At 45.9% G+C, this 288,358-nt stretch overlaps 5 protein-coding genes across 11 annotated transcripts; 2 read left to right on the top strand and 3 right to left on the bottom strand.

The window, feature by feature from the left end:
• The first annotated feature begins 5,685 nt into the window (after window positions 1–5,685).
• Window positions 5,686–33,167, top strand: ST8SIA2 (ST8 alpha-N-acetyl-neuraminide alpha-2,8-sialyltransferase 2). The gene is made up of 6 exons (XM_083412216.1): window positions 5,686–6,156; window positions 20,414–20,476; window positions 21,130–21,252; window positions 23,684–23,941; window positions 25,252–25,545; window positions 31,774–33,167. Exons 1-6 carry the CDS (start codon window positions 6,047–6,049, stop codon window positions 32,057–32,059), a joined length of 1,134 nt encoding a protein of 377 aa, XP_083268342.1. The 5' UTR covers window positions 5,686–6,046; the 3' UTR covers window positions 32,060–33,167.
• Window positions 33,168–42,692: 9,525 nt separating this feature from the next.
• On the bottom strand, window positions 42,693–48,838 carry LOC310664055 (F-actin-capping protein subunit alpha-1-like). Of its 2 annotated transcripts, none has more exons than XM_083412596.1 (2): window positions 48,735–48,838; window positions 42,693–43,684 (listed from the first exon to the last, which is right to left on the bottom strand). In XM_083412596.1, exon 2 carries the CDS (start codon window positions 43,671–43,673, stop codon window positions 42,798–42,800), a length of 876 nt encoding a protein of 291 aa, XP_083268722.1. In that variant the 5' UTR covers window positions 43,674–43,684; window positions 48,735–48,838; the 3' UTR covers window positions 42,693–42,797. The 2 variants fall into 2 exon arrangements, with proteins under 2 accessions (XP_083268722.1, XP_083268723.1); XM_083412597.1 differs by having other exon boundaries at window positions 48,765–48,820.
• A 10,824-nt stretch (window positions 48,839–59,662) lies between these two features.
• On the bottom strand, window positions 59,663–73,622 carry FAM174B (family with sequence similarity 174 member B). Of its 2 annotated transcripts, XM_083412352.1 has the most exons (4): window positions 73,049–73,622; window positions 63,899–64,030; window positions 63,370–63,441; window positions 59,663–60,718 (listed from the first exon to the last, which is right to left on the bottom strand). In XM_083412352.1, exons 1-3 carry the CDS (start codon window positions 73,348–73,350, stop codon window positions 63,393–63,395), a joined length of 483 nt encoding a protein of 160 aa, XP_083268478.1. In that variant the 5' UTR covers window positions 73,351–73,622; the 3' UTR covers window positions 59,663–60,718; window positions 63,370–63,392. The 2 variants fall into 2 exon arrangements, with proteins under 2 accessions (XP_083268478.1, XP_083268479.1); XM_083412353.1 differs by lacking the exon at window positions 63,370–63,441 and having other exon boundaries at window positions 73,049–73,620.
• Window positions 73,623–144,688: 71,066 nt separating this feature from the next.
• Window positions 144,689–211,571, top strand: CHD2 (chromodomain helicase DNA binding protein 2). Of its 5 annotated transcripts, XM_083411784.1 has the most exons (41): window positions 144,746–145,481; window positions 145,829–145,967; window positions 162,090–162,309; window positions 163,459–163,545; window positions 164,207–164,272; window positions 166,531–166,645; window positions 170,188–170,249; window positions 172,599–172,724; window positions 173,362–173,511; window positions 175,227–175,360; window positions 176,069–176,294; window positions 177,720–177,820; window positions 178,085–178,129; window positions 178,268–178,443; window positions 179,095–179,219; window positions 181,381–181,597; window positions 182,613–182,702; window positions 183,787–183,977; window positions 185,216–185,404; window positions 186,506–186,668; window positions 187,764–187,916; window positions 189,061–189,132; window positions 189,895–190,044; window positions 191,247–191,395; window positions 191,557–191,653; window positions 195,326–195,418; window positions 195,934–196,107; window positions 197,133–197,308; window positions 197,705–197,746; window positions 198,735–198,874; window positions 199,015–199,153; window positions 200,000–200,150; window positions 201,116–201,238; window positions 201,731–201,859; window positions 203,006–203,146; window positions 203,361–203,495; window positions 203,996–204,174; window positions 205,481–205,580; window positions 207,045–207,258; window positions 208,306–208,555; window positions 209,790–211,571. In XM_083411784.1, exons 6-41 carry the CDS (start codon window positions 166,571–166,573, stop codon window positions 210,121–210,123), a joined length of 5,211 nt encoding a protein of 1,736 aa, XP_083267910.1. In that variant the 5' UTR covers window positions 144,746–145,481; window positions 145,829–145,967; window positions 162,090–162,309; window positions 163,459–163,545; window positions 164,207–164,272; window positions 166,531–166,570; the 3' UTR covers window positions 210,124–211,571. The 5 variants fall into 5 exon arrangements, with proteins under 5 accessions (XP_083267907.1, XP_083267906.1, XP_083267908.1 ...); XM_083411780.1 differs by lacking the exon at window positions 166,531–166,645 and having other exon boundaries at window positions 144,732–145,481; XM_083411783.1 differs by lacking the exon at window positions 164,207–164,272.
• A 3,105-nt stretch (window positions 211,572–214,676) lies between these two features.
• On the bottom strand, window positions 214,677–250,313 carry RGMA (repulsive guidance molecule BMP co-receptor a). The gene is made up of 4 exons (XM_083412247.1): window positions 250,109–250,313; window positions 239,832–239,947; window positions 220,829–221,340; window positions 214,677–219,753 (listed from the first exon to the last, which is right to left on the bottom strand). The coding sequence occupies exons 1-4, from the start codon at window positions 250,120–250,122 to the stop codon at window positions 219,043–219,045; spliced, it is 1,353 nt and encodes a 450-aa protein (XP_083268373.1). The 5' UTR covers window positions 250,123–250,313; the 3' UTR covers window positions 214,677–219,042.
• Window positions 250,314–288,358: the final 38,045 nt, after the last annotated feature.

Here is a 288,358-nt window from a genome sequence, read left to right as displayed (position 1 = left end):
TAAGGGAATCTTCTTTGAAATAGGTGGCACCTTTCCCCCTTGTGAATATCCCACATGATACCAGGGGCAACATCAACCTGTTGGAGGGGACATGGAGAGACTGGATCCTACAGACATATGTGGTGGTTTTGCAAATCTGTTTACCCATTTTGGGGTTTGGTATTTAAAGAATTGGGTTTAATATTAAAACTGGAGCTACAGCCTTCCCTCCAACTTGCTTTATTTGGAATAAAGGACATGACTGCTCCATAGAGCTCATAAAGTTGCTCATAAAGAACTTTTCATGTTCCTCCTTGCAGCAGCACATAGGGAAATATTCATGTGATGATGGCGCACTGCCTTGGACTTGAATATTGAAGCATGGTGCTCTAGAGCAGCATTTCCCAACCTTTGGCCTCCAGCTGTTTTTGGACTACAAGTCCCATAATCCTCAGCTAGCAAGACCAGTGGTCAGCGATGATGGGAATTGTAGTTCGAAAACAGCTGGAGGCCCAAGGTTGCTCTAGAGTATGGACAATGGCCCTGGATGAAAGGCTGGCAGTCCAGATTCGTGTGACAAAGGGAATTTTAACTTCCATCTTTTCTCTAATGTGTGGCAACCATTTTGGGATTATATGCATCAAGAAGGTTGTGTTTATCACTCTCCGACATCTCATGGTAATACAGTGGTACCTCAGGTTACATACGCTTCAGGTTACATGCGCTTCAGATTACAGACTCCGCTAACTCAGAAATAGTGCTTCAGGTTAAGAACTTTGCTTCAGGATGAGAACAGAAATTGGGCTCCGGCAGCGCGGCAGCAGCAGGAAGCCCCATTACCTAAAGTGGTGTTTCAGGTTAAGAACAGTTTCAGATTAAGTACGGACCTCCGGAACGAATTAAGTACTTAACCTGAGGTACCACTGTATGTGGAAAGATACTTTTTTTAGTGAACTGAAAGAATTAGATTTGATATTTTTAAGCAATGTAGCTGATGTGTTGTGACTTGTGGTGTTTTTCATGTGATGTGAAAAAATGAACATTAATCAGAAAAATAAAACAAGCACACAACAGGGAACTCTGAGAATTGCAGTTCTGTGAGGGGAACTAACAACTCTCGTTGCCCTTCATAGAATCATGGAATTGTAGAGTTGGAAGCAACCTTTAAAGAACAACTGTTCCCAGAATTCTCTGAGGAATGGCATGACTGTCTGAGGGGGTATCATAGTGCTTTCAATGTATGGTGTGGATGTAGAAGATGTTGTGTCAAGCGTCAACCTACACTTTACCAAGCATTGCCTCATCACTTTTTTTACAGGAAGAAGTCTCCTTTTTTTTTCTTTTGGAAGTGGCTTTGTTGTGCAAGATGTCAAATCTGTTTTAACTGCACAGCCTGAATTTGCCACAGCATTCCATGATGATTCCTGAACAATTCTGAACATATCAGCAAAATATAAACACTGAATCAACATTTCAGTCGGCCCATTAAAACATCTAACATTGATACATTCAAGAGACTGTGCAATGGAAAATACCGAAGCTTTGCAATAAAAATCCTAAGAATCCAAGTTAACAGCTAAATAGTCTGTCAGCGCAAACTGAAATACAGAGAAGCCAATGGTACAAAGCCAATGTATGATCTTATTTCTACCCAATCATTAACAATTCATTTCCAAACTTAAGCCTGCAATCAGCATATCAGCAAATCAATCAAAAGCTCTTCATCCCATTAAATTCAAAATTGCACAGTCCACCAACAATTCAAATTGAAAGGGTTTAGCAATAAAATAACACCATTTCTGAAATAGGAGCAAATGTAATATGGTCACATTTTTCTCCTACCCTGGTAAAAGAGGCTTTCATTGTTCTGCTTCACTTCTCAGGGCACTTTAGAATACATTTAGAATATCAGTGGGTGTGGAGATTTGAGATTATCTCACTTTGTGACTTGGTCAAAGTTGGGGTGTGTGGGTGTTCGATTTTCTTTTCAATAAACATTTCTCCAGCATGCTACAGCATCCCTGGCCACCCACACTTCCTGAACTAAAAAAAACCAAAAACAAATCATGGGATGAGCTATTCACAGTGCATCCCCCTGGGCTGTGATCGAGCCCCACAGTAGGCAAAAGATTCCTACTTTGCAAGGAGTTGGACTAGATTAACCTTGTCGTCCCTTCCAACTCTACAATTCTGTGATTCTGCAAAGTGTGAGCACCCGGGAAGGCTGCGGAAGACACACAACCGGTCAATTATCTGTAGAATGAAAAACACTCACAAACTCTCCTTGGTCATCTCAAAAGTAAGGTAAGCTTCTCATAGGCATCTCAATGATTACTGTCAGAACAGGATTCTGGACTAGACGAGCAACCGGCTAATCCATCTGGGCTCTTCCAATGTTCTTAACAAAAATCCTGCACTTTTCCCCATGAGAATCTCACCGAACAATTTCTCCCCCTTTGATGATTTTCCAATGTGATCTCTTTTCTCATTCGTTGATGGGGAACGGTCGTGAAAAACGTGGGACAAACATTGGGCACACACCTAGTCCAAAGGTTTGTAACACTAAATAAAATGTTTATACCAAAGTTGCGGCACGCTTGTGTGTTTCCTGTGGCATTGCCACTCACTTTTTATGGGGCATCCACATGACACTGGCATCAAACTTTTGCCCTCTTGTGTTTTCGGACTTGCAGAATCACAGAATCATAGATCTGTAAAGTTGGAAGAAACCATAAGGATCATCTAAGCCCTAAACGGCCTCGGTCCTGTATACCTGAAGGAGCATCTCCACCCCCATCGTTCAGCTGAGATCCAGCGCCAAGGGCCACACTGAGATCCAGCGCCAAGGGCCTACTGGCGGTTCCCTTGCTGCGAGAAGTGAGGTTACAGGAAACCAGACAAAGGGCCTTCTCGGTAGTGGCGCCCGCCCTGTGGAACACCCTCCCTTCAGATGTGAAGGAAATAAGCAGCTATCCTATCTTTAAAAGACATCTGAAGGCAGCCCTGTTCAGGGAAGTTTTTAATATTTAATGCTGTACTGTTTTTAACATTTGATTGGGAGCCGCCCAGGGTGGCTGGGGAAACTCAGCCAGATGGGCGGGGTATAAATAAATTATTATTATTATTATCATCATCATCATCATCTAGTCCAAGCTCCTACAATGCAGAAATCTTTCACCCATGGCGCTCAAACCCATGACCCTGAGATTAAGGGTCTCATGCTCTACCGACTGAGCTAAGAGTGAACTTTTGCATGTGTAAATAACTGAGCCATGGGTGGTGCAGGTGGCCATTGTGTTACTTTTCCATCTTTTGGGAGAAGCATGGTTTTCATGTGCAAGGAAATAGTAGGTACTTGAACCTATTGTCACCCACAAGTCCCTGTCTCAGCACATCTTTACTATTTTTGTCCCAGCCTGAGCCATTATAGCTCTCTACCCCCTTTTTTCTTTTTAAATGATCTGCTAATTTGCACTATTTCACCTGCCTTGTTAAACTCATTATTAAACGTAACAGCACTTGGGTGAACAGGTGTTTTTGTGCAATTTGCGGAGGATTTTAAAACACTTTGACTTTCCTGTCTCGTCTGTTGGCACCTTTTTAACAAAGTGCTTATTTTGGGGTTTGTTTGTTTTTTAAAAAAGATAGTTATAAAAGGTATTAATATATGATATAATGCCGTTGAAATAACCACACACAGAAATGAAATAAGCGAGAACTGATGTAACATAATGGCTATGAGAGTCAAAATCCAAGGTGATAAACTATCTTTTTTTGTACCAATTTAATCTAAGAGCACTTCCAGGCTCTTTTTGGATGGGATTGAGCCACACACAAGCAAACATAGGCTGCACAATGAAAGCTAATCTGAAACTCTGGTGAAACAAACCAACCTCCCCCAAAGACTGAGCTTTCTTCCATAAGGAAAGTGACAAGGGGAAGGGAACTAGAGAATGTATAAGGATAGCACTTGCTTTGGCACAGCGTCAACAAAGCACCAACACCCCACCCTCCGTCAATGAAATAAAAGGAAGTCCTTCTTCATGCAGCGCATCGTTAAACTATGGAACTCACTGCCACAAGAAGCGGTGATGGCAACCAATTAGGATGGCCTCAAAGGGGGATTGAACAAATTAATGGAGGAGAAGCCTATCAATGATTACTGGTCGGGGTGGCTATGCACTGCCTTCACAATTGACGACAACAATGCTTCTGAATCGCAGTTGCAGGAAACTACAGGGGGAGAGAGTGCTCTTGTGCTTGGGTTTTGTTTGTGGGTTACCCACAGGCATCTGGGTGGACACTGTGAGAACATGATGCTGGACTAGATGGGCCATTGGCCTGGTCCAACAGACTCTTCTTATGGTCTTATCTTCCTGTGAATGCTCATTAAGTAACCAAGGCTGTCTACTCGCCTTGCAAACAAATCAGGATGAACACTCAATAAACACATCCGCTGCACGGTCAGGGGAAAAACAATCCTGTCCAGAATTGTAAAGACTGAGGAGAGAAGAATTGGGTGCACTCTTCGCACCTTGGATCAAATCTATGCTGCCAGGTGTCATAAGAAAGCTGCAGAGATAGTGCAGGATAGTGCGCACCCCGGAAATTATCTCTTTCAGCTTCTGCCTTCTGGAAGAAGGTAAAGGTACCCAGGCCCGTATGGGCCAGTCGTGTCTGACTCTAGGGTTCCGTGCTCATCTCGCTCTAGAGGCCGTGAGCCGGCGTCGTCCAAAGACACTTCCAGGTCACGTGGCCAGCGTGACAAAGCTGCAGCTGGCGAGCCAGCACCAGCGCAGCACACGGAAACACCGTTTACCTTCCTGCTATAAAACAGTCCCTATTTATCTACTTGTACTTAAGAGTGCTTTCAAACTGCTAGGTGGGCAAGTCCTAGGCACTGAGGTTTTACCCACAGCGCCACCCGCGTCCCCCTGGAAGAAGGTACAGGGTTATAAAGACTAGGACTAGCCGCCTGAGAAACAGTTTCTACCCAAATGCTATTTTGGTTTTAAACACAGTGTAAGGAGTCTCTATGGGAGTATATTGTATTTAAAAATAGGGTATCAGAGTTTTTAGGGGGCTAACCAAGTTGGGATAGCTGGGATAGCAGGCTTGTTGGTTTTTGAATGTCTTGTGTAGATTTTTCAGTTTCGTTGTTCTGTATGGGACAATGACAATAAAGATTATTGTATCGTATCGCTGGAAGAGCCCTGACTGCCAGACTACCATCAGCTCCAGACAGCATGAATAACGGGAGTCATCTAAAATGCATCATATTGGCTACCTCTGGTCTAGATGCTAACCCAAAAGGGAACACCCCAAACACTCAGCTGTCCTTAGAGAAGACACACGTTTGAAGCCTCAATCTGCCAGGCATGGAAACTCCCCTCTTCAAAGGAGAGCAACAGAGATGAAAACGGTGGCCTACCTTACCAGGTTGTAAGGGTGACAACAAAGTGGATTTCTGACAAGTGCTCTCTAAATGGTTCTTACTACTGCTTGTGAGATGTCTATCTACAGATGAGTTTTGTTTCTTGGGACTGGAAGGGGATTCCGCTGTGTGTGTGTGTGTGTGTGTGTGTGAGAGAGAGAGAGAGAGAGAGAGAGAGAGAGAGAGAGAGAGAAACTTTGCAAAGGCTGTAGATGAGGAGGGAGGATTGGAGAGGGGGAGGAGAGAGGGAGGCAAGGAGGGGAGGCTTCTCTCTCTCTCTCTCTCTCTCTCTCTCTCTCTCTCTCTCATTCTCTCCCCTCTCAGTGTCAAGAAATCTTGGACAGGAGGAGGAGGCGGCTCTGTCCTGGCAGGTCCCTTTCGCGATGATGAAAGCCCAGCTTCCCAGCCTGGGGATGCAGTAGGCGGTGACCCCCCGAGAGAAGAGGGAGCCCTCAACTTGTAGGCAGCGGTGTGTGTAAGGGGTGGGAGTGGGGTCTCTCTTTCGGGAGATCTCCAAACTCCTGCGCTCGGGACCTTCTTCGCCTCTGGACCGGCAGAGGAGGCGCCCCGGCGGCTGCAGCCCAGCCGAGCCCCGCCGGTCTCTCTCTCTCTCCCTCCCTGCGCCCCGGAGCCATGCCGTCGCCGCCGCCGCTGCCCTGCCGGGGCTGGACGCTGGCTCTGCTCACGCTGCTGGTGGGGATCCTCATCTTCGCGGACATCTCCGAGATCGAGCTGGAAATCGGGTAAAAAAAGAAACAATGGAGCCGGGTTCGATTCCCCCGTGCGTCCTTGCGCTCTGATCCAGGTGGCTCTTGTTGTGGGGGGCGCGATGGGGGGGGGGGGCTAAGGGAAAACAGTTTGGGAGAAGCAGGGGGCTTGGAGACGGGCTGGAGTGGCGGGGTGGGGTGGGGTGGGAAATCAAGCTCTGATTTGGTTCGGGCAGGGGGGCGTGGCGGAGGGGGGTTTGTAAGGTAGAGGACACTTTTAGCTCGGGGGTGGCTTTCCAAAAAGAGGGACCGATGCGAAATGATGCTGGCGGGGGGTTTACAAAGGAGAAGGGAAACCTCTGCGGGGGGGGGGGGAGTGCGGTTACAAAGGATGGCTTTTCTCTGGGGAAGGAGGATGAGGAAGGGGGCGCGATGGAGTGGAAGGGGGGCTGCAAGAGAAGGAGTGTGTGGGTGGGCTGGGCGAGGGGGGACTCCGGAGTTTCTTTGTCTCCGCGCGCGCTGCCTCGGCTGCTAGAGCTCTCAGTAGCGAGGGGGGAGCGCTTTCGCTCTAGCCTCTCGCCGACCGAGCCCCCAACCCCTGTACCGGCCAGCGCGGGGTGAGATTCGAGGGTGGGGTCGGGCTTATCAGCTGCAGTTGTTAGGGGGTTAAGGAGTCAATCGATGTGGGTCTTGGGGAGATCTGGAAAGCGGGAGAGGAGAGGGGGGCGTGGACCGGCTGGAAGTTGGGGGGGGGGGGGAGAGAAACGGGAAATGAGAAAGCCGCCTTGGATACCAAGTCCATCTAGCTCCGTGCTTTCTGCCCTAACCGGCAAGAGGGATAATTTCCAGCCCCACCTGAAGATGCCCCTGGGTTGAACCTAGGATCTTCTGCGTGCAAAGCAGATGCTCCACCACTGAGCTCTGGTCTCTCCTCTGGGACACAGGAGAACCTCATGTCTTATTTTGATAGTTACAAGCTTAATGGATCAGGGGGATGCTGTAGATGTAGCATATCTTTATTTCAATAAGGCTTTTGGCAAAGTCCCTCATGATATTGTTTGGTGGATTTGTAGGTAGTTGACTAACCAAATCCAAAGAGTACTCACCAAGGACTCCCCGTCATGGGGAGGGGGGACGTGACAAGTGGGTGCTGCAAGGTTCTGTCCTGGGCATGGTGTTGTTCAACAGTTTTATAAATGACTTGGATTAAGGAATTGAAGAGGATTTGCATAGAACACCAAATTGAGAGGGGTAGCCAATACTGTACCTCAGAAGACAGATTCAAGATGACCTTAATAAATTGGAGAACTGGGCCAAAACTAATATATGACATTTCAATAGGGACAAGTGTAAGATTGTACAGTTAGGCAGGAATAATCAGATGCCCATATATAGGAAGGAAGACACCTGGTTTGCCTGTAGTATATGTGAAAAGGATCCAGGGCAGGGGTCAGCAACCTTTTTTAGCCATGGGCCAGTCCACCATCCCTCAGACTATGTGGTGGGCCAGACTATTTTTTTTTGGGGGGGGTGAACAAATTCCTATGCCCCACAAGTAACCAAGAGATGCATTTTAAATAAAAGGACACATTCTGCTCATGTAAAAACACACTGATTCCTGGACCGTCCGCGGGCCGGATTTAGAAGGCGATTGGGCCGCATCCGGCCCCCGGGCCTTAGGTTGCCTACCCCTGATCTGGGAGGTCTTAGTAGGCAACAAGCTTAACATGAGTCAACAGTGTGATGCTGCAGCAAGAAAAGCTAATGCAATTCTGGGCTGCATCAACTGAAGTAATAGTCCAGTTTAAGGGCAGTAATAGTACCATTATATTGTCTTATATCAGACCCCACTGAGTACTGTGCCCAGTTCTGGGCACCACAATTTAAGAAGGATATTGGCAAACTAGAACTCATGCAGAGGAAGGCAACCAAGATGATCAAGGGTCTGGAAACCAAGCCTTATGAGGAACAGTTGAGGGAGTTGGGTATGTCTAGCCTGGAGAAGAGAAGACTAAGAGATGACGCAATAGCCGTCTTTTAAATATCTGAAGGGCTGTCATGTGGAAGATGGAGCAAGCTTGTTTTGTGTTGCTCCAGAGGGGAGGATCCAAACCAATGGATTCATGTGACAGGAAAAGAGATTCCAACAAAACTTGAGGAATAATTTCTGATGGTAAGAACAGTAGAGCAGATGAGCTGGGAAGGTGGTAGACTCTCCTTCGCAGGAGGCTTTTAAACACAGCTTGGATGCCCATCTGTTAGGGTTTTCTTAGCTGTGATTCTTGCATTGCAGGAGGTTGGACTACATGAAGACTGGGGTCCCTTCCAACTCCACAGTTTTCTGGTTCTATGAAAGATACAGTTGCTCCTCTAGTTCAGCATTGCCTACGCTGAATGGCAGCAGTTCTCCAGGGTTTCAGGCAGGGGTCTATCCCACCAGGCCAACCTGGAGACCCCAGGGATTGACCTGAGACCTTCTGTGTGCGAAGGAGATGCTCTGCCACTGAGCTACATCTCTGCATCTTGGGATAGGGACTTGTAGAAGGGCTGGTTTCATGCAAGAAGTACTGAAAAGCTCCAGGTTTAGCATTTGAGAAATGTTGGAAGTTTAAAGTGGGAGACATGGATCCACCACACTCCATTGACAACAATGGCATTGTTGGCCAAACCTGGAAAGTGTTAGGCATCATGCTCAGGTGTAGGTAAAAGGTAAATGACCCCTGGACAGTTACGTCCAGTCAAAGGTGATTGTGGGGTTGCAGTGCTCATCTCACTTTTCAGGCCAAGGGAGCCGTCGTTTGTCCACAGATGGCTTTCCAGGTCATGTGGCCAGCATGACTAAACTGCTTCTGGCACAATGGAACACCATGACGGGTGTCAGAGCGCATGGAAATGTCATTTACCTTCCCACCACAGCGGTACCTATTTATCTACTCACACTGGTGTGCTTTCGAACTGCTAGGTTGGCAGGAGCTGGGACAGAGCCACGGGAGCTCACCCCATTGCATGGAGTTGAACTGCCAACCTTCCGATCGGCAAGCCCAAGAGGCTCAGTGGTTTAGACCACAGCGCCACGAACGTCCCTCAGGTATATGTAGCAGGGAGGCAATAACCATTCATTGTACTTATCTTTTTTCTGCCCTAGTGCTTGTGACATGGATAGAAGCCCCTTTTGCAATGGTTCTCCCCTTCTCTGTGTACCTACTCCACACTTGTAGGACCCAGCCGTAGTGTTTGTTTTGAAGGGAATGTCTTAAGTAAGAGGAGACCACAATGCCCCAGGGCAGGTACTGAGTGCAATTCTCTCAATACGGAATACTAATTTCAGATCCACGTTCTTTAAGTGTGCATTAAATGTATGGTGCCTTTACAGTGCCACCATACATTTAAAGAACATTGCTTCCCCCAAAGAACACTGGGAACTGCTAAGGATGTTGGGAATTGCAGCTCTGCAACATATCAGTTATAGTTCCCAGCACTCCTTAAGGAAAGCCGCATGCTCCAAATGTGCTTTAAATGCTCAGATGCTGCTTGTAGGTTTCCAATTGGGGCAACTGGTTGGCCATTGTGAGAATAGGAGACTGGATTAGATAGGTGGGTCTTTGGATCCAGCTGGGCTCTTCTTATGTTCTTGTGGACTTGAACTCCCAAGGGAAAGGCTGTTTGGGGACATAGGAAACTGTCTTGTGCTGATTGAGACCATTTGTCAATCTAATTCAAGATGACTTCTGAACACCAGTTGCTGGCAATCCCAAAAGGGGAGAGCTACTGTTGTGCTCTGGTCCTGCTTGCAAGCTTCCCACAGGGGCATCTGGTTGTCCACCATGGAAAAGGGATGCTGGAGTAGACAGTTCTCTGCCCTAAGCCAGCAGAGCTTTTCTTATGTTCTGTCATTCTGGAGAAAAGGGCTGGGTGGATATCTGCTGTGGGCACTTCCTGGTCAGGGATGGGTTTGGCGAATAGTCAGGGAGGGAGAACAGAAGTTAGAGTCTCTCCACCTCTGCCTTAGATGTTGCTGTCAGTCTTGTCTTAGGCTGAGTAGAGGATAAAATGAAGAGAGCTCTTCCCCTTTCCTATTATTCTGTGATGGAGCGTGTGGTCCTGATTAGACCATCAAGTTGAAGGGGAAGCTGCTAGTCTAGATACGGATGGAGCAATGTGTAAAAATGTAGTTCTCAGACTGTGCCATGAGAAATCAATCACGTAATTAAAGACTGTTGTGACTCCAGAGTAGCCATTGATGCAGCAGACTGTCTGCTGCATTTTGGCACAAAACACCACCTTCTTCCTTCCAATTAGGAAGCAGAGCAGTTTCTTGCGCAGGTATCCAGAAGGTGGACTGCTCCTTACTTGCCCTAACTAAAAGGTACACCTTTAGAGGTGCAATTGTGAAAAGACCCTCTAGATATAAATCAGAAGGGAAGAGTCTCAGTCGTCAGGGAGAGATTCATGCCCTCCTACATTTTTCTGAAGAAAATAGGGACATCCTAAGGAAAAGTGGGACATTCAGGGATCAAATCAGAAACCGGGATGGCTTCTGTAAATTCGGGACCACCCCTGGAAAATAGGGACACGTGGAGGGTCTGAGATTTGGTACTTGCCAAACTGGAATGGGATAGGACCGAAGAACAGTAGAAGAGTCTCGTTGGGTCAGGCCAATGGCCCATCCAGTCCAGCACCCTGTTCCTTTAAATAATAATAATAATAATAATAATAATAATAATAATAATAATACATTTTTATTTGATTTTCCAAAATATGAACATACAACCAAAACAATTCCCAATCTAATTATCGATATTACTCTGAATCTCCTGACTTCCCCCCATCCCTTCCATGGGTCCTATTGGTTCAATTTTCAACTACATATCAGTACTTCTCCAATTTTTCATCTTCCTAGGTTATCTATACGTTATATTACATTACAAGTGTGTTTTAAAAAGGTAAAGGACCCCTGGAAGTTAAGTCCAGTCGCAAACGACTCTGGGGTTGCAGCACTCATCTCACTTTACTGGCCGAGGGAGCCGACGTATGTCCACAGACAGTTTTTCCAGGTCATGTGGCCAGCATGACTAAGCCGCTTCTGGTGAAACCAGAGCAGTGCACGGAAACGCCATTTACCTTCCTGCTGGAGTGGTACCTATTTATCTACTTGCAGTTTGACATGCTTTCAAACTGCTAGGTTGGCAGGAGCAGGGACCAAGCAACGGGAGCTCACCCCGTCGTGGGGATTCGAACCGCCAACCTTCCGATTGGCAAGCCCAAGGCTCAGTGGTTTACACCATAGCACCACCCGCATCCCACAAGTGTGTTTAAGATCCTGCTAATGTTTTGACTTGTTCACAAGGATTTTATATATACATTATAAACATTTCCCATTCTTTTTTTAAATTTCATGTCTTCTTGATTCCTAAGCTTCCCAGTTAGTTTTGCCATTTCAGCATAGTCCATCAATTTGATTTGCCATTCTTCTCTAGTTGGGGTTATCTCTTCCTTCCATCTCTGGCCTCAGTCCAGCCCCCTGTTCCAATCAGATGCCCCAATGGGAAACCTGCAAGCAAGACCCGAGCAGAAGAGCCCTCAAACAGCCAAATGGGGCATGCCCCGCCCCCCGATTCCAGATAATTTGTTAATTGAGCATTCATCCTGATTATGTTTGCAGGAAGGTTAGATGATGTTGCATCGAGCATCACTCCACACTTCCCAGGGCATTTTTCCATCACTTTCCGTATCACAAAAAAGTCCAGTCTTTTAGGCAAGTGAGATTGTGGCACAAAAACCTCCCAATCAGCTTTAATCGCACAACCTAAATTTGTCCATGTGTGGTTGAATCCCACTTGAAAATAGTGACAGCCTGGAAACAAGCTATACTGGAACTTGATTGAGCATTTGGGCTGATTTGATTCTGTGGCAGTCATAAGACAATGAACACTCACCTGGTATTCATCCTGATTTGCTTGAGGGCTGTTTAGTCATTAGTCCCATTAGTAATTTGCTCATACTATACTTTACAGCAGATTTCCCTATCATTTTTCAAGCCGCCAGAAGTCTATTATTATTATTATTATTATTATTATTATTATTATTATTATTTTAAATGCATTTGTTGCACTTTAATTGTGCAAACCTACACCTACTATAGGCACTTAATCCCTCCCACATAGCTGTGAGACTGTGGAGATGGCTCAGGGTTTTAACCCTAAATCCGCTGGAGGGTTCTCCGTAGAAGGCCTTGGTCTCAATGACTGGGGAACCCGTGACTTTCCAGATGTTTTTGGACACCCGTCAGTGCCTGTCGGTGAAGCCAAAGGAGCTGTAGATCAGAGAATCACAGAACCATAGAGTTGGAAGGGACCTTGAGGATCATCTTGTCCAGTCCTCTGCAATGCAGGAATATGCAGCTGTCAGTTAAGGGACTCGAACCTGCAACCTTGGCATTATCAGCACCACGCTGAAACATCTGGAGGCCCAGGAGTTCTCTACACCTGGAAACTTGGGTCGTCTAAGGAGAAGCAGGGCATCACTTCCCCATCCAAATTTCTGTCCCTCTCCCCCACCCTGAGAAAAATTACATTGTGTCCTAATCATTCCCCTTTATCATGAAATCAATTAGGCACTAGAGAGTGCCTTAGGAAGGGTGCCCAGTTTCTGCCTGCCACACAGCTTGCGGTTATTTTATTCCCCACCCACCCCCCAACAGCAACAAAAATTAATTCACCATCTCCTTCCTTCTCCTGCACCAGGATACAGTGTGAATGATGAGGCGCAGGTGAGGGAGGTTATCAGAGGGATAATAACCTGCCTTTGAATTAACCAGGAGCAACCACTGGAAGAGACAGGGATGAGATGTGAAATGGGCCGGTGGCCGGTTCTGGTCTGGCGGTCCCAGTGTAATGACAATCATGTCAGGCTATATTTATGTATAGGATGCTGGTCTCCCCACCCCCACCCCCGGTCTGCTCCCACCCATTCTCAGCAAGCAGACCTTTTAGATCCCGCTTTCCACATTCTCCCCCTTTGTTTTCCTGTCTCCTTTCTTCTCTTCCTTCCATGTTTCCTGGGGGATCTTTAGAGGCAAGGATGGGGAAGAAATTCGATCCAAATCCATCTCCTTTGCACTTTCTGAAGCACTGCACAAACCAAAACACAGCCCTTTTCCAAATTTCGCATACCTCTGAATTTTGCAATTGTATTTCATGCGTACAACAATGAATATACAGGAGTAAAGCGTTCTTTACTGAGTCAAACCCCTGGCTTATCTAACTCAATAATATCTACAATGATTGGCTTGTGACTTTCCAGCTTTACCTGGAGATGCAAAGGATTGAACCTGGGGATAATTGTGTTTCAGTTCTCTTATTGCTTCAGAGGATGAAGATTAGGTAGTTTCACATTAAAATGTGAATTCCCATGAACCAAATTTCTCCCCATCGTTACTTCTGAGCAGTAGTATTAGACTGGTGTATTTGTATCTGGTCATCACAGAACAAGTGAATTCGGAGCTGAATAAACCGCCACACAAACAGATGTAAAATGCCAATTCTCTCTGGTAAATTTCCCTTTAAAAAGAAAGATAAAATGTTAAAATGAGATGAAACAAAAACGAATGCTTGCAATTCTGAATACAATTATGTAAAACCTAAAGGCTGTGGTGCTAATTAAAGTCACTTAGCAGCATACTTGTCTGCTGGTGAAAGGTTTGCCATCAGCAAAACGTGGTTGCACACAAGAATGCATAAGCAGGTTTTCTGGTGACTTTCCTGTGCAGTAAAATTCACAATTGGTTGTGCAACAAGTTCCTTCTAGCACAACTGTTGCTTTGAATTCCTCTGCCGCTCAGCATAAAAACTCACCCGTCCAATAGTGCAAGAGACTTTGTGCTAGCAGACAGAATATGGTGGACACAGCCCTGAATGAAGAAAAGCATAAAACAAGCATAATATTCTGAGTCTCCCTGGTAGGGTATGGATTTTTGCACTATAAAGCCATCCACCCCGGTTGTCTAAACCTGAAAGTTATGAGTTATCTTGCCTTCCTTTCAGGGCATAATTTGAACTGCAGGGGTCTGCCTCCTGACCCTCCTCCTCCTTATATGGTTCCAAGGGAAGAAGGAGAAGTTCTGTATAGATAGAGCAAAAGGCAATTCTTGACTTTATTGGCAGAGACGTTGCTAGAATTCACTGCCGTGGCTTTGAAGAACGATTCGGCTCCCCAGAGAGCACCTGCTGTTTCGGAGGAGAGCTTTTTTAGACACCTCGTTGCCAGGCTGTGACAACGTGAGCAGATGAGACCTTTAAACATTGATGTGCAAGGTCTCAAGTCGTCTTGGCGAGGCAGGAATATGAGGTTCCCCTTGTCCTGGGCAGGGGAGATCAAGACTGGGGAGGCTGTGCTCAAATGGGAGATCCCTTCACTCAAGGGAGACACAGCTACTCTGCACCCCCTTCAGTCATCTTCCATCCTCCTCTCCCATGACATCTAGTAACACAAAATGTGTGACAGGACATGACTGGTTTTGCTGCTCCAGGAAGAGGCAGCCCAGGAAGCAGAGCTGATCAGGGTTGCTAAAAATGTCATGCAAGGGGCTTTCTGATGGCTTACCACAGTCATGGGGTAGAGAAGCTTCAAGGCCAGGAGCTTTGTGAGGACAGAACTTATGGGAGAGTGATCCTTTCTGCAAATACCCAGGTTTTTCTTTGCACAGTCTGCATCCAATTTGCATACATATCCATGGAAAGAATTAACATAATTTAGACAGAAGTACAACACACTGTACCTTACAGATCGTGAGCAGTTGAATTATACCTGTTCAGATCATATCCATAACAATAAAAATAATGTAATAATTTATTACTTATACCCCGCCCATCTGGCCGGGCCTCCCCAGCCACTCTGGGTGGCTTCCAACAGAATATTAAAAACACAATAAAACATCAAACACTAAAAACTTCCCTAAACAGGGCTGCCTTCAGATGTCTTCTAAAAGTCAGATAGTTGTTTCTTTCCTTGACATCTGGTGGGAGGGCATTCTACAGGGCAGGTGCCACTACTGAGAAGGCCCTCTGCCTGGTATATTTAAAGTGTATATTTAAAGCATGCGCCCCCCCACAAAGAATCCCAGGAACTGTAGTTTGTTAAGGGAGCTGGGAATTGTAGCACTGGGGGGGGGATAAACTACAGTTCCCAGGATTATTTGAGGGAAAGCCCTGTGTTTTAAATGTTTGGTGTGGATGTGACCTCAGCTGTCTACCGTAGGTGCTGCTAAGTGCAAAAGGTTTCCACTCCTTTCATAAAGGTTGCGAATCTTTAAACCACACATGGATCAAACAGCTGTGCTGGCTGGGGCTTCACTCCAAACATCTGGAGGGCACCAGCTTGGGGAAGGGTGCCCTAGGCCACCTGTAAAGCCAAAATGGATGCACACACACACACACACACACACCCTTTGATCTTTAGCAAACAAAGGACCCTTTCTCCTGGATTTCCTCTCCCTGGGACTGGCAAACAATAAAGAGACATGAAAGTGAGCTCCCTCTTCCCAAGGCCACTGAATGGCTGAGCACATAAAGATGAAAGGTCTGGGTGGGGATGCAGGGGGAGGGCAAGGGGAAGAAGAATCTGCTGAGGAAAATGATACACATGAACCAGCGGAGTGGATTCGGCTGCTGCCTGCAGCCTTGGGAAGATGGGCATCCGACTGTTTCTCAGAGTACTTATCAAACACTTAACTCCCAGAAGGAGGAATGGCAGAGATTGAAAATGATGCGAGGTGTCAAGTAAAGTAGAAAAGAAGCTACACATGGGCGCTTAGTTTATTTATTTGTCTTTTAAAAATACTGGGGACCTGAACTTTGATTTAAAAAACAAAATCTAAATAGTTCACAACAATTATACATACACAATAAAAACCACAGGTGGTTGGGTTTTTTTAGATCATCAGCTAGCTACCACAGAAACTGTTTATGTTGTCTGCATAAGCCTGAGAACAAATAAAAGTTCCCAGCAAAGGCTTAACTCGAAGTCACCTGCTGGATCTGTATTGACAGAGCACTAATGGCTCAGTTTCTTGGGGAAGCAGACTTGGGAAGCAGTGGATGACACACCTGCACACGATCTCAGTCATATAAGGGTTCAGGGGGTTCCCTAAGGTAGCCCAGGCCTCAGTTGTTCAGAGCTTTGTAGCTTGATTCCAGGACCTTGACCCTGGCTCAGTAGTAGATGGGCAGCCAAGTACAGATGTTTTAACAACGGAGTCACATGTTGTCGGCCAAATGCACCCACCGGCAGTCTGGCTGCCTGGTTCCGCACCAGCTGGAGCTTCCAAACTAGGCCCAAGGGAAGCCCCACAGAGAACACATTGCTGTAGTCCAGCCTCAAAGTTGCCAACACATGGAGTACAGTGTACATGTCCACCAGGAAGGGGAACCTGTGACCCTCCAGCTGTTCTTCAACTCCAATAGCCTTCCCCTCCATGAATGTGTCCAATTCTCTTTTAAAGCCATCCATGTTGGAATCCATCGCTGCCTCCTGCTAGAGGGAGTTCCAGAGTTTTAAGTATGAGCTGCATGAAGATGTACTTTGTTCCATCTGTCCTGAATTTTCTGGCATTTAGCTTCTTTGGCTGTTCATGGCTTCCAGTAGTAGGGAGGAAACTTTTCCCTATCCACTTTCTCTACGCAAAGTGTAATTTAATAAACTTCTAGCGTGTCACTTCTTCCTCACTATTTTGAATGCTGCAACCTTTCCTCATCAGGAAATCACTCCATTCCCTTCATTATTTCGGTTTCCCTTTTCTGAACCTTGGCTGCCCTAAATGGTCTCTCCAGATGCAGGTTACAGCTACAATGTACATTGAAAGTTCTCTTGTCACTTTCCCCAGGCTGACAAGGAACCATTGGTAAGCCCTCTTTGGGTTTGGTCAGTCATCCGCCAACACAAATCCGCCTAACAGTAACATTGTCTAGCCCACGTTTTAGCAGCTTTCCCACAAGGATATCACGGAGGACTTTGCCTAAAGCCTTACTGAATCCCCTGATCCACCAAGCTTGTAATTCTCTCTCTCTCTCTCTCTCTCTCTCTCTCTCTGTGTGTGTGTGTGTGTATGAAATAAGTTTAGTCTGGCATGACTTGTTTTTCAGAAACCCAGCCTGGCTCTTAGTAACCACAACTTCCTTTTCCAAGAGCTCACAGGCCACCTGTTTCATTATCTATTCTAGGACTTTTCCTGGCTTGAATGTCAAGCTGTCACTAGTTACCTGGCTTCTCTTTTCCCCATTTCTTAAGATGGGGACAATATTTGTCTGACTCCAGTCTGCAGGGATATTACCTGTTCTCCAATGATTCTCAAAGATTATAGACAGAGGCTCTGAGATTACATCTGCACATTCCGCTAATACCCTTGGATGCAGTTCAAAGCAGCTAGGTGTTTCCTTACTGCCTCTTTTCCTATCTTGGGCTGCAGCTCCCTCTCTGCATCATTTATTATACTATCACCAGGTTGGGCACTGTTTTCCTTTTGGGAGAAGGCTGAGGGAAAGTAGGTATTGAGGAGTTCTGCCTTATCTCACTCGCTCAATAGCATTTCTCCTTTTTTCTCAGACAGAGGAAATAGTACTTCCTTATTCTTCCTCTTGCTCTGAGCATAGCAAAAAAACCCCATTATTATTATTATTATTATTATTATTATTATTAACCTCTCTTGCAATCCTGGGCTCTAGCCCACCTGACCTTCTCCCTGCGAGTGTTGGCTAGTCATGTATACCCTACCTTTGTAATTTTCTTATTCATCTCTTCTTAAATCTCGGTTCATCCATAAATTCTTTATGCAACCACACTGGTTTCTTTAGATGCCTCCTACTTTTATTTCGTATTAGAATTGTTTGTGAATGTGCCTTCAGTATTTCACCTTTAAGAAACTCCCATCCATCATGAGCTCCCTTCTCTTGGGGCATTTCTGACCATAGGATCTCACCCAGTAGTTCTATAAGCTTCTGAGAGTCAGTGTGGTGTAGTGGTTAAGAGCAGTAGTCACGTAATCTGGGGAACCGGGTTCGCGTCTCCACTCCTCCACTTGCAGCTGCTGGGTGACCTTGGGCTAGACACACTTCTCTGAAGCCTCTCAGCCCCACTCACCTCACAGAGTGTTTGTTGTGGGGGAGGAAGGGAAAGGAGATTGTTAGCCGCTTTGAGACTCCTTAAAGGGAGTGAAAGGCGGGATATCAAATCCAAACTCTTCTTCTTCTTCTTCTTCTTTTTGAAATCGGCATTCTTAAAGTCTTAGAGTGCACATCCCACTACACTCAGCTTTCTCTTTCCTCTGCAATACTGAATTCCAAGAGGACATGATCACTTCCTCCCAAGTTTCCCACTACTTCTACCTCACTGAGCAGTTCCTCCCTGTTGGTGAGGAACAGGTCCACGATAGTTGATTCGCTTGTTGCTTCTTCCAGCTTCTGGGCAATGAAATTGTCAGCAAGGCAACTGAGGAATTTGTTTGACCTTACATTCTTGGCAAAGTTTTATTTCCACCAGATATTTGGGTAGCTGAAGTTTCCCATGACTGCTATAGCTCTCCTTTTTTAATGTTTAGTAATCTTGGCATCATCCAAGTCTTCAGTCTGGCTTGGAGGTCTATAGCAGACACCCACAGTAAGGTCACTGTTGCTTCCCTCTCCTGTAACAACCTTTTCAGACTACCCTTCCAAGGATTATTTGTGGGAAGCCACAACTGTTAAAGAGGTGTACAGCTGCTTTAGATATATGATCTGGATACAATCTTAGAGGCAGAGGACCTCTGAATATCAGGTGCTCAGGGTGGTGTTCAAACAATCGGAGGGACAGCTATGGCTTCCAAGCACCCTAGTCAGCTTCCCAGAAACAGCCGATCAGTCACTGTTGATACTGGAGTAAGGTAAAAGGTAAAGGAACCTGGAGAGTTAAGTCCAGTCAAAGGTGACTATGGGGTTGTGGCACTCATCTTGCTTCAGGCCAAGGGAGCCAGTGTTTATCCACAGGAAGCTTTCCGGGTCATGTGGCCAGCATGACTAGACCACTTATGGAACACCATGACGGAAACCAGAGCGCACGGAAATGCCGTTCATCTTCCTGCCACAGTGTACCTATTTATCTACTTGCACTGGCATGCTTTCGAACTGCTAAGTTGGCAAGAGCTGGGACCAAGCAACGGGAGTGCAGCCCATTGCAGGGATTTGAACCGCCGACCTTCTGATCAGCAAGCCCAAGAGGCTCAGTGGTTTAGATCACTGTGCCATCCGCTTCCTGTGGATACCAGAGTCAAGGGGCCCTTAGTAGGGTGTCCACATAAGCATCAGCCCCCCAAAATGACACATGTGTGTGTGTGTGTGTATATTCAATCAATCTTTATTATGGTCCAGAGACCCAACAGATCATTACAAAACAATACACAATTCATACAGCCTACCTCCAGGTTAAACAAGCATATTGTTCATAGTGTGTATATATATGTGTGTGTGTGGTTCTGGTACTGCATACCCTTGACTATCCCTAGAAAAAAGCACCGATCAGACATATTATATAATTCCACATGTTAATTTCTGCAATTGCATGTGTGTGTGTGCATATTAATAAACATATATCACATATTTATATGCAGGCTTAGAAAGAATTACTATGGCCTGTATCCAGTGTTCTCTGTCTTCTAGCAAGGACTCTCGGGCTAACAAATGGAAGCACTTTAATGTTGCACAGCAGAGTAATCTAATGCAACTGTTGTGCTAGCAGAAACCTCTTGTGCAACAGATCACGCAATCTACTATGCAACAGAGTTACCAGCAACCTGCTTCAAAATTCAATTGCACAATGAAGTTCTGCTGGTGCAAAACATTTCACCAGCTGGGCAGGTATAAGTGGCTTTCATTTTGTGCTATCTTAGAGACAACCCTGTAATTTAAATAGAAATACAATCCATTTCTGCCTAGTGAGGAAGCCAGTGACCAGGTGACAGCTGGGCGGGCTGGGCTGATGGGGGTTAGCCATCCATTGCTTCTGGAGTCCACCTGCTAGGGTAAATATTTTATTGTGGCCAATAGAATTCTGTAGAATTCTTGGAAGATATTTAATTACAAGAAAATGCCTCCAGTCACAAAGTGTGCCTTTACGTTATGCCCTGGAACCTACACATGATATATAAATGAAAGCTTCTAACTTTGGAGCCCTCTAGACTACAGCAAAGAGGAGATCACACCGACGGTTGAGCAAAAGCTTTGTGAAAAGGCACCAGTTTGATGAATAATGCATTTCCTTTGTCCTGTAGGAATTCTGGAAGCAGAGGTGCAATCAGATCGGCACTGAGCAGCTTACATGGCAAACCTAATAGGTTCGTAAATTGGATGTTGTGTTCATTTGTGTTTTGCTTTAAGAGGGCTATTAATCTGCTTCATTCTCTCTCTCTCTCTCTCTCTCTCTCTCTCTCTCTCTCATACACACACTCATGCTCACACATTCTCATGCATATTCTCCCCCCCCCTTTCTCTTTTATATGGGATGGTGCTCTTTCAACTCACCTCGTAGATACCTGTTCCTTTCCTGTTCTGCTGCAGATTTTCTTAATCATCCCTCTGTTCACCCAGAATCGTCCACCTCTCCCGCAGTACTCTCCTATCTCATTACCACCAGCAGCTTGTAGTCATTGAGACTGATTGGGCAGAAAGCAGGGAGATCAACAGTAGGTGGCGCCAGAGCCAATGGCAGGCAGCACCAAACAATTCTAGCTTTGCCCCTCACTTTGCTGAGTTCCACAAGGGTTGTGTACACACTCTATCTTTAAAGCACGTGATTTCCCTCAAAGGATTCTGGGCAATGCAGTTTGTTCAGGGTTGCTGGAAACTGTGACTCTGTGAAGGGTGAACTACAGCGCCCATAATTCTTTTGGGTATCTTGAGAGATCTTGCTGGAATCTGTGCTAATGGATCCTGCTCTTTTTCTTCCTCTGCCACTACCTCTCCCTTTCTCTCTTTTTCTCCTCTCCAGAGCCGAAGTGTTAATAAATGGCTCCTTATCTCCAGCTGTTGTTGACAGAAGCAATGAAAGTATTAAGCACCATCCAGCTCCACCCAAATGGCAACACAACCAGACACTCTCTTTGAAGATCAGGTACTATCTAATTTCTAGGAATGGGCACATCAAAATCCAGTGTTACAAGATTGGATGAAAGTTTGGCGTTTGTTTCGAGATTTTGACGTATCTACAGGTTTTTTTCCATTTGGTTTAGTTTATTCAATTTGTGCATCATTTCACACAGTCAGCAGAAGGCTTGAGGCCATTTACGGAGAAAGTATAAAAATACTTATAAAGAAGACAAGCACTAATAACATAACAGAAAAGCAATAAAAGCATTCATCCACAAATATCACCCAACAACATAAAACAACCGCTTCACCCAGATAAGAATAAGTTGACCCATAATTGATCTCAGTTATTCAAAAAAATATTGAAAAAATATTAAATTCCGTTGTAGCAAGGCTCGTTCTCTATTTGGGAATTTACAAACTTGGCAGATTTCATGGAATCATAGAATTGTAGAGATGGAAGGAACCCCAGGGATCATCTAGTCCATGGGTAGGCAAACTAAGGCCCAGGGCCCGAATCCGGCCCAATCGCCATCTAACTCTGGCCCGCGGATGGTCCGGGAATCAGCATGTTTTTACATGAGTAGAATGTGTGATTTTATTTAAAATGCATCTCTGGGTTATTTGTGGGGCGTAGGAATTCATTCTTTTTTCTCTCTCCAAAATATAGTCCAGCCCCCCACAAGGTCTGAGGGACAGTGGACCAGCCCCCTGCTGAAAAAGTTTGCTGACCCCTGATAATTCTAGTCCAACCCCTTGCAATGCAGGAATCTCAACTAAAGCATTAGATCTACAAGCCATTTTATTTTGAGTTTGGGCAGCATTACTGGTAATTCCAGATAGAGCAGCAGCAGGGAGCTGGGGGCCAAAGTAGGAGGAGTACCATGGGAAGTGAGGACTGAGGATTGCTGGTGCAGCATCTAAGTCACGAAGCCGCCAGTTCAAATGTTGTCTCTGCTATCAACTCAGTGGGCAGCCTTCAGCAAATCCCTTCATCTCAGCCCCCCAGCTGGAGGTAATGCGGCCACCAAGGTGGCTGATGTAAGCAGTACGGAGATAATTCCGATGTGAGCTGCTTGGAACACTCGCATTATAAATTCCAAACAGCAGCCTCACTATTATTACAGTGAAATGCCTGTCATCATCATGAATGGGTTTTGTGCACACATGGCTTGTGTGTGTAAAGAGATCCTTCAAGAAAATGATGCTTTTGTGCCGCATATTGGCAGCCTTTTAGATATATGTAAAAATGTTTGTTTGTTTGTTTATACACTATCCTTTTGCTCCAAAGACTTGCAGAGTGGCATACAAAAAATGTAAGGCTGGGGTGGGGAACCCACAACCTTCTAGATGCAGTCTACTGATGGCTCCATGACAGAGAACCCTCAACATCACAACTATACCATTAAGACAGCACAACCATAGCATCAAGGCACAGCTTACATGTGAGGTAGCCAACATGGTGCCCTCCAGATGCAGGTGAACTGCAGCTCCCATTACCCAGCAGGGCCAGTGGTCAAGAATTATGGAAGGTGCAATCCAGAAACATCTGGAGAACATCACATTGGCTACTCTGGATTACATAATAACATATACAGTGCAGCAACACTGCAAGAAATGGCATTACACAAGTGTGATGATCCTTGCGTCTGATCTTCTTTAGTTGTTGAGTCCACATAACTAGCTGCCTGACTCTGAAAGGGTTATAGCTGCAGAAGGTCCCTGGTTCAATCCCAAACATCTCCATGCACAGTTGGGAAGGTCCCGTGTCTGAAACCTTGGAGAGCTGCTTCTAATCAGTGTCAGCCAAGGCTGAGGAACCTTTGGCCCACCAGATGTTGTTGGACTACAATTCCCATCAGTCCCAGACAGCATGGACTATAGTCAGGGATTATGAGAGTTGTAGTCCAGCAACGGTGGACTAGCAACGGTCCAGCAACGGTGGGACGCGGGTGGCGCTGTGGGTTAAACCACAGAGCCTAGGACCTGCCGATCAGAAGGTAGGCGGTTCGAATCCCTGCGACGGGGTGAGTTCCTGTTGCTCGGTCCCTGCTCCTGTGAACCTAGCAGTTCAAAAGCACGTCAAAAGTGCAAGTAAATAAATAGGCAGCACTCTGGTGGGAAGGTAAACGGTGTTTCCGTGCTCTGCTCTGGTTTGCCAGAAGCAGCTTAGTCATGCTGGCCACATGACCCAGAACCTGTATGCCGGCTCCCTCGGCCAGTAAAGCGAGATGAGCATCGCAACCCCAGAGTCGGCCACGACTGGACCTAATGGTCAGAGGTCCTTTACCTTTTTAGTCCAGCAACAGCTGGAGGACCAAAGGTTTACCAACCCTGGTGTAGACAATGCTGAGCTAGAAGGACAATGATTCTGACTAAGTTGAAGACAGCTTCCTGTGTTCCTAACTAGACTTATTGCCTCTCTCCTTCCCTCTCTCCTTTTTTCTTTTAAAAAGAAAGCACATCTTGAAATTTCTGGATGCTGAAAAAGACATCTCAGTGCTCAAGGGAACTCTCAAGCCTGGGGATATTATCCACTATGTGTTTGACAGAGACAGCACAATGAACGTTTCTCAAAACCTCTACGCCCTCCTGCCCAGGACCTCACCACTGAAAGGCAAACACTTTCGGACATGCGCCATTGTGGGCAACTCAGGCATCCTGTTGAACAGCAGCTGTGGAGAGGAGATAGATGCTCACAACTTTGTGATAAGGTAATGGTGGTTTCCATGAAGCAGCACTCGGCTTTGAAGAAGGCCCTTCTCTTTAAAATAACCCCCAACCAAACCAGGCATCTCAACTAGGGGTGGGGGAGAAATCCAATTCTGTTTGCATTTAAATGAACCGTAGACTTGGTAAAGAACCCCAAGGATCATCTAGTCAAAGGCAGAATAGATTAGGGGGGTAGACAAATTCACGGAGGATGAGGCTTTGAAGCTTTGAAGGCAGTAGTTTAGTGAGAAATTCAGAAGTGCATGACAGTCACAGCCACTCCCCACTCACAGCCACACCTTTTCTAAGCTGATACCGCCTGCCAAAATTATACAGTAATCTTGTAATTATACAATAATCACATTAATAATAATAAGAGATGCATTGGGTAGAGATGCATCAGTGCAGATCTCCATGTGTTGCCTTTCAGCAACTTTCCATGCACATACATAGGCAAATGATTTGCAGTGCTCCAGTATCTTCTTTCAGAGTGAATTAATATGTGTTTTTCTTGACGTTCCACTGTACGTAACAGAACTTGAACACCATTCTCTTGAAACGGAAGCCCCTTGTGTTTTGAGTGTTCCTAAATGCTTCATTTAGCCATATACGGTGGCTAAAAAGCTCCCCTTTCATGCTGACTGGGCAGCTCTAGGATGCCGGGGGCAGGTACCCTGATTAAGAAATAGTAAAGGGTCTTCAACCTCCAAGGACTCCAGACTATTACACCACTACATGAAGGCTGTATCACCTTCATGATCAGACAGAGCAGTTGCTGGGAAACTGAGCAGAAGAATGCTATTGTGCTCATGTCTTGCTTGTGGGCTTCCCAACTGGGCCATGTGGTTGGCCACTGTGAGAATTGAATGCTGGACTATATGTCCCTTGGTCTGGTCCAGCAGGGCTCTTCTTGTCTTGTTCTTAACTTCTGTGGGTTGTCTGTATGATTTTTACACAATGGGAAAGGAAGCATGAAGCAATGGGGGCTGAGGCGCTTCATCCCTCTTGTGGATTTACCAGTGCTTCAAGATAAGATGGTGTCCATTGCTGACATGCTACACAGGAAGGTGGGATTCCTTGTCCAAGTGCCACGTTCTTGGCTGGGCAACCTTCTTCTGCCCATGGCCTCATGCACCACCACTCCTGACATGAAACCCATAGGAAGTTTCCCGGAAAGGAATGGAACCCTCGGGTCAGAAAGGTTTTTTCCTCGCCAAAAAATAGACCCATCCCCTGATCATTTCAGACCCTCCTTTGGTGCCTGCTCTAATGTCCACTTCCTGGATGTGTGCCCTGACATTTCCCCTTCCAGGTGCAACCTCGCCCCGGTCCAAGAGTACACCCGGGACGTGGGGACCAAGACAGATCTGGTGACCATGAACCCATCTGTCATCCAGCGTGCTTTCGAGGACCTGGTGAACGATACCTGGCGGGAGAAGCTGCTCCAGCGCCTGCACAGCCTCAACGGCAGCATCCTCTGGATCCCAGCCTTCATGGCCAAAGGAGGCAAGGAGCGTGTGGAGTGGGTCAACGAGCTCATCCTCAAGCACCGCATCAACGTCCGCACCGCCTATCCATCCCTGCGGCTGCTGCACGCCGTCAGAGGGTGAGGAACTCTGCACCCCGGGCCAAAAAGGCCCTCAAAATTTGGCTCTTGGGAGACATGCAGAGCAGTTCCTGGTGGTCTTCGTCTTTAATGCTTTAGTGCAGGGATGGGGGGTGAGGGACCTCAAGCCCTGGGGTCAAATCCATTCCTCCAAGCTTCTCTATTCCCCAGGCCACACCTCTTCTCTCTAGCCCATGCCCCTCACAGGCCCTGCTTTACAAGAATAAAACTCACCTTCATTGCTCTGCCCACCTTGGCTTTGGCCCTGTCTACTCCTAGCATGTGGCCCTCAACAGGTTGTTGAGAAGGGAATCCAGACCTCAGTCCAGAATAGGTTCCTTACTCCTGTATTAGCATGTATTTATCTGAATTTGAGCAGAGATGCAGAGAGAAAAGGGTGCTTAACTTTCCTTGTGGGCTGTTTTACTGAACAAAATCACCAACACCCAACTGTGTGTCGTTGTTGTTTTAACGTGTAGGGGATTATATACCAGCTCCACGTATCTTTTTCCCCTGCTGGAAGATAAAGCAGTTTGAAGGGGTACCTTGCTTCCATGCTTGCTTGGTTTTGATCAGCAGACAAACAGCCTGCAAGGAAAAAGCAACGCCCCTCTTCCCAGGCCATCCTCTGGTGGCACTGATCAAAGATGAAGTCGCAGCAGAGGCATCCCAGTTAAACCAAGCCTGCCTCACATCTCCCATCAGGGATGACACTCACAAATTCAGTTTTGAGAGATGGCTTCTAAAAACTGTACACCATTCAGAGCCTTCAGCAAAACAGCATGTTCTGAGATTGTTTGTTTCATGTTCAAATGCCATGCTCATTTTAAAAAGGAAAAAGAGAGAGCTAAAAACTAGTGCAAGGGTAGTTCTTCATGAGCTATATTTCTATGTGCAGGGAGGTTTGTTGGTTGGGTTAGAGAAGGGATGTGCACACATAACTCTATACAGATCGTACATTTAAAGAACCCTGGGAGCTGTAGTTTACCCCTCAAAGAACTACAATTCCCAGCACCCTTTGCAAACTATTAGGGAGGGATGTACTTTAAATGTATGGTGTTCTCTGGCTCCTATACCAGGCTAAATAGCATGTTTACTCTGAATGTGTGGATCGGCACTAAATATTGATGCACACATATATGCATGAATTAATCCCTGCGTCATCTATGGTAGGAGATACAGGTGGGGATTTCGAGCCTTGGTTGTGGCTCTGTTCCTTGTTGCCAACACAAGGAAAAGCAGAAAAGGAATCACAGCCCATTGCATGCAGGTGCACAAGCCTGAATGGCTCCAGCAACACACACAGGAGAACCCACTAGCCCACAACAGGTGAAGTTTTGCTCTGTCTGCCAACAGAAATGACACTGTCAACAGTAGCTAAACATACGAGAGAGAGAGATTCCATTTTGCAGTAGGCTTAACCCAGGGTATGATGAGGCCTTAAGCTACTGAAGGTAATGGGGCCCTTTATATGTCCAGCTGTCCTTTGTCAACAACAAATTGCCGCTGTTTTTTATGTTGAATATATGCTACATGGTAATTTATGGACCTAATAGGTATCTAAAGCCATTTGCACATGCAGAATGTAGGCACCGTATATATAGAAAAGAGCAAACCAGTGATATTTTAGGGAGCAGACTAGCAGGTGGAGCCCATTACTTACATCATAGGAGCCTACACAACACAAAACACTGTTGCTGTACGTAGGTTTTATTTTATTTGCTTTTTATCTTATATTTTGGAAATGTACATCCAGGGGTTTTTCCCCTTTAAATTTTTTTTGCCCCCCCCCCAAGAGAGTGTGCCCCTAAGCTATAGCTTGTTTAGCTTATATGTAAATTTGGCACTGGCGTAATCCTACATCTCCACAGCAAGGAGAAGGTTGGTGGGTGGGTGGACCGGAAGGGAAACAAGGGTCTGTTACTCAAATCTGCTCTTTTCCAAGCTGTAATTAAGTGGATTTCATGCTTTGCATATCAACTGGTTCCTAAACCTGTGCTTGCATCTGTCGCCTCGTGCCATAAGCTATCAGCCAGGCTTGCTGCAATTTGGAAAGGCTCCCTGGATCCCTGGAGGCGCCACCAGGGCAGACAAGGTGGAGGATGAGCAGATTTGGATCTCCTTTTCTGACTCATCCTGAGCCAGGAAGATATGGGGCCAAAGTGTAATTGTGCAGATCATGGTAGAGATTGAGTAGGACTGCCAGCTCTTTGTTTCTGGCAGGGTACCTGTGCCTTTAAGGCATTGCCTAGCAGAAATTCAACAGCTGTTGGATTTTGGGGGCCTTGAAAGCCACCTGGGCTATGCCGGGGGGGGGGGAGGAGGGGGAGGAATTGGTGACAGCGGGGAAGATTCTTGCATCTAAATTTGGAACCGGCTGTCCAGCTGACAAATCTTCTGTGTACATTGTCCGTCAAAGGGTTGCTTTTCTCTGCTTGTTTGGTTTTCCGCCCATGAAACGGTGCCGCAGGCTAGCAGGTCAGATGGCGAGAGAAGCGCAGAGGGCTTGTCTGTTGCAAAGACACGTCCGTGCTGTAATGAATAAGATGGGAAGGCGGGATGAGGAGAGCCAACAGCTGGGGCTGGGAAGAGCTAATTCAATTAGAGCTCCAAGCCACGGACAAGGTCCACGCTTGCAGCCAAAAAGGCAGCAAGATGACCAGCTGTCTTGTGGGCATGTATAATATGTCACTCTGCTCCAATGGGGAGGGAAGGCAAGAAGGATGCAAACAGATGGTTGATGACTACACAGTGCTGCTCCTTTGCACCCAAGATGCCATGGCATCCTCCTGCCCAGTTAACAAGGGCCCCGAGAGATCATCCCATCCCTTCTATACCCAGTTGACCAGTGCACTCTCCAGGTGAGGGTCTAAGAAGATAAGAAGAGCCTGTAGATCAGGCCAAATGCCCATCTCATGCAGAATCCACTTCTCACAGTGGCCAACCAGTTGTTCACGAAAGCAGGACCTGAGAACAACAGCACCTCTCTCTTCATTTGTGCTTCCGAGCAACTGACAATCTTGCCTCTGACAGTGAAGGTAGAACAAGGTTTCCCAAACCTGGGTCTCCAGCTGTTTTAGCACTACAGTTTCCATCATTCCTGGCCACTGTTCCTGCTAGCTGGGGATGGTGGGAGTTGTCGTCCATAACAGCTGGAGATTCAACTTTGGGAAACTCTGAGGTAGAGCTTTCAATACTGTTTGTGCCTGCAAAAAAGAAGAAGAAGAAGAAGAAGAAGAAGAAGAAGAAGAAGAAGAAGAAGAAGAAGAAGAAGAAGAAGAAGAAGATGTTGTTATTATTTGTTCCCCAGCCACTCTAGGTGGCTTCCAACAAAAATTAAAAATAATTAAAATATCACACATTAAAAACTTCCCTGAACAGGGCTGCCTTCAGATGTCTTCTGAATGTCAGGTAGTTGTTTATCTCTTTGACATCTGATGGAAGGGCGTTCCACAGGGCAGGCACCACTACCGAGAAGGCCCTCTGCCTGCTTCCCTGTAGCTTTGCTTCTCGCAATGGGGAAACCGCCAGAAGGCCCTCGGCGCTGAACCTCAGTGTCTGGGTAGAACAATGGGATGGAGATGCTCCTTCAGGTATACTGGGCTGAGGCCATTTAGGGCTTTAAAGGTCAGCACCAACACTTTTAATTGTCCTCGGAAACGTACTGGGAGCCAATGTTATGTGGTCTTGGTGGCCGCCCCCAGTCACCAGTCTAGCTGCCGCAAAGGTTTAGGGGCAAGCCTGCTGCTTCATTTGCAATCAGTGCATGCCCCATAATCTCCTGCTGAAGTCCTTTTACCTTTTCATACTCCAGTTGACCCTACGTTTGTTGCACTTTAGCACAGCAGTGTCCCGTGGCAACAATGCAGGGATGCTGGACAGCAGTGCAGGAGAGCTAAGAAAGCAGAATGGTGGGTGGTTGGGTGTAACTCTATCACTAATGCACTAGTGTTGCATCAGTGACTTGTTGCAGTACATGCATGGGGCAGTGGGGGTGGGGGACAGCAGTCCGGAGGGGTCTCTAAGTCACTGTGATGCCAGGGGGTCTTACCTCCACTGCTGGAGGCAATGTGTCTCTGAATAACAGTTGCTGGGAATCAGAAATGGGGAGAAGGAAGGTTCTTCTCCTGTTTCTATGTCAACATGAGAAAATCATCAGGGGTGCACAATAAAAAGGACCTCTTGGGGGCCCTGAAAAGGTAAAGGGACCCCTGATCATTAGGTCCAGTCGTGACTGACTCTGGGGTTGCGGCGCTCATCTCGCTTTATTGGCCGAGGGAGCCGGCGTACAGCTTCCGGGTCATGTGGCCAGCATGACTAAGCCACTTCTGGCAAACCAGAGCAGCGCACGGAAACTCCATTTACCTTCCCGCCGGAGTGTTACCTATTTATCTACTTGCACTTTGACGTGCTTTCGAACTGCTAGGTTTGCAGGAGCAGGGACCAAGCAACGGGAGCTCACCCCGTCGTGGGGATTCGAACCGCCGACCTTCTGATCGGCAAGTCCTAGGCTCTGTGGTTTAACCCACAGCGCCACCCGTGTCCCTATTATCAGATATTTATTTTTACAAATTCTCTTTTTCTGGCTTCGGAAGAAAATACTCCCTGCCACTATGGCTTGCTGAAAAGAGGTATCAAAGAGCAGGTCCTCAGCCCTTTTTCCAGCTTCCTGAGTCGACACAAATCTCAGGCTCCAACAGCAAGGCTGATTGGTGTGGCCAATTTGGCGGCAGTGGGGGGAAATAATTACAGTCTTCCTCAAGGCAGCCTCCCTTCCTAATTAAAACCTGGAGTCTCCAGCAGCAAAAGGTGCACCCTTGATGTAGCATCCCACACGCACTTGAGGCACCTTCGTTTGGGTCTGCAAAATTAATTAGCTTTTTTTACGGTCCTCAGCTGTTTTGCAAAACAGGAGAGCTGTGCTTGGCACCTACATGGACAGTGTCAAAGCTGACCTGAGTGTGAAGAAAGAGATAATGCAGCAATTTGTTCCTCATTTAGAAGTCTAGCCAGGATATTTTCCCTCCCCAGTTCAAACGTTCTGCCCTCAGTGCTCCCTCCGCACCAACCTCAAGAGATCCTGCAACACACTAAGGAGGGGCAAATCTGTCCATTTCTCATTTTTCCAAACGAGTTCAATTTTCCACAGGTCTACAGGTTTGTGATTAAAAATAAACAAATCCTTGTGATTATTCTCCAGCATTTTAGTGCAAATTTCTCCTAACACACACAATTTTGTACACACCTTTGCCTAATATAAACATTTTTGCAATATTTCTCATATGCACGTGTGCAAGCCCGCACACACACACACACACACTATTTTCCCTATATAATGCATTTTTGTATGTCATTTTCACTAAGAGATGCATTTACCCGAGTAAATTGCATTGTCAATACACATGATTTGGCTGAAGAACTGTAACTGCAAAATTTGGAGGTGTGAACATTTTGAAGAATGGCTGTGTTTCAGATCGCTTAGAGTTTCAGAAAGTGCAAATGAGGTCAATTTGAATCAAATTTCTTCCCGGCCTGGGAGTCCCCATCCTTGCCTTAAAGAGACAGATTCCCAGGAAATAATAATAATAATAATAATAATAATAATAATAATAATAATAATAATAATTTATTATTTATACCCTACCCATCTGGCTGAGTCTCCCCAGCCACTCTGGGCGGCTCCCAATCAAATGTTAAAAACAATACAGCATTAAATATTAAAAACTTCCCTAAACAGGGCTGCCTTCAGATGTCTTTTAAAGATAGGATAACTGCTTATTTCCTTCACATCTGAAGGGCGGGTGTTCCACAGGGTGGGCGCCACTACCGAAAAGGCCCTCTGTCTGGTTCCCTGTAACCTCACTTCTCGCAATGAGGGAACTACCAGAAGGCCCTCGGAGCTGGATCTCAGTGTCCGGGCTGAACGATGGGGGTGGAGACGCTCCTTCGGGTATACAGGACCGAGGCCGTTTAGGGCTTTAAAGGTCAGCACCAACACAAAGGGAAGAGAAGAAAGAAGAGGGTGGACTGAGATTTATAGCTCTGTGAGCTCAGCACCCTTAAACTGAAGTTCCCAGGAGTCTTCTTGACTGCTGAAGTTGTCTAAGAGTGCTTTAATTTTACTCGGTGGATGTGGCCAGCATTTTCCTTTTGTCTGTCCTTGACCCGACGCAGATCACTTTCCTTGGGCGATGAGTTCCAGCCTTCTTTTCTCTTTTTCCCTCCTAGGTATTGGCTGACAAACAAAGTGTACATAAAACGCCCAACCACCGGACTGCTCATGTACACCCTGGCCACTCGCTTCTGCAACCGGATCCATCTCTACGGCTTCTGGCCCTTTCCTCGAGATCAAGACCAGAACCCCGTGAAGTATCACTACTATGACACTCTGAGATATGGCTACACGTCGCAGGCCAGCCCTCACACCATGCCCTTGGAGTTCAAAGCCCTGAAGGCGCTGCACCAGCAAGGAGCCTTGAAACTCACTGTGGGGGAGTGTGAGGGGGCCACGTAGGATGGGGTTTCTGGGGGACCCACTTTCCTAGAGGCTATGCCCCATGGGAGGAAGGGGGAGGGGGAGGCACAGATGAGCAGCAAATGGTGGTGGCAGTAGTGGGATTGGTTTTCTTTGTTGACGTCCAGAATGGGGGATGCATGAGACCTGTATCCGGGGTACAGGTTGTGCTCTACCTCTGATGGTGTTGCTGTTTGGTGTTCGCGGGTGGAACGTGAGGGACAGGACTGGTGAGAGAAGCGGACCCAGGCAGGGGAGAGTGGCTGGGTGCAGAAGGGGGTTGGTACTTAACGGCAGCCTCCCCCCACCCCACAAAAAAAAAAACAACCAAGCTTGGGAAGTCACTGTGGTTTGTGTGGGTTCTTTAGCGTGACAACTAAATGTTAGGCCAAGTGTTGTGAGTTGGTAGGTAGGGCCTGTTTGGCCAAGAAGCCAGACTTCTGGCTCGTGTTGTGTTCTTGGCTTAGTGGTAACAAGGGGGGAATAGGGGTGGGGGTTAATCCTTAGATCTGCCTGAGAAAGCAAAGAGGGGAGGGGAGTGAGGAGTAGCAGCCACGGCCGGTTCTCCAAGGGCATCAATCCAAGAGACGTCGACTGAGCTTCTCCCTTTCAATCTGTGACTATTTCTTAAGTGAAGGGGGTGCCCTTTGGTTTCCGGAAACCGCTAGAAGTTTTCCGGTGTCTTGCTGCAGAGAGGCGAGCCGAAGATCCTTGGAAACCAGATGGCTGGGTTTGTTGACATTTCTACAGGAAGAGAAAATGCCAGGGCCTCAAGAAGATGTAATGTGGCTGATGTAAAATAAAAGAAATTAATACACACACACATGGTTGAGGTGGACTTAGAAAGGCCGCTTGGTTTTCTTTCCTTTTCTATCTTTCTTAACAAAAGTCGTTGGGATGTAGTATGTAGAAGGTGCCTACTGAAAGCAGTTGGGGTCAAGAGTTCCAGCTTTTAGAAGACTTGAGGTAGATTTGAACTCATGAGCGAGTTCTCTAGCTGAATCAAACTGCAGAGTTCAAAAAAACAAGCTGAATTTTCCAGATCACCCAAGTGACTGCTTTGCTGTGGTCTAGCTGATTTGTTATTAAACCAGTTATTTTTAAGTCACTGTTGCCTTCTGTTTCTTCTTGTAGTTCTTTATTAAAACGTTGGTATGCCATCCTCACTTACAACAATCACTTTCTCTGGATATAGGCCTGGTTTTCACAGGCGGCAGGTTAAGGAGGTAATCCTGTATGTGAGATGCATCAATGCAGACTGCAGGTGAGGTCTGAAATGACAGAACTCTCCTCATATCAAAGCAAAAAGAAGAACCCTTTGTAGAAAACTAGCACATCAGGGAGAAGGGTAGGGTGGAAACACCACCCTGTTGAAAGGCCAACAGCAGGGATCATTCTCTTTGCAATTTAAGGGTTAATTCTGTTACCAATACAACAGCTAAACAAGAGGGGGGTGTTGCTTAGCAACCAAGCAGAGTGACACGATCTTCACTGAGGTAGCACGTGTTCTGATTGGCTGTGTGGTTCTGAGGATGTCTTCCCTCTGATTAGTAAAAAGGGCTCCCTATGTACAAGGTTCCCAATGGGGCAATTTGATTTTTAAGGGGGGCAATTTGGGAATGAGTTAGACCAAGTTAATGGCCTTTTAGGCTTCCTCCATGTGAATAGGAGTTCACTTTTTGAATAATAAGAATTATATGTCACAGGGGGGGCAGGGTAATCAGGATTTTAGAGATGCTTAGTTGGGGGCATGGCCAAAAAAATGGATTGGGAACCACTGGTCTAAACTAAGAATGACAAAACCTCTCCGTTCCTTTCTCTACAAATTACACACTGTTTTTCTGTCCAGTTTCCTCAGTAAAGTAATATCCAGACTTTCCTCTCTGGACTCTGTCAGCATGATTTAAATGAATTGCTAACACTTCCCTCCAGCATTTTATTTTTAATAGACGGGATTTTTCTTCTATGGAACAGCATTCCTTCATGGGAGCCCTCAGCCACACTTGGTGCTCACATAGCAGCAAATTTATACAGTGGTACCTCGGGTTACATACGCTTCAGGTTACATACGCTTCAGGCTACAGACTCAGCTAACCCAGAAATATTACCTCAAAGAAGTTTGCTTCAGGATGAGAATAGAAATCGTGCTCTGGCGGTACGGTGGAAGCAGGAGGCCCCATTAAAGTGGTGCTTCAAGTTAAGAACAGTTTCAGGTTAAGTACAGACCTCCAGAACGAATTAAGTACTTAACCCGAGGTACCACTGTATAGTCAATTGGGATGCCTTGCACAACAAGCCCACTTCCTGTTGTGGAGCGGTGGGGGCCACAGTTCTGGCAAATAGAGGATGACCCAGAGGAAGACACACCAGCAGCTACTGGGGGCCCTTGGGACTCTGGCCAGGAGACCTCAGCACCCAAGTGGAACATGGAAGGGCATCAGAGGAGGTGGTGGATGAGAAGCCAATGGGAGATCAGGAAGAAGAGAAGAAGAGATCCCACAGCCCTCCAACATGGAGGCTAGGATGCTGGAGTAGCTGGTGGACTATGCTGAAATGGGGAAAATGACCGGGAGAATCAGAAATCAAGAAGACAAGAACTTTAATAGGGGAAAATTTATAAGTTACCTTGGAGAACACTGTAAAGAACTAAAAACAGTGGCAGGATTGTTATAACACTTGTAACAAGAACTATGGTAAGAGTTTTAAGAAAAAATGGAAGATATTATATAAGATGCAGTTGAAAAAGACTAAAAACAGAAACCATGGAGGGGGGGAGGGAAGTCTTAGGATTTTTATAAATGATTTTTATTGGTTTTACATATAATCACATTACGTAACATCGTATCCTCTTGTTTTATCTCTTTGGCTCAACTGAGCCTAAGGACTTCTCTCCCTCTCGTCTGATGGTTTACAAAATTAAACTGTACATCTTTACATTTTGCTTCGTTTCCTATCCTTGTTATATCATTACCTAAAATATTATATTACTCAACCTGAATAGGTAGCAATTTCACCTTACAGATCTTCAGATAACCCTGCTAATGTTGTTAATTGCTTACAGTTGTATTTCAAATATAATATAAATTTGTTCCAGTCCTTTTGGAATGCTTGGTCTTGCTGGTTCCGGATTCTTCTCATCAGTTCTCCAGTTCTGCAAAGTCCATCATTTTCATCTGCCACTCTTCTTTTGTTGGTAACTCCTGTTGTTCCCATCTTTGAGCTAACAAAATTCTTGCCACAGTTGTTGCATACAAGAATAATTTTTTATCTTGTCTCGGTATCTCTCTACCCAGTATACCTAATAAAAAAGCTTCTGGTTTTTTAACAAAGAAGTCTTAGGATTCAGGGAATCCTAGTTTGTTTAAGAGTATGACTGATATTTGAATTTAAAAAAATATATTTGTAAAATTGAATAATTTTATTTTTTTTAAAGGATGCTGGAGAAGCATAACTCCCCACCCCTGCTGCCTCCAAGAGCCAGAAGGCAGAGGGCAGAACAGCTGAGGCAACCGTTATGAAGGAGTGCCAGACTGAGAGCTCATGACTCACCACCTGAAGCCAGTTAAGGGCCAGGTCAGCACCTGAAACCGATGGAGCCAAGACTCAGGTGGAGAGTCTGTGCCCAGCAACTGAGGACTATATAAGAGGAGAGGTAGCAGGCACAAAGGATTGCCACAACTTTCCAGGGTGGTTACTCGCTTGATACGAGAGTCGCATGGGAAGTGACACTGGAGACTGGCAGAGGCAATGACAACTGAGGGAAGTGAGAAGAGCATCACCTGAGCAGTGGAGGAGCATGTTTTAACTGATTGTAAAAGTGCCCTTTCTTTGGAAATGATCAAAGACTTTCCGGGTGATGCTGAGGTGCTAATGTGAGAGGAAGCACACAACTTGATAGCAGCTGCTAATGGATCGCTCTGGGCTGATGGTGTTCCAAACAGGAATACCATCATAGCGCCAGATGTGAGAGGGGAGGTGCTAAAAGCCCTTCTGAAGTATACTCGGAGTCGCATAGCGATTTCATGCTCTGTATTGCATCTCGTAACAGTGAATTGAGTCCCCCCCCCCCAACAAAAAATATACCGTCAGGCTTTATATACATTATTTACACAATGGGTCCCGTGTGATTGGCTGACTTTGCTTCCCTCCTGGAGCCTGATTGGGCTGCTCCTGCAGGCCAATCAGTTGTTGCATTCTAGGATCCTCCTGACCTAATAGACTAATTAACTTCCTCCTGGGGCCTGATTGGGCTGCTCCTGCAGGCCAATCCGGTTATTGCATTCTAGGATCCTACCTGCCTATTGGTCTAGGATCCTAGCTCAGTACATAATACATTCCCTGTGAACTAAAATCATCACACATACACACATTAAATGCTCATTAAATTTTCTGGTATGTGGTTGAATCCCACATGAAAACAGTAACAGCCTAGATGCACCCTGACTCTCTAAGATGCTACAGAAGTCTTTCTAAATATAATAATATTTTGTTCCTTTTTCCATGAGGAAAGTTACATTTGTTACTCAACAATTATATTCCAATTGAACAAAACTAGTCACTTCCCGCTCACCCAGCATCAATGTTTATAACCCAAATGACATGCAGCTGTGTTTTAAGGTTCTGTCTTATCTAATTTCACCCTCTCTAACGTGTTTCTTAATATGTTCTGCTATTTTCTTACACCTCAAACTCCCCTGTTTGAATATAGACTAGAGAGGGTCTCCAGGCTTCTTTAAGATGCTACAGGTTCTTTTTGCTTCAGCCCACAGTGTGAAGCCGCTTGCCGGTGTCTGCTGTGTGTGTGTGAACTGGCACTTTATTACAGTCACCTTGAGTCTTCACAACAAGAACATGATGGATTACGTTTTGAGAAACATCAGTGGGGGAAAGTGCTGCTGGAACACACACAAAAAGCCTTTTTGCTGTTATCTAAGGCTCTGTTCAATTAATGACTTCATTAGCGGGCCTTCAAAGCCGAGCATTCTCAGGGAATCTTGTGTGACTGCAGGAGGGGAAGTCAACACAACACCCACAAACCACACGCCTGGCATACAAGCACATATTATTTAAATCTCTGTTATTTACTAAGCCACAAGGGGGTGGTCCAAGCTGATAACCTCCTCCTATTCTTTGAAGTTTTAATTTCCATAAAGGTGCAAGGCTGAAAAAACGTTGGATGTGGTGGGTGGGTTTAGAACCACCAAAGGTGGGGAAAATGGGAATCCAGTAAAGAAGGTTTGCTTAGGACAACCCTATGAGGTAGATTAGACGAATAGCGAGTGACTGGCCTAAGGTCATCCAGTGATCTTCGTGGCTGAGAACTCGCTATTGACTTTAAAAATAATGTCAGCTTTGATGACATGACAAAATCATTGGTGAACAGTTTAAAATAATACATCACAGACTGAAGCTTAGGAAGAAAAATCTCAGTTGCGGCAATTGTTGCGTACTAGAAGGAAATGGCACGGGTCGGTTAAATAGAGGTGGTTAAATAGAGGTGGGGCTGTCATGATTCAGCCCCACAATCAATTCTGTTTGATGCCAGATGGTGGTGAGTTTAAGAGCATAACTTATAGAATAATAATAATAATAATAATAATAATAATAATAATAATAATAATATCTTTATTGTCATTGCCCCCTTCATAGCATTGTAGAGTTGGAAGTGACCCCAAGGGTCATCTAGTCATCTAGTCCAGCCCCCTGCTATGCAAGAATTGCCACTAAAGCATGGGTAGGCAAACTAAGGCCCGGGGGCCAGATTCAGCCCAGTCGCCTTCTAAATCTGGCCCACGGATGGTCCAGGAATCAGCATGTTTTTACATGAGTAGAATGTGTGCTTTTATTGAAAATGCATCTCTGGGTTATTTGTGGGGCATAGGAATTCGTTCATTTTTCCCCAAAAAATATAGTCCGGCCCCCCCACAAGGTCTGAGGGACAGTGGACCCGCCCCCTGCTGAAAAAGTTTGCTGACCCCTGAACTAAAGCATCCATGACAGATGGCTACTCAGCCTCAACCAAGGAAGGAGAGTCGACCACCTTCCAAGGGAGTCTTCTCTCCTGTCAAAATATCTTGCCCACAGAAAGTACTTCCTGGTACAACTCTGTAGCAAAGAATTAGAGCATGGGCTTTTCTTTTTCCTCCTCCCACCCTGGCATTGTGTTTGTGTGTGATGTATAGGAAAGGTAAAGGTACCCCTGACCATTCGGTCCAGTCGTGGCCGACTCTGGGGTTGCGGCGTTCATCTCGCTTTATTGGCCAAGGGAGCCGGCGTACAGCTTCCAGGTCATGTGGCCAGCATGACTAAGCCACTTCTGGCGAACCAGAGCAGCACACGGAAACACCGTTTACCTTCCCGCCTATTTATCTACTTGCACTTTGAGGTGATTTCGAACTGCTAGGTTGGCAGGAGCAGGGACCGAGAAACGGGAGCTCACCCCGTCGTGGGGATTTAAACTGCCGACCTTCTGATTGGCAAGTCCTAGGCTCTGTGGTTTAACCCACAGCACCACCCGCGTGCCTGTGTGTGATGTATATTAGATTGTAAATCTGAAGGCAGGGGCTGCCTTATCATGGGTATTTGTTAAGCCATTCTGGAAGCCTTTGGGAGGGGATAAAAATGTTCTGTTTAGCTTTAATTTAAAAATAAGAATAATGAAAAATCTGCAAGCACCATCAATTGCCATCACATTACAAAGCTCCGTGACAACTTGCCAAAGGAAGGTCGTCAATAGTGGGACATTTCCAAGCTGAGCAGAGAAAAGCTTGCTACATCTTTTTGAATTTTGTTCAAACTTCCCCACCATTCTGGGCTGCCGTATGAATTGAAGCCAAGCCTCTTTGCCTACTGCTAAGCATGCCCTTATCATTTCTAGCAACTTGTGGCGTCTTGCCAAGCCAAGTTAGAACTTGGTTGGGAACTGGGTTAGGAAGGTTTGGACAGCTGGTGTCTCATTGTTTTTGGAAACGCAAATGCATTCCCTCTCTCCACTCAGGCTCAAGGGAGACCAAGTCAAGCACAGTGTATAAGCTGGGCAGGTTTGCGCTTCTGGCTACCATGAGCTTCCCATGGTTACTGATAATACAAGAGCTAAATCTTCCCCAGCTCTTTCTGTCTCTACCCTTATTGTCTGGCTCCCACATCTGTCAATGCAGGGGCCTGCATGGCAAAGGGGAACAAATCCTTTAAGTTGCAGCACTTGGGACTTTTTCGTTTAGAGCAAAAACAAGGAAGAAGAGGTGACATGATAGACCAGGCTTCCTCAACTCCCATGATCCCTAGCTAGCAGAGCCAGTGGTCAGGGATGATGGGAATTGTAGTCTCAAAACATCTGGAGGGCCGAGGTTGAGGAAGCCTTTGAGAGATGTTTATACAGTTATGCTTGGTATGGAGAAAGTGTAGAGAGAAAAGTGTTTTCTCCCTCTCTCCTAATATTAGAACTTGTGGACTTCCAATGAAGCTGAATGTTGGAAGATTCAGGGCAGATAAGAGAAAGTCCCTCTTCACACAGTGGAAACTGTGGAACTTCCTCCCACTGTTTATGCCCACCAATGTCAATTTAAAAGTAGATTAAACACACGGGTGGCGCTGTGGGTTAAATCACAGAGCCTAGGACCTGCCGACCAGAAGGTCGGCGGTTCGAATCCCACGATGGGGTGAGCTCTCGTTGCTCGGTCCCTGCTCCTGCTAACCTAGCAGTTTGAAAGCACATCAAAGTGCAAGTAGATAAATAGGTACCGCTCTGGCAGGAAGGTAAACGGCGTTTCCATGCACTGCTCTGGTTCGCCAGAAGTGGCTTAGTCATGCTGGCCACATGACTGGCTCCCTCGGCCAATAAAGCAAGATGAGTGCCGCAACCCCAGAGTCGGCCATGACTGGACCTAATGGTCAGGGGTCCCTTTACACTTTACCTGGACACATTCATGGCAGCCTAGGATCTGAAGCAGCAGCCAGTCATGGCCCCATCCCTTGGTGTAGCCTCCTCCAGCCAGCACCATGTGGAGTTCTTCTTCCTTCCTCCTCCTCGTCCCTGGACCTGAAGTTCCCCATCCCTGGTACACAGGGAACTTAGCATTGCAGAACCCATCTTCTGGGTCAAGGATGAGGAGAAAGAAACATTTTCGGCTTGTGTTGTTCAAGCCATTTCGGCGCTACATCCTGCAGTTTGCCTTTTTCCAGCAGACAGAGAGCGGGGACTAGGGAGAACTGCAGCTCTTCATAAGCCAGACTCTCTGCTTTTTTGGAAGCAGGGTGGAAAGCGGGCTTGCCAGATGTCTCTGGGACTGGCCTGCTCCAAGAGGCAGCAGCTTGATGAATATCTCCATGGCTAATTAACACCCGTTTTCCAAAGAGAATGGGAGGGAAAGGGGATTCATGCTCCTCAGATGGGAATCTGCATGTGTGCGTCACACTGTGAGCATCCGTAATAACATCCCAAATGACAGCAGCAGCTTTCTATACAGACTGCCCCTCCCCAGCTCCTACACACACACACACGTCTCAGCTCACCCATGCTTTATGTCTGCCTCTAGGTCTATTTTGGACTGCCTTGTCTCTCTTCATTTCTCCCATTTCCTTTTGCTTCCCTCTAATAGGACAGGCTGCTTCTGTGTATTCTCTCTGGATGACCTCCCCATTTCCCCATGGCTGCTGCACATGACATCACACACACACACACACACACACACACACACAAGGCACCCACAGTGTTGGGTAGAACCCGGTGTGCCTGCTCAGGTTCAACTTTTGGGCTTTGTTTGGGGGCATCTGGTTGGCCACGGTGAGAGTACAGAACCCTGTCTCTTTCGACAGTGTTCAGTATGCACACAGCAGCCTCTGCCAAAATCTCCTCTGTCAAATTGGTGCCACACAATACAGATGCCATGTTTGTAAGAATTGGATCTTTCAGTGTGGCAGCACCCACACTCAAGAATTACCTGCTTTCTTACAACTGCATAGCAGGTCTTTTGTGGCACCTGTAACAGTGCCAGTTTCACAGACTGAAGTGGTCAAACAGGCCTATTTAAGCTAAGGCAATCCCACAACCTGACTTTGCTGGGGTGCGGGTGGCGCTGTGGTCTAAACCACTGAGCCTCTTGGGCTTGCCAATCAGAAGGTCGGCGGTTTGAATCCCCGCGACGGGGTGAGCGCCCATTGCTCTGTCCCAGCTCCTGCCAACCTAGCAGTTCGAAAGCAAACCCAAAAAGTGCAAGTAGGCCACTAGGGGCGCATCGGCAGATGGCTGACAATAACATCTCTCCGACCCACACAAGGTAATTAAGAGGCTGTGATGGGAGTAAACAGCCTCCCTGCCCCCCCCAAGCCTGTGGGGGGGACTGCCCTTGCCTGCTGTGCCCTATACCACCCCCGAATTTGTGGGGGTGGGGGCACTAGGCATAAAGCCCTCCTGTGGATTTCGGCACTCCTGGAGGCTGTCTCTGGTCCGCACCCCTGGCTGCAGTAACTTCAAAAGAAACAATTAGGAGGAAGCGAGTGCACATATTTCAAAGAAGAAGGGGGAGTAAAGACTGCTAACTGAAGAGATCTCTGATAAACAAGACAGGTCGGAGGAACAAGAATAAATCATGAGAAGACACACCAAGGCTCGGTATGTTCAGCAAGGACTGGATGGGGGAGGGGGGGAAACTTTCCTTTCTTTTCTCTATGTGATTAACCAAGAATCCCCCCCACACACACGTCACAAGTCAGAAATGCCGTTTAAATGACTTAAGCTGTGGATTTAAGTCTGTGTGGAGATAATTTTCTAACCAAAGCATGTTTTAAGAAGATCGTGGAAAGTATAAGAGCTTTGGAATGACGCAGTAAAAAATACTGTCGCCATGTTGGCAAGTGCTGTCGGAAGACTTAAGCCTGGGAGGAAGAACAGAGTTGTTTTTATATTGTGGGTGAGCCTCTTCAGGGGGGCTTAAGAGCGACAGATCTGCGAGATTAATGATGGAAAGAGTGATGTTATTTATGAAAGCGATGATATATGGAAACCATCTCGATATGAGGATTGGACGAACAGAAAATTCACACAGGATTATAATTGGTGCTTACCTTCTTAAGGAGATTATGAGAAGAGATCATAAAGGAAAAAAGAAAAATATACGAACAAGATGAGATGTGGAAACAGCAAGATAAGACTGGATAGAATTATGAATATTATTTGGACAGATTTGTGGACATTAACGTAGCAGCAAGAAGATGATCGGAATCCCCCCATGGAACTTCAAATATGGGTCCCCTCAACAAAAATTTAAAATTTGGCTTTGTAATTTGGAATTTATGTGATGTGATTTGATTTGATTGGCCGGTTAATAAAAATTATTTAAAAACAACAACAAAAAGTGCAAGTAGATAAATAGGTACCGCTCCGGCGGGAAGGTAAATGGTGTTTCAATGCACTGCTCTGGTTTCGGTGTTCCATTGCTCCAGAAGTGGCTTAGTCATGCTGGCCACATGACCCGGAAAAACTGTGGACAAACGCCAGCTCCCTCAGCCTGTAAAGTGACATGAGCGCCGCAACCCCAGAGTCGTCTGCAACTAGACGTAACTGTCAGGGGTCCTTTACCTTTATCTTTACCTTTACCTTTACCTAACTGAATCCCACATGAAACCAGCAACAGCCTGGAGGTGCCCTCCCTTTATTTTAAAATGTTATTCCAAACATCTCACATTTCCACAGGCATTGCCTCCCTTCCCTCATCCCTACTGCTGCATTGAAGTTGCACGTTCACTGACTAGCACGAGCCGCAACAATCTTGGTCATCACAACCTTCTCCCAGTCAAGGCTGGTGCGGGTGATGGGCAGCTGTCTCCGAAAGGACTTCAGGTATGTGCCATTCATGTGCTGATATTCTTCCATCAGCCCACCTTGGATCTCGTTTTCTGCCTTCTCCACCAGCTTCGCAAAGTCTTGTGCTGTTTGGGTCTCATCTGTGACCAGCAGGGTCTCCTCGACATCCTTGATGACCGTCAGGTGTGTGTTGCCATCCTCAAAGTAATGGGCTTGGACCATGATGGTGCCAGACACCTCGGTAGAAGTGGAGGCCGGTGCCAATGCAAAAGTCCATTCTGACTTCCACAGGCCATTCCAAAAAGAAGAGGGCTTGTATTGGTGGCTCTCGATGCAAGCCACAAAGATCTTCCGGACAGCTGTGTCCTTGATGAAGACGCTGCAAAGCCCCTCAGGGTAGTGGTTGCTGACATAGACCTTCAAGGCCTCTTGAAGTGCTCTCCTCCACAGTTCACCTTTCTCATCCTCCTCAGGTTGATCCTGGAAATTGCTCGGCACTCTCTTCAGGTGGTCGTACTTGAAGGAGACTCTGTTCTGAGGGTCCAGGAAGCGGTTCTCCTCCAGTTCATTGTGGCGGGTCAGCAACACCTCGCACTTTTTGCTTTTGACTGGAGTGAAATGGTCTTTGTTGTGCACGGCGCAAAGGCTGGCCACCTCCTCACACATCATGGTGTCGTCGTCCACCAGCATGCGCAGGTCGCTGAAGGCCTCGTTGAATTCTCCCGGCGGCGCCTGCTTCAAGAGTCGGCTCACCACCTGGGCTTTCTCTGGCTTTGCTAGGGTGTGGTCCCCAGACTCTTGTTCCTTTGACATGCTTGCCTAGTCTGCAAACGACAAATCATAGGATTTTGAATGCAGTTGACTTGCAAAAAGCCCAAATGGATTGACTTATTTTGATGCACTGGCCTATGACACTTGATATATAAGGACCCACCCTAGTTACTACAGTACTTTGCTTTATACTCAGGTAGGTAGCCGTGTTGGTCTGATGCAGTAGAAATATATATATATATTGTCTAGTAGCACCTTAGAGACCAACTAAGTTTGTCCTTGGTATGAGCTTTCGTGTGCATGCACACTTCTTCAGATACTGTTTTTAATTGTTGTGTTTTACATTGTTGTAACCTGCCCTGGGACCTTCTGGTGACAGGTGGATAATAATAATCTCATACTCTGGGTGGCTTCCAACATACATAAAAACATTATTAAACATTAAAAGACTTTGTGATACAGGGCTACCTTCAGATGTCTTCTAAAGCTTGTATAGCTAGTTATCTCCTTGGCTCAGGAGTCGCCTAACTCCACACCCTCCAGCATTTCTCCGAAGAAAATAGGGATGTCCTAGGGGAAAGCGGGACATTCTGGGATCAATTCAGAAACTGGGACATCTTCTGTATATCCAGGACTGTCCCTGAAAAATAGGGACACCTGGAGGATCTTTAATCTAGATATATTTTTGAAAGTTATGCTTTTGGACACGTTTTAATATAGTATATTGTAACCATGGTGGTGGACTGAACCTTTCAAAACTGCACTCATTTTAAACCACTTATTTAAAAACTGTACTGATTTTGTTGGTTTCTTAGAATCACTGAGCAACAACTGAGTACAAGTAGAAGTAGTAGTCATGATAAATTATTACCTTTTACCACCAGGAACCTTCTGGAATCAAGGCAATTGTTCAAACCCTTCCTTGTTGAGAAGACTGAGGATTTTCTCAAACCAAGTTAGAGCAGGCCCACTAAACACAATGGCATGGTTTTCTTAGCTCCATGAATTTCAATAGGCCTACTCTGAGTAAAACTTAGTTGGAGACAAGTCTGGGTCTGTAATCCTATGTACACTTAATTGAGAGTGAGGTTTCAGGTCTATGATTTTCAGTCACGAGTCCAACAATTACGTTTATCACTGAATTAGAACGATTGGCAACCTATAGAAAACTTGATTGGTGTTTGTTCCAATTCAGCAGTAAACAGCAGGTTTTCCTGGGGGAAATGACAGAATGGAAGCAGGGCGGGGGGGACCCTGCTCAGACCTGTGCCTGTAAATCATTGGCCTGTGCCCATAAATCACAGCACAAACAGAAATATGGGTGAGCTCACAGTTTAATTGCAGTTACTGGGGCTCACAGGCCTGAGGAGACCTGTACAGAACATTAAACTGAGAGAGAATCGCATGATGACTTCTATCATTGCAGGATTGCTTGGCCATCTGGCACTGTCTTCGCATTGCCTCTTCAGCGGTGGATACCATATTTGGTCCCTGAAGCTGCCTACACAACCTGGGCTGTGTGGAGTCACTGCAGACGAGCAACTAAGGGCTTGTGGCCCTTGTCCACTTTGAGTAACACTGCACTAAGTGAAGCAGAAGCCATATCTTTTCCCAAAAGGCAGCTCTGTCCAAGCTGCAGATGCAAATGATAGCCTCAAGGACAGCATTTTGCCAAACAATCAGGTTACATCCAAACAAGCTGTTCATCATTTGTTGTACCAGGAGGTTACACAACTTGCATCAAAGCAAGTGTAATCCTACGTTTTCCACTGCATTTCCCAATCCCTTTCCTTATCACAACAATCTGATTGGGAGGGGGAGATTTGTTACAATTGTGCAAGCTGAATTTTCCAGCCTTTGACTGGATCCTACCCAAAAACGACAGCCTGAAAGCATCCTGCAGTGACTATTTATTGACCATTAATTCTGACTTGTTTATGGAGTGCTTAGGGTGATGTTGAGTTGAGCAAATGTTCTCCCACAGTTCCCAATGCACTGATATGTCACTTTCCTTATCGCAAAAGTCTGCTTTCTGGGGGAGGCAGGGTTGTTCCACAAGACCCACCCCCAATCAACTATAGCTGCACACCCTGAGTTTGCCAGAATGTGATTGAGTCTGGCTCCCACAGGGACAGCCTGGCAAGGGCCACTGAGGTACCTTTGGTAATCCTCACAGAACTCTAGCCCAATGGTGGCCATTAATTTGACTTGAACTGATTTTAGAATGAATTGATTTTAGAATGCTGTATTATTTCACTGTTGTTAGCCGCTCTGAGCCTGCCTTCGGCTGGGGAGGGCGGGATATAAATAAAAATTATTAATATTATTATTAGAGACTCTTAAGAAGAGGAGTAGTAGCATGCAGGGTTGGCATGAGATGTTTCGACACCTAAAACCAAAAGCCCCACTGCTGCCCCAAGAAGCTCTTGCAGAGTCTCCATTGCTAAGCAGGTGGGGCTTTGCAGCAGCTCCTCCCTTCATAGAGGTAAAGGTAAAGGGACCCCTGACCATTAGGTCCAGTCATGACCGACTCTGGGGTTGCGGCGCTCATCTCGCTTTATTGGCCAAGGGAGCTGGTGTACAGCTTCCGGGTCATGTGGCCAGCATGACTAAGCCGCTTCTGGCGAACCAGAGCAGCGCACGGAAATACCGTTTACCTTCCCGCAAGAGCGGTACCTATTTATCTACTTGCACTTTTTTGGCATGCTTTCGAACTGCTAGGCTGGTAGGAGCTGGAACCGAGCAATGGGAGCTCACCCCATTGCAGGGATTCAAACCGCCAACCTTCTGATTGGCAAGCCCTAGGGTCTGTGGTTTAACCCACAGTGCCACCCACATGCCAGTTTAAAGCCCCATCGCACTGCCCAGCAGCAAAGCTGGGTGGCAGAACGCCTCTCCTTTTGCTGGCTTGTCAGGAGGGCAGGCATTCTGCAGAGCTTTGCCCCTGGTCCCTCTCTGCCCACAGAGACCAGGGAGACTGGCTGTAAAGGTGTGCCACCCCTTGAGGCAGGGGCAGATCTACATTTTAGGGTGTCCTGAAGCTTGAACTGTTATGGGGGCCTGTTATGGGGACCAGAAACGAGGTCTGGGTAACCCCTGTTATCTTCTTCAATAGGGTTGTTCCATGACAGAGCACCACAATGTTTTTTAACTCTGATTTTCATTTAAACTGCTGCACTGGATTGCCTCACATGACAAAGTCTCCAGTGTGAATAAATATGTCCTATGCCTTACAGTTTTCAAGTTATGCGGGGGATGAAAATTAGGGAAATGTTATACACACACTAATAATGCTGCTTTTGGGGCCCCGGAAGCTTAAGCTTCATTAGTTTCATAGCCTTGGGCTCTGGTAACAGCACCCCAAATATATAATGGCATTTATTTTGTGGTGTACAGAAACCAAAGGGGACATAGACAACCCCCCCCCCACTTGAGCATATGAACCTTTAGTTGTCCAGATGCAACAGGCATAGTTGCCTTTTCGTGAATCTGTCTGTTTAGCTGGTGGCAAAGTCATGGTCCAATATTGATAGTTTTTGAATATAGTAATTGTTGTTGTTGCCCCTTATTAGTCACCTTTTTTGCTACAGCAGCTCAAAGGCACTTACAACATTTTAAGCAAAAAACAAGCACATACATTAAAACCTTCCTGTGTTAAAATATCCCATCCATGTGAAAAGGCCATAGATAGGAAATAGCCCAAAAGCCTGCCTAAAAATGAATGCTTTTGCCTTTCGCCTGAATGTATGTAATGATGGCAGCCTGGGGAGAGTTCTTAGAACCCGGGAACTGTTGGATGCATTAGGCATCCCCTGTAGCTTGGTAACTGGTGTGGGTGCGAGATCTTTTATTTTGGTGCTCTCTTTTTCAGTTATTTCAATTGGTTATCCTTCCTGGAAGAGCCACCTATGAATGGGGGTTCATGACTTATTACTATGTGTCAAAATAAGAAGACAAAAAGGAGAAGCCAACCCAGAAGCTGGTGTTTCTACCACCAATTGTCTCTCTGATCATTTGTAAGTCTATAATGCTATGCACTGGCTGAGATTGATGGGAATTGCAGTCCAAAACCTTTGGACGGCACCAGGTCAGCAAAAGCTGACCTAAAATAACTATTATCCCAAGACTATAGGATACTGCAGATCTAAGTTATTCCAAGTGAACTTGAGACTTTAGAGCATGCAACATACAGCCCTTCAGAGGCTATTGAACTACAACTCCCATCATGCTTGACCAACAACCTTGCTGGCTGGGACTGGTGGGAGTCAGGAGTCCAATAACATCTGGAGGGCTGCAGGTTCCCCCCCCCCCCCCGCCCGCCCGCCCTGCGCTTTCGAGCTATCTGGTTGCTCTGATGTTGATTTTACCAAAGCATTCAGGAAAATGAACATTTAACGATCACCTTAATTAGCACCTCTGCCTAATTTGCTAAATGGGAGATGCCTAGATTGGAATTTACAAATAGAGTATAATGATATTTTGATCTGCTGCTCAGTGCATCTGAAATGTGTTTGGTTTCTAACGGTTCTTTTCTGAGCCCAGTCTGAATGAACAGAAATATACTAACATGTTTCACAATTTCAGCGTATTCCCCGCTCTTATCTTTTCTCTTTATCATGAGTAGAGTGTTTTTGGCATTCAAGAGGATGTTTTGAAAGCCAGCAGGTTGGAGGGGAGGTAATCAACATCTTTCCCCAAGAGAAAGTCACTTCGACAGACAGCAAGCAGTGCAAGAGAGACCGCAAACAAGCTGCCATCTCCTGACTTCAAAGCCGTCTCAGGTCAGATCGGGACTACTCTGAAGCACCAGATCAGACCCCAAATTGGAGTGCGCGCAGAGCCCTACAAACAACATCATTAACTTGTCCTGTGTGAAGAGTGTCCATCCCATAATAAGTACCCATCCTCAAGCTCCTCTAAGGCTCCTGGGTGCTAGTATTATGAGAGAGGCTTTCTTAGCCACTGTCTCCACCGACTTCATGATTTTGAAAACCTCTGTCATATGGCACATGTTTCCTCTTCAGTTATCTTTGTTTCTATGAATCTTGACCCTGGACCACACAGCACTCTGAAATCATCAATAGGAAGGTAGGCTGTACACACCTGAAAAGACACTTGGAGAATTATCCTGACCTGTTTCCGCTGCACTGTTCAAGTTGGGATTTCAAAGTGGTTGCATTCTATGTTCCCATAGCAACCAGGAGATACCTACCTGGGTTCTATATGAACAGTAGCATTACCCATCCCATGAAGGGAGGATAGTTCCCCACTAAAATAACTCAATGACGCATTCTCCAGAGCTTTTAACAGCCATGACTCTCACGTGGTGCATCCCTCAACCTGCTCCTTTAAAACCATCTTCCTTAACCTGGTTCCCTCTAGATGTTTTGGGAAAGGGTCACCACTCACACCTTCTTTGTCATTAACAATCCCCAACCCATTGGAAAGGAGAGCAAGAGAGAGATTTGCACCTTAATTTACACTTTCCATTCTCCTTGGCCCTGAGTGAATTGAACCCTTCTCTGAACCAAAAGAATTGGGGGGGGAGGGCGTGTTTAAATCCTAGAATACTTAACACATTTGTCATATCAAATGTCAGCAAAATGCCAACAGTGTTATAACTCTCAAGAACTGACAAAGACATTCAGTGTAATTCTGGGCATGGGAGCCTCTGCAATTTCTTTTTGGACAAAGTCATTTTGCTAATTGCAGATTTGAAAAGAAGCATAATTAGGAAGGGAGAGAATGAGAAAGAGAGAGACAATTCCTTGGCCACAGAATAGATTAACACCATGGGATCCTTCATTATCTTTTATCTGTGTGAGGGAAAGGAGATAATCAGGGAGGTGGAAGGAAGACAGTGCCTTCATTTATGCTTTTTTTAAAATGTGAAACAGATCGTGGTAACGTTGGTTTCTCTAGTATGGATTTTGTTCTTGCTCTTTTTTGCAGTTCTCTTGAGGTCGCCAACAAAAACGCAGTTAGAAATGGGGCTCCAGATAATCAAAATGCTTCTCAATTGACCTCTTCTTCACTAACTAAAGTGAAGATAGCAATGCAGGATGCTTTGTGTTGGGTGTTTAAAGATGCTCATTTCAGAGGGAGACAGAAAAGTGTCTGAGGGTTTATCCATACTTACCTTTTGCTCTGCTTTTCCCAAGCGCAGTGCCATGCTTTCAAGCTACCGGTAATTGTCTGAGCACTCTTTGCTCCTCCCCAGGAGTTTTCCCAGCAAAAACCTGTTCTTTAAAGCTAAGGCACAACAAACAGCAATTCAGGTGTTCCATGGATTTCCATTTGCTCCAGTTCAGCTTTAAAGAGCAGGTTATCACAGGGAAAGCTCCAGAGCAAAAAGAAAGGATGTTTGGGCATGGGGTTAGGGAAGGATGTTGAGTCTTCTCTCCTTAATAACCACAATGAATTCAGCCCTGCTACTTTAAAGGACGCTGCTGTTCCCACATTCCATGATGCTCCCGGGTCTCTTTGGAAGCAGCCATGGAGCGAAAATCCACTTCATAAATCCCAGAGATTCCTCCAAGCAGCTCCTGTAAAATGAGATAGAGTAAGCAGCTGGTTTTGGAAGAAATTAGTTGCTAATATTCAGTGAGATTTGCTGCGCAGTCCCAAGGATGAAACGATGACTAAATAAAGGTGTGTTGGGGGGTTGGGAAAGTTTCACCCCACAGAATATTCATCCAGTTAGTACTTCTTCAGGCAGATCTTCACAGTACTGTCCTTTTTTGGCGTCACACACAGACACAGAGAGAGAGAGAGCTTTGCCACTGACTGCACTTATTGGGGCTGCAACTCAACTCAGCTTCCAGGTGAAGATACGTACACAATGCTCACCTTTGCAAGTACCTTCATATTGTAGTTGTATACTTAAAAAATAATTTGGGCATGCATCAGCAAATATATACAGAGTAGAAAGACACAACCGCAGAAGGCAGAGGCAGCGACAGAAGCGACTGCACTTCAGTTTGCACAGGTGGGATGGAGCAGAAACAGCTTTGAATTTCATCTCTGATCGCTATGGCAACCTTCCTTCCAAGGTGATATGAATCTGGTCACAGCAGCAGCCGAGAGGAGGTAAAGGTCACTCCTGCAGGAGGAGATGGGCATTGATGAAGGCCTTTTTAACAGGTCCCCACGGGGCTGGCCTTTGAAAGCTACCTGAACACTTTGATTGTGGAAGGGAAAGGGATGGAGAGAAAAACCTATTAGAATGGTCTCAGCAAAGCAGCGATAAAGTGCATTTTCTGATGCAAACAACCCTATCTGTTTCCTGTCTATTGATAAATTTCTGCAGCTATTTTGGGGGAGCGTTTTATAGGTCAATGGTTCCCAAATCTCCCCCCCCCCCCACAGACCACTTGAAAATTTCTGAGGGTCTTAGTGGACCCCTTAATGGTTTTCCATTTGTAACAAGTGTAGTGCAGCATGTTAAATGTTGTACAATGTTTACTTGTATTTTTACAAACACACCACGAACCACCTGAATCCATGGGCCACAGTTTGGGAACCCCTGTTATCGGTTTCTGTTGTAGACCACCCCTTCTGTGATGTAGATATGATGTGTCTGGGAGTGGTCTTGTTGCAATATAGTATTATTGGCAGGGGTGCCAACTTGAATAAAATACTGGGGGGGCAGGTAAGCCCCGCCCTGCATAATCAATCACATGACACAGTTCACGGACACCATTTGAATGGCAATGTCCATCAACTTGGGGTGGGGTACTCAAATATTTTATTGGGGGGGTGCAAAGTAACCTCAACACCTTGGAGTTGGCTCCTATGCCCACAAAGTTGGGATACAATGGAAGGAGGATACAATGGAAGGAGTGAGCCACATGCATAGCATTGAGTTCCTTGCACAAAAGTGTGTGCAATTTTGCTCCGAGGTGGAAGGTATCCCAGCCTTCAAGATGCAGCCCAGGGGGCAACTGTGCCATCAGAATGGGCTGGGGAGTTTCTGAGAGGTCAGGCTGTTGCCTCCTTAGCTGGAAAGGACTCCTGGTGACAAAAGTTTCAGGGGCTTGAAATAAACAAATTAAGGTCTTATATATATAATAAATGTTCATGGATGAGCCAGGCAAACCCGTACATAAATGTATGGGCCACAGGTCTGAGGCAGCACAGGAGGGCAGCCCTGGAGCCATTTTGGCTCCCAAACTGACCAAATGTTTGCTCTGCAAGGTCAAAGGAAAATGGAAAGGCCTCTCCATTGTCTTTTCATTCACAAAACCTATCTTAAGGGTATATCTGTGTATGACCTGGCTCAGGAACTAAGTATTTGTCACTACAAAAGACTGGCCAGGCTCCCCAGGATAGCCAATCAAGTAAGCATTAACAGGTAACCTGCCAGACAGGAGATAAACGACGACAGGAGATAAACAATGCACTCAGATTTCTGTTGTAGCCCACCCCTTCTGTGATGTAGATATGATGTGTCTGGGGGTGGTCTTGGACTCCAGGGCGGGCAATTTAAAATGTCTATATAAGGTGGGCACACCTGGGTTCTGGGTCCTCCTCCTTCTCCTGCGTGTGAGGAGAGCACCCTGTTGCAACAGTTCAATAAAGATCAGGCTTACTAGCTGCTTTGCTTCTCAATATTCTCTGGTTGGCCTCTGCTATTTTCTCCGACCAATGGAGAACCTACAAAGGACTCTATAAGGGCTCTTGTGTCCCCCATAAGGGAATAAGGGCAGATTTTTGTTTATTACAGGCTTGTGTTAGGCAAAATTTGTGATGGCCAAGGCCACAAAATGGGACCAGGCCTCCATTATGTAACCGTTCCCTTGCTGCCTTCCAAAAATCTGAACAAAGTAAGCTGTTTTCTGCCAACAACACCATGAGGCAGATTGAACTTTGCATCAGAACCGTTAGAAGAGCCTGCCGAGTCTTCCTTCTCATTTCAGCTTCGCTAATTTGGACTAATGACTGGGGGAAATGCTCGCTGGTTCATGGGAGGGCAGGGAGAGCTTTGCATTTCATTACCCTCTATGAACCATATTATATATTTGGGCTATTGGATTATAACATTTATAATGGGACGTTTTGTTAAGGTGGGTTGTGGTTGTGAACGTTGCATCCTTCATAGTTCAGACCCCATTGTTGTCATCCCATCTCTCTAGCTTAAGCACCTGAGTAAAAGGAAGAGCTAGTTATGCTTTGTATCCTATTGATAACCAGGCTTACTTACTTGTGTGCATATTCCTTTGTCTCCTGGATAAGAACCTTTGTTCATGCTCCATTTGGGGAATCAGCTGCTCATCAAGACCTCCATCCTTTACCAGGCCACCATTATTTTAATGCCTCCTACTAACATGCATTTCATAGTTCAGAATACGTTTCCTAGGAATTCTATTTACAAAATACCATAGACCAGTAGCCCTTAAAGCAGGCTTCTGCTATTGCCCCTATATTGTGAAATGTCCTTCCCTCTGCCATGTCTTTCTGCCCAAGCTTTCCGTGACCAGTAAGACTGGTCCCTGTTTTTGTTTGGATTCCCTAAACCTTCTTTTAGTAGGTTTTTATGCTGCTATTTTACACCGTGTTTTTGTTTTGTTGGTGTGTGTTTTTTATTGATGATGTTGTTTATTGTTTTTATGTTGTGTACTACTTGGAGATTTTGAAAATGTTAAGGAGATTATCAATGATTTTAAATAAAAAGAAACAGTGCATCCTATAATATACTAGCAGCAAATTCCTTCTCTGAGAGTAGAATCCTTATGCAGCTGAAACATCAATGCAGGAGAAGCAATGACCCTGAATGCAGACAGAATGTGTTTTGCAAAAATGTGCATATTGGGCAAAATTCCGTACATTACAAACATATGTATATTAGGAGAAAGTCAACTAAAATGGTGATGGATTTGCATGAGGAGTTTTTTTTTAAAAAAAAAACAAACCCAACATGCATAAATGCAGAGAACTGAATTTAGGAATGGGGAAATGAGAGACAGAAAGTGATAATAATAATAATAATAATAATAATAATAATAATAATAATAATAAAATTTATTTATATCCCGCCCTCCCCAGGGCTCAGGGCGGCTAACATAATAAAATAGTACAACATTCTAAAATCATTCATTATAAAATTAATTCAAATCAAATTGACAGATTTGCCCACTTTGCATGCAGAAGATCTCCCATTCAATCCCTGACATCTCTGGGTTCAACTCCTGCCTGAAAGCCTGCAAAGTTTCTGCCAGTCCTTATAGACAATACGGAGCTAGAGCTGGACCAATGGATTGACTCAGGAGTGACCCACATGACTTACCCCAAAGAATCCTGGGAACTGTAGTTCCCTGCTTGCCCTTTCCATGATTCTTTGGGGGAGGTCATCTGTTTTAAACATGCATTGACTGTGCATTAAACATATGGTGTGCATGTGCCTCTGTGTCACCCTTCATTACTCCTTGCAGGCCAAGGCCACGTCCATTTCCGAGTGTCTTGCTTCCAGATGCCCTGAATCCACTCCAGAGATTTAATAGCGCGTCCAGAATGGGCCGTTTTTGCAGCTTTGAGCACAATCACCTGGGAAGTTCTGCTTTGCGCGCCCTGCTGATTATCAGTCAGAGCTCCACAAGAGCACGGTGCCCTTTGAACATTTCCTCTTGAGATCATGCCACAGATTTCCCTCTCTTTCTTCCCCATCCTCCCAAGTCTAGCAAACGCTTTAAACGCTAAATGAGTGCTCTGTGTTCCAAATCTGCCCTGGCTCTGATTTCAAGACAGGAGAAACGCCCTTTTGAACACGGCCAGGCAAGAAATTCTCCTTTTGTGGTGCTTTGTTAATAAATAGCATGGAGTGGCTATAAATAAAAAGAGGTGACTGGATAATTCCTCACCCTCAGCGCTATGCAAAGATGAGAAGGGAGGTGAAACAAATGAAGAATTCCCCACTGCAACTCACCAGTACTCTTAGTTAACTGTGTTTATGTTAGGACAGGAAGCTTCTTCAGCCTGAGGGCCATATTCCCAAATCAACAACCTTTCGATATGTGGAATGGGAGTGGGAAGGAACACCAATTGTCATCTAGTCCAATACAGGAATGACAGCTAAAGAACCCCGGATAGATAGCCATCCAATCTCTGTTTAAAAACCTCCAATGAGGATCTACCACCTTCCAAATTGGTCCATTCCATTGTCAAACAGCTCCTACTGTCATGTTCTTCCTACTGTTTAGCTGGAATATCCTTTCTTGTCATTTGAATCCATTGGTTCCAATCCTACACTCCGGAGCAACACAAAAGAGCCTGCTCCATCGTCCATGTGACAGCTGAAATAAAAAAATTTAAGGTCCTATATATATATAATAAAGGGACACAGGTGGCGCTGTGGGTTAAACCACAGAGCCTAGGGCTTACCGATCAGGGTTGGCGGTTCAAATCCCCGCGACAGGGTGAGCTCCCGTTGCTCGGTCCCTGCTCCTGCTAACCTAGCAGTTTGAAAGCACGTCAAAGTGCAAGTAGATAAATAGGTACCACTGCAGCGGGAAGGTAAACGTCGTTTCCGTGCGCTGCTCTGGTTCGTCAGAAGCAGCTTAGTCATGCTAGCCACATTGACCCAGAAGCTGTACGCCGGCTCCCTCGGCCAATAAAGCGAGATGAGCACCGCAACCCCAGAGTCGGTCACGACTGGACCTAATGGTCAGGGGTCCCTTACCCTTTTTATATATAATAAATGTTCATAAATGTACCAACCAAGCACGTACATAGATATGTGGACCACATGTCTGGAGCAGCACAGGAAGACCGTCCTGAAACCATTTTGACTCCCAAACTGACCAAATGTTTTCTCCACAAGGGGGGGGGGGACCTTCCCATTGTCTCAGGAATTGGGTAATCACCATCTCAAAGGAATGGCCAGACTACTAGGAAAGGCAATCAGATAAGGTATTATCAGATAACCTGGCAGACAGGAAAAACAACCACATTCAAATTTCTGTTGTGGACCGCCTTTTCTGTGATGTAGGTATGATGTTTCTGGGGGGTGGTCTTGGGTTACACCCCTTCTGTGATGTATGTATGATGTATGGAGGGGTGGTCTTGAGCTCCAGGGCAGGGAATTTAAAATGTCTATAGTAAGGGCAGGCACACCTTGGTTCTGGGTCCTCCTCCTTTCTCCTGCGTGTGAGGGGAGCACCCTTTTGCAACAGTTCAATAAAGATCAGGCTTACTAGCTGTTTTGCTGCTCAATATTCTATGGTTGGCCTCTGTTATTTTCTCCTACTGATGGAGAACCTACAAAGGACTCTATAAGGGCCCTTGTGTCCCCCGTAAGGGAATAAGGGCAGATTTTGTTTACAACACAGCTCTTCAGATATTTGATGACAGCTATCATATCTCCTCTCAGGTCTTCTCTTTTCCAGACTAAATGTATCCAGCTGCCTCAATTATTCCTCATAAGGCTTGGTTTCCAGACCCTTTATCAACCTTGATTGCCCTCCTCTGAACACCTTCCAGCTTGTCAATATCCTTCTTAAACTATGATGCCCAGAACTGGACACTGGACTCCAGGTGTGGTCTGACCAAGGCAGAATAGAGCCTATTACTTCCCTTGACCACTAGCCTTCCATTGATGCAGCCTAGGATAGCGTTCACTGTGTGTGTGTGTGTGTGTGTGTGTGTGCTGTATGTATGCACACATCTTCCTACATGCAAAAAAAGTAAGACTGTTGTCACACTGAGGTCCGTGTGGCCACCAACAGCATTTAGAGGCAAACCGACCAACGTTGCCCTTTCCAAAACAAAAGCCGTCCTGTGAAATTCATGCACTAACACATTTTGCAATGCAGTTCTGCAGCCAAGTAATAAGTAAAAAAATGCATGAACTAGACCAGCGTGTGCCTAAAAATGCATATATCAGCAAAAAGAAATACCATACCAAAGGCATGTTATTAAGGGAAACGGCTTTGCAAAATTGTGTATCTTATGCAAAATTGCATACAAAAATGTTCATCAGAAATTTACACTAAAATGCTGGTGAATTTTCAAGAGGGGATATGACCCCTACTCTAGCAAGCACCCCCTCCCACCATTCAAGGCCCTCCAAAACCTGAAACCGGCACTGGGTCTTAAACATCAGTTTCCAGCTCTTCAGATGTCTGAATCCTAGCCCAGAAGAGAAGGCAGGGGAACTTGCAAACGAAAGTAGATTTTCACCCAGAGACTGGAGCTCTTTTAAGGCCATTACCTGCGTCCGTAAAGCAAAAAGCTTTTTCTTTCTGGATAATGAGAGACAGCAGGGGGAGAAAGAACCGCACACCTCTGGGATCAAAGAGCTGAACCAGAAAGATTGGAAGGGCAACAAATCAGGGAAACTTGAGGCAGATAAGGCTTATTCCAGCTGTCAAAACAGTTTTGTCATGGGAAAAGTGTGCAGGCTCAAATCCTTGCACTTAACTCCAAAACCTAGTTGGGAGAATTCCAATGTTATGACTGAGCACTGATGTCATATTTAGAACATATGCTTGCATGATGCCACCACCCGTGGCCCTCCAAAACCCACCTTTTCCATGAAGCTTGTGGTTTAACCCCTCAAGTCGTCACCACCATTAAAGAAAAGCTTTCCTCCCTCAGTCATCATGATCTTTCCATCTCCTTCCTCTTTCAGTTTTGCTCATCTCCCTCTGGTGTCTTAGTTTAGATTCTAAGTGGGAAGGGAGGGTTAACATTTTGCTGTTTTGTTTTAATCATGTATATGTTTTTATCCTGTATTTTATTCTGTGAACCGCCCTCAGATCTTATGCTTAAGGGTGGTATATAAAATCACCGTCATCAAGTACCTCAGACCAGGAATCTGCTTTCTTTTTAAGCTTAAAAGGTAAAGGTAAAGGGACCCCTGACCATTAGGTCCAGTTGTGGCCGACTCTGGGGTTGCGGCGCTCATCTCACTTTATTGGCTGAGGGAGCCGGTGTACAGCTTCCGGGTCATGTGGCCAGCATGACTCAGCCGCTTCTGGCGAACCAGAGCAGTGCACGGAAACACCGTTTACCTTCCTGCCGGAGTGGTACCTATTTATCTACTTGCACTTTGACATGCTTTCGAACTGCTAGGTTTGCAGGAGCAGTGACTGAGCAATGGGAGCTCACCCCGTCCCAGGGATTCGAACCGCCGACCTTCTGATCGGCAAGTCCTAGGCTCTGTGGTTTAACCCACAGCGCCACCCGTGACCCTTTTTAAGCTTACATTCCTCAAATTTCAAGCAATCCTACCCAGACATATACATAGCTCTGTGTATTTGTTTTCAAAAGTTTTGCTGATTTTATCTGTGTTTTATTAGGTCCACTGCTTAGGTCACCTTTTGATTAAGCGGCCTGTAACTTTTTCTAATGAGAATAAATAAAGCCAGGTAGGCTAACGGAGATAGAGAAATCATGAGCCTTACAATCTTGAACCCATTCGCCCTCACAAGCACCATCTCAAGTAAATATTTGCCATTTTCCACATATGGAAGGGATATCTTGAAGAAAAGGCAAGGTCTCGGGCAAGGGGCAAGATCTTTCAGGGCAGCTTGTCTGAGATGACAATTGGGAGTATGAACAAGGGAAGACTTGAGGGCAGAGGTTCAGGGACTCACACAATAGAATAGGGATTGGCTTACTACAAGACCATCAAATCCAGAATCTCACCTAGCTGATGCTTGGGGTAGGGTTGAGGGGTCTACAGCAGGGGTGTCCAAACTCTTTTCAAAGAGGGCCAGATTTGATGAAGTGAACATCCATGAGGGCCGACCAAAGGGCCAACCAAAGTTGTTGACCTTTTAGGATTGAAGTTGTTGAGGTTTTTTTTAGGCTTTTACCCTGGGAAATAAACTGCCACCGGGGGCCGGTTTAGACCCCTAAACTGACTTTGGACATGCCTGGTCTACAGTCACTGCCAATGCAGCAGGATTTAACCATCACTGGTGAGCAAGGATTTAATCCCACTCTGTATGTTCAAAAGACAAAACTTGGCAGCAACCATTCCAACCAGATGTACATTTTTAAGGGCAGGGGGAGACGAACATCAGCCTTGTCCCTCCAAGGAGAAGCTGACATCAAGGGTTTTCTCAAAACAGTTCTATTTTATTTGAAATCTGCCCCAAGAATAACACCCACCCATGGAGAACTCCACCCAGTTCCAAGCTATCGGGAAATCCTAAGGGTTGATGAGAGGTTTTCGGTTTCTGTGTGACAGCAAAGAAGCAAAAGGCAGGCGAGCCTCCCGTAGCTGGCCCTGAATATTTCTCAACCCACGTCCCAAGAAGGGCAGGTTAAGTTCACTGGACAGAAGGCAGCAATGCAGAGAGGATTAAAACAATCCCTTTCTCAAAGAGCAGCAGGTCTGTTAACACTGACCTCTACTAAATGTCCAGTTCTGGGAACGGAACATCAAAAGAAGTCAGCATCCCTCCATGAGGATGCAGAGAAGGTTTTGATAATAGTACCACCATGGTCTCAGGGTGAATGAGAGGCTGCTGGAACAGAAGACTGCAACCTGGACTGGGGGAAATGTAGCCGAGAGAGGGAGGGCCATTGCAAAGGGGAACTGTTCTCTCCTGGCTGCTTTGCACAGAGGATGAAGTCTTTCAAAGAGACACGTGGTAGAACATGCAGTTGTGTTAACAATGGCAAGGAGGTAACTTGGTCTGTGCTGGAAAAGAGACCAGCTACAGTGGAACCTCAGTTCTCAAACCACTCTGTTCCCTAACGTTCCAGCTCCTGAACATTGAAAACCCAGAAGTGCTCCAGTTTTCGAACGTTCCTCGGAACCCAAACCCAATGTCGCTTCCGATCTGCAAAAGCCTAGCTGTCAGCCAATCAGAAGCCGCATCTCAGAATTCAAACATTTCGGATGTCAAGCGTCCTTCCGGAATGGCTTACATTCAACTTCCGAGGTTCCACTGTATTTGGCTTTGTGTTATGCATTGCAAAAGCTGGACCCTGATTGACCAAAGTTGAAAACAATGTTAAAAATAATTTTGGTTGGCGACAAGAATATTTGACCAGGAGCACATAACAACGCAAAAAAAGCAAAGTTATCCTAATTGCTCTTTAATAGCCTCACTGCAGATTGTCGTGAAATACAATAGAGGAGGTGTGAGAGAGGCGACTCACAGGCAGAGGGAGACACAGACACAAAACAGCACTCGGTGTAAGGCAGGAATTGGGAACCTGCAGTTCTCCAGAGGTTACTGGACTCCCGACTCCCTTTAGCCGCAGCCAGCACAGCCAAAGGTCAGAACAACATGTACAGGGTCACAGCTGAGCCCCCCCCCCCCCGGCAGTAAGGTTTGACTTCCTCTGGAACAGGGAAAGAGGAGCAAGGGGTTGCCAAAAAAGATCTTTCCTTTCCTCCTGAACTGGCTGGGTTTTTCTCCCCCTCCTTCTCAGAGTTCCCCCTCCCCAGAGGATTGTGGAGATATCCCCTTAGAGAGAAGGCAGAGAGCCTTATTGCAAGAGCAGATGATTAGTGCAATTCTTATCAGTAGTAGTAGCAAGTCATCACAGCGGCCCACGTCTCACCCACAAAAAGCAAAACACACACACATTCACACATCAGTACACAGGTTCAATCAATTCAGCAGAGTTTGCACAAGTCCTGAGCTTCTGTGAGATGAGCAGAGGTTGCTACAACCCAGAACCACACAATGCCAGGCATTTTAGTTGCCGTGGAGAACAACCATCCATCTAAGTTTAGCGCTTCTGAGCAGAGAGTTTGTTGGTTAGCCTGGGTGCCTTCGAACAAAACTGGCACTCCTAATAACTAGGGCTCTGGGTTGGCCTACAAACATTGCAGGTAACCAAATCTGTAACAAAACAAAAAGAGAGGGGTTTTTTTCCCAGTTGAAAAGCACCTCCAGTTCTTCCAACCTGGTACCCAGGAACGTAGTAGCAATGTATATGCCTGATGCTCAGCTGTCTCCTGTCAAAATCCATCATAAATTATGTATGTATATATTTTGGAACAGTGGGAAATTGTAAGTTTTGTTGATGCTGAGATTCTGTCTTCCTTCTCCCCTCTGTTGCCAAGGTTCTTGCAAGGTTCTTGACAGGAGACCTCCATCCTGATGAGCCTTGTGCAACAGCCTCACCTGGAAGAGAAATGAAATAATTAGCAACAGCAGAGAAGTGTGTCTCATAAAATTCAACAAAATGCAGGCCATCCTCACAAGCTGGGTATGTGGCCAACCTAGTCTCTTTGCTCCAAACCCATTTTGGGCAGTGGGCAACCAGCTTGGCTCTGTCAAGCAGTCAAAGAAGGAGCAGCCGAAGGGAGTTTGTGGCTCCCCAACATGCATGGGACGGGGAATACTTTGCTCCCACTGCCAGATACCTGAGGCAGCCAAGTTAAAGGGAGGCACATTCTGGCATTGGCCAAAGGACTAAGTGTCCACCGGGATGCTGCACCCCTTGCCTGCCAGGAAGAAGAACATAGCAAAGGGGAGCCCAGGGTGGCCCCAGCCATCAACCAAAGGAGGAGCAGCTTCTCCAATGTTTGTTTTCCTCTGCCATCCCCATCCTTATTTCCTTAACACGCTGAATCTATTAAATGGTGAGTCTGCATGCCGGGACTGTCTTCTCTCTTAATCTATGTACAGTGTTAGGAATGTTATGTACTTTAATGAATAATAATAATAATAATAACAATAATAATAATAATACTTCAAAAACTAAAGGCAGAGAAAGACAGAAGTACATTTGCCAAAGACAAGAGGTATTTTGCAACACATTCACTATCCACAAATAGGCAACATGGGCAATGCCAGAGAAACAATACTGAGCATATATATGCATGGAAGGAGGCACATCCAGAACGGCAACTCACACAGAGACTCAGTGGGCAACCTCTCTTTCAGGGCAGTGAATGAACCTGCTCCATCTCTCTCTTTCAGGAGGGATGACTGCTGATCAAAAGGCATGGCTGATGCCTCCTAACCGAGGGAAGGGCTTCGGGGCCAATAAGAGGCTTTAATAGTTTCAATTTCTTTCTCCCAAAGTGTGCTAGCAGGACTCTTGCAACACACTTTGAGGGTCTACATGAAACAGCCCCAGGATCAGTCTCCTAGTGGCACCCAGGGACATCGCCCAGGCAAGATGTTTGCCTTAGAAAGAGCCTCTTGGTGCTACTCCTCCTTCCCTTGGGCTGAAACAGTTCAATGATGGTGGAAAATTCAAGGCTGGCTGTTGCAATCTTGAGTAGTTGTTATTGTTAAAAAATTATTATTATTTCATTATCATTATTATTACACCTTGGAGTTTAAGCATCTCAGCAAACTTGTCATTCTTCCCTTCTCCCTGCCACCACATCCCATTTTGGAATAGCAATTATGCCTTCCAAGCAGGCAAGTCAGCCTGCTTGAGAGATAAATGTGTTCAAAAACCAGCTTCACACCCAACACAATCCACCTAGCAGTGTACAGAAAAGACCCTCCAGCTCTCACTTGCAAGACACCCAATTAAAAGCAACCTCCAGAGAACAGCATGCACACACACCCTTGAACAACACAATGCTTGGCGTCTGTATGCAAAAGGGCATCTGTGCGTTGGAAAGGGGGGATATTCTATGGACGGGTATTGATCTAAAGGGGCCTTTATTATCAGAAGGAACAAAGGTACTGTGGAGATCCAGCTATGATGGAAAAGCATCCCGAGTTTTGATGAATTCAACTGTCTCCTTTTGTACTGTTCTACCGTCTTGCAAGGCGAGGGTTTGTTGAGAGACAGGCTTGTGTGGATGCAAAGCGCTGCTTCCCAGCCTGGCCATTGTCAACTGCACCAGTCCTTCTCGGACCTCTGTCAGGAACATTGAAATGCACATCAGAGGACAGTGATGAGGCTCAAGCTACTTCCTACGGGAGGCGGCAGAGCAGCGGAAAGAACCTCACAGCCCTTCCAGCCAAAGGACACAGCCTTGCCACAATCCTCTGACTCAGAGGTTGCATACCTTGCAGTACCTCTGTAACCCACAACCTTGCTACAAAGTAAGGTGAGGGTCCTTTAACTAGTCAGGCAGCTCCTACAGGGAACACAGAGCCTACCACACATCAAGTCTGGTCAGCCTAAAGGGAGGTTCAGCTCCCTGCAGAGACCACATCTCTTGTAGCTGGCCTCGGGAGATGCTTTAGCATAGTACGCCAGGGTCCTGTTCTTGCCTACTCTCCACTTGGAGCTGACCCTGCCTGCTTCCCCTGCTTGCCGGTATAGTGGTACCTCGGGTTACAGATGCTTCAGGTTACAGACTCCACTAACCCAGAAATAGCACCTCGGGTTAAGAACTTTGCTTCAGGATGAGAACAGAAATCGCACAGTGGCGGTGTGGCGGCAGCGGGAGGCCCCATTAGCTAAAGTGGTGCTTCAGGTTAAGAACAGTTTCAGGTTAAGAACGGACCTCCAGAATTAATTAAGTTCTTAACCCGAGGTACCACTGTATAAAGCTTCAGTTGGCGCAGGATCCCTGCAGAGACAACATCTCCAGAAGCTCCTCGGAGCTGTCCAAGGTCCTGTATGCTTTGTGCTTGATCCAGACTTAACAGCTGCTTCCTCGGTGTCCTGCAAGGACCCACAGAGCTGGGCAGGGTTACTCTTACTTTGCTCTTCATCACAAGAGAAAGTTGGAAAGGACTCCACCAAATACATTCCAGGCCTTGTATGTAAAGGGGGGCGGAAAAGGCGAGTGGCAGGGAACACACACTAATTTCCACCCCTGCCCGCAACAAATCCAAAATCTGCAGTAGGCTAATACCTTTGTTAGGACCAACCGAACCCTCACAAAGTTGTGAGCAACTTTTCAAGTTCTCCAGAACTCTTCTTTGGTCTGTATTTTAAAAACAACAAAAAAGGAGGGCATCATATTGAAAGACACCTAAGTCTGCAGCTTGTAACTAAACTTGAAGATGGGGTACATGAACGGAGGCTCAGACTTTGTACCTAGTAGAAGCTGATCTAATTCAAGCAGCCTTTCCCTAAATTCCCACGCTGGTACCCTCTCCAGATGTTAATGACTACAACCCTCATCAACCCCCAGACAGCATAGCCATATGATGTTGGGGCTGATGGGAATTGTACTCATTAACATCTGGAGCTTGGGGAAGGTTGCACTAATCAGATTCCACAAATGCTAATAATGGTTGATCTTCTTAGTTGGAGATCTCATAGTGAAGTACTGTCCAATTTATTCATTTCTAAATGGACCAACATAGATATCACCCCCCCCTTTAAAAAGTTCCACCCACTCACCCATAATGTTTACACCGTCCTCCCCCTCTCCTTACCTATATTTTATATCAAACACTGTGGAATCTTCATCATCCTCATCATCTTCATTTAAGGGGGCCATTTCCACCCGTTCTGCTGGAGTTGTGATGATGTCATACTTGCGGGTTTTTTTAATCTTCCTGCCAGATCTGAAACAACAAGAAAATTATATTGTAGGTATACACAAATACTGTGGAAACAAAACACTGACAATTTATTTAAACCCACCCAAATGGGAGTGGAGAAAAAGATTCAACAGTCCCATTACCAGGCCACTTTTCCAGCCACTCTCAGTTTCTCATTGTTGCTCCAGCTAATACAGTCATACCTTGGATCCTGAACGCCTCGTGATTCGAACGTTTTGGCTCCCAAACGCCGCAAACCCAGAAGTGTTCCGGTTTGCAAACTTTCTTTGGAAGCCGAATGTCCAACGCGGTTGACACAGCTTCTGCTTGAGTGCAGGAAGCTCCTGCAGCCAATCGGAAGCTTCGTCTTGGTTTTCAAATGTTTTCAAAAGTAGAACGGACTTCCGGAACGGATTCCATTCAAGAACCAAGGTACGACTGTATGAGAAAACACTTGTAGGTGGAGGGGGAGGAGAGAGAGAGAGAGAACATCCTATGTGGGGATTTGAACCCAGATCTGCCTGTGTCAAGGCAAATTCTCTACTCACCAGACCACCACACTCTACTCATTCGACTACCTTTTGCAATTATGTTTGATTTACAAATACATGACCAGAGCATAGTGGGAACCGATGGGATCCTCCTGCATCAGGTTAGCACAACTATTACCCTCCTGCAAATCCCTCAAAACAATTGTGTGCAGCCTCCAGGCTGCTTTCATTCCCATCTGTGTGGCCTTGTTCAAATTCAAACCGGAACTTGTCTCTAGATGCCTTCAGGCCAGATCCCATGAAGCTTCTCATGTCGAGAATATTTGGCCTCTTTTGTTGGTCTGATTCAAGAGTTGCAATCCGGTATGGTTAAGACTCCGATTAGCTATAGCACAGTGTTCACACTTGAATAGGCTTTCATTTGCCTGGGTTGTAAAGACACAAATGCTGCTAAGAAATGAGGATGCCCCACCTTCCATAGCAGGGACCATCACTCTGCACCCCAACTGGGGCACAGACCTATCTGGGGCTTGCTACGCTGCATCACTTAAGGACTGTAATTGCCAGTGATTAAACAACCCTTGAGATCTGCTGCTTAATCTATTCAGCTGCCATTGTAAAGACCTTCTTTGAAATTACTACCATGAACCACAAACATAACGAGCCATTAAAATCCAATATAGCTTTTACAAGCCCATTTAGGAAGTGTCCACAAGATCACCCTATTTATTCCCGATTAATTAGCCCAGAACAAACACTATCCACTAGGTATGATTGCTCCATCACTAACACTGATCAGAATTACTCCTCCCTGCCTTGGGATATGGATTAAAAACAACAACTACAACCAACAGACATGGTTTTACTTTTGTGCATATTATAAACTTCCCTATTGCAAGGTACAGTGAAGGTGGGTTTTGTGATTTTTAAAAAGGGGGGGGGGATACTTTATCCAGACTTTCAAGCAGAAGGCCAGCCACGTGGTCACCCAAATAACATGCTGTGTAAACAACCATTCCTCTGTTTATTCCTAGCTTCACCTCCCTCCCTTTTCTACTGCCCCTACATGGAATTTTAAATTGCAAGCCACTTGGGGCAGGGACCTATCATCTTCCTGGGCCATGCACACTAATAGTGCCATGTAACTAGTAATGGTATCATAACAGTAAGCTGCGCATGGCAATGGCCTGTCCTGTTGCTGTATCACGCATGCTGATGATGCCATATAAATCAGAGCAGTAGTAGCAGCAGGAACAGTCGTAGAAGTACTAAGGTTGTAAGCTGAATAGGTCCAAGAGAGCATGGGTACTGGATGAGCCACTGGCCTAATCCAGCACGGTCTTCTTATATTCTTAATGATCTGGTACAAATGCTTGCCATTTATAAGCCATCTTTCTCACCACCTCCCAGAATGACCTTGGCTTTCTCTCTTCAAGTCCCCCCCCCCCATCTGGATGCTTAAACTTTGAACTCAGCAAGAAGACAGCTAGGAGAGAGAGAGAGGGAGGGAGGGAGGGAGGGAGGGAGGGAGGGAGGGAGAGGGAGAAAGGTGGAGTCTGTGGCCACTCTCACTCAGCCCTTTCCATTCACCAGCTGTGATTCTGACCAAGCACTCAGTCACATGAAGAACAGCTGCTCCCCATCACGCAGAGGCTGCAATCGCTCTCTGTCAGCTTGCCCGCTGATCAGACTGCTCTTCAGCCTTTAATCTATTTTTAGCCAGGCAGCCATCAGGATTAAAAGGATCCGCTCCTGACCCCATGATCCCAAGACGTGGCCCTCTCCCACTCTGAGCCGGCAGCACCACCACTCTTGAGAAGCAAGATTGGGGGAAGAAATATGGTCCTTGATACTTGCAGCTGCAGATCAATACATTCATGAGGCTAAAGCAAGCAGGAGACCCTACATTCATTGTCCCTTACCTGATGCACTCCATATCTTTTGGACTGTAACTCCCATCAGTCCCATCCAACACAGCTGTACTGTTTGGGGGCCAGTGGATGGCGGGAGGCTGCCCCACTCCATATTGGAAATAATTGTCCTCCACCATGCACACACCCCAGGATAATCGTGGGAAACTGCGTTGCTATTTCTCATTAAGCATAGAAGTAAATCATCGGTAGGCAAACTAAGGCCCGGGGGCTGGATCCGGCCCAATCGCCTTCTCAATCCAGCCTACGGACGCTCCAGGAATCAGTGTGTTTTTACATGAGTAGAATGTGTCCATTTATTTAAAATGCATCTCTGGGTTATTTGTGGGGCATAGGAATTCATTCATTTCCCCCCCCCCCCCAAAAAAAAAAAATAAAGTCCGGCCCCTCACAAGGTCTGAGGCACAGTAAACCGGCCCCCTGCTGAAAAGGTTTGCTGGCCCCTGATGTAAATAGTTTAACTATGGAACTCTCTCCCACAGGAGACAGTGATGGCCACCAACTTGGTTTCCTAGTTTCTGGAAACCACAGGAGTGGAAAGAGCTCTTGTGCTCAGGTCCTGCTTGCAGGTTTCCTACAGGCTTCTGGTTGGCCACTGTAAGACCAGGATGCTGGACTGGATGAGCCACTGGCCTAATCCAGCACGGTCTTCTTATATTCTTAATGATCCTATCACCTAGGGCTGGTGGAAGTTGGAGTACAACAGAATCTGGAAGGCTGCAGGTTCCCCACCCCAAACAAATTAATCATGGAAGGGCCCCTGATGAATCCGGCACCAGTTCAGAATAGGCTGCACATTGCTGGCCTTCGACATGTTGTTGTTTAGTTGTGTCCGACTCTTCGTGAGCCCATGGACCAGAGCACGCCAGGCACTTCTGTCTTCCACTGCCTCCCACAGCTTGGTATAACTCATGCTGGTAGCTTCAAGAACACTATCTATCCATCTTGTCCTCTGTCGTCCCCTTCTCCTTGTGCCCTCCATCTTTCCCAACATCAGGGTCTTTTTCAGGGAGTCTTCTCTTCTCATCAGGTGGCCAAAGTATAGGAGCCTGAGCTTCAGGATCTGTCCTTCCAGTGAGCACTCAGGGCTGATTTCCTTAAGAATGGAGAGGTTTGATCTTCTTGCAGTCCATGGGACTCTCAAGAGTCTCCTCCAGCATGATAATTCAAAAGCATCAATTCTTCAGCCTTCTTCATGGTCCAGCTCTCACTTCCATACATCACTACTGGGATGCCTTCGACATACCTCTTGGCAAAGTCAACATAGCAGGGGGAAAGGATGATTCGCCTACCCAAACTCCAAGGAAAGGCAACACACCAGGCACTTTTTGAGCAGGGCAAAATTTGAGAGTGCAGCGTCGAGGGGAGGAACTCTGCCAATACATTTTACTGCTTTTTACAAAACCGTTCTCTTTCTGTGACATCGCTAAGCCTTTTCACTCCTACATGGTGCTACATGGTTAATTTGTGTAACCCTGCTGGAAAGCCATTGGCTAGTTAGTGTACAGATCCCATCCCATCGTGGAGGGAGCAATTTACCTTTCCATGTTCCACATACCCAGTATATTCCTGTTGGCAAGTCACAAAGGGCCTGACGCCAATACGAAGATTTCTGCGGGGCCATTACAGGTTGGGCAACACATCCACCCTTTTGATACTGCATCCATACCTTGGCCATAATCACATGTAGCCTTTAGGCATGCAGAATATCCCCGAGCAGGGCTAGAAAAACACACACACTTTTTGGCTCAGTTTGCTCAAGTGCAAGCTTCAAGTGTCTCAGTGACGTAAGTCACAAGACTGTCCACCTGATATCCTCAAGTGGTACCATTTATGCTTCCAGCACCCTCCATGAAACAACTATTTCCAGGGTTTCCTGGTGAATGAACAGTTGCTAAACTGATTTAAGTCTGCATTATACTATGTCAACCTAAGGTAGCCTTGCCAATCAGTTTCACAAAATGAGCACTAGCCTAGTTTCTACTAGGCTGCTAATTCCAATCACATATATCAATGCAACAATGGCTGTGGGTGTGTTGTGTGTGAAGCTTCCTTGCTTGATCACCTGGAGAAAATTCATATGTGCCACAGGTGAGCAGGCAAGTGGCTATTTGCAGGCTTCCTTTAGAGGAGTCAAATTAACAGACCAGTCATCTCTCGGCCACAGCTCCATGATACAGCACTGGCTTTCCATGCAGAATTTGGCCCCAAATATCTCCAGGTAGAATTTGGGAAGCTGAATCACTGCCTAGTCCATGCAAACAACCCTGAGGTATATCTGTCCTGGAAGAAGACAGCTTCCTATATTGTTGCTGTTATTCTTAGTTCAATTTCTGAGTTGCTTCCAGCAAAACTCTTGCAACAACTTAGAAAAGTTAACAAAGAAACTTAACACATATGCAGCATTAGAAACTCAGAGATATAAGCTAGCAACCAAATGGCTCTTTAAGCCAGGGTTACAGTCACCCAAACAGAATGTCTAGCTGCCATTTTAGGGCCAGACAGTTCAAAAGTCGTATTTTTCAGTATGACATTTTGGTTCCTAAAATTTGTCCTGATTGTGCGGATAAAATATCAGGGATAGAATTCTACAAGATGCGTTGTTAGTGTGTGAAAACAGGCAAGATCCAATGACATGCACCTCCAGATGCTGGGGATGTCAGGCACCATCCTTGCACCCGGGCATCTTCACTTGGTTCCAAGTGGACGATAGCCAGGAGCAAAATGTGCCTGGTGAATTTCAAATGCTGCAAAGAGGCACTCATATACAGTGGCGTAGCGTGGGTTGTCAGCACCCGGGGCAAGGCAAGTAATTTGCACCCCCTAACCCGTGGATTTGCGCCCCCTAACCTGTGGATTTGCGCCCCCTAACCCTAACCCCCAGATGTTGCGCCCGGTGCGGCCGGCCCCCCCTGCACCCCCCACGCTACGCCACTGCTCATATAACAAGTAATTGTCAACCTAAAGGTCCTGCCATCACTTACAAAGCTGAAAACACTTAACGTCAGACCATTCGCCCATTTAGCTTAGTAGTGTTTACTCTGAGTGATTTAGGAACAGGATCTTTCCTAGCCCCACCTGGAGCTACCAAGGATTGAACTTGGGATCTTATGCAGGCAAAGCAATTATTCTGCCACTGAGCTATGGCCTTTGACATCAACATCGCAAGCTTCAAACATTTAGCAATGGGCAGGGGGAGGTGTGCAGAAGTGTAACCTTCAGAGCCCAGCTTCCTCATCCCTTCCACGACATTTCCTCATCCACGACAACTGCACCTGCAGCGCCTTCCCCTTTTTGACAACATGACAGGAGAATGACTCATACCAGAAAGACAGGTTCCCAGGAACACAGAGATCATTGACAGGCCGGGGCGTTTTAACTCTGTGTACTTAAAAACTGCTGCTCATTTTTGCCTCCAAAGCACTAAAGGCAGTTCCAACTATTGTTTTCCTCCACCAAGAGGAATTCCTGTTGGGAGAGGCATAATCCTCTTTTCAGGAAAGACACATGACCGGCTTTCAGAAATATTTGCAAGCAGTGTAGCCTTTGGTCACAGATGCATCCTGCAGAGAGAAAAACACCCACAAAGACAAGCAAGCCTGATGTGGCATCAGGGGAACATAGTTCAGTGTGGAAGGGGACATGTTTTGAATGCAGACAGTCATACATATAATTCCCAATCGTTCCTGTTTAAGAAGGACCAGGTAGCTGTTAGTGGGAAAGATCTCTGCCGGAGATCCTGGGGAGTCACTGCCAATACTGAGCCAAAGGCAAATAGTCTGATCCTTTTACCACAGTTTCTGATATCCCTAGTCCTCTGTGCCATCAGAAGAGAGATTGCAAGGAAGGCCTTAGCTCAGTGGCAAAACATTCCAGGTTAAATCCCTGGCATCTTTCTGGTAGGGCCTAAGAAACACCCTTGTTTGAAACCCTAGAACTGGTTTCCAGCTGTTTTTGGACTACAAATCCCATCATCCTGAGCTAGTCAGGGATGATGGGAATTGTAGTCCAAAATCAGCTGGAGATTCAAGTTTGGGAAACCTTGCCCTAGAAAGTCCTTGCTGCCAATCAGTGTAGCCAATATTGAGCTAGATGGACCAATGGTCTGCTTCAGCATGAAAAGCTAAGAAAAGACTTAGCTTCCACTTAGCGAAACACTTGGTCCAGTTTACCACTGGAAGTGCGAGATTTTCAAGTGTGCAAACAGCGGGAGGCTGTCCAGGTGAGGCTGTCACAGGACTCCTTATCTCTGCATTGGAAGTGACTTTTCCTATACTGTTCAAAAAGTCAACGAAGAATGGTCAATATTCAAAGAATATCTCAAAAATTACGATATATGGACAATGCAAGCCTCCTGGCAGACATAGATGAAATCTTGTAAATAAAGAGGATTAGTAACACTCGTTTAGATAATTGTTAAGAAAAAGCAGAACAACAAACATGACATGCGTATAGAGATATGATCGGTAACAAAGCTCAAGGAGAATAAGTCGGAAGTCTACTTTGTGTGGTGTAAACATCAGACTGTAGGTATGTTGGGTATGTATTTGGTGTGTAATGTTTGTATGTATGTAATATGTGGTTTGGTATGTGTATAGTTTAATGTAAATTAATATATAACAAGAATAAAGATTATTTTAAAAGCAAAAAAAGGAAGTGACTTTTCCTTACTGCCATTCCCCAGGGAAACTCTGATGGATCAAGGTCGGGGGAGGGGTACCTTGCACCTTGTGTAAACTCTGCTCAAGAAACTACGATTCAATTATGAGAGAGATACAACTCCGATAGGTCTTTTCAAAACACACACACACATGTACAGCAAAGCTTGCAAAAGACAGAGAGACCCCTCCAAAACATGGAGGGTCCGGTAAAGATGGGGAGCAAAAAAGACCCCTGAAAGGGGAATCCTATCTCCACCCCCCATTTAAAGAAATGCAGTTTTCATGGTAGATATGAAAAGAGATGGGGGAATAGGCAAATCACTCTCAGCTGGAACATGGTAATAATAATAAATACAGCCCAACTTTCTTAAAGGGTTGCAACAATGTTTACTGAGTTAGTATAGGACATGGGTAGGCAAACTAAGGCCTGGGGGCCAGATCCGGCCCAATCGCCTTCTCAACCCGGCCTACAGACGCTCCAGGAATCAGTGTGTTTTTACATGAGTAAAATGTGTCCTTTTATTTGTGGGGCCTGCCTGGTGTTTTTACATGAGTAGAATGTGAGCTTTTATTTAAAATGCATCTCTGGGTTATTTGTGGGGCACAGGAATTCATTCATTTTCCCCCACAAAATATAGTCCGGCCCCACACAAGGTCTGAGGGACAGTGGACCGGCCCCCTGCTGAAAAGGTTTGCTGACCCCTGGTATAGGAAAGCCTATTTTGCAATGGGTTTCCCCCCCTTAATGTTAAGAATAAGACTTCTGAAGATGCAGGTTTCTATGAGCAACTTCCAGCTCTAAGGGAATAGTACAATAAATAAGCCTTCCCTGGTCTGGAGCCCTCCAGGTGTTGTTGGACTACAACCTCCATCATCCCTCACCATTTGCCTGTCTGGGGCTGATGGGAGTTGTAGTCCAACATCTGCAGGCACTAGGTTGAGGGAGCCTGCAAATAAATATCAGAACAAAGCAGTTTGAACATGCTAAAGCACTGGTGCCAATACTGACTAGTCTTTTAAGAAACAAAGTTATTTCAGAGTGAGCCCCAACCCTTAAAACATGAGAATAATGAATACTGACCTACCTTACAGGGCTGTTGTGAAGATTACCGATTTGATGTACATGAAGCATATTAAGGTGGCAATCCAACATAAGCTTGTTTGAGAATAAGCCCCGCTGGCGGGGTTTACTTCTGAGTAAGCATCGTAGAGGATTGCGCTGTAAATACTTTTTTAAAAGGGCAGGGCGCTATTTAACTAGGAAGTACTATTGGCAAGCAGCTAAAGAAGCAAACCTTTTATCTCTCAGCCAATTTATAATATACCGTAGTGGACAACTACCTTTCTGAATCATCATAAAGATTACCAAGGTAATATATTAACTTGAGATTTATATCCGCCTTTCGCCCGAAGGGAAACAAAAGCAGTTTACAGGAGCAACATGAAACATGCACATCGCCCATTCAAAAGAATGTGCAATCTGATAAAAGACATTTCTAATGTGCACAAAGTACTCTGGGTGTACCAGACAAAGCCTCCAATTGTCCTGCCGCCTTTAGATGCCACCCTCCACTCCGGCCCACCATCACCCACCCCCTTGCCCAAGGGTGTCAAAGAACCAAGCTGGACCATAGCTGTCAACCTTCCCTCTTTTTTTTTGCGAGAAATTCCCTTATTCCTGCGCCGTTTCCCGCTGCTATCCCTGATTGTTAGACTGTCCCCAGGACAGGTGAGGCTGCTGATCCCTTATTTTCGAGGCTGATGATCCCTTATTTTCAAATCTGAAAGTTGACAGCTATGAGCTGGACTGGGTGCGGATGGGGGGCTCCCGGCCTGGCCTCCTCCTGCGCCCACTGCAGCTTGCCAACCCAGCAGGCTCGCGGCCGCTCCAGTTCTGTGCTGCAAAAGGCAGAGGAGCCTCGGGGTGCGGAAGCAGCTGGCAACCCCCCAACTACGCACCTGAGGACGCGGAGGAGCAGGCAGGCGATGAGCCCCACGCTGGCGGCGCAAGCCCCGATGACGGCGGCCTTGAGCGCAGGCAAGTCCCGCAGCAAAGCCCACATGGGGCTCCGCTGGGCGACCTCGCTGCGGTTCCCGGCCGGCGGCTCCGAGAACCCCGAGCTGTTGGAGCCGGAGCCCGAGGAGGAGGAGGCGGCAGCTGCGGCGACGCTGGACGGAGGAGCCACGGCGGCCAAGGCGGGCAGGACGAGCAGGAGCGAGAGCCAGAGCAAGGCCGCCACGGCGCCCGGGAAGGTGCGCATGGTGGCCGGGAGAGGAGCAGGCAGAGGCGGACTCAGCTGCTGGCCGGCGCCGCTGCGCGTCCTTCCCTCCTCGCTTCCGCCTGCTGCCCGGCCTCCCACCGCTTCTCGTCCCCGAGGAGCCGGATCAGGGCACGCGGAGGGGCGGGCAGAGGAGGAGCCGCCGCGGCCGGGAAGGAGCGGGCAGCAGATGGGCCTGGGCGTCAAGAGGGCCCCTGCGCAAGTGCAGAGGGCTTCCGCCGCGCTTCTTGCTACCTGCAGTGCCGAGTCATCACGGCACGAGGAGATCCAGAATTGCTCCTCCCCGCCTCCGTCACGGTTTCTTTTTTTTTTTTTTTAAGGCAGAGCACCCAAAGGTGAGCGCCAGCACCCTAGGCAATATTTAAGGGTGCGACGGAGGGGGAGACGGGGTTAATGGCAACCCGATCTTATGCGGTTCCGCTCCCAAGCAAGCCTTGGATGGCCAGAATCGCCCTCCCTTCAAGGCCTGAGCTCATTAAATGAGCTCATCCCAGAGTCACTGTTATTATTACGTTTATATTGCACCTTTCGTCCAAGGAGCATACTGTTCCCCGCCTCTCCATATTATCCGCACAACGACCCTGTGCGGTAGGCTAGCTTGAGAAGCAGTGCTTAGTCCAAGGTAAGCCAGTGAGCTTCAGTTGGCGGGGCGGGGTGGGGGTGGGCGGGCGAGCTTTGGTCTCCCAGGTCCTTGTCCAGCACTCGATAACACTATACAATACTGCCTCTCTGGTCATAGGGTCATCATGTATCCAGTTCTGGTCCTGCTCTGAGTAGACCCATCAAAATGAATAGATATGACTATCTGGGCACCATTAATTTCTTGGTGTCTACTCTTCTGTACATCTTGGATACATGTCAGTGCCAGAGCAAAGTTTATTTGCAGTGGTACCTCAGGTTAAGTACTTAATTCGTTCCAGAGGTCCATTCTTAACCTGAAACTGTTCTTAACCTGAAGCACCACTTTAGCTAATGGGGCCTCCTGCTGCCGCCGCACCGCCAGAGCCCGATTTCTGTTCTTATCCTGAGGCAAAGTTCTTAACCTGAAGCACTATTTCTAGGTTAGCGGAGTGTGTAACCTGAAGCATATGTAACCTGAAGCGTATGTAACCCGAGGTACCACTGTATAAACAGTGTTTTCTGCCAATATGCTATGATCAGAGTGGGTCACAGAAGACCATTTCAGTACAACAGTTCAAACGCCCTAAGGAATAAAATTGTATGGCCCTCCAGACAAGCTTTCCTGAACCTGGTGTGCGTACACACACACACACACACACACACACTGTGCTACTGGACTCCCATCTCCCATTAACTCCAGCCAACAAGGCCAATGGCAGGAGCTGTGGTGGCACAAGCTCAGGAGGGGACCTCATTGGCTATCCCCGTTCAGTATGTTTGAAGCACATTCTTTCCCTCAAAGAATTCTGGGCACTGTAGTTTGCTAAGGGCTGCTGGGAATGGTAACTCGGCGAGACCCAGAATGCTTTGAGGTGGGAAATGGACTTCGAATGTGCTTTAAAGGTCTAATGTGTTCACAGCCTAATCATACTTGACAGAAGAAAAGCAGGAAGTTCACCCAAGTTATTTGGTGCTTCTGAGGAATAATCACAGGTGGTTTGTTTGCTATACCAAACTGTATTAAGGGGGGCAGATGGTGCTTTGTCTCCTTTACAGCAAAAGACCCCAAAAGGAATAAATGAGGGGCTATTTCTCTCCCTGCCCCACTAACCAACCACCCTTTTGGGGAACCCAGGCTGAAATTGATCTGGTAAAAGTAGCTTCAACGTGGACTTGCAGTGATAGAGAAAATGCTGGCAAATACTGAGGATGAGAGAATCTTGGAATTGTAGAGTTGGAAGAGATGCCAAGGGCAGGGTTTGATGAGATCCTAAGCTACTGAAGGTAGGGCCCTTTATATGCCCAGCTGTCCTTTGTCAATAACAAATTGTTGCTGTTTTTTGTGTTGAGTATATGCTATATGGCAATTTATGGACCTAATAGAGATCTAAAGCCATTTGCACATGTTGTCATGTAACCAGTCCATGCAGAATGTAGGCACCCTTTATATAGAAATGAGCAAACCAGTGATATTTTAGGGAGCAGGCTAGCAGGCGGGGCCCATTACTTACATCATAGGAGCCTACACAACACAAAACACTGTTGCTGTATGTAGGTTTTATTTTATTTGTTTTTTATCTTATATTTTGGAAATGCACATCCAGGTTTTTTCCCTTTAATTTTTTTGGGGTGCCCCCAAGAGAGTGGGGCCCTAAGCTATAGCTTGTTTAGCTTATATGTAAATTTGGCACTGGCCATGGGTCGTCTAGTCTAACTTCCTGTGGTGCAGGAATCGCACAGATTATTCTAATAAGCAGCAAGAGCAGGTCAAGGCATCTTGCAGGCTCCAAGTGGCTACGCCAGGCTTCCTCAACCTCGACCCTCCAGATGTTTTGAGACTACAATTCCCATCATCCCTGACCGCTGGTCCTGCTAGCTAGGGATCATGGGAGTTGTAGGCCAAAAACATCTGGAGGGCCGAGGTTGAGGAAGCCTGGGCTACGCCTTTGACCAGTCATTTACTCAGACACACATACACACAGAGAGAGCAAAGGCACCCTTTATAGGGAGTCCCAGGAAGAATGGTCTCTGATTGCATACAGCAAAGGAAATACGCTCCATTGGTCTTTCTCAGCCAATCAGGAGACTGCATCAGTTGCCACCCACTCTCAGCTTGAAAAATAAACACTGTTCCTTCCCTCTCTCCAGTCCAGAGATGACTGGGGGGGGGAGCAAGACGGGTTGTCCCATTCTTTCACAAGATTGTGGGCCTTCAAGTTGGGAAAGGGGCTTCTGGGTGTGCAGGCTGGGCAGAAAAAGACCTCTCCTCTCCCCCAAACTGCCCACTCCTTTATAGACCCATGTTCAGACTTGCGAGTTGCCCGCTTCCCTCTCTGTTTTCCCTTTCCTTATTCATCTCTGTCCTTCATGAAGGATAGCAGGAAAAAGAAGGTGAATGCTGAGAGTTCTTCCCCATTTCTGGGCTTGTTCACACATGTGGGTTAACCTCAGTTAGCTGTCTCAGGGCTTATGAGCAGCATATGTTTTGAAATGCTGCTATTGGGCCCTTAACATTCAGCTGGAGAACAGAAACTTAATATTAATCAACACAGTGCTTTATTCCAATACAATCCTGCCCATGGTTTAAAATTTTATTTTATTTATTTATTTCACAAGATTTCTGTACCACTTGCTTGCAATCACAGAATTGTAGAGTTGGAATGGATTCAAAGGCTGATCTAGTCCATCTCCTTGTCTATATCACAGAGCCTAGGGCTTGCCAATCGGAAGGTCGGCGGTTCAAATCCCCGCGACGGGGTGAGCTCCCGTTGCTCGGTCCCTGCTCCTGCCAACCTAGCAGTTCGAAAGCACGCCAAAAAGTGCAAGTAGATTAATAGGTACTGCTCCAGCAGGAAGGTAAACGGCAGTCATTTTTAATTCCTTGTTTTATAACTTTTACAGTTATAAAACATCATGGGAGTACAAATGATGTTAGTTATAAGAATTGTGTTCTTTCATATATTGCTATTGCCTGTTTGTCAATTTATAGTTTGTTTATTTGATTGTATGTCTGTCTGTTGGATTGTTTGCTTTCCTGGCATAAACGTATCTATTTTAAAACAATAAAGATATCACACACACACACACACACACACGAAGTTAAACTGTGTTTCCGTGCACTGCTCTGGTGTCAGTGTTTCATTGTACCAGAAGCCGCTTAGTCATGCTGGCCACATGACCAGGAAAAAGTGTCTGCAGAGCGGACAAACGCCAGCTCCCTTGTCAGGGGTCCCTTTGCCTTTTTAAAAGAAAATAGTTTGATCCGCTGTAGAGGTCTACTGAGTATGCTTCTCAAATTGGGTCCCCAGCTGTTTTGGGGCTACAACTCCCATCACCCCTAGCTAGCAGGACCAGTGGTCAGGGATGATGGGAGTTGGAGTCCAAAAACAATTGGTGTTCCAAGTTTGAGAAAAACAGGGGGCTGTGCATTTACAAAGGAATGGGTCTTCTGGAATTGGAAGTTGCCTTATAGGGAGACCCTTGGTGCATCAAGCTCAACAGGGGTCACCAAAGTGGTCTCTCCAGAGGTTGTGGACTCCGATTCCCATCAGCCCTAGGCACCATGGCCAATAGATGGGGTTGATGGGAGTTGTAGTCCAAAAGTATCTGGAAACTGCCAGGTTAGCTACCTCTGATCCACAGTTATTCACAGCTGCTCACCTACCATAGGTCTCAGCCATGAGATGTCTCCAAGCCTTTCCTGTAGACAACAGGGACTGAGCCTAAGACTTCCTGCAAGCCAGGCAGATGCTCTCTCAGCCATGACCCTTACAAAGTGCAGTGCCAGTGAGATCCCAGGACATCTTGAATTGCTCAGAGGCATAAATTTGTCTCTACGCATGCAAGTTAGCATATGCACACTTTATGCAGATTTGTGTTGTGGGCCTGACTTTGTCCCAAGTCTTTTAAGTACAGTGGTACCTCGCAAGACGAATGCCTTGCAAGACGAAAGAGTTTTTTGTTTTTTGAGTTGCTTCGCAAGACGAATTTCCCCATGGGCTTGCTTCGCAAGACGAAAACGTCTTGCGCCTTTTTCTTAAAGCCGTCAATGCATTCCTATGGGAAACCGTCAATGCATTTCCTATGGGAAACCGTGCTTCGCAAGACAAAAAATTCACAAGATGAAAAAACTCGCAGAACGAATTAATTTCGTCTTGCGAGGCACCACTGTACTGTATCTGACAATGCTCGCTCCACTGGTGAAGACAATAGCCTTTTCAGGAGCCATGGAATGGTGTCGATTGGAAAAGAAAACCATCTGCGGAATTAAGCACAGTGGTACCTCGGGTTAAGAACTTAAGAACTTCACCGGGAGAATCCGCGACCAGAAAGAAGAGGAACACCAAGAAGACTGGAAGAAATTTAAAGACTATTTGAATAAATATTGCAATATTAAAGATATGTAACCACTTGAAAGAAACAATTAGGCCTAGGATTAAAATGGAATTAAATTTATAAATAAGAAAATGTACGATAAGGAAAGCTATGTAATATGATTAGGACTGTGATATGGTCTTTTGAAACACTGATATTGGAAACTGCTACATATAATTACTAAGAAATTCGGATGGAAGAGATTTGAGGAAGTCAAATACTATGTTTATGAAGATGGATGGTACTTAATTTTAATTAATTAAGTGGTAATATGCTGTATGTATCTTTTTTCTTTTTTCTCTTTTTTCTTTTTTGTTTGTCTTTATTATTGTTAATCTTTTTTCTCTTTTCTATGTTTATTTACTGAAAATAATAACTATTATTTGGGGGGGGGGGGAGAGAACTTAATTCGTTCCGGAGGTCCCTTCTTAACCTCAAACTGTTCTTAACCTGAAGCACCACTTTAGCTAATGGGGCCTGCCGCTGCTCTGCCGCCGCACGATTTCTGTTCTCATCCTGAAGCAAAGTTCTTAACCTGAGGTGCTATTTCTGGGTTAGCGAAGTCCGTAACCTGAAGCGTATGTAACCTGAAGCATCTGTAACCCGAGGTACCACTGTATTCCAAAAGAGGGCGTGGCTGGCTGGACAATAAATATATAGAAAATAGAAAGAGAGGAACTGCATTGGTAAGAGAAGATAAAACAGGCAGAAAGGATCTGTTCTGGATGCTGAAAGCATGTTTTCATAGTAGAACAATTTAACAATCCATCTTGTAAAGCTGTTGTGAGGGGATGGGGGGGGGGCAAGAAAGTGGGCCGGCCAACAGAGCCAAGCCCTTTGCTGTAGCTGAGAGTGGAAGAAACGAAGGCCAGTGAACCGGAGTCACCTTCTGCTGTCTGGCTGGCTGGTCGTGCTTGACGTGCCGATTAGGCTACCTAAATGTAGTGGACAAATTTTTTCTCTCTCTCCCTGCTTGTTTCAGATAGGATTGTTTGGCAGGCCAAGTCTTCAGACCAGTTCTCCTGCTTTTCAAGCCCCAACTATTCTACTTGTCTCCTTCAAGAGAACATGCCAAGCGCCCCTGCTGCTGCTGATTTCTCACAGACTGGGAAAATAAATAGGCTGTGTACACACTATACGTTTAAGTACGTGACTCCCACACCTGCCCTCGCCCAAAAGAAGAATCTCGGGAACTGTAACTTGTTGAAGGCGCTTGGAACTTTAACTCTGTTTTGGCTAAACTACAGTTCCCAAGATCCTTTGTGGGTACACCATGCACTCTAAATGTGCTTTAAATGTATGAGGTGGCTATGGCCTTAAAGACTGGCCACGGTTTACTGGGACATGTGGCCAAAGTGAATCTTTTATTGTGGTGTGTGCTTGCATTCCATTCCTGGGAATCTGAATCTTAGCTGCTGGAGGCAAACCACACAGGCAGGGTTAGGGGCTGTTATCTCCCTGTCCGTTTTTTTAAAAAACAACAACAGTATTTAGACTTTTCAGGTTTATACATTTCGCTGATTTTACAGTCATCTTGACATTTCAAAACTTGACTTCCTTCCCCTTTCTGTGGTTCCTTACATTTATTTTTAATATCTTCTGCATATCCAAATTAACTTAACTTGCTCATTTATTTATCTTCTTTAAATATATACTCTTACGAAACTGTAGGTTATTACAATAATCCTGCCAATGTTCTTATCTGTTTACAATTTATCTGTAAATATTCAATAAACCATTTCCATGCTTTTATAAAAAGTTTGTTATCTGGATTTCTTAGTCTTCCGGTGAGTTTTGCTGTTTCTGCATATTCCATAAGTTTTTGTATCTATTCTTCCTTTACTGGGACTTCTGCTTCTTTCCATTTTGGGGCATGTAACATTCTTGCCGCTGTAGTAGCATACATGCATAAATTTTTTACAGTTTAGGCCAGGCATAGGCAAACTCCGGCCCTCCAGATGTTTGGGGCTACATTTCCCATCATCCCTGACCACTGGTCCTGTTATCTAGGGATGATGGGAATTGTAGTCCCAAACATCTGGAGGGCCGGAGTTCGCTTATGCCTGGTTTAGACAGTTCTGTTCCTATAATTTCTTATCTCACTGCCCTGCCTGGGCCTCAGTGCGAGAAAACAATATTCATTGATTTGATTTGCAGGCCACTCTTTTCCCAAGCCTTCAGTATGGTAACAATGGGTAAAAAAACAAAGATTGTATCCATACATTTAAAGCACATTACTCCCCCGCTTCCTGGGAACTGTAGTTTTTAAGGGTCCTGGGAGTGGTAGTTCTGTGACAGGTAGACTACGGTTCCGAGGTGAGGGTAATTTATACGTGCTTTAAATATACGCACCTACAGCCAGGAGTTGATATTTTTATTATAATTTGGCTATCATTTTATCTCAGCGGTGGAAACCCTCAGGGGGACCTAAAGGCCTCTCTGCCAGGTCCCTAAGACTAGCCCTGCTGAATCCCTTCTTTGAGTGCTTTCTCCACGCTGGGAAGTGCCCTTCAACTAGGATAATGCCTCTTCCTTGCACCTGAATGGAGACAGCCAAGGCTACTGATTGCGAAAAATTGGAAAGGTGGTATTATACCCACAAAAATAGAGTGGCTTGCCAAATTATTGGAGTACTACAATATATCCAAAACAATGGGAGAAACTGGAAGGATCTCAAAAGAGAAGATAGACAGGGACTGGAAGGTGTTTAAAGGATACTTGCAAAACCATATTGAAAAACCAGAACTCCTGTTAGAATAAACAAGTTCCGTTTTAAATACTGGAATATTAAATAAGATGGGTAACAATGTGTAATAGAAAAAGAAGCATGAAACTAGGTTAAAGGTGTGTGAAAGAAAGTAATAGAAGTGGAAAGAAATTGCAATTGAGTAGATTGGAAGTCTTAACACAAAGGTGGGGTGAGGGGTGGTGGGTGGTGATGGGAAAAGGAATTATCTGTGGGATTGAGTGTAGGTATGTTTGAACATTTTTAAGGATTGTATGAAATGTATGTTTGTATATTCGCAATATGTGTGTATTAATGCTGAATTATTTTAACAATAAAAACTTTTCAAAAAAAAGAAGGGAAAAAAGGTGTGCTTAGAAATCTCTGACTTTTGTGTGGCCTGACAGAGTGAGTCACATTTGTTGCCCCGCCCATTTTTTCTTTGGCCCTGCCCACCACTGGAATGCAGCTCCCGCCCCTAAGGAATGTGGTCCTCAGCCTGAAAAAGGGATCCTTCCCCCTGTTTCAACTGGGTCTACACACTTTGGCTGTTCAGCAGGGAGAGCCCTGGCTTGCGGCCATCTTCCTTCCACCCTCCCGTTCAGAACCCTTAATGGAAACTCCCATCTTTGTTCCAGTCGGTTTCCTCTTTGTTGACATTCGTTAAAACAATCTGACAGGCGGTGAAAATTATTTAAGAGCCGACCTTGCTACATCAAAGCAAAACCGCTTTTGTAGCGTCCACAGCTGAGGTCGTTTGCACAATTGAAATGGGAGGCTGGGCCAGTTCTTGCAGGACGTCTTAAGAATTTGCAAAGTAGGAAATGCGTTCTCCCCCACCTTTACACGTGGGAAAGAAATATACAAAAGTGAAGAAGAAACGAGAGTACAAAATGGCCAAGAAGGTTGTAAAATCAATATAATGTGAGAACAGTCTCTTTGCTGCCTGCTAATAAGAGTCTGTTTGGGGCTTCTGTAAATAAATCATAGATTGCAAATGGGCAAAATCCAGTCCTCATGTAGTATTTTTAATAGTCTTAATTTAAGTAAGAGAGTTAGGCCCCTGCTTTAAACTGGTGTAGTGCGGTGTGGTGTAGTGGTAAAGAGCGGTGGACTCGTAATCTGGGGAACCGGGTTCATGTCTCCGCTCCTCCACATGCAGCTGCTGGGTGACCTTGGGCCAGTCACACTTCTCTGAAGTCTCTCAGCCCCACTCACCTCACAGAGTGTTTGTTGTGGGGGAGGAAGGGAAAGGAGACTGTTAGCCGCTTTGAGACTCCCTAAAGGGAGTGAAAGGCGGGATATCAAATCCAAACTACTCTTCTTCTTCTGTTCCACTGAAGTGAATGGTAGTTAAAGGGGCTGTAACAAGCTCTTCTGTTGCACCTGGAAGGCCAACAAGTTTATTATGTCATAAGCCTTTGTGGACTGCAGTTTGCTTTATCAGATGTATGAAGTGTGCCTGTATTAATGATTGTGAGGAGGAGAGATTTTCAAAGAGTGAGGCAGGGGGAAACAATTCGGAAAAGAACCAACTGCAATAATTCTATACAGTGGTACCTCAGGTTAAGTACTTAATTCGTTCCGGAGGTTCGTTCTTAACCTGAAACTGTTCTTAACCTGAAGCACCACTTTAGCTAATGGGGCCTCCTGCTGCCGCTGCGCCACTAGAGCACAATTTCTGTTCTTATCCTGAAGCAAAGTTCTTAACCTGAAGCACTATTTCTGGGTTAGCGGAGTCTGTAACCTGAAGCGTATGTAACCCAAGGTACCATTGTAATTAACAGTAGCAACTGGCAAAACAGTTGTCGGCGACACAGACATCTTGGCGTTGGTAAGCCAATTAACGCATGCTATTAAAAAAAATTCTCTTCACCCAATTCGCAATGACATCATTGAACCTTTTGATGTATTGTACTGCAGCGATCACTCTTTGAACCAACCAGTCAGGTCTGAGGCCAGCATTAAGGACATAGAGCCCATTATCACTGCAAAGTGTGAGGCTCTTGTGAACTCCAAGTGTGTGTGCTGCAAAAAGACACTTGCTGCACTGAGAAAGGCAAGGAGCCATGCCCAGCGTTTGACTCTCTGCTGAGAGCGTCAGCACTCACACAATGTACGAAGGCGTCAAGAAGGCCTTTGGTCAGGAAAACTGCAGTGATGGAAACCTTGTCTGAAGAGATCATCAAAGCTGATGAAGCGATGGGAAGAGCACTATCAAGAGCTGTACTCACGGGAAAACATGGCAGTCAGCAGTCTCCAGACTCTGCCTGCCTTGGAGTACCTAGATCAGGGGTCTGCAACCCGCAGCTCCGGAGCCGCATGTTAGTCACCTTCCCGTCCCGACGTCACTTTCCCGCCTGCCCGCTACATTGTAAGGGGCATGTACACTGGTCACTGCATTGAAAGGGGGCATGTATGCTGGTCACTGTTTTGAAGGGGAGTGAAGAACACACACACAAAAAGTTAACTTGTTAATTTAACGTTTATTTCTATGAGGAGGAGTAATTCTGAGGGGTCAAACAAAGAAATAATAAAAAAATTATTTAAAAGTTATTTTTATAATGACGAGTTTTGCGGCTCCCAGGTTTTTTTTCTTCGGAAACGGGTCCAAGTGGCTCTTTTTGTCTTAAAGGTTGCAGACCCCTGACCTAGATTTTCCTCCCTCCAATGACCAGCTGAAGAACGCCATCAAATGTGGGGAAACTTTAGCCCTCCAGATGTTGCTGAACTACAATTCCCACCATCCCTGTCTGTTTGCCATGCTTGCTAGGGCTGATGGGAGTTGCAGTTCAGCAACAACTGGCAGGCCAGAGGTTTCCTACATCTTCTGTAAACCTTAGAACTTCTTGCTGGTCAGGAGAGTGCAGAGCAAGTGACAATCCTCAGGGCCGGATTTAGGTTTGATGAGGCCCTAAGCTACTGAAGTTAATGGGGCCCTTTATATGTCCAGCTGTCCTTTGTCAACAACAAATTGTCACTGTTTTTTGTATTGAATATGTGCTATATGGTAACTTATAGACATAAAGGACCCCTGACCATTAGGTCCGGTCGTGACCGACTCTAGGGTTGCGGCACTCATCTCGCTTTATTGGCTGAGGGAGGCGGCGTATAGCTTCTGGGTCTTGTGGCCAGCATGACTAAGCTGCTTCTGGCGTACCAGAGCAGCGCACGGAAACGCCATTTACCTTCCCGCCGGAGCGGTATCTATTTATCTACTTGCACTTTTGATGTGCTTTCAAACTGCTAGGTTGGCAGGGACCGAGGAACGGGAGCTCACCCCGTCGCTGGGATTCGAAATGCCAACCTTCTGATCGACAAGTCCTAGGCTCTGTGGTTTAACCCACAGCGCCACCCGTGTCCCATTTATGGACCTAATAGGTATCTAAAGCCATTTGCACATAACAAAATATGTATTTTATCAACGTAATTGTTGAACTTATCTTATGTTTTGGAAATGTACATCCTTTAAGTTTTTGGAAGGCCCCCCAAGAGAGTGGGGCCCTAAGCTATAGTTTGTTTAGCTTATACGTAAATCCAGCACTGACAATCCTAACAAATGTTTCTGAGCACCTTTGGAGCAGTTCATCTTGCTTCTTGCAGTTTTTTGTGAGGCTGAATTCTTCTCCCTGACCCTCCACCCCCTAGCACTCCTGGGCCAGGGGTTTCTCACATGGATTTTCTCAATCCAAAGATACAGGACAGAAGCTCTTATCCTTCACCCCCACCCTTTTCCCAGCACGCACAACCGTCACTCAAGAAGGCTCTGGTTTGTCTGCAATTTACTCTTCACTCTTATTTCTTCCTTTCTGGTCTGCGATGCCAGTTAAGATATTTCCAGCGTCAAATTTAATCCAGCCTGCAATTTCCAAGAAGGACAGAACAGCACTTCAAACGAGGAGGATTTTCTCTGAAGAGCCTATCTGGTCTTAACTACCTGCTGCCACCCAAATCTGGAGCCCAGCTGCGGGGAAGAGTTTGCGACGTGATGGCACTGATAACAGATTCCATTGTTGCTGCAGCGTTTGAGATGAAAGATGCTTCAGTTTGGGATCATTTGTGGATTCAGTGCGCTACTTTTGTGCCTCCCGCATTGCCATTTGACTAGTCTGAGCAACTTTCCAGAAAGGTACATGTTCCAAAGCTATCACACACCTGACAAAACACACACAGGCACCTAGCGATGTTTCTTTTTGTGTGTACAGACGCTAAATAAATAGCATTTTGCTGGGCCATAAGAGAGCCCTGCTGGATCAAGACAGAGGCTCATCTAGTCCTGTTAGTGGTGTGGCAAATTGTAGGGCAGTTTTTCTATGCTCCATACCCTCTACCCCTCACACTCCTCCATCACCAACCAGGTGTGCGGGCATGCAACTTAATCCTATCCAAAAATATCAAGAGTCTGGAAGCATCCTGAGCGGCATGTTGCCAGTTATTCCCACAAAATAAGCAACAGTATGGAGGGGCTGAATTCAGCTGCCTTTAAATGATGTGCTGAGAATGAATGAATTTTGTTTAATGAAGTTAACTGATTTAGTTCAGAAATCTCTCAAGTACATCTCAAAGTCGTTCCCATAGTTACCGGATGAATGGACTGAATTAAGTTCATCCTGATAGACCTTTGGGCAATTTCAGTTCTAATTCATTCTTACATGTGTGTTTTTTACTTTTCAGATTCTTTGGGTCTATAAGCTTAATTGTGGGGGGGGGAATAAACAACTCACCTTGCAGGCTCTGTGCGTTCTGATGTTTTTTTAGTCTTCTTAAGTATAATTTCGTTTTCAGCACAACAGCTTGCAACATCCCGAATGTGGAATCCCTACCTGCCTCCCCTTAGGATCATTTGGATAAACTGAGAAATAAACTAGTTCCTTTTCCAAAGGGATGAACGTGAGCTGGAATGTGTTCCTTTTTTGGACGTGTCAAACATGAAGGAGGACTATTTCGTTTCCCAAGAGGGGCTGTCCACGCTCTGCTTTCACCGCAGGGACGGATGCCGCTGTATCTGAAGAGCAAAAAAGAGATATTTGGGATCCGCACGTTCTTTTATCATCTGCTTTTGTGACAACAAGGCTTGTCGAGAAGGCTTTCAGAGAGAGGTTAATACACTCTTAGCAGGCTAAAAGGCTATCTCCTTCGCCAAAGTGACAATAGGCTAAGTGACACCTGGCATTTCACAATGCAAGATTCATTGCTAGATGGAGGTGCTTTTTCTAATGGATTGCCCAATAGCAAAAGTGCTACAGGACTCTGCTATTGTTGGGTGGCGTGTATATATATATATATATCTCTCTCTCCCGGCTGCTGACAAGGAACATCTCCCTGTAAGCTGCATTTGCTGAGGATTTAGCCCACACAAGTGAAACTTAATAGCATCTCATTTGAAAGGCCACAAAGCAGCAAGGAAAGCGGGGTTTGGGGTGTATTGATACAGCAACATCAAAGTGCGCAGTGCTTTGCAGAGTGACCAGCAAAAACAAAAAGGATCCCTGCCCCCAAGCGTTTCCAATCTAAATTCAGTCCGGCCAGGTAGGGGGGAAGAGGGAAGAGGCAGCAAAGGAGGTGCAAATGAAAAAAGACAGCCAGGTAGGAATATGTGGACATGCAGTTACTCATTTGGGGATAAAAAATACAGTGGTACCTCAGGTTACAGACGCTTCAGGTTACAGACGCGTCAGGTCACAGACTCCGCTAACCCAGAAATAGTACTTCAGGTTAAGAACTTTATCTCAAGATGAGACCAGAAATTGTGCAGCGGTGGCGCGGCAGCAGCGGGAGGCCCCATTCGCTAAAGTGGTGCTTCAGGTTAAGAACAGTTTCAGGTTAAGAACGGACCTCCAGAACGAATTAAGTTCTTAACCCGAGGTACCACTGTAATCCAAGAGAAGGAATGTCAGTAGTGGCTGGCGCCCTTTGCAACTGGTAGGGCAGAAGGCAAGGAGGCCAACAGTAGGTGGCGCCAGAGCGAATGTGAGACAGAACCAAGTTATTATTGGTTTGCCAGCACCCTCTTCCTCACAGCTGGGTTGTACAAGGGGCAAAACGGAAACTTAGGAGGAAGAAGCTGGCAGGTAGTAGTACCATTCTCTGGGCTGGTTGGAAGCCGGTGGATGGGGGCCGGCTGAGCACAGATCGGAGTCATAGGGGCAGCATAGCTTTCCATTTCAAAATCTTTAAAATATTAAAGGAGGAGAGTGTGTGTGTGTGATTTACAAACCAGAAGTAGCAAATAAAAAATATAAAAAAATTAACACGCACAAGCAAAAACACAGCATGCAAAAAAAAAAAAATCTCCAAGCATTTCTTATTGTTATGTCATACTTTATAAAAGTTCAACAGCAGCAGCAGCAAAGAGAGAAAGGGGGCATCAAAAAGACAAAGGAAAAAATCAGCTTACATTAATAATGCAATAATCATCAAGTAAAAGACAAGTACTTGTAAATAATAATAACTTACTTCTTTTAAAGATCAGTTCTCCCCAAACTGTAGTGAGGTCAAAGGCCAAAAAACCACCACCACAGCCAGGGGTGGAAAGTTAGAAATAGTTTATTTTCAGACATAAGCATGAAGGCACAGATGTGTTAAAACACTGAGTCTGCACACCATGCTGAAGCATGAAGCTCATAGTTACAGGTTTTTCTACAAAGTGTCACATGTGCACTACATGTTATGAGTAGGCATTACTTCCTGAGGCATCACCAGAACATGTGTACAATGCTCCTATCTTCATTCAACCATGCCATGGCAACAAGGAACTTTGAATCAAAGTTGCCTTCTTTAGCCATGTTGTAAATAAAAATATGCCCTTTTCCCTTATGGGGTATCCAAGAGCCCATATAGAGTCCTTACATAGGTTCCCTATTGGTAGGAGAAAATAACAGAGGCCAACCAGAGAATATTGAGAAGCAAAGCAGCTAGTAAGCTTGATCTTTATTGATCTGTTGCAACAGGGTACTCCCCTCACACGCAGGAGAGGAAGAGGACCCCCAAAATTGCTGTGCAAGGGCTTATAAAGACTTTTGAAATTCCCATCCTGTAGATCAAGACCACCCCCAGAAACATTATGCATACATCACAGAAGGGGTGTAACCTAAGACCACCCCTCAGATACATCCCACCTACATCACAGAAATTTAAATGTTGTTTTTCTCCTGTCACAGTTTATCTCCTGTCTGGCAAGTTACTTGATTGGATTTCCTGGGGAGCCTGGTCATTCTTTTGTAGTGGTAAAATACTTATTTCCTGGGCCAGGTCACAGGCTCACACCTTATTCAAACAGACATATCCTTGAGACAGGATTTGTGAGGAAAGAGACAATGGGGAGGCTTTTCCAGTTTAACCTTGCAGAGAAAGGATTTGGTCAGTTGAGGAATCAAAATGGTTCCAGGTTGGTCTTCCTGTGCTGATCTATGTATGTGCAGTTATGAACATTACCATGTATCTAATACCATAAAATTCCTATCACAGCTAATTCTACTATCCCATATAAATGTTACATTCCCTCCTGCCCGCCTTTATCAAGCTGTCTTTGAATCTGGTGAGTTACTATTCTTCTGCTTTGCCTCAAGTCCTGTAGCTCTGCCAAAAGACCTCAAGCCTTGCGAATACCCCTCAATCTTTCTGTTATGAAAATAAGGAAAAGTGGGATATTCCGGGATCAAATCAGAAACCGGGACGGCTTCTGTAAATCCGCGACTGTCCCTGGAATATAGGGATTATTGGAGGGCCTGCTTGCAGGTTGGGGGGCGGAGAGGTTAAGCTTGCAAAGTGAAATATACTCGGAGTCGAGAGTGGATTTCATGCTCTTTATTCAGCTCACAGTGGGGAGGAGGAATGGAAGTTCCCCCAGAATGTCTGCTTTATATACATTATTTACACAATGGGCCCCACGTGATTGGCTAATTCCAGGTCTGTCCTGTAGGCCAATCAGGTTGCGGATTCACTTCCACCTGGAGCTCGATTGGGTGGCTCCTGTGGACCAATCAGACTGCTGCATTCTGGGTCCTATTGTTCTAGGACCAATCAGACTGCTGCATTTTGGATCCTATTCAACTCAGTATATAACACAAAGAATAGGAAAATATATTTTATTCACAAGGGGGGGGTGCAGGGAGAAGGGGAAAACCTCAGTTTTAAAGATAGAAAAAGACTCTGCGCTTTGACCCTATTCACATCAAAACCATATCCCACCCTTGTAGCCTCAAAGCTTCTGTTATGTACTGAGTTGAATAGGATCCAAACTGCAGCAGTCTGATTGGTCCTAGAACAATAGGATCCAAATCGCAGCAATCTGATTGGTCCTAGAACAATAGGATTCAGAATGCATCAGTCTGATTGGTCCTAGAACAATGCAGCAGTCTGATTGGTTGGCAGGAATCACCCAATCATGCTCCAGATATAAGTGAATCCACAACCTGATTGGCTTACAGTAGAATTCCAGAATTAGCCAGTCATGTGCAGCCCATTGTGTAAATAATGTATATAAAGCAGATACTTTGAGGGGACTTTCATTCATTCCTCCTCACCACTATGAGCTGAATAAAGAGCATGAAATCACTTTGCGACTCTGAGTATATTTCAGCTTCTAACCTCCTGCGAGCTCTTCTTTCCTTTTCTCTTATGCTAGAACCCAGCTGCAAAGCAACTTTGTTCTACAGCCCCACAACTCTGGCTGTTAACTGTGTCTTCCACGGCCATCATTTGGCCACGAACAATGCCAGGCCCTTTTAGGAGGAAACTGCACGGACAAAAGCCTAGAGGAGTCCCTTCACAATAGCAGCTCCCTAAAATGATGGAATTGATCAGTCAGCTGTTGGTTCCTTAATTCCTGCACATCTAACTCAACACATTTAATTCTCAAAGATTAATGATAGGCCCTCCCCAGATTATTATTTTTTTGTTGCAGGATGCAAAAGGTAGAATGACTAGCAGCCACTGCCCTCTGCTGGGTGGAATTGGAACTGCATCAAATTATCCGAGGTATTCTTTCCAGTCCCTTACAATGAGCGAGGTGGCAACCTTGAGCAACTGAATTAGGGTGTCAGAATGCAAATGAGGAGGGGGCTCCTGCAGCTTTAATAGAAGAGGAGGTTTCTGCAAGTATTGTTTGCATAACTAGAAGCCTGGGTCACTTCACTGGTGACTTCAGGGTTGGATTACTGCAATGCGCTCTGTGTGGGGCTCCCCTTGCGCTTGATCTGGAGACTGCAGTTAGAGCAGAATGCTGCAGCGCAGTTGCTGACAGGAATGAGACCCTGCCAAATTATTGCACCCCTGCTCACAGATCTGCATTGGTTCCCCGTTTGCTACTGGGCCAAATTTAAGGCGTTATCACTGGTGCACAAAGTCCTTAACAATAGAGCAAGCAGACGCCCTCATCTGCCCCAGCTGCAACAAAGCATATCTCTCCTGTATCGTTCTCTCCAGTCGCAGCAGCCACTGTAACTCTTCCAGCGGTTTGACTTCACCCACGAAGGCGCTCTCTTCCATTGTTTCCCGAGACATACGGATGGTGACAATATCTGCACTGTGCAAAGCAGCGACGTGCCAATTTAAACAGCCATTGCTTTCCCCGAAGCATCCTGAGAACTGTAGTTTGTTAAGCATGCTGAGAATAGTTAGGAGACCCTTATTCACTTTAAAAGGTAAAGGGACCCCTGACCATTAGGCCCAGTCGTGGCCGACTCTGGGGATGCGGCGCTCATCTCGCTTTACTGTCCGAGGGAGCCGGCGTACAGCTTCCGGGTCATGTGACCAGCATGACTAAGCCGCTTCTGGCGAACCAGAGCAGTGCACAGAAACGCTGTTTACCTTCCCGCTGGAGTGGTACCTATTTATCTACATGCACTTTGAAGTGCTTTTGAACTGCTAGGTTGGCAGGAGCAGGGACCGAGCAATGGGAGCTCACCCCGTCGCAGGGATTCGAACCGCCAACCTTCTGATCGGCAAGTCCTAGGCTCTGTGGTTTAACCCACAGCACCACCCACGTCCTCTTATTCACTTTGCAGGGCTACAATTCCCAGAGTTCCCTGGGAAGAGAATTGGATGGTTAAACCACTCTGGGAACTCCACATACCGGGTCAAGTTCAAGGTGATACTATTAGTATATAAAGCCCTTAACAACTTGGGACCAGTTTACTTGCAAGATTAAACCACAAGGTTAAACCACAGAGCCTAGGACTTGCCGATCAGAAGGTCAGTAGTTCGAATCCCCACGACGGGGTGAGCTCCTATTGCTCAGTCCCTGCTCCTGCCAACTTAGCAGTTCGAAAGCACGTCAAAGTGCAATTAGACCATACCCCATATGTGCCCACTCAAACGCTTCCATTGGCAGAATTCGCACTTTTGCAAGTGCCACATAATACCTGCACCAGTCGTTATAGTGTGGCCACACTGGCACTTTGGAACTCCCTGCCTCTTGAGAAGAGGCAGGTGCCTTCACTGTTTTTGCTTTGGCGCCTGCTGAAGACATTCTCATTTAGACAAGCCTACCCAGATTTTTTATATGCCTGTTGTCTTTGTCCATGGAGTTCTCTTGGCAGGGATACTGGAGTGGCTTGCCGGTTCCTGCTCCAGGTGGATCACGTTTGGTCCGTATAGTTAAAGCCATGGTTTTTCCAGCAGTGATGTATGGAAGTGAGAGCTGGACCATAAAGAAGGCTGATCGCCGAAGAATTGATGCTTTTGAATTATGGTGCTGGAGGAGACTCTTGAGAGTCCCAAGGACTGCAAGATGATCAAACCTATCCATTCTGAAGGAAATCAGCCCTGAGTGCTGCCTGGAAGGACAGATCCTGAAGCTGAGGCTCCAATACTTTGGCCACCTCATGAGAAGAGAAGACTCCCTGGAAAAGACCCTGATGCTGGGAAAGATTGAGGGCACAAGGAGAAGGGGACGACAGAGGACAAGATGGTTGGACAGTGTTCTCGAAGCTACCAGCATGATTTTGACCAAACTGTGGGAGGCAGTGGAAGACAGGAGTTCCTGGCGTGCTCTGGTCCATGGGGTCACGAAGAGTCGGACACGACTAAACGACTAAACAACAACACCCAGTTTTTTTGTAATTTTGTAGGAGTTTTAATTTGTTTCAGTCTATTCTATTGCGGTTCTAACCTTTTGTATGTTTTAAACTATGGTTGTAAACTTTTAGTGATAATTTTATTGTTTTATCTTTTTTTGTAAACCACTTTGAGGGGTTTTTTCTACAGTCAATTGGTATAAAAGTTTTATGAAATAACTAAATAAATTTTAAAGCAGCACAGAATGATTATGATTATTTTTATTATTTTGCTGTCTGTTACTATGCTTTGTTTATGTTATTTTTATTATGCTCTATAAAAAATGTTTTTAATAATTACACTGCCCTGAGATCTTTTGATAAAGGGTGGAACAGACATTGAATTAATAACAGCAACAATAATAATTTTAGATAAGCTAACCATAAACTTCAGGATGAACTAAAACAACTAGCAAATGGGAACCTTAACTACTATTCGCAGATCCAAAACACAGAAATACAGCAGAGGCCACACACACAGTCCCAACATGTGTTGCATGCATTTATAGCAGAGCTTTCCAAACTCTGTGTTGTGACACATTAGTGTGTTGGCTGCAGTGGTGCGCAAACACTCCCTGTGCTCCTCCTGGGGTTGGAAAAGGGTTGGTTTAAGTGCCAGTTTGTTAGTAAAACTGAATTACTATGTCACGAAACATTTTCTAATGTCTATTGTTCAGTTTTCCTTGCCATGATTCTTTAGTTGGAATTTCTTCAGTCTTCCATCCTTGTGCTATTAGGACTCTCGCGGCCGTTGTCGCATACATGAAGATGTTTTTCAGCTTTTTTGGCAGGTCTTTCCCTACAATCCCTAACAAAAATGCTTCAGGTTTTTGAACAAATGTTAGATGGAACATTTTCTTCAATTCATTGTATATCATTTCCCAAATTTTTTAAATTACCTTACAGTCCCACCACATATGATAAAATGTCCCTTCCTTTTCTTTACACTTCCAACATATATTCGAACTAGTTTTGTACATTTTCCCTAACTGCACTGGTGTCATATGCCATCTGTACATCATATTCATATAATTCTCCTTCAACTGGGAACAGCCTGTAAATTTTAAATCAGTTTTCCATAATTTTCCATGTATAATGTTCTAAACATGTCTAATAAGTGTGCCACCGACATGAAAATTTTGGAAAGGTAGAGCTGGAACTTCTCATTCCTGCTGCTCTCTTCCCAAGTTAAGATTACATTAACAGGTGGGGCAATATTACACACTCCTCCCCAGCCTTAGCTCTGCCTGCTCTCATTAGGGAGGATCTACAATCCTTCCATACTGCCACCACAATACCCACAAAACCACACAACAAAGAGTGGGTGGGTGTAACCCAAAGCTGTAATGGCATATTTTAACCACCAGAGGGCTTACCCATTCCTTTTTCTCCACCTCCTCCCAAAGTTGCTTAAGGCTTTTCTTTTATCGTGCTTTATTGCTATTGCTTCAGCCATTTATGGTCGTTACATTATGCAGAAATCCTTCAGTAAAGAACATGATCCCAGCAGCACCTACGGAATATCTCAGGACCGACAGCGGTATGCTCTGTGCTCACGTTTAAATAGGAGCACAAAGGCTGTGTGAGCAAGATGCTTTTGAAGCAACACCTGAGGCATATTTTTCTTCTCAAAGAATTGTGGGCACTGCAGTTTAAAGGCTGCTGAGAATTGCAGCTCTGTGAGGGGCAAACTGCAGTGCCCAGAATTATTTGAGGGGGGGAATGTGCTTTGAATGTGCTCTGAAGGTTATATCTTCTTCTTTGGTGATCCCTCGTAACCGAGTAAGGTTGTCTTCCATTAACATGGTCGTAACAATGGGTCCATAAGTGACTGTGGAGGCTAATTCTGGATCCACACATCTTTCCACAGTGGGGACATAGGTTTCCGGGTGGGAATTGATCATGGTGAGGATTTGCCAAACGTGCCTCCCTCTTAGCACATTTCTCCCTTTCGTCCTGAGTTTGAGCATCTTCAAAGCCCATGACACCTTTGGGAAAAGCTGTTCTCCGATTAAAGTGCTTGCAGGCCAGTGTTTCCCAGTTGTCAGGGTTTATACTACATTTTTTTAGATTTGCCTTGAGAGTGTCTTTGAACCTCTTTTGTTGTCCACCAGCATTACGCTTTCCATTCTTAAGTTGTGGATATAGTACAGTGGTACCTTGGTTTAAGAACAGTCCGGTTTAAGAATGATTTGGTTTACAAACTCCACAAAACCGGAAATAGTGTCCCGGTTTGAGAACTTTACCTCGGTCTAAGAATGGAATCTGAATGGTGGAAGGGTACCGGCGGTGGGAGGCCTCATTAGGGAAAGCGCACCACGGTTTAAGAATGGTTTCGGTTTAAGAACGGACTTCCGGAACGGATTAAGTTCATAAACCGAGGTACCACTGTAGTTGCTTTGGAAGACAATAATCAGGAATCTGAACAACATGACCAGTCCAACAAAGTTGATGTTGAAGAATCATTGCTTCGACACTGGTGATATGTGATTCTTCCAGTACGCGGACATTAGTTCTCCTGTCTTCCCAAGTGATATGGGTTATATAGCATGTACACAGATGTAATGCAATACACAACTCATTCTCTCTGTTAACGGAGAAATCTGAGGGCTCCCTTGGACCAAAAACAAGGACACCAGCCAGGAATACTACAGCAAAACAGCAGCCAGTAGGCTTGGTCTTTATTGAAGACGGTCGCGACAGGACTCCCACCTGCCACAAGGTGGAACAAGATGGAAGCCCCGAACAAAAGAGCCCCCAAACTTTTATTAGCTGCTAATCCCCATGTTACACCCCCCCCCAACTACATCACGGTTACATCATGAAAGCGGCAGTCTGGTGGCAGTAATCTGAGCATCCTGGACCCTGCCCCATGGTTCTCCTTGCCCTCCACCAAACACCCATCAAGGGTAACAAAAGAGATATTTACATTTCCCTGATTCCCAGCCAAGTTAATCACACCCTTTTGTCTTCATCTGGGTTTGTTATTTCTGGAATGGCTACCTGTCTGGCTCTCAGGTATCAGGATGCTAGGAATTATCACTCAGGCAGAGGGGCTGCTGAGTGGCTGAGCTCACATGTCTATGAATTTCTGAAGTTTTCCCTGTGAGCGAGTACATAGACACATTTATCAGTGAATTGTTACATTTGCTATCATGCAGCAAAGGCCCATTGAATAGACAGGAAGAAACTGTGATGAAGTGTTTTGTGGGGACAAATCACAAAAGTCACAAAAGTGATTGTGCTGATTTTGGTAGTGGGCTGCATGTGCATGATATCTGCTGGAGGGGCAACCCCCCCCAACCTATACATAAATTTCTGCAACATCTCCTTCTTGAAATCCACCTCAGCAAACCTCTCTCATGATTTTAGAGCAGCCCCTACAAATCTAACTGCTCTGTTATATATTTATAGGCATTAGGCAGTAAGAAATGCTAGCTTTGTTCTACTGATTTTTAATTTTTTAATCTAGAGCCGTATTATTTATGTACAAATTATTATTATGTACAAATACAGCCAAACACCCTGAAGGCAGTTACAGCTGGTGATTTAGAACCGCCATCAACTGTTGGAGAATGTCCGGGCAAAAATGTAAATAAGTTATTTATAAGCAGGAGGTGGCTTGTTTTATCGTATATAAATTATAAATGCATGAAGTATAATTTATAATTGTTTTCTTCCTTAGCAGGCCTCCAGGCTGCCACCAATCCAGGTGTCATTCAACCTGTTATTCAGTTGCACGATTAAAATTGATTTGGAACCGCCGTCCCCCCCCCCCCCCCCCGTGAAATGCATTCCAGAGAGGTTTTCGAAAATGGCTGCTCTCTGAGACACCGAGCAAAATGTGGCCCAGGTGCTGGGAGGGTGGAGGAGATTTCTCTGCCCTTGCTTTCCACTAGGTGGAAGCACCTCCTTCTCCTGAAGGGCGTTCCCTGCTGCAGCATGCCTGCCCAGGCCGCAGTGCCATGGTTGCTATAGCAACAAGCCGGGGGGGGGGGGTTACGTCATCTCCAAGGCAGGAAAGGCAAGGAGCGCAGGGCCGCATTCTCCAACAAAAGGGGTGCTGGAGCAAAATGGAGCAGTCATTTATCTGGATTGGACTTCATAAACGCATTGTTCTGCCTACTGAATACATGTACTCCTAGGTTGTCCCTACTGATGAGAGACGGTTCTTAATTTTCGGTACCCAATCTCCTGGTTACGTCCTTCTCTCCAGCTCCAGGCTGTCAGAATTTTGCAGTGGGGGATGGGGAACTCAAGCGCATGCCAAACATTTCGGCTTGTGCAATTAAAGCAGATGAAAGAGATCCGTCGACCTGACCCACCCAACAAATCCACTTTGAAAAAGGAAACACACACCGTGGACTTTTTGCGGTTAATAAAATGGGGGGGGGGAGTGGAGAGATGCACTGAGGGATGAAGGAATGATTAGCAGGAAGATGTGAAGCTCCCACATCAAACTAACCTCCGCATAAAGCTTTGTGCAAGCAAATCAAGGTGAACACTTGATCAAATGGGTCCCTCGAAGGAGCCTCCTCTTTATTTTCCCTGTAATATGAGGCTGCCTTGTTAAAATAATGTTGCAGGCTGTTGGGGTGCAGGGAGGGTTGTAGCCAGTGTGGTGTGGTGTAGTGGTTAAGAGCAGTGGACTCGTAATCTGGTGAACCGGGTTCGCTTCCCCGCTCCTCCACATGCAGCTGCTGGGTGACCTTGGGCTAGTCACACTTCTCTGAAGTCTCTCAGCCCCACTCACCTCACAGAGTGTTTGTTGTGGGGGAGGAAGGGAAAGGAGAATGTTAGCCACCTTGAGACTCCTTCGGGTAGTAATAAAGTGGGATATCAAATCCAAACTCTTCTTCTTCTTCTAGCTTCAGTGGTGGGACATCTGCTTTGCATGCAGAATGTCCCCATTTCAATCTCCAGCATCTCTAGGTAGAGCTGGGAGAGATCCCTCTGAAGCTCAAAGTCTGCCTCCTCCTGCCTTAATAGATGGATTTTTTAATCAACTACCCAGGCATCATCACCTTGGAGCAGATTGGGCTCCTGGGAACATAGCCCATCTAATAGAAGGAAAACTCTGATCTTAAAGCTCTGCTGCCTTGTGGGATACCTTCAGGAGAAGGAAAGGCTACGGAGTAACCCTACACAAATCCAGAGCAGAGTACTTAAGAGGGTTGGGTGGCACTTTGTACACCTTTATGCAATTCCTGCAGCCAAGCTGGTGCCAAAAGTATTGCTCTGCTTTCCTCTGGACCACATCAGTGAGGCTGAGAAGAGGGTCTTGTTGTCTGGGCAGCCCTGGACCTCCATGAACACTGCCCAGCCTTGGGCCCCTAGGTGCTTTGCACACTTTGGTGCTGCCAAACAGCTGTTTGACTTCACCATTGTCTCTTGAGATAGATGGAATAACCCAAACCCCATCAATTAATTGGGCATCATATTATTATTATTATTATTTTTAAAAATATTTTTTTAAATCTAAAAGCAGCCAGTGGCAGACATCCTCTGAGGAAGGAAACATCCCACATTCTATTCTCATACTCTCAAAGCAGAGCTTGCTGAGACTGATCCAAAACCCAGCTAAAAACAGGTTTTTGCTTTCTTCCTTTCAAAATGTTTGTGTCTTGGGGAACTTCCCAGACTGTCACTATTTGGGGATAGGACTCCTCGCAAATTCAAGTTGCCCAGTTTTAGTTGACTGGGAGGTATTGCTCAACAAAACAACAGCAAACTGGGAAATCAGGATGAAAGCTTCAATAAACAGGTCATTTGGAAGCAACCAAGGTTTGCGGAGACATTAGATGCTGTGATCTATTTGTTGACTGGTCATCCTGATTCCTTTTGCAGGAAGATTAGACAACATTGTTTCAAGGAAAAATCACCCACTCGTTCCAGTGCATTTTCCCAACAATTTCCTAATCTCAAAAAGATTGATGTTGGGGTTTTTTTTGTTGTTGTTTTTTTGGAAGGGTGTACATTGATTTGTTCCACAAGAGCACCACGTCTGCTTCAGTTGTGCAACCTGAGTTTGTCAATATGCAGTCGAATGCCAAAAGTTTGGAGGAGCCCAAAGGTACGCTAGCTCTGTCAGAAGAAAAAGGCAACAAATGCTAATGCTATAGTCTGGAATGGCAAGGGCCAGGTTGGATGTTTCATTGCTCATGCTTTTTAAAAAAAAGCATGCAGAACCCAGTTAATCGTGCTTAAGATGGTCCCTTTAATTTGAAGGGAAAGCAGTTCCCACACATGAACCCTCAATCTGGATCAAGTGCATGTTCTGGTTCAGGGACTGCCAGCTGCTTTTCCTTCAGAATGAAAAACGCCCTGATTGAGCATCCTTTGAAAGGGAGAAAGCTAGAATAACACAGAGCGTTGCTTGGCCCCGATGGTGTAACATCAGGAAAGCAGAGAAGGCACAAGACACAACTGACTGGTTTTGAGCATGTTTTTGTGATTGCTGCGCAACCAGCAGCAATCATTTCTGCAATGGGGGAAAAAAGAGGCCTAACTGACTTAAAACTGTAGACAAGTGAATATTTCAGCTATGACGCTTAGGCATGCCACTGCATTGATGCCTTATTAATATTATGTTATTCTTTCCTATAAGCTCAAATGCTCAGAAGTTTAGAAGTGCAGTGCTGCTGTCTGGGGAGGATGCTAGAAACTTGGAGAAGTTTGACTGCTTGCTATCAATCCAGGCTACTCCAATACAGTGGTACCTCAGGTTAAGTACTTAATTCGTTCCAGAGGTCCGTTCTTAACTTGAAACTGTTCTTAACCTGAAGCACCACTTTAGCTAATGGGGCCTCCTGCTACCACTGCACTGCCAGAGCACAGTTTCTGTTCTCATCCTGAAGCAAAGTTCTTAACCTGAGGTACTATTTCTGGGTTAGCAGAGTCTGTAACCTGAAGCATATATAACCTGAAGAGCATGTAATCTGAGGTACCACTGTATATGGAGCTGGAGCTAGGTGTGTGTGCCCAATTGCTTAAGAATGTTTGGAACGTCTTGCCAGATCTGATCACGCTCTGTCTTATCGGGCACTCTGTGCAAGCAATCCCAGGAAGCAACGTGTGCAAAAGTCCCAGGTTTAATTTTTTAAAAAAGGTTTGTTTTTTAAGCACAGGAGCAGGGAAGCTGTGGACCTCCATATGCTGCTGGACTCAAACTCCTGACTCATTCCTGACCATGTTGGCTGGAGAAGCTGATGGGAGTTGGAGTCCCCATGCCAGAGGCTTTGAGACAGGATTCTGTCTGAGACCCTGGAAACCCACTGCCAATCGCTTCAAGATCAGGGCCTGAAACCTTGGACCTAGAGGCCTCTCTGTCCATAGGCAGGCCCCCACCAGCTTTGTTCTGCATTCTCCTCAAATGCTTTTCTCTGGGAGGGAGGTGTCTTGGAAGTGTGGTGATGCTTCTTGCATTCCCAGATGGAATATGGAGAGATTGGGGGGGGGGGGCAGGAAGAAACAAGGGGGTAGAAACCTATGACAACTGTCCAATGAGGAAAGGTTGCAGCATTGGGGAGGGGGCTAATTTAGGGGAAATGTGGGTAAGAGGAGATATGACAGAAGTTTGCAAAATTATGTATAGCATGGAGAGAGTGGGGAGAGGGATGTTTTTCTCCCTCTCTCATAATGCTAGAATTTGGGGACATCCAGTGAAACTGATTGTTGGAAGATTCAGGACAGAGAAAAGATTGTACTTCCTGCAGAGTATAGTTAGACTGTGGAACTCACTCCCACATGAGGTGCTGATGACCACCAACTTGAATGGTTTTAAAAGAGGATACTGAAGAAATGGATGTCCTGCTTGACCACTTCAATAGCCTCATTAGCTTCTTTGGAGAAACCAAAGTTGTTTAGGGCAGACGCTGCAATAATAAAATTTAAGGTCTTATATATATAATAAATGTTCATAAATGTGCCAACCAAGCATGTACATAGATCAGCACAAGAAGGCCGTCCTGAAACCATTTTGACTCCCAAGCTGACCAAATGTTTCTCTGCAAGGAGGGAGGAGGTGAAAAAAAACCTTCCTTGTTACAAGAATTTAGAAATCACCATTTCAAAGGAATGGCCAGACTACCAGGAAAGGCAATCAGATAAGGCATTATCAGATACCCTGACAGACAGGAAAAACAACAACATTCAAATTTCTGTTGTAGACCGCCTTTTCTGTGGTGTAGGTATGATGTATGGAGGGGTGGTCTTGAGCTGCAGGGAAGGCAATTTAAAATGTCTATATAAGGGCAGGCACACCTTTGTTTTGGGTCCTCCTCCTTTCCTGCGTGTGAGGGGAGCACCCTGTTGTAACAGATCAATAAAGATCAGGCTTGCTAGCTGCTTTCCTTCTCAATATTCTCTGGTTGGCCTCTGTTATTTTCTCCTACCAATAGGGAACCCACGTAAGGACTCTATATGGGCTCTTGGATACCCCATAAGGGGGAAAGAGCAGATTTTGCCAAAAGCCAAGGAGCTGATGTGCTGCCCACAAACTCCACTGCCACCCAGAATCCCAACTCCCGATGCTCAGCAGCCACCGTGCTGCACTAAAGAATCCTGTGCTGCCCTACAGACCCCTGTGGTGCACAAATGAACTTGCTTCATGCAGTACATAATCTCTGGAACTTGCTCCCACAGGAGCTTCTGAATACCAGTTGCTAGAATGGGAGAATGCTTTTGTGCTCTGGTCCTGCTTGCAAGTTTCCGGCAGGCATCTGGTTGGCCACTGTGAGAACAGGATGCTGGACTAAATGAGTCACTGGCCTGATCCAGCAGGCTCTTAGGTTCTTAATAAAGGTCCATCTGGAGTGGTTCTAAATGTTTGGGGGTGGGCGGATTGTTGCATTAGCAGCAGTAACATGGTAGCATGGCAGAACATGGGAAAGTAGAATAAGTTCACCACTATTACACTATTATTGCATCAAGAACCTGCAGCAGAATACATCTGCAATAATGCACCATTCTGGAGGGCCTCCTGTTTATTAAGCCCTTTGCTGATCTTGCAGTTGTGTTTCACGTTTTTATTGTAGCAAAAGAAACAGCCCAAATGTATTGTGGGGCATCATCAAGGAAGCCTCTGTTCAGCTATGGAAAGTTTGCCATGCACCAAAAACAAAAGATGCATGGGTTTTCTTGCGGAACAGTATTTGCTAAATGTTTTCCGTGTTAGGAAACTTGAATAAGGGTGCTCGAATAACGAGTCGGGTGTGTGTGATGCTGGCCCTTTAAGGAAAAAGTCTGTAGTAAATTTCCACTTTCTTGTCTACGTGGCAGGAATCATTTGCAAGGCATGCTGCAGTGCATGATGGGAGGGGCCCAGGCCCAGATCCCCTTTCGCCAGTTGCCTAGCAACGCCTTTTGGTATTCAGGCTGCGTGCCAGGTTCCTCCTGGGAGGTGCTCCTGGCGTCTGGTGTGGGCAAGGGAAACAGCAAAAAAGAAATCCATGGTGGAGAGCTCTTTCCAGATAACATTCTTAAGCTTGGAAAAAGGGAAGCCTGCCATGAAACCTGTGTGAACTCCTTAGCTGCAGCAACGGAATGTCTGCATTAGTACCCCCTAAAATGTCACAAAGTCTTGAGGAAATCTATGCTTGGGAAAGACAGAAAAAGAAAGGGAGAAAGATGATGGTTGTGTGCACACAATAGATTTAAAGCACATGACTCCTTCCCCAAAGGATTCTGGGAACTCATTAACCATCCACAATGCTACAATTCCCATCATACTTGGCAAACTACAGTTCCCTTAACACCTTCTTGCAAACTCTAGGCTTTGGGGACTGAGGCACTGCATTTATTAATTAAATACCTGCACCCCTTCTTGTAAAGAAGCCCACGGAAGTATACACACCCTTCCGCTATATCTGCAAAACAACCCTGCAAGGTATATTAAAATGTCCACTGTATATTGTCAATTCTTTCTTTACAGGGAGGTTGTAGGACATGGCAACCAGGAAATTATCCCACTCTTCCTAGTTACTTTCCTTCCAGCAAACCACCTAGGGGTTTTGTAATTACAGTACATTTGTTGCGCAAGATTGCCCAATTCGCTGTAGTTTTGCAACCTGAATTAAGACAACCTAGCCACTGAACCACAATGGAGTTCACACTATTCCGCCCCACCCCCACCCCGATTTGTTTTAACATTCAACATGGGGAAGACTTTGGGAGAACTCAAAAAGCTTGTTCTCTACTTTGGTTTTTTAATGGGTCCTAATCCTTAGAGATGTGGGTGGTGCTGTGGTCTAAACCAATGAGCCTAGGACTTGCTGATTGGAAGGTCGGTGGTTCGAATCCCCGCGACTGGGTGAGCTCCCTTTGCTCAGTCCCAGCTCCTGCCAACCTAGTAGTTCGAAAGCACGCCAAAAAGTGCAAGTAGATAAATAGGTACCTCTCTGGTGGGAAGGTAAATGGAGTTTCCATGGTTTCGCCAGAAGTGGCTTAGTCATGCTGGCCACATGACCCAGAAAAACTCTGCGGAGAAATGTCTGCTCCCTCGGCCAGTAAAGGGAGATGAGTGCCGCAACCCCAGAGTCGTTCATGACTGCACTTAACTGCCAGGGGTCCTTTACCTTTACCTTTTTAATGCTTACGTATTTATTGCAATATTTATAAATAACATTTCCATTTTAAAAAAAAACAACCACCAAAAACCCACCACAGAAATATACTGTTGTGCATCACACACAATTACAGTAAGAACAGTAAAAACATGAATAAATGCTAGCTGGCACAAATGTTTGTCTGAGTAACACAATTTTTAGGAGACTTCTAGAAGAAGGCGGAGACGGTTCATGCTGAGCTTCTTCTGGCAAGGAGAAGGCAGGGCCTGCCACACTCTCCTAACAGAGGCCTGCTGAACCTCAGGGGTGTGGAGACAAGCACAAGAAGTGTCCCAACAAAGCACCTTGGTGATCAAGTTGGTGCGCAAGTAGTCAGATGGTCCTTAGCCAGGCTTTCTTCAAAAACTCTGATTTACTGCAAATTTCCCAGAGGTCCTGATCTGCCTGCCCCTGAGTGTGCATTGTGCTTTATAAAGAACAAGTTTGACAGGTCCCTCCCTCCAAGGCACTAGAAATATAAAAATTAGACATAAGGGGGAAAATGAGGAAGGGTAAGGAGCCCACATGTAAGTTTGCTCAGTTACAAAGTTTCTGAAATGTTTGAAAAGGCCCTGGGGCCTGCTAAGACCAATGCAGCCCAGCAGTTGTGAGAATTGTATGGCCTGCCGTTTGCTTGGCACTTCTCCACCTCACTTGGATCATTCATTCATGTAAAGCATTTCTATCCCACTGTTCTGTTGGAAAGGCACACAGAGTAGCTCACAGATAGCTACTTATTTCCTTCACATCTTAAGGGAGGGCATTCCACAGGGTGGGCGCCACTACCGAGAAGGCCCTCTGTCTGGTTCCCTGTAACCTCACTTCTCACAATGAGGGAACCGCCAGAAGGCCCTCGGTGCTGGACCTCAGTGTCCAGGCTGAACGATGGGGGTGGAGACGCTCCTTCAGGTATACAGGACCAAAGCCATTTAGGGCTTTAAAGGTCAGCACCAACACTTTGATTTGTGCTCGGAAATGTACTAGGAGCCAATGCAGATCTCTCAGAACTGGTGTTATGTGGTCCCAGCGGCCACTCACAATCACCAGTCTAGCTGCTGCATTCTGGATTAATTGCAGTTCCGGGTTACCTTCAAAGGTAGCCTCATGTAGAGCGCATTGCAGTAGTCCAAGCGGGAGATAACTAGAGCATGCACCACTCTGGGAAGACAGTCCGCAGGCAGGTAGGGAATCAGCCTGCGTACCAGGTGGAGCTGGTAGACAGCCATCCTGGACACAGAATTAACCTTCGCCTCCATGGACAGCTGTGAGTCCAAAATGATATATAGAGTCCTGTATAGAGTCCTTAAGTGGGTTCCCTATCGGTAGGAGAAAATAACAGAGGCCAGCCAGAGAATACTGAGAGTAGCTAGTAAGCCTGATCTTTATTACATGAACTGTTGCAACAGGGTCCTCACTCACCACGTGCAGGAGAGAAGAGGAACCCAGAACAATGGTGCACAAGCCCTTATATAGACTTCATACATATATCACAGAAGGAGGCGGTCTACAGCAGAAATACATCACAGGAGGCGGTCTACAGCAGAAATCCTGTCTGCCATGACACATGATAATGGTCACTGATTGCTTTACCTGGGCAGCCTGGCCATTCTTTTGTGATGGTAAATGCTTTAATTCCTGAATCCAGGTCATAGGCTCACCCTATTCATACACAAATACGCCCTTAAGACAGGTAAGTGAAAGACAATGGAGAGGCAGAAGTGGAGGAAGGGGTGTGTGGTGGGGGCAGTTCACCCCGGGTTTCACCACGGAGAGGGGTGACAAAATGTTGGGCGGCATTCACCACGGGGCTTGCAGCGCGCCTGAGCCATGCTTCTCTCCTGGGAGTGATGCAGTGGCTTGGGTGCCTGCAGGCTCCATCATGCTGCTCCAAATGGTCCGCCCACCGCCTCCCCCTCAGCTGTAGGGCGGCTTAGTAGGAGGAGGCAGGCAGACTCCTTGGAGGCCCCGCAGAGCATCCTGCCCTGGCTGGCCGCACCCCTGGGCGCAGGGCACATGCACCGCTCCAGGCGCCCGATCGGCTTGCTCCGCTGCTGTGGAAAGGCTTTCCCATTTCCTTCCTCCTTGCAGAGAAATATTTGAGGTCACTTTGGGAGAGTCAAAATGGCTTCAGCATTTACTATATCAGACACGTGGTTTATATACTTATGTATGTGTTTGCCTTGTATATTTATGAACGCTTATTTTATTTTTGGGGCCTTAGACTTCTTATAACATTATATATAGGGGGTTCTGAGGAGGGAGGGAGCAAGGATGGAGAAGCAGTAACAGAAAAAGAAAAGAGTAAAGAACTTAGGCTAAGACAGTAGTGTAGTGGCAAATTCAGATGTCCCTTCGTGGGTGTGACAGCCATGCCCCTTCTGAGTTTATAAATGATCTTATAATTATGCAATAATAATAAATAGGGATATATTGCAAAATGCAGATCTCCATGTGTTTCCTTTTAGCCAAGCTACTGTTTTCTGTGCACGCACAGGGGCAAATGATTTGGAGTGCTCCTGCATCCTTTTTCAGATTGATTTAAATGAAGTTCCTTTGCACATAGCAGAACTTGCACACTGTTCTCTTGAAACTGAAGCCCCTTGTGTTTTCAGTTCTCCTAGATGCTTTACTTCAGGGCATAATGTGGCTAAAAAGCTGTCTTTTCAGGCGGCTATAGGACACTGGAGACAGGGACCCTGCTGCAGAAATAGCTACTGGTCTTTGGCACCCTGCAACTTCAGACTACTACACACCAATCCTTTCCACCGTGTTTTAGAATTCAATGTACGAGGAAGGAAAAGGCAGCCCTCCTGAGGCTAGCTACCCCAGTGGTAAGCAGGGAGAGAAAGGATTAACTGGAGCAAGGGAGCGATTTATGGGATGGTAGAGGGATTAATGGGGGAGCAAGGCTGCTTAAGTAAACTGATCTCAGAAGGGCAGAGGCTCACCAGGTAGTTTCTGAAGGCAAGAGAGCCCCTGTGTCTCTGAAACCTGTGGGCTCTATAATGGAGAGGGTAGAAGCTCTCACAGCCTGCATGGGAGCATCTCTGGAGCCCACTATACTTTTCACTACCAGGGAGACATGCAAATGTATTTTTCCTCAATCAAGATTCCCCCCCCCCCCACCGGCTAATATTTGTCCTGTTTGCAAAATGCATGAATACAAGATGTTGTTGTTGTTGTTTAGTCATTTAGTCGCGGCCGACTGTTTGTGACCCCATGGACCAGAGCACACCAGGCACGACTGTCTTCCACTGCCTCCCAAAGGTCGGTCAAACTCATGCTGGTAGCTTCGAGAACACTGTCCAACCATCTCGTCCTCTGTCGTCCCCTTCTCCTTGTGCCCTCCATCTTTCCCAACATCAGGGTCTTTTCCAGGGAGTCTTCTCTTCTCATGAGGTGGCCAAAGTATTAGAGCCTCAGCTTCACGATCTGTCCTTCCAGTGAGCACTCAGGGCTGATTTCCTTCAGAATGGATAGGTTTGATCTTCTTGCAGTCCATGGGACTCTCAAGAGTCTCCTCCAGCACCATAATTCAAAAGCATCAATTCTTCGGCGATCAGCCTTCTTTATGGTCCAGCTCTCACTTCCATACATCACTACTGGGAAAACCATAGCTTTAACTATACGGACCTTTGTTGGCAAGGTGATGTCTCTGCTTTTTAAGATGCTGTCTAGGTTTGTCAACAGTATATATAATCTCCTCTCGACAGAGCAGATTTGTGTGATTCGGATTAGGGAACACGTTCTGAGACCAATTTTGTGGAGTTCGGCTCTTAGCTGGATTACTTCAGATATGATTTAGTGCATGGATAATTCCCTGCACATAGAAAATTAGTTATCTGCGCAGCCTTCCCCCTGAAACACTCAATTTCTAATTGGAAGGTTTTTATTTTATTTTGGTGTGAAGCATTAGCATTAACCTCTCCTGCAGCCCAGAAACAAGTTCATCAGTCTTTATTGCTGGGAAGTTGTATTTTCTTAGTGCTCAGCTGGCAGTATTTTTTCAACAAGAAAAAAAGCAGCTCTTTTCCTGCCCAGCTGGGCCAGCCATTGATTGCTGCACATTTGGCCTCTGCAGATCATGCAAGTTTCATGATAGCACTTCCATGCTCCCAGTTAAGGAAGCATTGAATAGGACTGCGTAGAACATATGAGCACGCTTTATTTAGTTCAACAGTAACAGCTGCAGTCAAATGCAGGACATAGTAGTCTTGAAGAAGCAGGATCATTTTGCTATGCAGCAGCCAAACCAGTTCATTGAGCAAAGCAGACAGAAGCACAAGAGGAACAGAAAACCAGCAGCCTTCCTTCCGAAAGGGTCACAGGAAAACCAACCTGAATTAAGTTTTTCTTCTTTATTACTCTTTAATGGTGTCTTAGGATTGCTACAGCCCTTCCCTATTACATCAAAATCAGGTGCCCATGTGACACACCCTCCAAGTGTCCCTATTTTCCAAGGACAGTCCCAGATTTACAGAAGCCATCCCATCTGATTTAATCCCGGAATGTCCCACTTTTCCTTAGGACATGGGTAGGCAAACTAAGACCCAGGGGCCAGATCCAGCCCAATCGCCTTCTAAATCCGGCCCACAGATGGTCCGGGAATCAGCGTCTTTTTACATGAGTAGAATGTGACCTTTTATTTAAAATGCATCTCTGGGTTATTTGAGGGGCATAGGAATTTGTTCATTCCCCCCCCCCCAAAAAAAAATATAGTCCAGCCTCCCACAAGGTCTGAGGGACAGTGGACAGGCCCCCTGCTGTCCCCTACCTTAGGATGTCTCTATTTTCATCAGATAAATCAGGCTTCCTCAATCTCAGCCCTCCAGATGTTTTGTGACTACAATTCCCATCATCCCTGACCACTGGTCCTGCTAACTAGGGATCATGGGAGTTGTAGGCCAAAAAAACATCTGGAGGGCTGAGGTTGAGGAAGCCTGAGATAAATGATGGAGGGTATGGAGTTATGCCCCCCCCCCGAGCCAAGAAGAGTAACTATACAACCTCCACCCCTGTTATTTAAAAATGCCTTGCCATTTAGCTCTACGGCTGGTAGCTAGTGGTGAGACCCAGACTGTTCCAACTTCTCAAGTCACTGAAATCACATACCTTAGAATCAAGAGAACCTCTTCAGATTAAGATTCAGGTCAGATAAAAACAAGTACTGTATTTTTCGCTCTATAAGACGCACCAGACCACAAGATGCACCTAGTTTTTGGAGGAGGAAAACAAGAAAAAAAATATTCTGAATCTCAGAAGCCAGAACAGCAAGAGGGATCGCTGCGCAGTGAAAGCAGCAATCCCTCTTGCTGTTCTGGTTTCTGGGATAGCTGCGCAGCCTGCATTCGCTCCATAAGACGCACACACATTTCCCCTTACCTTTTAGGAGGGAAAAAGTGAGTCTTATAGAGCAAAAAATACGGTACTTTTTTACACAGTTTGTAGTTAAACTATGGAGCTCAGCGTCACAAGAAACAGCGATGGCAACCAACTTGGATGTCTTTGAAATACGATTCCAGGGGCGGTTTGATCAAGAATGTCAGGACATGAAGCTAAACTTACTGAAAAAATACAAGAATTATAGATCTGCCAATTTACCCCAACTCCCCACGGGCTGGTTTGAAGATAAACGAAACTATAAAATTCTGATCAAAAACAAAAAACTCTTGGCACAGAAAAGAGAATGGAAATGCCTAATAGATGCATCCAGAGAGAGAGATTCGGCCACCTTCTGGAGACTGGTAGCAAATGGAGTGCGATCTACTTCCTCAGAAGTGGAGTATACTATACCTGCAGGGACTTGGGAGGCATTTTTCCAATCTTTATATCCAGCTCTGCCTTTGACACAGCCACTAATACAGTGTGCGGCAGGTGATGAGTGGCCCCCGGTGTCGGTTGCGGAGATCAGGAGGCTTATTCAGGCACTCAAACATAGAAAAGCCCCGGGAGCAGATAATATCTCTCCTGAGCTTCTCAAAGCCAATATTGACTGGTGGGCCCCAGTCCTTGCCACCCTTTTCACCAGCATAGATCAAACAGCAATAATACCAGAGGACTGGGGATTGGCAATCATCGTTCCCATATTTAAGAAAGGCTGTAAACTTGATCCAGCCAATTACAGACCAATCAGTCTCTTAAGCATCATTAGCAAACTTTATGCAACTCACTTACGTGAAAAGTTTGCGGACTGGCTGGAACAGGAGCACATCTTAAAGGAAGCCCAGGCTGGTTTCAGGGCACATAGATCAACTCTAGACCAAGGACTGGTATTGCAACATCTAGTGGAGAAATACACCTCAAAGAAAGGAGGCTCTCTCTATGTAGCCTTTATAGATTTCAAATCAGCTTTCGATTCGATACCCCGGCACAGACTTTGGGAAAAATTAAATGCCACAAACATCGATAGACGTCTTTTGCTTCTTATCCGTAGACTACATGAAAATACTCGGATCCGTGTTAGATGCGACCGTTATGGGAACCTATCAAAGGAAATCCAAAGTTTCCATGGTGTCAAGCAAGGCTGTGTTCTTGCCCCTATCCTATTCAACTTCTATATAAACTCCTTAGTCGGAAAGATGGAGGAAGCAAGTACTCATTCCCCAAACCTAAACAATATACCAATCCCAGTCCTTTTGTACGCAGATGATGCGGCACTTATTTCCTTCTCTTGTGTGGGTCTAAGAAAACTTTTACGAGCTCTTACAGAGTACTGCGAAGCTGAACACCTAATAATAAATTACACTAAATCAAAAATTATGGTGTTCCCCAAGAGAAAACTCCGACATAAATGGAAAATTAATAACCAACCTATTGAGCAAGTAACATCTTTTAGATATCTTGGAATAATTTTTGATGAGAAGGGATCTTGGTGCCATCAGATTAAGAATTCCATTGTAAATGCGCAAAGATCTTTTAGAGCTATCATAAGATTCTTTTACAGAAAAGGAGGTCAATATGTTCCTGCCGCCTCCCAGGTCTTTGTTGCAAAAATACTTCCACAACTGATGTATGGCACCCAGATATTTAATTGCCAAAAACTCAAGTCCCTGGAATCTGTACAAACTAAATTTTACCGCTCCCTACTAGGGTTACCTACCTGTGTCTCCAACACTGCCATTAGGCTGGAGGTAGGTCAACTCCCTATTAATGCCAGGATATGGATCCTGAAGATTCACTTCTGGCTAAAACTCATATTTTTCCCAGTGGGAGTGGCTCCATTGACTTTACTAGACCCGTTCCAGTCTAAATGGAGATTGTCGCTTTATGAAAAATTGAAGGGCCTGGGGCTTTCCCCACAGGAACTTATAGCCGCAGGTTTTGAAAAGGCTAAAATGATGGTGAGCCAGCGAATAGGAGATATAGAGCTTCAGGACCATATGAGCAAGATAGATAAATATCCAGCTATCCAAGATTATGGAAAAGGGTTTAATCTAACCCCATATCTGCTGGATCTACAAATCGCAAAATATAGGCGGGCGTTTACCCTTACCAGATTTGATGTACTGCCATCTGCCTTACTAAAGGGCAGATACGAGGGCACACCCTATGCCGAACGAGTTTGCCCATGTGGTCTGAAGGAGGCGGAAACGGCTTCACATGTGTTGTTACACTGCGACCTCTACGGGGATATCAGGTCACTGTTTATCTCCCCTATCGTTCAGAAATTCCCAGGTCGATCTGAATCTCAGCGGCTGAAAATCCTACTAGGAGATAAAAACCCAGAAGTAACACTGAAAGTGGCCAAGTTTTCTGCGGCCGCGATCAAGCGGAGGGCATTAGTTGTAAAAAAGTAAAAGATCTGACCCTTGGTGTCAGAGCTGGCTCCGGGTCCCAGCTCACCAAGGACCAACGCTAGCCGGTAGTACAGTATCAAAGTCTTTATTGAAGAATAGTCTCCATTTACAAATCTCAGCGTCCCAGCTCTACGTCTGAGCTTTAGACCGGCGAAGCTCTATCTGGATCTCCGCCCCCTGTGCACCAGCTTAAAACTCTAATCTTACTCCACCTCCTCCTTCTCTCTCTCTTCCTCTGGGTCTTACTACCCCCCGGGGTCTCTTCCCTCCTGGACTCTTCTGACGCAGAGCTGGACCCCTCTGACTCCTCCCCCTCTCTTCGGCGGGCTTTAGGACCTGGCTCCCTACCCGGGCTGCCCACCTTGCCGCCCTCCTGTACATTTGAACTTGGCGCGCGCGCGCGTTTAACTTTCCTGATGACCGTTTCCTCGCTCCCTGACGAGGGTGTGGCCACTCCTGCTTCACGCTCTCCCTCTGCCTGCGCGCTCCCTGATCCCGATGCCTTGGACTCCTCCCCCCTACTGCACTCTGGGGGGGAAGCTGGTCCGGATTTCCAGCTGTTACTCTCTGAGTCCCCTCTGGCCCCTTCTTCCCGAGGTGTCCCCCTTGCCCTGACCATGGGGGCCCCTTTCTGTGAATCATCCGAGTCACTGGAGAGACTCAGAGACCTCGGACTACTGTCGCCGCTGACATTTCCTTCCGACTCCTCCCCCTCGCTCTCCGTTTCTTCCCTCTCCTGTGACTCTGCTCCTGAACCCCTGACATCCATCCCCCCCTCGAAGCCCCCCCTTCCCCCCTCCCCTTCCTCCGGCGGGGGTGCTGGGTGCTCCGTCGTTGTGGGGGTGAATGGTGGATACAGTTCGTCCCCCGTGGCGTGCATCCAGTTAGAGAAATCCGGCTCGTCCTCCATGTCTTCGCCGACCTCGTTCTCCTCTGCTTCCATCTCCGTGCCGCCATGCTCGAACCCAACGTCCTCCCCCATCACGTCCATGTCCCTCTCACCCTCGTTCCCCTCTGGGTCCGTTCCCTGCCAAGGGCCCCTCAGCCACCTCTCCTCTCCTCGATTGTCCCACCAAAACGAGCGGTCTGAGGCAAACCCCGAGGGCGAGCCCTCCGGTGAACGTGTTTCTAATGCTGGTTCTTCGTCCGATGTGAATCCCTGGAACGTGCTGGTAGAAAGCGTGGGTGTGAAAAGCCAGTCGTCGAAATACTCGGCTGGCATGGGCCTGTGTGGGAACAAGGCATGAAACTCCTCTTTGAGGAGAGGCTCGTCCAGGGCATAGTCCGGCACCCAACTGTTGGCGCTGGCCGGGGTACCTTCCCTTGCGAGAAAATATTCTACTCCCTCCTCCCCCCATCTCGAGTCCAAAATCTCTGTGACCTGGTTGATGGGTTCTCTTCTTGGCGACTCCCTCCTTGGGGGGGCCTCCCTATACGGGTCTGGTGCCGTGCCCTGCGCCTGAAATCGGTGAGGTGCTTTGTAGGGCGTGAGCACCGACCTATGGAATACTGGGTGCATTCTGGATCCTTCCGGAAGTGTCAACCGGAAGGCCACCGGATTGATCTGTGCTTCAACTCGGTAAGGTCCTAGTTGCTTATGTCCGAGTTTCTTCTTAGCTAAAGATCTGGTCGGCACTGCGTGGGCCGCTAACCACACCCAGTCTCCCACCTGTATGTCTTCACCAACCCTCCTGTGCTTGTCAGCCTGCAGTTTGTATGCGTGCTTTGCAAGCTCTAATTGCCTCCTAAGCTGATCGTGGACTTCCTGCAATTCCGCCGCCAAGACTTCCGCTGCCTGTGGCTCCCCCTCCCCCAGTTTCTCTAATCCCGGGAAGGTTCTGGGATGCCTCCCGTTGTTGGCGAAGAACGGCGTCACCCCTGTGGACACGTGCTTCGTGTTGTTGTAAGCGAACTCAGCGAGTGGCAGGTAGTCCACCCATGTCGTCGGCTGTTGATTTGCATAGCATCTCAGGTACTGCTGCATGATGGCGTTGACGCGCTCCGCTTGTCCGTTGGTCTGCGGGTGTCTCGCCGACGCTAGGTTGATCTTGACGTTCAGGAAACCCATCAGCTTCTGCCAGAAGCTCGAAATGAACTGGCGCCCCCTGTCGGACAAGATAGACCGTGGCAGTCCGTGCACCCTGAAGACGTGGTCTATGAACAGTTTGGCGGTCTGTTCTGCCGTGGCCACCTTCGCGCACGGAATGAAGTGGGCCATTTTAGTGAACATGTCCACCACCACTAGCACTGCCGTTTTACCCCTCGAGCTGGGTAAATCCGTGACAAAGTCCAGTGCCACCCTCTCCCACGGTTCGCTCGGGGTCTGCAGCGGTTCGAGCAGTCCTGCCGGAGGTTTGTGCACTGACTTGGCCCTTTGGCAAGTGTCGCACCTCGAGACGTACTCCGCGACTTCCCCCCTCATCTTGGGCCACCAGAAATCTCTGGCAACGAGTTCCGCCGTCTTCTCCTTGCCGAAGTGCCCGGCGGTTGGCGCGTCGTGCAACTGCTGCAGTACTTTCGCGCGGAGCTCATCTCCCGGTACATAGAGTGCTCCTCTGCGGATGAGCAATCCGTCCCTTATTTGGAACTCGTCGTTTTTCACCGTGCCCTTGCGCACCTCCTCCATCTTGGCTAGAGCGAAGGAGTCCTCCTGCAGTGCTCGACGGACCGCTTCCAGGTCCACGGTTGCGGAAGCGCACGCCCACGCTTTCTGGGCGAAAATGTGCTTGGCCGCTGCTGGCGCCGCTTCTTCGAGGTATTGCGGCTTTCTGGACAGTGCATCTGCCATGATGTTGTTGTCGCCTGGGATGTATTCTATCCTGAAGTCGAAATCCGCAAAGAACTCCGCCCATCTGATGTGCCGCTGGTTCAGGAACCTTGCCGTGCGCCAGTACTCCAAGTTCTTATGATCCGTGCGAACCTGCACAGTGTGTTTGGCCCCGATGAGGAAGTGCCGCCACGCCTTGAATGCTGCATGAATGGCCAGCAACTCCCTGTCCCAGATGGTGTAGTTCTGCTCTGACTTGCTGAGCTTCCTAGAGTAGAAGGCACACGGTCTCCAGTCCCCATGCGGGTCCTCCTGCAACAGTACGGCGCCCACGGCTCTGTCTGAGGCGTCCGTCTCAACCCTCAGCGGTTTGCTGGGATTCACATGCAGTAGCTGCCCTTCGGACGAGAAGAGACGCTTGAGGTTCTGGAAGGACTGCTCCGCTTGCTCCGTCCAGATGAACTTCTTCTTCTTGGAGCTGAGCGTGTCGGTAATGGCCGCTGTCTGCATCGCGAACCCCTTGATGAATTTGCGGTAAAAGTTGGCGAACCCCACAAACCGCTGGACCTCCTTCCGATTGCGCGGGCTCTTCCAATCCAACACCGCGCGAACCTTGGCGCTGTCCATGGCGAGCCCCTTGTCCGACAGCTTGTAGCCCAGGAAATCCACCTCCTTCCTGTCGAACTGGCACTTCTCCAGCTTTGCGTACAGCCGATGCTCCTGCAGTCGCTGCAGAACCTCCTTGACGTCCCCCTCGTGGGTCTCCTCAGATTCTGAGAATATCAGGATGTCGTCCAAGAAGCAGACGCATTTCTTGTAGAGAAGACCCGCCAGGACGTGATGCATGAACGCTTGAAAACAGTGGGCGCCATTTTGTAAACCGAAGGGCATAACTCTATATTCATATGTGCCCAGGGGCGTGAACATGGCAGTCTTCCACTCGTCCCCCTCCCGTATGCGGATCAGGTTGTACGCCCCTCTCAGATCCAACTTTGTAAAAACGCGTCCTTTCCTCACCGTTGCAAGCAGGTCATCTATTTTGGGCATTGGAAAGGCTGTGGGCTTGGTCTTTGAATTTAAGAGCCTGAAATCCACTACAAGTCTTTTTTGGGGCGTGTCCTTTTTCTTCACAAAGAATACAGGACTGCCCCCCGCTGCTTTCGACTCCCGGATGAAACCGCGCTTTAAGTTGAGGTCTATGAACTCCTTGAGCTCCTGCAGCTCGTCTTCAGACATGGAATACAGTTTCCCGGCTGGCAGCGTCGCCCCTGGCAGGAGGTCAATCTGGCAGTCATAGGGCCTGTGGGGAGGCAGCTTGTCTGCTTCCTTCTCGCAGAAAACCCCCAAAAACGCTGCGTACTTGCGTGGCACTGCTTGCAGCGTGCTCAATTGTAGCTGCGTGTCTTCCCCTCCTTCTTCTTGGCTACGAAGAATGCAATGTTCCGCGCAATAGGAGGAACCGAAGGTCAATTGGCGTTGGTACCACGCCAATGCTGGACTGTGCCTGTGCAGCCAACTCATGCCCAAGACTACCGGCGTGCCTGACAGTTTGGTGACGTTGAAGCTGATGACCTCTTGGTGATTTCCAATCCGCATCACCATTGGTTGCGTTTGTTGCACCACTTGCCCCCCTAGCAAGTCCCTGCCATCCACTGTGACAACCTTCAGGGGCAGTGTGGCTGGCAGCAGTGGTATATTGTGCTGCTGAATAAAATCCAGTCCTATAAAGTCGGCGTTGCTGCCGGAGTCAATGGTGATGGGCACTTCCAGAGTGCTTCCGTTGGGCAGTTGGAGAGACGCTGTAAGCTGCACCACTGGTTTGGGTGGGAGGGGGTCTGTGGGCTGCAAAATCCCTGGGGATTGTTTCATTGATTTGTCTGGCTGGACCCCAGTACCTCTTCCTCCAGCCAGACTCTGTCGTTTCCCTGCTGCGTTGCTTCTGTCACTGTTGCTGATGCTGCAGTGTGCTTGTGGAGCCTCTGGGGACACTCTTTCGCCATGTGTTGAGCACTGTCGCAGATGTAGCACTTCCTGTTCCCTCTAGGAGGCTTCGTCTTGACTGCTCCCGGCGTCAGGGCTCTGGTAGCTGACTGAGCCCTGGCACCTCCGAGCTCCATCGGTTCCTCTCCCCCTCCCTGCGAGGGCGTGGACTGCGCACGCGCTGCTTCTTTGGGATAGAAGGGAGGTGCTCTGGCTGGTGCCCTTCCCCAACGTCCTTCTTCTCTGTTGCAAGGACGTTCCTCCAGATGCACCCCGATCTCCAGAGCCCTCTGGACCACTTCCTGGGTGCTCCTTGGCCTCTCCCCCCTTCCAATCTCGGCTTTTACTTCTGTATTCAAGCCCTCCCAAAAGAGATCTCTCACTGGCGCAGAAGCTTTGTCCCATCCCAGTGCATGAACCAGTGCGAAGAAACGCGTATGGTACTGACGCACGCTGGCTTTGCCTTGCTTAAGTCCATGTATGTCTCTCCTGGCAATATCAACGTCTATCTTTGATAAAAAACACGAGTCCATAGCTTTAATGAAAGCCTTCGCGTCTTGGAGCGCCGGATCATTGTCCCTCCATAAATTTCTCAGCCACGTTTTGGCTTCACCATGCAAATGGGATAGGATAAACCCCACTTTCTCTCTTTCATCTCTAAAGTCTTTGTCAAGCAGATCCAGCGCAAACAACAGGTCTGCTCTAAAGTTGGGGTACTGCTGTAAACTCCCGTCAAAATGGGATACAAGGCTGCCTCCCCTCTTTCCCAATCCAATGCCCTCTGCTTTGGATCCAGGTGGCCCCTGTTTGGAAATCACGTCCAATCTTACTTGGAGATCCCGGTAGGCGCTACTCATTTCCTCCTCTCTTTTTCTGGATGCAATTACCTCCGTGCTGAGTCGTGTCACAGCTTCTTGCAGGGCGGATATCTGCTCTTCCGTCGTCATCTTGCCTGAGTTCTGTGAGCTCTTGAAGCACCCCTCCTCTGCCCTCGCTGCGTCAACTCACGTGGCGAGGTTCTTGGTGCCAAAACTTTAAGAATGGAGATAGAGCTTACTGTCAGAGCTGGCTCCGGGTCCCAGCTCACCAAGGACCAACGCTAGCCGGTAGTACAGTATCAAAGTCTTTATTGAAGAATAGTCTCCATTTACAAATCTCAGCGTCCCAGCTCTACGTCTGAGCTTTAGACCGGCGAAGCTCTATCTGGATCTCCGCCCCCTGTGCACCAGCTTAAAACTCTAATCTTACTCCACCTCCTCCTTCTCTCTCTCTTCCTCTGGGTCTTACTACCCCCCGGGGTCTCTTCCCTCCTGGACTCTTCTGACGCAGAGCTGGACCCCTCTGACTCCTCCCCCTCTCTTCGGCGGGCTTTAGGACCTGGCTCCCTACCCGGGCTGCCCACCTTGCCGCCCTCCTGTACATTTGAACTTGGCGCGCGCGCGCGTTTAACTTTCCTGATGACCGTTTCCTCGCTCCCTGACGAGGGTGTGGCCACTCCTGCTTCACGCTCTCCCTCTGCCTGCGCGCTCCCTGATCCCGATGCCTTGGACTCCTCCCCCCTACTGCACTCTGGGGGGGAAGCTGGTCCGGATTTCCAGCTGTTACTCTCTGAGTCCCCTCTGGCCCCTTCTTCCCGAGGTGTCCCCCTTGCCCTGACCATGGGGGCCCCTTTCTGTGAATCATCCGAGTCACTGGAGAGACTCAGAGACCTCGGACTACTGTCGCCGCTGACATTTCCTTCCGACTCCTCCCCCTCGCTCTCCGTTTCTTCCCTCTCCTGTGACTCTGCTCCTGAACCCCTGACACTTGGACAAGCCCCCCCCCTTTTTTTAAAGTCTACACATATATTGTAGCGCATATATGAGTATATATGTGCGTGTGTGTGGGTGTGTGTGCATATGTGTATTGTTTTTATGTATAATTTTACAACTTTTAATTGACACCATCATTTCCTCGTAAACTACTGTTGTTTTTATGTTTTTTTTTTTATTTTCTTCTGGTCTATGACCGTAATAAACTTATTCATTCATTCGATTCCAGGGGCAGATTCATGGGGAAGGCTGTCAATAGCTACTAACACTGATAGCTATGTTGATCCTCCCCTCTTAGAGACAGTGATGCTTCTGAATACCAGTGGCTGGAAGCAACAGGAGGGAAGAGGGCTCTTGTGCTCAGGTCCTGTTTGTTGGGTTTTCCACAGGCATCTGTTTGGCCACTGTGAGAACAGGATGCTGGACTAAATGGGTCATTGGCCTGATCCAGCAGGCTTGTCTTGTTTTCTTCAAGCCTTACGTGGCTCAGAACCCCAAGACTTGATGGAACGCCGCTTCTAACACGAAGCTACCTAGACTTTGAGGTCTTCATCCAAGGCCCTCCTGCAAGAGATGTTTGGATGGTGACAAAAGGAGAATTTTTGGGGGGTCATTCCCAATGAGTCCTGCTTGTCACCACCAACTTATGCTATTTATTTAGCTCCAGCTTTAAGTGTTTCCTTTATGCTCAGGCATTCCTTTGTATCTGATAAGCTGTGAACTACTGATCACCTTCTATTAATTGACAGCTGTGCTGGTATTAATTTAGGCCAGTGGTTCTCAATTAGCTAATTATTGAGGACCCCCTATTTGTCAAAAGCCAAGCCACGTACCCCCTAGTTTTGACAATTTTAATAACTCTATGTTGGTTACCTCTGCAAAGCAATTTTTTGAACAAAATGTGGGGTAGCCCCTAATAAGCAAAGGATTTTAGGTATACTAAAGAAACAGACAAGGGCTGAGCGATATCTGGTTTTCAACATCATGCTATATCAGGAGCTAAACACTGCAATGTTCCGATATATCATAATGTCTGAAATTGGAGATCAGGTGTAGGGATGAGGGAAGGGACAGTCATGGAGATCGCATGGGTGGGGTGAAGCAGTGGTATTGGCTGAGATCATCTTGCGATCTAGGGGGTGCCTTGAAATCGTCCGCTCTGTTCTCCCTCGTGTGAGGAGCAGTATATTGCTGCTTATTGTCAGGTCATAACCATTATCGCGGTGTGATTTCAAAACTGATTTTGGCCAATATATTTAACACAGTGCTAAAACAGGCCATAAAATTTGAGGTATTATCAAGCAAAAATGACAAAAAAATTGTTGGGGGGTGGGAGGCAGGGGGTGGGGCCGTGAACCCCCATGGGAACCGCAGACCTGTAACTGGGAACCATTGATTTATGCTGTAATCCTAACCCCATTTACCTAGCTCCGTTGAATTCTATAAGGCTTCCTTCTGAGTAGCCATGGTTAGGCTTGTGCTGTTTGGTATTTGAATGGAGTGGTGTGCTTTTTTTGTATGCTTAAAATTGTTGTTTGTTTTTGTTATGTTTTTAGATTCTTTGTTTTATATCACTTGTACAATGCCTTGAAACCGCTTTGTAGTCTCAGCCAAGGCTACGCTTGGCAATCCCAAAATTGTTGGGTGGATGGATGTTTTTAACTGTAGCTGCTTTTAAATGTTTTAAATTGTAACTCTTTCTAGAATGCTTTGACCTGGTTTATACTGCTTTTGCTTTTAAATTGTGTATCTGTTTGCCATCCTGGGTTCCTCAGGGAGGAAGGGCGGGATAACATTTCAATAAACATAATAATTATTTGTAGAAGCTGTTCAATAAATTGTATTGCGCTACTTGTACTAGTCTTTGAGACAGTAGTAATTAAGAATAGATAAATTTTCAAAATAAAAAAAAATGCAACAAATAACAATTCATAACCATGTCCCAATTTGTGCCGCTGCTGAATGTGTAGCACTAGGGAGCATTTCCCCATTTTGCTGTGCATGGAATCTATGCAGAATACATTTCCACTTGATTCTGATGGATCCATGTTTGTTAAGAGGAGGCTGTTCGCTTTTCGCCTCTGTAACTAGGGCACGGTAGCAGTTCTCTCCTTAGAGAGTGGGTGGAGGGAGGACGCTGTTTGCAAAGACTTTATTGGCTAGGGAAAAGGGCAGAGAGAAACTCGTGGCTCTTTTACACAGGCTATATTTAGTGAAGGCAGCAGCAGCGGAAACAAGAAGGTGCTTGTTATTTGGTCTGTAGAGCTTTCTATTGCTCCTAAAGGGAGTGGTTCGGTTTCTTCCTGTAATGCTGGGTTGTCTGCCCTAGCGCACCCTCCCCCATTTTTTGGGTGCGTGGAGGTGGGTGAATTTAAAGTTGGAGCTTGATACTAGTGGCACTTCTGATGGATCTCAGAAATTTATTGTTAGGAGGTCCTCACGTCCTTAAGCGAGGCATTCCAGGGACAGTACTCTCTTGAAGATTTGTGGTGGTCTTGTATTTTTTTATATTTAAGAAAAATACAAGCAGTGCTTTATTTTCTTAAAAAATGTTTAGGGGTACTCAGGGCTGGATTTAGGTTTGATGAGGCCCTAAGCTACTGAAGGTAATGGGGCCTTTTATATGTCCAGCTGTCCTTGTCAACAACAAATTGTCGCTTTTTTGTGTTGAATATATCCTATATGGTAATTTATGGACCTAATAGGTATCTAAAGCCATTTGCACATGCAGAATATAGGCACCCTATATATAGAAATGAGCAAACCAGTGATATTTTGGGGAGCAGACTAGCAGGCGGGGCCCATTACTTACATCATAGGAGCCTACACAACACAAAACACTGTTGCTGTACGTAGGCTTTTATTTTTTCTGTTTTTTCTCTCATATTTTGAAATGTACATCCAGGGTTTTTTTTCTCTCTAATTTTTGGGGGGACCCTAAGTTACAGCTTGTTTAGCTTAATGCAAATCTGGCACTGGGCTATTCTCACTTTGACTCCAAAAAAATCACCGTTTTATAGTTCAAATCTGGAAAAATAAATACAGTAAATGGACAAAAGTACAAAGATTCACAAAATGTTTATGTGTACCCCTGTATCCCCCCCAGGAAAAAAGCACTGGATACAAGTAAAATGTATATGGTGGCAAGCAGTGTTGCATTCCTAGAAGGTGGTAGATTCACTGTCCTACATTAGATTTATAGAGGTACTGTACTGTATTGGCAACCCAGGATGCCTCCTCCTCAAAGCTCAGACTTCTTTCTTTTTCATGGAGCAGGTCCCTAACAAAGTAGTAGAGCATGTACTTTGCATGCAGAAGGTCCCAGATTCAATCCCCAGCCCTGCAGAACTGCCGCCAGTCAATGCAGATAATACTGAACTAAACATTCTGACTTCGTTTAAGGCAGCTTCCTATGATTTCTGGATCAAGAAACCATTTTCTTAAATATCCCATAGAGAGACATCACTTGCCCATTAAGGAATAATAACCAGTCACTCTGTCCCATTAACTCTCTTTAGACTAGGGATGGGGAACCGTCCAGATATTGTTCTACTCCCAACTCATAGCAGCCACAGCCACGACAATGGAAGTTGGGGTCCAGCAACATCCTTAGACGCAGAAAGAGAGAGAGCATGTGCACCCACAATCCCCCCCCTTTTTTACAGATTTTGCTGTGCACCCACAGCAAAGTCAGTTCCAGTAACGTTAAAGAGAGCCTTGAAAAGCCCATCATGAAGAGATGGGAAAGAGTTCTACACTTCCAACTTTTTCCTCCATCTCTATAATTTTCAAGGAAGAAAACAGTAGCTACCATTTTATGGCCAATGGGGCAGTGAGTTGAAGGGGGCCTTCAGAAACTTTGTGGGCACCGGGAGAAGAACCCAAGGGCACAATTATGCCCACAGACACCACATTGGTGACCCCTGTTGCAGGGAACTAAAAACTTGTATGGTGCATGTTTGCTGTAAAGATGCTCCAGCAGTGATCCTAAATAGGCATGGATGGGGTGCACAGAGGCAATAGGGCAAGGTGATTAATTGGGCCCAACCAAGGCATTTATTTGGGGGCAGTGGCGGTGAGGGGCTACAGATGGGTGTGGTGTAGGAGGCCACAGAGGAGGCGGATGTGGCAGTGGCAAGGAAGCAGGTGCAAAGGAGGCAGGGTGGCATTTTCTGCATGAAGCAGCAAAACATCCTGGGCTCAAGAGGCAACCAAAGATGCTCTTAAAGATGATTGTTGCAGAAGGCTAGTCTAGCTGCTAACCTAAGCTTTGCCAAAGGAGCCAGCTATGACTTGGTTTTTCCCCATTCTGGGTGTGACATCCCGGTTTGACTGGTTTATGGCAATCGGGTAAGAGTGTGGAATAATGCAGAGAAACTGGCTTCTGTATTTGGTTTCATAATATCAGCATGGTTTGTTCACTCAGTTTTTACAGGGCATCTTCATGATGTGGGGTGCTTCCACACTAGGGGTGCTTTCTGACAGTTGTGTGATGGGTGCTACTCTTTGCCCACCCCCAAGTTTAATCCAGATTTATCCTTTACAAGGCTGAAATCCAATAAGTTAAAAAACAACAACACCCTGTTGTCAACAACCCATTTATGATACCTCAGTGACCCATTTTACAATATTAAGCCCCTGTCTGGAAGCATTCTAGGGATGCTTCCAGGCTGTTGCTATCACATACTTGCTAATTAAGTTTTCGCATTTAGTTGATTGGGACATCTTGCACAATGAACCTGCTTCCCACCAAATATCAGACTTTTCGCAATTGGGAAAATGGACTAGAAAGTGTAGATCAACATGTGCTTTGATGCAACATAATGTAACCTACAAGCAAATCAGAATGAATCCTCAATAATGAGGTTGGCTGGTAGCACCCTACTTGTTTATTGTGAGATAGTCATGCTTTGTTAATTCACTTTATATGAGGATATACATTACATCTTTATCAAATTGTTCTCTTCCTTTGGTTTTCCAGTGCTTCATCCATCTTATTTCAGATCTCAGTAAGTGTCTTTATTGTGTCTTTATTTATTACTGTTTTCTATGATTCCATGTTCAAAATCCAAGCTTTCCAGAAGCTGAATAGTTAAATCAAATACGAACTTGTCCCTGCAGAGCTCCAGTCTTCTGAGACAGTTTATTGACACAAGAGCCACTTCCTTTCCCATCCCCCATCCTTGCAAATACATATCCTCTGTTGAGAAACTGAATACTTTGTGACGCAGTGCAGCTAGAACATTTCAGTAGCATCATGGCACAATATTTAGCGCACATGCAGGTCCTTTTATATCTCAGAACTAGAGGATAAGATTATTATTTTTAAAACATCCCTGTGAATTGCACAACAGTCCCATGCATGCCCTTGATTAAATTATGTGAAAAACTAGTGGGTGTGGAAGTCTGCTGTTGTCAGCTGACACCCAGTACAGTATGAGTGATGTGGGAAAGGCCAGGCGGCTAATAATATAGACAGCACTCAGCAGCACATAATTTTTTCAGTTCTCTATTCAGCACGCTATAGTTCGGGGGCTTCCTGTTTCAATTTCAATATGAAAATAAGGACAGTGAAGTCAGTGCAAATAAGAATACAGTGGTACTTCGGGTTACATATGCTTCAGGTTACAGACTCCGCTAACCCAGAAATAGTGCTTCAGGTTAAGAACTTTGCTTCAGGATGAGAACAGAAATCATGCTCCGGTGGCACGGCAGCAGCAGGAGGTCCTATTAGCTAAAGTGGTGCTTCAGGTTAAGAACAGTTTCAGGTTAAGAACGGACCTCCGGAACGAATTAAGTACTTAACCCAAGGTACCACTGTACTACTTTTGTTGTGCTTTTAAGACTGACAGCTGCAGAAACAACACATTGACCATGCAAACCTGGAGAGGTTTTGAAGGGCGGTATGGGTAATGCATGTGCAAGTTTATATGTGAGAGGTGAGGTATGAGGAATTGGTCCATCTAGCTCAGTATTTTCCACATCAGGGATGGGAAAGCTCAGGCCTGGATGCTAAATGTGCCCCTTCAGGTCTGTTTGTCTAGGGCTTGGGACTATCCTCAGACCACACACCTTTCCCAGACTGCATCCCTGCCCTGCTTTGCACTCTCCTTTACTGTTTTTACCTGGCTGGACAGCACCCTTGAATGCTGATAATGCATCTTGCTTGCCGGGATGAAGGATAAAGAGGACAGAGGATATTTCCCCACCTCATGTCTACAACTACTGGCAATGGCTTTCCAGAGATTCAGGCAAGGAACTTTCCCAGGCCCATCTATAAATGCTGGGGATTTAAGATGGGAGCTTCTGCATGCAAAGCAAATGCTCTACCACTGATCTGTGGCCTTTCCTAATAGGTTTTGCATTATGCTCTCTGTTCAGTACAGTACATTCTATGGGTGTGAGACCTCATGGGCAGATGATCCCGGTTTGATGTTATTATCAGAGTTGTTGTCAGAAGAGTATCAGAGCCAAGTCAGAATAACAAAGGAGAATCAGTGTAAATTGTGCATAATCACACTTTGGGTAATTGTAGCTTATAGAGAAAACAGAGGCAAAATAGTTACACCTGAAAGGATCAGGGGACTTGAATGACAAGGGAAGAACTCCAGAGAAACAATGTGAATGTAAAAACTCCATAGATTCGTCTACCAATACATTACAAGGAAAATGTTGAGGAGAAAGTATAATAGCCAACTACCAGTTTTCTACAGTACTATGTGTGCCTCTAGACCATCAGCATCTTGTGAGAGGGATTCAAGTGCATACCCAAACTTTGGGATTGCACTCTGTAATCCTAGCACAAGAAATCCACCTTTTAAAATAACAGACTTTTTTCAGTTTGGAAAGTAAATGCAAAATGCATTGAAAAGTGTGGTGTGAATGAATGATTACGAGGAAGACATGAATGCTCATTGTCATATAACCTCACCATAAATAAATGCTCAATAAAGACCAGACATAGCCTATGTTGTAAGCTTTATGTATGCAAATCAGGATGAATAAACAGGTCATCTGGAGGAGTCCTATGTGACCATCCTTCTTTGTCTAAAGCAGGGGTAGTCAACTTTTTTATACCTACTGCCCACTAAGGCTTCTTTCTGGCAAGAAAATTTCCTTACCGCCCACCAGTGCTCGATGGAAGGAGGATTCAATAACTCTGATGTAGTTAGTGCTTAAGGTTCTTTGATTGAGGCAGTTACCACAAACCATGTCATTTTCTTGAAGCTTTTTCTATGTTTCTAAACTTGCAGATAAATGACACTCTCTTCTGGTCATGGTGCAATTTATGAAGCAAGTTTCTTCTCAGGGCATTAAACTTTGGCACAACTTATAATCAGCCTGAAAAGATAAAAGTTCATATTTATCAAAGTCCAGATTCAGAAAGCACCCAGTCTGTGGGCTTCTAAGTGATCTACTGTCAGCTATTGGTTCAATGGATGAACTAATAAAATTTTTACTGGCAAACTAATATTTTGAATCAGAGAAGCTGAACTTTCACATTTGGTTTCCTCATCATCCTCTGGTGTTGGTTCTTAACATCCTCCTTGGGTCACAGGGCAGCCCCACTATTAGAGTGAATAAACTTTTTCAGCTGGCTGGGCGTGAAATGTCAACAAGATGATTGTGCTGCTGTCTACTGTTGGTTCACCATGTTTGTGGCAAAGGCTTAAGGCAAGATCATCAGGCGCTGGTGAGGCTTTGCAGCAGCTAAATTAAAGCTCTGAAGAAACCTTGGTTAAGTAGCGATTTTCTGTGAAGAATAGTAATGATTTATAAAATCACAGTCTCTGCTTCTCCCTTGCCTCCTCCCCAATTGTGCAATGCCCTCACTGGCAAGTTGGCATTGTCATTTGACATCTATATCCCCAAGGCATTTGGACACCACCATTTCAGAAACCATGATCATGTATGTGAAATTAAGGTGGAGGGGGGAGGTTTGGGCGAAGATGCATCACTTTACACTTGTTTACACTGAATATCATTTGCCATTTTACTGCCCATTCACTCCGTTTGAGAGGTTGTTTTTGGAGCTCTTCATCATCCCGTTTTGTTTTTAACTACTTTATTGAATTTATATACCGCCTTGTACCCAGAGGTCTCAGGGAGGTTCACGGAAAAGAATCAAAATATAAAACCACAAAATATATAATCAAAATAACGCACGCCCCCCGAAAAAACCCACATAGGATGTTGTTCTAATCAACCAAAGTATCATAAGCAAAGTTGACCACCTGGTCACTGGCTCCAAACTAACTCTAGCTTATTTGTGAACAAGTAAAATAGCACAGACACCAATAGTTTCACTTGGCACCTCATCTTCCCCTGAAGGGTCTGAAGAAAGGAGCTTGAGGGATTGTTACCATCCAGTGCCCATAGCGGGCCTCCCCTCAGCTGCCACCATTGGGATGACCTTGCCCTGAGGGGGAGTGCTTTTCTAAACAACTTGTCTTTTCCATTCTTTTCTCACTTTTTAAAATGATAAATCTCCGTTCATTGTAACAATCTCATGTAAACCGCTTTATGAGGTCCACCTGAAAAGCGGCGTATAAATGCTACAGATAAGTAAAACTCTCTATTCGGAATACTTTCCATTGATTCCTACTTTCTGATATTAACTTTGATTGAACAGGGATTTTATCGTCCCACCAAACACACACAAAAATTCATGTGAAGCAATGCATAAATTGTTTATTTAGTCGAATTTACATTGTGATGCGGCATCTGTGGGAGCGACACACACCGCACTTGACAGATGGAGGGAGCGTGGGGGAAGGGCGAGCGATGACCCTGCGCGCACGCGCAATAACGGCGCCAACCCCCTCCCCCCACCCTATCAGCAGCTTCGGCCGCTTTCCCTCTCTTCGCGTATTTTCTATAGCTCTGCAAGAAGCGTGAGAGGGCGGGGGGGACGATGAGGTGTTTCGCCATCGAAGGGGCCGAGCGAAGGGTACAGAGAAAACCGTTGCAAAGAAGCAAGGAGTGAACGAGGTGCAGGGGGGCGGTGCGGGAGCAACCCTAAATCCGCCAATCAAGAAGAAGAGGCAGCTGAGGGACTCGCGTCTCAGCCAGTTATAATTCGTGGAGGGTGGCGAGGAGGCGGGAGTAGCAGCTGTCGGAGAGCAGATGACAACAAGGCGGCGGCGAGCAAACGAAGCAATAGGGTTCCCACAGCCCCGTGACAGGCGAATGCCAAAGCAGAGCGACCAATGGGCGTGAGGAGGAAGGAAGGCCAATAGAAAAGCTGCTTGTCCGCATGCGCAGCTGGATGGAGGGGAGGCGGGTGGAGAGCTGCGTCGTGCGCGGGCCCCGCCTCCCTCCCTTCTCCCCCCTCCCCCTGCCGCAGAGCCGTTGCTGAGGGAGCGGAGGGCGGCCATTTTGTGATGCTGGGTAGGGGCGCGGGTGGGGGAGGGGGAGGAGAGGAAGGCTTCGCTGAGAGGCAATGAAGACGGGCACAGACTTCACTTCCCTCGCTCCCTCACACACACGCACATACGGCACAAGATGGCCGGGGAGACAGGAGCCTCCGCTGGTGGCTGCTGCCGTTTCCCTCCCTGTCCCAGGCGCCTGTTCCTCCGGCCACCCCCCTGGCCCGAGGCGGCCGCTCGCTTGAGCAGTGGGGAGGCTCTCCGGCTGGGCCCAGGCTCCTGAAATGGAGGGTGGCCTGTCCGACCCCCAACCCCTCAGAAAAACAACCGCAAAGAGAGGCGCCTATGCGGCAGGGCTGGCTCGGCTCGTCCTCGGGGCGGCGGCGGCGAGAGCGGCTGCGGCTGCGCCCGGCGAGCCCCTTCTGGTATGCCCGCCTCGTCTCTCCCGCTTTGGGTGGTAAGTATCGTCCGCCCTTTCAGCCCTCCATGTCCTCCTTCTCCGCCATTGTCTCTTTGTCCTTGAGAAAGGAGAGCCGCCTGGGAGAGGCAGGTGGTGGTTTGTCGGGAAAGAACCGCCGGCCATCACTTTTAGCCGTCCCTCGACGCCTTTTTTCACTCGGGGCAAAGGCGGATTTAGGGTCCTCGCCTTCCAGTTGGGGGTCCTGTCTCCCCACCTCCCAATTAAAATCGGTGGGGGGGGGGGAAGGTGCTGAGTGTTAAGGCTTCCTGGGACAGGACATGAGAACCTAGGCAGGAAAAACACAATTCACTCCTTCGCCTGGGCTATTTTATGATTATGGGAAGGAAAAGGGCAAGACCTAAGCCCCCTTCCTAATTTTCCCCATTTCGGGGCATCTTGGCAGCTGGAGTTGGGAGATGGGGGTGCCACGTAAAAAGAGCGGCAGAGGAAGGAAAAAGACCCGGTTCCTCGCCCTTTACCTGTCAAGTCTTGGGTATGTATTAAAACTCACACTTTGATGTGTGGCTTCTTAATCGGAATTAGGGGTGCCCATGAGGGGCTTCTGGGAGCAAGGGCAAAACCTGATAATCAAGGCTGGGGTGGAAAGAAGCCAACACCCTGGCTTCTTTCTCGCTTTATTTACTGAGCATGTTCTTGTTTGTAATTTAAAGGGGTGTTAAAGTATCCCTTCTCCATTTTAAAGGAGTTCCTAAATTGAATTAGGGGTTCTGTCTCTATAGACTCCCGATCTAGGCGCAGAACCTGGTCTTCAAGGATGTTGGTGTCAAACCAGAGCCGCCATTTGAGCCAGAGTTTTTCTTCTCTCTTCTCTGTTGCCTCCCCCCATCTTATGCACCATTTCTTTTTTTTTTTTGCGGGGGGGGGGGGTAATTAATCCGCAACATTAAGGACTTGATGCACTTTCCCCTTAATATTGATTGAAAAAGGTCTGTGTGTGGTTTTTTTTGCAAACTATTTTCTTGCTATAATTAATCCTGAAGGGCAGATATTTTGTAATGCAGCTTGTTGTTGCCCCAATGCAGCATTTGTGTAGGGCATCATAGGGTGGGGGTCTGCAGCAAATGTAGACTGCACCCCTTTACAGTATTTGGAGGAGGGAAATCAAAGGTGCCTTATATGTCTTCTGCAAACTCCTAAGTACTTTGAAAGGGAGCTGTTGTTCACCATTGCTTCTGAAAAGGGGAAACAATCCATTTCTATTTTGGTAAGAACAAAAGACGCCATGTCTGTTCTTTCTCTCAAATATAAAACTTGTTTTTCTGTATGTAGGGTGTTGCCTTTTAACTCTTTCTAAACTACCAGTAGAAAAACAGGCTGTGGAAAAAACTACTTTGAAATGATATATTGAAAATATATATACACAGACAATTTATTTGTGCGTGTGTTTTAACCTGAAAGTGCCAGTGATGCCTTTTTATACTTTGGGCTTAAGATGAAATATTTAGTGAGCTTATTTAAATGCATAAGGATTTTTGGTATGTGCCAGTTGTACAGTTGAGTGAACTTCTAAATTAGAACTGGAAAACATAAGTGGAAAGTGCAGCTTAGTAAAATGGGATGCAGTAGGATAAAAATAAGAAAGTAGGAGTTTAAAAGTCATAGAGGGGATTTTTTATTTTAAGTATGTCAATATGTCTCAGAAGCATCAAATTTTCTGTTGTTCTTAATGGAGCAAATTTAATTTTAAAATCTATTTCCTTTTACCTGAATTAATAGGTAAATGCTTAAAATGGAATATTGAGCAATTGCTGTTCCTTGGCTTCCTGGAGTCTTTTAATACTTGGATGCTATGCCTTAAAATTTGGGGTTTCTGTTTGTAGAAGAACTGCAATTATATTTTGTTCAGGTGTTGTGTTAACTACTTTGTCCTTGTTCTAGAATCTTCCTGTTCAGGCTTACCATTTAGGTGGCTTGGACACTGTGTGACATAAGAAATTTATCAGAGCTAAAGTTCTACCAATGAAACGAGTAGTTGGTATATCTTTAGCATGTTAGCAAATTTATTTTATATTTTTGCGGCTTATTAGTTTAAACTGATGATAGAACCACTATTTGCCATGCAGATAACTCAGTTTTATTTTTTAGGTATGTATATATATTAAAGAATCAATATCAGTGGTTAATTTAATGTATCTTCTGAAATTGTGATCTTCTAAAAAAGAGGAAATTTATAGTGTGCTCTTATGAATAAAGTTAAGTGTGACCAAGTTACATAAAGACTTCTACATCAATGCAAGAAAACAGATGAATTCAAGTGCAAACATGAGGGTCGTAGAATTTAGATACTTCACGGGACTGATAAAGATGAAAACTTCACAGAGACTCAGAAACAAGACTTAGAAGATTATCAGTTTAGGTTGTCTGCTTTGGAGTTTCAAAGTGGTGGTAAAATATTAAGTGTGTTGCTGTTTGATGTAACTACTCAGAATTTTGAGATTAAATACTGTATAGAGGGTAAACACTTTTGAGAGTAAATGCAAAGTGTAAGCACTTTTGACTAATACTTTTACCTTCAGATATACTCACACTAGCTTGAACAGTGGTTTAGGGATAAACATCCATAACGATGCTGTTACTATTTTGTATATGAAAGTGCAAATTGAACAAAAAGCCTGTTATGCCTTTATTAGTTATGTTATGCTAAGTTAGAAAATTTCTTAGCTTTAGAAATGCAGCTAGCACAGACAACCCTTCCAAAACATAATATGCCGCTACGACAAATATGAAACACTTTTAGATAAACCTAAACATGCTTTTCCTTGTTTAGGTATTCGTGAATGTTTACTACTTCTGTAACAACTGTGTTTCAGATGACCTGTACAGACTTACTGTTTGTTAAGGTAAGAATTGTTTTGAACTTCATTTTTTTGTCCTGTACACTGTTTTCAGTATGCTGATTAGTTGTATATAATTTCCCCTAATAAGAATGAAATAATGAATTCTGTTAAAATTGAATGCAGTGTGGTTGTTTCTATTTATCTTAATTTTTAATTGAATAAAGAATAAATCTAAGATTTCTGACTAATAAAACGATTAGTGAGAATACCTAATTGGAAATATTTTCAATTGAAAATCAACAGGACTTTTTCTAAGTGGCTTATGGTCGCCATCAAAGGTAGCAATAGGATATGCTTCAGGAAGCCAGTGATAAATAAGTAGCATTTACTTCTAAATTTAGATATATTTAGAATTAGATTGCAACTTTAGGAAGTGAATACGCAGTGGGCAAGAAAATGAATCTCAACATTGAGAAGAAAAGGATGGGCGACCTTGAATACCCAATGTAACTTTAGAGAAGACAGCATATATTTACTTAAAGTATATTCCAATAAACACCTCAGTAGAATGTTATTGGAATGTAGGACCTATCTGTAACTGTTTAAAAAGTTTTTAAATTTTGTGATTCTTTGGAACAAAGCACTCATGCTTAACAGCGCAGTTGGCTGTGTTGTGTGTTCCTATTTTAACACAAATTTGTATGTTTCCTTAAAGATCGCATCAGGATTCTGGTAACTGGGAAGATTCAGATGGCATCAGAAGAAAACGTCATGCCCTTCAGGTATGTTAGTTTACCCAACTTCTAATAATAGCTATTTTGTATCTTCTGCGGTTTGCAGCTTGCAAGTTTTTTTTTACAGAGTTCTTGCTTCTGTTTAAATTAAATACTTATAACTTCAAAGGCCCTGGGTAGTATTGCCCATGTCATCTTCTAAACAAGGCATCAACCATACATATGTCTTTTTAAGCAACTGAGGCACTAGAAAATACGAGTATTGTTTTAGCATTACAAATGAAAGTAGCTTGGAATAAATGTGTAGCTTTATATAGCACTTAAGTGCTCAAAATGACTTGCATATATTAGCTCAATCATTCAACAAGTCATAGGACAGATTATGGTGCCTAATGCCACCCGTAACGCGTTAAGGTTGAGCAGAGCTTTTAACCAGACACCCCAGCCTATACTTTAAGCCATGACATGATCCCATTTTCTGATGCTGATTTCCAGTAATCCCATTTCTTAATGCATTGCGTCATATACAAAACTGAAGACCACCACGGTAAAGTACATCCTGTTACTTTACTTTTGGATATCTGCACTTTGGTAATCTCAACTATGTTCTGTCTTGCTCAGTCACTGATTTTTGAATGTGTTTAAGGTAGTTATAGTGCAGAATATATTAAGTAAACGTACATATTTGTAAGCTGCTGTGGAGCCTTTTCAACTGAAGAGCACAGTAAAACGCTATAAAGCAAATGCAATACAAATTTGGAATCCCAAGTTCTGATGGTTGACACAATTTTCAAACTAAATTTATTTGTTTAAAGTCTTTTCATGTTTTGACTGAACAATAGCAAAAGCCAGTGCTGCTTTGTTTAGAAATAATTATTTAATATTCAAAAATATTTCTTATTAAAATGCACCAACATCTTTAGTGCAATTTAAGCCCGTAATGCAGTCTTCCCCAACGTGATGCCTTACAGATGTTGCTGGAGTATAGTTCTCATCTCTTACTTACCATTGCCTGTGCTGCCAGAGACTGATGGGAGTTAGGGTCAAAACATTTGAAGGGCACCAGATTGGATTAAATAAACATCTAATACTAATGTAAAACACACAATGGAATCTGATGCATGTTTGCACATAAGTAATTTCTACTGAGTTCAGTTGTGACTTGGACTCTTGAATGTGCATAGGATTGCAATCATAATTAAATAAAATGGACTTAAATTGGGAACACTTAACTGAAAACTGTCACATCTTTTGTAGAAGAGTTCTTCCCGGTACATACGTGACTTTACATCCAACTGAACAGCTTGATCATAAACATTATTTACTTCATTTTTTCTTCTAATTTCCCCTGCAGAGCTCAATTTGGTGTCAATGTCCACCTCTCATCCTCATAGTTGCCCTTTAAAGCAAAATGGTAACTGCCCCAAGGTGACCTAGTAAGCTTTGTGACCCAGGTCTCCAAGGTTTTTAAGTCGGTACTGTACTATGTCCAGTACACCTGACTGAAATGATACACTGTAAACTAAATAGTAGTTTTAATAGTAATACAGGAATTCCACCTTTTTAAAAACAACAACAATAATTGTATTATTTATATCCTGCCCATCTGACTGGGTTTCCTCAGCCAATCTGGGCGGCTTACAGAATACCTAAAAACATTCTTTGATGTAAAACTCACAAATCTGCTTTTAATTGAAAGATAAATTTATACTTCCTGTGCCACTCTGGTGAATATCATAGAACACAGACCATGATATTTTAGTGTTGAAAGTTCAAAGGGAAATGCACAAAGTTTATTTGATTCAGTCTGTGCTCTGGATTCAACTGCAAAAACCTTACATAAATCCCTTTAGTATTCTAGATTAATTCCCATGGCATGTGACAGGACATTGAAAAACACCTGTGCTCTCTTGAGGGTCTAGCTGTGGTGCAATTGGAAGATAAGTGCTTGTATATGTAATTCAGAGATTGAGTTGAGGAGCTATTTGGATATTTAAATACCTGGTCCAAAGCAGCCCCCCCCCCCCCATTTCTAACTTTTATAGTTTTTCTTGTTGGAAATTATCTGACTCTGGTAATTAAATAGTTCTGAATGAAGTAGCAAGTTATTAACATCTGAAAATTTTAAAAATATGTTACCTTAAGTTATCTTGTCCTTTGAATGTATTTAGTGGCATGTGTTTTATACCACACTTTATTCCCGAATTTGTGAATGAAATAATCTTAGTAGCTTGTTTGGTCTGAATACAATAACTTCTCCAGAAATTAAAAAATCCCAGTACAGCCAAACCTCTAATGTATATTTTTGGAAATGTTCTACTTTTATATATTGAAATTAAGGTTTGCCAGGGGATCTCATTGTGGTCTGCTACATGGTGAGATCATACTATTAATTTTTTATGATGTCTTGAACTTCTTGCTCATTCATCTTATTCCTGTTCCAATCTCTAAAACTCAAGCCTTTTCAACAATGGCAGATAAGAGAAAAACCTAAATTGTCAAGTGACTTAATAATGTATATGCCAAAACTGTTTTTTAAGCACAGCTGTCTGAAAATGAGTTCTGTGAATTTGTGGGACTTGCATTGAAAAAGTACTCTGGGACAGGACACTCAGACTTGAGGTTGATTTCTAACTGAACTCAACTCGCTAAGAAGCCTGGTGTTTTCTTTGGCACACAGCAAAACAAATGGATTCTGGTGTATTATATTTTAGCTACAAATTGGCAACATACTTACAAAACCTGTGCTAATTCCCATACTATTTTTAGATTTACATTTGGGTAAAGATGTTTTAACAGTATTGCATGTTGGAAACAGTTCATCTGGCCCAAATCTTGGCTCTGTGTGTGTGTGTGTGTGTGTGTGTGTGTGTGTGTGTGTGTAAGTGTGTAATATAGCCAGAATAGATTGTGGAATGAGATCCTATGAAGGAAGAACGTGAGTCAAAGTGCTGAATATTTTAATTACCAACACCTTTGACTGTTTAGAAAACAGATGACAAACTATAGTATATTTCACCTTTGAAATGAGGTTTTAAGACTGATAGGGAACCTTTTGGCCCTCCAAATATTGTTGGCTTCCAAATCCCCTCAGCTCGAGCTAGAATGGTCAATGGCCAGGAGTGATAGAAGCTGGAGTCCCAGCAACTTCTGGAGGACAAATTTGTAACTTGAAATTGCTTCACCTCTTCCTCCTAAAAAAAAAAAAGGTGGGGGAGACTGGCTGTAAAGGCAATGCAATCACAAGGTCACTTTGTATCTTAAGCAGTTCTGCACACAGGGCAAATTCTGGTAATGTTGTACCCTGAGCGAGGGCAAAATTTGCTGCCCCACAAAATATTTCGTATTATTATTATTATTATGCCGTTTGGCTCAGTGTCCTGTGCAAGGGAACTGTCCGCATCACCCTAACTCCAGTGCTGCTGCACGTCATGATAGTACAGTGGTGGTTCCTCTGTTTTGCTTCCAGAAATTCTTCAGCTTCATTCTGTTGTATTATGCTTCAGGTTTGGCCATGGAACAATAGGACAGGGAAATAAGCTTGCAGGATAAATTCTATATTGTGGTGGTGTCAATTTGATGATAATTTTTGACAGAGGAAGCTTATCATGATGTGAAAATTGTGGGCTGCTATTCAAAACCTGATACATACTGGGGTGTACAATTTGGGGGAACAGATGATAGGATTTAGCTTGGGGTGCAGTTTTGAACTTCATTTAAAGGGAAAGAACACTCACTAAACAAATAACTTGACTTCTTTGTAGATGTTGACAAAATCATGTTGCTGATGTATTTAAAATCCATTCAATGAATCTAGTGTGTTAAAACATGTCTTTCCAGGTATGCTGAAGATCTGGATGTGTAAAATATCTGATGCTGATTGAAGCACTGGTAAGTCACTTTCTTGTGATTTAAAAAGTTTGTTTAATCATATATGTTGGATATTTTTATGGAAATGTCTTAAATTATGGATCTCTGGATCTATAATTTTAATCTTGATTAAAATAGCCATTCAACAATGATAATTAGTAGAATCAACTGGTAAAACTTATAGAGCTACAGCAACCAACACGGTGCTCTTCAGGTGTTCACAGAATCATAGAATTGTAGAGTTGGAAGGGACCCAGATGGTCATTTGTTTAACCCCCTTCAATGCAGGAATCTCAACTAAAGCATCCATGACAGATGGCCATCCAACGTCTGCTTAAAAACCTCCAAGGAAGGAGAGTCAACCACCTGAGGGAGTCAGTTCCACTGTTGGACAGCTCTTAATGTCAGAAAGTTCTTCCTGTTGTTTTTCGCCGGAATCTCCTTTTTCCTTGTAACATGAATCCATTGGTTCAGGTCCTATCCTCCAAAGCAGGAAAAAATGAGGTTGCTTCATCTTCCGTGTAACAGCCCTTTAGATATTTGAAGATGGCTGTCATTTCTTCTCAAGTCTTCTTTCTACCAGGCTAAACATCATACCCAACGTCCTCAACCGTTTCTCATAAAGCTTAGTTTCCAGACTCTTGATCATCTTAGTTGCCCTCCTCTGCACATGTTGCAGCCTGCCAACATCGTTTTTAAACAGTGCCATCCAGAACTGGAGACAGGATAGAGTGGTATTGCTTTCTTTGATCTGGACACTATACTTCTGTTAATGCAGCCTAGAAGAGCATTAGCTTTTTTTGCTGCTGCGTCACATTTTAACTCATGATATCCTTGTGGTTTCATGCTAAGCTAGGACCCCTCAATCCTTTTAATATGTGCTACTGGTAAGCCAGGTGTTGCCCATCTTATATTTGTGTAGCTGGTTATTACTGCTTAAGTGTAGAACCTTACATTTGTTCCTATTGAAATTTATTTTGCTAGTTTTGGCCCAGTTCTCCTAATTCTATATTCTGTGGCACTAGCTATCTTTCCTAATTTGATTTTATCTGCAAACTTGATGAGCATCCCTTCAATTCCTTCATCCAAGTCGTTTATAAAGATGTTGAACAGCAGGCCCAGGACAGAACTCTGTGGCACCCCACTCATTACTTTTTTTTCCAGGATGAAGAGGAATCATTAGTTAGCACTCTGGGTTTGTCAGTCAACCAGCTACGATTCTACCTAAGTTTCCTCATTCAACCCACATTTTACCAGCTTTCTGGCAAGAATATTGTGGAGGACTTTGTCAAAAGCCTTACTAAAATCAAGATTCACTACATCCACAGCATTCTCCTGATCCACCAAGCTTGTAACTCCTATAAAAAAAAGATTCATCTGGCATAACTAGTTTTTGAGATACCCGTGCTGGGTCTTGGTAATCACAGCATCTTTTTCCAAGAGCTCGCAGACCAAATGTTGAATTATCTGTTCTAGGATCTTTCCTGGTATCTACGTCAAGCTTACTGGTCAGTAGTTATCTGGGTCTTTTTTCCTCTTTTTGAAGATGGGGACAACATTTGTCTGCCTCCAATCTAAAGGGACCTTACCTGTTCTCAAATAGTATAGACAAGCTCTGAGATTACATCTACAAGATCCTTTAGTACCCTTGGATGCAGTTTATCAGGCCCTGGAGATTTGAATTCATTAAAGTAGCTAGGTGTTCCCTTACTACCTATTCCTATCTTGGGTTGCAACTCCTTCTTGCATCATTTATTCGGTTATCACCAGGTTGAGCACTGCTTTCCTTTTTGGTGAAAACTGAGGCAAAATAGTTGCTGAGTGGTTCCGCCTTTCTGTTACCTAATAGCATTTCCCCGTCTTTTCCACGCAAAGGACCTAACACCTGTTTTTCCTCTTCAAACATAGCCAAAGAAAACTTAGTTATTATTTTTAACCCTCTCTTGCAAGCCTGAGCTTTAGTCCACCCGTCCTTCTCCTTGCAAGTGTTGGCTATTCATTTATACTCTTCCTTTGATATTTATCCTTCCATTTATTATACATGTCCTCCTTAAATCTCAGCTCATCTGTTAGCTCCTTATGCAACCATACTGGCTTCTTTTGATACCTCCCATTTTTGTTTCTTGTTGGAATTATCTGCACTTGTGCCCTCAGTATTTCACCTTTAAGAAACTCAAGTCCATCTTGGACTTCTTGTTGAGTAGTTGACTATATCTCATCAAGTAGTTCCTTAAGCTTTTTGAAATAAGCCTTTTTAGAAGCCCACAGTACATGTTGGACTACACTCAACTTTCCCTTGTCTCTTCATCATGAAACCCACAGGGACTTGGTCACTTTCCCCCCAAGGTTTCCACTATTTCCACCTCATCGAGCAGTTATTGAGGATCAGGTCCAAGATAGATGAGCCCCTTGTTGCTTCTTCCACCATCTGGGAAGGGGATTTGTCAGTGAGACCTTAAATTCTTGGTAGAGTTCAAGTTCCAACAGATATTAGGGTAGTTGAAGTCTCCCATGACTACTATATAGCTCTCCTTTTTGAATGTTTGGTAATCTGCTTTAGAAAGACATCCAAGTCTTCAGGCTACCTTGGAGGTGGCAGACACCCACAGTAAGGTCACTATTGTTTCCCTCTCCTACAGTCTTTGCCCATTTACTCTCAATCTGTCTTCCATGCTCCTGGTTGTGGATTTCTTCACTGGTGTACACATTATATATAATGCTTTTCACCCTTCCTGTTTAATCTGTTCCTTTTAAACTAGTTACACCCCTCAATTTCTACATTCCAGTCATGAGTCTCATCCACTGGGCTTCAGTAATGCCTATTGAGTCATATTTGCCATTCTGTATAGAGCTCAAAATCGTCTTCCTTGTTTCCCATCCTCTGTGCATTAGTATACAGACAACTGAAACCGTTCCCTCCAGCTGCTTCCTTCTTGTTGTTTCATTCCCTTTAGCAGGCTTCTGTAGTACCACCTCAGGTTCCTGTGCTTCCTGTGCATCAATGACACTATTATCCCCAGTAGCAGGTGTTCCCCTGACATATGTAATATTGTTTCCCACCCCTTCAGGATTTAGTTTAAAGCTCTCCTGATCAGGTTTGTGAGATTCTTAGCAAACACAGTCTTGCCAACCACTGTGAGGTGCAATTTATCTCTTGCCAGAGGTCCTTCCTCAAGGAAGCAGAGATCATGGTCCTAGAGCCAAACTTTTCCTGATGACAGCACCTACGCTATGCTGGCTGGGACTGACGTATTCTGTAGTCCAGCAACATCTGGAGGGTACTACATAGGCTATTCATGTTCTGGGGTGAACCACTGTAGGCTGCAGAGAGAAATTACACATTTGTATACTTATATAGAAATTACTAAGGACAACCTAGCACTCTGGGCTAGTCTGTAATATGTGCTGGTGTTTTTTACATGGGAGATGTTCAAATGCAAGATTCCCCTACTTGCAGCCCAAATTAGTTTACTCCAGGAAAAGTTTTACTCTTCTTAATTCTGTCAATGTTCATTTTTGTGGGCTGGTTTATATGATTAACATGTGTGTTGATATGCAAGTTCAAATCCGTTGTGCATGTAGAGTACTAAAATTGTTGCCTGTTCCAGACAACTCTGGATTGTGTGGCTAAATCAGTTAGCCACTCTACCTTATGGGACTGAAAGTGAGTCTTAGTGAGAGATATAGTACATAAATTTCTTAATTTTCAAGTATACTATGATATTTGCAATCCTGTAAGCATTCTAGAATACTTTCTGTCACTTTCTGTCTGTTAAATTGAACCTTTTGAATGTGCATACTGGCTTGTATACGTCTTAAGATTTTTTCAGTCATCTTTTTGTGCAGTAAGCAGAAAGAAGGGTATGCTAGACACTCCTTTAAGTTTAGGAAGTCCAGGCTTTATTTCCCTTATTGTTCCTCTAGTCACAAAGGTTGGTGAACAGAAATGTATACTACTGTCCCAGGGTACCAACTTGTTAAATTAATTTGAGAGTGGTGGGAAACCTTTCAGTCTTTGGAGAAGAAAAAAATTATTTTGCTTAAAGGGAAAAAATGCTTTCATACTGAACACAAGTAGTACTTGTGTGGGAGAGCCACTTTAAATAGCATGCAGTGGACGTTGCCTTCATATGGATAGCCATTCTAAAGTGACCCACTATATATAGAGAAGGCTAGTGTTAGATCAGTATAAGGTAGCTCCGCCATGGAGTGGGTTGCTTCACAGACGCCACTTACGTGGTGTGATTTAAAATAGTTGCTGAGGTGTGAGGTGTTGTGTGGCTTTGCTCAGAGCAGAGATTGGGAACCTGTGACCCTCCAGATGTTGTTGGACTTCAACTCTTATCACTGTACCAATGATCAGGAACTATGGGAGCTGTATTCCAACAGCATTTGGAGGGCTGCAGATTAACCACCCCACCAGAACTTAAGTTTCATTTGCTCAACAACCTCATGCCACGTAGGCACTTTTTAGAACATTCAAGTTTGTTTGGTACTTCCTTGTGTTGACTCTTGCATCTATTAGGTTTCTAATTCCTAAGCATAACTCTCTTAGCATATTGCCATATTCTTAAGCATACTGCAGTATTCTTCAGACAGGTATATTTGAAATTCCACTTTAGCAGTAGATTTTAGATTCATAATGGGAAACTAGAAGTTATTGGGTGAAAGAGCTTCCTGTACTAAAGTGCTATTATTCAGCATTTTTTATGCTATCAAGCTATTCTTAACTCCAAAACTATGACATTTATTGAGAATTGATTGCTTTGAATTGAGTGCCATATTTCAGTAAACTTCTGTCAAGACCAGTGCCTTCAAACCTTCTGTCTTCAGGGAAGGCTTTCCACATCATGCCTGCTGAGCAATCAATAAGTTGCATGGGATTCTGAGCATGTTTCAGGGTAGACAAACACCAAACATGGACAATGATGAAGCCTGTTAACACACATTAACTGAATGACACAGAGATCTATGTATTAGAACCTGCCCAACATTCCTCTATGCGTGTTGCATTGGAGGGAGTTTGGTATTGGCATCCAGAGTGAGGCAGTCCAAGACATTTTGGTGTCTTAGAAAATCCAGAGCCCCCCCCCCCCCCCCGTAAAAATATTGGTAGTTTTCTGCCCTATGATATCCATAATTTGCTATCTTTCTTCACCTAGTAGTCCTCCTTTCAATTAGCTTGCCCACCATTTTGGATCTTGTTATGCTTCTGAGGAAACACAGGATTCCTTGGAACATTGCTCTAAGTCAGCCTTTAATTTGTGATCTCCTGCTGACTGTTCTTTACATTATTCACCCCACGTGTCTTTCTCTTGCTAACAAGTTCCAAAGTGTTTCTTAGAGATTTCTGTTCACCATTGCTCTCTACTCTTCTCCTTTTCCATGTTCTGTATCTACCATGGATTGCCAGTAGCAATTAGTAAACCCAAATGTGTGTTTATCTTGGCACTTTGCAAAGTATCAACATGCGAGTCAAACCTGAAGCTTAACATTATATTTAGACAAAAATGTAAATGTTTGTTAAACACGTCTAATTAGTTCTCTTGACCTCTACATGCTACTTTCAACCATCAGTCTTCTTATAGGAAGCAAAGTATTGAATATGCTGCATAGCTTCCTAAAATATGTGTGCACACACTTAAAATGCTGCTCAGCTTATTTTGCATCCTTTACTTCAGTTTACAATGTTGCTGATTTTAAAAGAACCTTTGTAGAGGTATATCCTTCTGAAAGTACTAAATAATAAATTGTGGAAGAAGGTCAATACTGCAATATTAGTGTACCTTGATCCAAAACACTTTTTTTAGTTTTCTCTTAAGACAGGGAACCTATGGCCCTGCTCTTGTTGGGACTTGCAGCTCGCATCATCCCTGACCATTGGCCATGCTGTTTAGGGCTGATAGGAGTTTGTAGTCCACAACATCTGGAAGGCCATAGGTTCTTCGTCTCTGCTCTCCTAGTGCAGGTCAGTAATCACTAAATACTTGGTTATGACTTGGCTGAATTTATATTTGACCAGTTTTTTGTTGGAATGACCCAATGAAAAATGGATACAAAGGAGTGGTAAGCTGCTCTGTATGCCATAATTGTAGAGTATATTGGAGGATAGGATCACTAAATGAAGAAAGCAGATAGTAGTGTCTAGAAATGGAGATAGGTTTCCTATAACCTACTTTGAGACAAGTGCTGCCCTGAATTTTTGTGGATGTACCATAAGTCTGGCTATGGCCTTCTACTATGCTGATGCATCTACAGAACATTGTGGTAATGGTAGATCAAAATATTTTTTCTGGGGCTGAAAAAAACACTTGAAATGTTTTTATATCTGGGCGAACCAGTTAAGTGTTCTGTGAGTCCTAGCTTCACTACTCACTTATATTATTAGACTTTTTGCTCGTTAAATTTTGAATAGTTCCATGTTTCAGGTTTGGCTGCAGCAAGGTTTCTATGCTATAACCTGAAGTAAGGAAATCTCTGGTCTTGATATTGATAATCTTACCACTTGTACATTAATATTTGGACAATGATTTTGAGAGAAGTGCCAACATGATTTAACAAATTAGCTTAAATTTGAAGTTTTCTTCAAAATTGAATTTGTAATTTCAAGAAAATGTGTTGCCTGAGAGCCAAAATATTATTACAACATTCTGTTGTATTGACAAATCTGCTGCAAGTTTAAAATCATCCTTTTTTATTTTATTTCATAAAATTTATACACTGCTTGATGGTAAAAACCCCACATACTTCAAAGCGGTTTAAACCCTGAAGATCTCTCCACCATAATTGGTGCTGTCTCATTCATTAAATGCTATTCCTTGAGACTGCAGTCACACCCAGTGTAACAGATGGGTACAGTTAAGAACTGCACAGGAAGGAGGTGGCAAATGTGAAAGGGCTACAAAACCAGACCATCTAGAACACCCGGTTGCCCTTGGGTGTCAATATAGAATTGAACCTAGTGAATAATCATTCTTAAATCAGGAGAATTAATTTGAAGGGAATACTTACTCCTCTTGGAATTTGTAGCAGGATTATAAATTTTTGCTGTTCTGTTTATTCTATTCATAGGGATCAAAATGAAACAAATCCATTTTTCATTTGGATCTTGGGGCCAGTCATATAACCAAAGACCAAGCTGAGATAAATTAGTATCTAGCCAGTCCTACCTTCTAGTAATGTTCTCTGCCCACACCTTCCCATGACTTCTTCAGTCCTTATTAAATCTGTAAGGACAGCAGAACTTGTTTAGTCCCCTAGTAGTACTGTATTGCTTATGTTTTACGCTATTTGAAATCTTCATTTTGTTGCATCTATTACAGCCTATATAACATCCAGGTGTAGTGCCCATTGGTGTGGGAGTTCACTAAACTGAACTACATATAACCAGGCCTTTGGCTGATTTTATGGCCTTTAAAATGTGTTCGTGGGAGAACATTATGTATTTTGTGTTCTGAATTTGTATTTTTATGTTGTGAACTGCTCTGTGATCTTCAGATGAAGGGCAGCACACAGATTCAACAAGTTAAATAATATTTAGGGCTGTGTCCCATGCTAGTTCTTCTCAGAGCAGGCACATTGAAATGGATAAAAATAAGGTAGCCATGGGTCTACTCAGTTTTCTTCTAACTGGCATGTAGCATAACCCATAGTCTTAAAAGTTTGGGAAGTGATGTATTCGCCAGCTGTGCACCTTATGAATTAAATGTGTAACCACACAGAATTGTATGAAATTGAACAAAACTTTATGAATTCAAAACAAAATGTTTCTTCTTTTATAGATTTTTTTTTAAAAAAATATTCCCTATAGTATTTTTGTTGTGAATCTCATGATCGTAAAGACTGTGTCTAGAACCAGTACATTTCCTTTCTTGTTTTAGTGGTTTAAAGTAAAAAATTCTGCCTATGTTCTTCCCTATAGCAATCTTGAAAAATGGCTGGTAATTTTCTCAATACCTTTTAAATGCTCCTCTGACATCACTAATTTTCACATTTTTTGTTATTTGAAAATACATTAAAATGTGTTCAGATATGATAATTCAATGTTGGTTGTTTAGTTTAAGGATAAAATTACCTGTATTCCAACAGAATTTTTCTTTTAATTTTTTTTATAAAGAGTCCAGACAAAGGAAGAATCTCAAAGGGAGACAACGAGTTCCAAATCAAGATGGCAGTTCCACAGATTGAGAGGTTGAGGAATGAACTATTGCATGATTGCTGATTATGTCCAACCAAGAGGGGCACTTTAGGATGAACTTCAGTGTAATCTAAACCAGAGAAGATTTTGGCTAATGGTCATCTGATAAATGGATTTTTTAAAAAATCAAATGATTTCTGACCCTTCCAATATAGCTTATTTGATATTGGGGATGGAATGGGCTGACTGAATTTTCAAACCAGGAATGTATGCATACTTTTCTCCCCTGTTGGCAGAAGTGCTGTGCTACTTTAAATGGCTTAAATAAAAGTGGTTTTTTTTACATTTTTATCTTGTTTGTCGTCTTTCAGGCTTAAAGGTTCTTAATATATTGATCTTTCCTGTCACTGGTTGTGTTGACAAGAACTGTTTGATTACCGAAAGAATTTAATATTTTGTGAAATGATATTTCAAATATTTGCTAACTTTTCAGATTGCTGTCTGTTTTTAGTAGGATCTTATTATTGGTTGGGGCTTTATATTCTGTGTTTTCTGGCTAGGTGCAAAAGGTTGTATCCTCCTAAGGGTTTCATGTCTGCCTAATCTAGGATAAATGGTGGTAGATGTCAGCAAGACATTTTCAGAACAATGCCACTATCTTAGAATGGTACAAATATGTGGAGTCATCTCACCATCACACTATGACCTAGAGTCTCCTATGACAGCTCTAGCGTTGGATAATATACACATATTGAAAAACTGACTCTTTTTCTAAACATTTAATTATAGTTGTATTTCCTTATGGTGTGGTATGTGGGTCTGATTTTCTTGATCATACTTAACAGTGTTTTAAATGAATTGCTGTTTGTACAAATCTGTAATGTTTTGATTCTACCATGTTGGTTAATCAACCCTAGCTAGATAAAGAAGTTAGGTTGAATAATTACCTATGCACACCATTAAAGTTAACCTTATGCATTTTATTGTATTACTGAATACCTATTGCCACTTCATGTCTACCAAGTAACTCAGATCTGGTAGCTTAGTAACTTGATACATAATTTTGGGGTTAGAAGGTCCATTTTCTTTCTGACATACTGCTGTGAATAATCATTAAGGGGAAACTTGATCTAAACTGCCAGATTGCTGTTGAAGATTTTTATTGATGAGTATGATGTTCATGTTTCTGATATTAATGTTGTAAAGATGGCAGTTGCGCAATTACCCATTCTTAATGTGTATTCTGTATGGCTTGCCTAGTGGTGGTTTGGGTTTAGGCAAGACACCTGAGATTCTGACTAGTGTGATTCCTTGGATATTTAATTCTGCTTGAGGTACTACTCAGAATCTCAGGTGGCCACTAACTTTGACCCAAAGGTGTTCATCAATTTGAAGACTTGGAACCTACCTTCAAGATTAGCCTTCTTCCATTGTAGAGAATTCTCAACTAAATAATTCTTCAAATTGCTCACTTGAAATTATGTATTGTGTACTAGCTTTGTTGGGCTGAAATAATGTGGGGAAGTGGCAACAGATTGTTTCTTGTGATGGAACTTGTCATTTGCTTGGACCTTCTGCTCTGTCACTGGAGGATAGACATTTGTCCATCCATGGTACTTTTCAATGGTATAACATGCTTTCCATATGTTTGGGGTTATGAGAAATACCCAATATCCCAACCAGGAAGGGAATGGTCACTGGACAAGCAACTCTTGTGCCACCTTTTCCATAGGAGTTCCAAATAGTTTTGTTAATTGTTGATGTTTGAGACGTAAGCTTTTGTCATTGGAGTGTGGCTGAAATGAAGAGCTCAGGAAATGGGTCATAATACTATGACCATGTTGGAATTATTTTACACCCTCTTGGTAACCAGCAAATTGGAATTCCAGCACAACAATTTTGTCCTTTCCAAATAGAACCACTAGGGTGGCGCTATTGAGTCAAAAGGGCTAATAGATAACTCTTTTTGTGCCCATTGGAATTACTTTTATACAATTAATGGCTTTGGGCTATTTGTGTCTCAGTGCCTATCAGAAATAAGCTACTTGAAGAATTGCTTTAAAAATTACCCTTTGGGGGTATTAGCCTTCCCATGTGAACCACTGGTGCCAACCCACTGGATACCAGTCTTGCTTCCATTCCTTCAAAATGGCTTGCTGCACCACAACTTCCTGTCCAAAGAGGAAGTAATTTTAGCCCAAGGACAGTGATCTAAGGCAATCCTCTCCAACAAAAGCAACCAATAATATCTCTTTTGGCTTGGAAAGGGTGTCTGAACCAGATGGGGTTAAGTTGCCTCCTCCACAGATTGGAGTTGGGTATGAAGATGCCAGTGATGGGGGGTATGCACCCTTGAGGTGGAGGCTCCCCCTCTCTTTTTGGGTGGAAATGAAGGGGTGGGTCTATGGTACATCACCTGAGTTGTGGGGTAAATGTAGAGAGTGTCAATCAAAGGCAGAGCTCAGAGCTGGGAAGAAAGCTCTAGATGGCGGCTGTGCCTTGGAGAGCGCATTGAGCCTCCCTGCTTTTTTCCCCCTCCTCCGCCACTTTTGCGCAACTTTGCCCAACTTTTTGGCTACCTCAGGGGGCTCCTGCGGCCCCTAGCCTCTCGCGGGGACTGTCGTAGGGGGCATCGAGCGTTTTTCGGGCAGAAAAGCAGCTTTTTGGGGCGCTCTCCCTTCGCCTTGTTGGAAAGAAGCAGCCGTGGAGGCAGCCCAGGTCGTTGTTTTTCCTAGCTTGGAAGCCATGGCGTACCTCCATTTTTGTGCGCTCTCTTAATGAGCTTTTTTCTCCGGATCTTTTTTACCCCATCTTTTGGCTCTAATTATCGCCTCTGGCAATTGAACGAATGCAGATCGTTTGGGATTAAACGCCTTATTTTATTGTTTTTCAAAAGAAATCCGGCTTTTTTCTTTCGTTCTCCGTGTTGCCGTTGAGATATATTGGAGCTAATGTTTTCCCACGACCCGAAACTAATATCGGGTTGGACCTGGCGCCGGTGCCTGAATCAGGTAGGTGGGCGATTATTAATTACCATTTTGAAGGTTTTTTGTCCTTTTTGATTACTTTTGATTTTTTTCCCCCTTCGACCGGTTTGAACGACCCTGGAATGACGCAATAAAATACCGAGAATACTTGCTTCCAGGGTTACTTTAGGAAAGTTTGTAGGATGCTCCCCAGGGCTGTGTACCCTCGTGGTATTTTTTTTAAAAAAATGTATAATATTCTCCGTTTTCCCCGTGTTGATCAGCGTTGTGCATTATTGTAACAAATACCATTGCAGCGTCAGGACTTTGTTCTTGGTATTGAAAGCCATAGGCACAGACTGGGACCTTACCTTTCTTTCAACTTTTGACAGTAAATACCTGGGCACAGGACTTCAAAGCAAACACAGCCACCTCTCTACCTTTCCCTTAAATATTTAAGAATAAAAAGATGATGAGAGATACGGATAAAAGCCAAGGAGAGGAGGGTTCAGTCCACAGCAATGCTTCGAGGTATGATCTCTCAACTTTATTATTTTTTTATTAACCTGATTTCATTGTTTACCTTTTGACACCCTTGGGTTACCACCAGGAGAGAAACAAAATATATATTTCAATGCTTTTGATTTTTTTTCCTAAGGAGTGACCTTGAGCTTGCTAATATGCCACACCCTGATTTTCTTTTTTTTTTGGTTGCAATTTCTGGAAGTTGTGGTGTGATTGAAAGGCCCCATGCCATAGTTAAAAGGTAAAGCACCTTTCTACAGATGGAACCTTTTCCTGTATATTATGCAAGTTTTAGCTTCTGAATTTTGTGTTTTTGAGGGGTTTTGTGCTGTGAAAAACGACCTTGCCTATATAGCCACTGCTGCATTGCACCATTTTACATATAAGGGATTTTTTTTCCTTTGAAGAATTTGTGAAGTCTAAACTTTAGTTGAAGGCCAGACAGAAGCCTGATAGTATTGTAAATAAGAAACTACACAAAGTTTTATGAATGAAAAAAAATTCATTTTATAATAAAAACCAGAATGCGTGTGTGTGGTTGACACCCTTTGCTTCATATTCAATTTGGCTTTACAGAACTTTGATACTGTTTTAGGTATTTTAATATATTTTGATACACTTTAACCAGATTTCCCCATTGATAGTAGATTCTTCCATTTAAAAGAGAAATGAACTAAGTGGGACACCTTGGAATCTTGTCTATTTTCTTTTTAACTTGGAGTAAATTTTAATGTTTGGGATTTTTTGTGTATTTTTTTTTGCAGGTGTTGGGATGGCAAGTCTAATAAAAATATTTTTAATTTGGATCTGTCACTTTTTTGCTTAACCCTGTAGCAAGGGAATTCTAGCTGTGTGTCCCTGATAATTCTGATAATAATTTTCTGCAACATATTTACTGACCCTAACTTGTTTTGTTACTTAAAATCCCATTTTCAGCTTTTTTGTGTTTATAATCCTGAAAATAATTTGTGTACCAACCTGTTCCTTGTTGTAAGTGTATGAATGCTATATTGTGATGTTTAGATTTTAATTCAATAGATTATTAGAATTTGAATTAATACCATGTGGTAGAAAAACCCTAGGGGTTGTGGGTGTTTTCCTACAGTATGTTATGCACTAAGAGATTCAAAGTTTAAGCAATGTAAAATATTACAGTGGATGTGGTTATATTTAATTGATGATTCAAACTGAAGGCAGCTGCAATTTTTGATGGGGGTGAAAAAGCCATTTGATTCCCACACCTAGGTACAAGAAAGCATGGATCTCTTTTTAGGAATCCATAATTTTCAACTCTATGAAACTCACAATTCAGACATGCAGTTGTGAAAGTCAAATTGCTGACTTGGTAACAACATTGTTTTTGAAATTAGCTGGTTAATCGGTTAATCCACGTTGATAGAAACCCACTGCATTTTAGTAATAAATAAATGTGATAAACTGAACAAAGGGGTTTAGTATTGTGAGGGGCAGCAAACTAAACCTTTAAAAAGCTGTGAAATGCGAATTGAATTAGAAAATTAGATTAACCACCCCTTTGACATTCCCCCCCCCTTTTTCTTCCCCATGGGTATATTATTTGCATAACCTCCACACATGAACTTTTGCTTTCCTGGTAAGCATTATGTTAACACCTTTTGTATTGAAATAAAGATCCCTATTCTCCCCCCTCCCCTTGCAGTTCTTCAAAGGAAGATATTTACTACTAGCAATACTTTCTCACGGGGACCAATGGAAAAAACAATATTTACTGTAAACAATTCCTCCTTGGAGTTCATTTTCTGAGCTGTTGGTTGTCTCAATGTTGCAGAAGGTGTATCTGTGGGGAAAGTACTTTTAGGAAGGCCACCTCAAAATTGTACACACACATCCTACTTGCAACTTCCTTTCTGTATCTGATTGGGGTGGAGAAACGTGTCATAGATGGTTTACATCAAGGCCTCTCTTGATTGGGAGTTAAGTGATAAGATTGGGGTGCTGGTTGAAGGGTGGGTAAATGTGTATATGAGACAGAGAGATGGGACTAGTCCCATGCTCCTTATATTGTTTTTAGGAGAAAGAAGTGACTTACCTTCCTTTGCTTCCCCCACCATGCAAAAATTGGCTCAAGATTTCTTTTCCCTAAGTGTTTCCTATGCTTTGGTCCACAAGAATACATTGTGCAGAGAACACAATTCCTACTGGGAAATATTTTGAGAACACATTTTGTTCTTGCAGGAAGTTTTGCTTTTTAATACTTGCTCCACAGTTTTGGAATAGGGATTCTATGTGGCTCATGATCTTTAGGGTCACTTGTTGTTCTCTTCTTCTTCAATATGCTATTGGATGGGATAAAAATCCCAAATAATATACAACTCAAGTCCATGTTCTGATGCAGCTTGTCATTGCACAATGGTTGCCTACTATAGTTTCTCTGGTTTTATAACCTTTAATCCTATTCATAATTATAATGTTACACGCTTCTTAGCCTAACAAGTGGATGCTGTGAGTGAACAGTGAATATTCTCATGTGGTTATGGGCAAGTATGTTGAATGAAAAAGCTGTGGTGGCATATTCTGCAACAAAACCTGTTATGGTTTAAGTTGGGTGGAGAACCTGTGGCTTTCCACATGTTGTTGACCTACAATTGCCATCATCCCTGACAATGGGCCACACTGACCGGGCCAAAGGGATTTTTTAGTCCAACGTCTGGAGGACCACAGGTTGCCCACCTTTGGTTTAGGTTATAAATAGCTTGGAACACTTCCAGTCGTTTGGAAAAAAGATTTCGTTCAAAGCCCAAGCTATTAAGAACTTCACACAAGGTTTGTCATGGAACCATATTATTCCCAATATGCTCATGAACCAATTAATTTTAAATTCCCATACCACTGCATGTCAAAATGTTCTGCAATGCTTACAATAAAAACAGAAAATCAAAACACAATGCAATATTTTAAAAAGAATAGAGAAACACACTCCCTCTTAAAACCTGGCTTAAGTCACAGTCCGATGCATGTTATGCGGAACTAAGTCCTGTTGAACACAGTTGGGCGTCTTGTGTTAATGAAAAACACTTTTCAGCGATGACAATGTTTCCTGTTGCTGCCTGAAAGCTAGGGAAGGAAGATACCAGGTTAATCTTCCTGGCAAGGGAATTTGCTAACTGGGGTGCCACCCCCAAGTAGGCTGTTGATTGGGATGGGCCACCAGTGCCTCTCCAGCTGTTGCTGTTCTGTACTTTCCATCATCTTTGATCCTTGGTCATGCTACCGGGCTGCTGTGAGTTGGGAGTCCCAACAGTTTCTGGATGGTCACAGGTTAGTTGCACCTCCTGTAAGATCCTTAGCTACACCATATTTAAGATGGGACCACCTGCAGCAAATCCTACATATATTTGGGAACCCCCTATACATAAGAAGTTCCATGAGGCTGCACAACCTGACCCTAAGCACAAGTTCAACAAGACTTGCTTCCAAGTAAACATAGTTGGGATTGGGCTGTTACTTGGAAGTAAGCTCCGCTGTACCCAATGGAGTCCTGGTAAACAGTACACAGGATTGGGGTATTCAATAACACATGAGAGAAGTCTGCATAACGTTACGATTTCTTACAAATAACTGATTTGAGACTTGTCTTTTGTGCTGTTCGAAATGCATGCTCACATCGCAAATCCTTCAGTATGACATTTATATTTGCCTCCATGCACCACAATCTATAAACTAGTTAAGACTACACAGAGTTAATATAGCATTTTTGTTGCTCCCGCTAATGCTCTCCCTGCAAGCTGGGGGCTTTATTTCCAGAACAATTTCTCATTAAAGCTGTAAGCAGTAACTGTAAGCTGCATCATGCAGATTTCTGTTAACAAGCACATTCAGCTAGTGGCGGCCATTTTATGAAACACCACTCGTATTTAAAATGAGGATTTTTAGCTGGGGACAATGAGCAATGAGGGGGGAGGGGGGAGAGGGAGAGAATTACTGGCGGGGGAGGGGAGGCCTTAATATTTCTTGTGTGAGGCACGAAGCATTTATTTTGGGGGAGAATAAATGGGCTAGGTGGGTCGTAGCAAAATAAGAAAACACTAAGCATTTTACTGCAGGTCTGCTCTGTCACAAAATGGCTGTTCCTTTGTGCCGCATAGCTGACAGACATACTGCATTGCACTGTGTACTCTTTTTTTTTTTTTTTTAGCACAGCAGGAAGTTGCTGGTGGATAGTTCAAAGGCCATCTTGGGCTGGACGAGAGCTCTGGTTGGCTGCCGGCTCACTTGGAAACAGGAGGGTCAACAACGGCAGAGCTCTGTGTCAGCCAGAGCCCTGCCTTCCTGGTGACATCACAGTACTCTCATTTCTCACAGACAGACAGCTTTCTGCCTGCTCCAGCCAACCAGGGCGGATTAGAAAGAAGTCTTTTGCATGCAGCGTGCTCACTTCTTCCGTGGTGCTGGAAAGCAAGAGGCTGAGAGCAATGCAGCGCTTAAAAAGCATGAAGCTTTTTTAAAAAACGAAACAAAAACTTTGTGATGGCAAAATAAAAAAAGGATGTGTGTCTTCATAGCCAGTGGCAACATGACCAATAAACCAGAATATTCTGCTAAAAAACACTGGGTTTTCCCTTGAGTAATCTACTTCCCCTTATGCTCAAACCATTTTTGGAAGAATAGCAAGAGAACGGCTTTTCAGGCAACATTTTTTTTGAGGAACGAGCTTTTTTTCAGGCTAGAGCACACTTCGTCGGCAGTCTCGTCAGATATTGGGGAGAACCCAACAATTTCTCCCTAAGCTGTTTTGCTTTAATGGGTACAGAACGTGTGTATGTTTAACTATGTCTGATCTGGCTGCAGTTTAACAAAGGAGAACACAGTCCTTTATACTGGAAGAAGACTGCTTTTTGGGGCAGCCTCACGCATTAGATCAAATTTAAACAGGGATTTCACAACAGGAAGGTTATGTTAATACCCTATAATCCCCGGCACCTGGCCAGGTGTGGAATAATTCAGGTGAAGCACTTTTACAAACATTTTCTGAAATGTTTCAGATTGAGATTTAATAATGACATAGGTGTCTGCATTCACAGCTGCTGAAAAGCCACGTCACCTATCCTGGAAAGCTCATAGTTTTGGAGATGTTGTTCCCTCAGGTGTTTAGGGAAATGTACTCTATACATTTTACACATATTTCCTCAAAATAGGTGATGTTCCCTTAACAATTCAAGCCAGCTGGTAGTGCTTTGGCAACCTTTGAACTGAAAAGTTTGTGTTTCCTGTACTGTGAACTCTTGCTACTTAATCCCAAACTCTTTTGTTTTGGATCCTGTCTGGTGCTCCATTGAACTTTCTGAATCATTGCAAAACTCACCCTGATCTCTACACCAGAGGTTTACCTTGTGAAGAGTGCCTGTAAAGAACATATTTAATGCAGTTAAAGATGTAAGAGATCTGGAATGTCACAATACTAGTGTTGTGTGTCTTCCGCCTTCCTCTGACTTACCCATTGTTTGAGATGTGAGTCACAGATGGCCTCATTCTTGCTGTTTGCAAGCTAGCAATTGCTGCTAATTAATGTAGAAGCAGCCCAAGTAACTGGATCTGGTTTAATGAAGAGAAGAGGAATGGCCTCATTCTGCATAACTTTAAAGTGCCATTGTCTCTTATGCCAATGAACACAAGTACAGGAAAACAAAAAAGCCCTTGCTCTGTGTACACAAATAACCTGATTGCAGGCTGGCAGATTTTCAACTTGTGTGCCCTGTAACCCTGCCTCAATTTGTAATTGTTCGGTCATCAAAACTGTTCCCACCCCAAAATGGCAGAATATGGATCCGAGTTTTTAATTGCTCTGTGAATTTTCATCCGTCTTGTGGGCACTTCACACATGAAATGGTAAAAGCCAGTGGGTGATATTCAGTAGGTTTGTCTACTCTCAGGACTATTTTGATCTATTGGTACATGTGAACCTTAAATCTGGTAGGCTGCTCGTCTACAAATGATTCATTGCTTTCCAGGCACATTTGCCTAGGCACCTGGGTAGTTTCCATCTTTTTGATGTTTAATTATCTTTAGCAGACCATGCCCACAGTGGCTCACAATAAATATTTTTTTAAGAATCAACAATTAATCACCAGGCATGCTGACAGCTTCAAATAGGACAGAGTCAAAAATACTACAGTGACTAGAGAGAAAAAGCAAATTTCAAAGGGGATTTGCATCGTGACTCTAGTCCATGAAAGCTTGTGCCACAATAAATATGTTAAGCCTTTAAGATGCCACTTTTAAGGTTTTAATGAAGTGCAAATGCAAGATCAAAAACAGCAGCAAAAACAAAAAGACTAGCTAGCCAAACTCTCAATTCCAGTGCTGGTATTGCTGAACTCCAGGGGAGCACAGAAGAGTTCAGTCTGAATGCAGGTAAGATATTGTCAATTTGGAGGGAAGATAGGCTGTATGCCCGAGTCCCTTCTAATCCCTGGATCCAGCAAGGGTTAAAATTTAAGCAAGGATTAATATGTTGGAATAGCCAGGCCAGCTTCTTTGTAATGGCTCCCTAAGTATGGGTCATTAAGGTAACAAAGGAAGTGGCTCTGTGCCAGAGGCAAAATAGGTGCCTCCCCTCAACTGGCTGGTAGTTAGAAATACAAAGTCCAGAGTAGAAGCTAGAAGGAGGAGGCAGGCTGAAGTCTGAGAGACATGCTTGATTTCTGCTTGAATCCAACTCTCTGGCTATGGGAGAAGCAAGACCACTTTGGGGTGTTAATGCTTTCAGCACCTCTAGCATAGGCTTAGGTTGTATATGTGTGTAAATAAACCATATATCTTAAATCAGGCATAGGTAAACTCGGCTCACCAGATGTTTTGGGACTATTAACTCCCATCATCCCTAGCTAATGACCAGTGGTCAGGGATGATGGAAATTGTAGTCTCAAAACATCTGGAGGGCCGAGTTTGCCTATGTCTGTCCTATATAAACCACAGTCTCCTCTGTTCCTCATTCTGAGGAAACTGAACCCAAGGTAAAGGTACCCCTGCCCGTACGGGCCAGTCTTGCCAGACTCTAGGGTTGTGCGCTCATCTCCCTCTATAGGCCGGGAGCCAGCGCTGTCCACAGACACTTCCGGATCACGTGGCCAGCGTGACAAGCTGCATCTGGCGAGCCAGTGCAGCACACGGAACGCCGTTTACCTTCCCGCTGGTAAGCGGTCCCTATTTATCTACTTGCACCCGGAGGTGCTTTCGAACTGCTAGGTTGGCAGGCGCTGGGACCGAATGACGGGAGCGCACCCCGCCGCGGGGATTCGAACCTCCGACCATGTGATCGGCAAGTCCTAGGTGCTGAGCTTTTACCCACAGCGCCACCCGCGTCCCTGAACCCTGGGTAGGCACCTGAAATCACCCACTACTCAGAGATTGGGGTGGCATGCAGCAATACATTGGGTATGGGTACCAAGCTAGCTTGTTTTCACTTCAGGGAGACCCTTGTGGCATCTGCAAAGCGGGCAGCCTGGGAACATAGGGAGCTGCTCTATGCTGACTTTGGTTCCTCTAGTTTAGTATTGTTCACTCTGATCATAGGGCATAGAATGATTGGTAGCAGCTATCTGGCATTCCAGGTTGCGGTCTCTCCCAGCCCTATCTGGCGATGCTGGGAATTGAATCTGGGACCTTCTGCATTCAGAGCAGGTGTTCTACCGCTGAGCTACAACCCTTTCCCAGGTTTATGGGCAATGGTTTAGGGTTAGGCTTAATTCTACAGCGAACCTAGTGATGTGGGTTTAATGGAAAATTATGAATTGGAAAATTGCCCTATGCAGATTAGTCTAATTTGATTAGGCTACGTTGCGTCGGGAATTTTCCAGCTTATATTGGAAACATTTTTGATTCTTCAGAAAGTGATCCAATGTAGCAGGTTTATTTGTGTTTGGCAAAACTTTCAAGTTTGTTTAATGTTGTATTTGCAATCACTGTGCATTTATTGTTGCTAGAAAAATACTTGCACCACATGCATGAAAACAGGAAGCAACCAATGAAAATGGCAAAAAAGGCAGATCTGTCTCAAGGATGCAGAATAGCAATGCTTTTTATTAGCGGACATTCATAAAAAGTGTTACTCTTCAGCTTCTTTGAGATTGATTTGCCTTTTTTGTCACTAATTAACTTGTGAAATGATCCCCCCCCCACGTATTCCATACTATCTGACCCTGCTTCCAGTAGAAGTGCTTGATTGTGGGCTGTGACCCACACCAGTGTTGCTTCCTAAAGGTGGTGTGAGGTGTGTGTGTGTGTGTGTGTGTGTGTGTGTGTAGAGATGGCTCACAATTTCAGAAATTATGCTTAACCCTACTCAATTTGGTTTCCCTTCCTGTTCAAGAAGACAAGAGTTTGCAAGATTCTTGTGAGGAGTTGTGGTTTGCGGGTAGGTCAGAGTCTTAACAGAGCCAGTGATGCCACAGACCAAAAACCTGAAGAAGTGATACAACTTCTTTAATTAGAATTATAGTTGCTCAAGATTCTGGCCGTGAGTTTCTGCAGTCATTGAAAGCAAGATGATGATGATATTTATTTATTTATTTATTTAGCTGAATTTCCTTGGTTTGGGTTCGAAGAACACAAAGTTCTACCAAGTTAACATTTTCCATGAATTTGTGTGTGTGTAACTTTGAGCCTGGGTTTTATCCACCTTCAACGTGCGTTCAAAGCAAATTTTCACCCTCAAAGAATTCTGGGCAATGTAGTTCACCCCTCACAGAGTTACGATTCCTAGCAGCCCTTAAACAAACCACGGTACCCAGAATTATTTGAGGAAAAGAGTGTGTTTTTAAAATGTCGTGTGTACCCAATTTATGTCACACCCAGAAATCAGTTTCATTCAGTTACGTTATACTCAAAAATAGGCCCACTGAAATTAATGGGCCTAAGTTAATAATGTCCGTTAATTTCAATTGGATGCAACCCTGTATCTCCCCCTCCCCATGCTTATGCCTGAAAAAAGTATTGTGTAACTTGAAAGTAAGCTCTCATCTGTTGGGGTGCTCCCCACCCCCCATCACATTGCTGGGACAATTACTTCATCTTTTGAGTCTAAAGTAGCCTTTGGTTTTTCCTCTCTCTTTCGTGAGTGTGAACTGGGAAGAGGCTTCCTATAGAACTTGTCAGAGATGCTCTTTAATCATGGGTGGTGGTGATGGGCCATTATGCTTGATCTCTTTCTTTGCTGCACTTTTTGTTCACTCAGTAAAACATCCGTATCCCTGGCAACCTATTATTCCCTGACGGAGGCCACATTCACAGGGTTAAATCCAAGCAACTCCCCCTCTGGATGTTGAAACTCCAGATGTCACAGAACAACGGAAATCTTGTGGCCTTGCAGCAAAAGCAGCCTATGGGGGCGTATGCTCGGGAGTCAGGCCCCTCCAGTTTGCATTCAGTGGCTGTCTGGGAACGGGCCTGTGTGATGTATTAGGAAACTGAAAAAGAGGGTGAATATGAGGATCCTAGAGGGTTTTTTGGGGTGGGCGGGCACAAAGAGGAAAACAGTTATGAGAAAGTTTCCTAAAAGCAATGCAAACCATGAGAAAAAGAGTGCTGTGACAGTGTGTCGCATGGGGAAGAAAAGGAACTTCCTGAAAGGTTATGCCATAGTAAGTTTTTTAGTCTTCAGGGTTCCGCAAGAATCTCTTGTTTTTGCTGCATGACGCTAAGGCCACATTCATACATTTAAAGCACTGTGATACTGCTTTGAGCAGCTTTTCCCGGGGTACTCTGGGAATCACAGCTCTCTGATTTACACCCTTCATGATACACAATTTCCAGAATTCCTTGGGGGAACCCATGGCTGTTTAAAGTCGCGTCATGGTGCTTTAAACGTATGGAGTGAATGTGCCCTTGCTCTGCTGATAGGACTGGACTAGATGGGGGCAATATGGCAAAGGAAGGGTCTTTTGAAGAAGCCAGGTTTCAACTCTTTGGAAGCACATCTCACTGGAAGGGATAAGGAATAAGATGGCCATTTTGAGAGAGCCTTCAGGTGTCCTCGGAGGAGAGAAGGGCCATTATCACTGTCCTCTGCAGATATCAGCTTAGGAGGAGGTCGATTCACACAATACAGGAACCAGGCCTTGAGCTTTGTGGCACCTGACCTTTGGAAATCCCCTCAGGTTCATTATCAGACAGAAGCTGTATCTGTTACCTTTTCTGCACCTTCTGAAGGCAAACCTTTTAAGTCAGGGGTCAGCAACCTTTTTCAGCTGTGGGCCCGTCCACCGTCCCCTCAAACCATGTGGTGGGCTGGACTATATTTTGGAAAAAAATATGAATAAATTCCTATGCCCCACAAATAACCCAGAGATGCATTTTAAATAAAAGCACACATTCTACTCATGTAAAAACACCAGGCAGGCCCCACAAATACCCCAGAGATGCATTTTAAATAAAAGCACACATTCTACTTATGTAAAAACACCAGGAAGGCCCCACAAATAACCCAGAGATGCATTTTAAATAAATGCGCACATTCTACTCATGTAAAAACATGCTGATTCCCAGACCGTCCGTGGGCCGGATTGAGAAGGCGATTGGGCCGCATCCGGCCCACGGGCCTTAGGATGCCTACCCCTGTTTTAAGTGGAGATGTTTATCCCAATCTATATCAGCTTTGGAATTGTCATTAGTACGTTTTATGTTTTTGTTTCGTCAGTTATGGATCTGCAGCCCTGGGCTCCTTAATAATAATGATGATGATGATGATAATAATCATAATCATAATCCTCATCATTCAAGCTGGCTGAGGCCAATGAGTGTTGGAGTCAAACAAAATCTGGAGGGCACCACTTTGGCTACCCTACCAACCAAAGTTTGAGTTTAGTACTGTAGTGCATTTTCAGATGAGTATACATAAACAGAGCAACTTTATTGTGGATGAAATTGCTCGAGAGACGTGTTTATGAAACGCACTCAAAGATCAGGCATGCGCCCCACCGCTTTTAAGTTTGTTAATAGCAGCTTCCTGCAGTTCAAGGGGAAAACCCCTTTTCTACCAAAAGATGCATCACAGAACTGGGTGTGTGGCTAATTTTGCAGGTCCTTTGACTGCTCGGTATGTGGTTTGTGTTAGGAAGCTGAAAACCCTTTAGATTTCTCTGGGGAGGAAAAGTAGCTTCATTGTCCCATTTAAATCTTGCCTGTGGCTCTTGTGTTTGGCAGAGGCTGAGCCTTTTCAAATGCTGTCTATTTTCCTGTATTTACTTTAAAAACCGTGTTGGTCCTTAAGAAAAATTCTAAAACATTTATTAGTGCAATATCTTTATTAGATCAACCAAATGATCACAAAATACTCAAAATATTTGCAGACTATTTTTGTGACATTTTTGGTTGATCTAATAAAGGTATTGCCCTAATAACTATTTTGGCTTATTTTGTTGTTGTTGTTTAGTCGTTCAGTCGTGTCCGACTCTTCGTGACTCCATGGACCAGAGCACTCCAGGCACTCCTGTCTTCCACTGCTTATTTAGGGTTGCCCTATTTCAAAAAGTAAAAACCAGGGCATCCTGAAAGTTGTTGAAAACCCCCCAAAATTTGGAAACCCCCCAAAATTTTGTAGCACCACCTTTCGGAAATTCCCCCGGACGTCAATTCCACCTTTGAAGTCCTAGTAATGTGCGGGAAAATCCAGCCCTATCCAACCCTAGATTATTTATTTTAGGTAGCCCATTGAGATACTGATCTACCACAAAATAGTCCATGTATATTCTAATTACGTTTACCCCACTTCTCCCTAACACGGGTTGCCACCGACCCAGAAGGACACACTCTGGTCTGCTCTTATGCCTTTAGTATCAGATTGATTTCTAGAAATTGGGAAATGGGGATATTAATCTCTGTGCCTGCAAAACTCCTGGTAATTCTTACAGATCAGTTCACAGCTAGGAGAGTGCCAGCTGAAACTTTGGTTACTCTACTTTTGGCTTGGCAGCATCAACTGATCTCTGAGCTAGCATTCCCAGACCCTCTTCAGCAGAGGCATAGCTAGGGGAGGCAGGGGGCACTGGGTGCCACACCGCGGAGGGTGACATTTACTGCTGGACCTGCAGCACACCTGAGCCGCACATTTTTCCTGGGATTGATGTGGTGGCTCGGGTGGCGTGGGGCTTACGTCTGCCCACTGCCTTCCTGCAGGCTCCACGCTGCTTGAAAAAGCAATACAGGGCGCTGGTGCGGAATGTGGTTCAGGCACTGGGATTCTGGTGCGCCCTCCCCTGTCCCAATTTGGAACGTCACAAATGTACTGAAGAAAAATAATCGCCAGAAAAGTGCCTCTAGGCACATGCAGAGTGCATTTCCCTCGCACTTCAGCAACCACAGCTTCCTGCATTGCAGCTAGGATTAAGAAGAAAGGCCTGAGGATGAAATTCAAGCTCCAGGGTGCTCTATGTGACCCTCAGAACTTTCACCAGGCGGCACCCAGCACCGGCCTGTTTTTTTCACACTCTTGGTGACTGCTTCTGTGGTTGGAAAATGTGTTTGACCTCTGATAATGCCTCTTGCTTGTCTGGATTGAAGACAAAGAGGGATGTCTTTGTGTAGAAACCAGCCTCTGCCCAACCCACCACTGGCATGTGGCCCCTGAAAGGTTGCCCAAAAGGTAATATGGCCCTCGGGCTGAAAACAGTTGTCCCACTCCTGTTGTAGGTAAACAAACAACGACTGGGTGAAAAACGCCCTTGTGAAACGGAAGTTGTGTTTTGATGGGCTTTTAAGGTGTGGCATAGCTAATGTGGTGACCTTCAGATGCTGCAGGACTTGAGTGTCCATCATCCCTGGCAACGGGCCATGCTGCCCAGGGTTGGTGGAAGATGGAGTCCTATAGTAGCTGGACAAGGAAGTCCAATAGCAGGCCGGGATCATTCAGTGTGCACCTTAAAGGGTTACTTCTGTTAATTTGTCAACTAGCCAAGGGGTGGCAGCAGAGGTGTTGCTTAGCAACCAGGTAGAGTTGCATGATCTTCACTGTGCCCTGATTGGTTGGATAGTTCTGAAGGGAGTTTTACCTCTGTACATTTGGTTGAGTACTTTCCTTCTATGTAAAATACCTGAACTAAGAAAGAAAACCTCTTATTCCTTTCTCCTCGGATTGTACTGTTTTGTTCGTTTTCCTCAGTTATCAGGTTTTCTTCTCTATTTAAGTGCTAACATTCTGGAGCTCACTGCATGAGCTGCCCCTGACCTAGTTTTATTTACTGCCAGTTTTGATATGTAACATCCTTTAGCCTTGCTGCCTGCGTCCATGACTCCCGCTCCTGTTTCATCCTCACAGCAACCCTGTGAAATAGGTTAGATGTATGTGTTACCCAGGGATCTTTATGGAGAGTTTGAACACGGCTCGCTTTGCTCCTTGTTCCAAGACTCAACTGCTCAACCACAATGCTTCTTTTACTCTTTCCCTCCGAAGACCCCAAGACTTCATGTCAAACTCAGCAGCCTTACATATGGAGAGCTTGGGGGACCTGGGGTAGCTCATTGGAAAGAGCACGGGACTTTTAATCTCAGAGTCTTGGGTGCAAGCCCCACCTTGGGCAAAAAGATTCCTGCGTTACAGAGGGTTGGACTAGATGACCCCTGTGGTCCCTTCCAACTACAATTCTATGATTCTGTGTCTCAACTGAATCAGTCAAAACGCTGAGGATTAAGCAACTAAACATGGGGGCGACTCCCCTGGTTAGTTCAGAACACTTGATGATCACAATAAAGGAATCAAGGGCAATTGGCAGGCCCCCAGCAGGCCCCAGCCCACTGGCCGGTGTGCTGGGCGATCTCCAGTCCTTGGATCAGCATGAAACTACTAGCTTCAGAAGCCTTCAGAAGCTGGGCACGCACACTCAGCAGAGTAAATAACGCTGCGCAACAGAAGTGGCAGGGAGAGGCTGTGTTCAGCGTATTTACACGCAGTTTATTCAGCATACATCAGGACGAAAGGAAAAACATGTCTTCTCCCCTTCATGTCCAAAGCAAGCAGCATAAGCAGAAGTTCCCACCAAGCTCTGCTGGAGTGTAAACAGGCATGTGACACACAACAATCATGCTTGTACTTAAGGTGGAATGGAATATTCTAACAGGAGGGCTTAGGAACATATATTTGTTGCAGTTTGAATACCCCCTTCTCTAGTTCCCCCAAAGAGGTAACAGAGAGAAGGGACATACTTCACTGATAGAGCAGCTGCTCTGCGTGCCGAAGCCCATGCTCAGTGCCTGGAACACCCTCTTGCCTGAAACCCTAGAGAGCTGCTGCCAGTCTGTGTGGGCAATATTGATGGGCCAATGATCTGACTTGGTATAAGGCAGCTTTCTCTGTCTAGGAAAGGGCTGCAGTTCACTGGTGGGGCATCTGCTCTGAGTGCAGAAAGTTGCAGGTCCAATTCTAGCATCTCCAGGTAGACTAGGAAAAACTCCCACCCACCCACCCTCTCTGTTTAAACAGCTGGAGACAGGACTCCTGGCACCCTGAAGAGCCTCTGTTGGTCAGTGTAGACAACCCTGAGCTAGATGGACAAAGTATGAGGCAGCTTCCTTGTTCCATGCTCTGAAACAGGCAGTGAATACGTAGCTGCTGTCTAGTTCAGCAACCAGTGTGATGCAGGCAGTTGTCCGAATCCTCTGCACATTTTTCTGGAGACTACCCTCTTCTTAAATTTGCCTTCTGTCCTCTCAAGTGTTTTTCAAAGGCCCTTCTGTTTAATTGTGCTTTTCACAACACGCTTCTTCCCTTTGGGTTATCAGTGAAGAAAACAACGCAGGGAGATCTATAAGATGGTGGAGAGAGGAGCAGAGAATATTTTAAAATGGCTTCTGGCTCTCTGCCTCTGGAGCTGTTTGTTTCTGTTCTCCCCGCCACCTCTCTGCCTGAGTACCTCTATATTGCCCTCTGCCAGCTTCCCAAAGAAATGCATTTTGTGTTTTTGACCTTTTCCCTCTCATATTAAAAGAATTCAACTTTTATTTTTTAAATATTGTATTAAACCTTGCTGGAATAACATTCCAACCTCTGTGCCAGATATCAGTTTAAAGCCATTTCGTATTTTTTGCCTCAAATCTTTGGATTTGAAGTATTTCTTAGTTTATAACCTCCCCCTCCCCCTTTCTTAAAAAAAAAAACACAAATGCAGTTGGCAGTGGTTCTTGAACTTACTTTCTCTTTGGGCCACACTTTCAGGAGAAAAAAATTGCTTGCACCACAACAAATTTTTATTGATGAGAAATACATTGGAAAGAAATAACTCATAGCAGTGTTGGGTTTTGAAAAGATATCTATCTGTATTCTGCAAATAAAAACTATATTTTGATGCTATACTATCATGTACCCACTTTAGCAAAACAAAAACAAAACAAGGCCACCTAGAGCAGTTCAGGCTTACAATCTAAAACCGCCTTTCCCATGGAAAACGAGCGAGGTCCCAACCAAAGAAGAATGGCAACTTAAACTGATGCAATATGCGCAGCTTGCGGACCTAACTCATAGAATAAGAGAACAAGAAGAAACTATGTTTAAAGAAGATTGGGAAATGTTTATTGAATATATGGGGGGAAATTGTGTACATTGGAAAATGTTGGCAACATTAAGATAAATTCAACAGTGTAAATAAGTTTTGATGGATGTAGTAATGGAATACTGAATGGTTTAGTTTATATAAAATATGCAGGGATTTATGTTACGCAAAATGAACCATGGAAAGAGAAGAAGGGAAGGCATTGATATTTTATGGTAGTCCAACAGCATCTGAAGCGCACTAGGTGACTCAGAATAATATAGTGGTACCTCGGGTTAAGTATTTAATTCGTTCCGGAGGTCCGTTCTTAACCTGAAACTGTTCTTAACCTGAAGCACCACTTTAGCTAATGGAGCCTCCTGCTGCCGCCGCGCCACCAGAGCACGATTTCTGTTCTCATCCTGAAGCAAAGTTCTTAACCTGAGGTACTATTTCTGGGTTAGAGGAGTCTGTAACCTGAAGCATATGTAGCCCGAGGTACCACTGTAACAACAATAACTTTATTATTTGTACCCTGCCCATATGACCACTCTGGGCAGCTTTAACAGATCATAAGTGTGTGAACTTGCAAGATGGTTGACAATGATGGAACCCTCTCTTCTTTCTCCACAAGTCACTCAGCATCAGAAGAGGCCTCGGGATCTGACTCGGCCAGCCAATCTGACAGCGAGCAAGGAAGCGACCATGGGAGCGAATCCAACAGCAGCTCGGAGAGTTCCGAAAGCCAGTCTGAATCCGAAAGCGGCTCGACGGGCTCAAAATCTCAGCAGACGCCTCTGGAAGCCAAGGAGAAACCAACATCCAAGAAAGAAAGGCTAGCCGATGTCAAAAAAGTACGTTGTTGCCTTGCTGGTGGGTATGCCTAACTCAGCTGAGTGGCCTTTGGTGGAGGTGGCAAAGCACAGCCTGGTCTCCTGCCATCTACTACAAGGTCTTCTGTTTCTGGGGTTTCAGGTTTTGGTTTGATATCCTGATATTCATCTGCCTTTGCCAACCTGCTGGCTGTGGCTGATGGGAGTTGTAGTCCAAAAGGTCTGGAGGGCAATGACTTGGCAAAGCCTGAATTGTGTACCCTTCTGGATTCTTTTGTGTGTCGTTGGAATTTGGCTGAGTTGCCTCTTCGGTACTTTGAACCGCTGAAGGAAATTCTGAAAAGAAGGGACAGTTTGATTGGAAGGTTTGCAAAGAGCTAGTCACGATGCATTAAAATAAAATAAAAAAGTGGTAGGGAAAAGACATAGAATGAGGAATGTATTAAAGGTCTGCAGAATTTGAAATAATTTGTAGGAAATTCTATCTTGCAAAATCCACACACTCCATGCTATTCCTACTTTTGTTAGATAAGAAGTTAAGGGTTTCTCTGCTGGATCAGGCTAAAGGCCTATCTAATCCAGCATCCTCTTCTGACAGCAGCCAAGCATTTGCCACTATTGGAAGCCACAAGCCATCCTTGAGTGCCGGCATTGCATCAGATGGTACCAATATAGGGGCAGAGGCAAGGAGCTTGTAATCAGTCTGTGGAACTCATTGCCACAAGATAATTTTGTTTACTCATTATTTATTTAGCATATGAGTGATGGCAGGTGACAACAACATGGCTTTAAAAGCAGATTGGGCAAAATCACAAAGCCTTGGTATGTTAGCTGTTACTGGCCGTGATGGTGGAGTTGAACCTCCATGTTGTTGTTTTTATTTTGATTATGTACTTTTGCGATTTTATATTCTGTTTTTATCCTGTGAGCCGCCCTGAGACCTGTGGGTAGAGGCCGGTATATAAATTCAATTAATAATAATAATAATAAAGTTCTTTTGAGTACTGATCCCTGGTTGTAAGTGACAAGAGGAAGCCATTGGTGTCTCGCCATTCTCGCTTCTAGCCTTGCAGAGTTCTTGGGAGCATAAGAAAGAGGGAACATCTGTCGACTGCCCTGAATCCATGGATGAAGGATGCAGTACAAATGTGATTATGATTTATTTTGCAGATGTGGGAAGAATATCCAGATGTTTATGGGGTGAGGAGGTCGAACCGAAGCAGGCAGGAGCCCTCGCGCTTTAATATAAATGAAGAGGTAAGGGGAGGGAGGATAAAGAGGAGGGTGAAAGACATTATTGGGAATGGCCACGCCATTCTGTTCAGTGTTGCCTTTGAAACAGAGGTGGCGCCATGGCAGCTGCATTTTCCCATTGGTCGTGCCATGCGCCATTCCTGCAGTCTGACCTGAGCAAGCAGCGCCCGTGGAATGCCCCTGAACTTTCAATGTTATGGTTAAAAAGTTCCAGTTTGCACAATCAGAATTGGAAGTCTGATGTGGTTGTGATGCAAATACTGGGAAAATGATTGCAGGAACGGCTGTGCTTGGAACCTCAGAGGGGCACCATTGAGATGAATTCATTTTGTGTGTATGTAGCAGTGTGTGTTTGCATGATGTTTCACGTCACTAAACCATTTCCCTCCCTTTCGCACCTGTAGATAATTAGTCATCTCTTGAATTCAGTGCATGAAATGAACTCAGTTTGGGGTTTTAATCATCTGTTGGCTGAGACATTTCTCTCCTTCCCTGCCTTCCATCAAATTCTGCTAAGAACAATGTGGTTCTGGAACTTGCGACCTTTTATTTGCTGTCCCATTTTGTGAGTTGCTTTTTCCTCCTCCCCTCCCTTCAATATTCCCCCACAGCCTACCAATTTGTAAGGAGGGTAAGCAGTGGTTTCGCCTTCTGTTTTTTACAGATGGAGAAAATGAGGCTCAGGAAAGTTCAGAGTCACACTGAAAATATCCAAGTTGGAAATCCAAAGGTAGGCACCTAAATTTATATTCAAGCACCTGAAAATATAAGCGGCACCCGCATCTCCCATTCGGGAGTCCTCTGAAAATGGGTCCATTTATGCTTGGGTGCCTATATATGGATTTAGGTGCCTAGCATCAGGCACCCACGGTTGAGCATTTTGTCTCAAAATGCATATTAATTGTTCTTGGCCACCTACGGCCAACTCAGAGCTGAGTTTTGATTAGATTTGGTTTTCCTCAGTGTGCAACTTGATAGCACACTGACTTGTGTTGCATCTCCAGGGTTGAAGCTGGTATGCATCTGAGGACCAGTTGCTGGGGTGCACAAGCGAGGGAAAGTGCTGTGGCATTCATATCCTGCTTGCAGGCTTCTCAGATGCATCTGAAAGCATATTGCAGGACTAGATAGCCTGTTGGTCCGATCCAGCTGCCAGGCTGTTCTTACATTCATAAAAAAGGTGGTGCTAGAGATTGTCTTGTTTCCTACCTTTTTATCCAGTCTACCTGCCAAAACCCTCGAGGCAGTTTACATTTTTATAATAAGCACTTCTGGATTTAAGATCTGTCCATCAAGACAAACTCACATACTAACACATAAGGTGGTCAAACACACACCTGTCTATTCAGGTTAGGGATAGGGAGCCTGTGGCTCTTCATATACTTCTGGACTACAACTCCCAGAAACCCTGACTATTGGCCATGCAAATTGGGGCTGATGGGTGTTGGAGTACAGGCAATTCCCTGTTTGCATGGGAGTTGTGTTCCAGGTCATGGTTCATGTTGACGGTTGCTCATCAATCGAACACACCCAAAATAGCCTCTACCTGTATATCAGCATCTCGAGGGCCACAGCTTCTCTATCCCTACAGTATATATATATCTGCATTCTGCAATGTTTCTCCCGCTTGACTGCCCAACACTTTCCACAAATACCAGTTGTGTTTTACTCTGTAAAAGCAGTATGCATGGGGTGTGTCTGTGTGTGGACGCAAGGAAAGTGCTTAAGCAAATGCTCCCCGCTATTGTCCACCCAACTTCCCCTCCTTTTTCTGCTGCTCTGGGGAGACCCCCCTCCCAAGTCCCAGATGTGGGTGGTCCAACATCCCTTCCTCTTATTGCCTCACAACAGTAATTAAGCAACCAAGCGTCCTTTACAATGGTGCTGCCTGCCGAGTGCCAAAGCCTTAGAGCTGCCTCCGTGTTTTGTTTTATAACTTTCACCTTAATGGTAAGCCCGTATTCTCATTTCCCATATTACAGATGAAGGAAAACAGACTTGCTCACTGAGTGAGTTAATGGTGGAGGCAGAATTTGAATCTCGGTCTCCTAACCATCACACTGAGCCAGGTCTCAAGATGCTGGCAAAGAGATGCACCCCGTTTCCATACTAATCAACCATGGCACCCATTTTTCTGCAGTACTCTGTGGCCAGATTGTTGCTCCCTTCCTGTCCCATGATACTTAGTGATCCTACTCTCATAGATGGTGCCCCCCCTCCACTTCAACTCCTCCACCTCCCAAACTTCCTAGTTTTCATTATGAGATGGGAAATGAGAAAGCCAGGAGACGCTTTGCAGACCATTGTAGTTGTTTGCTTTAGGAGTGATCAGGTTGCCTGTGGCCCTTCAGAGGCTGCCAGACTTCCAGCCATGCACACAGGACATAAGTGAACAATGAGATAGTGAGGGCCACACAAGAGATAGTGAAGGCTAGCACAAGAGATAGTGAGGGCCACCAACCTGGATGGCTTCAAAAGAGGATTAATTGAAGAAATGGCTATCAGTGGCTACTGGCCAGGATGCCACAGTATGCCTCTGAATACCAGTCACTGAGAATTTGAAGTGTAGAGAGGGCTTTTCCATCCAGGTCGTGCTTGTGTGCTTCTCAAAGGCATCTGATAGGTCACTGTAAGAACAGCATGCTGGTCTAGATGGGCCTTTGGCCTATTCACCAGGGTTCTTCTTATCTTCTTAACTTATCAACCCTGACCATCATCCACATTGGTGGGGGCTACTGGGAGGCAGATTCCAAGAAAGTGTGGAGGGTGCCAGGTTCCCCGTTATTGACAAAAATCCACAGATCCTCCCTCCCATAGCTGTCAACTTCCGCCTTTTCTTGCGAGGAATCCTATTTGGAATAAGGGAATTTCCCTTTAAAAAAGGGAAACGTTGACAGCTACGTTCCCTCCCCGTCCCCCAAGAAAGGTCAGATCCAGTGGGCTGTTAGCATGCCATTTATGCCAGCTTTTGTTTTCCTTTTTCCCAAGTTCTGCCAATACTAGGCTCTCTCTGTAACGATGGCCCAGCATGCACTGTGCTGGTGATGTCACACCCACCTCAGATCTCCGCTGCAGACGAAAGCAGCGCCCTCTAGGGGCTCAGGTAAGTCCTGTCCTTTTTTTGTTTTACAATATTATGTGGTCTCGTAACTATTGGGCCCATTTCCTCCATTGCTATTGGCTATGCTGTAAGACAAAGAGTTGAAAACAAAAACAAAAAATATACACACATATGTGTCATCCAGTAGGAAACTTTTGCTTATACCACACAATATTGTAAAACCCAAAAAAGAACGCTCCTCTTCCCTTCTGAAATGGAGGTGGAAATGCAGAGTACGCCCATAGCTCACCACATGGAACAGAGACTTCCTTCCATGGAACAAGGAATGGGGAAGTTGTGCTGACGCACAGTTAGGAAGCTGTGGGAGATTCACTGCTCCCTCGCTCCTGCCACCAAGCGATGGTTTGGCTTGGTGTTGTGTCCCAACCTGGGTTCGTGATTGGTCTCACTTCAAAGGAATTGCAAGCAGTAAGCCGAAAACAAATCTCGCTTGCAGCTTGTGGTTTGTTTGGAGCGACACAAAGCCCAGCGCCGGGTTGGGACATAGTGCTAAGCCCAACCTGTGCAAGTAGCGAAGCGGCTGCAGTTTCGTCACTGTGCGCCAGCATGCTTGCTCGTTTGCCTTAAGCCATAGTTTGCCCCAGCACTGTGCGGGAACCAGGCCAGTATGTTAACACCAGCCTCCTTCAGCCATGGATGGAGTTCAAATCAGTTAAACCGAGCTGATGCATAATTTCTGCATGTAGACACTGTGGTTGCTAAACAAGAGGCATTTAGGCTGTTCTGGGAATTCTGTCTCACTTTATGTTTTTTAAACCAACACCATTCAGCGAAGGAACACCTTCACCTGTGTGAATTTGCACAAAATCCCAGAAGACATGAAGCATGTTTCTAACTGGAACATAGATGAGATGCTGGGAATACATATTCAGTCTTCTCTTAGCTGTCTCCCACCCCCAAGTTCGGTATCAGGATAGTCTCCTTATCTGATTGGAACAGGACAAAAAGGGGCACTTAAACCCCCCCCTTGGGCAACTTTCTAATTGAAATTGCCCCCTCCCAGTCCATTTCCCGCTGCTGTTTTGCCCATGTAATCCTAGAAGATCCCTTGCTGTCTTACCTTGTTTGTCTTTCATTTAAAAAAGGTGCTCTTTTCTTCATTATAATGTACACAAAATAAAAATGAAGGAGACAACACCTACAAGCAGGCGAGGAGTCGTACAGGTGGAAATAGTCTGAAATAGACACAATGGGTGTGTAGGCAAATGTTGGGGAAGGTGGGGCAGGGCCCCTCTCCAAAATAAGCCACAGAATGAAACTAAGCTCTTCCATGTCCACTAGCAGTGGTTTAATTTTGCTGGTATGTTTTGGATTAGACCTCAGGACCTCGTAAGGTTTTCAGGTCCACACCGGCCACATGGCTGCCATCTTAGGACAGGCCGGGCACGAGATGCCCTACTAGGCTTCTTGCCTGATGACAAAGCTCTGAGTTCAGCCTCTGGCCTCCAGATACTGTATTTTGAATGACAGCTCCCTGATAGGAGTTGCCTTAGACAGCCAGGACCTGAAGCAAACCTTGGCCTGAGACCGGCTTTTGTTGGCGAGGCTCTTATCTGCAGCAGAGAGTGCCAACGAAGGGTGAGACATGCCCACCAGCACAGCGCGGAAGCTTTGCGGTGATCGGTAGCTGGCAGGTGGGACTGCCTCGTGTTTTGGGGCAGGGAGCATTGAAGTTGACAAGCCTGGGCCTGTATGTTGGTGCATGTTGGTGCTTGCAAAAGGGAGCTTGCTTAGGGTTGGCTGACATGTCAAGCATTAGGGGTTCTTCTTAGGTGAAAGTTGCTTAAAGTAAGCAAATGGTTCACATCACAGAGCCATAGAACTGTAAGGTTGGAAAGGACTCCAAGGGTCCAGCAGTTCAACGCCCAAATCAAGGATGTAAGTGATGGCAAATAAGCATGTTCCCTCGCCTTTGAACTCTGCAAAGCCCTTTTTCATTCTGTTTTGGGTTTTTTTTGCCCCCGATGTGCCTGCCTCAAACCCCGGAGAGCTGCTGCCTACCCGTGGAGACAACACTGAGCTCTCACACCCCCTTCTCGACCATCTCCCTATCCTCTGTCATATGACTCTTGCTTCTGACCTTCTTCAATTCCTCCCCCCCCCCCCATGGTTGTTGATTGCTTTCTCAAGGATCTTGCCAGTACTGGGACAACTAGGGGTTTTTTCATGCTATGGTGCTGTGTGTTTGTCCATTGTTGAGAAGCTACTTCTCTTTGCCTTCTAATTGCAAATCACACTTATATGTAACACATGCCCCCTTCTTTGGGGTCCTGCAGAACAATGGTTGGAACTTTCTGGAGAGGGGTAGCTGATCCTCTTCTTCCCAAGGGACAAAATTCAGCCTTGGAAAAGCCTTTGGGGGCTACATGCTAGTGATGGATGTGACCTCACACACAAGCACACAAGAAACCCAGCTGCCCCCCTCATCTTTGTGGATCAGCTGAGGAGGGTTTTTCCTTTTCGCTCTTGCTCATCAAATGATTCATCTCGTGACGGGGGAGGGGGCATAATCAGGGTGCTCCACTAGGTAGAGATACTTCTGCCTACCCTAGTACTCTTTTTGCATTTATTTTTATTTTTGCTGCCACTGACAAAATTGGTGTGTTCTTACTGGAGAAGAGAGGTGAGGCAATGGAAACAAATTGCTTGGGAGGCTGAATTGGGCCAGCTCTGATCTAGACATGATTTTTTAGACATGGAAGCCCATGCCCCTTAGAGAGGCTGTCAGAGTCACACGTGGGGAAAGGCCATAGCTCAGTGGTAGATCATCTGCTTGGTATGCAGAAGGTCCAAGGTTCAATCCCCAGTGTCTCCAGATAGGGCTGGAAATGCTGCCTGCCTCAAACTATGGAGAGGTTCTGCCAGTGAGTGCAGACAATACTGAATGAGATGGACCAAGGGCTTGACTTGGTACAAGACAGTACCAACAGTGGCGTAGCGTGGGGGGTGCAGGGGGGGGCCTGCCGCACCGGGCGCAGCATCTGGGGGTTAGGGGGCGCAAATCTACGGGTTAGGGGGCGCAAATTACTTGCCTTGCCCTGGGTGCTGACAACCCACGCTATGCCACTGAGTACCAAGACACTCCTACAAGACACTCCTTCTCTTTCTGACTGCCATAGCAGTGGCAGGCATTTCAGGAAGGTTATTGATAGATTGCCTTGTGCACTTGGTTTTGTTCTGTTACTCATTTTAGTCTCCTTGCCTTTTGGGGTTTTTATTCCTTGCTGTGTACTCCCTTCTTCACCCATTTGTGCACCTGTAGCAGAATAGACCTTCTTTTTGGGTCAGGGCTGCAGCGTTAAGGTGCTTGCCCAAATGGCAGATTTTTTATTTTTTTGCTTAGGCAAGGAGAGCCATCTTACTAGTGTTTTGTCCTGAGTTGTTTGGTGTTGCTGCTTTTGCAGTTTGAGTGTGAACGACTTCCATGTCCGACCTGCATTTAGCAGCAGCAGCAGCAGCAAGGTTGGCCTCCTGCGACCAGCCTCGGTTCATGGTTCCCCTTCCTCTCTCCTTTTTCGTTTAAGGGAAATAGCGAGTCTGAGAGCGAAAGCCCCAAAAGAAGAGGCCAAAAGCAAATGAAGAGAACGTAAGTTTTGAGGGCCCTGTAAAGCTCCTTATTATTATGATTGATTGATTAATCACATTCTAAACCACCACCTCAAGGTGACTTCCACATAAGAATATTAAAAACAGCTAAGAACACAAAAAAACAACAAATGCATTTATAACAAGACTAAAACCCTAACAAATTGATCCTCATTGCAAAGGCCCATTTGTCCAGCTGAGAAAACCTTTTGGAACAAAAATGTCATTCATTGATTCCAGAAAGTACAGCTAGGCGGGGAGTGGGCTGTCATATCTCAACAGGAATGCTGTTCCACAAAACATGGGCAGTCACACTAAACACCGTGCCCGCTGAGTTCCTTTTTCAGGAGGGTTCTTGCCAACCTTTTATGCTTGAAATGTTAATCCCTCTTGAACATAGTAGAATCATAGAATTGTAGAGCTGGGAGGGACCACAAGGGTCATCTAATTGCAATGCAGGAATCTTTTGCCCAACATGGGGCTGAAATCCACAACCGTGAGATTAATACAGCCACCCTCAAACTGGTACCCACCAGATATTGCTGGACTCCAACTCCCATGAGCCCCAACCAACATGGCCAGTGGTCAGGGATGATGGACATTGTAGTCCAGCAACATCCAGAGGGCATTGCAATGCACATGGCCGTATTCTTTGTGCAGCCCACATATGAATTGTGTGTCTACTCAGAGCACCATTTGGGGCATTCTGGAGCAGAGGTAGCCAATGCCACGTCCTCCAGATGTTGCAGACTACAGCTACCATCATCCCTGACCATTGGCAATGCAGGCTGAGGCTGGCGGGAGTTGTACCCAATCAACAACTCGGGGGGGGGGGGCACCACTTTGACTATGCCTGCTCTAGAGCAAAGGTGGCTAGCCTGTGTTCTTCCAGATCAGGGTTTCCCAAACTTAGGTCTCCTCTCCAGCTGTTGTGGGACTACAACTCCCATCATCCCAAGCTAGCAGGACAGTGGTCAAGGATGATGGGAATCATAGTCCAAAAAACAGCTGGAAACCCCAGTTTGGGAAACCCTGTTCCAGATGTTAGACTCCAGCTCCCATCATCCCTGGGCATTGAATGTGCTGACTGTGGCTGATGTGAATTAGGGTTCAGAAACATCTGGAGAACCACAGGTTAGTCACCCCTGTTCTGCAGGGGTCAAGCATTTTTAGCTGTGATAGCCTATAACATGGGCTATATTGTTTTAATGTTTCAACCTTATATGCCTGTCTCTCCTTCTCTAGGGCAGGGGGATCATATAGCCCTCCAGATGTTTTTAGGTTACAGCTCCCACTATCCTTTGATCCATTGGCCATGCTGAAGTCTAACAATATCTGGAAGGCTACAGATCTCCATTCATGCTCTAGATGCAAAAGGGGACATCTTCTGCATAACAGTTGCACAGAAGAGAGAATTTTGGATGATGCAACTTTTTCCTCACTCCTTTGGGGCAAGCTGCATCTGTTTACCCCCCCTCCCAACTATTAAAAGCAAAGGGCCCTTCTTCTTCTTGTTGTTGTTTTGTTTTTAAAAAGGAAAAAAGGCAGGAGGCAAATTCTAGCCAAAGGAGTGGTGGTAATGTTTTTCAGTGCAGTCTTCCACCCAGGCCAGGTTGTGACCCACTTTAGAGTGCTGAGCCTCTGGCTGAAGACCAGTAACTCTATATCAGTGGTATTTCTTAATGTAATGATCAAGAGGCACATAGAGCACATTATCCTAATGTGTATAAAAAGTAAAAAGAGAAAAATTAAGTACAGTCATACCTCCGGTTATTTATCCGTCCGGTTATGTAAGCTTCAGGATACATAAGCAGCAAACCTGGATGTATATTTCTGGGTTTTTGCCACGCACGCACAGAAGCGGTTCCTCCGGTTGCGGAAACCTCAGGATCCGACCGGAGCCCAAAATGGATCCCATCCGCAACCGGAGATACCACTGTGCATTACAACACCTTAGAATGAAACAAAACGAGTGTCAACAGTTTGCTCTGTTCACATCACAAACTCCAAAGAGGAAAAATGGCAAAATGTCTGGGGTCAGTTCCTGGTGGGTTTCCCCTTGCTGCAGCTTAGTAGTTGGCCACACCGAGAGCGATAGATGCCTTTTGATCTGAGAGGAGCGAAAGGACATAAAACGCATCCGATCATCCTGGCAGATTTGACAAGAGGGGCTCTGCAAATGTTTTGTTGCGCATCTCAGTAAAAAGGAGCAAAGCAAGGAGGACCTTGGGTCACCGACTCAACTTCTCCAGAGCTGCAGATATGCTTGTGCTCCTGGCATGTTGTGTGTTCCCTCCAGAACTGAACATTATAATGATAACCCTTGTTGGCGTTTTGCTTATAAATCTAGGGAACGGTGGAAGAGGGAGGGCTCTGAGGACGATGGTGAGGAGGAAGACGGACAGGAACAAGGCAGCAGTGCAGAAAGCGAACCAGAGCAGAAGAAAATAAAAGCTCGGAGACCTGTCCTGAGGAGGTAAGAAGGGGTTGGGGTGTGTGCTGCCTTCCTTGGGTTTGCCATACTTACCTCACCCACCCATAGACTCTGCTTCTGGGCTCTTTTAACAAGCAGCCTGACCTACATATCTTCAGGAAATGAAACATTTCCTGCCCTTCCCTGGCGGGGCTTGAGGCTTCCAGGGGAGACTGGGCTTACCTCCCCCAATCCTCAACTACTGCAGTTGGGCCCCCTTGCTCTCTCCAGCTCCTCTCCTCCCTGACACACCTCCCCTCAGTAGGAACCACCACCGACAACAACAACAACCCCACACAAATATAAAATGGTGGAAACAATTGTTGGGCTCCCATTAGCTCCAGACAACACAGTTAATAGCCAGGGATGATGAGTGATCCCAACAACATCTAGAGCAAACATAGGCAAACTCCGGCCGTCCAGATGTTTGGGACTACAATTCCCATCATCCCTGACCACTGGTCCTGTTAGCTAGGGATGATGGGAGTTGTAGTCCCAAACATCTGGAGGGCTGGAGTTTGCCTGTGCCTTATCTAAAGGGCACCAAGGTTGGGAAAGGCTGTCATTGCTCAGCTGCTCCCTTTGTATCCTACAGTCTGTATAATACACACCGTGGTCTGTTTTCATGCTCGTTTTTTAGAGCAGCGAGCAAAGCCATTGCGAAAAAGGTCCACAAGCCCCAGCGTGGGAAGAGGCGGAGGAAAACAGAGTCGTCTGAGGACGAAGATGATGATGAAGATGACGAGGCACCCAAAAGGCAGACGCGGCGAAGAGCAGCCAAAAACGTCAGGTAATGGCGGGCAGGAGCCCTGGTGCACGGAGAGCGACCATTTCTAGCTTTGTATATGGGCAGAAGCAGACCAGTGTCTGCATGTGAACCCCTGTGTTGTCTTCAGTCCTCTACTAAGTGTCCTCTTGAGAAAATTCCCAAAAAATGTTATATTGATGGTATCTGGCGCCTTGGAAATTATCAAAAATGTACAAAAGTGTCCGAAATAATTGTTGGAGGTGTGGGGAACCAGGTGCCAATATGTTCCATATGTCGTGGGTGTGTAAAAAGATTAAAATATTTTGCAGTGATCTTTATTCGGAACTAAAAAAAAGTTAAAGGTATCCCTTCTTAAAAAACCCAGAATCATTTCTACCCGGTATAACAGGCCCTGACATTCCTCAGAACGTAAGAAAGGTTTCCCTATATGCTACAGTAGCTGCAAGGATACTTATTGCTACACACTGGAAAAGCGGTAAAGTCCCCTCCGAATCAGAGTGGCTATTGAAACTTGTAGAATATGCTGAGCTAGATAACCTTTGAGGAAGGATCAAATATAAGCCAAAGCAGGAGTTCATCTCAAATTGGGAAGTTCTCAAGAAATATCTTGAGAACAGCTGCTGTGACTTAAATTCTGTAATAGCCTTTGAATAACCTCTGTAAATAATTTGTACAAAAAGAGAATGATACAATTATTTGTACTTTATTACTAAACAAATGGACAAATCTATGCAATAGGTTTCAAGAGAACAAAATATGGAAAAGACGGGAAGTCTGACGCTTTGGAAGAAAATTTATTGTTAAAATGTTAGCTTTTCCCCCTTTTTGTATCAGTTTATTGGTAACAATGAACTCAAGTTTATGTTGTACAGTTGTAAATAAGTATAATAAAGTATAATGAAATTTTAAAAATTAAAAATTAAAAATTAATATTTTTTTTAAAAAAGTGGCTTCTTGAGGGAACGTTTTGTGTATCAAGTAGGAAGGTGCTTTACACTGAGTCAGATCACTGGTCCATGTAGCTCAGTAGTGTCTACATCAGTGGTTCCCAGTTAGCTAAGTACTGCAGACCCCTGTTTTTCAAAAGCCAAGCCATGGCCCCCCTGCTTTTGAAGATGTTTATACAGTGGTACCTCTGGATGCAAACAGGATTCCGGAGCCCCATTCGCATCCTGAGTAGAACGTAACACACGACTGCATGGGTTGTGTTTCGCCACTTCCGCGCATGCACGTGATGTCATTTTGAGCGTCTACGCATGTACGAGCGGCGAAACCTGGAAGTAACGCGGCCCGTTACTTCCGGGTCGCCGTGACGTGCAACCCGAAAATGCTTAAACTGAAGCTACTTCAACCCGAGGTGTGACTGTACTTCTTTGGCAGTTTTTGTTATGTGAATGGTGCCAACATAACCTCCAACACATCTCAGCGCAAACCTGGGGCGCACTCCCATGCAAGAGCGTGACACCCCCAAAATGAGTGTTTTTGGCTGCCGCAGTCTCACATGAGATGTGTGTCTGGCCACAATCTTGCACATTTTGGGGTGCCATGCTCTCACGCTAAGTAGGATGGGGGACCCAACATGTTAGCAGCCATGGGGGTTGAACCCAGCACCACCTTGTGACCTCGCCCCTCCAGGAGGGATTGGAGCCCCACAGCACAGAAGAATATAAACACATTTATTTATATATAAAGAAAGAAAGAGACTTATGCTGTTGCCTTTTTGGTCCTGCCCGAAGTTACAAGGAAGACGATGACTTTGAGACGGACTCGGACGACCTGATTGAAATGACAGGAGAAGGGACTGAGGAACAGCAGGATAACAGCGAGACCATCGAGAAAGTGATAGACAGCAGGGTGGGCAAGAAAGGAGGTGAGTGTCTATAAGCAGGGGGCACCTGCCTTGTGCCAGTGGTCTCACTTGGTATATTTAGCTAAGCTTGGTCAACTCCGGACAGGGTGATGCACAGGTACAGATAGAAAAAAAAAGCCTCCCATGCAATAGCGTTCAGCAATAAAACAACATAAACGCAAAAAACAGCAGTGCCATTTAACCAACTGAATTATAAAACAAAAAACTTAAAACCAGCTGTTCAATATGCTGGAATGTTTGGCCAAAAAAACAGAGGCTTCAGTTGGCTGCGAAAAAGACAGATACCAAATTGGGATGATTTTAGAAGGGGCCAAACAGACAACAGAGAAGGCGCCCGTCTGGTATTTAATGGGAGGGAGTTCCCAAGCATTTTTGCAGGTTTGAAGTTTTCTCACTGCAAAACTCGCTTCCGCAGGAGGCCGTGATGGCCACCAACTTGGACGGCTTTGAAAGTGGATTGGGCAAATGCACAGAGGACAAGGCTTTCTGTGGCTACTAGCCAACGGCTACGCTCTGCTTGGAGCCAGATGCTGCAAACCAAAGGGGTTGGTGGGGGAAGAGTGCTTTTGTGCTGCATCCTGCTTGCTGGGTCCCCACAGGGATCTGAGTTGACTCCTGAGAAAACAGGATACAGGACAAAGATGGGCCATTGCCCTGACCCGGCGGGCTCTTCCTAACGTTGATTAACTTCTGCTGTCTCTTTGACAGCCACTGGCGCTTCCACCACTGTCTACACGACAGAAGCGAACGGCGACCCTTGTGCCGACTTTGATCCTGAGAAGGAGGAAGGGGAGCTCCAGTACCTGATTAAGTGGAAAGGCTGGTCGTACATCCACAGCACGTGGGAGAGCGAAGATTCCCTGCAGCAGCAGAAGGTCAAAGGGCTGAAGAAGCTGGAGAACTTCAAGAAGAAAGAGGATGAGATTAAGCAGTGGTACGTCTCCTCTGTATTCAGGGGTCCTCTTCCCTAGGAAGGACACTTGCACGAAGCAGGATGCAGGTCTAGCCACACGGAGCGAGCTCCCACACCACTTCCATGTTGGTGTAGTGGTTAGAATGTTTGACTAGGACCTGGGAAACCAGGGTTCAAATCCCCACTTGGCTGTGAAGCTCTCTGAGTGACCTTGGCCCAGTCGCGATCCCTTAGTTTAGTTTAGCTTCACAGGGGTGTTAAAGGTAAAGGGACCCCTGACCATTAGGTCCAGTCGTGACCGACTCAGGGGTTGCGGCACTCATCTCGCTTTATTGGCCGAGGGAGCCGGCGTACAGCTTCCGGGTCATGTGGCCAGCATGACTAAGCGAACCAGAGCAGCCCACGGCAACGCCGTTTACCTTCCCGCTGGAGTGGTACCTATTTATCTACTTGCACTTTGACGTGCTTTCGAACTGCTAGGTTGGCAGGAGCAGGGACAGAGCAATGGGAGCTCACCCCGTCGCGGGGATTCTGATCGGCAAGTCCTAGGCTCTGTGGTTTAACCCACAGCACCACCCGCATCCCTTCTCACAGGGGTGTTACATGAGGATAAAATGGAGGGCAGGGAGCCTGCATGTCGCTGTGAGCTCCCTTGGAGGAATTGTGGGATCAGCTCTCAGTGTCACGCCTGAAGTGGGTGTAACATCCCCCCCGCTTCCAGATATGAAATTCGGGCTCTGAACGCTGATTGAATCCTGCTTCAGCTTTTTAAGTGGCTTTAAAATCTTCATGGAATAGTTTGGGCAGGATAGCGCTCGGATGCTCTGGCTCTCAAGGGTCGCCAACCTTTGGGGGCCAATGTCCACATTTGGAGTTTTAAGGGAGTGCCATGGGTGCCCGTCACAAGATGGCAGCCATGGGGTGTGTGGCATAACACAAAATGGCTGTCGTTGGGGGCATGGCACAATGCAAGATGGCTTCCGTAGGGGTGTGGCATAATGCAACATGGCTCCTCTGGGGCCGTGGCATAACACAAGATGGCTGCCACATCTGAAAGAGCAGAAAAAGAAAGAAAGATACAAGACTACCAAATCAAACACACTCATCGGTGTGGAGGAAAGGCACCTATTGTCAGCCACTGCTCTTACAGAAAGAAGCTCCTCTTCTCTGTTTAGAATAGAAGAGAGGGTGGACGTTCAGTTTTGGCACCCAGTAGAAACACGGTCACGTTTAAGAGTGTGTGTTCAATGTAAGAGAGACTTGAGCCAGTGCAAACAGGAACTGAGCAGGAAGAGCAAACAGTCTCTTTCACATTGTGGATTTTTGAGGAGTTAGGTTTGGAGACCTTTTGTGGGCACCTCAGGGCAGCACATTGGCAGCCTCCTGTTCTAGCTTTTACCTGCACTCACTCTGCAAAGGGCCTTTATCTGTCTCTTTCCTGCACAGGCTGGCAAAGGTGACTCCCGAAGATGTGGAATACTATAACTGCCAGCAAGAGCTGGCTTCCGAGTTGAACAAACAGTACCAGATAGTGGAGAGAGTGATTGGTGAGTCCAGAGCTCTGTGTTCGCCCCAAGTATGCCACTGAATGCTAGTTACCAGAGTCGCAGGTGGGGAGAGAGTGCTCTTGCACTAGAGTCCTGCTTCTGAGCATCCAGTGGATGCCTTTAGCCACTGTGAGGACAGGGTGCTGGACCAGATGGGCCCCCTTTGGCCTGATCCATCTTCAGGGCCCTTCTTACATTCTTTTGATGGTCTTCACAGTTCCACATCGCTGTATTTATTGGTGCTGTTCTGTTCTTGATACACAGCTGTGAAGACGAGCAAATCGGCAATCCCCGGGTCTGAATTTCCAGGTAACTTTTAACGCTTTTAATGGCTTCACTGAAACAAACGGCGCCAGTTTTTTTCAGAAGGGGCCTCGTGTAGGGTAGCACCTGTCAAAGATGACACCAGGCCTTTCCTGTTTTGTTGTTTTGTTTCAACACCTGTAGCTCACAACCGCAAATCCTCCTCCACTGATCCCGAATACCTTTGCAAGTGGATGGGGCTTTCGTACGCAGATTGCAGCTGGGAGGATGAGGCCTTGATAAGCAAAAAATTCCAGCACTGCATTGACAGCTTCAACAGTAGGAACAACTCCAAAACGATGCCCACCCGGGATTGCAAGGTTTGCCTGCTTTTCCTTTACCTCTCTAGACTTTGTTTTGTTCACACACACACACACACAATAGATTTGATTTCTCTCCAGTGGATAGTCGCCAGCTGGAAAAGCCATATGCTTTCCTTCGTAAATGTTGGTGAACCTTTCAACTATGTGATGCACTCTTTGTAACAACAACAACAATAACAACAACAATAATTATTATTATTATTTATACCCCACCCATCTGGCTGGGTTTTCCCATCCACTCTGGGCGGCTTCCAACAAAATATTAAAATACAATAATTCATCGAATATTAAAAGCTTCCCTAAACAGGGCTGCCTTCAGATTTCTTCTAAAAGTCATGTAGTTGTTAATTTCTTTGACAACTAATGGGAGGGCGTTCCACAGGGGGGCGCCACTACCAAGAAGGCCCTCTGCCTGGTTCCCTGTAGCTTCACTTCTCGCAGTGAGGGAACCGCCAGCAGGCCCTCGGTGTTGGATCTCAGTCTGGGTGGAGACGCTCCTTCAGGTATACTGGACCGAGGCCATTTAGGGCTTTAAAGGTCAGCACCAAGACTTGGAGAACCTGCATGGAGAACCTGATTGCCTTTTCCAACTTTCCAACCCTTCAGTTTTATTCAGTTGACCAAGAGTCGATTATCTTCCCTTCCCAGGTGCTGAAGCAGAGGCCTCGATTCGTTGCCTTGAAGAAACAGCCAGCTTACATTGGTGGTGAGAACCTGGAGCTCCGAGACTACCAGCTGGAAGGCCTCAATTGGCTGGCTCACTCGTGGTGCAAGTAGGTGAAAGGAAGTTGGCTGGAGGGATGATCGGGTTTGAACTTGAGAGTGAATCCAAGCTTTTCGGGACCCTTTTCCTTGGCTTTCCCCAGTGTTGTTCAACCTGGGCTGGTGGTGGTGGTTCACCTGCAAATCACAGGCATCCTCTGTTGTCATCAGAACAGAGGGGGGGGGCTGCTTTATCCTAAGTCAGACCTTTGGTCCATTTAGCTCAACGCTGTCTACACTGACTGGCAGCATCTCTCTGGGGGTTTCAGAACAGTGTGTGTATGTCTTTCCCAACCCTATCTGAAAATGGCATGGATTTAACTTGGGACCTTCTGCATGCAGAGCAAATGCTTTGTCACAGAGTTACAGCCCAAAGCCCAGATTTGGAATGTGTTCCTATCCATGCCTATGGTCCACTTAACTTCACCTTTTGTTGTGCCCCTGGCATGCGGACCTGGGAGGTTAGCTATGAAGGAGTGTGGCCCTCCAGCTGAAAAAGATCCCCCACCCCTGATGTAGACAAATGCTGAGCTAGATAGTCAGCTTCCTTTGCGATTACCCTTCTGAAGCATGTACATTTCTGAAAAATCTACTGCTTCTGTATATTCAGTGACTGGGGCCCATTTAATTTTTTTTAATAGTTGCCCACTGAGCAGAGTTGGGGTTTTTTTGGATATAATTGTTGGAGGTGGATGGGAAGTGTCTGCCGTTTCCTGAGCTCTTTGCAGGATCGTTTGGATAAAAAAGCAATTAATAAATGAACTAGAAGTACCTGCCAAATGTGCAAATCTGTTTTCTTAAAAAAGAAAAGAAAAGGAGACTTTGACCGTTCCTGAGAACATTATATAGTTGTTAAAAGGTTTTTTTTTTTTTTTAAGTAAGCATGAGACATGCTCTTAAAGGGAGATGCCCTCTTCTCCCAAATCTGTAATACTAATACAGTGGTGCCCCGCAAGACGAATGCCTCGCAAGACGGAAAACCCGCTAGACGAAAGGGTTTTCCGTTTTGGAGGTGCTTCGCAGGACGAATTTCTCTATGGGCTTGCTTCGCAAGACGAAAATGTCTTGTGATTCCTGGGTTTTTTTCCCCCGCTCCCCACCCCCTTTTTCTAAAGCACTAAGCTGCTAATAGCCTTTTAGCAGCTAATCCGCTAATCCCTTAAGCCTTTAATAGCCGCTAAACCGCTAATAGCGCTAATCCGCTAATGGGCTTGCTTCGCAAGACGAACCGCTAGACGAAGAGACTCACGGAACGGATTCTTTTCGTCTTGCGAGGCACCACTGTATACTGTTTCATCTGATGAGAAACTCAGGCTATTCCCAAAAGAATGTTCTTAAGGTACTTTGCATTTTTGCAATGCAGTCTTTAATATAACTTTGTGGAGGTCTTGGAAGCCTCACCATGACCCTGCTAAAATCTCTTCCCTCCCACTTTCCCTTTCCTGGAAAGCAAGAAATGGCTCCTCTGGCTATTGGCTCCGTCAATAGGAATCAGTTGGTGGATTTATTTCGGATTCTTTTATGCTGCTACTCATGTGTGCAAGATTCTTGTGGTATCCACACGATGTTGTCCTCATCGAAATGTTTCTGCAGAGTTGGGTTAAAACAAAAAACCCTTTCTGTATTTTCCACGAAAATGGTAAATCTGAATTAAAAGAGGAAAATAAGTACAGTGGTGCCTCGCAAGACGAAAAGAATCCGTTCCGCGAGTCTCTTCGTCTAGCGGTTTTTTCGTCTTGCAAAGCAACCCGATTAGCGGATTAGCGCTATTAGTGGTTTAGCGGCTATTAGTGGCTATTAAAGGCTTAAGGGATTAGCGGATTAGCTGCTAAAAGGCTATTAGCAGCTTAGTGCCTTAGAAAAAGGGGGTAGGGAGCGGAAAAAAATCGCAGGAACTCGCAAGACATTTTCGTCTTGCGAAGCAAGCCCATAGGAAATTCGTTCTGCGAAGCACCTCCAAAACGGAAAACCCTTTCGTCTAGCGGGTTTTCCGTCTTGCGAGGCATTCGTCTTGCGGGGCACCACTGTAGGACAATGTTTTGATTAGGATGGCATGCATGAAGAAGCAGTATAAACCTTCTGGCTTATACCAGAAATGCGTTGGAAATGTGAGCTGACGAGTGAGTCATGGGCATTGATCGTTTCCTCCTCTCTTCTCCTGTGTCCTTTCAGGAGCAACAGCGTCATCCTGGCAGATGAGATGGGCTTAGGGAAGACCATCCAGACCATCTCTTTCCTCTCCTACCTCTTCCATCAGCACCAGCTGTACGGCCCCTTCGTGATCGTGGTGCCCTTGTCAACGCTGACCTCGTGGCAGAGGGAGTTTGAGATCTGGGCCCCGGAGATCAATGTGGTTGTCTATATCGGAGATCAGATGAGCAGGAACGCTGTAAGCTACAGCCCAAGAAGCTGGGTTAACAGAGAACGTGCAAATGGGAGCGTATCTCGGGGTGGGTTTTGCAAACACAGGGTCAAAAAAACTCAGCATTCCTGAAGGACTGGGCTGGCAGTGCATTGAACAGATCATTACTTTTGTAAAAACTACAAACTGTTTCATGTCAATGTGTTTGGCTTTTCTGAAGAAGTAGTAATGCAAAGTGAATGTTGAATCGTCCTCCCCAGGGCAAGCCTATATTGACTGTGCAATCATTATTTCTCTTTTCTCCTTATTTGTATTCTTCTTATTTGTAAGAAAGTGCTGAAGCCCCACTAGAAATCTTGGCATACATTCAAATGTGGGGAATATTGCATTAGTTTTCCTCACTACCGTATTGGCCTGAATATAAGCCACACCCGCAAATAAGCTGCACCTTTAAAATTCAAGGGGGGAAAAGAAAAAAAAGACAACAACCTGAAGATAAGCCGCTCCCTTAAAATTGGGTTACAGGCTGAAAATTGCTGTGGTTGGTAGAATTGTAACTCCGAGCCAATTTTAAGCCTTTGATCTTGCAAACCCGCAAAAGTTATCGCTAAAATCGCAAATCGCTATTCAATTGCTACAGTTCCACAGGCACTCACACCCGTAAATGGCAAACGTAGAAGAAAACCCTACGGGTTAATTTCACAACAGTCTCAAGCTTGCAAACCGGCAATAAAGCATTTTTTTTGTTATGTTTTACCGTATGTCTGTTTCAGCAGTGATATCATAAAAGCCCATTTTTGTAAGGTCACGAATTTGAGCTGCACTTTAACTTCACGGTTGGAATTTGGAAGAAAAAATGTGCGGCTTATATTCGGGCCAATTCGGTATCATGCTAGCACTGCTTTCCTTTCACACTGATGGAGCAGCTGCATTGCATCCCAGGCCCAATCCTTGGCCTCTCTGGGTAGAGCTAGCAAAGACCTCCGTCTAAGAACGTGCCTTGCAAATGAAGCTCATGCTTGATCTTTTGCCTCCTCCTCAGATCCGTGAGTATGAGTGGATCCACGCGCAGACCAAGCGGTTGAAGTTCAACGTGCTCATCACAACATATGAGATTCTCCTGAAGGACAAGGTGATTGCATAGACAAGGGCAGGACCGTGGTCTTTCTCCTTGGAAATGGCCACTCCTTCGTATACCACTGGTGACAAGAACCTCCTCCTTGTTTTCATTGGCTCTCCTCTTGCAAAACGTCTGTGTTCAATGGTACATCTTCAGCTTAAAAACAGGGCATGTTAAATGAATTGCGGAGCAAGGATTTTAACCTGGGTCTTCTGGGCCACAAGGGACTCTGACTTGTTAACGCAGCTTCCTTCTCTCCATGCAGCTCCTTCCTGGGTTGCAATACTTGGGGGGCCAAGTACCCTCTGTACAAAGCGACTTGCTTGCTTTGTGTCCCTCAAGGCACCATGAGGTAGCCATAGATCTCCTCCTTGCTCCCAGAGACACAGCACTTAAGTTTTGCCCTGCTCTGAAGTTGCCATTCAGACATGGAGGATAAGGCAGCCAGCCACGATGGCTCTGCTCTGCTGCTGCCGTCTGAGGCAGTACAGTTCTGAGTATGCTGGAAGGGGAGAGAGTGCTCATGTGCTTGAGGGTATCCAGCTTCCCTGAAATGGGAAGGGGGCCAGGTCTCAGCGGCAGAGCAGATGAGTTACGTGCAGAAAACCCCCAGCTCAGTTCCTGCAACAAGCTTGTTGCAGGGGATGGGGAAGTTCTCCTTCTGCCCAAGACTGCAAGGAGCTGCTACCAGTCAGAGTAGACAATTCAGAGCAGGATAGAACTGCTGTTGGTATGTGGGCAGAGTGTGTAGCCTAGAACTTCCCCCAGAAACTTCTGCAACACACTGTGGCCCCACCTGCATTATAAAGCAGTATCCTATCCCTTTAAACAATCAGGAAGAGTGACTGATGGTTAAACCGTTCTGGAAATTGTAGCTCTGTGAGGATAGTAGGGGTTGCCTCACAATTCTCAGCACGAACTACAGCTCCCATGATTCTTTGGGGGGAAGCTGTGGCTGTTTAAAGTGGTATCATAGTGCTTTAAATGGAGATGGGGCCTGCGATTTTCTGTGCAGAGTTCCTTTGGCAGATGTAGAAAAGAGCTTGCCAGAAGAGCTAGTAGGTTTGAAAAAGACCTTGTTGATGTGTTGCTCTAGACCGTTCTGGGGAGCATTAACTGGGCCTTCTTGGGTGTGGACGAAGCGCATCGCTTGAAGAACGACGACTCCTTGCTGTACAAGACGTTGATCGACTTCAAGTCGAACCACCGGCTGCTCATCACTGGGACGCCCCTTCAGAATTCTCTCAAAGAGCTCTGGTCCCTGCTGCATTTTATCATGCCGGAGAAGTAAGTCTCCTTACTATGCATCAAAAGTTACACCTGCCTCCAGGGCAAATGGAGCACAAAGGGCGCAGAGCGGTAGGAGCATGAGAGTTTGGAAGAAGCTGTGGGGGTGTTATGAGATGTTGCAGAGGGAGCCACCAAAAGTGCAGGAATAGGTATTCTGAGCAGTCTCTTAAGCCTTCCTTCCTTTGTTCCCTTTTTGGAAAGGGCTTCTAGACCCTATGGTCAAAAGTGAAAATAATAATAGTAATAATAATAATTTTCTCATTATTTATACCCCGTCCATCTGGCTGGGCTTCCTCAGCCACTCTGGGCGGCTTCCAACAAAATATTTAAATACAGTAATGCATCAAACCTTAAAAGCTTCCCTAAACACGACTGCCTTCAGATGTCTTCTAAAAGTCTGGTAGTTGTTGTTCTCTTTGACATCTGGTGGGAGGTTGTTCCACAGGGTGGGTGCCACTACCAAGAAGGCCCTCTGCCTGGTTCCCTGTAACTCGGCTTCTTGTAGTGAGGGAACTGCCAGAAGGCCTTCGGCGCTGGACCTCAGTGTCTGGGCAGAATGGTGGGGGTGGAGATGCTCCTTCAGATATACTGGACCGAGGCAGTTTAGGGCTTTAAAGGTCAGCACCAACACTTTGAATTGTGCTCGTAAACGTACTTGCATGCTTCTAGTCCTTAATGCAGAAAGCGTTGGCTTGAAAGGACATTGCCAGTGCCTGGGCAGGGAGCTCTGTACAGAGCTCCTTGCCCCTTGCCCCCCATGATTAGCAGCAGAAGAAAAATAGAGAATAAGATAAAAAAAGAGAGAGATGCAAATGTACTCAACAGAGCTCCAGTTCTTCCAAGCACAGAAAATGGCATAGGAGTTTGTGGCTGAGTGTGAATGCATGCATGGACATGGGTGTTTGTGTGAGCATGTGCCCAGGTGAGTGTGAATCCAAGTGTGTGTGCCTGTGAGTACAAGTGTGCATATATGTGAGTGTGCAGACTCGGGGAGGATGCCCAGCACCTGCCCCTTTCATCTTCACCCTGCAGCCTCTTTCCTTCCTTGCCAACACAAAGTGAGAATCTGCTGCAGATGGCTTTGAAAGCAATTCTGTTCTGAACCTGCAAACTAGTGCAGAATTTGGGTAGCCTTTGATATTTTTTGAGGGTGGGTGGGTCAGAAAGAGGAGGAAGAGGGAGTCCTGCCAGCTCATCTTCACCGTCCCTTTTTTGTGCCCTGTTCTCACTGTCAGGTTTGAGTTGTGGGAAGATTTTGAAGACGACCATGGGAAAGGGCGCGAGAACGGCTACCAGAGCCTCCACAAAGTCTTGGAGCCATTCCTCCTGCGCAGAGTGAAGAAGGACGTGGAGAAGTCCCTCCCTGCCAAAGTGGAACAGATCCTGCGGGTGGAGATGTCTGCCTTGCAGAAACAGTATTACAAGTAGGTGCCTGGTGTCATGGCCAGGACTTCCCAGAGGCTGTGCTGTAAGAAAGATTCTCAGTACGCCTCAATGCACCATGGGGAATAAGGTTATTAGATAAGGGCCCCTGTTACCCCCAATATCACCCCACAACCCGAAGAGGTTGCCTGATGTATCTCTGTGTGATTTATCCTTTCCCCATCTCTGCATGTGATTTGGAGTATTTGTTTCCCTCCAGATGCAAAGATAGAGTAGATTAGCTACCCGCAGGAGGTTCCCTGTTGCATCTCTGCATGAGTCACTGCCAGAGTCCTATCTGGGCCAGTGACTCGTGTAAGGGCACAGGAGGCAGGTTCCTCCAATAGTAGTAGTTTTTGCTCCTGGCATCCTCTTTGCCAGCCTGGTCACCCTCTAGATGTTTGGGCCACAAGTTCCACCAGCTTCAGCCACCTGTGGTTCAAACTGTCTGAAGGGCAGCCGGTTGACAGAAGCACAAACACCCTTTCAGCTTTACAAGTGGCCTCTGAGTTTTAATTCAGAACCAATGAGGCCCTCCATTTTCTAGAAGACACGGGGTTTGCACGTCAGGCTGTTTAAATTGCAAGTGGCAAAAGCTGCATTGTGGATGTCCTTAAATTCCAGGACCATTAGGAAGCAGGGAATGCCTTTCATAGTTATAAGTGAAATCTGCTGCAAAATGCAGCAGTATGGAGTTTGCCCGGTCAGCCACAACCTTGTCCAGGATACTCCATTCCATTCTCCCCTGCCCCCCTTCTATCCTCCCATCAAATTTCTGTGTTCGTGGCACTTTCTCTGTTTTCATAGTTCTCATTTGGAGGGGCCTCCCGCCACCTCAAATACCTTGAGGGTTTTCCTCCTAAATATTATCTTTTGTACTTCTGCAAACCTCCTGGTGATACCTTTGCTTTGAGCATGATCGCTACAATTGTGGCTGAATTCAGGACCCATGCTCACATATGAATTCCTTACTTCCCTTGTGCTCAGTCTCTGTGAACTTGCAGCACACCCACTTGGTTAGGATCGTCTCCCCAAGTCCCCTTGGAAGTAACACAGTTGGGAGTTCATGTCTCCTGACGCCCCGTTCCCGGCTTGCCCTGCAGGTGGATTTTAACACGCAACTACAAAGCGCTCTCTAAAGGCACGCGCGGGAGCACGTCCGGCTTCCTGAACATCGTGATGGAGCTGAAGAAGTGTTGCAACCATTGCTATCTAATCAAGGCCCCCGAGGAGAACGAGAGGGAGAACAGGCAGGAGCTGCTGCTGGTGGGTAACGTGGAGGGAGGGAGGGGGACAGCAAGGAGGGAGCACATTGGCCCATGTGCTGGTTACATAAGCTGTGGCGCGGCTGCATTCAGAATGCTGCTGCACAGCCGCTTCACTGCAGCAATGTCTTGCAGAGTTGGAGAAGGGTCAGAAAAGGGGAAACCAAATGGTCAAGGGCGTGGAGCAACTTTCCACTATGAGGAAAGATAGTCACATTTGGGACTTTTTTCCCCAGCTTAAAGACAAGTAAGCGGCAACACGATAGATGTTTATACAATATGCAGCATATAGTTAAACTGTGGAACTCCCTCCCACAGCATGGTCACCAACTTGGATGGCTTTAAGAGAGGACTGGGCAAATCCATGGAGGAGTAGACTTATCAGTGGTACTAGCCATAGCGGCTATGCTTGGGCGTCATGCTTCTTACCACAGGTGGAGAGAGTGTTCTTGCACTTGAATCCTGGTTGACGGTTTCCCACAGGCAATCTGAGAACAGGATGCTGGACAAAATGGCCCATTGGCCTGATCCAGTAGGCCCTTCTTATATTCCCCATTGCACACTGCTTCTGGACATCTGCTGTGTTAAATGTGTTCAGATGTGTAACACTTGTATAGCAGTTTTAAGTGTTTGAAATCCTTCACATGCATTGTCTAGCTGTAATCCATGGGAGAGCTCCGTAAGGCTCTGTTAGGCTACATTCCAGTAGCCCCACACGACCCAGAGGTTTCCTCACACCTAATTTCTTCACCCAGGCAAGCAGAATCACAGTGCAAGAATGCTTTCCGGCCATGCAGAAGTACTTGAGCAGGATATGTGAGGTCTGTGGCCTGGGGCAAGTCCCTAAGGGCCACATAAATTTTCTTACTTGGCCCTTGGCTCTTAAGTTCTCCACCCCTGCTGTAAGTTAAGCCAGCAGCATTGTCACCCATATTACAGATGGAGACACTGAGGCTAAGACAGATCGGCTTGCCTAAATCCCCCTATGTCAGTTCACAGCTGACTAGGCGAGATTCAAACGAGGGATCTTCCTGATTTGTAGGGCTCAGTCCAGGTTGGAAGCGCCATTTGCAAATGACCACCATGTCCCCTTCAGTCTTTAATCAGGAGCAGCGGGAAGCTCATCCTCCTGGACAAACTCCTGAGCAGGCTGCGCGAGAGGGGCAACCGAGTCCTCATCTTCTCCCAGATGGTGAGAATGCTGGACATCTTGGCAGAGTATCTGGCCATCAAGCACTACCCTTTCCAGGTGAGGCTGCCATGGGTGAAACAGGCACGAGCTGTTTGGTTGGTTCAAAGGAGACGGTCTTAGATAAGCTTCAGATGTGGAAACCAAAGGTGTATGGGAAGAAAAGGAGGGGATGATGCATTTTGTGTTTTTATTATTGAATTTATACCCCACCCTTCCTCCCCAAAGAACCCGTGCACTCCTTATGCATCACACATAAGTCTGCAGAGGACTTCCCTTTGATGTCAAGATACTGTGGGCATACAGAAACAGTGTAGTTCGGTTTCCTGAGAATCTCGGCTTTTATTTTAAAGCGAGCAAGTTTCTAGTCCTTACAGTGTTCAGGGGGTACATCTCAGCCCAGGAAAAGTACTTTTTAACTGGAGACATTTGCTGGTTTGGCATGGGACTTCATCCAGTGAAGCCGAATGATGGGATATTCAGGGTGGATAGAAGGAAGTCATTCTTCATACAGCACATCATCAAACTATGGAACTCACTCCCACTGGAGGCAGTGATCAGATGGCTTTAAAAGAGGATTGGGCAAATGCATGGAGGAGAAGGCTATCAATGACTACTAATTGCAAGAGCTGTTCTCTGCTTCCATGGTGAGAGGCAGTAATGCTTCTGAATACCAGAAGCCACAGGGCGGAGAGTTCTCTTGGCCTTGGGTCCTGCTTCCCACAGCCATCTGGTTGGCCTCTGTAAGAACAGGATGCTGGACTAGATGGGCCATTTGCCTGATCCAGAAGGGCTCTTCTTATATCCATATGGGACCCTCTGAACTGAAATCTGCCACTGAGCTTTCCCCTTTCCACGTGGCCTCTTGTGTCTTATGCCTCCTCATGTATTTTTTTTTTTTAATAAGCGCTTCCACAAGCAGTTCCTGGCTCAGGGCTTGTAATGGGAGCTGCGGAGTCACCTGGTGCCTGTTGAGGCTTCCCGGGCACCGTCCCCTGCGGCAACAAGGTTATTTTTAATCACTGTTATTTTTAAAGTGTTGCCTTCCTCCAAGCTGGTAGAAGCTGGACAGGGATTTGAGTTTCTGAACCATCCACTGCAGCAGTACCCAGGGTATTGTTTGTTTTTGTGTGAGTGTGTGTAAGTGTGCAAAAGCAGTGATTCCACCAGTGTCCTTTGATTCAATCACTGTTGTTCTTTGCAGCGCCTGGACGGCTCAATCAAAGGCGAGATCCGAAAGCAGGCGCTGGATCACTTCAATGCTGACGGCTCAGAGGTAATGATCATTGTGACCTGCCCATTCAGAGGGAGGGCAGCAGCTGGCGAGGTCTTCTGAGGGGAGGCAGCGAGTACCACAAGAAAGGGCATGTCGTGTTTATCATCTTTATCAGCCATTCGTCGCTGATAAAGATGGTGGATTACACCGAAATGGCGAAAATGACCGGGAATATCAGAAACCAAGAAGATAGAAACTTTAACAAGGAATGGGGGCGATTTATACGTTATCGAAGAGAACACTGTAAACGACTAAAAACTTTGGCAGGATTATAGTAACACTTGTAATGTATGAAAAACTAATGTAAAAATGGATTTTTAAGCTAAATGGATAATCTATAAGATGCAATAAAAAAAAAGTTTGACAGTGGAAATCATGGAGGGATGGAGGGAAGCCTAAGGGTTCAGGGAATCTTATTATTATGATTAATGCTTAAATTCAAATGTATATTGTAAAGCTGAATTTAAAAAATTAAAAGAAAAAAAGAAAGGGCATATCGTTGCAAACATTCTGCAAAAAGTTTTTTGGGGGATTGAAACTTTTCCTTTCTATCCAAGCTTTGTCCCTGGCTAGCCTACCAGATCTCATTTTCAGCCTCTTATCAGAAACATCTCTGTGCAGAAATCTTCCCTCTAGTTCCTCAAAGGTTTTCCCTCCAAAGGAATATGTGTGTCTATGTGGTTATTGTATTGCATATCACTTCTTTGGAATGCCTCAGGGATTCATGTGCTTAGCGCTGAGGCCCTTTTTTCTTCTCCTCAGGACTTCTGTTTCCTCCTGTCCACGCGAGCTGGTGGCCTGGGGATTAACTTGGCCTCTGCCGACACGGTGGTCATTTTCGACTCGGACTGGAACCCTCAGAATGACTTGCAGGCTCAGGCCCGGGCTCACCGGATAGGGCAGAAGAAGCAGGTCAGAGAAAGAGCCGAAGCTCTCATGTTGCAGCCATGGATGGGTGGCAGCAGCCCCTAAGATTCTGGAACGCCCACAAAGTTCCTGCAGGCCGTTTTCCTGGGTTGTTTTTCTTCGGACATGACAGTTACCTCTTAGTTCTGTGCCAGTTGTTTTCTTCATTCCGTAGGTGGAGAGGGAGACGGAAAGATAGAATTTGAGGTAACACCAGGAGAAAGGGATATTTTCTGCCCAATTTCAGTCATGGAATCCTTTTTTTGTTTTTTTAGAGGTTTAATAAGATGCTGTTATTCATTGTTATTATTGAATTTCTATCCTGTCCTTTCTCTCAAGGGTGCCCAGGGCGGCAGACATCTAAAAGTTTAAAAGAGGATCAGAGAGATTCATGGAGAAGTTTTTTATTGGTATTTTAAAAACAATATGAAGACCAATAATAATAATAAAAAACATTTGAAAATCATCTAATAACAGTCGTGGCTCTCCCCAAAGAATTATTTTGTTGGGAGACCCCCCTATTTCTCTCCCAGAGCTATATTCCCAGAGTTTTCTGGGAAGAGGGCTTGATTGTTAAACCTCCCTGGAATTGTAGCTCTGTAAAGGGAATAGGGCAGGCATGGCCAAACTTGGTCCTCCAGCTGTTTTGGGACTACAATTCCCATCATCCCTGACCACTGGTCCTGTTAGCTAGGGATGATGGGAGTTGTAGTCCCAAAACAGCTGGAGGGCCAAGTTTGGCCATGCCTGGAGTAGGGGGTCTCTCAACTACTCTCAGCACCCTTACCAAACTACACTTCCCAGGATACTTTGAGGGAAGCCATAACCATTTAAAGTGGTATCATAGTGGTTTAAATGTATGGTGCAGACGGGAGCCTTTGTAGAGAGGTAATTCCACAGTTGGTTCAGACCTCTACTTTACAAGCAGCCACAGTCGTAAGGCATTAAGGGGAAACAAAACCTCTAAGCTGTTTACGTGTGGCACCTCCTTCGATCTCCTCTGGCTTGCAGGGCAGGAGTCAGGGAAAAGTAGTAGCTCATCAAGCAGAAGGACCCCTCAGGTTCACTCATCTTCAGTTAAAAAGATGTTGCATTTACGGGAGAAAGAAAAGCTTTTGTTGGCTTTCATGCTCTGGGGTAAGAGAGGAACCGGTATCTGACTCTCTGGAAAATGGAGCTTTTATCTGTACCTCCCCCCCCCCCCGCAGGTGAATATTTATCGATTGGTTACCAAGGGGACGGTGGAAGAAGAGATTATCGAAAGAGCCAAGAAGAAGATGGTATTAGACCATCTGGTGATACAGCGCATGGACACCACTGGTCGAACTGTTCTGGACAACAACTCTTGCAGATCCAAGTAAGGGGAATGAGAGAGGATGGGGACAGGTTCTCTTGAGGACTGCAGATCCAAACTAACTAGGTGTATACCAGCCAAACTAACTTGGGTGTATATCAGCCTTCCTTGAGATGCTGCCCTCCAGTAGGTCCAACGTCCACTTCCTTCTTGTTCCCTTGCAGCACAAACCCTTTCAACAAAGAGGAGCTGACGGCCATCTTGAAGTTCGGTGCGGAAGACCTGTTCAAAGAGCTGGAAGGGGAAGAGTCTGAGCCACAGGTGAACCCAGCCGGAAGGGTTTTTGGTTGGCACACTTTGTTAGAGATGGTTTCCCCTCTGAAGGTTGTATTCAGAGCTACAGTGGTACCTTGGTTTTCGAAAGTCTTCGTCGACGAACATTTCGGTTTTTGAACACCGTAAACCCAGAAGTAAATGCTTCAGTTTTCAGATGCGCCTCAGAAGTTGAACCGGAAATGCTGCTTCCATATTGAGTTTTCTGTTTTGAGGCTTCCATACTGAGTTTCGGTTTTGGAATTTGTATGGTCTTCTGAAAAGGATTACGTTCGAAAACCGAGGGTCCACTGTAGTCCTACCCAGACCAGACCCATAAATCAAATCAAATCAAATCAATCTTTATTGTTACAGTCAATGACCAGTATTCAGTAGACCCATGAAAGTTATTAGAGCTAAGATAGTTGTGTTAATTAATTTCAGTGGGTTTACTCTGAGCAGGACCATCCCAATGAAAAGGAAATGCAAGAAAGCAAAGTGGCTGTCCAACGAGGCCTTACAAATAGCGGGGGAGAGAAGGCAAGCAAAATACGAGGTAGTGAAAGATACAGGAAATTGAATGCAGATTTCCAAAAAATAGCAAAGAGAGACAAGAAGGCCTTCTTAAACGAGCAATGCAAAGAAATAGAGGAAAACAACAGAATGGGAAGAACCAGAGATCTGTTCAAGAAAATTGGAGATATGAAAGGAACATTTCGTACAAAGCTTACCATGATAAAGGACAAAAGTGGTAAGGACCTAACAGAAGCAGAAGACATCAAGAAGAGGTGGCAAGAGTACACACCAGTAGTGTGGTTGCTGACCTTGAGCCTGGAGAGTGAAGTCAAATGGGCCTTAGAAAGCACTGCAAATAACAAGGCCAGTGGAAGTGATGGTATTCCAGCTGAACTATTTAAAATTTTAAAAGATGATGCTGTTAAGGTGCTACACTCAATATGCCAGCAAGTTTGGAAAACTCAGCAGTGGCCAGAGGATTGGAGAAGCTCAGTCTGCATCCCAATCCCAAAGAAGGGCAGTGCCAAAGAATGCTCCAACTACCGCACAATTGCACTCATTTCACACGCTAGCAAGGTTATGCTTAAAATTCTACAAGGAAGGCTCAAGCAGTATGTGGACCGAGAACTCCCAGAAGTGCAAGCTGGATTTCGAAGAGGCAGAGGAACCAGAGACCAAATTGCAAACATGCGCTGGATTATGGAGAAAGCTAGAGAGTTCCAGAAAGACATCTACTTCTGCTTCATTGACTATGCAAAAGCCTTTGATTGTGTCGACCACAGCAAACTATGGCAAGTTCTTAAAGAAATGGGAGTGTCTGATCACCTCATCTGTCTCCTGAGAAATCTCTATGTGGGACAAGAAGCTACAGTTAGAACTGGATACGGAACAACTGACTGGTTCAAAATTGGGAAAGGAGTACAGCAAGGCTGTATATTGTCTCCCTGCTTATTCAACTTATATGCAGAATTCATTATGCGAAAGGCTGGGCTGGATGAATCCCTAGCCGGAATTAAGATTGCCGGAAGAAATATCAACAACCTCAGATATGCAGATGACACAACCTTGGTGGCAGAAAGTGAGAAGGAATTAATGAACCTTTTATTGAGGGTGAAAGAGGAGAGCGCAAAATATGGTCTGAAACTCAACATTAAAAAAACGAAGATCATGGCCACTGGTCCCATCACCTCCTGGCAAATAGAAGGGGAAGAGATGGAGGCAGTGAGAGATTTTACTTTCTTGGGCTCCATGATCACTGCAGATGGTGACAGCAGTCATGAAATTAAAAGATGCCTGCTTCTTGGGAGAAAAGCAATGACAAACCTAGACAGCATCTTAAAAAGTAGAGACATCACCTTGCCAACAAAGGTCTGTATAGTAAAAGCTATGGTTTTCCCAGTAGTGATGTATGGAAGTGAAAGCTGGAGCATAAAGAAGGCTGATCGCCAAAGAATTGATGCTTTTGAATTATGGTGCTGGAGGAGACTCTTGAGAGTCCCATGGACTGCAAGAAGATCAAACCTCTCCATTCTGAAGGAAATCAGCCCTGAGTGCTCACTGGAAGGACAGGTTGTGAAGCTGAGGCTCCAATACTGTGGCCACCTCATGAGAAGAGAAGACTCCCTGGAAAAGACCCTGATGTTGGGAAAGATGGAGGGCAGAAGGAGAAGGGGATGACAAGAGGACGAGATGGTTGGATAGTGTTCTTGAAGCTACCAGCATGTGTTTGACCAAACTGCGGGAGGCAGTGGAAGACAGGAGTGCCTGGCGTGCTCTGGTCCATGGGGTCACGAAGAGTCGGACACAACTAAACGACTAAACAACAACAACAACAACACTCTGAGCAGGATTAATTTTTGATACAAGCTTGTATGTTTCTATGATACCAGCAGAGGTGAACAACCCATACCAGTTCCCAAGCTAGTGTCCCACAAGGAATAAATTGATTTCATGTTTTATTCTTTCATTTATAGGATTCCTTACCTACCCCTTTCACCCCAAGGTCCCAGGACAGGTTACGATGATATTATAATACAGTTATAAAATCAAATGAATCACTTTATGATTGTAAAACTAGCAAGACCATTATAAATGGAACAGGGGACTTTAAATTCAACAAAAGGAAGTGGATCCGCCAAAACAAAATAAGGTGGTACCTCGGGTTAAATACTTAATTCGTTCCAGTGGTCTGTACTTAACCTGAAACTGTTCTTAACCTGAAGCACCACTTTAGCTAATGGGGCCTCCTGCTGCTGCTGCGCCACCAGAGCACAATTTCTGTTCTCATCCTGAAGCAAAGTTCTTAACCTGAAGCAATATTTCTGGGTTAGCGGAGTCTGTAACCTGAAGCGTATGTAACCCGAGGTACCACTGTACCTTAACTTCCAAGGGTCAGGGTAAAAGAGGTGTGTCTTCAGCACTGGGTGGAAGCTGTGGAACAATGATGTCAGGCATTGTGGGGAGGGAGTTCTAGAACTGAGGGGCCATCACAGAGAAATCCCTCTCCCGGGCTACAACTGCCAACACTTCTGAAGGTGACGGAGCGACACTTAGGTACTCCTCTGCCAGTAGCCTGGGAGGGCCTGTAGGCAGGGATGGAGACAACTTTTCAGATATTTGGGGCCTTAGCAGTAGTTGCTCTGTGAGCAGTGCAGAAAATTATTTGTTGTGAATCTTAATTTTGGTGTTGAAAGGGGCACATTCCTTTACAGTCGTACCTTGGTTGCCGAACGCCTTGGTACTCGTACGTTTTGGCTCCCGAATGATCAAAAAGTGGAAGTGAGTGTTCTGGTTTCTGAATGATTTTCAGAAACCGAACGTCCGGTGTGGCTTCCGATTGGCTGCAGGACGCTTCTGCAGCCAACCGGAAGTCGTGCCTTGGTTTTCGAACAGTACCGGGAGTCAAACGGACTCCTGGAACACATTCTGTTCGAGAACCAAGGTACGAATGTACTTTTGAAAGGAGCAAAAAACCAGGTGTCTTTGCTTTTAGAAAGTTTGGGAAATGCTGGACAACGCTATGCAGTCTCCTTCCGTCTTCTCTAAAGCACTGAGCACACTTCTCCCACATCCCACCCCACTGAGTTCATTCTTACTCAATATTCGGGTATTGCAGATTCTCTCTAACGGGCTGTGATTCCCTCCTGTCTTCCCCAACCTTTCCAGGAAATGGACATCGAGGAAATTTTGCGCTTGGCCGAAACCCGAGAGAACGAAGCATCCACAAGCGCCACAGATGAACTTCTGTCTCAGTTCAAGGTATGGACCTATGTGGGTGGAGCATAAAGCAACGTTGGCATGTTTTCAGTTATTATATTTCAGCCTTCCTCCCCAAGGAACCCAGGGGCAGAGGATAAGACAATTTAAAAATGAAATGAGAGCATTCTCAAATAGGAGCCCAGGAGTGGAATATGACCAACCCTGTGAAGATGTGATGGTTTCAGATCTTACAAGAAGTACCAGCACAGATGGCAGATAATTTTGCCAGTGGCAGTAGAGCAATTGTGTCCAAACTTCATCCCCACCTCACTCCGGAAAAATTCCTGCAGACACTCATGATTGTGACCCGGGTTCAAATTCCTTCACGGTCCCGGTGGCCTTGGAGAAGGCATGCACTCGCAGCCTCAGTTTCCCTTCGTCTTAGCGGGTTCCTTCTCATACGGTGTCATTGTGAGGAGAGAGACACACACACACACAGGCCATGGGATTGGTTCGAAATATTTTTTAACCTGGTGATGAGGAATGAAACCTGGCACGTGTTTTATCCTTTGTAGGTGGCCAACTTTGCAACGATGGAGGAGGAGGAAGCCGAGGTTGAGGAGAAGTCTCATAAGGACTGGGACGATATCATCCCGGAGGAGCAGAGGAAGAAGGTGGAGGAGGAGGAGCGGCAGAAGGAACTAGAGGAGATCTACATGCTTCCCAGAATCCGCAGCTCGGCTAAAAAGGTATGGCCAGGGCAGGGCGTGTCCTCCTCAAGTTGAACCCAGACCAACCACTGCCATGTCCCAACAGCTCTTGTCAGCTAAAAATGTAAGAAGAGCTCAACTCATTCAGGCCAAAAGTCCATCTAGTCCCCCTGCAGCCACTCGGGTGCCTTTGGGAATCCCGCATGCAGGAGCTGAGTGCAGCAATGCTCTTCTTTTCTACATTTAAGGCATTCACACAGAGCCTGCTGCTTCAGTGAGGGACATACGGCATTTATTATTTCCTCTTAACAATGTGGGGCACTTGATAGGGAGATGTAAGCAAAGGCAGGTGATTGCCCCCAAAGGGTTTACATTATAAATTTAGGAAGTTGGGGACGTCGGAGACTGGGCTTAGGAGGTGTGAGAGAGGGCAATGCAGGACTGGAGACTGCAAAATAGGTTAAACGGGTCCCTTGCAGATTTCAGCTTCCCCTCTTGCACAATCTGCTTTTTGAAATGCAAAGCATGGCCCCTCGTTGGGAAGGAACATAGGAGGCTGACTTACATTGAGCCAGACCATCAAGCTCAGTATCACCTACTCTGGCTGGTGGCTGCTCTCCAGGGCTTCAGACTGATCTCTCCCAGCCTTGCCTAGAGATGCTGGGGATTGCACCTGGGGCTTTCTGCCTGCAAAGCAGATGCTTTACCACTGAGTTGTGGTCCCGTGCCTTTAAGGAATAGCAGCCTTAAACTGAGTCAGACCATTGGCTCATCTAGCTCAGTATTTTCTACACTGGTACCAGCTCTCAAGGCTTTCAGGCAGGGGGCAGTCCCAGCCCTAGCTGGTCTCAAACCCGGGGCCTTCCTCATGCAAGCAGATGCTTACCACTGAACAATGGCCCTTCCTGAACAAGTAGGTCTGCTTTTATAGGCAATAGCCAGCAAATCAAAGCTCCAGCAGGACACTGGAAGCCTTTCACCCTCCTCCTCTGCCAAAATATCTGGGGCATCCTGAAGTGATGAGAGCTAGCCTGGCTGATCTGTTGTCCTTTCTGCCCCCATAGGCTCAGGCCAATGACAGCGATTCGGATGTTGAGATGAAGAAAAAGCTGCAGGGGTCGTCCGGCTCGGAGAGCGAGACGGAGGACTCAGACGATGATAAAAGACCCAAACGAAGAGGGCGGCCCCGCAGCGTCCGGAAGGACATGGTGGAAGGCTTCACAGACACGGAAATCAGGAGGTCAGCACTGATGCCTGATGGGGTTTTATCTGCATTTATTCCTCCCCCTGCCCAGGAGTCTTGAGCAGGCTCCGATATGTCTTAAGCTCATTTTCATTTAAGCGAAAAAGCCCTCCCCTTTTTTACAATCCAGAATTACTTTATATACCTGGCAGCTATTTTCCCCCCACGCAGCCCAGCAAAGTTTTGTGATAATCCTTGGAATTCCAGGGAGATTGTGGTACTCTTGGGATGGTGGCACAGTCATGATTTGGGAGCTGGAGTTAGCAGGATCCCTGAGTGCCTTTTGCAATAGTTAGGTGACCAGCTCCGCAGAACAAGTTTATTCAAGTAGGAATGCACTTGCTGGAATTCTTCTGACAGCTGTTGCCCCATTCTTTTGTTTGAATCCCGCAGGTTTATCAAGGCCTACAAAAAGTTTGGCGTTCCCCTGGAACGGTAAGTGCTGATCTATTTAGTTGGGGGTGCCAGGGATTACTGTTACTGTTTTTTATTTTACTGGGTTTTTCATCATGGCTTTCCTCCCGGCGAAGCCCAGGGCAGCAAACAATACATTTTTAAAGCAAAAACATTACAAAACAGATTAAAATATTCTAAAAACAATTTAAAAACATGTTAAAACAATTAGAAGCATTCATTTTTTATTTTCTTATACGTCGCCTTTTTTTACGATATAGCATATTTTTATAAAAAAATTATAAACAGCAGCAATTGCAATTTAAAAACAGTCTTCCATCCAATGATCTTGAGGTTGCCATAACATTTGTGGGCCACCAATTTTTGGATAGACTGGATAGTTTTCAAATTCTCCCTGAAAGTTGATAATGATGGAGGCAGACATACCACACTAAGGAGGGTAATTCCCAGAGTTCCCTGCGAAGAAGGATTGATTCTTTAAACCACTCTGGGAATTGTCACACTGTGGTGAGAATGGGGGTCTCCTCACAACCCTCCGCACCCTTAACAAACTACAGCCCCCAGGATTCTTTGGGGGAAGGCTGTAGGATGTGGTATTTCATTTTATTATTTCGTTTTTATTGATTTATCAATAGACATGTGGTACAGACTAACACATGATACAAACCATAGCAGAATGATACCCGGAGCATATTCAGTATATAAGTCAAATTAAAGAGATGCGATTTAATATAGCCAGTTTCTTAAGATGCGTGAGTCATAGGAGGAGTACATCTATGGGTCTCCCTATTTATATAATTTTTAAAAAAGTGGAGACCTGTCTGCATCAAAAATGTCTGATTTGGCTCTATGTCTGACCAGATGTTCAGATAAAATCACATCCCATACATTGATAAACGATGCCTCTGGAACTTCTGATGAGTTCCAGTGTGGCACTGGGCTATGTACAGTCTGCCGCCACGAGGGAGCTGTTTCCATTCACTTCATTGTCCTCTTCTCCCTCTTCCAGGCTGGAATGCATTGCCCGAGATGCGGAGCTGGTAGACAAATCTGTGGCCGACCTCAAACGCCTCGGGGAGCTTCTTCACAACAGCTGCGTTTCGGCCATGCAGGAGTACGAAGAACACCTGAAAGAGAACCCTGCAGAAAGTAAGTGGAGAAGAGTCTTGCATCCAGGAAAAAAGGATTGGTCAAAGCACTTGGATCCTCATGCTTTTCAGATAAGCAACTCACCCCTCCTCCCCCCCCTGTTGCTTGTAGCTGAAGCATCTGTGGCTCTTTTTCCCCAGACAAAGGACCAGGGAAGAGAAGAGGCCCCACCATTAAGATTTCTGGCGTCCAGGTGAACGTGAAAGCCATCATTCAGCACGAAGAGGAGTTTGCAATGCTGCACAAGACCATCCCAACGGACCCGGAGGAGAGGGCAAGGTGAGTTTGAAGGTTCCTGGGTACGCAGGGAAGAAGAGCGCAAGGAGGCGAGAGTTGGCGTAGAGCAGGGGCAACAGTGGCCTGACTTTCAGCTGCTTTCCAGATTGCAGCTTTGGTTAACCTGTAAATTAATGGGACTCATTGAGCTTCAGGCTCACTCCTTCATCTTCAGACTCCCAGCTTACTTTCCTAATGAGATAGGCAGAAGAGAATATTCACGAGGGAGCCCTCAGCGGGTCCAGAATGGAGTCCTTCCTCTCAGAAGGGGTGTTCATCGTATGTTACATTCAAACCAGTGTACCATCTCTGGACATATCTAGTTGGGGTGTACAAACAGTTGTGCTGTGGACTTGTGGTTATTTGTATGTAACACTCAATGTATCTAGCTGTGTACACACCATAGTGGAGCTCTGCTCAACAAGTGTACACTCTTTTCACACACCAACACTTGTACATGTGTAGAGGAAGCTTGCACCTCAGTGTAATGGGTGAAGAAGCCTAAAACACTGGAAAGTTTAAGTGAGAAAGACACAAATTTGTGCCTTGTCTCTCTCTCACTGTCCCCCTTCTGTTGCAGACCTTTAGAGGCATAGAAAAATAACTCTGATGTAAAAAGTGAAGAGAGACAGTGTCGTTCAGTGGTTATAGTGTGGGACTTAGACCTGGCAGGCCTGTGTTCAAATCCCTACTCAGCCATGGGTGACCATAGGCCAGCCACCCTTAGCCTAGCTTACCTCACAGGGTTGTTGTGAAGATAAAATGGGGAAGGAGGAAAACCATACATACCATCTTGAGCCAAACAACAAAACCTCTTACCTGTTTTTCTGCTCTCCCATTAAATTGCAGGTTCTGCCTGACTTGCCGTGTGAAAGCTGCCCATTTTGATGTGGATTGGAGTGTGGAAGATGACTCTCACTTGTTGGTGGGAGTATATGAACATGGCTACGGGAACTGGGAGCTCATCAAATCAGACCCAGAGCTGAAATTGACCAACAAGGTACAAGAAACCTCACATGCAGAGGGAGGCCTGGTTTGCATGTATAGCACTAAGCCATGGTTAGTTTAGCCAAAGAGTGGTTTGTTTGGCTGTGCAAACTCAGCCAACAGACTAACTGAGGTTTGTTTCCTCCCAGCCAAACCACAACGTGAAGCCACAATTTGCTGTTGGCTTACAAACTGTGACATGTTATGGCTATGGTTTAGTGTTATGTTTGAAACCATAGCCTTGCTTAACCATGGTTTGTTAGGCCACTCCACCCTAGACGCTCACTAAGCTGCGGAGGCAAAGCTAGCTGGAAAACGAAAACTTTGGAGAAACAAGATGCGCCTTGTTTTCAGGTCTGTGAACATGGTTTGTTGAACGAGCCATAGCTACAACAAACCATGGCACACTGTCATGTGTGAACGCAGGCAGTGCATGTGTGTCTGCAGACAAGTGTTTGGCTTCCTCCAAAGACAATTCCAACCCACCACTGAGCAACCAGGCTTAAATCAAAACAAGTAATAGCAATAATGGTGTAAAACAACATGTCTGGAAGTCTGTTGTGCTCAGGGAAACTGGGTATAAATTCTGTGGTTCAACTGGCAATGTATTTTGCTGTTGACTACACCCCGCAAAGCTCACGGAAATCTGGGCAGAAGAAAAAGAAACAAGGAAATAGGAAGCGGAGGGAGGGTTTCTGATTGCTTTGATCCTGACATGGTGTGAGCTTCTGTGCAGATTTGGCCATTTATTTATCCTCTTAAAGAATGCTTCCTCCTAGAGCAGAAAACACTGCTCTAGTGTTTGGATTACTGATGGGTGTCCAATTCCCCCCACTTTGAATTCTTAGTCCACTTCCCCATTTTCTTAGTTGTAGCTTTCTGTATCTTATAATTGGAAAGTATGGGGGGGGGGGGCTCTTGCTGTCAGACCTTTGCTTTCGTTGATGCCCATGTCCTTAAAAACACCCCCCCCCCAAGATCCTTCCTGTTGAGACAGACAAGAAGCCTCAAGGGAAGCAGCTCCAGGCACGAGTCGACTACTTGCTGAAACTACTCAAGAAAGACATGGAGAAAAAGGACGGAACGAAAGAGGTGGAAGAGGTCAGTTCCACCATGGATGAATCGCAGCAGAAAAGGCAGAGTCACTAGACCAGGCCTTGTGCATTTCACACATCTGACCTGGCACTTCAGTAGTGCACAGGCCAGCTTTCTAGTCCCTGTGGAGGCAAATGCATGCTTTGGAAACATATGGATGGGGCTTTGCAAAATCTCTCAAACCAGAGTGAGGGCTGAATAGGACCTTTTAACGCATCATATGCCAAGCCTGGTGCCTTCCAGTTTGGACCACAAGTCATCAGCCCCAGCCAGCACAACTGTGCTTCTGTTAACATCAGCATCATGCAGCCATGCTGCCTAGGGCTGATGTGAGTCATAGCTGGTCCAGAACTCACGAAGAGGGGGCACCATGTTAGCAGAATGCGCCGTGCGCTACGAGGCTCTACATCTCGGTCTGTGTGTCATCTGGGAGGGAAGCTTTCCTTGGGAAGTTGCAGTTCTCCTGCTCTTGACTGACTTCTTCTCCTCTCACCTTAGACCAAGGCAAAAAAGAGGAAGCCCCGCACAAAGAAGGAAAACAAGTCTCTCAAAGGGAGAGATGAGCATGGGAATGAGGTCTCCTCTCCTCGACACTCAGACAACCCCTCAGAAGAAGGAGAGGTCAAGGTAAGCCCAGTTTGGCAGGTCTCCTGTGATTCCACATGCCCACCTGTGTAATATCTGATGTGCAGATTCTATTGTGTTGAATAATATATACAGCTGGCAGATGAAGAATTGGAAATTCTCTTTTTTGTCCATCCCCCCCCCCATTTTCTTTTTTTCCTCTCTGTGGTGTAGTGTGTAGGGAGTCAGTGTGGTGTAGTGGTTAAGAGCGGTAGGTTCGTAATCTGGGGAACCAGGTTCACGTCTCTGCTCCTCCACATGCAGCTGCTGGGTGACCTTGGGCCAGTCACACTTCTTTGAAGTCTCTCAGCCCCACTCACCTCACAGAGTGTTTGTTGTGGGGGAGGAAGGGAAAGGAGAATGTTAGCCGCTTTGAGACTCCTTCGGGCAGTGATAAAGTGGGATATCAAATCCAAACTCCTCCTCCTCCTCCTCCTCCTCCTCCTCCTCTTCTTCTTCTTCTTCTTCTTCTTCTTCTTCTTCTTCTTCTCGCTCTCTCCTTTTCTGGTCTGTGTTTTTATTTAGATAAGCTTTTTAGCTTTGATAAAACAAGTATTTGATATTTTTGTATTGCTTTTAAAATTTATCCCTCCCCCCCCCCCAAAAAAAAAAAAAACAATTCCACCAGGAGCTTTTGGCTAAGATTTTGTTTCCCAGATGCCTCACCTCAGGCACAGTCAGCAGAGCCCCTTCCCCTGTTCAGCTTCTGTAGTCTTTCTCCGCTCCCCACAAAGATAGCTTTGAAAACCAGGTTTTTAAAAAAACAAAAACAAACAAACAAACCCATAATAGCTGTGAACATTAGCCTCATGTGGATTATCCATGTCATTGCTGTTCTGTTCAGATTATGGCTTGTATAGACTATAAATTGGCCCTTCAGATGTTTTGGACTACAACTTCCATCATCCATAGGCAGAGGTGTTATCACAGTTCAAGGATTCCTTCCAGCTAGGTAAAAGCACTTAAGGGCTGGTGAGGAAGAGAAGGTAGGATAGAGGAGGGGCCTGGATAGAGTCACTAGGGCCCGATACAGAGGCGCAGGGGACGAAATTCACCACCACCTAACCTGTAATCCCTCAGCCCTGAAATAAATGAAATAGGTTTGATTTTTTTCCCCCTCCCCTTCCTGCTTTCCCCCTTTCCTTGCAGGAGGATGGCTTAGATGGCAGCCCTGTGAGAAAGAAGCAGAAGAAGAAAGAGGACAAAGAAAACAAGATAAAACAGACGGCAAGCAAGAAAGAAAAGGAAGAGGAGAAAGAGAGGAGGAAGACAAAGGGCAAAAGAGAAAAGGTAACAGAGATTGTCTTGCCGCACAAGGAAAAGTCACATGGGAATCAGTTTAGCAACCCTGGGTGAGATACTGAGTAATAATTTCTCACGCAGAACTGTATCAGGAACTGCCTTCTGTGGCTTCAGCCTGGCCTCATCTCTCTCCTGTGCAAAATTGCTGCAAATTCCGTGTTTCGTTTTTATGTTTGCCATGCCTCGTTTTGTCTTTTTACAGGCCAAAGGCAGCGATGCCAAATCTGCAGGCAAAGGGAAGAGATCTCAGGGCCCCGTCCACATTACAGCTGGGAGTGAGCCCATCCCCATTGGAGAAGAGGAAGAGGATGACTTGGACCAGGAAACCTTCAGCATAGTAAGTATTTCCTCATGGGGTCAGAGAGGAAGGGGTCCCATTCGTCATTCCAGCCCCGTGTGGTTTAGACTAGTTGGTCTCTTGCATCTTTGGGCTTCAGAATTTTTGCAAGCTACTTTATTCAAGTCAGCAGCATGTACCTTTTCATTCATTTATTTAGAAGCATTTTATATATGGCTTTGTATTTCAAGAAACCCTTAAGCAGGGCACAGTAGGCAGTGGTATGAGCAGGTTGGGTTTATGGCGGGTGGTTTGGACTACAACTCCCAGCATGCATTGGTCAGGGCTGATGGGAGCTGTAGTTCAAAACATCGGGAGAGCACCAGCTGTGGAAAATGTTGAAAAGGCAGAATGAATGCTGGAAGTTCTGTCCCATATATGGGCACAAATAATCCCGAATTCACAATTTTCAAAAGATGGCTAGGGCCGCCCCCTGTAGGAAGGCGCTAAATAATCCTCAATAACGTGTAGCTTTGCTCTCTCTGCTGCTCCCCTCCCAGTGCAAAGAGCGGATGAGGCCTGTCAAAAAGGCTTTGAAGCAGCTCGACAAGCCAGACAAGGGACTGACGGTGCAGGAGCAACTGGAGCACACGCGCAGCTGCCTGCTGAAGATTGGCGACCGCATCTCAGAGTGCCTGAAAGCCTACTCAGACCAGGAGCTCATCAAGCTCTGGAGAAGGTAACCAGCTCCACCTACCCGCCTGTCAGGCCTTCCACTGCGCTCTCACGCTGGTTAGCTACTGAGGTCAGGTTTAAGGAAGCTGGCTTGGCCCACCTAGCTTGGCCCACCAGGTTTGATCCCTTGGAGATCTGCCGGTCAGTATGGACCTTGGTGGACCATAGATCTGACTTGGTATGAGGTAGTTTCTTCGGTCCCTATACCTTTGGGGGAAAGAGCATCCAATTTGTGTGCAGAAATCCCCAGATACAATCCCCAGCTATTCCTAGTAGGGCTTGGAAAGTCTGCCTCTCTAATGCCCTGGAGAGCGGCTACCAGTCAGTGTGGACAATATTTAGGTAGAAGGATCAGGATCAGTGGTCTGCTTCTTTTATAAAGAAGCTTCTTGTTCATTTCATTTATTAGACTTATTAGTTGCTCGTCACCTGAGGGTCTCCAAGCAACTTAACAGCAAGGACAAGATATACAACGCACCCTGTGCTGTAAGCTACCCTGGCAGAAATGTAATATAGGGAGTGCAAAATGTAGGAAGTTGCCTTATACCGAATAAGACCATTGGTCCATCTAGCTCAGCATCATCTTCTCTGATTGGCAGCAGCTCTCCAGGGTTTCAGGCAGGGGGCATCGTGTCCCTATGTAGAGATGCTGGGCATTGAATCTGGAACCGTCTGCATGCAAAACAGATGCTCTCCCACTGAGCTTTTACATTGCAAAATATGTTGCAAAATATCGGTTGCTTTGGCTTAGAATTTAGATTTAGGGTTTTTTTTAATGAAAGAGTTAATGATACCAGAGTTTAGACAGTAAAAGCATGTGTTGTGAAACAGCTAATAAAGTGGAGTAAAAAAACAAACATCAGGGAAGGGCAGGGTGGGAAATCAAGAAGAAATAGGTTTTAAAATGTTTAACGTTCTGGAATATTTTTGGAGGTTTAATAAAAATGATTGGGGGCGGGCGGGAAGAATTTAGATTTAGTTTTATTAGAATAAAAACTATAACATTACTGCCACACACAGCATGGCAGGCTGGATTTCTTGGGTTATATTTGATTTGACGTTCTGCATGGCTCAGGCCTTGAATGTACAAAGTAATCCCAAAGAGAAGAGATGCCTCCTGAGCATATGCAGAGTGTGCCTCTTCAGTCTCAGCTGGGTGATCTCCAGATAGACTGCATTCAGGTGGAATCAAGGGATGGGGTCTCATCCGGGCTAGACTGATAGAGGAAAGGGGTAAGCAAATTGCTGTTCTGTCAGTTCGCTAAAGGGGGGGGAAATGAAAAAAATGAAATCCATTCGCCTCCTTCCAGGAACCTGTGGATATTTGTGTCCAAGTTCACAGAATTTGACGCGAGAAAGTTGCACAAGTTGTACAAGATGGCTCACAAGAAGCGGTCGCAGGATGAGGAGGTGAGTCTGAAAAGCAGAGAGGAGTGGGGGGTGGGTGGGAGAGAGAGAGCACACTAGGCTCTTGTCACTGAAAGGCAGGATACAAATCTAATTAAAAAAAAAAATAAGCAAAGGAGATTTGTCCTGTAGAACAGGCTTTGCCAAGCTGGTGTTTTCAAGACGTTTTGAAGTACAACTCTGGACAGCTACCTCTGTGATGCTGGGGCTGATGGGAGTTGTGGTCTAAAACATCTAGAGAGGGCACCAAGTTGGTGAAGGCTGCTGTAGAAAATAGGCGGTGCCCTTGAGATCCCTTCCACCTCTGTAGTTCTGTGATTCTGTGATGCACCCTTAGAAACCAGAAGGAGCCTGGGCAAAGCTTTCTTGATTTGGTCTGCAGATGTACAGTATTCTCTTTTGCTTCCAGACACTCTCTGCATCTTTTGCATGGGCTAGCTGGGAGTCAGAAGGCTCAGTAAGGAGACCATAGAGCCAGAAGAGGGCTGGAGCAATGGTCCTGCAAGGAAAAGTTGCAGTTTTGGGGAGGTCGTTTGCTTTGCTAAATAAGGGGAGATATGCTGGATAAGAGGTATATAAAGCTATGTGTGGTTTAGAGCAGTGGGTCCACAAGTGAGTCACCAGGCCGTGTAGAATTCATCAGCGAACACAGATGGCGTGCTTACCTGCCCATGAATAAAAACTCTGAATAACTTTGTCAAGTACTATAACAATTTCAATGAAGTCCAGATTGATAGGGACGTTAAGTAAACCTTTTGCTTGGAGGCCTCAAGTAATGGCAAAAATAGGCAAACCAGCAGTTAAAATGCACCAGATTGATGGATGCCGAAGATGCAAAGTTAAAAATTCACGTGACAATCGAATCAATGGGTCGCCATTCTAAGTAAATTTGGACCAGCAGCATGCCATAGTAAAAAAAAGGTTGGGATCCTCTGGTGTGGAGAGACAGTGAGCAGAGGAATATTTTTCACCTTTTCTCGTAATACTAGAGCTCCATTGAAGCTGAATGTTGGGAGTTTCAGGACAGACAGAAGAAAGGACTTCCTCATTCAGCAGCATAGTTAAACTGTGGAACTCACTCCCACAGGAGGCAGATTAGCCACCAACTTGGACGGATTGGGCAAATGTGTGGGTTATCAATGGCTACTAGCAATGATGGCTATGCTCTGCCTCCGCAGTCAGGCCTTATGCCTCAATACTAGTCTCTGGGGCTCACAGGAGGCGAGATCTACTATTGCACTGAAGTCCAGCTTTGGGGGGTTCCCATGGAGGCTTCTGGTTGGCTGCTGTGAGAACTGGATGCTGTGCTAGAAGGGCCCCTGGCCTGATCCAGTTCAGGCTCTTCCTATGTTCTCACGACAAGATTTGTGTGGGAAGGGCCCATTTGCGCTGTCCTCAGGTGACTCAGTCAGTGCCAGGAGCCTTTTATTGTGAATTAACTGCCCCCCCTCCCCTCGTCATCCTCAGCAGGAACAGAGGAAAAGGGAGGAGGCCCTGGGAGGCAAGAAACCATTTCGGTCGGAGGCATCCGGGTCCGGCCGAGATTCCGTGATGTCTCAGATACCTCATGGACCTCATGCTCAGAAGCTCCACCAGCCTCCGACATCGCATCCTTCCCAAATGCACGGGCACCAGAGGGAGAACTACAACAACCCAAACAAGAGGCATTTCAGCAGTGCAGGTCAGAGACCAAGCAGGAGCCCACAAAGAGCCTCCTCTCCTTATTCCTCTAGGTAGAACTTCTCCCTCCCTCCAGATTGAATGGAGGGCCATTGCTCCCCAACCTGACTTCTTCCAGATGTTGCTCAAGTCCTGTCAGCCCCAGCCAGTATGGCCAGTTAACAGGGAGGATCCATCAACCTCCAGGCTGGACTACTATAATGCACTCTATGTGGGTCAGCCCTTGAAGGCAGTCTGGAAATTGCAACTAGTGCAAAATACCGTGGCAAGAATGCTGGTAGGGGCAGGAGGCTCTGAGCTTATCATTGTCCTTTTAAATTTTTTTGCCTCAAGATGCCTTCAGGAATCTTTTATTGTAAAAAAATGGCATTTCAGAAATTGTGTTTATTTAGCTGTATACCGCTTAAGGGAGCGGGTGGCGCTGTGGTATAAACCACTGAGTCTCTTGGGCTTGCCGATCAGAAGGTCGGCAGTTCTAATCTGTGTAATGGGGTGAGCTCCCGTTGCTCTGTCCCAGCTCCTGCCAACCGAGCAGTTCAAAAGCACGCCAGAGCAAGTAGATAAATAGGTACCGCTGCGGTGAGAAAGTAAACAGCATTTCCGTGCGCTCTGGTTTCCGTCACAGTGTTCCATTGCACCAGATGCAGTTTAGCCATGCTGGCCACGTGACCTGGAAAGGTGTCTGTGGACAAATGCCAGCTCCCTCGGCCTGAAAGTGAGATGAGCGCCGCAACCCCATAGTTGCCTTTGACTGGACTTCACTGTCCAGGGGTCCTTTACCTGTAACCTTATACCGCTCAGTGCAAAACAAGGCTTATAAGTGCTTCACAAAGTATAAAAGCCTATGATACATTTTGGCTTAAGGGTTTGTACGGAGGGACAGGCAGGCTTTGTACAGTCCATTGTGACAATGCCCAGGACTGATCTGATCGTGGAGAACCCCCACCGCACGCATCAGCTTCCAGGGACCCCTAGGGATCCTGTCCTGCCCATTCAAAGGCGTTTCGTGAAACCGAGTTGAGCCTTCCCCTCCCTTCCGTTTGTGCAGAGCGAGGTGACTGGCAGAGAGACCGCAAATTCAGCTACGGCGGCAACAGCAACCAAGTGTGGGGTGGAGAACGGCATCATCAGTATGAACCTCATTGGTACAAAGAGCACCACTACGGAGACCGCCGGCCGCGTGGTGAGCCTCGTGGTGAACCTCGCAACTACCGGCTGAACAACCCAAGCCGCAAGCGGCCATATGAGCAGTACAACAGTGACCGAGATCACCGGGGCCACAGGGACTATTACGACAGGTGAGCCACCAGCAGCAGAACTTGGTCGGGTAGCCGATTCCCTGCACTCAGCAACCAGGCCTCTCCAGCTCTGCCCTGAGCTGTTTCATGTCCTCCTCGCCCCCAGGACTCGCCACTAGGTGGAGGCCTGGCTTTGTTGAATGAGGTGACAACTTAATTTCTAGCCAGGCCCAAGCATTGAGCAGCGACGTCAGAGTATTCCAACAAAAATGGGAGAAGCGGGAGTGGAGATGGCCAATGTTGGCTTATTCATCCCACGTTCAGGACTGAAATCAATCCAGTAAATGCAATCTGTATTCACTGTTGTTTTTGTTTTCAGTTCACAAACCATACTCAGTTGATTAGTAGTAGTAGGAACAGTTTTGTTTAGCTGTAAGCCAAAACAGAGGAAAAAGACAGATTTGAGCCACAAGCTTGGCTCTTAATTTCCTGTCAGCCAGTGCAGTAGAGAAACATACAAGGTAACATCGTTTTCCTTGTCTGTCTGCAAAAAGCACATGCGCTCACTTGGTGGAACGACACCCCCAGCCCGGTCGCTAAAGACAAACATTAGATTACTTATGCCCCTTATGCACTGCATTTCCTTTGCATTGAAACGAGCAGGGTGGAATAACGTCATGACGATGGAATGCATTTGCATAATTAATTATGTTAGTCATGTAATTTCACCACAGTCAGACAAATGACATGGTTCTGGGCAGAAGACGACTTGCAGTGGACTGGAAGCAGTGCCGCATGTAGACCAGCAATAGGATGATCTCCTGCTCTCAGTTTCCTCCTGTCAATTACTGTGTCTTGAGGAACTCAGGGTGGGGGGAGCCAGTCAGAACACCATTACAGAGTGAGGCCAACAGAGATCAGGGGAAGGCAACTTTCCCTTAAGACTGGTTGGAACTCTAAATGTTTTCTTGATTATTTGAATGGGTTAGACATAGTCTTGTTTCGGTAGACATGGAGCCCTGCACTTCCCAAAAAGAGGCGAGGGAAGAGCTAGTTGGGGACTAGGGGGCTGCTTTCTCCCATACAAACTGCCCCAGGTCACTATGGTCTGCAGGTGGGTCATTGCATGCGGACATGGGCCTGTGATTTGCTTCTCTCCAAACAAACCATGTTGAGAAACCAACCTGGTGCCCTGATGGCCTATGGCTCCCACCAGCCCCGGCCATCTGGGAATGGGATGTTTCCTCAGTCCCCACTTCTGAGCTGACTGCTCTCTGTGTTTTCTTCTGCCTAGGCATCATCATGATTCGAAGAGACGGAGATCAGACGAGTTCCGGTCTCAGAATTACCACCAGCAGGACTTCAGGAGGATGCCTGACCATAGGCCTTCCATGGGCTACCATGGCCAGGGTCCCTCAGACCATTACCGGCCTTTCCACCTGGACAAATCGCCGGATTACAAACAGCTTCTCCCCCCTCCTCACTCCCAAGTCTCGGACCCTCGCTCCCCACCCTCACAGAAATCCCCACACGACACCAAGTCCCCTCTAGATCACCGGTCACCCCTAGACAGGTCATTAGAACAAAAGAACAATCCAGATTATAACTGGAGCAGCCGGAAAACTTAGATTTCATGGTTGGGAGATCAGGCGAGAACCTCATCTGAGGTAATTTGGCCTGAGGTAAAATGGCAGCTGCTGTGGTTCGTAACCAGAGACTCTGAACCTGCTGCTGTTGGGTCCTACATTTGCAGAAGGATCATAAGAGCTGGACCAATTGTGGGGGGGGGGGGGGTTGCCTGGATTTCTGCCCCAATCTCTCCTCACATAATCCTGCTGGCCAAATGTTTGGGGAGTTGACTTCCCTTCACTCGAGTGACCTGTTGCGGGGAAAAGGCCAGGCCCACCCTGGGTTTTTGTTTTGTTTTCTGTGTCTCGCGGCCCAACTGGTATCCCATGGACATTTCATGGAACTTGAATCGATGGCTGCCTGAGGCACAGGCGGAGGAAGGAGACCTGTATGGCCTCGCTATGGAGATCCAAGTCATTGGCTGGGATGGAGAATGGGAATGGAGGTGCTGGCCTGTGTGGGTTTGCCCCTCTTGAACGGTGGAGGTTTGGCATAGGGGTGAGGGATGGGTGGGGGGGGGGACAAGTCCTGAGGTGGCTGGCGCAGCCTTTCAGTAAGAGGACCTGAACATCTCCAACTGTAGGTGCCCGAGACTTGCACATATATATATATGCAAGTCTTGCACATATATATAGATTATATGCAAGTCTTGCACATATATATATATGCAAGTCTCTGGCGCCTACAGTTGGAGATGTTCAGGTCCTGTTACTGAAAGGCTGCACCATTCATCTCAGGACTTGCTCCTCCCCACTCCTCCCTCACCCCTATGCCAAACCTCCACCATTCAACAGGAGCAAACCCACAGGTGCCCAAGCCTTGCAGGACTTTAACATCTCCAACTGTAGGTGCCCGAGACTTGCATATAGTCTCAGGCACCTACAGTTGGAGATGTTCAGGTCCTGTTACCGAAACACCAGGGCTTGGGTGGGTGGGGGGGAAATGCACTCCCCCACTGTAGGTTGATTCTCATTTCTCGTTTCCCCAGGAAAGAACATTAACTGCACATGTTAGAATCTGTGTTGTCTGCTGTGTGCCAGGATTGAGGAAGTAGCGCTGGGTTTGGATCCCAGTTTGGATGAATTCTTGATGGATTTGGGAATGGGGGAGGAATATTATTTCTGGGGTCCATTCCCAACATCTGCATGGCAGTATTGTCCCCCACCCATTTTCTCCAATATCTACAGGCTGGAAGGACTAAGCTGTGGATTTCTGAGGGGGAGGGAGAAACAGAACATTACCCCACCGGCTAAAAGAAAAACAACAACAGCCGCAACCAGTTATTGACGATTAATTTATATTTGTGACAAAAAGAATTGCCACTGTCCTAGTGATTTCTGATGTAAATATGTTTGTTTATAGAGTATGTATTAAAAAATTTTTCCTACATTGTAGGCTGTACTTTGGATTCTTGTATATTAAAATGTGACATGGACATTTTCAGAAATCGGACTGACTGCTTGTTTTCTGTTTGCTACCGCCGCGCGGTGAGTTCCTTGTGTCGGTTTGTTGGATGGTTTTGAGGTTTGGCTTATCTGGACTGATTCCAGGCTACAGCAGACATGTCCAAACACACTCTCACATGCAGTCCTGCATGTGCAGGCACATGTTCTTACACACATACTTTCTCTCACCCATGAAGCACTTGGCTAGGGGGAGAATGCTCTGTTTCCTCGAGTTCCTTGGATGAAAGGCAGGATATAAATCTTGGTCTTCCCTGCTACTTCCTGTGCAGAAAATGCAGGACATTTTTCTGGATGAACCCACCGTGTAGGCACACGTTTTCCAAAATGAGGCTCACCACTTCATTGAAAACCTCATTTTATGTGCCCATGTAACAGCGGGATGATGAGCGAAGGGTATCCTGCCTTCCAGAATCTTAAAAAATGCTCCTTAAATCGTTTGTCAGATGCTCAAGCTCCAAGCTGCAGAATATTCTTGAATCTGACCTTTTCATTAGATCCTGCACCAAATCACCATCTGTGTTGCAAGCACTACATCTGTATAAAGCTTGACTGACAAATGACCTTGCATGGGTGTTGTCTCCTGGCTAGTACCTGAGCAAACTGGCTCAGTTCGCAGGTGCTGAAGAGGCCTGTACATAAATACACTGCAATTCAATAGATCAGGATGGAGAACCTCGTCTGAATGGGCAACTTTAGGCCCCAAGTTTGGCCTCCAAGTCTATAGATGGCCCTCAGGATTCTCTGAAGCGCGCGCGCGCACGCACACACGCACACACACACACACAAATAAATTCACCTTGCTTTGCACTTTCCTGGTTTAATTTTTTTTTAAATTTTTTTGCCTGGCTGGACTGTGAGCTTGAATTCTCACACAACTTTTTGCCTGCCTGGATTAAGGCTAGAGAATTGCGGCCCTCAGACTGAAAAACCGCTCGGATGACTTCATGGGGTCAGCCAAAAATGCGATAAATGAATCCATTGACGTAGAAGACAACAGCTATAACATGATGGCATGTTGTATGTATACTTATGGCAATATTTTAGAATCTTGAGTTTTAGTTTCCGTATTTGTGGGCATTGGCTACCAGGCTTCCATTAAACTGGAAGGTAGTGGACTCGCTGGAGGTTTTCAGTTGGATAGCCTTCTGTCAGGGATCCTTGAGCTGTGATTCCTTCTTTGCAAGGGGTTGGACTCGATGACCTTTGAGGTCATTTCCAACTCTACAATTCTGTGATTCTATGCTTTTATGCATCAATCATTTCTTCAGATAACATGAAATGTCACCCTGCATTGACAAGTATATATGTAGGTTTAGAAAGGGGCAGACATTAGCAGCTTGGAGGGGAAGGGAATGCCTTAGGAGTTGGCTCTTTCTGGCTAGAGCTGTCTTTCCACATCACTTTTTGTAACAGAGATTTTAAGGTTTAGTGTCAGGATGTTGGACAAGATGAGTCTTTGGCCTGCTCCAACAGGACTCCTTCTTAAGTGACAGTGGAGCAGCGCTCAGCGGAATAGGATGCCTTGAGTACATCCTGGCAGCCCTGGTCTTTAATCCTCTGCCTTACTTAGCCTCTCCAGGCCAGTGCATTTTACAGAACACACACCTCTGACTTCTGTCCCTTGGGCAGTTGTACATAGCACAACAGATGGGGGAAGTCCACCCTCAACTAACTGGCTTCCTGCCTTCAGAAACAGTTTTGTTTGGTTGTTGGTTGGGCTTGTTTTCTTGGAAACCTGGCTTTGTTGAGACCAAAAGGGATTTACTGGCCTTGCCCTGTTGCTCAACTCTCACAGGTGCTTAACTTGCCTGGCTGCTTCCCGTCTTCCGTGAAGCTTCCTCCGCTGGGGCTCTGCCTTACACCCTGGGATTCCTCACAGTTGAGTAAGAGCAGAAATAAAAGCATTTTCATGCAGCAGGTCATTCATGGCGAGAGGACAGGAGGAGAGAGCCTAACAAAGGATTTTCCACACCTGTAAGCACTGGAACCAAGAGTGAAATTTCACAGCTGAGACGTGTTCCCCATAGAGACAGATTTTATAATGGAAACACTGACTCAGCCATTTATTCCAAGAGTCTTGGCAAGGGCGAGCAGTCTGGTTTCGCAAGGAGGCCCAGAACTGGAAGAGAAGGGGGGTATTCAAGGAGGGAGAGTTCATCTGAAACCTGTTGGGTCTGTGGGAGGTATTAAACCCCTGCGTAGTTATTATTAGTGTGGCTCGCACCCTTTTAGTTCCATAAATGCTCTATCTAGAAGTTTGGTCATCTTATTCTTGTGATAGATCTCCAAAGGTATACAATGGACACATTTCTCTAGAAACCCAGAACATACATAAGTAAAGCCCGTTACGTTTTCTGGAATTCTGAAGTTTGTGGATGTTTATCGGAGGTGGCAGGCCTCTGCACACCAGTTGCCAGGAATTGTAAGTGGGCAGAGCACTGTTGTGTTCATGTCTTCCTTCAGTGATTCCCAGAGGCATCTGGGGCTGATCACTGTAAGAAGACGATGGACTGAAGGGGCTGCTGGCTTGAGTCAACAGGGGCCCTTGTATTTTTACAGTTCCTAGATCACATTTCAGCTGAAACATACTTGGCAAAAGTTCTAGAAATTTGATGGCCGCAACTCTAAAAACTCACTCAACGGAAGAGCTATGGGGTGGTTTTGTTTCATACCAAGGGGGTGGCAGGGAGGAATCAATGTTAGTCCCTTAATAATTTAGCTGGAAGTTTCAGTAAGCTGATTCACACAGAACACAGGTACAAGCTGCCTCTACATATACACGCTTGTGGGAAAAAGTGTATGTTTTTTGTTCTGCACAGACCAGCTAGTAAGTACACAGGTACCCAAACTGTACACATGTGAGCATCTCTAGGGTTAGGACAGATTGGGAAGACATTTCAGTTCTTTAAGAGACCTCACACTGCCTGGGGCTGATGGGAGCAGTAGCACAAAACATCCAAAGACCACTGGGCTGGGGGAAGTTAGGCTAAGCAGTTAATGAAAAGGAAAGGAAGGCACATGGTTTGCGACTTTTCTCACTCCTACAAAAAACTGCATCACAAGAAAGGAATTCACTGTCCATATGGTTGGGAAGAAAATGTTTTACTTGCACTTTTCATCAATAAATAATTTACAGTATTTACAGACAAAATTCTACACACAAACACAAAAGAAGCTGGGAAGGAAAAGGGTCAGTGAGGCTGGAATTGTGTCCCCCCCCCCTTGTGTTTTTGTTTTTTTAAAAATCCATTGGGTTTTTATCGGCTTCACTTCACCTGCAAGCCAGAATAAGCCCTATAATGTAAACCAAAATAAAGTGCTTAAAAAAATATTTTTTAACATTAGAGATATTCCTATAGTTGGAAAACCTTCTTGAACTTTTTGGACTGTGAGGTCAACTGGAGAGGAGGAGGAGGAACTGCAATGGCAATGAAGAAGGGCCATCGCTACCTAATTTGAAGACCTTACAAAGGCCATATACATTTAAAGCACTATGGTACCACTTTGGTCAGTCATGGCTTAACCCCAAGAATTTGGGGAGCTGTGGTCTGTTGAGAGGTATGAGGAGACACCCTAACTCCCTACCAGAGCTACCATTCTCAGATTGTTAAACCAATCAATCCCTCTTCCCAGGGAACTCTGGGAATTGTAGCTCTGTGAGGGAATGTGTGTTGAGGTCTTCTAACAACTCTGAGAACCCTTAACAAAATATGGCTTCTGGGATTCTTTGGGGGAAGCCACAACTGTTTTAACATGGTCATCACAGTGCTTTAAATGTATGGTGTGAACGCGGCCTCCATTTTTCCAAGGAAGACAATTTTGAACTAAATATGGTGAAATGAAGCTTATGAGCCTCGTCTCCAATATTGCTCCTACTCAGAGTATGCCTGTTGACATTAATGGACATGGCCAACTTGGGTCTATGAATTTCATTGAGTCTACTCTGAGTAGCACCCACAATTTTGAAACACAAGCAGCATTAGCTGTTGCGAGTTGCCGGTGGATTAGAATGAGCCGCCAAGGTGGTGAGCTCAACTTGCACACCAAGGACAGAGAAGCTGTGGCCCTCCAGAGATTGTTGGGACTCCAACTCCCATCAGCCCTGACAGCTGACCATAACGGCTTGCAGGCTGATGGGACTTGAAGTCCAGCAACATCTGGAGGGGCAATACTTTGTAGCCCCTCTGGCTACAGTGAGCGCTTCTAGAGTACATGAAGGCCAAGTCCCACTTTTCAGCCTTAGCATCTCCCAATCTCCTCGTTCCTTCCACATGACTCCCGAGTTTGCACACTTCACAGCTCAAGTTGAGAGCTCCCAATTTCAAGATCAATGATGAAAGGAGGAGGAAAGGGCCATCGGTGAACAAACCATAGAATGAAACAGTCAACATGTATTTTTCTTTAAACCGTTCAGGAAGGAAAAGAAAACTACACCCCTGTACAGTCACCAATGTGAGGGCACTCTATATATTAGAAGACACAATCCTATACATCAAATGGCTACTAAATTGTGTTCCTCTGCTGCTTTTTCAGTGTGGGCAGCAGAGATGCTGGTGGGTGGATGTTTGACTGCTGGGCAAATTTCAACCGATCACCAAGTATAATGGGGGTAGCACCTTCCATGTGAGCTGGTTCCTCAAAGATGCTGCTCTTTGATAGCTTAGTCCTCTGTTCCACTACAAGGGTCTCCTTGGGGCAGAGGAGATGCTGTAGCAAACAAATGAAAGAATTTGGGGTTATGAGCTCCATCTCTTTCCCACAGAGAAAGAGCTTCTGTATAGGAAACAGCACAACACCCACACGAAGGTTGCCACATGTGACATTTTGCATATATGCAAGTCACTGCGTGTACAAATAATGAAATACACAGGTGTGCAGTCACTGTGGAACAATGTCGATGGCTGTGTTTTATGGGTGTGCATCTTCTGGGCTTTGGGATGTTCCAAGGAGCACCTCAAGCTTGTCTTCCGTGGTTGACCTGCTGGCTGGACACATCTGGGAACTTCCACCACAAAACTGACACGGCTGGTGCACAGATTGCATTTGACATGTACAATGTGGCCCTAAGTGAGGATGGGAAAAGTGGAAGAGGCTTGAAATGTCACACTGTGAGCCGCCAAAGAGAGTCAGGGGGCAGGGGATCCAAGCTGAAGATGCCATTTGCCTGGAATCTCTATCCAGGGTCAGTAAGAGTTTTCCTAGACACTCCCTGGCTTGGAAACCTCTATGCAGGAAGACAAGGTGATGAGACACAGAGGAGAACAGGCATGCCAAACTGTTTAAGACTTTTCCAAAATACTGAGGCTTACTTTCCCTGCCCCCCCCCAAAAAAACCCCAAATTAAAATAGAGGTATGGTTTGCTCTCAAACCTGAAAAGGTCAATATTTTGAATAGTGCTGTGCAGAAAAAAAACATTCCCGCATTTTATTTGACCCTTTTCTACCAATTAATGAGAAGGGGGGGGGAATCAAAAATTATCACAGGGAAGAAATACTTCTGATTAAATTCTCATGAGTTGAGTGCAGGGGTTTTTGTTGGGCTTCCCTTACTTTGGAGGTGGTTAAGGGTGCTTGTGAGTGACCTTTCTTTCATTCCACAAATCATCTCACCGGTGGTCTGTGCTCTGCAGCCTTCCTGGGTGCCTGCATTGTCAATCAAAGCGGAAGACATCACAAGGCAACTCCTCCCTTGGGCTTTTTTCAGATCAGGAAGCCCAGGCAGCTGGGGAGGCTGCAGAGAGGCTGGAGAATATTACTGGAAATAAAACAAAGACTACTCTTGGCCACTTTGCCACCAAAAGTCCCACACACACACTACTGAAGCACCCTGAGAATGAGGTATAAAAACTGAAGCACCTTTAGCAGGGGAAGAAAACAAAGAAAGCAAACTGGAGGACTGATATCAGCACAGCACTAGTTTAAAGTGAGCAATGGGAAGACTTTACTCATTTTCTAAGGAATCTACTTCCTGAATTTCTGCAAACCCAGAGCAGGAATGCAGAGATCCAGCAGGTAGCCTCCTCAGTGGGCTTCTCTTCAGCAGGAAGGATGGATCATCTGATCACCACACCTGTGGTTCATGCATAAAAGAGGATTTCAGGGGGCAACTGCAATCTTCAAACATAGGCTTGGGAACCAAACTGGAGTGTAGGGAAAACAAGCACGTCTTTTTGGAACTCTGAAGCTTCTCCCCAGGGCTCCCGATGGCTTGGTGTGATTTGTTCTCTACAGCACAAAAACCCGAAGGAGGATTTTGGGTCACCTAAGCAAAGGACTCTGAAAGGAAGCAAGTTCTTGATGCCCATTTCTTGGACACCACGGTAGCCTTGGTTGTACCAAAAAGGAAGTGGCACTTTGGGCCACCGAAATACTGGCCTTGTTTTACCCCTCTGAAAGCACCAGAGGAGGATAGGAGGAAAGAGGAATTAGCAAATAGACAGCAATCCTTGAAGAAAAACAAAGATCTGAGCTGTAGGGAAGGCCTTCTACAAAGGTAACGCTGGATCCACGTCAAAAAGCACAGCATCGTCCCACAATCCCTTCCCTTTTGGAATTCAGTTCTTTCCGTTAAAAGGGACTATCGTCCCCTTAAGGTTCCCTCATTGCTGGATGCTGAGAAGGTGGGAAGAAGCACGTTCTTAGAGACTGGGTCTCCTGTACACCATCCTTCTGGGGCCAGAGGAGGCGAAGGCTTAATGCTCATCCTTTTCCCCACCCACCTGTGCAAAGGCAGCTGCCAGCAGCTGCACACAAACAAGATCACAGAAACTGGGTGTGCACCCACAGCTGTTTGCACGTGCAATGGCAAGTCTCACATGTGTGAGGGTGTGAGCACGCGAGAGCCAGTTTGCCAAGAGCGTTCGGCACACCCCGGGAAAAGCAGGTGCATTGAACTAGAAGCCAGCTGTGGGGGAGAGAACACAACTCTTCTGCTGCCCATGCCTGACTAAGCTCTGCTCGCACATAACCCTTTGAACGGATCTTTCTTTCTTTCTTTCTTTCTTTCACCTCTGTTCAGTCATGATCCTGCAGTTCATTTCTGGAACTGGCAACTTGCCACTGCCTGTCTAAAAAAAAAAGCAGCAGCCTACTTTGACTTTTACACAAACGCCAATGTCACAATCACCACAACCATTTGTAGTACAGCAAACATGGAGGGATCGGGGTGAGGGGACAGTGAGAAGCCTCCCATTATCCTTTCCTATCAGAGGAGGAAGGGAACAAGAGCAGGGGTCAACCACAAGTTCAGAACTCTTTAACATAAAAGGAGGCCTTCACTTGGAAAGAAGGTTCAAACCTATTCGATCAATTGCTTTTTCTGGGGTTTTTTCCCCCCTGGAGAAAAAGCAGTCACTGAAACTGTTCGCTCTCAGCTGGCTCAGCCTCTTAGTTACCCAGTACAATTGTTCTCTTGTTTTCCCCGACTCAGGAATGACGGCCACAGATGACGGCCTATAGGAAAACAGCTGTCCACTGGCTCAAGCATGCCAACACCCCCAGAAAAAGGAGAAGTGTGGGAGGCTCCAAGGGGGCCGTATTGCCTGTCTCCAAGTCTCGTGTCCGTTCGTAGAGGTGCAATTTGTCTTTGTTGGAGTGCAGCATTTTGACGTCTTCAAAAGCATAGTAAGCAGCAAGGGTAAAGTTGACGTCGCCCGTCGTCAAGAGGTCGAAGACACAGGACTGGAAGTATAAGTCCTCCACCGGAAGCTTCTCCCGGCACTTTGCTGTGGCTGTCTCATAGGTGAAATGCGCTGGCGGAGACGGAGAGCTGGCCCCTTTCTGGCGAGCCCGGTTCTCTGTGGTCTGCACGGTCGAACGGAAGGCCTGGAAGTCTATCTGCTGGTTAAGCGGGCAACCCCAGAGACAGAGGTAGAGGCCCTGGTTGTCTCCATCTTCAACCGCTTTCACCACCTCTTCGGGCATCCTCACAGCAAAGGTGAGGTAGCGGCCCACTTGCCTCACCACAATGGTAGTGCCAATATACTTGGCTTGGATCTCAATGTGTTGGCCGGACACCTTCTCAGTGATCTTCAGGCTGTTGGCGCCATGCTTGTCACCACCGTTCTTGGAGCCATCGGCAAAGGCCGCTGGGAGTTCATCCGTTTCGGCCTGGTAGACTTTCTGCTCCACGCATTCTTGGAAGCTCTTGAAAATTATGGTGAGCTAAATAGGGAAGAAAGGTTGGAGGGTGGGGAGAGAGATGGTATGAAAAGGGAGAGTTACTGAGATTGGTAAGAGCTCATTGATCCAACCATAGCCACTCATACACTTCTGCCCCTTCAGTGGAGGGGTGGCTAACTTGCCCCCCAGTCCCAGCCAGCATGGCCAATGGCTGGGGATGATGGCACCTGTAGTCCCAGAACTCCCTAGGGAAAGGGGATGGATTGTTAATCCACTCTAGGAATTGTAGCTCGGCAGGGGAGGGGAGAGAACAGCTCTCAGCACCCTTAACAAACCACAGCTCCCAGAATCCCTTGCAGGGATAACGTGATATCCCAGTGCTTTAAATACATGGTGTGACCAGCATTAGAAACTCAGATACATAACCTAATTGCCAAATGGCACCTTAAATCTAGGTTGAACAATGGAATGCCTAGGAAGCATTTTTTCCCCTGTGGAATTTAAAAAAAATACTACTATTATTCATTTCATTTCTAATCTGCTTTATGCTTGAAAAATATAATCTCCAAGTGGTTTACAATATATTAAAACATTGAATACAACAATCTAGAATAAATCAAATTCAAGGGAAATATTTTGGATCCTTCTCTAAGTGTCATTTTGCTTTCCCTGTATTTTTTTACCTACTTAATTTATAGAGCTGCCGCATAGCAGAAATACTCTAGGAAGCCAGTGTGGTGTAGTGGTGAGAGTGTCTGACTAGGACCTGGGAGATCAGGGTTCAAACCCCCACTCACTGGGTGACCTTGGGTCAGTCACAGCCTCTTAACCTACCTCATAGGGCTGCTGTAGGTATTAATTAGGGAGGGGGTAAACCATGTACTCCTTGGAGAAAAAGGTGGGATATCAATGCAAGAAATAAGCTCTTCTGGACCCATGCCAATTGCAAAATGCACCTGGCACCTGGGGAAATTTCAAACATACGGCGTGAATGTGGACCTAGAGATGTGCCTACTTTATTCAGCTATGTGAGACACAGAAGTGGGAATTCTCAGCAAAGCTGCTGTGAGGCATCGTCATCTTGAAATAACAGGCACTGAATAGGTCATGCCTTTACCTTGCTAGTAGCTGTCGCCGTGGAACCAGGTAAGACAGGTGTGTTGGTGACCTGCACATTCAGGTAGTTGTTGTTTATGAGCGGCCATGCCCCTTGGACTATGCAAGTCTGGAAACTGTCAGAAAAAGTCCTCAGGTGGGGGTCTCCAAACAGCCCACAGTGCGTATAGTTGGGAGGAGGAGAGTGTTTGTGGAAGCTCTTCTCATAATGGCAGATTTCCGGGCTGTCTGAGCGCTCCTGGCTGTCGCCTCGGGGCAGAGGGCGGACCCGCGGCTGGGAAGTGGGGCCATCTTTGGAGCAGTTGTGCTGGGCCATCAGGTCGTCGATGCCGTGGACGGCGGAGTGGTAAGCCAGGTCTCCGCGGCAGGTGCGGGCGGTGCGGTGAGTGCAGTGAGCGTAGGCTCGGAGGGCCGTGCAGAACTCGGGGGTGTCCTCTGCCCCCACGTGGTGGGGCCCCGACGTGGCCGCCAAGAACTCAGAGTTGCACTTCATGATTTTGCACTGAGACGTCACTGTGGGGGAAAGGAAACAAGGCAGGCACCTTTAAAACACAGAGAGATTTTGAGAAGTTTTAGGCAGGGGAAAGAGAGAGAAGAAACTGTTTGAGGCCGGTAGGGGGAGATGTTTTCCTAAAGGTTTTATGTAGTTTTAAGTTCTGGGGGAAACAGCTTGATGTGTTGTTTCACATACACGTCTCCATATAAGGCCAAATTTCCAAAGCCAGGTGTCATACATAAACTTTCAATAAGACGTGTGTGTATTAGAGAGAGAAAGAAGAAAAAGAACAAATGCAAAAGCCATACTTTTCCCCAACCTCTCAGACTGTCACTATTTTGCAGGATAGATTCAAACAGACTAGAACTTTAGGTTTGTGCTTTTAAAGTGAATTGAAGCACTCGTGTCAACCTAACACAACAAATCCACTTTAAACACACACACACTTACTTTTTGCTTATTGGACAGTGACAGGGGAATGCTCCGAAAAGTGTGGAATAAGAAAAAGCAACGGGACAAGACATTGGAAAAGTGCGGGGTGACCCTTGCTTTGATGCAAAGTTGTCTAACCTCTCCACAAGCAGATCAGAATGTGTGCTCACTGAACAGCCAATGTCATCTAATCTCCCTACGAACCAGGATGAAGACTCAATAAGCAGGTCATCTTAGAAGCAGCCCCTTCAGCTGTAGAACGGAATAACGGGCATCTTCTCCTGTAACTGACAGGCAGCATGAAGTTGCCTGATTGGCCAAGCCTGGTATAAATTCCAGGAGTCAGTCCTGTGTGCTCTTTCCACAACAAGAGAACCTTCTCCCTGGAGCGTCAGGAGCTGTCTAAAATACTGAATCAGGTCATTGGTCCAGCTAGTTCAGTTCTGTGTCTACATTGACCAGCAGTGGTTCTCCAGGATATTGGATGGGTCTGTGTCATCAAACCCCCCCTGCCCCCCCCACCTGAACGAACTCTCATTAATGCACCTGATCTGAGAGCTGGAAGCAGCCCCTCCTCACTCATCTCCTCTCTCTTGCTTGAAGGAGATAAAGACTTTTACTGAGAGTTGAGCATCGCTGGGCCACTCAACCTCTGCTGCAGCTGGTTGGCCACCCTAATTGGTTGACAAAGGGCCGCCTTCAGCACCTCTGCTCAGTGCCAATGCCTTCAGATTGCAAAACACCAGCGTGACTCAACCCCCTTGGCCCGCTAGTGCAGAGGAGTCAAGATCCCTCAATTTGCTCTGTGTGTGTGTGTGTGTGTGTGCGTGCGCAGAGGGAGGGAGACATATGGAACGAGTAGCACAAAACAGCAGAGGAGAAATCTATTACAGCAACTATGCTGACACCCCACAATACCACAAGGGAAATCCAGGCTGGATAGTGGTGTGAGAGGTGGTGATATTTATCTTAGCCGAGAGCCAGAGGTGTAAATCCAGAATTCTCTGCTCCGAAATCCCCAGCTGGGCAGGATTGTAGGTGTACAAAGCACACAGCTCACATTATCTCAATCATCCTTGCAGCAGAATTTAAGGACCTGTGTAGGAGGTCCCTGCCCCAACCAGCTTACAGTCCAAGGATTGTTTTAAGGATTACTGCAGGAGTGAGGAACCTCAGCCTTGTGACGTAACTACCTCCTCCCAGGCTGACCCTTGGGAGTCTCCACAAACCATTCCCTTATCCTCTTGATGCCTGTCATCTCCACCATCTAGAGATAAATGCCTGGGGATCATGAATACCACATCCTGTGAAATTCTATCAGTTGTATTTTATCTGCACAGTCAGAATGAATTTCAGGAACCCAAATGCTTTTTCTGTGCAGCTCGAGAACAATGTTATAGTGAATTGTCATCACATGTCTTCACTTACCCACCTGCCCGGCTCACAGTTGTGAAAAATATTATTACATTTTATGAATGGTCCATGTCACCATTAAGAAAGCGGTAGGAACAGGCCTATATAGATGTGGACTGTCCCTGGATCAAGTGACTTTTCTTCTTTTACGTTCTCAACTTTCTTAACCTAGCTCAATGCTGCCATCTGAACAGAATCAATCACAGTCGTGATTGAAAAACAAGACTTTTGGGCAGCCTTGCCCCAAAATGGCAACTAGACGTTCAGTTTGGGTGACTGTAACCTTGGTTGAAGGAGCCAGTGGCGTAGCGTGGGTTGTCAGCACCCGGGGCAAGGCAAGTAATTTGCGCCTCCTAACCCGTGGATTTGCGCCCCCTAACCCGTGGATTTGCGCCCCTTTACCCTAACCCCCAGATGTTGCGCCCAGTGCGGCCGGCCCCTCCTGCACCCCCCACGCTATGCCACTGGAAGGAGCTATTTGGCGCCTGGCTTAAATATCTGAGTTTCTAACACTGGCCACTGCAGCTGCCCCCAATTGCTCTGAGTCAAGAACCCTGCTGAATCAGGCCAATGGCCTATCTAGTGTAGCATCCTGTTCTCACTGTGGCCAATCAGATGCCTGTGGGAACCACACAAGCAGGACCAGAGGACTCTCCCTGCCTGTGGCTTCCAGCAACTGGTATTCAGAAGCATTTACAGTGGTACCTCGGGTTAGGAACTTAATTAGTTCCAGGGGTCCGTTCTTAACCTGAAAGTGTTCTTAACCTGAGGTACCACTTTAGCTAATGGGGCCTCCCACTGCCGCCGTGCGATTTCTGTTCTCATCCTGAAGCAAAGTTCTTAACCCGAGGTACTATTTCTGGGTTAACAGAGTCTGTAACCTGAAGCATCTGTAACCCGAGGTACCACTGTACTGTCTCTGGCTGTGGAGGCAGAACACAGCCATCTCTGGCTAGTGAATCGGTGCAGTCTAGATTGTGGGGATCCTGTCTTCCTTGTCTTCCCACCGCTCCCCCAGTCTCCCATCTGGAATCTGGGCAGGGCTAATGCCTGCTTGCCGTAACTCCATCTCCTCCCCTCCTCTCCACCCACCCTCAGGGCAACACGCTCCGTACAGCCAGCAGCTTTGGCGCAGCTCTGGACAAACGGATTTGATCCGAAGCCAAGAAAACCCTGTTTGTTCAATTTCACATAATCCATTTTCCATCAACTCACAATACATCTGCGTTTCGGCCGCGGATGACTTAGCACAGGAGCAGGCCTCGCTGGCTCCAAATGCTCAGGGAGAAGGAAAAACTGAACCACAGGACTTGGGGGTGCAGTGGGGGGCAGGCGGCGGGTGAGCCAAACGAGAGGCTGCCCTGTGCCACAGTCTGCGCAAAAGCAAATCCAGTATTATCTGGCTGTGTGCACGGTCTGAGTCCGCACGGGCACAGAGGATAAATAAATGCAGGATGTTGCTGCAGGCTTTAATCCCGGGATGTTTGTGTTTGCTTTTCAAACAGCCACGTAACCATTACACACATCGAAGATAGGCTTCCCCAAGCTGGTGCCCCACAGATAGAATCACATAATTGTAGAGTTGGAAGGGACCGTAAGGATCATCTACTCCAACCCGCCGCAATGCAGGAATCTTTCACCCGTGGGGCTTGAACCCACAACCCTGAGATTAAGGGTCTCATGCTCTGCTGATGGAACTATGCTGCCTGATGCTTGGGGGAGTTGTAGTCCAAAACATCTGACGTGCAGCAGGTTGGGGAAGGCAGCTCTAAGCTTTAGCATGGTAGCCTGCATATTTCTCTTGCATTTCATTGCCTTCTAACCCAGTGATTGCCAAACTTGGCCCACCAGCTGTTTTGGGACTACAACTCCCATCATCCCTAGCTAACAGGATGATGGGAGTTGTAGTCCCAAAACAGCTGGAGGGCCAAGTTTGGCCATCACTGCTCTAACCTCACTGCTTGTCATGCGCAAGATAAACCCATGTGCTGATCTGCCAGTGAAGTGAACTTTAGTCTACGACAGTGTCTGCCATAATGCATTAGTTGGTCCAAAATACATACATCAGCTCCAAGCTTGGCATATGTTTTTCCAAGTTTGGGAGTGTGAATACCAGTTGCTGAGAATCACAAGTGGGGATAGGGGCTGTTGCACCCAGGTCATCCCAGAGGCTGTGAGAACAGGTTGCAAGGCATACAAAAGGCAGAGAACATCAGGCCATCCACACCATACATTTAAAGCAGCCTTTTAAGCAGCCATGGCTTCCCCTAAAGAATTCATAGAATTGGAAGGAAGGATCTAGTCCAGGCATCCCCAACCTGTGGCCCTCCAGATGTTTTGGCCTACAACTCCCATGATCCCTAGCTAACAGGACCAGTGGTCAGGGATGATGGGAATTGTAGTCCAAAACATGTGGAAGGGCCGAAGGTTGGGGATGCCTGATCTAGTCCAACTCCCTGCAATGCAGGGACCTTTTGCCCAAGATGGGGCTCAAACTCACAACCCTGTGGTTAAGAGCCTCATGCTCTACCGACTGAGCTGTTCCAACTGCTGTGTATTATATGAGAGGGAGACCACCTCTTCCCTATGCACTAGCTATTGTTGCCCGGAGCCTCCCTTGCCCCAGCCCTCCTGCCCTGGTGGTGATTGATGCCTGCTTTGAACAGCGCCCCTCCATAGGCATGGCAGGGCTGAAAGGGACCCACAGGAGGCCGGCCAGTCCTGCCAATGACCAGAGCAGGAATGAATGGGGTTTGTGGGCCGGCCCTGACAGGCCATTAAGCTTCTGAGCCTTTGAACTGCTAATCATTGAGCTGAAGACCTTTGCCAAAGAATAGGGCGATTATCACAGGCTTGTTTGCATGACAAAAAATCAGGGAGCAGGGGGAAAGGGTCCCATAAAACTGATTTGAAGGGGGGAAAGAGACTGGGGGAAGGGTGGGAAGACCCACAGAGACCCTAGCTAAGGGGTTGGCTGAAGGAAGAGAGACAATGAAATCTGCGAAATCTTTTGGGTGAAAAAGAAAAGGAGGACTCCAATACAGGCCAATAAAGTTACCACCACGTGCAAAGGAATTGGGTCAGATTTCAAGAGCAGAGGGAGAGGCGTGAAAGTAGAGGAGGGGGTGAAAACAGAGCCAACATTCCTTACATGGCAATTTTTATTGTGTAATGGAGCAGAGGTTTCAGGGTGCAGAGAGGAAAGAATCTTTTTCGGAGGCAGGGGGGCACCTGGAAGATTTTAGGGTTGGGATTCCACAATGTTCTTGACATTTGCATCCTTCCTGCCTTTCCTCTTAAAGCGGGGCTGGTTTTCCCAGCCTGAGTGACACATTCCCATGTGGACAACTGGGCATCGTGGACCAGAAGCGAAAGTGGGCAGAGGGCTGGTAAGGAATATAGTCTGAGGAGAGTCTCAAGACCTGGATACAGAGAGTGCCTCACCTGCGCTCTAAGGAGCTGAATATCCCTCCTCACTTAAACCCAAGTTAGTTAGATTTTTTAAAAATTCCTTTAAAAACTAAAGAGATGTTCTGCAAGGATGTGCTCTACGGGGAGCCAGCTTCGGGGACCAGGCCCGTTAAACAGTATGCAAATTTGGGAAGAAGGTTGGCAACATCAACCTCGCCCTGTGGTTGCAGACAAGAGAGACAGTCAGGTTGTGCATCCATAGCAATGACCAGAGAAGGAATGATGGTTGGGAGGAGTGCAGAGAGAAGAAACACCGTAGTGCCTCTGTAGCAGCACAACTGGATGTCTTTGTCTGCCCCAGCTGAAACTAAGCATGTCTCTCCACAACCACAGCAGGCTCTGTAACCTTCGAACAGTCTTGACTTCACCCCCAAAGGCCCAGCCCCCTCAAATACTTTATTGTGGGGGCCGAAGCCCCCATGGCCCCTAGGAGATGGTGCCTAAGGACCAGAACATGGTTCCTCACAGCATCTCACTTTCAACTTTTCCTCACTCTGTTTTGGGACTACAATCCCTATCATCCCTGACCACTGTTCCTGCTTGCTAGGGATGATGGGAGTTGCAGTCCAAAGTTTGAAGCTGCAGTCCAAAGTCTGAAGAACACACACACACAATGTTTCATTAGCAGCTAGAAAGCAACAAGGGGCACTTCAAGACAGTCCCAATTTTCAAGCAAGATTCAATCACATACCAGCAGCTTCAGGTTGCACAATTACAGCTGAATGGGAGGTCTTGCACAATGAATTTGCTTGCTTCCCTCCAAAGACTGGATTTTTTTTTGCGATAAGGAAGGTTACCAGAAAGTGTGGGGCAACACCTTCATTGATGCAATGTCATCTAATCTCTATGCAAACAAATCAGGATGCGTGCTTGCTATACAGCCACTGTTTCCTATTCTCCCCGAAAACAAATCAGAGCAGATAAAAAGGCCACTTGGAAATGCCCCAGGCCTGGCAAAAATTGGTTTATGTGCTGCCTGGGGCTGATCGGAGCTCAAAACATCTGGAGGGCACTGGGTTGGCAAAACCTGGAGAAACAGCTGCTGTGATGGCAAAACCTTTCACAGTAAGACCTCTTTTTTCTCAACCCAGGTATACCAATATAGTCTTTTAGGCAACTAGTAAAGGCAAGGGTTTTTCATTTTCTGTTCCTATGTTTTAACCCTGATTGCCCTTTTTGGAATTGCTACTATAGTTTTGGCTTTGTTTTTTAAAGTCGATTCTTTGATGTTATGACAGGGTTTGGAAGCAGGGATTGCAATATATATTTTAATATTCTTATGATGTCTGGATTTGTTAGATGCCTTCTGAAAATCAGGTGGGATGCAAGTTAAAATAAAACATTTTTTAAAAAAAAAACACACACACCTTGTTTTCTACTCTGGGCGCCTCCATGTGTAGACACACAGTGCAGATTCTATTGGATTCTTGCAGTAAACAATCTTGCATTATGGCGGGGATTTTGCATATAAATAACACCTGCATATTTCACTCCAGCTCCAGGGACTTCAAGAGGCTTCAGCTTGCCTCCACCATGAAATTATTGGCAGGAAGATGCTTCATTGTGGGAACTCATGAATTGAGTTCAGCTCAACTCAATGCACACACACACACACACACACACACACACACACACATGTTTGCTCTGCCTTGCACACATGCAATCCGAAAGGAATACAGGAAAAGAGCCCCAGGCACATAACTCTCAACAAAAACAAATGCATATAACAGATCACTGCCAAAACATTGCAGCATTCTCAGGCGGAGGTGTTGATTCCAGTGAAGGGTGGGGTATAAAGGATCAGGAGCTGAAGATTAAAAAAGAAGAATAAAAATGGGTGTCTGGCAGAGCACAACAACTTGGGCTTCTCAGCAAAATCGAGAGGCAAATCGTTTGCGGGAAATGGGTTTCTGCTGATGTCCCCGCTCCGCAAAACTCACTTCCTGTTCCCACTCCCTTAGAAACTCACTGGAACATCTTTCAGAAGTGCTGAAGTATTATTGTAAGATCTAGCTGTCTAAGCAGGAGCTCATCTGGATGCGGGGAGCTTGGTGTGGGAAAAAGTGCACTTTTAAGGAGGGCTTCATGTGTTAAGAGGATGTATCAGCAGCATTTATCAGCCAAATATCCACACCAATAACCTACGCAAGTTACTAGGCCACAGTTTTAAGCCGATCATCACACCTGCCCAGATGTTGCGACCGAGAAAGGGGAACTGGGACCCTTCAGAGCTGATTCTGAAATAGCCACAGCAACTGGCGATTTACAACCTCGATTTAAAGATGGTTTTCCTTTCAAGTGCACATCCAAAGCTTGCGGCTAGGACCATGTCTGGGTTCCCTCTCTGTTCCTCTCATAGCCCTCCCCTTCTCCTCCTCTCCTGACACCACCTATTAGTCAAGCTGGCTACGTTCTACCTCCACTGTTGGGAGGCGTTATTGCCTCTGAATGCGGGTTGATGGGAATCCCAGGTGGGCAGAGGGCGGTTGTCCGTGGGTTTAACCACAGGTATCGGGTCAGCCAGCGAGAGAGCAGGATGTTGAGCTAGATGGGTCATTGGCCTGATCCTGCAAGGCTTGTCTCGTGTTCTTATCTGTGGCTATCACTGACAGGGAAGCCGTGAGTAGGACAACAGCAAGCTAGGCAGCTGTTACTACATCAGATCAGATCAGATCATTCAGCATCGCCCAGAGTCCTCTTTAGTAGGGAGGGAAAAATCTGCCCATGTTGGTTTCTCTCGCTTTCTCATTTTTCCTGTTCACCTCTTCTTCATCAGTTTGTAACATTATTATTTTTTTAATGAAAAGGCATACATTTCCCTCTGCATTCCCAATGCACACATTTTTTCGCCCCTAATATCGTGCATTTTTATGGTGCATTCATTGGGCCAAAGATTCCTGCATCGCAGGGAATTGGACTAGATGCAATCCCTTCCAACTCTACGATTCTGTGATTTTAAGACTCTACGATTCTCTAATATAATGTACGGTATTTTCACGAACATGCATATTCTCCCGTGAACACCTTCCCATAATATGTGCTTTTTTGCACCCCCTTTTTTGTTGAAAGTGGCATTGCAACATTTAGAGAAGCAGACATTTCCAAGGATAGTTGCGTTTCAGTTTTATGTGGACTCGGGTTTTGATTTGGCAGTTGAACCTATCTACCCAGCCACCCAGGGACATCCTCTCACTCCTGAGGCATTCTGCTGGTGCGCAGACTTGTAGTTCTGGGAACAAGCGCACTAGCTCTGCCTGCTTGCCTCCTGTACCTGTGGAGGTTCACTTTTCCTTGGCAGAGAAGGCTCCATCCTTCAGACTGCCACTCTCCAATTGGCGGAGAACAATGAGAATGGCAACTGGGGTTGCTGAGGCAGAGCAAGTGAACTTCTCCCTTTAGTCACCTCTTGCAGGCCGACTTAACACACTGGACGGCAACAAGCCAGACCACAGCGCTCCATGCGCTGGTAATCTCAAGACTTGATGGCTGTAACCCACATTGTCTGGGGATGAAGCTGCAGCGGCCAGGCTGCTCACAGGAGCAGGATACTGGCAGTCACATAACTCCTCTGCTGAACTGCTTGCCTATTTGCTACCAGGCCGGTTCTTGGGTTCATTCACAAAGGCCTGAACAACTTGAGCCCAAAGCACCTTAAAGACCATCTGATCCCTCAAGCTCCACCTTGAACACTGAGATTCTCCAATGGGGCACTGGATAGCTCACTTGGATAGAGCGTGGTGCTGATAACGCCAAGGTTGCAGGTTTGATCCCCATATGGAACAACTGCATATTCCTGCCTTGCAGGACATTGGACTTGATTCTCAGGGTCACTTCTAACTCTATGATTGTAGGATATCTAGGATAACTTCTGGAGATCCCCATGAGGCCCCTGAGGTTTGGTTGACCTTGGGAGTGAGTTTTTATTGTGGCAAGCACTGCCCTGTGCAGACCCCCAGCAGCTTCTCCCTGCCTTCTTTTAGATGTCTTCTGAAAACTGTATTGTTTAGACAGGCCTTCACTATGAAGCCTAAAAACAGATGAAGACAAAGATCCTCTTCCATGTGGTTTCCAGGGGTATACTGCATCTGAAACTGGAGGTTTGACTAATAGTCACTGATAGGTCAAGTCTTTTTCCTGCATTTGAGAATCCCCTACCAAAGTCATCTAAGCCAGTGGCCATCATCAAAACTCCTGGCAGTGACTTCCATAAGTAATGTAATGAAGTCCTTCCTTTTCTCCACCCTGAATTTATTTATACACTTCCCCCTGCCCTCACCATGCATAATCTGTTGGGGTGGAGGACCTTGATCCAGGACCCCAGTTTTGCTAGCAGTCCTGGGTTTCTTACACAATATCCTTGCACCCTTACGCCACATCAGAGAGCACACTGCCCAGAAGGAGCGATTTCTCTGGGACGGAAGCAGAACCTTTTTTGTGGCGACTCTAGTTTTAATGTGGCAAGCACTGCTCTCCCCAAGGAGACTTCCTTGCTATCACTTTAGGTCAGTGGTGAGGAACTGGAATACACCCCTGAACTCTGAAAATGCCCCTCGCTTGCCCAGATGAGGGGTGTGTGAGCATGTGAGGAAAATAGCCCTACTGTACAAAGGTAAGATTCATGTTTGTGGCCCCCCCCCACCACTGGCACGTGCCCCCCCCCCCCCAAGATTGCCTCAGAGGACAATACATCCCTCAGGCTGAGAAATGTAAGCTCCTCCACACCTAACTGAGGAGCCAGGCAAAAAACACTTCCGTTTTCCCAGGCTTATAAGAACAGCTAACGTAAGCATTTAATTATTTTTTAACTCTTAAGAGCAATTTGATTTTGCCATCCATTTGAATGGGATGTTGTTGCTTTAGTTTAGTTTAGTTTTCTTCGTTGGCTGTGTTAAGTCAGAATGCATCCAACTGCATCAGCATTGCTGTATTGCAGTGTTAGTTTCGATGCACCCTGTTCTTCGGACTGTGGTTGGTTTTAGCTCAGCGGCTCTCAAACTACAGACCACTCGGAAATCACTGAGGATCTTGGTGGACCACTTAATGATTTGCCTGCCTGTTGTAGCAACTAGATACTTTAAGCTTTTTAATTGTGTTTTTTACAGACACACACACTATGGACCACATGAATAAAGAACTAATTGTGAACCACAACTTGCTTTAGACCTTTGTTTTAGACTGCTTCAGTATTGCATCTTAAATTGCTGTAACCCACAGAGCAGTAAGAAATTATAACAGAGCAGTAAGAAATTATAAGAAAACACATCAAATAAGTGTGTGAACTAGCGGTTAACAAGGGACAAGGGAGGCTATTATGGCTGTCTTTATGCACAACTTTGTAGCCGTCATCTGCCAGGCTTTTCTGTTGGAAACCACAGTGGGCATCAGGTATGCCAGGATCATAGAATTGTAGAGTTGGAAGGGACCCTGAGGATCATCCAGTCCACCCCCCTGCAAGGCAGGAATATAAAGCTGTCCCTTTTCCTTTGATCTCATTCAGCATTGTTATTATTACTAGCAGCGATTGTTAAATGGAAGCTCAGTTACTTGAGGCACTAGCCCTCGGCTACCTCCTCTGGTTTGCAAGCTTTCAAAAAGGCTAGAAACAGTAGGAGACAGAACAGGTAGAGAGGTCCTTTGGCATATTCCACCTTTGCGATCCTGAGGTTCACTTCCCACTGCCAAATTACTCCCATCAAATTTTACTGCCTGGCAGTACGGAAGGGCCATAGCTCAGTGGTAGAGCATCTGCCTTGCAAGCAGAAGGTCGCAGATTCAATCCCTACCATCTCCAGGGAGGGCTGGGAGAGAACCTTGCTTGAAACCCTGGAGAGCTGCTGAACTAGAAGGACCAATTGTCCGACTCCCTACATCCCTATGCAGTGGTACCTCGGGTTAAGAACTTAATTCGTTCCGGAAGTCCGTTCTTAATCTGAAACTGTTCTTAACCTGAAGCACCACTTTAGCTAATGGGGCCTCCCGCTGCCACCGCTGCGCGATTTCTGTTCTCATCCTGAAGCAAAGTTCTTAACCCAAGGTGCTATTTTTGGGTCTGTAACCTATAGCGTCTGTAACCTGAAGCGCCTGTAACCCGAGGTACCACTGTATAGCTCCCATGCTTGTGGTTGTGAGGAGAGAGTCAGTCCCACACGCAACTTCCTCCCCATCGCAATCACATGTGTGTGTACATGTGGATGCATACATACGAATAAGCCTTTGTAGTTATGTAGCCCTCTGGCAAGCGGCCCCTGACTTCCCAACCATTGCTGCATTTGGCCCTCGGGGACATAAAGGTTGCTTGACACTGCTCTATAAGAATAGCCAACTAGCATTTTCTGTGCTAACAACCCTGTGACGTCACCCAAGAAAACACATCTGCCTTGGAATTGAATTCCACTGCAATAACACCAACACGCCCTGTGGAAGCACTAGTTAAATGAACAGTACCTTCCCGGATGGTACAACACGGGTGGTGCTGTGGGTTAAACCACAGAGCCTAGGACTTGCCGATCAGAAGGTCGGCGGTTCAAATCCCTGCGACGGGGTGAGCTCCCATTGCTCGGTCTCTGCTCCTGCGAACCTAGCAGTTCGAAAGCACCTCAAAGTGCAAGTAGATAAATAGGTACCACTCTGGTGGGAAGGTAAACGGCGTTTCCATGCACTGCTCTGATTCGCCAGAAGCGGCTTAGTCATGCTGGCCACATTACTCTGCTGTACGCCGACTCCCTCGGCTAGTAAAGCAAGATGAGCGCCGCAACCCCAGAGTCGACCACGACTGGACCGAATGGTCAGGGGTCCCTTTACCTTTACCTTCCTGGATGCGATCTTAGGAAGCTGGGTTCTACTGAGTCAGACCATTGGTTCATCTAGCTCAGTACTGTCTATACTGACTGGCAGCAGCATGCCAAGGATTCATGCAGGGGGTCTCTTCCAGTCCTACACAGAGATGCCAAGGACCATCTAGCAGGGATCAGCAAACTTTTTCAGCAGGGGGCGGGTCCACTGTCCCTCAGACCTTTGTGGGGGGCGGACTATATTTTTGGGGGAGAAATGAACTAATTCCTATGTTCCCAGAGATCCTTTTTAATTAAAAGCACACATTCTACTCATGTAAAAACACCAGAGATGCATTTTAAATAAAAGGGCACATTCTACTCATGCAAAAACACGCTGATTCCCAGACCGTCTGAGGGCCGGATTTAAAAGGTGATTGGGCCGGATTCGGCCCCTGGGCCTTAGTCTGCCTACCCATGGTCTATAGTTCTCTGCTGTCCTTTTCTGAAATGGATGCAAAGCTGTGCTAACATTTACTCTAGGCTGGGTTGTTCTTTTTTATTATCATTTTTTTTAAAAAAATGGCACTGTTACGGGATTTCCATTCTTAATTACGATATTTGACAATTGCAGGTTGCAGAGCCTTTAAAACTATTTTACGAGCAAATCTGAGTCCCAGTGAAAGGAGCCGGGGCCCGGCGCTCATTAAGCTGACGAGTGAGAGCAAATCCAGCTCCTCCGAGCCAAGCGAGCTGCGCCAGGGCCTCCGTCCCGCTTCCAGCCTCTCGCCTTCATGTACCACAACCCCAATTTTGCAGCACCCTCCTGTGGTTTTTGGCTCCTATGTCTCCCTTCCCCAAACCCTGCCCACGCAGCTCATCCAAGGCAACAGATGCTCTCCCAGTTCCTGCCACCTCTTCTCCACAACCTGTCCGTCCTCCAGGCCAGTAATTCCAGTCTCAGTGACATATTTATGCACACACACACACACACACACACACACACCCATACTCAAGGATGAAGACCTCCCCAGGATCATGTCACTGCGAAAAGGTTTACCCTGCATGGGTTGCAGTTTTGCTGCCAGGCCAGGCTCAATATTCTTTTGTTAATTCACAAAGCTCTAAACAGCACAGGCTCAAAGCACCCTAATGATTGCCTGGTTTCTTATCCTTCACCTCCATCACTGAGGACTTCTGATGGGGCACTTCCAGTGGTAAATTCTTTATTTCTTATTCCTTGAATTTACCATGGTTTTTTGCTCTATAAGACTCACTTTTTCCCTCCTAAAAAGTAAGGGGAAATGTGTGTGCGTCTTATGGAGCGAATGCAGGCTGTCCAGCTATCCCAGAAGCCAAAACAGCAAGAGGGATTGCTGCTTTCACTGTGCAGCGATCCCTTTTGTTGTTCTGGCTTCTGAGATTCAGAATATTTTTTTTCTTGTTTTCCTCCTCCAAAAACTAGATGCGTCTTATGGTCTGGTGCGTCTTATAGAGCAAAAAATATGGTATATCTTGCCCTTCCTCCCAAAGGAGTCCTGGACGGCAAACGGATACACGATTTATAAACAAAACCCTTCAAAAATAGCTTAAACCTTCCAAAAACAATGACCCACTAAAAACATCTAAGAGCAGTTACAATTCGAAACATTCTGAAGCCAGTTAAAAACATTATTTCATCCAATCTTAGGGTTGCCAAGAACGGTATTCTTCAGCCACCTGGGTAAACAGGAACATTTTCAAATTCCTTCTGAAAATAACTAATGATGGAGACAGGTGCAACTTAGAAGGGAGGGCATTCCGCAACCAGGAAACCACCACCAAAAAGGCCCTGCCACAGGTCAGCGCCAACTTTACAGCCCCTAGTGGTGGCATCGCCAACATGACCTGCCAATCACAGGGCTGATATTGAAGAAGGTGCTCTTTTAGGTACTTGGATCCCAAACTATATAGGGCTTTCTATGACACCACTAACACCTTGAACTGGGCCCAGTAGTTCACCTGCAGTTTATAGTGTGGCAAGTACTGCCTTGGAACTCCTTACCAATACAAGTTTGGAAGAAGCCATCCCTGCTCACTTTTAGACATCTTCTAAAGACAGGTAACTCGCAACTTACATGCATTTAACAAGCACAATTTCAGGTTTACGCATTTGGTGGGCGGCCAGCTGAAATCACACAAATTAAACACACACACACACACACAGCAGAGAGCTTAAAGGCTCTTCACTTTGCATGGGGAAGCTAGGGATGGTTGCACCAGGGCGGGGGGCGGGATAGAAGTTCTGGTGTTGTTCTGGCTATACGTGATTTCGGCTTTTATGCACAGTACCCGGAATATAACCCCCATGCAATCTGTGAGTCATGTGTATTATTCAAACAGGCCTTTTGAATTGGAGAGTCTGCGCCAGTCAGGTCTCACAGAAACGTCTGACATTTTTATTGAAATACTGTATCTGAATAACTGCCTTGTGTTATTGTACAGGAAAGTATGATTTGTAAATGTTTAAATAAATCAACAAAAATCAATCAACAAATAAGGGCTGTGTGTCATGCGCTGGCCAAGTCAGATTGTAGATCCGTCAAGGCCACCACTGACACTCTATGGACCAGCCTCCTCCAACCTGCTGCCCTCCCATCATCCTCAGCCCAGCAGAGTCAAATCATCAGGAGAGTACTTGGTAGCAGAAGGGCTCAGTATGGCCACATTCACACCACACATATAGATGTGGACAGGGACCTAAAGAATAAAGAACCCATTTCACACCTGTTAACATCAGCAAGAGGAACTGTGGCAAAAGCCTAGAAGACATTTCATTCAGATAACTTACGATTACCAGTATTCAAAGGTCTGGCAAACTGCTCTTCTAGAAAACTTCTACCCAAAAGCTGAAAGTAGCTAGAGCATATGCTGTAAGAGACTGGGTTTTTGGTCATAGGACATGACTTTTTATTTTATCTACCAATAAAGAAGTCTGTAGCCATATGGCCTTTCCTGCTTATTCCAAGGAGTGGATTTTGTGAAAATATATTCAGGTACGTTTCTGTTGAACTACTAATTGGGAACAAAGGGAAATAATGATGTTAACTCTTCGTTCCTTCATTTTTTTTCCATTTGGCAAGTCTGTATGTGAACTCCTTAGTTTAAGGAAGTGCCAAGTTGCACAGAAAACATTGTAATTGTTTTGTCTTCTGCCGGATCTTATATTACATATGATTTTGGCACTTTGTTTTCTTGTTATTTCTTTTATGTAAAAGTTTCCCTTTTTTTGCTATAATTTACAATTTTTTAAAGAAAAGTATGCCCATATTGACAACATGCATTATAAACATTGTGGTGCTACTTTAAACAACCATGGCTTCCCTCAAAGAATTCTGGGAGCTGTAGCTTAAGAGTGCAGAGAGTTGTCAGGAGGTCCCTATTCCCCCTCACAGAACTACCATTCCTGTAAAAACTGCTCTACAAATTGTAGCTCTATGAGAGGAATAGCGACTTTCTAACAACTCTCAGCACCCTTAGCAAACTACAACTCCCATAATTCTTGGAGGCGTGTTGGAAGCCATGAAGTATTATCGTAGCTCTTTAAATATATGGCATGAATGCCTCACAAAAGTGCTTTACAATTCTTTGTTGTGCCCAACAGACTCCTTTGAGAAATGATTTTAGGGTCACTGAGAAAATCTCTCTCTGTGTGTGTTTAAAAGCTTTCTTCTTCCTGATGTGCTCTCAAAGCAGGAGCAGAACAGGGGCAGCTCTCCACTCTCATCCTTTTAGAGATGTGACAGAACTAGGCCAACAACACTCCACTTTCCTTTCTCCTTTTATATCTTCTGAGAAGGAAGCACAGCAGAGGCCGTTTTTACCAAAAGGAAGGCCTGCATAAAACTTCCCCCGCTAAACAGCTGTGCCTAAGCTGGGAATGGAGCCTGGCCACTTAAGTGAACGTCTAACTGAGCAGGATTTGAACCCAGACCGGCCACTGCCGAGCACAACACTCTGTCAGCTAGGAATATAAGGAGAGTCTGGCTGCTGGATCAAGTGGGCAGCCTATTTAGTCCAGCATTACAGTGGCCAGGCAGACACTCCAAGGGAAGACTGCAAGCAGGACTCAGTGTGCAACAGCAATGCTCCCCACTGACAATTCCATGGTTAGAACATAACCATGATGGCTAGAAGCCTTTTCCTCCATGAATTTGGCTAATTCTCTTTTGAAGCCAGTGCAATTTTGCAGTGTACTATCTCAGAACTATTAAGAAGCTGTATGTGCCAGTCACTAGGAGCAAGACAACTAAATCCTACACCATCTTTGTAGGGTAACACAAACCCCCTAGTCGTCATTCTCACCCCAACTCCCAACCAACACAGACTACTGACAAAGGGAGGTCCCTGAGCCAATCGTGATTAATACAGCTTAATTGCCGCAGGGGTGAATAATAACGAATCACACACAATCTGCTGCACATCCCAGATCGAAGATCAAGTTCCTTCTTGCAAGGCGATCTCCGGCTCCAGCACGTTTCTCAGGGAAAGAATTCAATAATATCTCAGATCAGATAGCACCTTCCCAGCAAATCTGCATGAAGGGGAGGGCTGGCTTGTGCACACACTTGGAAAGGCAATTCCAAGGCTGCGGAACCCAGCTCTCTCGAGTTTTTCCAAAGCATTTCATCGGAATTGCTTCAGTGTGTGAAGGCTTGGAATGGATTTGAAGTGGGGTGGGGGGAGAGAGAGGAGAGATTTTATTTTGCTACAAGATCAACCAAGACAAACACCAAATAGTCAGGGTGTTGCTTGTGTGTGTGTGTGTTTTAAAGGATACTCGCCCCCCCATCCCAATCATTTCACACTTTGCAAAGAAGAGTTTTGCAATAAATCAATATACGCACAAATGGCAGTTATATCAGGAGCTCCAAGCCCTAGAGCAATTAATAATTCCTTCTGCTCTCTGCGCCCCCCACCACTTGCCTCAACGAAAAGGGGGGGGGGGAGAGAACCTTCGAGGTAAAGAAACTGGAGAGTTTTTGGAAGGGAACAACTCTCCCTGTGTGAAGTTACTTTCCCCTCCCCCAACAAAAACAAGCCTTCATAGCTTGAAGGAATTTGCAAGCAAGAATCCGGCAGAAACACGGTGGAAAAGCCAATGGTGGGATTCATTGGAAACAGATGGCGTTTTCAGCTGTGATTCTGAAAACCCGCTCCTTTTTCTGACACCGTAAAAACAAACCATGGGATTAAATGGGGGGGGGGGGGACGACGATGGAGAGGAGGGCAGCGAAGGAGGTAGACCCAAATGTTAGCAAAGAAAAGCTTAACTCCGGCTACTAGAGAAAACAAGCAAATTTGCAACAGCAAATAAGGAAGGCTACAGGTCAATAATAATAAAGAGGCGATAAAAAACCTGCCAGTGTATCCCCCTCACAGCGGGCAGCCCCCCCTCTTTTTTTTCTTGCTTTGAAATATTGAGTAGATATTTGCATTCAGCAAAGGTTTCCAACTTAGCAACAAGTGGCAGGTTAGAGCAAGATCAATGCATCTGCCAACATGTCCCAGAAAGAAAGAGAGGAAGAAAAATGTGTCATGAGGTTCATTCCTTGCCTATCTGGGACCCCAGTCTTGGATCTGGTATATTCTTATATCACAGGTATAACACAGCTGAGCAACACCATCAAATTTAGGTACACACATATATTCCAGACATGCACATGTAAACATTTGGTTCAAGAACTTTCCCAACAAAAACCACCTGAAAATATCCTTCTCACCACCCCCCTTGGCTCTTAAAAGTCTATAAGTCAACATTTGCAAAACAAACAAACATAAGAAACAAGGTGCCAAATGGTGTGTTTTTTGATCTTTCACTCATGAGGAGGAGTACAAATGCTTTCTCTCGATCTCACAGCCATCGCTAAAGCCTTTAACGGAAGAGTAAGGTAGGAGTCAGTGATCCCCTTCTGCCTCTCTGCCGCAGAGACGCGCAATTCTCACATGGGCACACAAGTAAAATGCTCTGGGGACGGAGAACCTATGGGACGGGGAAACTTTCTCGGTGCCTTTTGTTAGCTCTGAAGCCCCGCTGCAAAGCACCCTGCTCCATCTGCCCTCTCAGTTATGCTGAGCAAAAAAGGCATCTTGATGAGGCGGACAAAAGTCTCTAGGCTAACCGATGCGAAGCGAAAGAAATTTGCGAAGAGGTGGGTCTGGTGTGCCTCTGATCGATTCAGGCTGGGTGCCTGAACACCACCAGGTTTTCCAACATGTGGCTAAGTGCTGTGAAATGAGAGCAAATGGGAGGCCCACAGATTGGGGGGCTTGAGGGAGGGTGGGAGAGAAACCGAAAAGGCAGTTCTTGGAAGGCTGGTCCCCCCCCCAATATTTTTTTAAAAAGCAAAACAGAAAAAAGCGGGGGAGCTGGTGCTCCTTACCTGTTGGGAAGACGCAGAGAGAGAGAAAGAGGGTCTGGATCAGTCCAAGGGCTTGGCCGCTTGCCCCTTTCCCCATACCCATCCATCCAGCTTCAGCTCTAACCACTAGCCTCTCCCTAGAAGAAGAGTTTTGGTTTGCAAAAGGAGAGAGGGAAAAAGAAAGAGAAAGGTAAGAAGGAGGGAGGAGCGGGGAAAGAACTCAACTGAACAGGAGAGGAGGCATGGAGGGGAAAATAAAAAATAAAACACCAGCACCAGCAGGACACAGAGGGGAGGGGGAAACCGGAGCCTGGCTCTGAGCGGGGAACTCCAAGCGCCCGGGCAAGAAGTGAGCAGCGCGCACCGAATTCCACCCGCCTCGTTCTCCCTGGAAAACAGCCCCAGCCATCAATCACCGCGCGCTCCCTTCCAATGCGTAAAGTCTTGCTGCTTGCTGGCAGGGCCTGGCCACTCAGAGGCCTGGTCCCGCCCGCGTAGTCAAGGCACGTATCCGGTTACAGAGCCAACGTGAAGAAGGGGGGTTGGGAGAGAGGAGAGATGTGTTACAGCTGGATTCCAGCACTCCATCTAGAGACAGAGAAGGCTCCCCCCCCCCCGCCTCTCTCTCCAACACCCCTTCCAAAGGAAGCAAGAGGAGAAGGAGGGCAGCTCTGGGGAAGGGCTGTGGCGCAGCAGGGGTAGAGCATCTGCTTTGCATGCAGAAGGTCTCAGGTTGGATCCCCAGCGTCTCTCTGGGTAGGGCTGCGAGTGGCCCCTGGCTGGAGATCTGCTGCCAGTCAGTGCAGACAGTACTGAGCTAGGTAGACCAATGGTCTGATTCAGTCCAAGGCAGATTAATTGGCACGGGGTTGCAGCAGATAGGGAGAGCATCTGCTTTGCATGCAGAAGGTCCCAGATTCCATCCCTGGCACCTCCAGGTAGACCTAGGAATGCCCCCAGCCTGAAGCCCTGGAGAGCAGCTGCCAGTCAGTGTAGATGGCATTGACCTAGGTGGACTAAGTCACCAGTGGGGAAACCTTTGGCCCAACAGGTATTGCTAAACTACAACTCCCATCAGCTCTAGCAAGCATGGCTAATGGTCAGGGGTGATGGGGAGTTGTAGTTTGATGACATCTGGAGGGTCAAAGGTTTCCCCAAGAGCTGGGCTGAGTAGAAGGCAGCTTCCTAGGTTCCTGTGCAGAGGCCTCCGAGCCAAATCTGGCCCTGGCTGTTTGGTTTCATCAGCATCACCAGCACACACACCCAGGACCAAGAGGGAAGAGCTGGCTGCAGGATTTGCCAGAAGTCTGCTTTCCCCAGAAGTCTGCTTCAGTCAAACTAGTTGCTGAAAGGGGACATGTTCATATGTCAACATGGGGACAAGAGATATTGGGGGATCAGACTGAATGCCCATCCAGCCCTCTGCTTCCAACAGAGGACAGCTGTGTGCCTCTGAGAAACTCTTAAGGCAGGGCACTGAAGTGTCAGTCATCTCTAGAAGTTTATTCTCAGCACTGGATATTCGGGAGGGTGCATTGCCTCAGCTGGGCGGATCATAACAGCCTAATGCCATTAAAAATGGGGCAGAAGAAAGTTTTGTCACCGACGCCTTACTTTTATCATCCTTGTGTTGGAAAACAAATGCAAGGGTCAAGGTGTCATTAACAGCCAGGGGGGCCATGTGGCCTGTTTTACAGAGGGCAGTCCTCTGTTTGAAAGGCGTTGTCTGATAGAGGAGTCTTCTATCTGAAGGCGTTGTCTGCCCAAGTCCAGTTTATAGATAAGGAATAATGAAGAGTGAAGGGGGCTGTGCAGTTGTCCATCAACAGCCTGTGCTTGGATAGCAAGCCAAGCTGGCGGATCCAGGTCACCAACCATCGCCTTCCCTACTGTTTTGCCATGTATTGCCATGCCAAGTATTGCCATGCTTTTTAAAATCACAGTAATTGAGTGGTATTAATGTGGCACAAATGCGGGTGGTGCTGTGGTCTAAACCACAGAGCCTAGGGTTTGCTGATCAGAAGGTCGGCAGTTGGAATCACCATGACAGGGTGAGCTCCCGTTGCTCAGTCCCTGCTCCTGCCCACCTAGCAGTTCGAAAGCACGTCAGAGTGCAAGTAGATAAGTAGGTACCACTCCGGTGGGAAGGTAAATGGCATTTCCGTGCGCTGCTCTGGTTCGCCAGAAGCAGCTAGTCATGCTGGCCACATGACCCGGAAGCTGTTTGTGGACAAAACACCGGCTCCCTCGGCCACTAGAGCGCGATGAGCGCAGCAACCCCAGAGTCATCTGCGACTAGACTTAATGGTCAGGGGTCCCTTTACCTTTACCTTTTAATGTGGCACAAGATACAGACTGGCAACTCTTGGGGCAACAATGCCTTTACAAAGAGGGTTAGACAAGTTCATGGAGGATAAGGCTGCCAGTGGCTACTAGCCACAATGGCTAGGCCATAACCCTGTGTGTTTGAAGGCAGTATGCCTCTGAATATCAGTTGGTGGGAATCACCAGGGGGAGACTTGCTGTTGCTCTCAGGTTCTGCTTGGAGGCTTCCCATAGGCTTCTACCTGACTGGCCACTGCAAGGACACCATGTCTGGCTACAGCAAACTCGGGTCTCCAGCTGTTGTTGGACTACAACTCCCATCATCCCTAGCTATCAGGACCAGTGGTCAGGGATGATGGGAACTGTAGTCGAAAATCAGCTGGAAACCCAACTTTGGGTTAGATGGACCATTGGCCTGATCCATTAGGGCTCTGAAATATACTCAGAGTCGAGTGTGGATTTCATGCTCTTTATTCAGCTCATAGTAATGAGAAATGGGGATGTTTCCCCTAACTGTCTGCTTTATATACATTATTTACACATTACTTGATTGGCTAATTCCGGGTTTCTCCTGTAGGCCAATCAGGTTGCGGATTCATATCCACTTGGAGTTGGATTGGGTGACTCCTGCAGACCAATCGGACTGCTGCATTCTGAATCCTATTTTTCTAGGACCAATCAGACTGCTGCAATTTGGATCCTAGTCAACTCAGTACATGACAGGCTCCTTTTATGATCTTAAGCCTTTCCTTGCCCACACCTCCTCAGCAAGACCCAACCACACATAAAAGGGCAGGAGGAGAGCCTGCTGGATCGAGGCCCATCTAGTCCAGCAATGCCTTTGGGAAGGCAGCAAGCAGGACAACAGCAAGCAGCAAGCAACAGCGACTCTCCCCTGCTGCTACTCCCAGGCAAATAATGTTATGCTGACTGTAGAGGCAGAGCATGCCGTCCTGGCCAGTAGCTGAGGGACAGTGGCCCCTTCACCAACCTCCTCCCTGACAGGGCAGAGAGATATTTGCAACAGAACAAAGCCTTCCTTGTCAACACAGCTTGGCGGCGGGCACTGCACTTGCCTCCTGCGGGAGACCCGCCGTTACAAAACGAGATATAAACTTCACACATCGCAGGCTTTATTCTAAACCGTTCATCAGAGGGTTGGCTGGGATTCTCACTCTGTATATTTTGTTCTCTGTAGGGAGCAGTCTGCCGTCCACCCCCCCCTCTACCATTCCCCCCTCAGAGCCAGTCCTAAACAATACCCTCCCATTTTTACACATTTCACATCTCAGCAAACCTCTAATAAACAACTGGGCATCATTGGTGCGTGGAACCGGAAGGGGAGGCTGTGAAGAAAATGTATCCCACTGTGTTACAAACCTGGAGGATTTTTCAGCTGTAAAACAACCCAGAAAACCCAAAGATTTAAAATGTGGCAGTTGAAAAAGCCTCTTCTTACAGAATCAATCATATGGGTGTAATGATGAGAAATGAACGCTGCTCTCCAGGGCCAAATGGTCAGATTCCAGTTTCGGGGTTTCCCAAAACTCCCCCAGAAAAATGGCAAAGGCTCTCTCACAAAGAGGAAAGGCAGGATAATTTCATGGGACAAACATTCAGTGTGCTTTGAGACTCCTTAGAGTAGTGATAAAGCAGGATATCAAATCCAAACTCTTCTTCTTCTCCAAGGATTTTAAACGGCAACTCAAAGGTCTGCATGCTCCCTTAAGACACGCAGAGCTTGACACTATAACCAAAGTGTATTTAGGATCTGGGTGTTGAGGCAACGAGGTCTGGAAGTTGGAACTCTCGTTCAAAATTCTTATTTATTTATTTGATCTGCATCAAAAGATCTCAGGGCGGTTCACAAAATGAAATTTATGGTTCTCAACTGACTAGAAAAAATGCAGCCTGGCCTGCTCCTGTGCCTTTAGCGTCAGCTTTGATTTGCTGAAATCAACCAGCGAACTTTTTCATGGTGTAGAGATAAGCACCACCACTGGCTAATTCATTCGTGCTTAGCTGCTGGTAACAGCACAGGAACCCAGGTCCAGTAAGAAGCTGGCAATCTAATGCAAAGTTGCTTTAACTCAGAGGTGGGGAACCTGCCTCATTCCCTAAGTTCTTGGACTCCAGCTGCTCCCATCCCTCACCAGTGGCCATGCTGGTTGGGGCTGAGGAAATTTAGAGCAGAACAACATCTGGAAGGCCACAGTTCACCATCCCTTCTTTAAATGAATGCCAGAGATTATCGAGTTAGCCACGGTCTAACAAAAAGCTAAGGGATGCGGGTGGCGCTGTGGGTTAAACCACAGAGCCTAGGACTTGCCGATCGGAAGGTCGGCGGTTCGAATCCCCGCGATGGGGTGAGCTCCTGTTGCTCAGTCCCAGCTTCTGCCCACCTAGCAGTTCGAAAGCACGTCAAAGTGCAAGTAGATAAATAGGTACCGCTCCAGCGGGAAGGTAAACAGCGTTTCCATGCGCTGCCCTGGTTCTCCAGAAGCAGCTTAGTCATGCTGGCCACATGACCTGGAAGCTCCCTCGGCCAATAAAGCGAGATGAGCGCCACAACCCCAGAGTTGGTCACGACTGGACCTAATGGTCAGGGGTCCCTTTACCTTTACCTAACAAAAAGCTAGTTGCATTCATCATTACATTGATACCCCCATGTCCCTTCCAAGGAGCTTAAGGAAACATACATGCTCTTCAATTTTACCCTCACAACAACCCTGTGAGGTAGGTCAGGCTAAGAAACAGTGATTGGCCAAAGGTCACCCAGTGAGTTTCATGGCTGGCTGGGGATTTGAACCCGGGCTTCCCAGGTCCCCATCAGACACTCTTAATGGTTAGATTTTGTCTGGTTTGTATTTTTTCTGAACAAAGAGTTGATGTGACTTCTGGTCCAACACAGTCCTCACCCCACAAAAAAAGCACCAGCGTGTTGACTACATTTGAAGAGAAGTCAAATCAATTATGTGGCTTGTTCGCTGTTTTAAAATTACAAGTGGTTGCTTTCTTCCTAAGCTTAAATACAGTTTGAGGTTCATTGGTTCCCAGTAGATGGCACTGCTCTCCCTGGTCTGCTTGCGGGGGTGGGGGTTGGGGGCAAGAAAAAGACCTGCGCCTTGAATAAATGCAACCCTAAGCCTCCTTAAACCACATGACATAACAGCCGTTTGTGAGCTTCCCATTAAAATCTCAATTTGGGGAAATTGATTCCACCTCGAAGCAATTGCAATGCAATTACTCCTACAGGCAGCAATCAAGAATCACATCTAAACAACACCAAACTTTCATCTCTTGCCTGAGTAACACAAGCAAGAACGTCATACTCTCCCAGACACAAACCTTTGCAAGCACAAAATAATGCCGATTTATTTAAGAAACTAATAAATATTGCTATAAAAGGAGGGAGGGGGAGATCACTGCCTCTGTGACTTCTTATTAAATGTCTCCCTGTGAATTCTTATTAAATGCCACTAACATCTGACACGATAGAGTGTGTGATGGTTATATCAGCTCCAGTTACCTGTGACAGCTACACTGAACCTCCATAGATAGGTGCACTATATCTTTTAAGTACCAGGTGCAGGAGGTAGTCAATGTGTTCATTCTTCACCTCCATGTGCTGTTTGTGAGCTTCAGCAGATCATTGTTGGAACCATCATGTTCACCAACCAGGTGCCCTCCAGATGTTTTGAATGGAGGGCAACAGATTGGAAAGCTACTCTAGGTGGATCTTTGGTTGTGGTCCATAGAATTATACAATTGTAGAGTTGGAAGGGACCCTAACGATAATCTAGTCCAACCCCCTTGCAATGCAGGAATATACAGTTGTCCCATACAGGGATCAAACCTACAACCTTGGCATTATCAGCACCATGCTCTAACCAACTGAGCTATCCATCTTATACTATCCTTAATGCTTTGCTCTTACAAACCGCTTGATCTGCACATATTTGTAAAGAGCTGCTAGCTTCTGCTCATCAGGTTGCCATTAATGGCAGAAAAGCACATCAGGCTGCCTGCCCTCCATAAGTTGGCAACCCTATTTGACATCTGGACTTCCTGCAACTAGCGGGCAGCTAGCATGCATTTATCAGTTAATAACTGTCAGGAAAATTGAGCTTTACTCATCTGATTTCCACCCTTCCACCACCTGGGACTGTCCATCATGCTATTTAACTTTGCACGTCATCTAACCCCCCCCCCTTACAATTAGTCATATAAATCAGGAGCAATGAACCTGACAGTAACTGTATTCTGCCTCCTGCCCAGTGCCATTTGTAAATGTACATATTTCTGTATATTTTTATATGTTGCTGCTTCTTTTAATGTGAAAGCACAACCATATTTTTGGGGGGCGGCAAGTCTTTCCTGCAGGGGCAGCTAACCTGTGGCTCTCCAAATGTTGTTATGACTGCAGTTGGGATCTCCAAAACTTGGGTTGCTAGCTGTTTTGGACTACAATTCCCATCATCCCTGACCACTAGCCCTGCTAGTGAGGGGCGATGGGAGTTGTAGTCCAAAAAACAGCTGGAGTCCCAAGTTTGGGAAACCCTGGACTACAGTCCCCATCATCCCTGACCATTGGCCTAATTGGCTGAGGCTCAGTCAGAAAACATCTGGATGACACCAGGTGCCCCAAAGAGTATTCATTACTGGTTCCTTGTTATCCTGGGGAAAAGTGACCAGTGGGGTGCCTCAGGGTTCTCTCCTGGGCCCATTGTTGTTCAACATCTTTATGAATGACTTGGATGAAGGAATTGAGGGGATGCTCATTAAATTTGCAAATGACACCAAACTGAGGAGGGTAACTAATGCCGCAGAAGACAGAATCATAATTCAAAATGACCTTAACAGATTGGAGAACTGGGCCTAAGCTAACAAAATGAATTTCAATAGGGACAAATGTAAGGTTCTGCACTTAAGCCAGAAGAACCAGATGCACAAATATAACACGGAGACATCTGGCTAACTAGCATAGCAGCACATGTGAAAGGATCTTTGGGATCACAGCACACCACAAGCTTAACATAAGTCAACAGTGTGATGCAACGGCAAAACAGGCTAATGCCATTCTAGGCTGCATCAGAGGCACACAGCTGTCCTTTGTTGGAAGGAGATGGCTAGGCTAGGTGGACATTTAACCTGATCCCTCAATATATCTTTCCCCCTCTCTGCCACTAGTTTGACTTTGGGGAAAGTGGTCACATGGAAGAGGAAACAAACTTGTTTTCTTCTGCTCTGGAGGGTAGGACTCGAACCAATGGCTTCAAGTTACAAGAAAGGAGATTCTGACTAAGCATACAGAAAAACTTTCTGACAGTAAGAGCTGTTGAACAGTGGAAAGGTCTGCCTTGTGAGGTTGTGGACGGTCCTTCCTTGGAAGTTTTTGAGCAGGCATTAGATAGCCATCTGTCATGGATACTTCAGTTGAGATTCCTGCATTGTGGGGGGTTGGACTAGATGGCCCTTGGGGTCCTTTACAACTCTACAATTTTGTAGAAGCCCCCAAGGCTCCAAACTAACCTCATGGCTACAACACCAACCTAATTTCTGGATTTGCCCCCCTCACTTTCATCCCAATCTCCCCCTGCTTTGTGCAACATCTTGTCTGGTTAAGAGACCCAGAGAATTCAAATGCTTGCCCCACCACTGTGACATTGTGGTTTGTCCCAATGGAGCAGGGGTGGCTCACTGGATGTTGCTGGACTGCAACATCATCCTTGACCAGTGGCTATGCTTGGTGGGGTTGATGGGAGTTGGAGTCCCACAATACCAGAAGATACCCTATCCCTGCTATAAGGGCAGCCCACTGTGAATTTGTGAGGGGGGGGGCAAGTCTTTCCTGCAGGAGCAGCTGTTCCACTCAAGGGGTGCCAACTTGAATAATATATTGGGGGGGGCAGGTAAGCCCAGTCCCACATAATCAATCACATGATGTGGTGTGCACACACCATTTGAACGGTAATGGCCATCAACTTTGTGGGGGTGGCCCCCTCAAATATTTTATTTGAGGGGCTGAAGACCCCCAGGAGTTGACTCTTATGGACCAATCTTTGCAACTGCAGCCATGTGCATGTTGAATTGCAAGACAATCCTATTATTATTATTATTATTTATTGAATTTATATACTGCCCTATACTATTGAGAAGAGACGTGGGTGGCGCTGTGGGTTAAACCACAAAGCCTAGGACTTGCTGATCAGAGGGTCGGCGGTTCAAGTCCCCACGACGGGGTGAGCTCCCATTGCTCGGTCCCTGCTCCTGCCAACCTAGCAGTTCGAAAGCACGTCAAAGTGCAAGTAGATAAATAGGTACCGCTCCAACGGGAAGGTAAACGGCGTTTCCGTGCACTGCTCTGGTTCGCCAGAAGCGGCTTAGTCATGCTGGCCACATGACCCGGAAGCTGTACGCCGGCTCCCTCAGCCAATAAAGCGAGATGAGCGCCGCAACCCCAGAGTTGGCCACGAATGGACCTCATGGTCAGGGGTCCCTTTACCTTTACCTTTATACTGTTGAGTTTGATGAGTAAGTTGCACAGGCCTGCAAGTTTTATAATGTCCGCCGTCCCCAATTTGGGGCCCTCCAAATGTGGTTGGACTACAACTCCCGTCAGCCCTGACCATGGCCATGCTGACTGGAGGGAGCAGGACTTCAGCAACCTCTGGAATACCTCCGGTTTGGAAGCTGAGAGCAATTCTCCCCTAATGCTGCTAAATCTCTCACTTTCAGCATAGCAAGCAAGTATTAAAGAGGGAATGGGGAATAATACTTCGGGAAGTGGACTTAATATTGTACAAATAGGTATTATTGCAGATGAATCAATGGCAACATGTTGTTGTTTTTAAACACCACTTGTGAGATCCACCTTCCTGCCCCCAAAGGGCAAATCCAGAGGGGAATCTGTTTAAAATTCTAAATCGGTGATTGCACAGTCACTCAGGACTCATTTGGTACCCGGCGCATGGAAAATGGCAGTGGAGCAATGCATGTCTAGCGTGCCCTAAAACACATGCCTGCAGTAAAATGTCATCAGTGTCAATGGGGCAGATTTGTTTGGAAATAGGAGTAGGATGGAAGATTTGAGAGGTATGTGAGAGAGATGCATTTAGTATAGGAACAGAGGCAGCCTCAATTTAGGTGGCAGGAATAGAGAGTGGAAGATCAAGGAAGATATCTGAGCGGGTGGGGGAAAAGGAGGAATACCTGTCTTTTTCTTCTCTTTTCTTAGGAAAAGAGAGTTGTATAGTTCGCATGCAGGCTCCAGCATGACTAAATTTGGAAATGGCAGAGGGCAGGGGGAAACAGGGCAAAAAGGTATTTTGAACAGGAATTACGCTTCAATTCGAATCGCTGTGCTGACATTTCCTTAGGAGCAAGGAATGGGAGCAAAAAAAAAGGGGGGGGATGGGATACGGAGTTTTAAATCGCGGATCTGTGCCCGGAGAGAGCGAGGCAAAAGGTAAGTGTGGATCAGATCCAACAAGGAAGATGCCCAGCTAACTGCGCAATCCTACGTCTACTCAGAAGTCAGGTCCTATTGCATGCAACGGGACCTAGTCCCAGACACATCTGTTCATATCACTGCAAAAAACTGACTATATTAAAAAAAGAGAGTGAAACTCAATTCCAGCGGAATGCAAACACCAGAGTGATCCTCAACAGGTTCCGCGTGCAAATCGGATTAGGGGAGAGGGAGGAGGCTTTGCATCGGAGAGATCAAGTGTCGAAAAGGGAGTTGGAAAAACGGAAAGTATGCAATTCAGCATGAGAAGCAGGAAGCAACGGGAAAGGGAATTTTCCTTGGGGTGTAGAGAGATGTGCAAATAGGAAAGGTGCAAAGAGGACATTACCTCTTTTTTTTGTTTTGTTTTCCCTTCATACCCCCCATTAGAACTTGCATGCCGGAAATTCCCCAGTCCCCCCTCCCGCACGCCCATCATTCTCACCCACCCACCGCCGCTTACCTTAGCCGCTGCATGAGCCTTGCACCTGGACGGGAGGAGAGGGCTGGAGCCAGCTGCAAACGCCCCTCGGATGCACGAGACCTGGAGAGGGAGGGGGCAGATGTGCAGGATGGTCCACGAGAGAGCGAGCCCCTCCTCCTCTGCAGAACCTGCTGCGCCCCTCTCTTCCCTGTAGAGATTGCTACGCGGTGCCCCTCTTCACCCCACCCCACCCCTTTAGCAACCGCAGGAGCCAGCAAGGAGGTCTGGCATCTTCTGTTGTTGCACCAGCTGCATCTCTCTGCAAAAAAGAGAGAGAGAGGAGAGAGGGAATCGCAGAGCGATTCTCAATGCAGATCACTCGCTGAGGCTGGGAGCCCAGATTAGGCAGGCAGGCAAGCAAGCAAGCAAGCAAGCAAGCAAGCGAGGAAGATGCGCCTCTCTTGTGGCTCTCCGTGGGTTAGGGTGAGGAGGCGAGCTATTTGCCGAACAGGCAGCAGAGGGGAGGTTGGGGAGGGCAGGGGGGCTGCAGGCAGGGCAAGGGAGAGAAAGGTGGGGAGTGGGGCCACGGCCACCAACTTAGATGGCTTTAGAAGAGGATGTGGTGACTCCATTGGGGGATAAGGCTAACAGTGGCTAGTACAGTGGTACCTCGGGTTACATACGCTTCATGTTACAGACTCTCCTAACCCAGAAATACAGTGGTACCTCGGGTTACAGACGCTTCAGGTTACAGACGCTTCAGGTTACAGACTCCGCTAACGCAGAAATAGTACCACGGGTTAAGAACTTTGCTTCAGGATGAGAACAGAAATTGTGCTCCAGTGGCGTGGCAGCAGCAGCAGGCCCCATTAGCTAAAGTGGTCTTCAGGTTGAGAACGGACCTCCGGAATGAATTAAGTACTCAACCCGAGGTACCACTGTGCTAGTCACTACGGCTGTGTTCCGCACCCACAAATGCATGTAGGATCAGGATGCTGGGAATCGCAGAGTGCTGTTGTTGTGCTCAGGTCCCTATTTCCGGTTGGGGTGCCTAGTTGGCTGAACTCGTCAGGCCCCTGGCCTGATCCAGATGCAGGGGGTCTTTATTGCTCTCTGAGGAGAGAGCGTCCAACCTCCACATTTCACAGGTTGAAAATGGAGATCCCTCTCACCCATGCATACATAAGGAGATAGGAAAGATCTGGCCAACGGTCCATTTCGACGATCATCCCAGCTGACCAAATGCCCTGCTAGGAAGCCTGCAAGCTGAGGTGCCAACAGGAATAAAATATTGGGGCAGGGGCAGGTAAGCCCCACCTTGCATAATCAGTCACAGGATGCAGTGCATGTACACCATTTGAATGGCAATACCCATCAACAAAAAGGGACGCGGGTTGCACTGTGGGTTAAACCACAGAGCCTAGGACTTGCCGATCAGAAGGTCGGCAGTTCGAATCCCCGCAACGGGGTGAGCTCCCGTTGCTCGGTCCCTGCTCCTGCCAACCTAGCAGTTCAAAAGCATGTCAAAGTGCAAGTAGATAAATAGGTACCGCTGCAGCGGGAAGGTAAACAGCATTTCCGTGTGCTGCTCTGGTTCGCCAGAAGCGGCTTAGTCATGCTGCCCACATGACCCGGAAGCTGTACACTGGCTCCCTCGGCCAATAAAGCGAGATGAGCGCCGCAACCCCAGAGTCAGTCACGACTGGACCTAATGGTCAGGGGTCCCTTTACCTTTACCCATCAACTGGGGGGGGGTCCCAGCCCCCTCAAATATTTTATGGGGGGCTGAAGGGACCTCGGCCCCTAGGAGTTGGCTCCTTTGACTGCAAGCTCTCCCCACTCAAGTCTTGTGCACAATTCTTCTTGAAAGCTCAGGTCCGAGCAGTTTTGTCTATGCTTTCTAGCTATGGATCTAAGCACTCTTGCCAGGCAGGGAGTAGCAGCAAGACGTTGGAGGACAGAGCTCAAAGTGCCACCTGGTTGGCCCCCTATGCCCTCCTAAGCTACCATACCTCCCATGGAGGACTCTGCCCTATTGGCCTGCTTATTTATATCCCACTTTTCTCTCACATTGGGGTTCAAGGCGAATTACAACATTGAAAAACAGCATTATAAGATACAAAGGAATAAGAGCAAATTGGTTAACAACGATGATTTTAAAGACTTCAGAACACATTTAGTGCCAGCAATTAAAATATAGTCTGCCCTGCCCAGAACATTTTGGCACCTGAGGTGGACCCCAAAATAGTGTCCCCCTCCCTGCCAGAGAAGAAGGGTTGAGGGGAGAAAGTTCACCACTGAGATCTGCTGCCCCACTTTGCCTCATGCGTGGGCTGGCCCGTATAAAGATCTGCCTTGGGACCTGCTGCCCCTGTGGATTCTGTTGCCTGAGGCAGTCGCCTCACCTTGCCGCATGGGTGGGCTGGCCTTGGCCCTGGCCCTGACAGTAATTCAGTGATCAGCATCATCTGCACCTTAGTTTTCAAAGGCCTTTCTGAAGAGGAAGGTCTTAACCTGCCAGCAGAAGGATAAGAGCGAGGGAGGCAGTTTGAGCTTGTTTTGGGAGGGAATTCAACCACATGGGAGCAGCCACAGAAGAGGCTCCTTCTTGCCTTGCTTCTGATGTTGATGGGAATGAGAGAAGGTGCTCATCAGAGGGTTCTAGCACCTGGGCAGATTCATCTAGGGAGATACGATCTTCCAGATAACTTGGACCCAAGCCATTTAGCATTGTTGGCATCAACCACCTTCCCCAAATTTAATCTTTATTTACTTGGGGGGGGGGGGGTTGGGGGTTGGGGGGAATTCCACAAAGGAAAACAAAAGTCCTGCTGCCAGCGACCTGTTTTTGATATCTTAACAACCCATTTACAATTGTAAGACCCCAATAGGACATGCCCAGAGAGAGAAAGAGACCAAGATTTCAAATCAATGAAAGCCAATCTGTTTCTAACAACAGATAGTTTACTTAACCTGTGCTAATATTCTGAATGCATGGAGGCAAACACACATTATTTCTATTGCTATATTTATTTATATCTTGCCTTTCCCCCTGGCAGGGCCACATCAAGGCAGTCAGTACACACCCTTATCTATAGACACCCAACAGGGTTCTTTTTGGCAAGTGCTATGAATGATCCCACTCGCTCTCATTGTGATTAGGTATGCACATACTGCAAACAACTCACTAGTTAAAGCACATAGATTGAACGTGTTCAGACACGTTGTTTTTCTGTCTTTCTCAGTGCAGGAAACTAAAACCTTAAGCAAGCCAAGCCACACAACTGAATTATTTTGGGGGAGGTGGGGCGGGAGGGAGAAGATACTGGGAGTGCCTGTTTTCTCACATAAGAATCCCCCCCCCCTAGTTGATTCAATCCTTAAAAGAGAAAAGAGAGAGAGAGCTTTCTGGCCTCTCCAGACTGGTGTTTTCTCTGGGTGTATTCAGATGTGGCAAATCTTGATTAGTTTTCCTGATTATAATGCTAGTGCTTTTGTCACATTTTCCAATGTTCTTTTCACACTGCAGTACCTGTTCTGAACAGCTTTTTGACTGAGATACCATCAGGTTATGCTAAATTTCATTCACACCAGTGGGGCAAGGTGTGACTCAACAACAAACTCCCCTGTTCCCCCACCTTTTCTGCCAATGCATGATTCTGTTTCCTCATGAGTCAGGCATCAAAAAGGCAGGGAAGCACCGTGTGCTGGTATGCCACCCCAGATTTCATTACTTTACTCCCGTGATTTTCTGGGTTAATGGGTTGCAAGTGGATTATATATGGAACTGATTCACATGGATATGAGCACTAAATTTCTCCGATACTCTGCTAGAATGCCAAACTGGCTTTTACGTCACGTGAAAGCTCAAATATAATGCAGAAATTAACAGGAAATGGAATTAAACTGCTGCATCTATGCAGCCTCTCACATGTCATTGTACATTAGTCGTGGGTTTATTCCCAACCATCATTCCACTTGATTAGTTGTTAGTACCAGCATTCCACTTGATTAGTAGTGATTCCCCAACATGATTGCGTATCAGCATGATATGGAGGGGCACTCTTCTGCTATAGTGCAACACTGGCATGCTTTAGAATTGCTAGGTTGGCAGGAGCTGGGACAGAGTGATGGGAGCTCACTCTGTTTACTTTTATAGTGCAACAAAAGTGGGATAAAAATAATAATAAAGCAACACATTTGTGGTATCAAATGTTTCGGGGTTTCGGCAGGAAGTTACAGGACAAGCACTGATTGGAAATGAAACACAATGTCCACCCTGAAACCTTTGCAGGCACAAAGGCTATTGAAAGAGGGATCCTGTATGGCTGGTATATGATGGGCGTTCGTTAAAGATTTCCCCTGATATACTTCCCGTGGACTGAGACAAACGAAACTGGGCACAGTTATTAGTCCTTCTCCACATAGCTACCAGCAAGAGTCAAACACTTCTCCCATCGCTTTATGCAGCTGTGGAGACCTCCTCTGTAGAAGTCGGCAGGTTGCGTCAGAAGCCACAACTTGACCTCAGAAATCAGCATTTCATCGTCTGGAAAAAGCTTGCCCTTCAAAAATAACTTCATGGTTGGAAAGAGGTGGAAGTCTGATGGTGCGAGGTTGGGAGAATAAGGGGGGTGAGGAAGGATTTCATAGCCACAGGACCGTGCTTCCCTCTGAGCAACATGCAAGTTGTGAACCGGTGCATTATCCTGCAGGAGGTGGACACCTTTGGTCAGCATACCACACCTCTCGATTTTGATGGCCTTCTGCAATTTCTGCAGCAGTGAAGCATAGTATGTCCCAGTAATTGTGGTACCCTTTGCCAAGAAATCCATCATCACTACTCCGCGCTGGTCCCAAAAGACCATGAGCATGACCTTGTCCTCTGGCAGTTGGACACATGCCTACTTTGAAGGTGGTGAGGCAGAGTGCTTCCATTGTTTGGACTGGGATTTAGTCTCTAGGTCATAATGATGGACCCATGTTTCGTCCTGAGTAATTAGTCTGGCAAAGAAGTCATCATGGTTTTTGTGACACATGGCCAAAAGAGCCCATGAGCATGTGACTCGTTCCTGCTTCTGGAAAAGCATCAGGAGCCAGGAAATCCACTGTGCGGGCACCTTTCCCATGTGAAAATGGTCATGGATGGCTTTTTCTACAGAGCCCATACTGATTTGACATCTGCAGCTAGTTGGTGAATGGTTATGTGGCGATCCTCCAAAATGGTAGCTTCCACTTGCCGGGTGTGTCTTCATCAATGGTGGACTGTGGTCGCCCAGGAATGGGAGCCGTTCCACCAAAGTCCAACCACACTTGAATTAATGATGCCAGTGCCTGACTACATCATACAATGGGGCATCCCCCCCATAAGTCCCTTTCATTTCACTGAATATCTCCCGTTGTGTGTGCCCTTTCAAGTACAGGAACCTGCATTCAACTGGTTCCATTATCAGATGTTACTCCATGTTAGCACCTGCAGCAGAGAAACTGTTAGGAGTTCAGAGCTACAAATTACCACATTACCTATGGAGAGATGTATATGGAGAGATTATACATGTGCAATTTCATCCTCCTACGATAACCGGAAGTGGGTCAGGAGAAAATCTTTAATGAGTGACCCTTGCACCTCTGAATCAGTTGTAGAAAATCACAGGTTCTTCTTTTGGGCTTCCCATTCACATCTGGTTGACCACTGTAAGAACAGGACATTGGACTTGATGAACCACTGGTCCAGCAGGGCTTATCTTATGCTTTTATGTTAACCACCCCAGTACCATCATGAGCACAAATGATCATGAATTCACAATAAAAAAGGATGTCTGGAGGACCTCTTTGCAACCTCTCAAAAGGCAAAGGAGAATGCAAGCTAAATGATAAGTTAAAATGAATAAGAAAGACAGATTTAATATTCTCCTAACAGGTTTTCTGGCAATCTGCCTCCTCCCATTCTCAGGTGAGTAAATGTCCTATGTATTAAATCAAGTTAATATGAACTGAATGTGGAGCCCAGCCCCACGAAGACACATCATACAATTTAGTGTGGACAAGGTTATCAAGAGTTCAATCCTATACCTCTTCACTTAGCAGACAAGGTACCCTTTAAATGTTAAATCACTGCAACATGATGGATCTTCCTATGTTTGTCCAGCTGTGCAGGTGTGATGTTTAAAGGTCCCAGAACACACTGAGTGGTGCTCACCCCATGGCTATTGCCCACATAACCAGCATCTCAAGCCATATTATTCAACTTTGGGTCCCTATATGCTTTTGGAATACAACTCCTGTCATCCCTGAACATTGGTTAAGCTCATTGGGGATGAAGGATGAAGATCCCTGCTCTACATTCACATTGCCAGAAGAATATTGTCTCATAGACGGCACTGAAACACATCCAACTGAATGTTTGGTTTGAAGCAAATATGGAATTGGGAACTGGCAACCAACTTCAGCAACCAACCATCTTCCTTTGGTCAATATCATTGACCAATCCTGCATTAGGCAACTTTCATCACCATAGGTCAGTTCTTAATGAGCCATCTCCCCATCCTTTTGTTTTGTTTTGGCTGTTAATGAACTGTACTGATGAAAGACTGGGGATGTTTCAGCCCTAGAAACGAGCGGATTAATGAAGAAAAACCTCAGATCCTATTATCAACATGGTGCTGCTTTAAGAGAGCTAAATAGTAATGGCAACACTTGGCAGATTTGTGTGGCCAGCCGCTAATTAATTGCAACATTCCTAGATCTTGTCATATACTCTAATGATGCAGCTGCTTCTCCAAAAGCAGACTTGGGTGGTAACAGCTTAGATTGTGTTTGGATTTTTTTTTTAAAAAAAATAATAATTGTGGAAAGAGGAAGTGTTACGCCCACCCACCCCTATCTCTGCAGCTAGGCTTTGAATAAAACATAAGGCCAAGTATGTGTTAGGTGCCAATTGGAAAACAGATGTGAATTAATAGTGCAAATCTAAACACCCCAGAGGGCATGGCAGACTAACATCAGGGTTGAGACTTTGCCTTTGCCCAAAGACTGGTCTAAGGGCTTACACTTGATCCCGATAATGCAATTTCACCTACTTTTTTTAAAAACTATTCTTCATCAGTTAATAAGAAAAGAAATAGTGTTTGAAAATTATTAATGGGAAGAGAAACTTTCATTAAAATTCTCATGGGCAGGATGTGGAGCTTGTGTTGCGTACTTTACTTTTGAGGTAGCTGAGGGCCAATTGCCTGTGTGCTAGTTTTCATTCTGCAAATCATCCCACAAGTGGTCTGAATGCTGTATGTAGTCTCCCCTCCTTCCAATACTTCAGTCAGTGGCAAAGTGGTCTGGGTTGCAGGGGTTCAAAGACCTGCTTCTATTTCTGCAGGAGGGTTCCTGTCTCCAGAATCTTAGACCCTCTCAACCAACATGAAAAGGAAGGTTTTTAGTCACTGAGAAGATGTCTTCTCACCCTTTGAGAGTGAAGGGAAGTGAGTCAGCCAATGAAGATTGACTCCTAGCGTCACTCTGGAGAAGGCGCATGGGAAAAACACTGAGGAGTTGTTGTTCTTCATGCTCCAAAACTAAGCATTTAGGAACACTTTTCGAAGAGATAATGGTGTGCAAGTTCTGTTACATACAATGGAACTTCATGGAAAACAGAAGATCCACTCCAAATCATTTGTACATGCGCAGAAAATAGTAGATCTGACATGGAGGTCTGCACTGATCATTGTAATGGATCCCTAACTATAGTGTATAATTCTAAGATTATTGTATAAATTTAGAAGGTAATATAATCTTATAAGGAGGTGTGGCTGTGAGTGAGCTTGGCTGTCTATCACAAAGGGACCCTGAACTTCTGAATTTTCTGCTACCCTACTGCCTTCCTCTGAAGCTGGCATTTTCAGATCAGGAAGTCAGGGCACCTCTGTACTGCAGAGGACAAGTGTGCTTGAAGTGACACTGCTGGCTCAAAGAGTATTCCATAATACAACCCTGTTGCTTTAGAGGGTATCCAAAACACTCTAAACACCATCTCTTCCAAGTCAGAGAGCTATCTACCCAGACTTGGGACATTTTGCTGTCTGAGGGGAAGACAAGATAGTGGCTCTCTCCTACTCCATGCACTGATGTCAAAGGGACAGCACTGGTCTTACTTCAGCACCGGTGATCGGACAGCATCCTTGACCATACCTGAATAACATAGACAAGCTTAGAGTACAGGAAAGGCTGTGTAGAACGTGCAGCAGAAAGGATTGCAGCTCAGGATTACATGCAGAAAGGAGGCTCAGATGCAATTCTTGGCAACTCCAGGTCTGGGACAGACTCCTGAATGAAACTTTGGAGAGCTGCTCCTGTCAGTGTAGCCAATACTGACACCAATACTGCTTGGTGTCAAGCAGCTTTCTATATACACCTCCAGGCTAGGGACCAAAGATCAGTGGTAGCACAGAGACTTTGCGCCTGCCCATTAGGGGAAATAGGAAGCCGCGAACATATATTTTTTAGATGTCCTTTTTATGTTGAGATTCGTAGAGACACCATTGATCCTTTGCTGAAGAGGCTTGCCGATCTTTCAGACAAGTCTAAACTTAATTCTCTCCTGTTAGGCAAATATCACAAGACAACCTGGCTGGTAGCCAGATTCTGTGCCCAGATTTGTAGGCACAGATCATCCTCTAGAATAAAATAGCTTACTAGGGAAATGCTGAAGTTGCCCTTTGGGGCGCCTCAGGGTCATTTTTTATGGTAGCCCAAATCTCAGTTGTACGGGTGTATGTATATATCTCAATTTTAACCCATGATCTATTGCTGATATCTGCTCTGATTGTATATTTTATCTGTATGAACGCTGTTTTTATTGTGTTATGCAAGCTGGTCTTTAACCGTAATAAATTATCTATTTATCTACTCGGTGTTGCTAGGATGAATGGAACAATTCGCAAGAAACAGTTATAGATAGCTCAAATATCCTAGCATTGGTCGGCTAATTAGCACACCTTGATTAATTAGTGCACATAAGAAAATTATAAGCTCACTCTGCTTCACCCTCTGAGAAATGATGCCACCGCAGCCCCATTTCTTGTTTCCGCTCCAGCATTTTCGCACTATTAATACACAAATTAGGAACCATTGAGGCATATGAGCCGGCCCAGCTGTCCTGTATTATCCAGACTCAGCCACCGGCACAACAGCTTTTCAAAAGCTTCAGAGCCCTGCGACCAATTGCTGCTGAATGACAAAGGAGCTTCTCGCCTATCACAAAGACCCATTATTAGCATCGTTATTGGAATCAGCCACATAATTTCTTGGGCCAGAGGAGAAGGCTTCCTTGTAGGGATGGGGGAAGAAAACTTGATTTCCAATTAAGTGGATCTCTATCCATTTTATTGCAGCGCTTGTAAGGGTGGAGGAGATGGGCGTGGAGGGTCTTATACATAATTTGTGGCCTGTATATTTCTGGAAGAAGCCAGTGTTCATGATTGTAAATGGGATAAGTTCAACTGCCGATATGAGGCTGCTTCCACATGACCTGTTCATCGAGCATTCATTCTGATTTGCTTGCAGGAGGATTATATGATGTTGGCTATTTAATTCATACTGATTTGTTTGTGCGGTGTGTGTGTGATATCCAATGAAGCTGGATTCCAACACGATCTGATTCAGGAGAAAAAAGGCATTCATATAGCTCATCTCTAAACTATGGAACTCACTTCCAAAGGAGGCAGTGATGGCGAGCCACCTGGATTGTTTAAAAAGAGGATTGAACGAAAACATGGAGGAGAAGGCTCGATCTACCAGCAGCACAGTACTGAATCATGACATCACAATTTTTGGAACACCTGAGAACTGGGAGGGAGGCAAGTAACATCTCTGCTTCATCTGGTATTTGTCATCAGCACTGGAGCTGTGGGAGGTGTCAGTAGCACCCACCAAGTGAGGACATCCTGGCCTGTGTGGGACTGGCAACTAGCCTCTCCAATAGCCAGGAGACTCAGCTGCAGAATGGCATTCGCTGGGACATTCAAGAAGAGGAGGAATGGGGATGCATACATCGTGCCTCTGCTGTAGTGACTACAGTATTGCACCATTGTCTGTTTCAATTTATATTTGAATATGTACTGTAAGCTGCCTCAGGAACTTCAGTTAGCAGTGAGGTATAAATACACCTAAATTTTAAAAAAATGGAAAAAGAATACATGGTTACTAGCCATGATGGCTATGCACTGCCCCATGGTCAGAAGGAGTAATGCCTTTGAATACCATTTGCTGGAAAGCACAGGAGGGGAAAGGGTTCTTGGGCTCAGGTCCTGCTTGTTGGCATCCCAGGTGCATCTGCTTGGCCACCGTGACAACAGGATGCTGGACTAGATGGGTCATTTGCCTGATCCAGCTGGGCACTTCTTATGTCCTTTTGAATTCCCCAGCCAGAGGCTGCCACATAGAAGAAGAAGAAGAAGAGGAAGAGGAGGAGGAGGAGTTTGGATTTGATACCCCACGTTATCACTACCCAAAGGAGTCTCAAAGTGGCTCACAATCTCCTTTCCTTTCCTCCCCCACAACAAACACCCTCTGAGGTGACTAGCCCAAGGTCACCCAGCAGCTGCATGTGGAGGAGTGGGGAATCGAACCCGGTTCACCAGATTACGAGTCCACCGCCCTTAACCACTACACCACACTGGCTCTTTCCCAGGATGCCACTCCTCCACTCCAAGCATCCAATTTTGATGAGGAGGTTCTCCAGAGCAAATTCAATCTCACCCTTAGATCCTACATCTCAGTTGTGTTCCTCTGCTGTTGGGCTTTCCAAGTTCCAGAAGTGGTCCGATTACCTGTGTCAGATTTGTAGGGTCCCAGCCTAGGAAACAGGCCATGCAATTTGAGCATTTTGCCATGCTGCTCCTAATCACCTTGAATGCTCTGTGCAAAGTGAAAATGATTGCCCGGGTTGTGTGCCCACTTAGAGCCCCTGCAGGTACCCGACGCAGCCACCTTGGGAGCTCACCCTACTGACTGCACAAGTAACAAAAGGACTAGCTGCTTGAAGTCACAGCACAGCAGAGAATCCAGCACTTGTGCCTCCCTTTAAGAATCAGTGAGCCCCCTGTGCTTTGTTAAGAGAGTGTGCTCGCCGCTTTTGTGAAATGAACGGCTGAAGGCTGTAAATGATGCATGAAATGAGAAATCCAAGCTTAATGCCCAGGGAGAATGAGGGTCGCTCGGAAGCAGAGCTGCTGCATAATCCGCTGCCCAACGTACTTGAGCAAAACCCTAAACAACAGAGCAGGAAAATCATCAAGAAGCCCAAAGCTGTCTAAGCTCAATTAAGTCCTGGGATCTTAAGTCATCCCTGCTTTTCTTTTTTTTCTCCCTTCTTTTCTTCTCTCAGTCAATTTTCACCCTCCAGCAAAACTTGCCTCTACAGAAAGGTCTTTTACGAATGACTAAAAGGCACTGCATGGTGTATTAACCTCGGGGAAAGGAGGTTTAAGGTGCTGAAAGCCCCATGCATCTCAGAAGGCTTTTGAGCAGGTTATGTTCTGGGTGCTGCAATGGAATGGAAAAGGTGCCTGAGCTCTTGCGATGGGGAGAAGCTCTGGCCTTAGAGGGAATGAGGGGTAGAGCCCCCAAAGATTGCCTTGAAATCACAGGTGGTGATGCTAAGTATGAAATGGACGAGAACCTCCAACAACCAGGCTTGAATTGGTTGCTGCTACCAGCTCCAGGTTTTGAGGATTCCCTTGGGTGAGGTGCTCCACCTCTGTAGCTCCACTTCTCTCCAAGGCACCACTGTCAAATTGATCTGACCTCTCCCTCCCTCTGTGGAACATAGGGAGTCAGACCCCTGACCTATCCATCTACCTCAGTGCTGTCTACACTGACTGGCAGCAGTGCTCCAGGGTTTTTGGACAGGAGTCTTTCCAAGCCTTCCCTGGAGATGCTGGGGGGTTGAACCAGGGACCTTCCATAGACCAGTTCCAGCCCACATACAATATCAAGGAAGTCATAAAACGTGATAGGGATACATTTGAATTTGCAATTAGGTATTACAGAGACAATACAAATATGTTGTTGTTGTTTAGTCATTTAGTCGTGTCCACCTCTTTGTGACCCCATGGACCAGAGCATGCCAGGCACTCCTGTCTTCCACTGCCTCCCGCAGTTTGGTCAGACTCATGTTTGTAGCTTCGAGAACACTGTCCAGCCATCTCGTCCTCCGTCCCCTTCTCCTTGTGCCCTCCATCTTTCCCAACATCTGGGTCTTTTCCAGGGAGTCTTCTCTTCTCATGAGGTGGCCAAAGTATTGGAGCCTCAGATTCAGGATCTGTCCTTCCAGTGAGCACTCAGGGCTGATTTCCTTATGAATGGATAAGTTTGTTCTTCTTGCAGTCCATGGGACTCTCAAGAGTCTCCTCCAGCACCATAATTCAAAAGCATCAATTCTTCGGCGATCAGCCTTCTTGATGGTCCAGCTCTCACTTCCATACATCACTACTGGGAAAACCATAGCTTTAACTATACGGACCTTTGTTGGCAAGGTGATGTCTCTGCTTTTTAAGATGCTGTCTAGCAACAGTTAAAAAAATAAATAAATTAAAACTTATTCACTAACATATAACCTAAAATTATCATTTAAAACCTTAATCATTATGATAGCACAGCTTGTTCCCTATGTTTTATGGCAATCGCACAGAATTTGGCTACCCTTAACACGATCTCAGGATCCTTGAGGGACCTACCACATGCAAGCAGATGCTCTGCCCCTGAGCTATGCCCATCCCCACTGGCAAACCTGCCCAGACTGCCCAGAGGGGAACTGCAAGGGAAGCTTCCTCTGCACACTTGCCATTCCTTGCATCCTCAGAGAGAGCAGGTGGAGAGGTAGGGGCAGCAAGAAGGAAGAGGAGAGTGGCAGTGTGCCCCAAAGGAGATGGAAGCCTTGGTAGGTGCCCACAGGTGCCTACTTCTGGCATAGGTTGCAATATCAAGTAGTTTGATCAGCTAGAAAAATTGGTTTTAAATCCTTTTATCACCTTTTTTAAAAAGTGGCACTGAATAATTCTGACAGAAGACACTATGCACCTCTGAAAGTTTAATAATGTTGAATACAAGGAGCCACAAAAATCTGTAGCTGCTGGCACTGACTTAGAAAAGGATGAAGGAGTCCCCCCCCCCCCAAAGAAATGAAACTTCAATAGTTTATATACATGAACCGCCAATGTGGTGTTGTCCAGACCTTGTTGGACTACAACTCCCATCTACCCTGGCAAGCATAGCCTGGGAGTTGTAGCTCAGTGATATCTGGAGGGAACCATGAGGATTAGAGGAGGCATTCTAGACTAGAGTCCCCTCCCCTCCTACCCAGGGCCCTATGGCTTCCTGAAATCCCATTTGGCTTTCTAAACTTGCTCCCAAGTTTGTTGTCTTCTCAGGCTGAGTCTGGGCTTCTTGGGAGGCGAAGGGTGAAATGGAAAGCCACTAGCAAGTGAGGAAGGGGGAGGGTTGGTGTGTGTGTGTGTTTGTGTGATTGGTGAAGGCTAATTTGAAGCCTGCAAAGCCCTGGAGAGTCAGGATCATTAATGCCTAATTATCAACTCCTCTAAAAGGTGATAAAGAGTGTGGTGCTGAATATTCATGTGTTAGGCAATGAGTTGGGTCTTAACCTTGTCATTCCAAAGATAAGTCTCAGCATCGTCTGTCTGGGAGCTGGGAAGAGACATTTGGCTCATATAGCATGCAACTGCTGAGTCAAAGGCAGCAAATAACGTTGGTGTGGACTGAGATCAGGCTTGGAGAATCCTACAGCCTGCAGCATTTCCCAGATTAAAATTGAGACATTTGAGTATACTTGTGACATCCTTGTTCTCACACCAAGGATGGCACACACCCCAATTAATCTTAGCACAACACTGTTGGCTGCATGTTTGGCTTTATTTACCTTGGAACAATAGCTTCCCTTGCCCTGCTTTGGAATCAATTTGCAAAACGCAACCACTCCAAAATATAGGAGGGTGTTCTCTCTTGTACCTTTCAATGTGATACCTTCCATTCTCTTTGATGGGAGATTTAGCGGACCCCCTATTTAAATAGGTTTTTGTCTCTGTGGTTCAGAAGAAATTGAAACAGTAAGTCATGTCTTATTACTTTTATTGAGATCTCCAGAAGGAGCTGATTAGTTCATTAATCACTTTTTATCCGGGAAGAGTGTCTGAATATTGTATTTCTTCTTCTCTCTCTAATAAAAACAAGCTTATGAAAGAAGCTGAAGCTACAGTGCCAATAAAATAATGGTGGTGGTGGTGGGGTAGGTAAGCCCCAGCTTGCATAATCAATCACAAGATGCAACAAACCCACACCATTTGAATGGCAGGGCCTGCCAACTTGGGGTTGTGGTGGCCCCATCAAACATTTTATTGGGGGAGATGAGAGGAGCTTGGCCCCTAGGAGTTGGCTTCTATGTTGGTCATTGTGAGATCAGGATGCTGCCCTTAGATGGGCCATTGGCCTGATCCAGCAGGCTCTTCTTTTTATATGAGTCAACATTTAATCCAAATGAGTGTAATCATGTTTTCCCAAACTTTCAATGGAGACAATTGACAATATTGTGTACGTTAATTTGCATAAATACATAGTGAGATCTGTCAATTGCATCAATAAATTGATGGATTTCAGAGTAAAGAAGGTCTCTTGGTAAAAAGGCGTTCCAGAAAAGCACCATTGTCTTTCACAACCATTCAAAACGAATCACATCAGAGAGCAACTTGTGAATTTGCAGATTGTGTTTTACATGATACCGTAGCACTCGAGGGTGTACATTTAATACATTTGCACTGAAGGTCAGATGTTTCTGCTCCTCACTCGTGGGTCTAACTCCTTGAGTCTAGAATGAAGATAGAGACCTTGGAACTATCTAGAGTTATGAGCTAGAGCAGGGCTTCCCAAACTATGGCCTGTGGTATGTGAGCTTCATACAGGTGATCCATAACAGAAACTCTACAGCATGATGTAGATGAGCATTTGTGAAGAACTGGGTTGTGTGTGTGTGTGTGTGTGTGTTCAGTGAGTGCTCCACCATTTTTTTAGAGCCCGGTGGTCCAAGCAATTAAAATGGATTAAAGCATTCCCTTAACACTAGTGCAACAAATCCGTTGTTAAATAAAGAAATATTTTTGTAGCTAGGAAAGCAATGGGGAAACACAACGGAAAGTGTGGGATAAATGAATGATTAAGGGGAAGATGTAGAAACACAATAAGCAAATGAAGACAAATGCTTATTGCCATATAACGACCCCACAAACGTATCAGCACAGCTGCATAAGCTTTGTGCAAGCAAATCAGGATGAATGCTCAATCCACAGCCCATCTGGAGGGAAGCCTAGTTAGCGATGAATATTGCATTGTTCTCTGATGGTTCGTTTCGTTTATTCATTTAGTCCTGTAATAATAATAATAATAATAATAATAATAATAATGTTATTTGTACCCTCCCCATCTGACTGAGTTGCCCCAGCCACTCTGCGCAGCTTCCAACTGATATAAAACCTCAATAAAATATCAAACATTAAGAACTTCCCTAAACAGGGCTGCCTTCAGATATAATTGTTTTATTGCCGCATCCATAGGCCTCATCTGCACTACAGCTTTAAAGCAGTGTCACGCCGCTTTAAACAGTCATGACTCCCTCCTTCAAATCCTGGGAGCTGTAGTTTTTAAAGAAGTGGTTTTTTAAGGAGCTCCCCTATTCCCCTCACAGCGCTGCAATTCCCAGACTGCAATTCCCAGTCAATCCCTCTTCCCAGGGAACTCTGGGAATTGTAGCTCTGGGAGGAAAATGGATGAGCCTGAGCCACTCTCATCATCTTTAACAAACTGCAGCTCCCGGAATTATTTGGAGAAACCCACGACTGCTTCAAGTGGCATGGTACTGCTTTAAATGTAGAGTGCAGACGGGGACCGTGTGTCTTGTGGATTTATTGCAGGAAAGGCCTGCATAAATGAACCTGACAGTAATGATGCAAGTCACCAAAATTGCACTGAAATTGGTTGATACAGGGAAGTCTACAATGCAGTAGTCCAGTTTGGAAGAGTCACTGGTCAAAGAGGGATGATTTCCTCCTTCCTTAAACAGCTGGTGGGGAAAATAGCAGTAATTAGTTGGGTCCTTCAATCAACATTCCTTTGCAAAGAATCTCACTGGTATGCAATAAAAGGGAGTTTCTTGGAACAATAAAAAGCACCCCTTGCCCCAAGGAGGGCACTTTCTGTGCTGATTGTGGAGCAGAATTTTTATGCTGGAGATGACAGAAGGGCGGTGGTGTGTAGAGGAAAGCTAAAAGGCTTTTATTCTGTGTTTTTTTTTTTTGCGTTTTATTTGTAAAAGCAAAATAGCTGGTTGGAGCTATTCATGTCCCACAGGCAACAGAGGAGGTGCTTTGAATAAACACAGTTGACAGTTCATAGAGAAGGTAGCTAGTCTCCAGAACAGCAACTTTTGCCAAACTGCTGTCGTCCAGATGTTTTGGACTACAAATTCCTTCAGCCCCAGCAATGGGGCTGATGGGAATTGCAGTCCAAAACATCTGGAAGGCCCCAGCTTGGGGAAGGTTGTAAAAACAAGAGAAATGCCAAGTTCATTTGAGAAAAGTTGCCTAATTTGTAGCTTCTGGAGGAGATCAAGCTTGGTCCACTAAGGCTTACAGCACCATCTTGGGACCTGGATCTGATGTATACCCAGGGGCAGAGGAAGAGGAGTGCGGGGGGAGTGCCCCGCCCCCGGCAGAGCGATCCCGGTGGGGTGCCATCGCGGGTGCCCCACCTGCCCGCGCTGGGCACCACGCCCCCGCAGGCAGTGTGCCACGCCCCCAGGACGTGCGCACATCCCCATAACGCATGCCAGCCCCGCCCCCGCCTGCTCTCCGCCCCCCCGGTGCCGGAGCATGAAGCTCCGCCACTGTGTATACCACAATTTTTATAAAGAAAACCAAAGCAATTTACAGCAGTTATAGATAGATATGTAATAAAATGGTGCTGGAGGAGACTCTTGAGAGTCCCATGGACTGCAAGAAGATCAAACCTATCCATTCTTAAGGAAATCAGCCCTGAGTGCTCACTGGAAGGACAGATCCTGAAGCTGAGGCTCCAATACTTTGGCCACCTCAGGAGAAGAGAAGACTCCCTGGTGTTGGGAAAGATGGAGGGCACAAAGAGAAGGGGACGACAGAGGACGAGATGGTTGGACAGTGTTCTCGAAGCTATGAACATGAGTTTGACCAAACTGCGGGAGGCAGTGGAAGACAGAAGTGCCTGGCGTGCTCTGGTCCATGGGGTCACGAAGAGTCGGACACAACTAAACGACTAAACAACAACATGTAATAAAAATCAGATGGAAGTTTTGAATGACAGATTATCCAATATGGGGTGATAAGGGTGTCCAAATAGGAGTTGGGAGACCAGGATTCGAGTCTTCATTTGGCCATGAAGCTCCCTGGATGTGACCTTGAGCCAGTCACTGCCTCTCAGTCAAGCCTACCTCACAGGGTTGTTGTTAAATGACAAGGGGAAGAACAATGGATGCTGCCTTGGAGAAGAGGTTTGGTATAAATAACATACAGTCATACCTTGGGTTAAATATGCTTCAGGTTGAGCGTTTTCAGGTTACGCTCCGCTCACGCATGCGCATATGCTCAAAATGACGTCATGCGCATGTGTGGAAGCGCCGAAACGCAACCCGCGCACGTGCAGATGTGCAGTCACGTGTTATGTTCTACTCAGGATGCGAATGGGGCTCTGGAACGGATCCCATTCGCATCCAGAGGTACCACTGTATAATAAAATTATCAGCTAACCATTACAAAAAATGTTTTTATTAATTTGTCTGCGTAAATATGGTGCCATAGAAAAATCTCCAGCCAACATTCAAAGGTTAATGTATAAATAATGGCTGCTGAATCTCTGGGCCAAATAACCAGCTGCTCAGGGCTTTGTATTAATATGAGGACCTTTCGTTCTGCTCTCTGAACTTGGAACGTTTAGAATATTTTGGGATGGACTGTGGCAATACTCATACTCAGCAAAAATCAGGAAATGAAAAGGTATTTATGACTGAAAGGGAAAACTGATCCTCATAAGAGTCATGAAGAAATCAAATTGGAAAACAAGGCTTTTTGCTCTGGATTGAAAAGAAAAACGAAGAGCCTTGGATATGTATCACCAGCCTGGAAATAATAATGTAACAGAACAAGATGTGCGTGTACATATTCATAATAAAAAATAATAATCTCTTGGATTGCGAATTCAATCTGTACTACAAATTTTGTAATGGAATCTGGCTCTGGGGTGGAGCAGCGAAAGGACTTCCTTGTCAGGTCAAAGCGTGAACAGAATTCCTTGTGGGCTAGTAACACTGGGAAATTGAAGCAGGGCAAACTTTAGCTTGGAGTTTGACCAGTGATGTGGTGTTGGGTAGTGAAGTTTGCTTCAGAAGGATACTGTTTCAGCGCTATGAAAGTGCTGATTTCCTTTTGGAGGGCTCAATGTTTTGGGGCAGAACTCTTTGATTTCATGGAACGTGTTCAAGTTAAATCCCTATTCCATTATGATGGAAGGCTGTTGAAATAAGTTTGGCTGACCAGAAGGTCCCAGGGAGGAGCTTAATATGTTAGCCCAGGTCTGTTAACTCTTCCTCCCTTCCTCCATCAAAGCTCTTATTCCTGTAACAGACAAACAGCAAGTGAAATTATTCTGTCTGCGTACATATCATACGTCTAAGGCACCTTCCATCCTGGGAACTGTAGATTACCCCAAGAAGTACAATTCCCAGCACTCTTAACATATTACAGTTCCCATGATTCTTTGGGGGAGTGTTTTAAAAATATGGCAGGCATGCAGCCATGGAGAATCCTGAGAGATGTAGTTTGTTAAGGGTGCTGAGCGACAATTCCCAGCATGCTTAACAAACAACAGTTCCCAGGAATTTTTTTTTTTGGGGGGGGAAACAATGGGTGTTAAAAGGGAGTATAAGAGTGCTTTAATTATTCTGCCGCTTCCCCCCCTCCAGGATTTTTGCCTCAAGCATTTCTTTTGGTAATAATAGGGACAGAGGTTCCCCCAAAAGTTGGTTAAATTGTTTATGCTACCATTGCAGCTAGAATTCTGTATGCACAGAAACAGAAAAAAGAAGAGGTTCTAATAAAAGAGGAGTGGACTTTAAAACTATAGGACTATATGGAGATGGTGAAATTGACAGCAAAAATAAGAGACCAAAAACATGAAATGTTTGTGGAAGAGTGGAGGCTCTTTTCAGACTACAGTGGTACCTCGGGTTACAGACGCTTCAGGTTACAGACGCTTCAGCTTACAGACTTCGCTAACCCAGAAATAGTACCTTGGGTTAAGAACTTTGCTTCAGGATGAGAACAGAAATCGCGAGGCAGCAGCAGGAGGCCCCATTAGCTAAAGTGGTGCTTCAGGTTAAGAACAGTTTCAGGTTAAGAACGGCCCTCCAGAACGAATTAAGTTCTTAACCCGAGGTACCACTGTATAGCCAAATGAAATTGAAGGCAGGACTGGGAATATAAGCAAAAGAATGGGAATGATAAAGGAATGTAATGCAGGATATATGTTATAGAGAAAGGTATTACATTTAAGGTAGCATATAAAAGATTTGAACAGAAACCTCATGGATGTAAGGATGAGATGTCAAAATGTTAAGGGGGTAGTGTATGGAAACGGACTTGAATTTGTTAAATTGTATGAAAATCGATAAAATTTATGTGTGTGTGTGTGTGGGGGGGGAATGTTCTTCCTCCACGGTTGGAGGTAGCAGTGCTTTTGAATGCCAATGCTCTTGTGCTCAGGACTTGCCACAAGCATCTTGTTGGCCACTGTGAGAACAGGAGCTGAACTAGATGGGCCATTGGCCTCACCCGGCAGGAGACCTTGCATTCTTCTTATGGTGTTGGTGTGGCCTGGGCCTAAGGTTCCCCACTGTGGGGTTGTATAGTGTGAGGAAGCCAGCTTTTTGTACCTCCTGAGCTAATCTTGGGGCGCTTTTGCATCCCTATGAATCCCAAGCACATACTCCTAACAACCTTTTTTTTTTTTTGAGGTGGGCTGTTCTCACTCATTTCCTCAGAGGCCTAAAAAGGGCGTGCAACCAGCATTCAGAGACAACAACTGCAGCAAACATCCCTTTGCACCTGTGCTGCCCCCAGGAAGCACAAAAAAAACCAAAAGCTGGAGAACAAAGCGAAGCCCTCTTTAGCCTTTGAAAATGCCCTGTGCATAGAGAAAGGGAGAGGAGGGGTTCAGCTTGACCAAGGCTTAGTGAAAAGAATGGGGTGGTGGTGAAGGGAGAGGGGAACGGTTAATCATTAATATTATCTACACATAGTAAATTCCGGCACTCTGCTAGGATGGTTACACAAGCTCAAACCCAAAAAATGCAGTTATTTGCAAAGTCTAAATCAGACAGGTCAGGAGGCCGTTTCCTGTCTAACCAGCTATCTGAAACTGCTGATGTTAGTTACAGGTCAGAAGGTCGTTTCCTGCCTAGCCAAAAACTGCTGTCAACTAAAAACCACTAGCAAGATGTTTCCTGCTTTGCTTCTGCTTTAAGTAATGCAAGATAAGAAGAGATACGAAGGGAATGCTTAGCTAGCAAAAGAATACACGTGTACAAGGAGGTGGGAGGGGGTGCTTACTGAGCAGAGAAAATGCTTAACCAGCAGAAGAAGTGCTTAGCTAGCAGCCTTAGCCAGCAAATATAGATGTGCCATATAAGGAATAAGTTGGAAACTTGCCAGCTGATTGGGGAAGTTTTGGGGGGAGGTCTGGGAGGTGGGTAAATACTCTAAAGTATAAGAAGGCTTGCAGATGCGTATTGCTGGACAGTCAGATTTCAGAAACTATATTCTGCTGACTGTCTCTGTGCACAGATTTGCAATAAAACTCTTTTCTCCAAAGAAGAAACTTTCCTGGAATTTTTTTATTCTCTTCTCGGTCCTGGGGACGCGGGTAAGCAATTCTCTGGCAAAGTAAAGGGCATAAGCCTACAGCTTGGTGCATTGGCCGGGAATTGCCCCACCCCAAGGGGGCCGGGAAGAGCCAGGCTCGACCAGGTGAACAGCTCGGACCGGAGTTTGCAGGCTTCAGCGCGCACCCTACTGATTCGTGGGGGAAACCGGCCACACCGCTCCTGAGTAGGGACCTCGGTCGAGGGAGGAAAGAGGACTGGCCAGGAGGGAATCCGCAGCGGAAAACGGTAAGCCCAAGGGACAGGGCGTGGGCCCCAAGGAAAAGGGGGGCGAGGTCTGATCAAGCCTCACCTGGTTGTGCAGAGGGCCGCCAGTAAGGTTGGGTACAAGGGAAACAGAGGGGAGAACTGGCCGATTGCAGTAGTTTGCCGCCAGTAAGGTTGGGTAAAAGGGAAACAGAGGGGAAGTTGTATTGGTGTGTTTTGTGTGTTGCATGTTGAAATTATAATGGTGTGATTTGTATGTTATATGTTGCATGTCAGATACTCCAGTGACTGAATTGTTGTCAAGTGTGGGTCGGGGCCTAGCGTTCCCCTTGGCCGAGCGATTGCAGGGTTGTGCGTTTTCTGCCAGGGCGACCTCGTGCAGACCACAATCTGTATCGTGTGAACTGTGAAAGAATTTACAGCCCAGTCAGGTGCGGAGTATCTGGAAAAAAAAAATAAAAAAAAAAAAAAAAAAAAATGGGGTCTGGGGCAAGCCAATGTAGTCCTCTGGAATGTTTTTTAAAGAACTGGAAAGCGGCCACAAAGCATGATGATTGGGGAATCAGATTGCGAAAACAGAGAATGAGGACATTATGTGAAGTTGACTGGCCCGCACAAACTAATTGGCCGTCAGGAGGAAGCTTTGATTTGCAACTAATCAGCCCATTATACCAGAACATATTGAATGTCCACCCCGACCAAATCCCTTACATTTCTACTTGGAAAACCAATGTAGAAAAGAATCCACCGTGGTTGAAAGCCTGCCAAGGCGACGCCCCACGAAATACAATTTGTACAGTTCGACCGGCAGGGAAGGCAGAAAAGCCCCCGGTGATACCAGACCCAGAAGATGAGGAGGGGGGAATCATCAAACCGCCACCACCCTATGCTCCACCAACTGCCCCTCTAGCAATTCCCCCAGGCCCAGGTCCCCAAGCACCGGGAGGAGCTAGCCCCCAGCCTGAACCCCCCAAGGCTGATGAATCAGAAGAGGAAGAAGAGGATGATGAGGAATTTGTAAAGGGATTGGTTGAGTTAGCAAAGAAGGGAAGAGAGTGGACTCAGTATCAGTCTTTGAGATTGCAACAGTATGTACAACCCTATGCGGAAAAAGTGGATGTTAGCCCCCACGTGTTGGCTGCAGCAGGATGCTCCTCAACACAAGGGAAGAAATGGCAGAAGGAATGGATAGAAGCAGCAACCAGGGCAGCCTTCCATAAGTCCCATGAGGCACAGAAAAAGGGTGGGGTCGGAGTAATGCCCCTCCGAAGGGTTTATGACCCACCGGGACCTCCAGGGCCTGGTGGGGCGGAGGCACCACGGACCTACACGGTCCAGCATATACCCTTTTCAAGTGCAGATGTTTGTAATTGGAGAAATCAAAATCCTTCCTTTGAGGAGAATCCAGCTAAAATTATAAAATTGTTTGAAGGGATTTTTAAAACCTATAATCCCACTTTTGATGATGTGCAGTATTTGATGGATGCGCTGCTAACCACAGAAGAAACTAGGCGAATCCATGTTGAAGCTCGAGTACACATGAGAGCACAGGGAACACCGGATCCAGACATTATAACAGGATACCCTGATAGTACCCCGAATTGGAATTATCAGACTGCTGATGGCCAGAAAACCCTCACTACCTACCGCCAGAACGTATTAAATGGTATGAGAAGGGCAGCCAGGAAACCCACCAACTTTGTGAAGGTCAGAGAGGTAGTGCAGGGGAATGAAGAGGCCCCAGGGGCTTACCTGGAACGCCTGAAGGAAGCCTACCGTCAGTATACTCCTGTAGACCCAGATGAGGCTGCCAACGCCCTTATTGTAAAGGCTGCTTTTGTAGCTCAGGCAGCGCCCGATGTCCGCCGAAAAATTCAAAAACACGAGGGGTTCATGGGCCACACCCTTGAGTGGATGTTAGAACTGGCTCAAACCACTTACAATCAGAGGGAAGAAGAGGAACAAAAGAAAAAGGAGAAGTATCAAGCAAAGAAGTTGATGGCATTACAGGCCACCGCACCCATCCCTCAGAAAAGAGGAAGTGCCCGGGGAGGAGGGCAAGGCCGCCTGGGGAGGAATCAGTGCGCCATCTGCCGGCAGGAAGGGCACTGGAAAGGAGAATGCCCACAGGCCCACTTAGGAGGGAGAGGACGAGGAGAACGAGCCCCAGGCCCAACCCCCAGGGGACCTGGACAGGAACTGAGACCTTGGTCATCGACAAATGCCAGCAGGGGTAGAGGACGTGGACAGGGACCTCCCTGGTACCCCTCAGCCCAAAGGCAGCCCGGCATGATGAGCCTGAGAGAGGAGGAAGAATACTAGGACAGACCGGGCCCAGCTGCTTTAGGTTCCCGTGAGCCCATGGTCAAAATACAAACAGGGAACCAAACTATCCCCTTTATGGTTGACACAGGAGCCGCCCACTCTGTTTTGCCAGTACCAGTGTCCAAGCCCACCAAGCAAACAATTAACATAATAGGAGCTACAGGCAAATCACAAAGAGCCCCATTCCTGCAATCTGTTGTCTGTCGCCTGGGTGGCCAAGTAGTCCAACACAAGTTTTTATATATACCAGAGTGTCCCATCCCATTATTGGGCCGAGACCTGCTATCAAAATTGCAAGCCCAGATTTCCTTTCAACCGACAGGAGAAGTGACAATGACTACAGGGCAAACAGGAGAGCTTTCCTTAGAAGTACCCTTAAGGGAACACTGGCGCTTAATGATGGTAAAAGAAGAGGAGGGGATTATTCCAGAAGACCTCCTGCAAAAAGTAAACCCTGGTGTATGGGCAGAAGGCAACCCGCCCGGAATGGCAAAGAACATCCCACCTATAATAGTCAAGCCCAAACCATTCGCCAACCCTGTGGCTGTGAACCAGTACCCTATCCCCCGGCGAGCTGCAGAAGGAGTATGGGTACATTTGGAACGGTTACTTCGCCATGGCATCCTGAGGCAGTGTCAATCTCAGTGGAACACCCCACTCTTGCCGGTGAAGAAGGAAGATAACCCTCCACCCCAATGTGCCCAATCCTTACACACTGTTGAGTTTAATACCTCCTACTGCCTGCTATTTCACGGTACTGGACTTGAAGGATGCATTCTTCTGCTGCCGTCTGGCAGAGGAAAGTCAGCCCCTGTTTGCATTTCAATGGATGGATCCAGGAACAGGCACCAAGGTGCAATATACGTGGACGAGGCTTCCACAAGGTTTCAAGAATTCTCCAACCCTTTTTGGGGTAGCATTGGCCTCGGACCTGTCTAGCTTCCCCACCAGCCCACACAGGGTCTTGTTACAGTACGTGGATGACCTTCTTTTGGCCTGCTCAGACGAGGACACGTGTATGAAAGCCACCAAGGATTTGTTGAATCACTTGGCTGAAGCAGGATACCGGGTATCTAAGAAGAAGGCCCAAATATGCCTACCCACTGTAAAATACCTTGGATTTGATATATCCCATCAGCAACGGACCCTTAGAGAAGAAAGGAAGCAAGCCATTATCCAGATTCCAGAGCCAAAGAATCGCAGAGAACTTCGTGGTTTCTTGGGCTCGGCAGGATTCTGTAGAATATGGATCCCTGACTTCAGCACAATTGCCAAGCCTCTGCACGAGTCAACCAGAGGAACTGAAAAGGACCCCTTTGTGTGGGGAGAGGAGCAACGGCAGGCCTTCAAGGATCTGAAAAGGGCATTGCAGCAAGCACCAGCGCTGGGTATCCCAAATCCTGAGAAGCCTTTCTCCCTGTTTGTGGATGAAGACCAGGGAACAGCAAAGGGAGTGCTATGCCAAAAACTGGGAAGCTGGCAGCAGCCCGTGGCATACCTATCTGAGCGCCTGTCGCCTACAGAACAAGGCTTACCGCCGTGCATGAGAGCAGTTGTGGCAGTAGCCACCCTACTGAACAAAGCAGACAAATTTACTTTTGGCCAAGACACTGTTTGTGTGACTCCGCATGCAGTCCCAGCACTGCTTGACATGAAGGGTACCTATTTCCTCTCCCAAGCGAAGATGAGGAAGTGTCAGATGTTATTGTTGCACCCACGTTTGAAGTTCCAGGTCACCACCGCCCTCAACCCAGCTACCCTGTTGCCGGTAGGAGAAGGTGAGGAGCAGACGCACGACTGCATTGAAGTAATGGACGAAGTATATTCCAGCAGGCCTGATCTCAAAGACAAAGCAGACCCCCACTGGCTTTCATGGTTTGTGGATGGAAGCAGCTTTGTCGAGGCTGGGCAGCGAAAAGCAGGCTATGCAGTGGTAGCCCTGGACGACCAGGTGGTCGAAGCAAAGTCACTCCCGCCTGGAACATCGGCCCAGCTGGCAGAACTAACTGCGCTTACCAGAGCCCTGAGCCTGGCAAAGGGACAGAAGATAAACATCTATACTGATTCTAAGTATGCATTCCTGACCTTACACGCCCACGGAGCCTTATGGAAAGAGAGAGGTTTGCTTACCTCCAGAGGAAACCAGGTGGCCCACCCACAAGCTTTGTTGAACCTTCTGGATGCTGTATGGGAGCCTGAAGCGGTAGCGGTTATCCATTGTTATGGACACACAACTGGACCAGGGGAAGTGGCCAGAGGAAATCGATTGGCAGACAAAGTGGCCAAGGAAGCAGCTCGGGAACTAGCCCCCATCCCGGTTATCGGAGCACTAGTCCCAGAAGAGATTTTAAGCACCGCTGACAAGCCAGCTTATACCAAGCAGGAAAAGGACACTGCAGACGCCCAGGAACTGACATTGACCAAAGAAGGATGGTACCTTACCCCTGATGACAGGATATGGATTCCAGAGTCTCTTTCGCGGCAAATAATTCAGAGGTACCATGATTCAACCCACATAGGACCCGATGCTACAACCAAGCAGCTGGAAAAATGCTTCTATATAGCCCACCTCTACCAACTGGCAGCCCAGATTTCCAGGAAATGCCTGCTGTGTCAGAAGAATAATCCCAGAGCCGGACCACTGGCTCCCCCAGGGATTCAGCACAGTGGAACGGCACCTATGGAAGATCTTGTCGTGGACTTTACTGAATTACCCCGTTGTGGACTGCACCGCTACCTGCTGGTAGCAGTGTGCACCTACACCGGATGGGTCGAAGCATGGCCCACAAAGACTGAAAAGGCATTTGAAGTAACCAGGTGCCTGCTTAGGGAAATCATCCCTCGCTATGGATTGCCAAGGTCCATAGGATCTGATAATGGACCAGCATTTGTTCACGCAATCCTACAGGGGCTGGCAAAAGCGCTCCAGATCAACTGGAAGCTGCATACTGCTTATAGACCCCAGAGTTCTGGAAAAGTAGAGAGAATGAACAGAACTCTAAAGAATCAGCTGTCCAAGCTGACACAGGAAACCGGGTCTAATTGGGTGGCCATGTTGCCCTTGGCATTACTCAGGGTCCGCAGTCTTCCGTCAAAACGGACCCACTTGTCATCTTTTGAAGTTCTGTTTGGGAGACCAGTCCCATATGTTAGAATGTTAAATCCGTATGTTAGCCAAGATGTGCAACTGAATAATTATGTACAGTCACTCTCCCGAGTTCTTTCTTATCTCAACAGGTGGACCCAGGCTCGCACCCCATGTGTGTTGACTGAACCGTTCCATCAGTTCGAGCCAGGTGATGAAGTGTGGGTGAAAGACTGGCAGCGAGCCCCCCTACAGCCCTGCTGGAGGGGACCATACACCGTGCTACTCTCTACTCCTACTGCTGTGAAGGTTGCCGGCATCACCCCGTGGGTCCACCATACTCGAGTGAAGAAAGCCATCTCGGATTGGACAGTAACACCAGATCCAGAGAACTCCCTTCGGCTGACCATCTCCAGACGCCTGGCAGACGACCGCTCTGCTGATATCACACCGGAAGCTGATATCTCAACGCACAGCTGAAGAATTGGATGGGAGGGGCGCCCGCGGGCAGCGTCCCCAACTCCGTGCCAGGACTAACCCAGGAAGCTCACCAGGACATTTAATATTTCCATAGGGACTTTCTCTTTTCTTTTTGTTATCTGCTTTATGTCCCACAGCCCTGACCCCACTGAGCCATACCGCATTTATTGGCCTGATGGACTCTGCTACGACTGGTTCGTCTTACCGGTGGTAAGAGATGGTGTGCTCTATGGCTATTGGAAACTGGGATTTGATGAGATTGCCGTCTTAAAACACCCCACTGCCCCGTTGTGGCTCCTCTCCCACACCACTGTCCGGCATGCGTGGATAGTGCTCATACGGGAAGTTGCAGAGACGCTCGAACTCTATCGAGTTCTGGACCGCTTTTGCTGTTGTGGGAGGGTAGTCAACTGTTATATGGGAGGTAGAGCACTGTACCAACCTCATTTGATAGACCAGGTCCTACTCTTAATGCAGGCGATAGATGGGACGGAACGGGGTGGGAGCCTTAACCAGGTGTGCATTGAAATTGCTAAACAAGTGGTTCAATCCACCCATCAGGGTTAGCAGAAAAGTTGACCCACGTAGTGGGAGCATCAGCTCACCAGTGGACTCTCATCCTTGAGGCTCAACAGATAGTCGGGCACAAATATCAGTGAGCTCTTCAACAATGAGCACACCCCCTGAATATTGGTGGGAGGAACCATGGAAGGATTGGGGTTGGTGGATAGGGGTTATCTCAACCGCTCTTGTCATATGGATGTGTGTTTTCTTTTGCTGGCATGAGCGTCACCGATTTTGTGGGAGGGAACAACCAGCCCCCATCCCCTTGACCCTTCTGGTACTAGCCCTACTTGGGTTGGGTCTGGGAGATGACTCACATATACGGAAAACCGGCCGGTCAGAGCCCTATCATCAGATTTGGAGTAATAATACCTATGTTAGAGATATAGATCGTTTCTCTTCTATGCTTAATCTTTCTGAATGCTGGGTTTGTATGCATATCCCTCCACAATTTAAGAAGCCTGGCATACTACTGCATAGTATTCCAATAAATGAGTCATTTAGAATTAGTAATCTTATGTCAGATGGTCGCACCTATTCACCCCCAGTGTTTCTGTCACTCATGGAACAGGCACCTCGTTGTCTCCGTTTCAATCATAACAGCAGCAATTTTTTAGGTCACTATCCATATTGCAATTGGACTTATGAGTATATTAACGGATCCTCCTGCTTCCAAAAAGGTACTTCCATTTATGATGCTATGTGTGTCGATTTTTATACTTGGTTTACCTGGATGACGGCGCGCAGCAGATCTAACTGCCTGCTCCAGTCTGATTTGTGGTTGCTCTGCGGCACAAGAGCCTACAAAGAAATCCCCTCTGCCTTTTCTGGAACCTGTACTTTAGGAGTAGTCGTACCCCTGGTGTATAAGATGGATAAGCTCCCAACAGTCCGTCTGCGTAACAAAAGGGACGCGAAATCACCTATTAACCAGTATACCGGCACAGCCATCTCTAGGTCCCTTCTACCCCCTTTGGGTGTAGCCATGAATTACCGGGATCTGCATAGATTGGCAAACTGGACCGAGGCTTTGTTTAACTCCACCATCTCGGCCTTAAAAGCAATTAATAAGGAAATGTCAGAGATAAGGGAGGTAGTCCTTCAAAATCGTTACGCTTTGGATGTAGTCCTTGCCTCTAAGGGCGGAGTTTGTGCCTTAATTCATTCCCATTGCTGCATGTACATTTCAGACCAGTCAGCAAATATTTCAGCCACCATCAACCACATGGAAACAATGATAGCTGCAAACCCGCTGAAAGCCACAGGGAGTGATGCATGGGGTTGGATGTATTCCTGGCTCCCTGATGGCAGTTGGCTCAGGAATGTTATAGTATTATTAGCAGGACCTCTATTAATCCTTTTGCTTCTTTGCCTCTGTATCCCCTGCTTATTGCAATGCTTGCAGCAAATGATGCAAAGACTCCTGTCACGGAAGCTAGGACCCACAGTCATCGCTGTGATGAGGGAGTATAGGCCCATACCCCAGAACGAACCTAAGTATTAGGTTGTTCAGAAGAAGAGGAGGGAGTGAAGGGAGAGGGGAACGGTTAATCATTAATATTATCTACACATAGTAAATTCCGGCACTCTGCTAGGATGGTTACACAAGCTCAAACCCAAAAAATGCAGTTATTTGCAAAGTCTAAATCAGACAGGTCAGGAGGCCGTTTCCTGTCTAACCAGCTATCTGAAACTGCTGATGTTAGTTACAGGTCAGAAGGTCGTTTCCTGCCTAGCCAAAAACTGCTGTCAACTAAAAACCACTAGCAAGATGTTTCCTGCTTTGCTTCTGCTTTAAGTAATGCAAGATAAGAAGAGATACGAAGGGAATGCTTAGCTAGCAAAAGAATACACGTGTACAAGGAGGTGGGAGGGGGTGCTTACTGAGCAGAGAAAATGCTTAACCAGCAGAAGAAGTGCTTAGCTAGCAGCCTTAGCCAGCAAATATAGATGTGCCATATAAGGAATAAGTTGGAAACTTGCCAGCTGATTGGGGAAGTTTTGGGGGGAGGTCTGGGAGGTGGGTAAATACTCTAAAGTATAAGAAGGCTTGCAGATGCGTATTGCTGGACAGTCAGATTTCAGAAACTATATTCTGCTGACTGTCTCTGTGCACAGATTTGCAATAAAACTCTTTTCTCCAAAGAAGAAACTTTCCTGGAATTTTTTTATTCTCTTCTCGGTCCTGGGGACGCGGGTAAGCAATTCTCTGGCAAAGTAAAGGGCATAAGCCTACAGCTGTGGAGGGGTGTCTCATAATGAGGAAAAAGGAGAGAAGGACCAGGGTGGGAGGGGAATGCAATGTGGGCAAGCAATTGTGCAAAGGCAGCGACCGGGTCTCTCATGTTGCCCAGTCAATGCTGATGCCTGTTTACAACCCCTAAACTTTTCGCCGAAACCAAAGCGGTGGCTTAACAAGGCCTGTTGCAGGTCAGTCAAGAGAAAGGGAGAATACTTTTGAATCTCTTCTAAGAAAACAAAGCCTAAAATTTTCACAAAAGGACTCTTTTTAGAGGATGCGGCTAGTGGCAGAGCAGCATCTTAGACACACCATCCCCAATTTTCCATAATCTGCTTTTGGTGCTTTCTCAGAACAGTGGCCCAGAAATATGTGTGTGTGTGTGTGTGTGTGTGTGTGTGTGAATGAATATCTATTGAAACTGTGGTTAGCTAGTGCTTTGGGTTCCTTGATTAATGTGGGCCTGTTTGAATTGCAGAGGCTGAGAATTAAGGACGTGTTTATTAATGTTTCAGTGACATTTTAGGTGTGGTTTTTTTGTAACAGGGAATGAACTGAGGGGAGGGGTGTGTGATCAAATATTATCTTTTCTTTTTACCGTGAATGACAGCTTTTGTATATTCACTTTTAAATTCTCTGACACGTTCGTCAAAGTCTCAGAATAGCTCCGATGTTGAGATTTGGGTAAGGTACAACCTTATTTAAATGTCACGACTTGATTGACTGATCAATTCATTTAGAGGCCAATGGTTAATCAGTGAAGAACTCTTAATTGGTTGGATCCAAGCAGCTTCCTTAAAGGGATCTCCATCTTGCTGGATATATAAAAAAATGTACATTTATTTCCACTTTTGAGAAAACAAAACAAAAAAACAATTCTTGACGACTTTGAATTGCTTGAGAACACCTGTGACTAAACTGTGGGTGTACCTTTGTAACAGCTGAAAGAAAGCAAGGCTCACAGCATCCAGGAATAACATTTGGAGCCCAAAAGGTTAATTATTTCCCTCAGACCCTTGGGGAATACTCCAGTGCTGTTAAAAAGACGCTGACCATCACCCCCCCTCTGATGTAAAATTGGTCTCTGTGGGACAGCACAGCCAACATCTGTGTATGATTTTCCATGCTATGAGGCTATAGGCTGAAGGCCATGCCTGCACCTGTGGATTTGCGCAAAAACAAAGTAGATTTTATCCACAGCCTGGGGTGGGTGGGGATGGAAGAAGGAACCATCCATAAGCAAAATGCTCCTACTTTAGATTGCCTTGCGAAACCTCAGATTGCCCCTCTTTTGCAAGAACCCCCCCCCCCCATTCTCTCCTTGAATTCTTACACTGGCTTAATGCAAATTATTCAGCTTGTAACTTGAGTAATGACCAAAATGTGTGTGTTTTGGGGGTAAGTAGAATACTTGGATAAACCTCAGCACTGAAATTAGTCAGTTTAAATGGTTTGGCAGCCTCAGAGCGCTACAGCCCTCCCTTCCTGGGAACTGGTATGCAGGAAAGTGAAGAATGGTTATGGGTGAAATTCCAAGTTCTCCCTGTTTGATAGACTGTTCCCACCCAGAAGATGTTTCACAAACTAGGGCCACATCAGCACGAGACTTTAAACAGTCACGAAAGCATCTTGGAAATTGTAGTTTAAGGACACCGAGAGCTCCTAGGAGATCCCTATTTCCCTCACAGAGCTACAATTCTAATAATAGTTTAACAATCAACTCCTCTTCGCAGGGAACTCTGGCTTTCCTCACTCCCCTTGCACCAGTGGTATAAAATGGGGGAAATGGCCTGCATTGGATTAAGCTGAAATGGTTTCACTCTGGTTTAGCCTGCTGCTCGGACTAAGCATTTGAACTTGAACTTTTAACTTCTTTGCACTTTGAACTTTTTTTAACTTTGAACTTTTTTTAACTTCAAACTAATTTGAACTTCAAACTAATTTGAACTTCTAACTTTGAACAAGGCTGGGGGGGGCAGGAATTGATGATTCCGGTTCAATTCTAACTCAGGGAACTGAGGCCGAACCATTAATAATGTGCACCATTTGCTTTCATTGAAAAGCCTCATAGTATAGCCTAAGACAGGGTGCCCTGAGACGTCCGCTTGTCTTGGGATGTATAAAGTCTGACATGTCACCCTGCTTCTCCTCCCTCTAGAAATAAAATTATCAAGTAGGCATTGCCAGTGAGCCAGTGGGGAAGGGGGGGGGGGGATAAGTACAGGTAAGGTCTGAAACCAGAATAGGGTTTTGGGGAGTATGGAGATCTTTATGGCTGCTATACATCCTAGTCAGCTTCAGTTTAGGTCTCCACCAATTTTGGCAGCAGTGGCAAAATGAAAGAGAAAAACCATATAAAGTAGATGTGGCACAGGGAAAGGCAGAGATGTTTAAGCCTGTCCATCAGGCCAAGCACCCAAATTACCAATTCTGTGGTCATCAGAGTAGTCATCTGAGGAGCAGAGCGTGGGTGACAACTCCCCTCCTCAACTAATCTTCACTGAAAAACCTTTTTGCCCACCCTGTGTCCTGCTTGCCATAGGTGTAGTGTGTGTGTCAGGTGCACAGCTGCCCACCTGATCAAGTAAATCAGTAAAAATACTTAACTGAGGTTCTGCCTCCCCCCTAAATCCTGGCTATGTCCATGCTGCTGTGTGTTGGTCTCCATCCTGCTCTTAAGAACTTAAGAAGAGGTTGGCTGCTGGAGGCCCTTCTCCTCCAGAATCCTATTTTCAACAGTGACCAGCCAGATGCTTGTGGGAAATTGCCTGTCATCAGGTGGTGTGATGGCCTGGGACTCGGGCTCGGACTCAGAACCAGAGGAGTCTCAGTCCACACCTCAGGTGGCATCTGAACTGAGTCTGGAGCCTGATTCTGAAGAGCCCCAGTCGGCACAGGTTCCCCTGCAACAAGCACCAGCTGAGCTGAGTCAGGGGCCTGAGCCTGCCCTGGCTGCAGATGCGGGGATTACCTTGTTGCCCTCTGTTGGGCAATCACATGCAGCTGCTCCACTACCAGTTGGGTCAGGAGAGGCTGAGGCGGCCTCTGGGTCTAGTAACCCACCAACATCTCCCGAGCTGCAGAGACTCAGGTCTGAGAGAAGGAGAGAGTACTCGCAGGAGGAGTGCTCGCCTTCGGGCAAGACAGGGAAGTGAGTCACCTGGGGATCAGGACCGGCCGTTACCCCGTCAGAGATAAAAGGCTACTGGATGCCACCCCAGGTTGCGGGAGCAACATTGCTGCTCACTGGGACCTGCCTGTTACCCTATGCCTGACCTAGCCTGGTTTCCTGCCTTGGCCCTGTTGGACTGACTCCTCGTGGAATCCTTGGGTTCGGGACTGGACCTGGACCGTGTTGCTTGCGTTAACCCCTGGGCCCAGCACAGGTGTGTAGCTAGCAGCAGGGGCGGGGCGAGCCGCCCACAGGGGCGGGGCAGCGATCTGTGCATGGGGCAGAATGGTAATCTACGCATAGAGCTGGGGTGATCCACTCACAGGGGCAGCGTAGTGATCCGCGCACAGGCGCAACGTGGCGATCTGCGCATGGGGGTGGGGCAATACTCACATGGGGTGGCAGGGTGATCCATGTATGCGGGCGGGGCAATCCATGCACAGGAGTGCTGGGGCGATATGCCCAGGGGGGTGGCGTTGCGATCCGCCCAGGGGGCGAGCTGCCCATGGTGTCCGCCTGGCAGACATAAGCCCTGCGCTCCTGTTTCAGGCAGCCCGGGGCCCCGAGCCACCGCATCAGTCCCAGGAGAGACGCATGGCTTTGGTGTGCTGCAGGCCAGGCCCCGTGGTAAGTGCCGTTCCCCGCGGTGCGCCATTTTGTCACCCCCTCAGGGATGTCACCTGGGGTGGACCGCACCCCTTGCGCTCCCCTTCCTACACCCCTGCCTGTCATGAAGGACCATGCAAGAGCCCTCTCCCCTCCTGCGGCTTCCATAAACTGGTCTTCAGAAGCATTAGTGTCTCTGACTGTTGAGGCAGAGCATAGGCATTGTGGCCACAGGTAGCCTTATCCTCCCCTTCATCTGTGCCTTCTGAGTTGTTCTACCAGGCTGGTGGGTTTCAGTCTTCCACACACACCCTGAACAATTTCCCCTCTGTTCTCTGCTACCTTGATTTTGACAGGCCCGGTTGAAAGCAAACCTTAAGCATTTTTATTCTAGTTCTATGAGTCACAAGGCATTGCAAACAAATGGATTTCTATTTCTATTTTGGGCACCCAAATGCCTTAGACATTCTCGCTTCGTCGGAAGCAAATGAAACAAAATTACAGTTAATTGCTTCTCGGGGGGCAGCGAAATGTAATCTAGCATGACAGTCTTTCTCCTCTTCCTTGTCAGGTGAATGAGTTTGGAGCTCTGATGTTGCAAGTTGAAAGAGACTTGGGGATTGCGAGTGTGTTCTATTCTGAGCATCCTGAAAACTGTGCTATTGTGGTTGAAGACATACAACCTGAGGACTGAAAATGAGCAGACAGCATCACATGGGATAGAATGCATCACGCAATGTGTGATTATTACACAACAAAGAAGGATTACCAGACTTTATCTCTGAAAACATCAGTTAGGCAAAATAAGCAGTCAGGTGTCTTCCTGGGATGAATCACCTCAGGAGGAAATAGGTTTGCTGATATGACAGGACACTTCTCCCAATCTTTTGAACTTCCGTTCTGGGCCAGACATTTTGGCCTTAGTATTTGTATTGCCTCCCATGATTCCCTGAATTCCAGCTGGAGAACGATTTCAAAGATACTTCTGAACAGAACAATGTTTCATGTCAATACATACCCTGTAAGATTTCTCTCTCTCTCTCTCTGTGTGTGTGTGTGTGTAGATCAGGGATGGAGAACCTATAGCTCTCAGCATGGCCAATGGTGAGGGATGATGGGAGTTGTAGTCCCACAATGTATTGAAGGTCACAGGTTCCCCCATCCCCGGTCTAAAGTGGTTTCAAAGACCTACACTTTAATATATTCAATGAATACAATAAAATAACTTTTTCAGATTAATCTGTTGTGGTAAGTGTTTTTTGTGTTCACTCAACCTCCCAAATCACAGCTGTTAAGAGCTTGGCACCCTTGGCAGATGCATTATTTAGGAAATGTGGACATGGCATGGTTTTCTATCTTGCAATTAGTTCCAGATTCACTGGATACCTGTTTTTCACAATGGAAAGATATGTAAATCACTATTGGCTTAAGATGTAAGATCTAAGGACAGACAATGGCTTCAAAATATATTAGAGGGCTAAATGAAGCTCTAATGTTCACCAGTTGTGTGTGGATGAGACCGATCTGTGGTCTGATCCAGCAGCGATAGGTGTACAATCTATTTCTAATTTCACTTATAGACTAATGGTGGTGACTGACCAGGAGTGGGACCTTGGGGTTGCAGACCCTCCAGGTGTCCCTATTTTCCAGGGACCACCCTGAATTTACCATCCTGGGTTCTGATTTGATCTTGCAGTGTCCTGCTTTTCCTTAGGATGTTCCTATTTTCACTGGAGAGATGTTGGAGGGTATGGAGTTATGAAACCCCCGAGCCAAGGAGATAAGTAACTATACCATCATTAGAAGACATCTGAAGGCAACCCTGTATAAGGAAGTTTTTTTTAAAGTGATTAATGTTTTATTATGTTTTTATATATCTTAGAAGCCGCCCAGAGTGGCTGGGGCAACCCAGTCAGATGGGCAGGGTATAAATAAAGCAATTATTATTGTTGTTGTTATTGAATAGGATGTCCCTATTTTCATCAGAGAAATGCTGGAAGATACGGGATTGTAGCAGGTAGCTCGCTGAAGATGTGAAATTCGTGTGCAGCTGCAGTGAAAAAGGCAACTCTAATGCTGGGGATCATTAGGAGAGGACTTGCAAATTAAACTGCTGTGATCACAATCCCGTTATACAAATCTATGTTGCAACAGCATTTGCAGTATTGTGTACAGTTCTGGTTGCCTCACCTCGGAAACGATATTGTAGAGCCGAAAAATGTTCAGGAAAGGGCAACTGAAATGATCGAGGGATTGGAGCAACTCAAGGAAAGATGACAACATTGAAGGGGTGGGTGGGGTGGTTTAAGAAAAAAGTAAGGAGTATCATGATAGAGGTGTCTAGGTTTATGCATTGTATGAATGATATAATTTTGATGAGTCTAGAACCCAGGGTCATCCAATGAAGCTGAACGGTGGGAGATTTAGAATAAATGGAAGTACTTCTTTATGCAGCGCATAGTTAGACTGTGAGCTCACCCCATCATGGGGATTCGAACCGCCGACCTTCTGATTGGCAAGCCCTAGGCTCTGTGGTTTAACCCACAGTGCCACCCGCATCCCTATTTATCTAAGCTAGAAATACCCAAATTTAGAAGATCTGTTGCCCTTGCCAGATTTGATTGGTTGATTGAATGTCCTACAATCTGCATTACTGCAGGGCAGAACTGAAGGTAAACCATATTCAGAGTAAATATGCCCATGCGGTTTGAGGGAAGTTGAAACTGTTACACATGTCCTATTAAATTGTCATTACTATAGGGACATATGTTCACTCCATTAGGGCTTTGTTCATGGAAGACAATCTTACTCAGTGATTGAAGAAGTGATTACGAGTGATTGAAGAAGAAGAAGAAGAAAGATTTATCACTCCAATCATGCAATGAACCCCAAACAGATCTGATGACCACTACTTAAAATATCTAATTGAGGACAGGGAACCTGAGATTACTTTTAAAGTAGCCAAATTTTGTGCTGCTGCTATAAAATTAAGGAGACAAGCTCTGAATGAATCTAATTGCCGTTGTCTTAAGATGCATATTTTAAATTAGTGATTTAAGGTCTTAACCTACATATTTTAATTGTTTTATATCTATATTATTTACCATGCTCAAGCTTATAGAGTTTAATTCTAACCTTTGTATATTTACATGTTCTCTATCGCTGTATATGTCCGTATTTCTGGTCTGTGACCATAATAAATCAATTCATTCATTCATTCACTCCCCACAGGAGGCAAAGATGCCCATCAACTTGGATGGGTTTAAAAGAGCACTAGACAAAGTCATGGAGGGTGATGTTACCAACGGCTACTAGCCATGATGGTTATGCTCTCCCTTCACTGTCGAAGGCAAAAGCCCTCTGAATCCCAGCTGTGGAGAATCACAAGTGTGGAGAATTGCTGTTACCCTCAGGTCCTGCTTCCTGGCTTCCCATGGGCATCGGGTTGGCCACTGTGAGAACAGGATGCTGGACCAAATGGGCCTTTGGTCTGATCCAACAGGTTCTTCTTACTTCCTTATAGTTCTTCTTGCATCCTGTATGGGCATCCTGAATTATTACTTGAGCAGCAAACACTTTGTATCAGCAAAGGGGTGAAATGTTAGTCCCAGATGCATTTTCTGCAATGTTTTAGAAAACAGGCAGAAAAAGCCTTCTCCACAGCCATTGCAATCATAATATTTGAGAAATAAAAACGAACCCATCCAATCAACCCCAAAATAAGTTGTGTATCAGAATTAAATGTGGAAGATCCCCAGGAATTCTCCATTAGAGTGACTCATGGGCTTAAAAAAATCTCATTAAAACTTCCGCTGTAAAAATTACTGTCAGCCGAAAGGGCAGACACAATAACTCTTGATTAAATGAAATTGCACTGGGGTGTGGAATAAATTATGGGCCGGCAGGAAGGCTCACGGTTGCTGTGATTTGTCTGTTTTGTGGTAAGTGGCAATAAGCTCCTTTGCTGCTGATGACCTGTCACCTTTTGGTAGTACTGTGGGTATACCAATGAGTATGTTGAGGCTCGTAGCATTATGCAAGCATTGTTCTTCCTGCATTTTAGAGTTCATTGGCTGCCAACCTGGTGCCCACCAGTGCCTCTTTTGCCAACTGCAAAAAGTCTCCATAAAGATCCCCTCAAAAGTCCATAATGTAACAAGGCACAGATTTGCTCTTCCTGCTCAGCTCCTCTTTGTACTAACCCAGCCTCTCCCACACTGAACGTGCCACTTGGATGCAAGGATTGGGTCCCCCTCTCCTTTGCATTCTGAACAGGGGGGAGATGCAAAGAGCAAGCATTGCAGTGGCTGAGGTAGGTGCCTTTTCCCACTGATATTTTTTTGTGGGATGGGGGGGGGGGTCAAGGCCAGCAGAGGAGAAGTGGAGCTGGTATAAGGGTCGATTTCTGGTGAGATCTCGCAAGACTTTGGCAAGCTCTCGTGAGATTTCAGCAAGCTATTGTGAGATTTAGGTAAGCTCTTGCAAAATATTGCAGGAAATCAGTGCTGATCACAGGAGCCAACTCCTCAGGGCTGAGGGGTCTTTGACCCTCCCCACGTAAAATATTTGAAGGGGCTGGCACCCCCAAA

Source organism: Podarcis tiliguerta, assembly GCF_965153285.1.
Source record: "Podarcis tiliguerta genome assembly, chromosome: 14".
Classification (NCBI taxonomy): Eukaryota; Metazoa; Chordata; class Lepidosauria; order Squamata; family Lacertidae; genus Podarcis; species Podarcis tiliguerta.
Note: the sequence above shows the minus strand (reverse complement) of the source record. Positions and strands in the feature narration are given on the sequence as shown.

Bases quoted from the DNA above. Each gene is read 5' to 3' on its own strand.
- FAM174B (XM_083412352.1), bottom strand. From the start codon at position 73,350: ATGCGCACCTTCCCGGGCGCCGTGGCGGCCTTGCTCTGGCTCTCGCTC. The intron at 64,031-73,048 runs GTGCGTAGTTGG...TTGTTGTTTCAG, and splicing joins CTGCTCCTCCGCGTCCTCAG to ATCTGGCAGGAAGATTAAAA. The intron at 63,442-63,898 runs GTAAGGAGAGGG...TTTAAAATACAG, and splicing joins GTGTTTGATATAAAATATAG to ACCAAAGAAGAGTTCTGGAG.
- ST8SIA2 (XM_083412216.1), top strand. From the start codon at position 6,047: ATGCCGTCGCCGCCGCCGCTGCCCTGCCGGGGCTGGACGCTGGCTCTG. The intron at 6,157-20,413 runs GTAAAAAAAGAA...TTTGTCCTGTAG, and splicing joins GAGATCGAGCTGGAAATCGG to GAATTCTGGAAGCAGAGGTG. The intron at 23,942-25,251 runs GTAATGGTGGTT...TTCCCCTTCCAG, and splicing joins GCTCACAACTTTGTGATAAG to GTGCAACCTCGCCCCGGTCC.
- LOC310664055 (XM_083412596.1), bottom strand. From the start codon at position 43,673: ATGTCAAAGGAACAAGAGTCTGGGGACCACACCCTAGCAAAGCCAGAG.
- CHD2 (XM_083411780.1), top strand. From the start codon at position 145,906: ATGATGAGAGATACGGATAAAAGCCAAGGAGAGGAGGGTTCAGTCCAC. The intron at 178,130-178,267 runs GTAACTTTTAAC...CAACACCTGTAG, and splicing joins CCCCGGGTCTGAATTTCCAG to CTCACAACCGCAAATCCTCC. The intron at 197,309-197,704 runs GTCAGCACTGAT...TGAATCCCGCAG, and splicing joins ACAGACACGGAAATCAGGAG to GTTTATCAAGGCCTACAAAA.
- RGMA (XM_083412247.1), bottom strand. The intron at 221,341-239,831 runs GTAAGGAGCACC...TTTCCCCCACAG, and splicing joins TCTCTGCGTCTTCCCAACAG to TGACGTCTCAGTGCAAAATC. The intron at 219,754-220,828 runs GTAAAGGCATGA...TTCCCTATTTAG, and splicing joins CGGCGACAGCTACTAGCAAG to CTCACCATAATTTTCAAGAG.